This window comes from Macaca fascicularis, chromosome 16 (genome assembly GCF_037993035.2).
Source record: "Macaca fascicularis isolate 582-1 chromosome 16, T2T-MFA8v1.1".
Classification (NCBI taxonomy): Eukaryota; Metazoa; Chordata; class Mammalia; order Primates; family Cercopithecidae; genus Macaca; species Macaca fascicularis.
In genome coordinates, this window is record NC_088390.1 from 6,370,870 (window position 1) to 6,657,718 (window position 286,849).

General features: G+C 48.9%; 4 protein-coding genes and 1 long non-coding RNA gene across 40 annotated transcripts in view; 1 reads left to right on the plus strand and 4 right to left on the minus strand.

The window, feature by feature from the left end:
- Nucleotides 1-71,168: 71,168 nt before the first annotated feature.
- LOC107127713 (uncharacterized) lies at nt 71,169-86,246 on the minus strand. Its single transcript, XR_001485812.4, has 3 exons — nt 86,023-86,246; nt 85,824-85,878; nt 71,169-77,595 (listed from the first exon to the last, which is right to left on the minus strand). It is a non-coding gene; the product is annotated as an uncharacterized lncRNA (long non-coding RNA).
- Nucleotides 86,247-95,801: 9,555 nt separating this feature from the next.
- Nucleotides 95,802-109,922, minus strand: AIPL1 (AIP like 1 HSP90 co-chaperone). Of its 6 annotated transcripts, XM_074018381.1 has the most exons (8): nt 109,263-109,922; nt 108,682-109,147; nt 107,285-107,382; nt 106,178-106,357; nt 100,851-101,039; nt 99,091-99,267; nt 98,825-98,966; nt 95,802-98,045 (listed from the first exon to the last, which is right to left on the minus strand). In XM_074018381.1, the coding sequence occupies exons 2-8, from the start codon at nt 108,893-108,895 to the stop codon at nt 97,555-97,557; spliced, it is 1,491 nt and encodes a 496-aa protein (XP_073874482.1). In that variant the 5' UTR covers nt 108,896-109,147; nt 109,263-109,922; the 3' UTR covers nt 95,802-97,554. The 6 variants fall into 6 exon arrangements, with proteins under 6 accessions (XP_073874482.1, XP_065388704.1, XP_065388703.1 ...); XM_065532632.2 differs by lacking the exon at nt 108,682-109,147; XM_065532631.1 differs by lacking the exons at nt 108,682-109,147; nt 109,263-109,922 and adding an exon at nt 108,488-108,502.
- Nucleotides 109,923-116,509: 6,587 nt separating this feature from the next.
- Nucleotides 116,510-123,094, plus strand: PIMREG (PICALM interacting mitotic regulator). 3 transcript variants are annotated; one of them, XM_005582663.5, is made up of 5 exons: nt 116,510-116,543; nt 117,119-117,447; nt 119,531-119,826; nt 121,364-121,459; nt 122,412-123,094. In XM_005582663.5, the coding sequence occupies exons 2-5, from the start codon at nt 117,154-117,156 to the stop codon at nt 122,470-122,472; spliced, it is 747 nt and encodes a 248-aa protein (XP_005582720.3). In that variant the 5' UTR covers nt 116,510-116,543; nt 117,119-117,153; the 3' UTR covers nt 122,473-123,094. The 3 variants fall into 3 exon arrangements, 2 of the variants coding, with proteins under 2 accessions (XP_005582720.3, XP_073874507.1); XM_074018406.1 differs by lacking the exons at nt 121,364-121,459; nt 122,412-123,094 and having other exon boundaries at nt 116,510-116,684; nt 119,531-120,023; XR_012425184.1 differs by lacking the exons at nt 116,510-116,543; nt 117,119-117,447; nt 119,531-119,826 and adding an exon at nt 122,081-122,125 and having other exon boundaries at nt 121,323-121,459; nt 122,412-122,506.
- Nucleotides 123,095-123,308: 214 nt separating this feature from the next.
- PITPNM3 (PITPNM family member 3) lies at nt 123,309-230,902 on the minus strand. Of its 2 annotated transcripts, XM_045375499.3 has the most exons (20): nt 230,732-230,902; nt 211,593-211,688; nt 198,646-198,753; nt 177,145-177,192; nt 157,102-157,178; nt 156,091-156,326; nt 150,989-151,178; nt 150,421-150,543; nt 149,476-149,660; nt 146,716-146,891; nt 144,924-145,094; nt 143,438-143,632; nt 142,539-142,687; nt 140,497-140,613; nt 136,932-137,048; nt 136,446-136,594; nt 135,719-135,868; nt 133,373-133,556; nt 129,584-129,712; nt 123,309-127,543 (listed from the first exon to the last, which is right to left on the minus strand). In XM_045375499.3, exons 1-20 carry the CDS (start codon nt 230,751-230,753, stop codon nt 127,238-127,240), a joined length of 2,928 nt encoding a protein of 975 aa, XP_045231434.2. In that variant the 5' UTR covers nt 230,754-230,902; the 3' UTR covers nt 123,309-127,237. The 2 variants fall into 2 exon arrangements, with proteins under 2 accessions (XP_045231434.2, XP_045231436.2); XM_045375501.3 differs by lacking the exon at nt 198,646-198,753.
- Nucleotides 230,903-248,824: 17,922 nt separating this feature from the next.
- KIAA0753 (KIAA0753 ortholog) overlaps nt 248,825-286,849 on the minus strand; it is a 64,525-nt gene continuing 26,500 nt past the window's right edge. For 15 of the 28 annotated variants that reach the window (XM_074018391.1, XM_074018388.1, XM_045375504.2 and 12 more), the window contains 12 exons: nt 283,019-283,248; nt 281,098-281,264; nt 279,461-279,577; nt 278,299-278,388; nt 277,972-278,061; nt 271,374-271,452; nt 269,930-270,013; nt 266,538-266,723; nt 265,353-265,434; nt 261,357-261,477; nt 260,627-260,851; nt 248,825-250,381 (listed from right to left, as the gene is read on the minus strand). In XM_074018391.1, the coding sequence (XP_073874492.1) occupies nt 250,264-250,381; nt 260,627-260,851; nt 261,357-261,477; nt 265,353-265,434; nt 266,538-266,723; nt 269,930-270,013; nt 271,374-271,452; nt 277,972-278,061; nt 278,299-278,388; nt 279,461-279,577; nt 281,098-281,264; nt 283,019-283,248 (1,589 nt within the window). In that variant the 3' untranslated portion in view covers nt 248,825-250,263. Of the gene's footprint in view, nt 250,382-260,626; nt 260,852-261,356; nt 261,478-262,703; nt 262,869-265,352; nt 265,435-266,537; nt 266,724-269,929; nt 270,014-271,373; nt 271,453-277,971; nt 278,062-278,298; nt 278,389-279,460; nt 279,713-281,097; nt 281,265-283,018; nt 283,249-286,849 lie in introns of those variants that run through there. The other 13 variants (XM_074018403.1, XM_074018401.1, XM_074018402.1 and 10 more) reach the window with 5 other exon arrangements.

Genomic DNA, 286,849 nt, shown 5'->3' on the forward strand with positions numbered 1-286,849 from the left:
GTAGTTTCTAGCTTGGCAGTCATGTGCCCAGCTAGCACTTGGAAGATAGAACGAATAGTAGGAGACACTCAGCAGTATGGTGGAAATGGCCACTCAGGATAATGGGCACAGATACGGAAGGGCCCACAAGATCTTCAGGAAAAGTAAACAGCCAACTGGCTACAGAGCAGGCCTACACTCATGTGTCTGCTTCAGATATTCTATGCATATTTGTACTCATACGAGCACAACTGCAATCAGACACTGGCTCAGGTAAGCAAAATAATAATAGTGAAACTGAGCTTGCCTCCTGGCTGTCAAGGTGGTGCAGATTCAAGAGACAGATGGTGGTGGGGCCTAAGGTGATGCAGCCAAGATGGAGAGAGGTGTGTGAGTTCAATATCTATCTTACCTTTCCAACTCTGGAAGGTTGGAACTCAAATGACATGAGTTCAGTTTGAGGACCACAAAGAGGGTGAGATCTGAACTGGCTAGACCTGAGAGGGTCACAGACTTCGGGACACACTTCAAGTCAGACATATCACTGGTGTCCACTGCTCCATCAAGCTGGTGACCATTCACCGTTTTTGTTTTTGCCCAAACGGTCTACCTTCACCATTTTGATCCCCACCAAAGTCTGCTATCTCACACCCTTCAGCCACATGCATTGTGGTAGGACTAATGTCTGATACCCCAAACAAGGTGACTCTTGGCCAGACTCAACCCTGAGCCCTGCCACACCCAGAACTCTTTCAAATGTTCCCCAGGGTCTCTGCTCTAAACCCAGGGGGGAATGCGGCTGGTGAGTGCAGCACACATTGGAATCCTACCCCAGTCACCGGCCCCAGCTCATGGCAGGGGTCAGAAGCACCCCAGGGAAGGAAGAAATGTCAAAATGTCAAGTCCAAAGTGTTCAAATGGGAGACAGTCCACCAGTGCAACTAGAAGAGTTCAGTCGTACTAGAAGAGGGCGAGTCTCTCCCAATAGTCTGTACCTTCAACAGGAGACCATCAGAAGAGCCTCTGGAATTCACCATGCACTATTCACATACCACTCAACATACGTTAACAGCTCAAGTGGATTCACATCAGCTCAATCATAATTATTTGTCAAAACCACTGTTTCCCTCATTATTTCCTGCTGAGAGTGTGAGATTATACAAATTTATGTTGTAGCTATCACAGATTCTAACAGCATCACAAAGGAGGAGAAATTAACCTCCTACTTATTAGAAAATGTTTAGCTCAACCCTCTAGGAGAAGTCAATTTACTAGGTTAAATTTTCTGAAATTGCATAAAGACATTAGTCCAACAACGCACCATAACAGAGTGGCATTATCTGCTGTTTTACTACAGAGGACCTGCTGCCAACAACCTTAATGATTTATGGTTAAAATGTATTTGCCAAGAAGTTATCATGCTAGTTATGGCCTGAACCAGAGACTGGGACCCACATTCTGTTTCCTGGAAGACTTGGGTCTTGATGAACAGTAATAATAATAATACATGTGGGATCCTTTCAGTTCTAGGCAAAGGATGCTGTGCTCAGCCAGTTACATACAAGCATCATTCCTCACATGGACCATGGCCATTCTTTCCTAACTGCTCTCCCGCATCTATGCTGGCCCCTACCCCACCCCACTCATATTTCATGGTACACCCAGAGTGATTAGTCAAAACCAAGATCTGATACTATCCTTCTCTCCCACCACAGGGCCTTTGCACAAGCTCTTTCTTCTGTCTGGAATCCTCTTTCTATCCCTCTTCACTTTCCTTCTTATCCTTCAATATAAGCCCTTTTTCATTAGGAGCAAAAACCAAAGTCTTTACAAGGGCCTGCAGGTACATGTCCACTTGCTGTATCATCCTAACAGGGGTACTCTTGAGAGTGACGTGAGATGCTATTAATACTTATGCCAGAAGTATAGGTACAAATGCACCTATCCCGGGCAATCCGGGACCAGGCGCTCCTGGCCTGGCCCTCCCCACCTCTCTGGTCTCATCGCCTACCCTGTGCTCCCTTAATTGCTCCAGTATTCCTGGGCTCTTTGCTGCTCCTCAGTCATGCCAGGCCTAACACCCACCTTTGGGCCATGGTGCTGGCTATTCCTACTGACTTCTCCCTGAAGTCAGCCAAACAAACTCCTTCACCTCCTTCAAGTTGCTGCTTAGATGTCACCTTCTTAAGCTCACCCTGAGTGTCCTGATTTTGGTTTCAGTTGGGTTTCTTATTTTGTTTACTACCATAGGAGAGTTGGGCATGGAGGACTCCAGGGCTTCTTCCAACTTAGAGGATGCTCCATCCCCGTGGGGCCATCGGGCTCCTCTTGCTGCCTGGCTGAGCTGCTCAGGTTGTCATCTAGGAGGCAGATACCTGAAGTGTTAACTCTGTGACTGGGGGACAACTTTCATCATCTTCTTCTTTGCCCAAACCCATGGATGGCAGAGCTGGGTCATAGTGACATTGTGAATGTCACCAGCTCATATCCCAGACATCTGAAACACTAACATAGTCACCAATTAGACATACTGATTCACTGGTGTGTCCTCTGTGATGATGGTGTATCCCTGGAGGGTAGTTCCGGAGACTCCAGGCAAAATGACCCAGCACAGAATTCTGGACCTGTCCTTGCAGAGCCCCAGCTGTCTGCTCTCTGTTCCCACCATGTTAGGGAAACCTGGCTGACAAGCAATGCCCCCAGTCACAGAGTTAACACTTCAAGTATCTGCCTCCTAGATGACAACCTGAGCAGCTCAGCCAGGCAGCAAGAGGAGCCCGATGGCCCCATGGGGATGGAGCATCCTCTAAGTTGGAAGAAGTCCTCCATGCCCAACTGCCCTGTGGTAGTAAAGAAAATAAGAAACCCAACTCAAACCAAAAAAGCAAAGGTGGGGAAGGAATCTACTGTCTCATGTAACTGGGCATTGTAGTTTAGCTGGCCTTAGGCGTGGTGGGGCCCAAGAGGTCCAATAGTGTCACAGGACACTGTTTCATTGTGTTCTCACTAAATTCCCAGGGAGGGCCTCCCCATGTGGCAATAAAGTAGCCACTACCAGCTCTAGACCTCCATCTTCCTCACAGCTGGTCATACCAGTGGAAGGAGAGAACCTTTGTTTTCGAGAGTTGCAGCAAAAATCCCAGAGAAAGCCCTCATTTGCCCAACTTGGATCACATGTCCATGGCTGAACCAATCACTGAGGCCAAGGCATGAAATACTTTGATTGGATACCCTGGGTCACATGCTCAGGTGGAAGAGTCACCCAGAACATATGGTTACCCAAAGCCATGTTGAACAGTCAAAAAATTATATGTGTGTCCCTGACACTAATCTAATAGGAAGGGGCTGTGTTGCATAAAGGGAAGACATGAGCTCTGCAGAGCTCTGAAGTAGATATCTAAGACTTGACTTTGCAACTGTCTCTACGTGACTTCAGACAAGACGTTTTATTAATACTTTACAGAGCCTTAGATTTCTCAAATGTGATGAGGGGATGCAGTGCTCTGCTCTGCCAGACCCTAGAGCATACTATGAGGATGAAATGAGGAAGGACCATTCTCCCCTAGAGAGGGGCCGAGGTGTCCATCGTCGGGAGTACAAGGGAGCAGGTATGTTCCATGTTTCTGAACCACATCTCCAAGTTCCAGTAGGCTCTGTGCTGGAGCATGAGTTTCTTTTCCACTAAATAACTCAAAGGAAAGAACAAAGTTGCTTCCCACTTATTTGGTGTTTAGATGCTGCCTCCCTCCCACCACCTCCACCTGCCAGCCAAGAGGCACCATCTCTGAGCCCAGAGGACGCAAGATCCATCACTCCTATACAGAGTTCACACCATGCAGCCGTGACCTGAGCAACACATCCACAATTAGCTAATGTGGATCATTTTCAACAGAAAACGAAGCATGAAATATGCAAAAATAATGAGCCCTTCACTGAAATTCCAGTAGCTGCTACAGGGTAACCAATTTGAATAGCAGTTGCAATTCCTAGGGAGGAACCCCCCATTAAGAACAATGTTGAAATGGTTATGTATGGACTCTGAAATTCACTCGATAATTAATCCGGTCGATAAACATGGTGTTAGTCCTCCCACACTATGCAACTTAAATGAGGCTTTTATTGAAATATTGGGTCCAGTTTCAGACTTAGTGGCTAATCTGAAGCAAGTGGGGATGTTGGCAATGGCATGAAGACCAATGCAAGAGCCAGAGTGAGCGACAGAATACAGAGATTGTCTTGTAGGCCTAGAGAAGACCTCCGTATCACCAGGCTGCCAACATCACAAGAGCCCAGTGTCAAGCACTGGCTTGGATGCCCCATGCCAAGCGTGTGCCAAGCTTCCAAACAGTGCTCTTTGGAGGTCACTAATTATTGCTAATTATTGGTCTTCCCAAACCCATCTGTGTGCAATGGGTAGCAACACCACGTATGTTTTCACAGCTCTCTCGGTTTTTTATGTCCTGCCTTCCTGGAACCCCCTCTAGCTGACAGAAGAGAGACATTGAAAGCATCAGGCTTGGCTGTTGGACCAAGGTTCAAACACAGGCTTAGTCACTTACTTACCAGCTCTTTGCCCTGCAGTTTATGGAGGTCCTTTCCCAGTCTGTAAATAATGCAAGTGCCTACCTTTTAGGTATTTTTCTGAAGAATAAATAACATAAGGGGTGTTAAGTACACCGTGCCTACCTTTTAGGGGTTTTCTGGAGAATAAATAACATAATGGGTGTTCGGTACTCAGCCATGTGTCTAACTGGGACTCATTGCTATCCATTTCTTTCACCCAAGACTAGTTCTCAGAGGCATACAGTTAACAAGTTGCTCTGCACCGAAGTCAGTTCCTCATGCACTCTTTCCCCCCACCCCCCCCCTTTTTTTTAAAGAGTCTTGCTCTGTCACGCAGGCTGGAATGCAGCAGTGCTTTCTTGGCTCACTGCAACCTCCACCTCCTGGATCCAGGTGATTCTTCTGCCTCAGCCTCCCGAGTAGCTGGGAGTACAGGTGCCTGCCACCACCCCCAGCTCATTTTTGTATTTTTAATAGAGACAAGGTTTCATCACGTTAGCCCGGCTGGTCTCGAACTCCTGATGTTGTGATCTGCCCACCTCGGCCTCCCAAAGTGCTGGGATGACAGGCATGAGCCATCACGCCCGCCGCCTCATGCACTCTATAGCACTCAGGCTGGAGTTGGCTCCTGATGTCACGAGGACCTGGACTGCAGGAATTAGGAAGCCTTCTGAGATACCACACTCACTGCATGCAGGCTATACTTAAAGATCCATTTTATGAAATGTTAGCCATGAGCTGACAACTGTTGAAACTGGATGGTGGGTACAAAGGGGTTCATTGTACTGTTCTCTCTAGTTTTGTATATGTTTCATTGGTTTGAGTTTTTTTTAAGACCTATCTCAACTGAGTTTATTTGGGTTTTTTAATTCCACAGCTAGGAGCAATACTGGCAAATTCATACCCGGGCATTTCTCTTGCCACTCTGTTGAGGAGCCTTCTCTGGGTTAAGTCGCCAGGACATGCGTGGTGAAGCTTAGATCCCTGTCGTGACTGGCAATAAGATAGGGCAAGTGTACTTCAGGAGGCCCTGCCACCTCCATTATTTTAAGATCACTGGGGAACATAAGTAATCCGAGTAGAGTATCTTAACTAAGAAGCAAATTATTAGCTGTTAACAGATGAAATGCAATGAGATTCTAATTGATGCATTTCCTAATTGTTCCTTGCCTCAGGTCATATGAGGCATAACTGGTATAATTAAGAATAGAACTCAAGTTTTCTGCTTCTACACAATAGAACTCAAGTTTTCCGCTTCTACATCTGGTATTTTTTTCTGCTACATATACAGATACTTCTGTATCTCCAGTGCCTCTAACATGCACTGGAGCCACTATGCAGCCATTATGTCAACAAGCATAACAATAGCAACAACAAAAGCCGTAGCAGGTAATATTTATTGAGGATTTCCTCTGCCATGAACTTACTAAGCTTTTTAATGCATAATCTCATTTAATTCTATAAATACATTTTTAAAATAAAATAACGTTTGAAGAGGCTAATCTCATTATCCCTATTCTACAGATGAGGAAACTGAGGCTCAAAGTCGTGAAGTAACATTGAAGTAACTAAGTGTATACAGCCCAGGAATGGTAAGGTTTGGCATTCTGCCTTGATCTATCCTGTGTGCATCTGGAAGTGCCTGGTTGCTGCACAAGATTCTATAGTTTATTTAACAGTCTCTATTAGACATTTGGGCTCTTTCCAATTTCTTCACTCTCACAAATGATGTTGCAATAGACATCCTGGTACAGGATTCTGATTTCACGTCTGTCTTTTCTGTTCAAGTATAAAGGCTGCCCGAGATCAGGGATTTTTGCTCATTTTGCTTACTTCTTCTGATCTTCAGTACATAGAACAGAGACTGACATAAAGTCAAGTCAATAAATATTTGTTGAATGGATGTAAGGATGGATAGATGGGTTGATGGAAGGGAGGGAGGAAGGAAAGCAGGAAGGAGGAAGGAAGGAAGAAGGAAGAAAGAAGAAGGAAGGTAGGGAGGAAAGAAGGAAGGAAGGAAGGAAGGAAGGAAGGAAGGAAGGAAGGAGTGAATGGCTGGATGGGCAGTCATACGGATGGGAGTGGGATTAATTCTCCAATGTAGACACCCAGAAGTCTCTAGATCTTGCCCCCGAGGACCACACTGTTCAGGACAGTGGTCCCCAATTTTGGCTGCATCTTAGAATCTCCTGAAGATGTTTTTAAAAATTGATGGTGATCCCCTCTGCAAACATTCAGATTTAACAGGCCTGGGATGTGACCTGTGCATTGGAATGTTTAAAAGCCCCTCAGGTGATTTCAACATGCAGAACCACTGGATAGAGCAAAACCCTTCTCATTCACAGAGGCACTTGTTAAAAAGCCAACTATATCTTCCCATTCTAAGAAGACAACCAGGCTGTTTCATTTCTGGCTTTAGAGCTTTAGAAGAATTGAAAGCAGAAACCCTGAAATCAGCTCTTCTCCATCTTTTGTGACATCAGGGTGGTGTCCGTGAGGGGAGAGAGGCAAGTGAGCTTCCCCAACCTGGAATGGGGAGGGATTGGCAGTCCCACAGCAGTCAAGGGATCTTTAGACCCTAGGGTGGTCATGTCCCACTCCCCAGAGCTACAAAATCTGAGTCTCTGGGTATAGAACCCAGAAAGCTGTACTTTCAATAAGCACTGCAAGTGATTCTGATGCACCGTAAAATTGGAAGAGGACTAATCTATAAAAATAAGTGAAGAGAGATTAATTCTAATAACGTGAATCAGTCTAAACCTTCATTCCATAACTCAAATATTCAAGAAATATTACATTTCATTATTTTCTTTAAATCTAATTAAACCATACTTTATGACTCTACCCCATCACTGTAGTAGAGATGCCATTGTCATTCACAGTTACCGTGGACTGATTGTTACCATTTCATGTCATGTCTTCTATTTCTTCTGGTTGTTCTTCTTGTCTGCCCACCTTACTTCCTACCTATTATTGAGTGGACTAAGTATATTTATCACATTTTCCTCTCTAATATTTAATATTTTTCCTTCTAATAGTTTTGATTTTTACAGATAATGTCCTTAAATATTTCATATTCACATTTAAACTTACATTACCTGTCAGTATCTAGAAGTAATCGATATTTATATCTTCTCCCTGAACAGAACAAAATTCTGAGTATTCTGTGCTTCCTTTCACCCCTCTCCCTATACCTTCCCTGTCTGTTGTCTCACAGTACATCATCTAAGACTTTAATTCCAGCTCGTTGTTACCCTTCGCAATCAAATAATATTTCTCTTCAAATTTTATTGGTTTTTTGCATACCACTGCATCTTGTATCCCAATGTCTTCTTCAATTCTTCTTTCATGTCTAGTCATTTTTTCAGATGGATTATGAGAGGTAAGCTCTCTAGGTCTTTGTTCAACTGAAAATATCTTTACCCTCCAGGGCATTTGAGGTAAGGTATGTAATTCTAGCTTTAAATTACTTTCCCTTAGAGTTTGGAGTACATGGCTCATTGTATTCTTGTATTCAGTGTTGCTCATACTCGTTATTTTATATAGACTCTGTTTCTGTTTCTTTTTTTCTCTCTTGCCCTTTCTGAAAGGTTTTATGATCTTTCTCTTTATCCTTGGTGTTGCAAGAATTTTCCATGATCAGTCTGGGGTTTGGTGCATATTTTACTCAACATGTTGGACCCTTTGGCACCTTCCAATAACAATTATAATAATATTAATGTTAATAGCTTGCATTGAGTTTTTTCACATGGCCAGGCTCTTCTGAGTGTGCTTTACTCAAGTAATACTTTCCACACCCTCTGCTAGATGTTATCATCATGCCCATTTTACAGAAGAGGAAACTGAGCCACAAGAAAAGCATATCTTTCTTCAGTCAGGAAATTGTCTCTTTTAGAATTTCCTCCATTTCTCTCTCTGCTAATTCCCATTTGTCAGGCATTGGAAATTGGAAGTCAATCTCAATGTCTGATGCTTTGTCCTTGGGCAGTGTGTTTTGGGAGATTTCCTCAGCTTGGTGGTTGGGCTCATTGATCCCCACATAACTGTGACCTTTCTGAGACAGAGTCCATCCGCGGAGGCCTGCGACCACACCCATAACTGAGACAAGAAAGAGGCCAAAGTGTCTGCCTGCTGCCTGTTGCCCCCTGGCTCTCTCCTGGCCCCCCATCAGCCCTCTGCACACCCATAGATGCATAGCTCCCATTTTTTTACGGCTGTTAAATTCTATTCCATTTGTTTTCCATCCTCTAAAGATTTTTTAAAATAATGTCTGGTCCATCGAGGGCATGCTCTTAATTGCTGTTAATTCTATTCCATTTGTTTTCCATCCTCTAAAGATTTTTTTAAATAATGTCTGGTCCATCAAGGGCATGCTCCTTGCTTTAAATGCTACACTAAATTGTTTATACCTTTTTATCATTTCTAGGAATTTGGATCAAAAAGACAAACAAGTGCTTAGTTCACCATTTGGCCCAATCTACTTCTGATGGATGCAAAGAGCAGAGACTCTGGTCATCTTGAGAAATGGGAATTCACTGAGGAACATGTGTAACAATGAGGGAGACAGGTGTCTCTGGCTTGTGGCCAGGCCTTCCAGGGAAAACAGAGAGCATGGCCTGGCTGCATCTCAAAGGGCCTGGAAAGCTCTTTAAGAATGGGAAAGCAGGTTGGGCATGGTGGCTTACGCCTGTAATCCCAGCATTTTGGGAGGCCAAGGAGGACGGATCACCTGAGGTCAGGGGTTCGAGACCACCCTGGCCAACATGATGAAACCTCGTCTCTACTAAAAATATTTTAAAAATTAGCTAGGTGTGGTGGCGGGTACCTGTAATCTCAGCTGCTCGGGAGACTGAGGCAGGAGAATTGCCTAAACCCAGGAGGTGGAGGTTGCAGTGAGCCCAGATCACATCACTGCACTCCAGCCTGGGCGACAGAGTGGGACTCTGTCTCAAAAAAAAAAGAAAAAAAAAAAAGGAAACCTGTGCAGAATTAAGACCCTCTCATGGTGTTGTACCAACCTTTCAGCTCTGGAAGCTGAGGATGGCAGCTCTGATGCTCTATCGCTGACTCTGTCTCTCTACTCCTCCCCCTGCTGCCCTCTGATGAAGTCTTCTGTACCCTGCCTTTAAATTTCTGAGAGGAAATTCTGATTGGTCCAGTTAGTCGTTATTATTCTTGTGGCTTCGACACCCCCTCAGTCTGACAAACCCACGGACTGACCACCTTGAGATCCAATGCCCACACAGATCTGACCAGTTCAAGCTTTCACGGTGGGAGCCATGCAGTCCCCATATGGAACCCCTTGAAGTGGACTGTGGTTGAGGCTGGTACTCTGAGACTCATGCTTCCCAAAGCAATGTCTAGGGATCCTCCCAGATGTAAATATCTGGGGCCCGTGAGGTGTCTGCAGGCCCACGAATAAGCCCAACTCATCTTTATACAAACTACCCATCAGGAGAGAAGAAATGCTCCCATTTGTGATGGTTAATTTTATGTGTCAACTCGACTGGGCTACAGGGTGCCCAGATTAAACATTGTTTCTGGGTGTGTCTGGGAGGCTGTTTCTGGATGAGATTAGCATCAGAATCAGTAGACTCAGTAGAGCAGACTGTCCTCCCCAATGTGGGTGAGTATCATCCAGTCATTGAGGGCCTGAATAGAGCTCAAAGGGAGAGGAAGGAGGAATTCACCCCTTTTGCTATCTCCCTGCCTGCTTGAGCTGGGACATCAATCTTCTCCTGCCCTTTAACTGGGACTTACACCATTGGCTCCCCTGATTATTAGGCCTCTGGACGCAGACTGGAGCAACACCACAAGCTTTCCTGGGTCTCTAGCTTACAGACCAAAGACTGTGGAACTTCTCAGCTTCCATAATCATGTGAGCCAATTCCTCATACATGTATGTATATTTATTTATGTATATATAATATATAATAGATTTCTGTTCATTTTTTTTCTCTGGAGAACCCTGACCAATACACCATTAGATCCACGTTCTCCTGAGAAATCAGCACCTCTGCAAACCCCGGCAGTGAGTTCCATGATGAGGATTCAGCTGATGTAAAGGAAAGTTTTGGGTTAGAAATACCAGAGTTAACACCCCCAAGAAAGATGTTAAAATGCTTCTGAAAAAACTCACAAGCCGGGTAGCTCCCTGGTTCATAATACTACACCCTTCTCTAGGAATTACCCCAGTACATGCTATTAATGGTAGGGTCCCCTTGGCTTTAAGACCATCTGTCTCCACTCCCCAGTTGACCACCGATGATTGGTTGACACAGGGTTGAGCACCTGATCAAAGCTGGGCTAATCAAAACCTCTTTCTCCTCCTGGGAATGTGTAAGAATACCCTTAACTAAGATAGGGCCCACCCCAGAGCAGATACCACACGGCACAGCCTCTGTTGTTACAGACAATCTGCAAAGAAGTATCCTGATTGATTACAACTTCTGATGCAATCAATCTCTTTGATCCATGCCCTGACCACTGCCTAAGCCATGACTCTAGCTACACACAGACCTTGACTCCAGCCCCCACTGAGCCCTATTCCTGGACAGATGGTGAACTTTGGCCCCGGCCACAGAATTAAACTCTGACATGATCACAGATGATTCTATGCCCTCATCACAAAACCCCCAGCAACATACCAATCCCTGACTCCCTCCAGTCACCCTGGGAACATACTCTATTGCCACAAGTGACCATGATATGCAATGGTTTCCCTCCACACAACTGGGGGTACATCTTGTTTACCACAAGGCAGCCCGCCCAGGCCCTCCTCCCCAAGTACTGAGCATGGCTAATCTCTGAATATACTGCTTTGACTCTGGGCCCAGATGCTACTGGTGGAGTTGCATCCTGGAAACATTCTCTCACTGCCCAGAACGACGGCCACAATCTGTTATTTGACCTAAAGGAATCTGGCATGAGCAGGCATAGCTCAGACTCACACAACCTCTCTGCAAGAAAACCTAAGCAAACGCCACTGGTTGGAATCATCTAAAGACCTGACGATTATCGGTCAACCAGAAGGCCCTCAGAGTCAGCCTCAACAGCTCTCTCTTCTTCATACCAACCCATGCTTGTTTTCAAGATCTGTCCATTCTACATCCCCAGTGCTTCCCCTGTGATCTCCTCCTCCCCATCTTCACCCCATCCTTCCTTGGTACAAGCTGGCACCCACAGCCTCCTTACTAACTGGAATTCCTACTTCCAGTCTCAACACCTCCTGCCTGACCCCCACCCCAATCCATCACCAAGTGTACTTGCAAAAAGTCAAATACATGCTCATTCCCTTCTGCTCACAACTTATCTGTGGCTTCCTGCTGCCCTCCAGGTAGATTCCAGCTTCCTGGGCATGGCATTCCAGGCCCTTCATGATTGGGCCTAAATCATGCCTCTAGGGAAGAAGAGAGCTACTTTTGCTGCAGACCATTTGCCCCCAAGTGCTCGTGGGCCTCCACTCAAACCCTTCTGTGGGGCAGATGATGGCTTTCTAGTTAGAATCTGTCATTTCCTACAGTGGAGAGTGGTGGTGCAGGGGGGAGGGGTGGCTATAATTATACGTACATTGCAAATTAAAGCTGTTATTAATCAAAGTATCCCTAAAAATATCGGAGACGTAATACGACATCTCAGCTCTTTTCCCGCTGGCTCCAGTGCAGATCCAAAAGGAAGCTGACCTTTTCCACAGCCGAATTATAAATGTCAGGATTGCATGGTGCCATCCTTCAATTACTGTCACCTTGAAAGGGGAGAGCGCTGGAGGCCTCACACTTAAGTGTTTTCAATCACAGATATATTTCAAACACTATCTCCTTGAGAGAGGAGCACTGGGCTCTGGAAGCTGGTGCAGCCCCCATTGTGGCTTCTGTGTCACGTGCAGTGACCCAGAAAGTTAGCAACTTAAAAGACGATTTGGAGTTGATCAGAACTGCCCATTTAATTTCCTCCTGTTCCAACAAACTAAAGATTTAATTATTCTTCAATTGCTATTTGCAGAAACACCACAGGACAAAGATGCTTCCATGAGGTATCTCCTAAATACAGATATCTGTAGACTGCTTTTCCCCTTTACAAAATCACGTTTTTATTGTGCAGCTTTCCGTAAGAAAAAAACTTTCCTTCTGGTCATATTTCTATTCTTCATTCAAAGTCTCCATTCAACAAGAAGGCAGAGAGGGTTGAGTCCAATAAGCAGGAAAAACCAATTCAATTTCCAGGCGGATCTGATGCTATGATATTTATAGAACACACATATCACATTAGCATCTTCCCATGTTGTAATATAATTTCTTCATCTGTCTCCTGTAATCTATATTTACAGTAGGGATCTTTTCCCTTCTCCACTTAATCAACAAGCCATATTATTGAATTTTAGTTATTATAAAACATGGCCAATTATTATAATTCTCTGTTCTTTTTTTTTTTTTTTTTTTTTTTTTTGAGACGGAGTCTTACTCTGTCCCCCAGGCTGGAGTGCAGGTGCAGTGGCGCGATCTCAGCTCACTGCAAGCTCCGCCTCCCGGGTTCACGCCATTCTCCTGCCTCAGCCTCCGGAGTAGCTGGGACTACAGGCGCCCGCCACCACGCCCAGCTAATTTTTTTGTACTTTTAGTAGAGACGAGGTTTCACCGTGTCAGCCAGGATGGTCTCGATCTTCTGACCTCGTGATCCACCCGCCTCGGACTCCCAAAGTGCTGGGATTACAGGCATGATGTTCTTTTTAACAGAACATCCTGGGTCTGATTTGAGCTGGGAAGTCTGGCCCCATCACAAAGAGGAGAGTTGTAATTCGACAGGCCTCACCAGGGAGCTTTGCTTCACTGTGGCCATTCTCCGCAGCCAAACACATTCTGCTTCCAAGTTCGATGGTGCCAGAACTCCGGGTGGTCATCAGGGTGGTCAGAGCCAGTGGGCAGCCTGATCCATGTGCTTCACCAGCTGGTGGTTGACCTATATCCTGGCCCATTACACTCAGACACATGACGGAACTTGTCCCTGCCTTGGGATCCTAGTGACTCAGATTCTTCACCCCCAGCCCCAGAAAGTGGGGAACAAGCAGAGCAGGGAGGAGGATGTTTCAGAGGGGAGACGTCGTTGATCTTAAACCCGTTTTCCAAAAGCCTTTCCCCTGCTTCAAACATTGATGTGGTGATTGTTTAGAGTGCAGTGAAAAGACTTTAGAGGAAACAGCCCAACAACCAGACTGTGAATCATGCCCAGTCCCTCCTCACGTCCACACTACAAGCAAATCCTGTTGGTTATGCCTTGAAAATGTACTGCTACATGCTCAATGGATGGGTTCAGTCTCTTGGTGGGTGCCAGCCCAATAACCACATCCAAGAAGGATTTAACAAGGGGATTTTATCACTAGCAACAAGTAAGGGCAACACAGGGGATAATTCCTAAAACAGTGCCTCCTAAACGGAGGGCTGGGTCAGGTTTTATAGGCATAAGGTAATGAGGCATGATCTGATTGGATCTTGCAATGAGGTGATGCTGGGAGGCATGATCTGATTGGATCCTTCCGTGAGATGATGCTAGGGACTGACTTGATTGGATCCTGGGTCCTGCCGTGTCCACATCTTAATTCAGTCCCCCGATCCTCAAGTCTGAACCCTTAGGTTCCCTCTCTGGCTGCACACTCGGTTCACCTGGGCATGCTCAGGTTATGTGACCTTCAACCTGAGGATCACAGCAATTGAAAAATAATTCATAACTTTGTTTCATAGAAGTTGAACCAGACCGGCTGTGGTGGCTCACGCCTGTGATCTCAGCACTTTGAGAGACTGAGGCAGGCGGCTCGCCCCAGGTTGGGAGTAATTCGAGACCAGCCTGACCAACATGGAGAAACCCCGTCTCTACTATAAATACAAAATTAACCGGGCTCGGTGGCTCATGCCTGTAATCCCAGCACTTTGGAAGACCAAGGCGGACGAATCACCTGAGGTTGGGAGTTTGAGACCAGCCTGACCAACATGGAGAAACTCCGTCTCCACTAAAAATACAAAATTAGCTGGGTGTGGTGGTGGGCGCCTGTAATCCCAGCTACTCGGGAGGTTGAGGCAAGAGAATCGCTTGAACCCGGGAGGCAGAGGCTGTGGTGAGCTGAGATGGCACCATTGCACTCTAGCCGGGGCAACAAGAACGAAACTCCATCTCAAAAAAAAAAAAAAAACAGAAGTCCGATCCTTTCACTCTTACTGCTTCTGCTTCAAAGCCCTTCAGGGGCTCCCCATCTCTCTCAGAAGAGAAAGCTCCCATGAGACCTACAAGGTGCAATGGCCTCCGGCTTCATCCCTCTGCCTCTCTCCATTTCAGCCCAGCTGGCCTCTGCAGTTCCTTGACGTTGACCGAGCAGCAAGCCTGGTCCCAGGGCCTCCAGTGGTGTGATTTCCTCTGGCTGGACTGATCTCCCAGGACCCACGTGACCTGCTCCCTGGCCATTTCAGGCCTTCTCTGACAATCCATTTAAAATAACACCTGCCCCCACCCCAGCATCCCCATCCTGCTTGATTTTTCTTCAAAGTATTTATCGCCATCCAATATACTGAATATGGTCCTTCTCCTCCCACTAGAATGTATACTTCACTAGGGTAGGGATTACTTTCAACTTTCTTGGCTTAATGTTTATTTCATTTCTATTTTCATGTTTTCTAACATTTTATCATTAATTTTTTCAAACATAAGGAAACCTGAAACAATTGTACAATGAACACTCACATACCCACCTCCCAGGTGCTACATCAACATTTTGCAACCTTTGCTTTTTCCCCTATCTAACCATCTATGCAACCCTCTATCCATCCATTAACCCATCTTGGGTTTTTTGTTTGTTTTGTTTTGTTTTTGTTTTTGTTTTTGAGACAGAGTCTTGCTCTATCTCCCAGGCTGGAGTGCAATGGCACAATCTTGGCTCATTGCAACCTCTGCCTCCCAGGTTCAAGTGATTCTCCTGCCTCATCCTCCTCAGTAGCTGGGATTACAGGCACCTGCCACCACAACCGGCTAAATTTTATTTATTTATTTATTTATTTTTGAGACGGAGTCTCACTCTGTTGCCCAGACTGGAGTACAGTGGCAGGATCTCAGTTCACTGGATCTCAGTTCACTGGACAGGATCTCAGCCACCTCCCAGGTTCACGCCATTCTCCTGCCTCAGTCTCCCGAGTAGCTGGGACCACAGGCGCCTGCCACCACGCCCGGCTAATTTTTTGTATTTTTAGTACAGATGGAGTTTCACCATGTTAGCCAGGATGGTCTCGATCTCCCAACCTCGTGATCTGCCTGCCTGGGCCTCCCAAAGTGCTGGGATTACAGGCATGATTACTGGGCCTGGCCAACCCATCTTGTTTTTGCCGGCACTCCAAGTAAGTTGTAGACATCCTTATGTTTCACCACTGAACTTTTCAGCATGTGCGTCATCTACTAAAGTTTGGGATTGGTATAAAACTCCTTTTTATTTTTGGAGGCAAAATTTACATCAAGTGAAATGCACAAATCTTAAGTGTGCCACTCAAGAAGTTTTGACAAATGTCAAATGTTACTTGTGTAACCCAAGCCTTTACCAAGATACGGAAAATTACCTTCAGTCAGAAAATTCCCTCATGCCCCTTCTTTGTTTATCTCCACAGAACAGCGATTTTTATCTGCTTTGTTCACTGGCTGTGTTCCCCTGGCGCTCAGAAGGGTGTTTGGCACATAACAGATATTCAAAAGCTATTTGTAGGATAAATAAATGAATGACCCTATGTGGGGGTCAGATTCATAGGAATTGAGTTTTTGGTCTCTAAAATCAGCTCTCGGGCTAAAACTTGGTTTCATGGGAGCTTAAATAAAATTCCTGAGCACCTAGCTAGGTCTGAGTGTACAAATGAAATTGCAACTCTGGACCACACATACAGCTAGGGTGGGATAAATGGATTCCAAGGAAACCCTCCCATCTTTGATCATATGCCCAGCAGCAGTCCAGCCTCCTGAGGCCAGGCTCATTCTGTCGAGCCCATTACACACTGCTTGGATGCAGCCCAATCAACAGACATGGCAGAGTCAAGAAGGGGTCTCAGGAGGGGGTTTAGCCACTCCCTGCAAGGACCGGCAGCCCGCAACTCCGCCACAAATAAAAGCAAGAATGACATTCATATTTTTTGAGATGGACAATGGATATTTTCTCAATCTTAGGCAAAGTCCGAATAAAAGCACTTTTTTTTTGAGACAGGAGTTTTGCTCTTATCACCCAGGCTGGAGTCCAATGGCGCAATCTCAGCTCACTACAACCTCTGCCTCCCGGGTTCAAGCGATTCTCCTGCCTCAGCCTCCTGAGTAGCTGGGACTACAGGCACCCGCCATCACGCCCAGCTAATTTTTGTATTTTTAGTGGAGACAGGATTTCACCATGTTGACCAGCCTGGTCTTGAACTCCTAACCTCAGGTGATCCATCTGCCTCAGTCTCCCAAAGTGCTGGGATTACATACGTGAGCCACTGCGCCTGGCCAATAAAAGCGTATTTAGAAAAATGTTTTTATTCACCTCAGTGATATACTAAGTTTCTTTTAAGAGTATTTGCTCTGCCATAAAGCTTTAAGAGGAGTCCCAGCACCGCTTCCCTCCGGATTGCTACACCTAAATTCTCCTCATATAGAAAGTCAAGAGGCAACGAAGAAAGCAGTGGACAGAACATGGTTAAATAGCAAATATTCCCCCTACACACACACATACATACATACACACACACACACACACACACACACACACACACACACACACACACACACACACAGCTGCGCCAGAAGAGATTGTTTACTGTGCTAAGTACAGCATCCACATTTCTGTGGATTCAGTGAGAAAGCTGGAGCAGGAAACCTCCAATCACCGCTAAAATCCAAGTCATGGAAATACACACCCAGAATGGAAATGCACAGGCCAAGACAGCAGAGACAGCTACAGTGCCAGGAAAGCAAAGAGAGGTTGTTCCAGGGCAAGATGAGTGACAGGGACTATGTGGAGGGGAGGGCTTGGAAGGCAGTGGGACATGGCTGGCGACTGCCTGCCCAAAAGTAAAACACTGAGCCATGTAAATGCAGGCTCTCAGCTTGGTGCCTAAGCTGGAAGCCGTCACCCACATACAAAGAATTTCAGTTTGATTCAACTCAGCACACATTTACTGGACATTTGCTCTGTGCCAGGTGCTGGCAGCAGCCCATAAGATACACGCGGCTGTTTCCAGTCTCAGACAGCTCCTGGTGAAGGTGGAGAGACGGAGAACATAGGCAACAGTACGGTGTGGCCGGGCTCTGATGCCTGCAGTGCCCAAGCTGCCGCAGTGCCTGTTACCAACTGGTCTTCCTAGCACAGCCTGGGGCAGGACACCAGGAGGAGGATGCCTGAGATTGACCCAAAGAACCCCCTTTCTCAGGAATTAGTCCTCCTAATTCCTGATAGTTGCTGGATCCACAACTGACAGCAGACCTCATGGAATATTACCTGTAGTTAAATATGCGGATGAGTACGCTAACTATAAACTATTTCATGTTATGTATTGAAGGCTTAGGTCAATCTCAGTTAACTCTTTGGCCAAAGGCGACCTCCAGGTCAATGTCAGATAGGATAGACCCATTAGACAGCAGCAATCTAGGGCTGGAACTGCGAGCGAGCAGCATGTATGAGAATTTCTAGGGGGTAGGACGTGGAGTTGGAGGTGCAGATGGAGATTGTCATGGATGTTCTCTAAGCACCAGCCCCCTGCAAGAAAACCCTGCTTCTGGGGGACTTCTCCAGTAGCTGAGGGCCAGTGGAGTACAAAGTTCTGCATGCACTCCTCAAGTGGGCTAGAGAAAGCCACTCATGGGGGGCAGTCACTTTGTGCCCCTTCCCTCCATTCCCGCTGCCACCGTCTTGGTCCATGGCCTTGTCTTCTCTCTCTTAGACGGTTGCCATCATCTCCTAAGTCTTCTTTTTCAGTCCCGCTCCCACATTCCCTCCAGAGGGATGGAATCAACATGCTGATCAGATGGGATTTGGAGCCATCCCTGCGAAGAAACCTGGTGATATTGCCAATTCCTCTGCCTGGCTTTCCACGTCTTCTATGTCCAGCTTCATCTCCCACTGTGCCCTTCCGTACCCTGGCCTCTCTCTCCCGGGCCACTAGCCCTCATCTTCTCAGAATTTCTTTGCAGTCACCCCTCAGAGACCATCTCCTTGTAGAAGCCTGCCAAGATTCTACCACTACCCTAGCTGGAGGTACCCTCCCTCCCTCTCCTACAACACGTATCATGTTTGTATCTTGTGCTACAATGGTCTGTACTCCTGATTTATCTTCCTCATTGAATTCCTTGATATTGTTTCCCACCCAGCACCTCATATAGGTACTCAGCAACATGTTTTTTGATTCAATAAACTCTGTTTTTCAGCTTTGATGCTACTGGTGTAACTACTCTCTTAGGATTTACCTTCCCTGAGGGGCAGCCTGGTCTAAAAGTCATCCCATTGTGCACTGGGTGAAGGGCCCAGGAGATGAGTGAGAACATAATAGTGGGAGTGGGGCCGGGCAGGTGCCACTCTTGGCAGCCTGCTCTCCCAACACCAGGGTCGGTGCATCATCCGGGACCTGATCAGGCCTGAAAGAGCTTGCGTTCTCAACCAAGGCTGGTCTTTACCAAGATGATCCCCAATGACCTGCCCTCTCCAGCCATCCCCCCTCCCGTATGCTACACCCTACATGTCTTGCAAAGCTGATGTCCCCTGTGGCTCCTTGACTGTCCATGTCTCTCTGACCTCTCCTTTCTTAGACCATGGGTATGTGAGCAGCTAGGATCGAGGTGCATGGGATTTCGCAGTCCTGGTGACATGATTGTTCCATGTGTGGATCTGGTTTGCCCCTTTAGTCCCATAATGCCAGGATGTGCCTCTTTCACAGTAGCCTTTGTGCCCTCCTGAGTCCTTGAGGTATACATGCTCGTGTTGGGCGGGGGGGGGGCTCCAGGATTTCAAGGACCACATTTTGTTCCGTTGTTTTCTTTAATTACGGCAAGCTAAGAAGAAAAGAACGACAATGTGCATGCTCTGTAGATGGACATCCTTCCCATGACCATTACAGCAGAGGAGAGTCAGGCACAGCTCCTCCAATGGCCTGCCAGGCTCCCCAAGAACCACGCTCCACGGTCAACCCTATGCTCACAGGGAGGACCATGATTTAAGTTTGGTAAAACGAGATCCCATTAAATTTATGTTGTTAATTTGAATTTTATTGATTTCTTCGTTTGCCGTTCTGTAATTTGTCCATTTGTTTTGCTTTTATGGTCATGTGAGAGCCATCAGCAGAAAGATTTTACTCCAGCTTTCATGTTGGTACATATTTAAATAGCATTATAATAGAAATTACTTGCGTCAACAAAGAGGGAGAAGTTCTTTGAAAGCATTTTCATTTCAAAAGAAGATCCAAGCCTTGCTAGGGTTTGAGAAATAATTCTATTTAATGTTAGATTTCCCACAAGAGGATCATGAGTGCTCAACTCCTCCCAACCGCAGCTGACTCCTTCATGAGAAATCTGTCAGTGGTTTTCCCAGGAGGCTGCCCCTGTGTGCAATTCAAAGATATGTAGTGTGTTAAGGCCAGGGTGTTGCTGTCTGAATGTCTCCACCCGGAAGCATCCAGGACCCAGCTTCTACCCAGTTACAAATGAATGGGACAAAGTCATGTTCACTGGAAACTTGCCTGAGAAACCATCTGAGGACCTCATTGTGGGGCCATCGTTCTGAGAAAACATGAGCGGTGAAAGACCACAGGACAGATGTGGAGGACACCCCTAAATTATCTACCCCAGGGAGTGCTGGCATTTCTCTCTATGCCTGATGCCGGCAAATGTAGCCACGCCCAAGAGATTTTTTCTTTATTTGTCCCCCACAAGAAGATATGGAGACACTGTGTGGTTATTAAAGCTCTTAACAGAGCACCAAGTTCCTGGGCAAACACCACACAGCCACTTATCTTTCACTTTGCTGAATTTTCTGTTTTAATTGGTGTATGGGGTGGAGCATAAAGATGGTGGGAAAATCTCAGCGAATGCATCAGTGAGGCCGTTATAAACATGGCTGTAACCTGCAAGCCTGGGAAAGTCAAGGAATGTTTAATCAACCACACAGTGTACCCAAGAACTGACCTCCCATACCTCCCTCTGCAGCCTCATCTCTTACTTCTTTTTTCTTTTTTTGAGACGGAGTCTCACTCTGTCGCCCAGGCTGGAGCTCAGTGGCATGATCTCGGTTCACTGCAACCTCCATCTTCCAGGTTCAAGTGATTCTTCTACCTCAGCCTCCGGAGTAGCTTGGACTACAGGCATGCACCACTGCGCCTGGCTAATTTTTTGTATTTTTACTAGAGACGGTGTTTCACCATGTTGACAAGGCTGGTCTTGGACTCCCGACCCCAGCTGATCCACCTGCCTCAGCCTCCAAAAGTGCTGGGATTACAGGTGTGGGCCACCATGCCTGACCTCATCTCTTACTTCTTTCACCTCTCCTGCTACATCCCAGCTCCAGTCTGTTGCTCGCTGTGGGACCTTTGTACTGCTGACCTGGATGGTTAGAATTTTCTCTACCCTCTCTGTATTGGCTGAAACCTATTTGTTCTGTGCCCTCAACCGAGATGCTACTTCCTCCAGAATCTTCCCCTACCCAGACCAAGCCTAGAATTAGTGCCCTCTCCTGTGCCCTGTGGGACCTGTGTGTGCCCCCTTTGGTAGCCATCACACAATGGTGCCATGTGGCTATCTCCCCACTAGACTGCAAGCTCCTTAGAGGCAGGGCCTTGGAGCCCTTTAGATTCCACAGTGCAGCACAATGTCCAGTATATGCAGGTACTCAGGAAGGATTTTTGAATGGGTGGATGGATGACGTTTCAGAGGAAACGCTTATGACTAGACAAAGAGGATAGCAGTGACCCTGTGGTGTCAGACGTCCCCTTTCTCCCCTGCCTCGTTCATTCCCAGATCCACAACTGCTGGGCACCCTTACCCTGCTGCCCTGGGTTCTCATCTTCATTCCCTAAGCAAGAAACACTAAAGTAGATAGAGATCCAGGTTTCTAACCTGTCAGGCCTCCTAGCATACATCCATATCCCCCCAGTTGACCTAATCCAGTATCCACAGTAAATTGCTAAGCCCCCATCTCTGCAACACAGGACTCTCAATAGGTCTGAATGGCAGAGGATGAAGAAGAGTACTTAGGACCCAAGTTGCTAAATGCCACCAAATTTATAGGGGTGGCCTTCCTGGTTCTTTCTCTGATCACTGGCCATTTGTACCCCAACTATTTTTTTTCAGAGAGAGAGTCTCAATCTGTCACTCAGGCTGGAGTGCAGTGGCCTGATCATAGTTCACTCCAACCTCAAACTTCCGGCTTCTGGGATCTCACTATGTTCCCCAGGCTGGTCTCAAACTCCTGACCTCAATCTATCCCTCCACCTCAGCCTCCCATAGTGCTGGGATTATAGGCATGAGCCACCATGTCTGGCCGTGTGCCCCAATTTCTCATAAAAATGGGGCCCAAACATGGTTTTGCTCGACCCAGCTCTACCAGAAGCTAGCCTGGAGAACCTGCTGCCAGGGCAGACTTGTAGGCGACTGCCAGGATGACCGAGCTTTGCTGTCTCCAGATTCCTCACCTTCCCCATTTCATGCATCTTGAAATCACTCCCTGGTAAGATAAAAAAAATTCCCCCACCCTTCTGCTCTGTGGCCTTTCCAGGCTATCTGAACCCCAACGATCAATCCTCAAGGCTACCAGTAAGCAAAACCCACTCTGTCCATGGGGCAGGTGGAGGCCAGGCAGGGCCTCTAAGGTCTAGTCTCTTTTCCCTGTTTTTCTGTGTGAGCGCAACCTTGCATCTCTGTTTCTAATCTACAACAGTGTAGAAAACTTCCAATTCAAGCCATAAAAGTTAGTTTCTCTGCCTCTAACATTCTACTAGAAAATGAACCATAATTTGAAACACACAGTAAAAAGTAATCTTTCCTTTTTAACACCCAAGCTCCTTCATTTTCAAAGAAAGCCAACGGCTGTTGGATTGGATTTTGGTTTTTTTTTTTTTTTTTTACCAATTATACATTTTGCCTCGAAAGCTGCCCAGAGTACAAAAAAGAAGTGAGGGTGTTCACACGTTGAGGATGAATCATCTCCAAAGCTGGCATCAGAACCCCCCGTGTTCATCACCCCAGTCTTGAGACAAATGCTCTAGTCATTAATGAGAGCGCATAAGACAGGCTGGAGTTATGACTAGCGTTTATTCGCTGCAGTAAAGAATGTCCTCTATTAATGACAACAGCTGTCGGTTTAATAACCCCAGAAAAGATCATTAAATTCCTTCACATTTCCCAGAAACAGATGGAAGAATTGCAAAAAGGTTCAAGCATATGGGGAAACATATTGGATCCAGCAGCTCCAAAGAATAGCCAGAAAACTGATACTCTAATGGGCTGCCCCACACGATATTGCCTGTGGGTGCCCAAGGGGAGCAGGTGTGCTCCCTGCCTTGTGGGGAATGTGGAAACATGGTGAGGAGCAGTGTCAAGACAGGTGATCCCTGAGTGTTCTAGCCTGGACTGAAAGATAACTGTCTGAGTTAGTGGGTTGTTGTGAAGGCTAAAAAGGTGACTAACAGCAGCCATTGGCTGCAAACCCACTTTGCTGCCTTGGTGATTGCTAATGGCACCATCCCTTGGCAAAATAGACACACTCGCTTTTCTATGCCTGCTCTTTCTGGTCACGACACACTTACTCCAATGCATACAGACGTACCCAGGTCATCAACAGACAGCCCAATGCCCTTGCAGACAAACTCCTGAAACTTGTATCAGTGAATTTCTTCTGCTGAAGAAACCTCTCACAGTCAGAGCCCACCGGCTTGATCTTCAGTTCAGAGTCAGCAGTACCTGTCTACTTTTCATGCATCCAGGTGAAGGAAAGCATTTCAAGACCTCTGAGTCAGATGCTCAGATAATTCTGTCCACTTAGAAAGAGGGAGAAGTAACAATGGAGGAAATATAGAGTTATAAAAAAATTATCTTAAAAAAAGGGTTACAGGACCTGATGGTTTTACTGGTGACTTCTTTCAGACTTTCCAGGAAGCATTAATTCCCTTTCCAAATAAACTGTTCTCATGTATAGACAAATACGGAAAGCTAAGTTCTTCATTCTATCGAGGAAGCATGGTCATATAACACTTATATAGTATAAAAAGAAAATAAAACTAAAAACCAAGTTCACTTAAAAATGTAGACATAAATTCCTGCATAAATAGTGGCAAGACAAATTTAAAATCATATGAATACATAAATTGGTATTCTTTGAGGTTTGTCTGAAAGGTTTAATGTTATAAAATATTGAATACATATGTAATGTTTAGATGGAAATATTAAATATTGAAAAGATTTATATTGTACTTTTTTTCAAATTAATTAATTTGTGTTATGAGTTAAATTGTGTCCTTCCAAAAAGAGACATGGTGAAGTTATTACCACCAGTACCTCAGAATGTGACTTTATTTGGAAATAGGGACTGTTTGTTGTTGTTGTTGTTGTTGTTATTGTTTTGTTTGTTTGTTTTTTGAGACAGAGTCTCACTCTGTTGCCCAGGCTAGAGGGCACTGGCACAATCTTGGCTCACTCCAACTTCTACCTCCCAGGTTCAAGCCATACTCCTGCCTCAGCCTCCTGAATAACTGGGACTACAGGCACCCCCTGCCACATCTGGCTAATTTTGTATTTTCAGTAGAGATGGGGTTTCACCATGTTGGCCAAGCTGGTCTCAAACTCGTGACCCTCAGGTGATCTGCCTGCCTCAGCCTCCCAAAATGCTGAGATTACAGGCATGAGCCACTGCTCCCGGCCAATAATGGTTTTTATATTTTATATTTGTGTGTAAACAAAAGAAAAGAAACAAGAAGGAGGAGGGAATGGAGAAGAAGGAGGAGGCAGAGGAGAGAAAAAAGATAGAGATTATATGTTGCTCACAAAGCAACATACCTACTACTTGGCTGGTCACAAAACAATTTTGTTGACCCCTGGTTTAAAACAACCCTAATAAAAATTCTTGTAGAGAAACTTCAGTTGATCTGAAAGAAGACACAGGTGAAATTCTTAGCTAAGAAAACTTTGGGAAAAAAAAAAGTTCTCACTCATAAGGGAGAGTTGAACAATGAGAACACAGAGAGGGGAACCTCACACTCTGGGGCCTATCAGTGGGGTAGGGTCAAGGGGAGGGGGAGCATTAGGACAAGTATCTAAGGCAAGCAGGGCTTAAAACCTAGATGATGGGTTGATAGGTGCGGGCAAACCACCATGGCACTTGTATACCTGGTAACAAACCTGCATGTTTAGCACATGTCCCAGAACTTAAAGTAAAATTTTAAAAAAGAATACAAAATAAATAAATACATAAATACATAAAAAGCCTCATGTTACCTTGAGAAGAATTCTGATGCCCAGGCTGGTGAAGAAGGGCTGGACAATGGACCCTCTTCCTAGGAACTCCCAACTACACTATTTTAGGACACGTAATCTGCTGAAATGTATTTTATTTTCAAGGTGGAGGAAAAATTGTCTGTTTACTAAATCCTGTACAGGGTCTGATAGCCTACGCCCTTGTCTACGAGTACTGCAAAACGCATTTAGGCTGTACCAGAGTGGCTGCCTGCCTGGCGCTGGTCTGGTGCACCTGCGTGCGCTGGGGATGGGATAGTTTGGGCAAGTGCAGATCCAAGGACTGTGGTAAAAGGGAGAGCTTGTTTTTTTGAAGTGGGAAAGAATCCAAGGGTTTGTACAGACATCCCATCTTCCCAGAGGAGACAGACATTCTGGGTCTCATTGTAAAGTGTCTGCTGCATCAATAAAGCTCTTGACTTATTAGGAAAAAAATATCTACAATAACTAAAATAGAAGGACTCTACTAAGGAAAATACTGGCATACAAATCAATGAAATATGTTGCATCACCCTTAAATGGGCTTAATTCATAATAAGAGATAAATATATAGTATTGGAAGTATCAGAAACTTAAGGGAATAGATACCATTTTTAAAATATTAGGGAAAATTGACGTAGGAGAAAAATAAATTATTAGATCATTACATCACAGTATATATCAAAATAAATTATTGGCTAATTAAAACAATTAAATGTAAAAAAGAACCAAAAATCTGGAAGAGAATATGTGTAAATATTTAACTGCTTTCTGTGTAGAGAAAAACTTTCCAAGCACAAAGCAATGGATAAAATAGTAAAGAGAAAAAGCTATAGATTTGACAACAACATTTTCAAACTTCTGTACCTCAAAGAACCATAAACAAAATTGAAAGGTAAATGACAAGCTAAAAAACTGACATAATTATGCCAGAGAAAGGATTAATAACCTTCACATATTTAAAAGATCAGTAAGAAAAGCATTAACGCTAATAAAAATATGGGCAACAGACAGACTCCAACAACTCACAAGGGATATATCATTGGCTAAAACATATATAAGAAATAGTCATCTTCCGGGCCGGACTCAGTGGCTTACACCTGTAATCCTAGCACTTTGGGAGGCTGAGGCAGGTGGATCACGAGGTCAGGAGTTCAAGACCAGCCTGACCAACATGGTGAAACCCTGTCTCTACTAAAAAGACAAAAAATAGCCTGGCGTGGTGGCAGGCGCCTGTAATCCCAGCTACTGAGGAGGCTGAGGCAGAAGAATCATTTGAACCCAGGAGGCGGAGGTTGCAGTGAGCTGAGATCGTGCCACTGCACTCCAGCCTGGGCAACAGGGCAAGACTATCTCAAAAAAAAAAAAAAAAAAAAAGAAAGAAAGAAAGAAAGCAGAAAGAAATAGTCATCTTCTTTGGTAATTAAAAAAATGCATGTTTTAAAATGAGAGTCCATATTTAATCTATCAAACTGGCAAAACTTTAAAGGCCTTAAATACTCTGTGCTTGGTAGCGTCCAGTTAAGTAATAGTGGAAGTATATAAAAACAACCTTTCTGGACAGCAGTTCTGCAATACAGTCTGTTTGCAACAGCATAGGCTTCTGCCATGAGAATGAGGTCACACGTGATTTGCAGAAAGTTAAGGATGTCAGTAGAACTCATACCTTGGTACCTACGCAATTCTTCCCGGAAGGTTGTGTTTTAAACCACCAAGTACCAGCAGCTAAACTCAATGCCCACTCCCACGGCTGAGTGTGGGTAGTCCCAGGGGGATGCAGTTCACGCTGCCTGTTCACCCACATTCTTCCTTTGGCTAGATTTGGCCACTTGTTCTGCCACGGAAGTGCTTATTACCTGATAATTCGCCATCTTTATGCATTTTGTCCTTGTCTCCATAACTCAGCATCTCATCTCCAACTCTTCTGTACATCCCTTTCCATCAAACAACTTTAAAAGTCCAATATGTAATGTAATTGTTACTCTATTTATTAAAAATCTAATTAATTTTTAAATAGCATTTTTATGAGGCTTGTTATTTTTTGTTAGTGTTGTTACAACATAAAATAAATTTTGAGTGATCTGACTCAAACATATTTTCCCTTAAGTCATGTTATTTTTAGTGCACAGTTTTGCAGAACACAATATTTTTTAGCATTTTATATGACACGTATATACATATATATCACATTATTGTAGTACACCTCTATATGATTATCAAAAGCCTAAAAAAAACCCCAGCTATTTCACTTACAGTAATATAGAGGAAAAAAATCAGGTACACACAAAAATTTATACGTAAGTGTGTTCATTAAAGAGTAACTTATAAAACTGAGAAATCAGAAAACATACCAAGACATAATACTTGATGGAATACTTGATATTCCATCTATAAAATGGAATCTATGAGCCATTAAAAATAATCTTTTCAAAGAATGCTTAAAGCAATAAAATTCGACATAATACATCATTAAGGGGCAAAGAAGCCTGTAAAAACAAATACCACAGAATATCATCTAAATTCTACAATATAAATTACTGAATTATATATTTCCTGTTTTATATATGACAAATATATAAATATGTATAGCAAAATATAAATAATGGTTATAAGTAATAGTAGACGAGATTGTGGGTAAACATTAATTACCTCCTCGCACTTTCATACATTCTTCTAACTTTTCTATCACGAACATGTATTACTTTGTTAAATAAAGGAAAAATGAACACTATTTTTCAAATAAATAAACACATAAGGGATGCTTTAAGAAACAGGAAGGTAGCAAGAAAAGTCGGAGGGAAGGGGAGAGACAGGAGAGAGGACCTGGGGAGAATGAGGCCACCTTAAGTTTGAATCCCAGGTCTGTCTCCCAAGAGGCCCAAAGACTAACAGAAGGAAATCTTCTGGGCTATGGAAATCCTCAGTTAATGCAAACCCAGTACTTACTTTCCTGAGCCAGTAATGCCTGATTCTCCTGTACAGCTGCTCTCTCTCTTGCCCCAGGCTATGGATGGGCTCTCTGATCCCCTAGATCTACTCATTTACCAGGTTCCCGTACCCTTGGGTCAAACCCTTCAACCCCTTTAGACCTATCTCAGCTCAGCTGCAGCCCAAGAGCCAAGACTGACTTATCCACTCTGTTCCCCAGAAGCCAGGTGGTCCAGGCCAGGCCCTGTATCAGAGTCACTGGAGGAGAGCCCCCAACTCCATTCCTGCTGCCCACCCTGCCTTGCAGGAACAAGCACTTCTTTTTAATTCGTAGAAGGACCTGATGATCCGGGTCCTAGTGGGGTGTTTATACAACCCCTAACAGTGGTACAGGACTGCTGGTAAGAGCCAACAGACCTGAAGATGTCTTAAGGCCGGAGGGATGGCTCCGTCGTCATTCTCCACCTATGCCCACATGGGAGGATGATATTGGGATCAGATACACCCTGCTCCCTCACCCATGCCTTGACCCTGTAAAGCCCTTCCCACCTACCCAGAGCAGGGGTAACAGAGGTAAATCAATGGAGATAAAGTTGATGGTGGTTTTAGTAAGAAATTAACTTGAGTTGTAAAGAATAACATAATGGCTCGTTTCCAACAGCAGGGTAGATTTGATTGCCCTGAAGGACCTTCCCAAGTGAAACTACTAAATGGTTGAATAAAACACTTTTTTAAAATGTAAATGCATTACCGCGTTGGCACAAAAGTAAGAATGCTGCAAAGCCCTAAAACAAAGTGAAATAAGAAGTTGGGAAGGAAAATGAGTGCCAAAGTCTGCTTTCTCCCTGAAGGCTTCTGTTAATGTCTGGAGACGCTGAGGTTCTTCTCTGATGGCTATCCGAGGTGTAGGGGACAGAAAACCAAAGCCAATCACAGCCCAAGGCTGGCGATCTAATGTGAAATCCCTGCATAAGGTTGAGGCTCACAGAGGCCACACTCTAAAAGTGGGCCGGGAGCAGTGGCTCATGCCTGTAATCCCAGAAGTTTGGGAGGCCGGGGTGGGCGGATCACCTGAGGTCAGAAGTTCGAGACCAGCCTGGTCTCGAACTTCCCCCGTCTCCACAACCCCCGTCTCCACTAAAAATACAAAAGAATTAGCCAGGTGTGGTGTCATGCACTTGTAATCCCAGATATTCCAGAGGCTGAGGCAGGAGAATCGCTTGAACCCTGGTAGTAGAGGTTGGCAGTGAGCTGAGATCGTGCCACTGCACTCCAGCCTGGGTGATAGAGCAAGACTCCATTTCAATTAAAAAAAAAAAAAGGTAGTAAACCTGGAACGCCACAAAGAGGCAACAAGGAAACGTAACCAGTGCACTCTGGCATTGGTTAGAGGGGGAAAACATTGTAAACATAGGCCACTTCTTACATAACTTTGAGATCCAAAATTATACTAGTTGTGAGATCCAAAAAACCTCAGGCAGTGCCCCTGAGCACTTCAGAAGCAAATAAAAGTTGTCTCTGGAGAAACTCAACCTCAAAGAAGTCCCCAAGAATCCTCACAAATAAAGTCCCAAGGACAATAAGCAGCTTACAGCCCAAAATCACAAAAAATAAAAACATATGAGGAAATAAAAGTATCATGAGTAAAAAGCTTCAGAGAAAAAAAAGATTTGCAAGAACTTTAGACATTGACATTTTTCAGTATAGAATATAACATACACATAAATAGACACAGGAAAAAAATTGAAAATAAACTAAATAGAAATAAAATACAATAATAAAAATTAAAGGCCAGGTGCAGTGGCTCACGCCTGTAATCCCAGCACTTTGGGAGGCCGAGGCAGGTGGATCACCTGAGGTTGGGAGTTCGAGACCAGCCTGACCAACATGGAGAAATCCCACTTCTACTAAAAATACAAAAAAATTAGCCGGGCATGGTGGTGCATGCCTGTAATCACAGTTACTCAGGAGGCTGAGGCAGGAAAATCGCTTGAACCCAGAAGGTAGAGGTGGCCGTGAGCCAAGATCGTGCCATTGCACTCCAGCCTGGGCAGCAAAAGCAAAACTCCATCTCAAAAAAAAAAAAAAAAAATTAAATTCACTAAACATATTAACTAGCAGATTAAACACCTGTGAAGAGAGAAATGGTAAACTAAAAGATCTGAATAAATGCAGCCGATAGAACAAAAAAATGGAACTATGGAAGAGAAGTTAAACAAAGGAAATATGTCAAAAAGGTCTAACATAATTATCATCAGTTCCAAAAGAAAATAACAAAGAGAATGAGAAAGTGGCAATATAGGAAGAGATAATAGCTGAGAATTTTCCAGAACAGTTGAAAAACACCAATTCTCAGTTTAGGGAAAACCTATGAATTCCAAGTAGAATAATATATTTTTTTTTAAATCTCTATACTAGGTACAATACAGTGAAATTGCAAAATATCAAAGAAATAGGAGACCACAGTTAAGATTACAACCAACCTCTCAAACACTACAATGGAAAAGAGAAAACATGAAGATTATCTTCATGTCAAAAGTACGGTCGACATAAAATTCTATATCCAGAAACTTTTCTTTCAATAATGTGGATTTAAAAAGACATTTTGAGACAATAAAAACAGATCGTTTACTACTATAGGATGCCCATTAAAGGAAATTCTAAAACTCAAGCTTCACACAGAAGAGAAATGGTCCCAAATGAAAGGTCTAAAATGCAAGGTATAGAATGAGACAAATCTTGTAAAATAGTTGGCAAAGTCTAAGCAATGACTGTACAAAACAATAATCATAATGTCAAATACACTGGAATTTTTTAAATAGGCTAGAACTAGAATATTGGACAACATCTTGTAAGCTTGTAGGAAAGTAGTCTAAAAAAAAATATTCTAAGGCAGATCTTATCTGCCCTTTGCCTCAAGGCTATATCCCAGGGATGCACTTATAATGAATGTATCATTTCCTCCAAAAGACGGGAGGGTGCTTGAAGAGTTGCTTAGGAACTGGGGGATCAGCTTCCTCTATTCCTTTGACTCTCCCCCATCCAATCTTACTTCTCTGTTATGTTTTTTTCTGCCTTCCTATCTTACCTAGAGGCAGGAAATTCTACTTTTGCAATTCTGCAAGGCACATGGCTTATCCCATCAAGACTTAGTCTAAAGAAAGGGGAAGGGAGGGTTCTTCTGTCAACAAGGCTTGCTCCTCCCTCTCTGTTTTCCAGCTGGGCTGCTTAGACCATGTTTATTGTGGACCACATTTACGCCCTCCCAAGAGGTCATAAGGAGTAGCCAACATACTCTAATATCCCCCAAATATCTACCAATCCCCTGAGGTGCCATCCTCAGTAAGCACACAGTAACAACTTAACCAGCTGCATTGCTACTGATAACAAGGGCTTCCCAGCTGCAAACTGGGGGATTCCCCTGTGCCTCATTCCTCCTCAGCTCAGCAATGCCAATTCCAAGTATCAATTTCTGCCACTTTTAGGAGTCGTTTATAGGTAACACAAATGCATCTCAAAAGAACTTAGTCAAGAAAGGAAATTTACTGGCTCACAGCATTGGGACGTCCGGACCTAGAGTTGGCCAAGGTCAGAAACTCAGTGTTCTCAAGACCCGTTCACTGTTCACCCTGGTTACATCTCAGCTCCTTTTATAGATCACCCTCATTCTCTCCAACTGTAAATGGATATATCCAGCAAAGTTGGCCACAAGCAGCTTCGCTTAATATTGTGGTTTATCTGAAATTCAAAGTTAATCGGGTGTGCTGTGTTTTACCCGGCAACTCAATATGGGAGAAATCTGATTGGTCCTGCTTGAGTCACATGCCTATCCTTTGGACCAATCCCTGCGGGCACAATTGAGATTGCCCTGTAGCCAGGTTGTACAGGAAGCACTGAGATTGATAGTCCCACCAGAATGGCATGGGATGCAAGAAGAGAGGTTCCCAGTGAAGGTAAAAATCTTCGATGCACTTTGGGAGGCTGAGGCGGGTGGATCACAAGGTCAGGAGTTCCAGACCAGTCTGGCCAATATAGTGAAACCCCATCTCTACTAAAAATACAAAAAAATTAGCCAGGTGTGGTGGTGTGCACCTGTAATCTCAGGGAGGCTGAGGCAGGAGAATGGCTTGAACCCGGGAGGCGGAGGTTGCAGTGAGCTGAGATCACACCGTTGCTCTCCAGCCCGGGCGACAGTGCGAGACTCTGTCAAACAACAACAACAAAATCTTCGATGAATAAAAACAAGAAACAACTACAACTCTGGGATTTACTGAAGGTTGGTGGTAGTGGTAGCTGTGGTATTATTTATCCTGATTTTATTTGCCTCATTCTTTTTCTGCCACTAGATTCCCCCAGACAACTGATGTTCCTGGTTAGGCTAAGTCCATCCAGGCATGATGAATCTGATAACCTCAGCCACACGAGAGGTGAGAAACTTCATTGGTCAACTTGGCCAGCATGGAAAGGAGTGTTTGAGCCCTACTTCGTGGTTCTCAGCCTCAGCAGTGTATTAGAATCTCCTGAGGAATCCTTAAAAAGCATTGATGTGTGGATTTCTGATTTAATTGGTCTGGGTACATCCTGGGCACTAGGAATTTTTAAAGTTCCCCAGATGATTCTAATATGCAGCCAAGGATGAGAACCACTGTCTAAGAGAATGAAGCAATAAGGGGGGAATATCAGGCTTTGAGAGCATCTTCTTAGGGCACATAGTTGGAGTAAAAATCATTTAAGCTGTTGATAATATAAAGAAATACATAGAACGCTTTGGTAAGTATAAGAAAAGCATGTAGGCCAGGCATGGTGGCTCACGCCTGTAATCCCAGTGCTTTGGGAAGCCAGGTGGACATATTGCCTGAGCTCAGGAGTTCGAGACCAGCCTGGGAAACATGGTGAAACTCCATCTTTACTAAAATACAAAAAATTAGCCAGGTGTGGCAGCATGCGCCTGTAGTCCCAGCTACTCAGGAGGCTGGGGCAGGAGAATTGCTTGAACCCAGGAAGCAGAAGTTGCAGTGAGCCAAGATCAGGCCACTGCACTCCAGCCTGGGCGACAGAGCCAGACTCTATCTCAAAAAAAAAAAAAAAAAAAAAAAAAAAAAAATTGGGGGCCGGGCGCCGTGGCTAACGCCTGTAATCCCAGCACTCTGGGAGGCCGAGGCAGGCAGATCACGAGGTCAGGAGATCAAGACCATCCTGGCTAACACAGTGAAACTCCGTCTCTACTAGAAATACAAAAAATTAGCTGGGCGTGGTGGTGGGCGCCTGTAGTCCCAGCTACTTGGGAGGCTGAGGCAGGAGAATGGCGTGAACCTGGGAGGTGGAGGTTGAAGTGAGCCGAAATCGCACCACTGCGCTCCAGCCTGGGTGACAGAGCAAGACTCCATCTCAAAAACAAAAAAAAAAACAAAAAAAAAAAAAGAAAAGAAAGAAAAAGAAAAACGAAAGAAAGAAAAGCATCTAAAATTGTATATGTAATACGAACTTAAGAATCTAAACAATTTATAGAAAAAATAACAAACGAAACAAAACTGCTAACAACAGTGATTCTAGATGGTGAAATAATAGTCTTCTAATTTTCTATTTTATTAGATGTTTCTGAAGTTCTAACTTTTTTCCATGATAAATATGTATTACTTTTATAATTCGGAAAATTAAAAAAAAAAAAAACTGGGGGGAAAAAAATGACAAATCCCTTAGACCAAATTCAAGGCCTCTATGATGGGGCCCTGCCTACCCCTCCAGCCAGGTCTCAGTATTCTCTCTACCCCCACACACCCCAGGTTCCAGCCACTGTACATCTCCAGACCTCGCAATGTCTCATCCCAGTCACTCCAGACAGAATCTCCCTTTAACTATAGATGTAGTTTTTTATTTTCCAACGAGGTCATGCCTCCTCCCTGACGAAGCTTTTACATACGCCCAAATGGAAGCCTTTTTATTGGCCCTTCTACCAGCTCAGAGGTTCCCAAAAGTGATCCCCATTGAGAAGTAAGCCCCTTCATCCTAGGAGCAAAGACATCGTAAGGACCCTGGGTGAAAAGCTGTTTTCTGTCCTACACGTGTTGCTCTGCCCTCGCCCCTTCCGGAGCAGAGCTGGCTCCCAGATGCACATGCACGGTCTCTGGCCCTGCAGACCTCACCTCGCCAGAGGCAGAAGGAAGTTCGCGCATTTGCACCAGTTCATTTAGATCTTAGCGGAGCGTAAAATGAGCTCTCTGGGAAATTATAAAAATATGCAATCTGCAGGTCTATCTGTAATAAAGGGTTTGCCTCTCAAGGCAGCAGCCTCTTAGTACCGTTTTGTAGGCAGGGGCTTCAAGACTCCTTCCCTTTGGTTAGTGTAAGCTTGCTGAAGCAACTCTCAATCAGGGGTGGCTTTGAAACCAGCAGAAGGAGCACCGAGTAGAGGGACACACCAGAGGCTGGCAGGAACAACTCTTAACCCCCAGAAACAAGGTAGTTTCATTAAAACAGAAAAAGAAGGAATCTCTATACCTAGGCTGAGATGGGACCAGCTATAACTTCTGGGGGGTCATCAAGCCAGCATCAGGAGCCTGTTGTGTTGGGGCAGGGAGTGGATATTCCCTGTCCAGACACTCACTGGTAAGTTCTCTAACTTTTGTATCCTGGGGCCTCAGAGACAGACCCTGGGTTGGTCAGCACCTGCTCCCAGCAGTCTTCCTGCTCAGTTCAGACAGCTCAGACAATTTCTCCAGCAGGGCAGCCGTGATTTGCCCAAACTCTGCTAATCTGCCAGACTGTAAGCTCCATGCAGGCATGACCCATCTCTGGCACACTTATTTCAATGCCCAGAATGCCCAGCCTAGAGTCTAGCACCAAATGGGCGCTCAGGGAATACTTGTTGGATGGTTGGATAAGATGCTGCCAGCAGGCATAGCAGATCCCCTGTCTACCTCCATTGCTATGTTCTGCTGCCATCCACGTGAATCAGATCTGTGTCTCTCTCAGTCCATTTTCTCTGAGATTAGAAGAGATGCCAACAGCCAATAAGCTCAGAGGACTGAACTAGGTTCTCAGGCAGCTAGAAAGAATAGAAACCCTTTGAGAGCTCAGAAGGGTGATTCCTCTTCCTGAATAGAACTGTTCACAGATCAGAAAAAGTCAGGAGATGGGGGAGGCAGAGGGAGCACATTTCAGACAGAGGAAGCAGAAAGCAGGAGGAAGTGCCAAGGCCTGAGATGTGGGCAGGGCTGGAGCATCCCTGCTGAGATCCTGGACTTCTCCCTATGGAAGGGAGGGGCTTCTGGAACACTGGCAACAGGGGAGTTCCCTAGACAGATCTGCGTTTTACGAAGGTCATCATGGCAGCCACCATGGACAGAAGTCACTGGAGCCCGGGGGATGCTGCAGCGTCCGGCTGAGATATGATGATCTGAGGAGTAGGGCTGGAGAGAAGAGATCATATCATATATTCTCTCCGACATGGAAGGAGAAAGCCCCAACACTCAGGAGACAGTGTTCCCTACTAATGTACAGTCCAGGGTGGGAGACCAGCCTGTTTCACAGCTCTCAGTAGCATCCCTTCTGCCTGGCACTGAGACTGTCCCAAGAGGTGGCCCTACAGTTCCCCCACATCCTTCCAGGTTCCTTTCTTCCAGGCAGGCCAGCCTCTGCCCATGTGACACCTTACCCCACACACTTACATAGACACTCTGTCCAGGTCCTTTGCTTCTTAAGAGTTCCTCCTACTTAGAGCGGTGAGAGAAGCACTGAATTCAGACTCACAGCCTTCAGAGCCTCCCAGTCTGACCTGTTCATCCTGGCTCTGCCCTTCACTCACTGTGTGACACCAAGTAAGTGTCTTCACCTCTCTGAGCCTTGTTTTTCTCATCCACAAAGACAAGATAACAATACCCACCTTGCAGGGCTGTGAGGTGGAGTCATGGTTATATACAAGCAGCTCCTAGCATGGTGCTTGGCATAAAGTCGGTGCTTAATGGTCAGTACCTGTGATTGGGGCTGTCCACAAATTTTTCATTTCCCAAGGCCCAGCTGCAGCCCACCTCCTCCAGGAAGCATTTCCTGACAACCCAACCCAATATAGACTTCTCCCTCTCTTGGCTCTGAAGACCCTTGCAATCTGCCCTATCAACCTAACACCTGATTTCTCACTCTCTCAGGTTGGGCACTGATGTCTCTCCAGGAGCTTTTCTTTATCGCCCCCGCAATGCACAGAAAATTCTCCAATAGCAAGAAGCACCTCTTCCTCTTCTCCTGTCTCCCCCACAGTGCAGAGATAGGCACATCATAGTTGCTCCAGTAGGCAGGCAGGATATGGTCTGTTCACCGAGGGCTGCAAGTTTGGCCTTTATAACGAAGGCAATAGGGAGCTAGTGAAGGCTCTGGAGGAGGGACATGGCAGAAGGCGTCATTCTGGTGAGCACGGAGCAGCGGTGCACAGTATTTCCAGTCTGTTTCCTTCCTGCTTTCCCTGCAGAAGCCGCTGGCAGAGTGATGAATGCACAGTGGCTGAGCATTATTAATCACCTTAAAAGCAAACATTCATCTTGGTGCAGAATTTTTACTTTTCTCCTCTAATAACGGATTAGAGCACCCAGATATTAATGGGCCAGATAATTTACATTTTGCTTAAGCAGAAAAAACAAACCATCAGACCCTGGTGGCAACACCACTTCCCGACACATTGAGAGATAGGCCGAATAAATTGCTGTAACTAAAACACTCACGTACCCGCCGATACATGACAGTTTGCAAACATTTGGCAACAAGCTCAATACAATTTCTATACACAATTACTCATTCCCTTCTGGAGGATTTTCCTCTCCTCCTTGCCTTGCTCGGGGCTATTAAACCACAAATCCTTGGTTCCGAGTTCCCCTCTGCTCCTTTCCTTAAACTCTGACCTTAGCCCTAAATAAGTCAGTCCTTAAAGGAAACAACTCGTTGAGTACCCACTACCACCAAGAAACAAAGTGGGCTGTGGACATTCACTGCTCTTTTCACCCATCTTCCACCAGGGATCCCGAAAAGGGAGAAGCGTGCCTGAAAAGAGAAGCCAGAGGAGAAAAATCTTTTCATCTTGATCCTCTTTATGTGATTACCCGCGGAAAGTTGCCATAGTGGATTACCTGAGGTTCCGGCCAAAGCGTGAAATACTGCAGTAGGCCAAGCCATGAAGAAGAGACAGGACAGCAACTTATTCCTGCACTAACAATGATTTATTGTATGATCTTGACCAATTCCTCAACCTTCTCTGAGCTGTGGGTTCCCCATCTGTACAATGAATGGTTTGGTTCTGATAACTCAAAACTCTGACATTTTGTGATTTAACTCCTCGGCACCAACAGTCACACAAGGCGGCAGCATCGAGGATTAGAGCTGAGCAGTTAAAAAGAGCACGCATGGCCGGGCGCAGTGGCTCAAGCCTGTAATCCCAGCACTTTGGGAGGCCGAGACGGGTGGATCACGAGGTCAGGAGATCGAGACAATTCTGGCTAACAGGGTGAAACCCCGTCTCTACTAAAAAAAAATACAAAAAACTAGCCGGGCGAGGTGGCGGACGCCTGTAGTCCCAGCTACTCGGGAGGCTGAGGCAGGAGAATGGCGTGAACCCGGGAGGCGGAGCTTGCAGTGAGCTGAGATCCGGCCACTGCACTCCAGCCTGGGTGACAGAGCGAGACACCGTCTCAAAAAAAAAAAAGAGCATGCATAATACTTAATCCCTGGTTGAGCTAGCCACTGCACATGCTCAGTACTCAGGAGAACTACCTGCTGAGAATGCTCAGTCTGCAGGTGAGCTACCCACTGAGCATGCTCAGTCTGCAGGTGAGCTACCCACTGAGCATGCTCAGTCTGCAGGTGAGCTACCCACTGAGCATGCTCAGTCTGCAGGTGAGCTACCCACTGAGCATGCTCAGTCTCCACGTGAGCTACCCACTGAGCATGCTCAGTCCCACCCCCCCGCCCTGCCCCAAGTGTACTACCCAGTGGGCATGCTCCATGCCAAGGCAATCAAGTTCCCTAAGGCACCAGAGCACATCCCGTCTCACTGAGCACATTCAGTTCTAAAGAAAAGTGATGCTAGGCATGCTTAATTAATGGGCAGTAGACTGTCTGCTGGTGAAAGACAGCTCCCCTCTACTAGTGAAAGACAGCTCCCCTTGGGCTCCCCAGAAATAGGATAGGCACACAGTGGGGCCACAGCAACTAATTGAATTAAACAAGTCAAGTAATCTTAGCCATGCTGTCTCTGTTCACCTGTTGAGTTCTATAGACTCTGATTATGACAAATATGGCCTTAAGTGTTTACAACAAAACAGGTTACCACTCCAAAACAAAATATATCCTCATAATATGTTTTCAAACTCATCACACCTGTAAGAATACAGAAGATTTGATCAATACTATCTACCAATTTTACCTAATTGACATTTACAGCTCTCTCCATCTAACAGCAGAAATCACATTTTTTTCAGGTAGCAAGGAGTATCCACCAAGATAGGCCATATACTGGGCCAAAAAGCACATCTCAAAAATTTTTAAAAGATGGAAATCATGCAAGTTATTTTATTATAGTGGAATTAAATTAAAAAGTAGTAACAGCCAACTAGAAAATCACCAAATATCAGGAAATTAAATAAAACACTTTTAAATAACTAGTAGATCAATGAAGAAATCACAGGGAGATTGGAAAATATTTCAAACTGAATAATAATGAAAGCAACACATATCAAAATTTGTAGGATACACTTGAAGTGGAGATTAGAAGGGAAGTTGGATCTTTAAATGCCTAGATCTATAAAGAAAGAAAGGCACAAAATCAATGATCTAAGCATCCACCTCCAGACACAAAAAAAGGACAGCCAATGAAATTCAATGTAAACAGGAAATGGAAAACAATAAGAAGAGAGAAAAATCGATGATATAGAAATTAGATAGACAATTAATCTTTTCTTTGAAAAGATTAATAAAATTGACAGCCTCTCTGAAGAAGACTTGCCAAGAAAAAAGGAGATCATCTATGAACCAGAAAATGGGCCCTCACCAGACACTCAATCTGCTGGCACCTTGGTCTTGGACTCTGCTTTGTTTCTAGAACTATGAGAAATTAAATCTCTGATGTTTATAAGCCAAAAAAGAAAAAAAGGACAGAAAACACATATTACCAATAAGAAAAATTACATATGGCATATCACTACAGATCCTATATCTATTAAAAAACGATACGAAATATTATGAACAACTTTAGGTCAATAAATTGACAACTTAGACAAAACAGACAAACTCCTTGGAAAAGATAACTCACAAAAACGAAATACATGAAATTATAAATCGAAATCATCCTATATCTATTAAGTAATTTTAATTCATAGTCAACAACTTTCCCACAAAGAAAATCCTGAGTCCAAGTGACTTTACCAGTGAATTTCATCAAACATATAAGGAAGATATAGTACATTGGTATTAAAGAAACTCTGAAAGTCAAAGAGAAGGAAATATTTTCCAACTCATTTAATGAAGTCAGAATAATCCTGACATCAAAAACTGACAAAGATATTAGAAAAGATTGTTACAGACCATTATTTCTCATAATTAAAGAGATTTTTTAAACTCTTGTTAAACTACTAGCAAATTAAACAGTGGTATAGAGAAGTATAATATAACTTGACCAAGTTGTGTTTATCACAGTAATGCAAAGTTGATTTAACATTTGGAAAATAAAACAAATCAAGCTAAAAAATTTTTGAGAAAATCTGAAGTTCCAAAATTAACAGAATAAGGGAGAAAAAGATTGATGTAATTCACTACATTGATTGAATAAAGGAGAAAAATAATATAATTCAGACAAAACATTGGGCCAATTCAATATCCATTAGAATTTAAAAAAAAAAAAAAAACTATGTGTAGAATTTTCTTAATCTGACGAAGGCATCTGTTAATATCTAGAGTTAAAAACATCCCACATAACAGCGAAACATCGAATGCTTTTCTTATGAGATCAATAACAATGTCAATAGAGAATATCTGGAACATTGTACTAAGCTGTAGATAGTGTACTAGGACCAGAAAACTAAATAAAAGTCATTAATATTGGAAATTAAAAAGTAAAGCTGTATTCACAGACAATGTGGTTATATACATGGAATACTCTATGGAATCTTCAAAAATATATTAGAGTAATTGTATTTATGAATCTTACAGAATACAATGTCATTATATTTAAAAAATCAATTATTGCTCTACATACTAGCAACCAAAAAATAGAAATTAAAAACTTTTTTTTGAGACAGGGTCTTGCTCTGTCACCCAGGCTAAAGGGCAGTGGCACAAACAGGGATCGCTGCAGCCTTGACTTCCCGGGCTCAAGTGATCCTCCCACCTCAGTCTCCCGAGTAGTCGGGACCACAGGTGCATACTGCCATGCTGGGCTAATTTTATTTATTTTTATTACTTGTAGAGATGGGGTCTTGCCATATTGCCCAGGCTGGCGTCGAGTTCCTGGGCTCAAGCAATCCTCCTGCCTTGGCCTCCCAAAGTACTAGGATTACAGGCATGAACAATAAAAATTGTTTAAATTGCCATTGGCAATAGAATTAATAAACTCAAATACCTAGGCATGATTCTAATTAATAAGGTGCAAAAGCACTGTACTGAAAACTACAAAACGATTGCTGAGAGAAACTTAAAAGACTTCTAAAAATGGAAACATATATCATGTTTGTGGATTAAACAGCTTCATATTGTTAAGATGTCATTTGCCCCCAAAGTGATCTATCAGTCACAATCCCAAATTCCAAGAGGAGTTTTTGAAGAAATTGACAAGTTGTTTCTAAAATATATATGGAAATGCAAAGTACCTGGAGTAGCCAAAACAGAATTGAAAAAGAGCAAAGTTGGAAGACTGAAACTAATTTCAAATCTTTCTATAAAGTAACAGCAAATGAAGTCAGTATGGTCTTAGTGTAAAAATAGGTGAACAGAGAAGAATATAAGGTCCAAAAATAGACCCACACACAGTCAATTAATTTTTAGCCAAGTCAATTCAATAAAGGAGAGGAAAGCCTTGTTACAATGTGTCAGAATAACTGTGAAGTTCTATTTAAAAACAAAGAATCTCAACTTCTACCTCACTCCACATGCAAAAATCTACTAGAAGGACATCGTAAAGCTAAACGTAGTACTAGATCCAGAAAGTTTCCAGAGAAAACATAAAATAATATCTTTGAGACTAGGGATAGACAAAAATTTCTTAGAACACAGAAGCCAGTCATCATAAAAGAAAAAATTAACAAATGGAGTTAATGAAAATTTAAATGTCTGCTCATCAGACTATGCCATTAATAAAATTAACAAGGAGGCTGGCCACACACTGAGAAAAATATCACAATGTGTGTATCTCTAACAAAGGACTCATATTCAAAATATACGAGGAATTCCTACCAATCAACAAAAACAGAAGTAGCACAACTTTAAAAATGGGCAAAAGATTTGAAAAGACATTTCACAAAAGAAGATGTGTAAATGGTCACTAAGACGTGAAAAATGCTCAGTATCAGTTTTCTTCAGGAAATGCAACTTAAAATCACAATGAGATACCTTTCATACCCACTACAATGTATTCTTTCTTGGCAAGTGGGGTATTTATTAAAGTCCTACACTTGTGTAAGAGGGGAAAGAAGCAGGATGGGCAGAAAGAAGCTGGACTGCAGTGCAGTCCCAATCTAGTCTGTGTATATGTGGCTGTTCAGAGATGTCCCATTTGGGGTCCAAATGGCCAGGTTTCTTATTCCTCCAGTGGATGCATGAGAATTACAGTGAGTCCACTTCTGCTTCCACTGCTTGATTTCTGGACCCATGCATCCTTTTAATTGTCGTACAAGACGGCATTCCATCCTCGCAGAGGACCACCTCCGAGCTGACACCTCAACCGCACCTTTGGTACGCCACACCAAAACTCTATCAGGCTGGAAGCTGGAATGTACTTTTTGAATGATGGAGAATGAACACAAGGAACCTTTCTGGAGAGACGGAAATATTCCAAAAGCAGATTGTAGTGATGGTTGCGCAACTGTATAAATTTACGAAAAATCATCGAACTATGCCTTCACAATGGCGGGCATTTATATGTAAATTATTCCTTAATATATTCATACATTGCTACTGAAGGTATAAACCATATATCACAATTGAAAGATACAAGCATGTAGTAAAATTGTAAAGAAAAGCTAGAGAATGATAAACATAAAATTCAGGAGAGTAGTTACCTACGAGGGGGACAGAGGGGAATGAGAAGTGATAACGGCGAAGAAGAAATGTTGAAGGTATTGGTAATCTTTTTCCCTATATTAGGTGGTGGTATAAAAGCGTTCATTGTATCAATATGTCTTATAACTTCTATCTAGTTTATAAATATTATTTTGTTTCTACTCAACACATAAATAAAACAACTTATAGTTAATAAAAACAACTTAAAATGCATTGGTGGGGTGCAGTGGCTCAAGCCTATAATCCCAGCACTTTGGGAGGCTGAGGCAGGTGGATGGCTTGAGGTCAGGGATTCGGGACCAGCCTGGCCAACATGGTGAAACCCTGTCTCTACTAAAATTCAAAAGTTAGTGGGGTGTGGTAGTGGGCACCTGTAATCCCAGCCACTCGGCAGGCTGAGGCAGGAGAACTGCTTGAACCCGGGAGGTGGATGTTGAAGTGAGCCAAGATCATGCCACTGCACTCCAGCTTGGGCAACACAGCAAGACTCCATCTCAAAAAAATAAAAATTGATAAAATAAAATAAATTATAAAAGAGATAAAGGGCCTGGCGCAGTGGCTAACACTTGTAATTCCAGCACTTTCAGAGGCTGAGGGCAGTGGATCACGAGGTCAGGAATTCAAGACCAGCCTGACAACATGGTGAGATCCTGTCTCTACTAAAAATACAAAAATTAGCCGGGCGTGGTGGTGCACACCCGTAATCCCAGCTACTCGGGAGGCTGAGGCAGGAGAATTGCTTGAAACCAGGAGGCAGAGGTTGCAGTGAGCTGAGATCGCACCACTGCACTCTAGCCTGGGCAACAGAGCGAGACTCAGTCTCAAATTAAAAAAAAAAAAAAAAGAGAGAGAGAGAGATAAGGGATGGACCTGATAAAAATATGCATTATAACAACAAACTGACCAGTGGAGAGTTGGTGAGGTAAGACTCAACCTCATCTAGGAAACGTGGTAAGAACACAGAGGCAGAACTGGAACACAGTCCCCAGAACTGAAATCCAACAGGAGGCCTCTTAGATATATAGGCAGAATTGATGATAATGGGGGAATGGACAGTGAGAAGGAGGAGAATACTGGCCCAGCTCAGTGACTCATGCCTGTAATCCCAGCACTTGGGGAGGCTGAGGTGGGCAGATCACTTAAGGTCAGGAATTTGAGATCAGCCTGGCCAAATGATGAAACCTCGTCTCTACTAAAAAATACAAAAATTAGCTGGGCGTGGTGGCGCATGCCTGTAGTCCCAGCTATTTTGGAGGCTGAGGTGGGAGAATCTCTTGAACCTGGGAGGCGGAGGTTGCTGTTAGCCGAGATTGTGCCACCACACTCCAGCCTGGGTGACAGAGCAAGACCCTGTCTCAAAAAGAAAAGAAGAAGAGGGAGAAGGAGAAGGAGAAGGAGGAGAGGAAGAAGAAGAAGAAGGAGGAGGAGGAGGAGGAGAAGGAGAAGGAGGAGGAGGAAAGAAGAGGAGGAGGAGGAGGAGAAGAAGGGGAAGAAGAGGAAGAGGGAGGAGGAGGGGGAGGAGGAGGAGAAGAAGAAGGAGAGGGAGAAGGAGAAAAGAGGAGGAGGAGGAAGAGGAAGAAGAAGGAGGAGGAGGAGGTGGAGGAGGAGGAGAGGAAGGGGGAGGGGAGGTGGAGGTGGAAGGAGAGGGAGAGGGAGGAGGAGGAGGAGGAAGAGGAGAAGAAGAAGAAGAAGGAGGAGGAGGAGGAGGAGAAAAGGAGAAGAACAGGGAGAAGGAGAAAAGAGGAGGAAGAGGAAGAAGAAGAGGAGAAGAAGAAGAAGGAGGAGGAGGAGGAGAAGGGAGAGGGGAGGTAGAGGTGGAGGTGGAGTTGGAGGGAGAGGGAGAGGGAGAGGGAGGAGGAGGAGGAGAAGAAGAGGAAGAAGAATAAGAAGGAGGAGGAGGAGGAGGAGGAAGAGAAGGAGAGAAGAAAGAAGAAGAATAATACTAGGTTGACTAGAGGCTTTGCCCTCTTCACTTTGGGTGGACAAGAGAGCAAGGGAGTCATAGCACTGATCCTCCCCGCCCCAGCCCAGTGCCATCTAGATACTGATACGTTAACACTTCAATGAAGATATGCACACATCTGCCTTAGAGTTCACTGTCTGGGTTGTTCAGAGAAGGAAAGTGAGAAAGCTTAGGAGAAGGAGCAGGGAAGAGTGTTAAATGGTGATAGCCCTTCAATCAGTGACAGCGCCTTCACTGGGGACTCCTGGGCACGGTATCTGCACACCTGGAGAAATAGTAGTTCCAGGGCAGGCTAACACAAATAGACCCACAATATGTTAATGGCTCAAACACAATAGACGTTCATTTCTGCCTCAAATACCTAGCCCAGAGAAGGTGGTCTTCCTTCGTGCAGTGTTTGCAGTCCCAGACTCCTTTTATCTTCTGGCTTCTCTATTCTCTAGGGCCTTGTTGTCATCTGCTTCCAATCAAAAAAAAAAAAAAGGAGGGAGGAAGGACATATCTGCTTTTTTTAAAGTTTTAGCCCAGCAACCTTAGGGCGGACAAAGATGTCTTAGAACAGGACACAACGAAAACAAACCATCAAAGAAAAAAATTGATAAGTCAATTAATTGGACTGCATCAAAATGAAATATTTCTCCTTTTCAAAAAACATCATGAAGAAAATGAAAAGCCAAACCACAAAGAAAACATTTCTGTAATTCACATATCAAACAAAGGACTTGCATCCACAGTATATAAAGAATCCCTAGAATTCAGTAAGCTCTCCCCTAAAAAATTTAGTGGCAAAAGATTGTAAGACACTCACAAAAGGAGATGTGCATGAAAGGATGTTTGACATCAGCAGTCATCAAGAAAATGCAAATTAAAACTACAAAGAGGCCGAGTGTGGTGGCTCACACCTGTAATCCCAGCACTTTGGGAGGCTGAGGCGGGCAGATCACCTGAGGTCAGGAGTTCAAGACCAGCCTGGCCAACATGGCAAAACCCCGTCTCTACTGAAAATACAAAAATTAGCTGGACGTGGTGGCGGGTGCCTGTAATCCCAGCATAAAAAGGAAAAAAAACACGGGATATACACAACAACGTGAATGAATTTTAAAACATTATGTGAAGGAAAAGTAGCCAGCCTAGACCACTTCATGTTGTATGATTTTATGTATATGAAATCCATGCATGTGCAAATCTAATCTATGATAACATGCAGGGGACCAGGCAGTCACCTGTGGGTGGGAGGGATTTATCACACAGGAGCAAGTGAAAGCCCTTTGGGGTCATGGAAATGTTCAATACGTTGATTGTGCTAGCGGTGGTATACATCAAGCCGGTATTGGGGATACACAAGTTGCATGTTTTAAAAGGGTGCTTTTCATTGTATGTAAATTCTGTGTTAATAACATTGATTTTTAAGGGAAGGGAGAAGTCTTAGCCTAGAAAGTGCACACAACGTAACTTTTGCTCACATTACGGTGGTTAGAACAAACCATCATAAGGTCACTCCAGCTTCAAGGGAGGCTGAGGAGTGTAGTGCAGCTGTGTGGCCAGGAAGAAGAGGAAACACGGGTTTGGCAAATAGCAGCAGCATCTGTCACACCCTGTCTGCTGCCCAGACGGCTACTGGAGAGCCCTTCCAAGGCAGACACAGCGGGGCTGTCTCAAGGTTTACAGCAAGGCAGACGAGGCTGGGACACAGGACTGAGCACAGAGGAGGAGGCTTTTGGGAAGCATTCCCAAAAGCCCTTTCCAGAGGAGTAAAGCAAGAGGAAAGGGTGTCCACAAAAGCTTGGAACAGGAAAGCAGATGTTTGGAGACTGGGTTGGGAAGTGCTGCGTGGGGAGCACAGAGAGGTTGGAAAGAGTGGTGGGTGATGGAGATTCTGGTCTCTAAGATCAAGGGAGAAGCAGTGGGGGCTGTCTCTTGTGAACCCTCAGAACCCTGGGAGGGTTGGAGGGAAGCTCCAGCTCTGACAGCCCCCACACTGTTCACAGCACTTCGTTGCTTAGCTTCCCATGCAGGCCCAGCACTCGGGGGTGAGGGGGGGTCCTTGTCTGAGGTGCGCACCCCAAGACCGGGGAAGCCCCCTCCACCCGGAGAAGGTGGGAGAAGTTTTGAGCTGTGACTCAGGCTGCACTCCAGGAAAGAGGCGGATGGAGGAGCCAACATCACAGGCAGGAAGCCGTGTGTGGCTGAGCCCACTCACAAACCCCACTCCCCTCTGAGTCACTGCACAGAAAAGGCACCTGTTGCTCAGCAACGGAGGGGAGGTCCCGGCAGGCCCCAGCTGCTGGCTTCAGACTCTGGCCTGGTTAATCCTTCCCTTCCCAAGTACGGGGAATCTGACCCCAGAAACTCTACGTCCAAGGTCTAGACTTGGGTTGATTCCAAGTCTTTGCTATTGTGAATAGTGCCGCAATAAACATACGCGTGCATGTGTCTTTATAGCAGCATGATTTATAATCCTTTGGGTATATACCCAGTAATGGGATAGATGGATCAAATGGTATTTCATCAGTGACAGACGGGATTAAGAAACTGTGGCACATATACACCATGGAATACTATGCAGCCATAAAAAGGGATGAGTTCATGTCCTTTGTAGGGACATGGATACAGCTGGAAACCATCATTCTCAGCAAACTATCGCAAGAACAGAAAACCAAACACCGCATGTTCTCACCCATAGGTGGGAATTGAACAATGAGAACACTTGGACACAGGGTGGGGAGCATCACACACTGGGGCCTATTGTGGGGAGCGGGGAGGCGGGAGGGATAGCATTAGGAGATATACCTAATGTAAATGATGAGTTAATGGGTGCAGCACACCAATGTGGCACATGTATACATATGTAACAAACCTGCACGTTGTGCACATGTACCCTAGAACTTAAAGTATAATAAAAAAAAATAATAAAAAAATAAAGGTCTAGACTTACCTGGATTTGGCTTCACCTGCCATTCAGCCTATTCCCAAAAGGAACACCTCCCAATGGAGGATACAGTGTCTACTGCATCCCACTCCCAACTGCCCCACTGAGGGAAGAAAGCCCCCGAAGGACCAAGGCCTTGCCCAAAGCCACACAGTTAACAAGTGGAAGAAGAGAGACAGGAAGCCCTCCAGGCTTCTTCCAAAGGTATTAAAGATCTTTTGCCGGGCGTGGTGGCTCACGCCTGTAATCCCAGCACTTTGGGAGGCCAAGGTGGGTGGATCACCTGAAGTCAGGAGTTCGAGACCAGCCTGACTAACATGGTGAAACCCTGTCCCTACTGAAAATACAAAAATTAGCCAGGTGTGGTGGCGGGCACCTGTAATCCCAGCTACTCGGGAGGCTGAGGCAGGAGAATTGCTTGAACCTGGGAGGTGGAGGTTGCAGTGAGCCAAGATCGTGCCACTGCACTCCAGCCTGGACAACAGAGCAAGACTCCCTCTCCAAAAAATAAAAAAATAAAAAAAATTAAAAAAAAAAGATATTTTTACTTATCAGGTGTGATAGGGGAAGTGCCACCAAGGGCCCATGAAATATGTAGGACCTGAAAAAGAACTGTTTCCAAAATACGAAAAGCAAACTGCAAAATCACGTTTAGTAAAATGTTTAATTAAAGATTACAAAAGAGTCCAATGAGGCCAGGCATGGTGCCTCACACCTGTAATCCCAGCACTTTGGGAGGCTGAGGCAGGTGGATCATCTGAGGTCAGGAGATCGAGACCAGCCTGGCCAACATGGTGAAACCCCATCTCTACTAAAAATGTAAAAATTAGCCAGGTGTGGTGGCACACGCCTGTAATCTTAGCTACTTGGGAGGCTGAGGCAGGAGAATCGCTTGAATCCAGGAGGTCGAGGTTGCAGTGAGTCAAGATTGCACCACTGCACTCCAGCCTGGGCAACAGAGCAAGATGCCATCTCAAAAACAAACTAGCAAACAAAAAACAGTATGACAAGTTGGCTTCATAAATGGTGACATGCAGAATATGTAGAACACATCCTTACATTTGAAAACCATATCTACATTTGCTTTTGTCACCTCGCAGAATTCCTGAGGATACCTGAGAAACGCTGAGCAATGCTAACTTAGATTAGTTACTGCGACCAAATCATTTCAAAAGCAAAATTATTAAACATCTTCATTTTTTTTTTTTTTTTTTTTTTGAGGTGGAGTCTCGCTGTGTCACCCAGGCCGGAGTGCAGTGGTGCAATCTCGGCTCACTGCAAGCTCCGCCTCCCAGGTTCAAGCGATTCTCCTGCCTCAGCCTCCCGAGTAGCTGGGACTACAGGCGCCCGCCACCACGCCTGGCTAATTTTTTGTATTTTTAGTAGAGACGGGGTTTCACCATGTTGGCCAGGATGGTCTCGATCTCCTGGCCTCAGGTGATCAGCCCGCCTCGGCCTCCCAAAGTGCTGGGATTACAGGCGTAAACCACCGTGCCCAGCCACATCTTCAGTTTATTTACAGAAAGAAAAACAAAAATCCACATTTCATGTGAGGTATGTGCTACCTATGATGGGGTAAGCTTCCAGAGGAAGGCGGTGAAAGCCTGATGGAGCCTGGAAGTGGCACTGCCTGTGCCTCCTTCTGGAGTCAGGGCTTTACAGCTGGAGCCCCAGCCCCTACCTGAGGCTGTAGGTGGGGGACAAAGAGGGCCCAGTTTAGGGGATGCCATGCCCTTCATGACCTCCAGACAGTGGGGCAGGCTGAGAAAATGCCTGCCTCAGAGGGAAGGAAACGGCCCTGGAGGATTTCTTTCCCTCCTGAATAGGAAAGCTTCTCCGCTGCAGACAGATTCCGCAGCTAACTGAGCCGCAGCCCAGCAACCACACCCTCCCAGGCATGCTGAGCGTGCGCGTGGCGGCTCCCCACGCCCTGCTGAAATGATTGATCCTATTAGTGATAAGGTACCAGGGAGAAGCTTTATTTCATGTTCCAAGCAGGTTATGCTGATGGAAACAAGATAAAGCTTTCGTGCTGTGTTCTTAGCTGTATCAGGAGTCCTAGGGATCGCTTTCCACCAGCAAATGGTAGTACATTATTTGCTCTCTGGGGCAATAAGAGATGAACAGTCCTGTAGTCTGTCCCTGGGGGATCTACCCTAAGCCCAAGGACCACCTCAATCCCAGGCAGAGCATCTGCTGTAGGGACTCCTTGCCCCCGCCCTTCTCCCTCTCCCACTACAGCTGACCCAGGGTCCCTACCGCTCACACTGTGTGGATACCCAGGATACCAACAAAGCTGGAGTAGTCAGAGTATTTTTTCAATGAACCTTAAAGAACCTTACAACAGTGTAACTCCATTTACTCATTTCCTGTCATTTGTGCTATTTCGGTCATATATTTCCTATTTTCATACATTATAGACCTTATAATACAATGCTATTCTTTTTCCTTGAAGCAGTCATTATCTGCCAAAAGAATCAAAAGAAGAAAAAAAACAAAAAACAAACAAAAAAACATTGTTTTTGATGTTTACCTACATTTTGCCATTGCTAATATTCTTTATTCTCTCTCTTATATCTGGGTTTCCACCTGGTGCCATTTCCCTTTATCTTGAAGAACTGCTTCTAGCATTTTACGTTGCATGTCTGTGAGCTTTTGTTTATCTGAAAGTGTCTTGATACTGCCTTTATTTTTGATATGAAAAGAGTGTTTTTCACAGAACATGGAATTTTGAGTTGGCTGCTTTTTTCTTTCAGTGTGTTAAAGATGCCATTCCATTGTCTTACGCTCTCCATTGTTTCTGATGGGAAGTCAGTTATCCTTTGTATCATTGTTCTCCGCATGTAAAGTATTTTTCTCTCCGGTTCACGTTTTTCTCTTTCTTTGCTTTTCAGTAGTTTGATGATGATGTGCCTAAGTACAGTTTCATTTGCATGTATTCAGCCATGGGGTTGGCTAAATTTCTTGAATCTGTAAGTTTGTGTCTTCATGAAATTTGGGGAAAATCAGGACATTGATTTTTCCATGTAGTTTCTCTGTCCAACTCTCTTTCTCTGTCCTCTTCTGGGACCCTAACTAATCATATGATAAGGCACTTGATACTGTCTCACAAATTGCTGAGACCATGTTCAATTTTGTTTCAATTAACTTTTTTCTCTACGGATTGGATGATTTGATGTGTTTTCCATCTCACTCACACCCCCCCTTTTTTTTTTTTTTTTTGCTATCTTTAATGTGATATTAAGCCCATTCGTAAATTTTTCATTGTAGATTTTTTTTACTTTTCAATTCTGGAATTTTCATTGGGTTCTTACTTTTATCTTCTTTTCTCCATCTGCTCATCATTATGATCAAGTCCACATGTATTTTATTAGCTTGTTTATAAAGATTTTGTCAACTAATTCCGACATGTGGGTCATTTTGAGATCTGTTCCTATCAACTGTTTTTTCTTTTGCCTATGGATCACGTTTTCCTGTTACTTCATGTCTAGCCATTTTTAATTGTATACTGATTATTGTGGATAAAACACTGTAGATAGACTTTGGATTCTGTATATTTTTCCATGATGAGTGCTGATTTTTGTTGTAATATGAAGTTAAATTACTAGCTAATCACCTTGAACTCTTAGAGGCTTGGTTTTGTGTTAATAGAGCAGGTCTGTTTCAGGTTTGCCCTTCGTCCTAGAGCAAATCCCTAGTCCTAGGACATAGTCTTCACTCCTCCAGTGTAGCCCTCCTGAGATCCTAATGGAAGGTCCAAGGGCCCATCAAGCCTCTCTCAGATGGAAGAGCCAAGATGGCTTTGCTTACATGTCTGGCAGTGGTCTGCCTGTCAGCCAGGACTCCTCAGTTAACCTCCTGTAGACTAGACCAGCTTCCTTGCATGGTGGGCTCAAAATAGTATTCAAGAGGGTGAAGACAGAAGCTTCAAGGCATCTTAAGGCCTAACCTTGAAAATCATACAATATCCCTTGTGCTGGTTAATTTTATATGTCAACTTGACTGGGCTACAGGATGCCCAGACATTTGACCAAACATTATTCTGGGTGTGTTTGTGAGGATATTTTTGGATGATGTCAACATTTGGATTGACAGACTGAATAAAGCACATTGCTCTCTCCAATGTGGATGGGCTCACAGAATCAGCTGAAGGACTCAATAGAACAAGAAGTGTGACCCTCCCACAAGTAAGAGGGAATACCTCCTGCCTGACTGCCTTCGAGTTGCGACATTGCCTTTTTCCTGCCTTCAGACTTGAACAGAAACATGACAGACTCATCCTGCCCCTCAGGCCTTTGGATTCCTGCATTGCCAACTGTGGGTCTTGGGACTTGTCAGCCTCTGTAATTGCATAAACCAACTATACACACACACACACACACACACACACACACACACACACACACACACAGAGAATATATATAATTAATTATATTACCCAATTATGCTACATAATTATTAATTATATATATCACATACTCACATATACAGATACTTCTTAACTTACAATGAGGCTACATCCTGATAAACTCATTGTAAGTAAAAAATATCATAGCCCTAAAAACCCATTGTAATGTCAAAAAACTGAAAGTCACGCCATTATTAAGTCCAGATGCTCCTTGACTCACAATGGGGTTATGTCCCATCATAAAGTCAAACCATCATAAATAGAGTACCATCCCTCTGTGTGTGTGTGTGTGTGTGTGTGTGTGTGTGTGTGTGTCCGTCATAAATAGGGGACCATCTGCGTGTGTGTGTGTGTCCATCATAAACAGGGGACGATCCGTGTGTATGTGGGTGTGTGTATGTGTGTGTAATCTCTTGTTGGTTCTGTTTCTCTGGAGAATCTTGACTAATACATCCCTTCTGCCATAATGTTATTCACAAGTCACAAAATAGATTTTACCTCTGAATGAAAAGAGTTAAAAAGTCACATTGCAAAGGGATGTGCATACAGGGCTAAGAGGATTTCGTGGCCATTAAACAGTCTACCATAGCACCCTGCTACAGTTTGGATATGTGTCCCCACCCAAATCTCATGTTGAGTTGTAATCCCCAGTATTGGAGATGGAGCTTGGTGGAAGGGAATTGCATCATAGGGGTGGAGCAAAGATAGTCTTGCTCTCTCGCTCGCTCGCTCCTGCTCTGGTCATGTGATAAGCCTGCTCTCTCTTCACACTCTGGTGTGATTATAAGTTTCCTGAGGCCTCCCCAGAAGCTGAGGAGATACCAGCATCATGCTTCCTGTATAGCCTGCAGAGCCATGAACAAGTTAAACCTCTTTATAAATTACCCACTCTCGGGTATTTCTTTCTTTCTTTCTTTTTTTTTTTTTTTTTTTTTTTTTTGAGATGGAGTCTTACTCTGTCACCCAGGCTGGGGTGCAGTGGTGCAATCTCAGCTCACTGCAAGCTCCGCCTCCCCAGATTCAAGCGATTCTCCTGCCTCAGCCTCCCGAGTAGCTGGGATCGCAAGCACTTGCCACCGCGCCTGGCTAATTTTTGCATTTTTAGTAGAGATGGGGTTTCACCATCTTGGCCAGGCTGGTCTTGAACTCCTGACCTCGTGATCCACCCACCTCAGCCTCCCAAACTGCTGGGATTATAGGCGTGAGCCACCGCGCCTGGCCTCTCAGGTATTTCTTTATAACAATGCAAGAATGGACGAATACACACCCTTTACTATCCTTAAAATGAAAACACAGGGCCAGGCGCCGTGGCTCAAGCCTGTAATCCCAGCACTTTGGGAGGCCGAGACGGGCGGATCACGAGGTCAGGAGATTGAAACCATCCTGGCTAACACGGTGAAACCCCGTCTCTATTAAGAAATACAAAAATCTAGCCGGGCGAGGTGGCGGGCGCCTGTAGTCCCAGCTACTCGGGAGGCTGAGGCCGGAGAATGGCGTGAACCCGGGAGGCGGAGCTTGCAGTGAGCTGAGATCCGGCCACTGCACTCCAGCCTGGGCGACAGAGCGAGACTCCGTCTCAAAAAAAAAAAAAAAAAAAGAAAACACAGAAAATAGAGCTAACCTAAATGTAAATGCTTAAAAACATAAAATCATTCACTAACCATAATATAAAGGAGGTATGGAAGATAAATAAATCGTAATAAAACAATATATATTTCAATATGTAAATGCTTGGGCATAATTGCACTGGAAGACATCATGAAGTAATCAGCCTCTTATATTTATACGCAGAGTGACACACACAGCATGACACAGGAGTGTTACCCTGGTGACTCATATTATGAACATCATTATCATCAGTAATGATCTCCAAAATGGGGAAGAACTGTAATGTTCAGAACAGAACAAAATATAAAACTCCCTTGATTTATACCACAGCTGTATTCCTCCACTATTCAGTATGGGTTAAAACTGAGCAAAAAGTTCTTATGCTCTAGATTCAGATAAGCATGAATAAGAATACACCGACAAGAATATCTGGCTGGACATTTGCAGCCCAGCAGGACAAGGGATAATTTGTTGAGAACATTTCAGGAAACTAGGCAACCCACCATCTTTGGTTTAACCAAAGCCACACTCTAAACTTTTGAGTTGTTCCCTAGGGGGCCATACTGCCAGTTGAGAATCATCAGATGGGGGACTGTTATAACAGAGATATAGACCTATATAGATATATAGTGCATCATCGCTTCCCCCCAGTGCATCATCAGAGATAAAGCACCACCCAAGAGAACCAAAAGTGAGGTTCCAGAGAGAAAAGGAAGTACAACAGAGGAGGCGCTCAGGAGGGGACTGATGAAAGAAGCAGATAGAGTTCCTAGCAGACACACGACATGAATGGCCCAGTGTTTCTGACTCACATCAGAATAATGCAAGAGTCAGTCTTATGGCCCCTCAGGGAGAGGGCAGGCCAGGCAGCCCACCCTACCAAGGGCTTGCAGACCCAATCCTTGAGGGCATGAGGATAGGAAGCTGGCAGTTGTCTGCCCAACTCCAAGATTTGAAGCTAAGTTGGGGGAACTTGCTTCTGTTGGACTTTAAAGACAAACAAATTTAGTGCCTTTGTGGAGAGATTCTGGGCCAGGGAACACCACAAGATTTAGCATTTTAAAGCTGCACCCGCCACCCCAAGTTTTACATGAGGAAGGAGGGAAGGTCACAGCTTGATGTGATGGCTGTGGATTGGGTCTCCAGAGGCAAAAGGATTCAGCCGAGGGCCTGCCCGTGTGTGCATATGGCATGTGCACTTAGAGTGTGATCTATGGGTTGTCCAGTCATTTCTGTTAATTAAACACTTCAATATAATTTTGAGGTAAGAATGCTTGGTCTGTATTTCAGACCGTCCCTGGAGGACTGGGGAAGTGGGAGAATATGCCATCTGGCAAAGCACCATGAAACTGAATCACCTGGGGGAATTCACAGAAAATCGCACTAACAGTGGAGGGATAGATAGATGGACAAATCAACGCACAGGCTCTCTCTTCACTTTATCAAAGATCAAGGGTAGGAGCAGGTTTCCTTCCCCCGCTCCAATGGCCAACCCACCCATCCAGCCTCCGGCCACATCGGGATCCCCCAGAAGCCACCGTGCGCCGCTCCCTGCGGCCGCAAAGCTCAGACAATGGCAGCCCTCACTCTTGTGCCTCCTACTCACCCGGGAGCCAGGCTCCTGTGACTTTCCCTCCAAATCCAACCCTCTTATTCCTCAGATTATGTGTATGCGGGGCCACGGAAGTGCACGTTAACTCAAGGCCAGGCATCTTTGGAAGGAAACCAATACATAATTATGTGTTCTGTCTGCCACATGGCCCAGAGCCAGGCTGATTGCGAATTAGAGAAAGTGAAAACAGAGTGGTCAAGTCCAGCCCAGCATCTAGATATGCCCTGGCAGAGTGGAAGAAGTGGGGGCCAAGGACCAACCACCAGGCCTCTGTGTGGATCTCACAGCCTTTTCCACTTGAAGCGTCCGTGTCCTGGGACCAGTTCAAGCAGTCAGAGTCAGGGGCACTGGCTCCTTTGCTTTTCTGATTCCTTGCTGCATCCACAAGGGGCTGGACTCTGCAGCAGCCTCCTCATCTGCCTCCCTGTCTCCCTTCTCTCTCCCTCTAACCTACCCAGCTTGAGCACCAGCAACCCAAATGATCTTCCTAAGGTGCAGATACGACCACGTCATTTGTCTGCATAAAGGAACTCTCGGGAAGCAGCCCGGGGTTGACAGCATCTAATATGAAGTTAGGAAGACCCAGGTTTGAGTATAGCCTGGGCCACCAAAAGATGCTCATCAAGTCACTGTATCCCTCGGTAACATGGAGGAAATAAGAATATCGACTTGACAGAGTTGCTTGTGAGGATTCTAGAAAATGATATGGGCCAAACCTGGCACATAGTAGGCACCATGTAAGTAATAGCCATCATCATTATCATCATCATCGTCATTATCATCATCTTTTTTTTATGACTTTCTCGCTGGAGATAATGTCTTCGTCCTCTCCAGGCCTCCTTCCACACATTTTCATTACAGCCCTGAGGATTTGGGAGCCTCCGCCCTCTTTCCTCCACTTGTAGGAGGATCCAGGCTTCACAGGCAGAGGACCTGGGGGCAAGTCATGTCCCAGTGGATGATGCCATGTTCTTCTGGGGCTTCCCTGTGATGATGGCACAAGCCTGTGAGATGGAGGAGCCTGTCTTGGCTGCAACTGGCCCACAACTTAGGCCGTGCGAAGACCCGAGCTCAGTCTGGGGTTTGCCTTTGGACCTGGGTCTTGGGCCAGGGCCAGAGCTCGGTCTGGAAATGGGGTCAGAACTCAATCCACCCCTGGGATCAGCCCTCAGCCTGTAGCCAGAATCTGGGCTCACACCGGGGCCACAATGGAGACTCAGCTCAAGGGCAGGGAGCAGAGTTTCTTGATGTGAAGATCAAAGATTTCTACAAACGTAACCCATGGCTGAAGCATTGTGGGCATCCAGCTCTCAGCATGCTGTGACTGAAATGCGTCATTCCCCTTCACGATGTGAGGGCACCTTCCTGCCCACATGCAACATGAATGTGGACGTTTTTAAGAACAAAAAGACCGATGTTAGCAAGTTGTCTTCTGCAAACAGCCTGTCTGCCAAAACCACTCTGCCACTTGATGCCGAAAGACACCTGCTACAGCCGTATCTTTGTGTCTTGTGATGCCAGACAGGCAGGAGGAAAAGCAAAAATAAATATTCCTTGAATATTTCCAAAGATCCAGGTTTGGGCCCTCTGTCTCTAACACCCCTACCATGGCCAGAAGGAGCGACCCTGGGACAGAGGGCCACAGTGGGTATTTCTCGTGGCTGTGGCGCAGACACTGGGAGGCAGGCACCAGGAGCAGAGGGAGTGAGTCAAGCATGGGTCAGAGAGCAGAGGAGAGCCGCCCAAGGATCCAGGGGTCGGAATGGGCCTGGAGAGGAGGTGGCAGGAAGGGAGTCAGCAGCGGCGGCCACGGCTTCTGCTTCAGTGGCAACCAGTACCCCAGGCACTTTGCCAGGGACAAGAACCAGGACAGAAGGTGCAGTGGACAGAGCCCGGAGGGGAGCTGGTCCCTTCTTCCTCTGGGCAAGGGCTGTGCAAGGACTACATCAGCCCTCCCCACCCCATGGCTCCAGATACCCCTTCCTCCTTCCACAGTCCACATCCTCTCCTTTGTGGGGAAAGCAGCCTTGCCTGTAGACAGCCTTCTCCACTTCTCTCTCCAAGCCTTGATTTCTCCTGCACTCTGTAGACTCGAGTCTCTTTTTCACCCCCCAATTCTTTTACTGAGATGGTTCCAGAAGACAAATTCCTCCACAGCATTAAAAAATAATTTATAGAAATAATGTTCCTTTAATAAAGGCCACATCGAATTATACAATTTTTATAGTGCATGACCGAACAAGAAAAGTCGGAACTTTCTTGTATAAAAATGAATCTCTCCCACTCCCATGCTCAGAATGAGACCACCTCCTCCGGCTAACATAATATATTGACTTCCAAAGTTTAACTTGCAGTGTCATTGGGCCGAGCTGGCCACTCATTCTGCTCCAAAGGGCTCCCCCAAAGACGGCCTCTTCCAGCGTGGCTCTTAAATATGAGGGTAGGAAAAACAAACTTGCTTCTGCTGCGCGCTCTCTCTCTCTCTCTCTCTCTCTCTACATATATATATATATATATATATATATATATATATATATATATATATCAGTTAGTGGCTAAATTGCATTGTAATTGATTGCAAAATTACTTTTTTAATGAGATTTAGACACCAGGAAATAGCTTTTTTTCTCCAACATACCTAAAGTGAACTTGGCCACTTTGACAACAAACTGTCTCCGTGGCTTTTTCCTAATCATGTATAATTTGGATATTAGCAGAGAAGAGGGATATGGGCTGCCTTGGAAAGAGATGGCTCAAGCCAGCAGTTCCTCCCCCACTCCCAGCAGGGCTGGTGACCTGGCAGCCCCTTCTTCCCAGAACTCTTCAGAACACTTTCATCCCCCTTCCTGTTCTACCCAAGGCTGCACTGTCAGGGCATCACCTTTTTTTTTTTTTTTTTTTTTTTTGAGACAGAGTCTTACTCTGTTGCCCAGGCAGGAGTGCAATGGCACGGTCTCAGCTCGCTACAACCTCTGCCTCCCGAGTTCAAGCAATTCTCCTGCCTCAGCCTCCTGAGTAGCTGGGATTACAGGCACCCACCATCACGCCCGGCTAATTTTTGTATTTTTAGTCGAGATGGGGTTTCACCAAGTTGGCCAGGTTGGTCTCGAACTCCTGACCTTGTAATCCACCCACCTAGGCCTCCCAAAGTGCTGGGATTATAGGTGTGAGCCACCGCCCAGCCCAGAGCACCACCTTTTGCAGTCCAGGATACTCCTCCATCTCAGTCCACCTTACTATGTGCCTCTCTCCTGGAGGGAAATAAGAGATCCCCTTAGAACATGTGCCAGAGGGACCCACTCAGCTGGCAGGACCCAGTGAAAACCTCAAGCGCTTCAGAATCTAGTGAGGGAAGTCTGCATATTCTGTTGCTGAAGACACGGCTGCTCTTTGTGCCCTCCTAGATCCCCTTTAAAGCCAGTGCTGTGAATATTGGATGCTAATGGCTGACAGCACCCCATTCTCCAGAGCAGCCTGTTTTTGTAAATAAAGTTTTATTGGAACACAGCCACGTCCATTCATTTAATTGTCTGTGACTGAGTTTGCAGTACAATGGCAGAGTTGAGTCATTGCAACAGAAACTGTATGTCCCACAAAACATAACATACACACTACCTGGCCCTTAACAGAAAAAGTTTGTTCTAGAGAATGAGCTTCTGCCAATGCACCTCCTCTTAAAAGTCTTGCTGCCCACAGCCCAGGGCACGACTAACGCAGGGATCTGAAAAGCCCACCTGCTTGTCTCAAGGTGAAGGCAGCTGTGCACTGCGGTTCACACTCCAGAGTGCCCCACAGGGTCAGGCTGAGGCTAGAGCCAGCTGAGAGCTGCTGTCTGCCTGGCTCCTGCCCCTGCCCTCTCTCATCATCCTGTTCTCCTTCTTCTCGGAGCACTTCCACGATAAATCACGCTCCAGAAGCCCTGTCTCGGGTTGTTTCTAAGGATCCTGACGTGTAAAAAATAAGTCATGAGAACTTTTCTAATCCCACAACCTCTTGCCTGGAAACCCAGGTTTTCAAACAGATGGAACAGAGTGGTGGGGGAGCCCTGCTTACTCAGCATTGCCTTCCTCTCCAGCAGCCCCTGGAGTGCCTCCTCAGAATTCCAAGAGCCTCGAAAATTGTTGCCTGGGGTGTGTGCTCTCCCACCCCGGCTGGGAACTTTCCCTGACTCCCTAATCCTGGAGATCACTCTCTTACTCAGAACCTGAAGCATGGCCTGGCCCCCAGGCACGCGTCCCCACCTGCTGGCTCTCATGGTGGCTTGTGCCTGGCCTTCCTTTTTTTTTTTTTTTATTAAGACGGAGTCTCACTCTGTCGCCCAGGCTGCAGTGCAGCCGCGCAATCTGGCTCACTGCAACCTCTGCCTCCCAGGTTCAAGCAATTCTTCTGCCCCAGCCTCCCGAGTAGCTGGGATTACAGGTGCCCACCACCATGCCCGGCTAATTTTTGTATTTTTAGTAGAGACGGGGTTTCACCATATTAGCCAGGATGGTCTTGATCTCCTGACCTTGTGATCCACCTGCCTCGGCCTCCCAAAGTGCTGGAATTACAGGCATGAGCCACCGCGCCCAGCCCTTACCTGGCCTTCTCTCTCTGCCACAATGTGAACTATTCTGTGACCCCTTCATCAACATGCCGTATGCTTGGCACTGGGATTGCAAAGATGAGTAAGACAGGGTTCCTACCCCCACAAGTTCACAGAGTGAGAGGGAAGAGGAAGAAATAGGCACGCTGATGGATGAGGAGGCCAGGCAGTCGGAAAGTCAGAAGAGCCTTTGCAGAAAAAGGAACATTTGCACTGCGCTTTGAAGGATGAGTAGGAGTTCGTGGGGAGTGAAGCCAAGGAGCTCAGCACTCTCTGCTCGCATTGGGTGTTCTTCAATGCTTGTGAGGCGAATCCACAATGAGGCGACCATGGTGGGACAAGGCCACAGCCAGAGGGAGCCTGGCCCAAGTCTGGGACTGAGTCTTCATTCCTTGCTCACCTCTCTAGGTGACTTTGGGTAAGTTCAGAGGGGCCAGGACCCAACCAAAGGGTCAGATACACCTTCCCAGGAAGTGATGCTTCATCTGAGATTTAAAGGACAAGGACACACAAAGCAAACAAAGAAGCAGGGAATGGATGTTCTAAGAGGAAAGAACAGTCAGTGCCAAGCCCTGCAGGGAGGGGGTGGAGAGCGAGAGTTGTGAAAATCACAAGCAACCGAGGAAATTCACATGAGGGCAGAGCAGAGTGAGAAGGGGGATGTGGGAAAGGAGGGCAGAGACCCTGGGTCCCTGAGCCAGAGAAGGAAGCTCCGTCTCTGTTGGGAAGGTCTTTAAAGCGGACGTAACACGAGCAGGTGTGCATCTAGACATGACATTGCTCTGGTTTAGAAAGAGAAGAGATTTAGGGAAGCCATTGATGGCCTCCAGTGAGAACAGACAGAAGGGTCTGCAGCAAGTCCAGACAAGAAGCAACGACAGCAACGACAAGGTGGACAGAAATGGGCAGATCCAAGAGCAGGTTGGGAGGTAAAATGAATGGGACAGGAGCTAAAATGGACAGGATGTGGTCGGATACGGCAGATGAAAAGGAAGGGGTCAGAGCCTATCTGCCTTGGGTCTCTGGAGGATCACTAGCATCGCGGACTGAGGCAGAGTCCGTGGTGCCTCCCAGGGCCTCGGTTTCCCCTTCTGTACACCGAGAGGCTGGCGCGATGCTCTCCCAGGGCCCCTCCGGCACAAATGTCCTGATGAGCAATTCATCACGGTGCTGAGCGCTTCAGAGGCAGAGGTCACAAAATCCTCACAGCAATCCCAGAAGTTAGATCTGTTATTATGACCATTTTGGAGGACTCGGGCTCAGAAAAATGAAGAAATTTGCCCAAGATCCCCCAGCTAGTAAGCGGGAGGCTGAAACCTGGGTCATGTGATTCCAGAGTGCATGTCCTCACCCACCTCGCCACAGCATCCTGCGTTCCGTTCCAGACCTCAGGAGATGCTGCCGTTCACCTTTCCTGTCCCTGGGTTGCTACGTAACCCCTGTCTCTCCACCTGCCCTGGGTATCCTTTCAAGGACCCTCCCCACAACACTTGAGGGAAGTAAAGTTTGTATCTGCCACTTGAAGTCCCTGACATTTCTGTTCCAATGACCTCAGGGAATCAACTCTGCAGGGATTCTAACGTAGACTCATCAAGAAATCTAGAAACCATTACCAACACCAATTCAACAGTACAGAGCACCTCCCTATTTCCATACTGGCTTGTGTATTAATTAGGAGACACCAGCGACTGCTGAAAAAGGACACACACTTTACGGTTTTAGTGCAATAAAAGATTATCTCTCATTCAGCATGGGTGTTCCTGGCTGGTGGACAAATTCTCTCCACATAAAGATTCAGAGCTCCAGGTTCCTTCCATACAGTGTCTCCACCACCCTCTAGGGAAGGGCTTGGTAAAGTTTTTTCTTTTTTTTTTTTGAGATGGAGTTTCATTCTTGTTGCCCAGGCTGGAATGCAATGGCGCAATCTCAGCTCCCTGCAACCTCCTCCTCCCGGGTTCAAGCGATTCTCCTGCCTCGGCCTCCCAAGTAGCTGGGGTTACAGGCGTGTGCCACCACACCCAGCTAAATATTTTGTATTTTTAGGAGAGATGGGGTTTCACCATATCAGCCAGGCTGGTCTTGAACTCCTGACCTCAGGTGATCTGCCTGCCTCAGCATCCCAAAGTGCTGGGATTACAGGCGTGAGCCACCGAGCCTGGCCAAGGCAAACTTTTTTGTAAAGGTCCAGATAGTAAATATTTTAGGCTTTGTGGGCCGGATCACATCTGTCACAACTATTCGACTCTGCTCTTACAGGGCCAAAGCAGCCAGATTATATCAGGAGAACCCGCTCCCGATGTTTAACGTGGGTTCTTTTCTATTTCCTAAGTGTCTCGGCTGGGTTGAGAAATAAAGTGAAAGAGCACAAGAGAGAGAAATTTAAAGCTGGGTGTCCGGGGGAGACATCACATGTTGGCAGGATCCTTGATGTTACCCGAGCCGTAAAACCAGCAAGTTTTTATTTGCCATTTTCAAAAGGGGAGGGAGTACACGAATAGGGTGTGGGTCACGGAGATCACATACTTCACAAGATAATAAAATACCACAAAGCAAATGGAGGCAGGGCGAAATCACAGGACCACCGGATGAGGAGAAATTAAAATTGCTAATGAAGTTTCCAGCACGCATTGTCATTGATAACATCTTATCAGAGACAGGGTTTGAGAGCAGACAACCTGTCTGACCACAATCTATTAGGTGGGAATTTTCCTCATCCTAATAAGCCTGGGAGGCTACAGGAGGCCGGGGCTTATTTCATCCCTTCAGCTTCGACCATAAAAGACGGACGCCTTAAAAGGAACCGTCTATAGGCCTACCTTCAGGGCGCATTCTCTTTCTCATGGATGTTCCTTGCTGAAAAAAAGAATTCAGTGATATTTCTCCTATTTGCTTATGAAAGAGGAGAAATATAGCTCTGTTCCGTCCGGCTCACCGTTGGCCAGTTCAGTTACCTCTCTAGTTTCCTGAACATCGCTGTTATCCTGTTCTTTTTTTAAGACGCCCAGATTACATATTGTTCAAACACACATGCTCTACAAACAATTTGTGCAGTTGACACAATCACAGGGTCCTGAGGCGACATTCATCCTCCTCAGTTTACGAAGAAGATGACGGGATTAAGAGATTAAAGTGAAGACAGGTATAGGAAAACACAAGAGTATTGATTGGGGAAGTGATAAGTGTCCATGAAATCTTCACAGTTTATGTTCAGAGATTACAGTAAAGACAGGCGTAAGAAATTATAAAAGTATTAATTTGGGGAACTAATAAATGTCCATGAAATCGTCGTAATTTATGTTCTTCTGCCCCGGCTTCAGCTGGTCCCTCCTTTCGGTGTCCCTGACTTCCCACAACAAGATTATACATTAAATGAATGGGCATGGCAATGTTTCAATAAAACTTTATAAAAAAACAAGCAACAAATAGACACAGCTCCATGATCCAAGAAAACTTTTTACAAAAGCAAGCAGCAAACCCAGTTTGGCCCATGGGCTGTCTTTTGCTTCTTCCAACTGGCAAAGGAGAGCAGGGGGGTAGAAGACACCCACTGAAACTCCTTCACCCAGAGGGTCACACAGCACTTCCACATCTGTCTGCATGTTGCTATCTAGACGAGAAGTGCGGTCTCTGGCTGGGCACTTTCCAGCAGCAGAGCTACGTTGTGGGCGGACAACGTGGATCTTTGGTGATCAGATGGCCAGCTACCTCTGGGAACTTAGGTCCAGCTAACACCTACCAAGTGTCTCCCGTGTGTGGCAGCTTGTGTGCTCTGTCTGGGCACACAGGGGTTCAAAAGATGCTCCAGCCCCAGAGGGATCAGAGTCTAATTTAAATTGAAAAAGAAAAAGATTTTTTTTTTTTTTTTTTTTTTTTTTTTGAGACGGAGTCTCGCTCTGTCGCCCGTGCTGGAGTGCAGTGGCCGGATCTCAGCTCACTGCAAGCTCCGCCTCCCGGGTTTACGCCATTCTCCTGCCTCAGCCTCCCAAGTAGCTGGGACTACAGGCGCCCGCCATCTCGCCCGGCTAGTTTTTTGTATTTTTTAGTAGAGACGGGGTTTCACTGTGTTCACCAGGATGGTCTCGATCTCCTGACCTCGTGATCCACCCATCTCGGCCTCCCAAAGTGCTGGGATTACAGGCTTGAGCCACCGCGCCCGGCCAAAAGATCTTATTCCTAAGATTTCAGCTCTTTGTCTGAGGCTTTTACCTTTCAAACAGGTGCCCAAAAATGCCAGCCTGATTACAGGTGGCTCACATCTGTAATCAGGTGTGGGAGGATCGCTTGAGGCCAGGAGTTGTGAAGGCCAGTCTGGGCAATACAGCAAGATCTCACCCCTACCCCTGTCACCACAAAAAAAAAAAAAAAAAATTAAAAATTAGCAGAGCATGATGGCATGTAACTGTAGTCCCGGCTACTCGGGAGGCTGAGGTGGGAGGATCTCCTGAGTCCAACAGTTTGAGGCTGCAGTAAGCTATGATTAGGCCACTTGTACTCCAGCCTCAGTGACAGAGCAAGACCCCATCTCTAAAAAAAGAAGAGGTAGAGAACTGGTAGCGACTTCTTCACAGGGCAGGGGCCATTCTGTTTTCTATACTTCTATATTTATATATTCAGTATATATATTGAATCCTAGAGCTCAGTATAGGGCCAGGTATACAGAGGGGTGTCAGTATTTGCTGAATGAACGAATGAAATCGTGACTCATCTGCAAAGCTGGAACCTTGAGGGTGAGTGCAGGACACTTTTCGTACTCGATGGGTTTAGAATCTAAACCAGGGAATCTGTCTTAGATCTGTGCAAGGTCAAAATATCAAAGGAGGATCATTTGTATCCAAACAGAAGAGTAAAAACTTAGACTCATCATGTAGACATTTGGTCTGTAAGAGGAATTCTGGTCCAGAAGACCTCACTGTAAGGATCTGTGACAGTAATAGCCACAGCATAGTACCACACAATTTTGTGGGTTTTTTTGCGACGGAATCTCGCTCTGTCATCCAGGCTAGAGTGCAGTGATGTGATCTCAGCTCACTGCAACCTCCACCTCCCAGGTTCAAGTAATTCTCCTGCCTCAGCCTCCTGAATAACTGGGATTACAGGTGTCTGCCACCATGTCCAGCTAACTTTTTTTTTTTTTTGTATGTTTAGTAAAGACGGGGTTTCACCATATTAGTCAAGCTGGTCTCGAACTCTGACCTCAGGTAATCCACCAGCCTCTGCCTCCCAAAGTGCTGGGATTACAGGCTTGAGCCACCATGCCCAGCCATAATACTATACAATATTTTGCAGCTTCTAAGATGTACCTATACGCATGTGCTGATGTGAAACCTCATGCACGACCTTAGGTGGACAAGATAAGCTCCACTCTCCCCCTTTTACAGAAGAGAATACTGAAGCCCTGAGAGATAAAGTGGATCCCTCAAGGAAACTCAACTAGAAGGTCCTTGAACCAGGCCTGGAGGCCACGACTGATCTTGAATTACAGAGGTCCTATCCCTTCTCCTCGCCTGTACCTGCAGCTCTAGCTTGAGAACAAAGTAGCCAGTAAGTATGGGTTTCTAGAATTTAGCTCATGTTTAAAACTTTTTTTTTTTTTTTTTTTTTTTTGAGACGGAATCTCACTCTGTCTCCCAGACTGCTGTGCAGTGGCACCATCTCAGCTCACTGCAAGCTCCGCCTCCCGGGTTCATGCCATTCTCCTGCCTCAGCCTCCCGAGTAGCTGGGACTACAGGCGCCCGCCACCTCGCCCGGCTAATTTTTTGGTATTTTTAGTAGAGACGGGGTTTCACCGTGTTAGCCAAGATGGTCTGGATCTCCTGACCTCGTGATCTGCCCGCCTTGGCCTCCCAAAGTGCTGGGATTATAGGTGTGAGTTGTTTTTTGTTTTGTTTTGTTTTTGAGACAGAGTTTCGCTCTGTTGCCCAGGCTGGAGTGCAGTGGCCTGATCTCGGTTCACTGCAAGCTCCACCTCCCGGGTTCACGCCATTCTCCTGCCTCCGCCTCCCGAGTAACTGGGACTACAGGAGCCCGCCACCACGCCCAGCTAATTGTTTTGTATTTTTAGTAGAGACTGGGTTTCACTGTGTTAGCCAGATGGTCTTGATCATGTTTAAAACTTTTATATCAACTTGCATCTTCTCTGAAAAGAATTGGTCCAAGGCATGTGTGTATTTCAAATAAAAGGAGTTCTAATTTTGTAAACTTTATGAAATGAAACACCCTGAAGCATGTCTCACAAATGAGATTGAATTTACACAAAATCAAGAGATGGGGCTGGGAGACACTCTCTTATACTCTGACCTCTGGCAAGCCACTTCCTCACTCGGGAGTTTATTCTCAGCTCTTGCAAGGGGGTGGGAGCCTGGATCTCTGGAGTCTTTCTCAACTCAAAGAAAAATGCTATAATCAATTATCTCTGGGCATTCGGCCAACATTGTTACATTCTCTCAATAACCCATTCTGTAGGCTTCAAGGGAAGGCAAAGGTATTTGTGGTTCACTGGAAGGAGGCCCAGGTGATCTCCCTCCAGGCCATGCAGGTGACCTCTGGACCTGAGTGTCCAGCCAGATAGAGCTGGGGGCATCAGGAAGGTAGGTAGGTTGCTGCTGAGTTTTCAGTTAAGTTGGTTGCCGTGAGCCAGAACATTGCGTAGACTCCTCAGACCCACATCACAAGCTGCTATTCCCAAACTATCACTTTGCAAGGACTCTGACCCTGGGCAACATCCCTTTCTCTTCATCTTCAGAAAGTGATAATTATTGTGATTATGAGCTATTAATGTAATAATAACCAGCAGGCAATGGAGTGGCCCAGGGTACTGCCTGGGCCTCTGCTGTCACACAGGGAGGGAAGCTGGGCAGCCAGTTCCCCACGAGCACAGAGAGCTGCACCTCCGGCTCACCCAGAATCTGCCCCAGCAGGCGGTGCTTCGAGTACGTCCTCTGCAGAGCCACGTGACTAAGAGGGGAGGAAAGAAATCCGGCCAGAAGTTGGGCTGGTGGGAATTTCCAAACGAGAGCCCGCGTGCTGGGAAGGACGCGTTGGACGGAACTTCTCAGGGGTTTGTTCTGAAGAGTAATGAGTGGCACGCCAAAGTCAAGATTTTTATTTCTTACTTTTCAAAAGCTGCATTGATGGGAACAAGCTCACAATACAAACAGTGGTGATTGCAATCACTTGCTGTTCCCATGGCAACAGACAAGATTAAAAGGGCAAACAACGAAGCTGGAACTCTCTTCAGATTAAACGCTCCCAATTTTAATTGCCAGGCAGCACGCTGACACATGGAGTCCCCCGGCTCGCGGTTTAACAGGATCCAAACCTCTCCTCAGTTTCTAACTGGAGGCCATCCGGGACGACCACCTGGGCCCTCACTCCTCCCACCCAAAGCATGAAGCACAAGAAAGCATCAGGTTGCTCCTTGAATACCTCCAGCGATGGGGAACTCATTCCAACCGGCTGGACATGAAGGTTCAGTAATGGGTCAGTGTTAGCAATCAGGGGAGAAAACCATGAAGGCGTGGGTTCAGGCTGCTAAAATAAGAACCAAAAGGCAAAGGTTGATAATAGCATTAATTTTAATCAAATCTATGGTTTACGGAGGCATGGTTCTCAGTGTTCTACCCTTGACCACAGGGAGACAGCACCGGTAACTTACTTTCAGCAGATAATTCCTATGTGTCACACACGCAGCGCTAGTCAGTCTTTATGTGTGACCTCCCCTAACCCTCTCAACAGCCTGCAGCAAGCATTATTATAATTCCGATTTCGCAGATGAGGGGGCTGCAGCTTGGGGAGATTAAGGCCAAGGTCACGCAACCTGCGGTGGCAGAACCAAGACAGAAACTCAGACCCATTCGACCTCAGAGCCCACGCTTTTGCTACCATTTTGCCCCTGGAGGAAGGAATCCGCTGGATTTGGAGACAGCTGCCTGGCAGGGGCAGGCAGTGGTGAGAAGGTGATGTCTCAGGGACCTCCAGTGGCATTGCCAAGCTGTTCTCTCTGAGCCTCCCCAAAAGGAAACTCCGGTCTTAGGGCTGCAGGCTCAGCTCGCCTCTCTGCCTGTGGCATCTGCAGGATGACATTGTTACCGTTGCCTTCTTGAGGTTTTTCTTGTTTCCAAGGCTCCAGCTTTGCCAGCTCGAGCTTCCTTCTCCCCTGAGCCATGAGTTCCCTCCTCTCACAGCTGCCCGGCATTTGATCAGCCTGGCTCAAGCAATCTCTGCAGGTTCGGGGAGAAGCAGACCTTTGGAAAAGCAAAGGACTGGAGATTCAAACTGGATGAGATCTGGATTGTCCAGAGGGAGATCCGCGTAACGAGAATGGACAGGGGTGGCGGTCAGCAATCACAGAGCAAGGTCAACAGTGGCAAACGCTACAAGAGCAGAGCGGGGGCATCGCTGGTGATGTTGAGAGATGAGAAACATGGCTCTCCTCTTGGAGATCCTGGAAGGCTTCTTGTAGGAGGGGCCTTCTCAGTCACTCGCTCCCTCACCAAGGCAATATTGACTAAGTCCCCACAGACACTCTGCTAGGGGCTGCGGATCTGAGGATGAACAAAACATGGTCCCTGCAGGCTGGAATTTATCATCTGGTGGAGAAGACAGTCATCTATTAAACCTAGCAAAAAGCGCCCTAAAGGACAAAAAGAGGGCTCTAGGGTTAAGTAAAGCAAAGCAAACGATCGTGTCTTGGGGGTTCAGGGGAACTTCCTAAGAAGAGTAGCACTGGGGCTGGGATGGGGATGCTTATGTGCTAGATGGATGAAACTGATCAGGAGGGTGGCACTGGAAACGGACAGCACAAGCCAATGGGATAATGCGGGAGCCCCTGGTGAGAGCACTGTTTACACCGAAGAGGAAAGAGTCAAAAGAAATCAAGAAGGGATAGTGCAGTCCCCTGGGGTTTGTAACAGTAAGGTGCCCCTGCTATCCCTACATCAAAAGGAGAGAGCCTCTGAAGGGAACTGCAGGGAGAGAGGGCTGCTGAGACCAAGACATACAACCTGCCCAAGGTGGCCAGCAGGGGAGAACCTGGGGAGGCAAACACTGACCACGCTCTTTTCCCCACCGTTTGATCGCCTGCCAAGGCCTGCCTCTGGCCAAACCCAACTGGAAGCCAGAAAGCATAGGATCGTCTAGATTAGGCTCACAGAGTCAACCTCGCAAGGGGCGGAGAGAAGTGGACAAGAATGGAGAGGCCCATGGATGCATCCAGCCCGAGAGAGGAGTGTGCACAGCCAGAGTGACCAGGTGCAACAATCTCTGCTCCTCCCCAAAACCCCGTTAACATGACTGGGCAGACAAGGAGGAAGGAGAAAGGAGCAGCTGAGAGAATATGGCGAATGTGAGACAGGCGGGACAGTGACAACTGGCCCAGGAAATGAGAGAGTTCATTTCTACAGAAGCCTCAGTTGCTTTAGAGGGAAGATCAATGACAAGCAAATGTTAATCCCGCCGTGCCCCAGGAAGCTTCAGGAATTAGGGACATCTGGTAATGTTGAGGGTGGTGGCTCAGACCAAGGCTGAAAAAAGGAATTGGTGTCTCCCAGGTCTTGTCCTTCATCCCCAGCAGTCAGGGGCCTCACTTGCCCTCCCTGCAAGGTAGAAGCAATTGATTAGGGAATTGGACCAGGAGAGCTCCTGACTCAGGGATACGGGCACATCAGAGGGCCAGTGTGAGAAAGGATGCATCCTAAAGGCTACGTTCTCCAGCTCCATCGGCTTGCTTGTTTGCCAGTCAAACACATATCTCCAAACAGGACACTGGATTATTTGTTTCTGGTGAAATAAAAGACCCATGAGAAAACCCCTACCAGATGCTGAAGTTGAGAGTCCCCCAAATGGCTGGGCCTCTGATCCTTTATTCTACAGTAAAGCCCCTCACCCATCAACAAGCCTAGTCCACCTGCAGAGAGTCCAACCAACCTTTTAGTGTCTCGCTCTTAAATACGCATGGGTTGGTGAGAATCTCTAGACATTTGGGGAAATTTTTCAATATAAGAGACCAAAACAGACATAGATAGAAAAAATACCTCTGCTGAAATAGAGCCAATACAGGAAGCAAAAGGAAAACTTCAAAGACCTTATAATGAATATCCTCAGGGAGATTAAAAAAGAGATATTGTTCCCATGAAACAAGAACAAGATCTCATAAGACAGAGGCAATCAGAAAATAAGAGCTCTTAGAAATTAAAAATACAGAGGCCAGGTGCGGTGGCTCACACATATAACCCCAGCAATTTGAGAGGCCGAGGGAGGCAAATCACCTGAGGTCAGGAGTTCAAGACCAGCCTGGCCAACATGGTGAAATCCTGTCTCTACTAAAAATACAAACATTAGCCGGGCATGGTGGTGCATGCCTGTAATCCCAGCTCCTCAGGAGGCTGAGGCAGGAGAATTGCTTGAACCCAGGAGGCAGAGGTTGCAGTAAGCTGAGATCATGCAACTGCATTCCAGCCTGGGCAACAGAAGGAAACTCTGTCTCAAAAAAATAAAAAGAAATTAAGTATACGGTATCAGTAATATGAAAATCAGTAGAAAGGTTTGAAAATGAAGTTGAACAAATATCCCAAAAACAGGACAGGAAAAAAGATGGTCAATAGGAAATAAAGAATATAAAATTGAGAATATCAATCTATGAGAGCCAATATTTAGCTGATAGGAGTCTCAGAGGGAACAGAAAAAAAAACATAAGAAAAATGATCAAAGAAATTCTAAATGAAATTTTATCCAAATCAAATGACAAGTATTTCCAGATTGAGTGGGTTTACTGAGGGCCCACAGCAAGGAAACTAAAAGGCCCACCAAAGCATGTTACCATGTGTATTAGCTCATTCTCAAGAGACATACCTGGGACTGTGTAATTTATAAAGAAAAAGAGGTTTAATGGACCCACAGTTCTGCGGGGTTGGGGAGGTCTCAGGAAACTTACAGTTACAGTGGAAGGGGAAGCAAACATGTCCTTCTTCGTATGACGACAGCAAGGATAAGTGCTGAGCAAAAGGGGGGAAAGCCCCTTGTAAAATCATCAGATCTCATGAGAACTCACTCACTATCATGAGAACAGCATGAGGGTCACCGCCCCCATGATTAAATTACCTCCCACCTAGTCCCTCTCATGACGTGTGGGAATTATCAGAACTACGACACAAGATGAGATTTGGGTGGGGACACAGTCAAACCATATCACCATGAAATTTCAGAATATCAAGAATAAAGATTGCAAAAGCTCCTAAGAGGAGGAAAACAGTCACATACAAAGGGTCAAGAATACTAATGACTTTTGTATATGTTATGTATTGAATTGTGCTCTCCTCAAATTCATATGTTGAAGTTTTAACCCCAAAACCTCAGAAGGAGGCCTTATTTGGAAACAGTCTTTGCAGATGTAACTGGTTAAGATGAGGTCACATTGGAGCAGGCTGGGCCCCTAATCCAATACAATTGGTGTCCTTATATAGAAGAGAAATCTAGACACAGGCATGCACACAGGGGGATGCTATGTGAAGACGAAGGCAGAGATTGGGGTGATTCAGCAGAAGCCAGGGAAAATCAAAGAGAGCAGCAAACCTCTAGCAGCTAGGAGAAAGGCGTGGAACAGATTCTACCTTACAGTCCTTAAAAGGGACTGACCCTGCTGACACCTTGATCTTGGAATCATAGCCTCTAGAACTGTGAGACAATACATTTCTAGGTTTTTTTTGTTTTGTTTATTTGTTTGTTTTAGTGGAGGGAAAACACTTGGATTTTTTTGAGACAGGGTCTCCTTCTGTCTCAGGCTGGAGTGCAGTGGAGCAATCACCTCAACCTCCTGGGCTCAAGCAATTCTCCCAACTCAGCCTCCCAAGTAGCTGAGACTACAGGCACACACCACCGTGCCCGGCTAATTTTTGTATTTTTTGTAGAGACAGGGTCTCCCTATGTTTCCCAGACTGGTCTCAAACTCCTGGGTTCAAGCAATCTTCCCACCTCAACCTCCCAAAGTGCTAGGATTACAGGCATGAGCCACCACACCCAGCCAAATTTATGTTGCATAAACCAACCAGCTTGTGATACTTCATTACAGCAGCCCTAGGGAATGAATATATTATGTGAACAAATGAAGTGACCATAAAGAGCCACTTCAAAATTCTGAAAGTCATCTCTAATCTAGAATTCTATAACCAGCCAAATATCAGTCAAGTGTGAAAGCAAAATAAAGACATTTTCAGACATGTAAGATCTCAAAAAATAAGAATACCTACCATGCACCTTTTCTCAGAAAACTACTGGAGGATGTACTACACCAAACAAAGGAGTAGATCATGAAAGAGGAAGACTTAAGTTCCACGAAATAAGGAATATAACACACAGGAGGCAAAAAGATGTCCCAGAATTGCAACTAGGCAGGAAGCCTGAAGACCAAGTAGTCCAGACTAGAACAGTAGAATGTAAAAGGACCAGAATCAGAAGGAAAAACATTAAAAACAGAGACATTAACTAATTATTGACCATATAGAAAATAATATTGAGAAGAATTTTACAGTATCAAAGGAATATCTAGAAAACGTCACTGACTGATGCCTAGAAAACTCAGCAAATGCATTGTTGGACAATGATTTATTGAGCACCTTCTAGATGCCTGGCATCATTCTAAGCACTGGGAACACAGCAGTAAATAAAGCAGATAAAAATCCCTGCCCTCATGCAGCATATGTTCTAGTGAAGGAAATCAGACAATAATGGAAATAAGTGAAATCTATAGCATATTAGATGATCACTGTGCTACAGAGAAAAGTAAAATGGGAATGGGGATGCCAGCATGAGGTTTGAGGTTCAGTTTTAGATAGTCAGGGAAGGTACCACGGCAAAAGTCCTGAAAGAGGGGAAGGAGAAAACCATGCAGATACCTGGGGAAGCAAATGCATAGCAACTGCAAAGTTTCTGCAAAGGGAGCATACCTGGCAGGTCAGGAAACACCAAGGAGGCTTGTGTGGCTGCAGTGGATTGAACCAGAGAAGGAGATTTGCATTGCAATAGAATAGAAGCGTGACATGATCTAACTTACCTTTTAAAACAGTCACTCCAGCTTTTGTGCTGAAATAGACTGTCAGGGAACAATGGTGGAAGTAGAGAGAGACCAATTATGAGGCAGATTGTAAACATCTGGATGGGAGTCAATGGTGGCATGGGCTAAGGCACTAGCAGTCAGAGAAGGTAAGAGACAGATTGTGGCTGTGTTTTGCAGGTAGAGGTAATGAGAATTTGCCAAGATTGGATGTGGAGTGTAAGAGCAAGCAGAGCATCAGAGGAACTTCAAAGCTCCTCGTCTGAACAGTTGCAGGCTGGAGTGACTGGTAGCTAAGCTAGAGAAAGATGCAGGTGAATATTGTGGGGTGGTGGAGAGCATAGAGGTTGTGCTTTAGGCATATTAACAAAGCTTATCAGACACCTGTGATGGTTGATATTAGGTGTCAATTTGACCGGATTGAAGGATGCCTAGATGGCTGGTAAAGTATTGTTTCTGGGTGTGTCTTTGAGGGTGTTACCAGAGAAGACTGACATTTGAGTCAGTGAACTGGGAGAGGAAGACCCACCCTCAGTGTGGGTGGGCACCATCCAATCAGCTGCCAATGCAGCTAGCACAAAGCAGGTGGAATAAGATGGGATAGCCTTGCTTGCTGAGTCTCCTGGCTTTCATCTTTCTCCTGTGCTTGATGCTTTCTCCTGCTCCTCCTGCCCTTGGACATCAGACCCCAGTTTCTTCAGCCTTTGGACTCTGGGACTTGCACCAGTGGCTTGCCAGGAGCTCTTGGTCCTTTGGCCACAGACTGAAGGCTGCACTGTCAGCTTCCCTGGTTTTGAGGCTTTTGGACTTGGACTGAGTCACTACCACCTTCTCTCTTCCCCAACTTGCAGACGGCCTACTGTGGGACTTTGCCTTGTAACCATGTGAGCCAATTCTTCTTAATAAACTCCCTTGCATATATAGATAGATCCTACTGGTTCTGTCCCTCTGGAGAACCCTGACTAACACAACACCCAAATGAAGAATTTGAGGTCACTGCGTACAGAGGTCTGGAGCACAAGGTAGAGGTGTGGGCAGAGAAGGGAATATGGAAGTGATCAGTACGTTCTTGGTATTCAAAGCCACAGAGACAGGATGAGATTGAACAAAATAGGAAGAAAATGAAAACCCAAACAACTACGAGAAAAGAAGCCTCATCATAGCGTATCGCTGGCTTGACAGTGAACAACAGTTATAGAGTCATAATAATAGAAACACAAGACTGTGACTTAACCAAAATTGTGATGTCACTGTGCTGGGAAGATGGAAAAATGAAGTTGGAAAATAAAGGAAGAGCTGGGAGGTAAGATCTAAGAGTGCCAATGCCTGGTCTTTATACTAGAAAAGAAACAGATCGTGTTGGAAATCTGTCACTCAAGACTGGATAGTAAAAGATACACCTGGTTCAGAGCAGGCTGAAAAGTGCCCTAAAAGAAAGCACTGCAATTCCCCTTCCGTGTGCGCTGAGCACCCTCAACAGCTCTGTCCAGACCTGCAGGTGGCCAGATCCCTGGGAGGAAAGCCGGGAGAGCTCTAGCTGGGTAAATGGCACATTTCTGGCAATGTGATTGTGTGTGTGCTGTAATTACTCAGCGATTGCAACTTCTAGCATTACTATTTAAGTAAACCTGTGTCAGGATACCGTGTTTGTTCAGCGGCCTAATACCACTACTGGACACACAGTTGAATAATTAAGTTGGAATTCATGTTTGGATATATATTAAAGGGTGTTATTAGTCCATTCTTGCATTGCTATAAAGAAATATCTGAGACTGGGTAATTTATAAAGAAAAGAGGTTTAATTGGCTCATGTTTCTGCAGACTGTACAGGAAGCATGGCTGGGGAGGCCTCAGGAAACTTACAGGCATGGTGGAAGGCAAAAGGGAAGCAGGCAAGTCTCAAATGGCTGGAGCAGGAGGAGGAGAGAGAGTGGGGAAGGTGCTACACACATCTAAACAATCAGATCTCGTGAGAACTCTATTAGGAGAACACCATCAAAGGGACAGTGCTAAACTATTCATGGAGGATCCAGCCCCATGATCCAATCACCTCCCATGAGGCCCCACCTGCAACACTGGGAATTACAATTGAACATGAGATTTGGGTGGGGACACAGATCCAAGTCATATCAAAGGGATACTTTGGTTTTAAACACACCCTTTCTTCCATTACATGCTGATTGCCAGAAGTTCATTCCCGAAAGAAGTACAACTTTTTTCCTGTGATTCTGTACTTTTTCAAGGCTACAAACAGTTCTACAAGAGAAAAATAAACTCCAGAACTGTCTGAAACAAAATGTTATTATGAACTGGCCACTCACTAAGATGAAGTGATGATGTGAGGTTTCAGATTTTATTAACTTAAACCATTTGGTAGATGGATTTTTTTTTAATGAAACACAGACCTGTGACCCATTGAGCTTTGCAGGGATAATGAACAGGAGATAACTGACTTTCTTCTTCCACTCTGTTTTCCAGCTTCACGTATTTCTTTAAATAGATGCTCATGTTTTATTTAGCAATTCTGCTTTTCCTTTATTCAAAACCAGGATGGGTGTTCCTTCCCCAAGTGAATTTTAACGCAGCTGCTGCAGGCTGCAGAATAAAACCCCACTGGAGAAAGATGCTCCATTAAAGTAAGATTGAAGCCAACATTGAAAATTGAGAGCTAATCTTTGTGTACCTTTCGAATGGATGCATTTTTTAAATTGGCAATTTGAAAAAGAATAAAATTGTTCAGAATATACAGTGCAATGGGAGAAAGCAGGTTGGGCAATATTATTTTAATTCTAATTAGATGCATTCCCCTGTTTGAGATTTACTTACAGAGCAATCTTAGTTTTAATGGAAAGAAATGCTTATTGATGAATTTGATGACTGCTATGGATTCTTACTTGGCTTTGGCGGCTACAGGATGAAGCCTTACAAAATGGGAAGTTAGGGATCCAGGCATAGAGTCCTTCTTCCTTGCTACCAACTGGAACTCTTGTGCCCAGAATGCAGTGGAATTTACTAAGAAATGCTAAATAGCTGTTTCTCTCTCTCTCTTTCTCTGTCTCTTTCTCCCTCTTTTTAGAGAGAGGATCTTTCTTTCTTTCTAGAGACAGGATCTCACTCTGTCACCTAGGCTGGAGTGCAGTGGCTATCATGGCTCACTGCAGTCTAAAATTCCCGGGTTCAAGCAATCCTCTGGCTTCAGCCTCTTGAGTAGCTAAGACAATAAGCGTGTGCTACGATGCCTGGCTCTTTTTTTTTTTTTTTTTTTAATGTATTTGTAGAGATAGGATCTCACTATGTTGCCCAGGCTGGTCTTGAACTCCTGGCCTGAAGTAATGTTACTTTAATTTAGATGTCCTGGGTAGTCCAAAGATAACTGGGAACTAATTTTTCACCATGTTGAGGGACTGCTTGGAATTGCACCTGGAAGGCAACGATGTCATCAGCAGACAGCCCATGGCTTACCTATCACAAGGGTACCTGGATATTCTCATTCTGGAAGTATGGGGTCCTCTATGTGGGATTTAAATGGCTTTGCTGATCTGATTCTTGGCAATGTGAGTAGGAATACATGGACTGATATGGAAAGTATCAGTCTTGAGTAGTTTGAAAGTCAAGAATCTCATATGTTAAGGAGTAAAACATTTTGTAGGAGACCATTGAAAAATGGAAGGACAAGGATGAAGATACAGATATAAGCAGGATGAGAGAGAAAGGCAGAGATGTCATGTTAACTGAAGCATCTGTTTACATGGCCTATGAAGGAAGTGAACCCAGATAAGAGATTCACTGGGGGATGAAGCTCAGGCCAAATCCTCGGCCTTGGTTTTCCCCTGGGTGTTGCTGCCCTCTAAAAGCTGCAACTGAAACGGAAACGAATCTGTCAGAGATGTTTCTCTCCATCTGAGGGCTGTTCTTTTCCCCTGAGACCATCACCTTCATATACACCACCATACTGAATTCGTTTTCAATGGCTATTCTAACAAATGTCCACAAACTTACTGGCTTAAAACAACACAAATGTATTATCTTATAGTTCTGGAGCTCAGAATCCCAAAAGGGTCTCACTGGGCTAAAATCAAGATGTTGGCAGGGCTGTATTCCTTTCTGGAAGCTCTAGGACTGAATCTTTGTCCTTGTTTTTTCCAGCCTGACCACATTTCTTGGGGGAGTCCTTTCCCTGATGCCATCTCTCTGGTTCTCCCTTAACCTCTTCCCCTTTTAAGGACCCTCAGGATTATGTTGGATCCACCCAACATATATTCCTACCTTAAGGTCAGCTGATTAGAAAACTTAATTCCAACTGCTACCTTAATTCTCCTTTGCCATGTAACCTGCCCTACTTGCAGGTTCTGGGGATTAGGACATGGGCATCTTTGGGAGGCCGTGATTCTTGCCTAACATGGAGAATTCCAGTTCCTCAATAATGGGGTCTGGACCACGCCTCCCTCAAAGAAGTAGCTGAACCAGATATGGAGATGGGAAAGAGGATTTCTGGTGGCAAGTTCTACTGATGCTACTGACTGACACACATGACTCTATCCATCTAGCGTCTCATCTGAAAGCCTAACAAAGGGATTCACCATGAAAAAAGAAAAACAAGATGGTATAAGGTGAACACAAAAAGAGAGTAAATGCACAAGAGAAGAATTTTTTTTATTTATTTATTATACTTTAAGTTCTGGGATACATGTGCAGAACGTGCAGGTTTGTTACATAGGTATACACGTGCCATGGTGGTTTGCTGCACCCATCAACCCATCATCTACATTAGGTATTTCTGCTAATGCTATCCCTCCCCCAGTCACCTGACCCCCCAAGAGGCCCCAGTGTTCCCCTTCCTGTGTCCATGTGTTCTCATTGTTCAATTCCCACCTATGAGTGAGAACATGCGGTGTTTGGTTTTCTGTTCTTGGGTTAGTTTGCTGAGAATGATGGTTTCCAACTTCATCCACATCCCTGCAAAGGACATTAACTCATCCTTTTTTGTGGCTGCATAGTATTCCATGGTGTATATATGCTACATTTTCTTTATCCAGTCTGTCGTTGATGGGCATTTGGGTTGGTTCTAAGTCTTTGCTATTGTAAACAGTGCCACAATAAACACCCCCAAAGCCTTCTTCGTTCCTTTCAACACCGCGTCTCCCCATAATCAGGTGCAGAACATCAGACACGAATCAACATTCTTACTTTGCCTCTCTGAGCCTCGGTTTCCACATCAGTATGATGGGGGAATAACACCTGGTATTAGCAGGGTTACTGGTGATACCCTAGTAAGAAGGCAAACCCGATTGGTTGAAGAGTTCAGCACTTTTTGCACTATGTGCTACATTTATCATAGGCATTGACTTCACTGTCCTGATAAGAGCCTTGATTTCCTCATCTGGAAACTGGGGATAATAATAATTCTCTATCTCATAGGGTGGGGAGGGCAGCTGGTACTTGCTTCTGGTAGGTCCCTTCTTTCAAACAAGTCACCCTCTGATGATCTGTCATTGCCTAGTTGTCAATTTTCCGTCTCTCACACACACGCACTTCCCGGCCTCCTTCCTTCTGCCCACAAGCAGGTATGGACTTCCCCTTCCATGGTGGAGCATCCACGAGCCAGTTCTCCACTCCCCTTCATTGGTGAGCTCCCCTAACCCACGGCCTCCACTGCTCACCACTCCTCCCTCACTTACCAATGTTTGCATTGTCTTTGGTCTGAAGCTAAGCTCCAGATCCCTCCCATGCCAACATGGCCTTGTAGCTCTCATTCTTCCTCACTTTTCCACATTTGACTTGGCATGAGGCCACCTTCTCCTCCAGGTAAGACCACGCTAGGTCTTCAGCCTGACCAAGATCCCCACTGGATTCTGAACTCCAGTGAGATCAAGACATAATCTGTCTCTCCCCGACCTCCATAAACCCAGGGCCTAGGATCCTGGAACGCAGCAGGCTTTTAGCACCGCCCAACATGAATGAAGGGACAAATGAATTCATCCAAGAGTTCATCACTCCTGGCCAGGCACGGCGGCTCACGCCCGTAATCCCAGCACTTTGGGAGGCTTAGATGGGAGGATCACCTTAGATCAGGAGTTCAAGAACAGCCTGGCCAACGCGGTGAAACCCCGTCTCTACTAAAAATACAAAAATTAGCTGGGCGTGGTGGTGGGTGCCGTAAACCCAGCTACTCAGGAGGCTGAGGCAGGAGAATTATTTGAACCTAGGAGGCGGAGGTTGCAGTAAGCCAAGATCGTACCACAGCACTCCAGCCTGGGTAACAGAGCAAGACTCTATCTCTAAACAAATAAATAAATAAAATCATCACGCCCTGTAGCTGGGCTGATAAAACCTAAAATTCCACTCTGGTTCCCTTGAGGGAGATGTTGAGAAACCACCACATGCTGGTGAGGAGAACCAGCCAATCACGGAGCAGGCAGCTCTGTGAGATCCCATCAGGGACCTCTGGGCCCTATCTGTCCTATGTCCATCCCGTGAATGACCCACACATGTGGGGAGTGATCACTCATAAAGAAGGGGCCAAGGGTAATTGGACCTGCGTCTGCTCTGCCACAGACCTGCTGTGTGACCTTGGGAAAGGCCCATCTCCCACAGGGTCTGAGACTCTTCTCCCTCAGGACCCTAGGCGGGCAGCCTGCCCATTTGGTTCTATGGGTGTTTTTCTTACTAAAAGGATGGGGGCCTGAACTCACCAGGGGAATCCTCAGTCAGATCACAGCCCCTGGGAAGTGGTGGGAAAGCAGGTGTTTGGAGGAAAGGATCAAGGCGGGCACCCTAAGACCCCACACCCAAGGAACACCGGAGTTCAGGCTTTATCCAACGTGCTCCCTCCTAATAGTTGGGAGGGAAAAGGCCTCTGGTGTCAGGTCAGAGAGGGAGACAGGCCATTTCTACTGTTCCAAAGAATAGAGAAGTGGGCTCCAGTCTGACAGACTGCAGTACGATGGGGAGGCTCTGGTTGCTGACTTCGTCCCTCCACCAACAAGAGCTGCAGCTGGTTTTACCCTGAATTACCCAGGAACAAGCACATCTTTCTACAAAGAGGACTCAAAGTGCTAAATGCAAATTGCGATCCCAGCTTTGGCATACTGGACTCCAGTGGAGCCCCTTGCACTCTGTGTGTACCCACTGTACATAGGAGTGTACTGCCAGCCCAAATAATCCCGCCCTGCCATTGGAATCTATGCCCTTATAGGAGGAACGTCTCCCAGTCTATCCTACCACATCCCAAATAAAAGAGCAGGACTCCGTGCCCTCGTGACCTCGAGTGCCAGTATTCATCACAGCACACTAACTACTGTAACCAACCACATGAAAGATCTCAAAAGACTGTATTGACTGGAAATAGTACAGGCTTTTCTCTGATTCGTGTAACAGTTTTAAGAGTAGACCCTCGGTAATCTCGGCACTTTGGGAGGCCAAGGCTGGCAGATCACCCGAGGTCAGGAGTTTGAGACCAGCCTGGCCAACATGGTGAAAATACATCTCTACCAAAAATACAAAAAATAAATAAATAAATAACAGCCAGGCATGGTGGCTCACGCCTGTAATCCCAGCACATTGGGAGGCTGAGGTGGGCAGATCACCTGAGGTCAGGAGTTCCAGACCAGCCTGGCCAACATGGTGAAACGTCATCTCTACTAAAAATACAATAACAAAAATAAAAATAGCCGGGCTTGGTGGCATTCATCTGTAATCCTAGCTACTCGGGAGGTTGAGGCAGGAGAATCAAAGGAACCCGGGAGGTGGAGATTGCAGTGAGCCAAGATCATGCCATTGCACTCCAGCCTGGGCAACAGAGCAAGATCCTATCTCAAAAAAAAAAAAAAAATAGTAGACCCTCGGGTGTCCAGGCTTTCTCCATGCTAGGGTTCCACCGTCTCACATAAAGGGCCTCACTGATACTTTGGCATCATCAGTCACCAGGTAGGAAGGAACTGAGCGAAGGGCTGCTGGGGCCAAGCCTTAAGCGGCATGCGTCGCTTCCACACCCACTCTCCCTGCTGGTGCTCAGGCTCAGGGGCCCACCTAACTTCAAGGGAGCTGGGAAACACAGGCCAGCCCTGTCCAGGGATCAAAGAAAATGGCTTTGCTGACCACTTATCTAGTCCATCGCAAGTTTCCTTCCAGCATAGTTCCAGGTTCTCGAGCTGCTTTGAACGCTCCCTGGCAATAACCAAGCTTATTTACTCATCCTCCATAATGGGGGCTCCTCACTAAGGAAGTAAAGCAATTAAGTGGCACACCCCAAGAGGTCCCCACCTCTAAATCCCTAGCTAATCCTCCATTCCCATTCCGGCAGCTTTCCTGGGAAGCTGCTTCCACACACTGTCAAAAATTGGTTCCCATTGAGGGCAGCTGTTCTTAAATTAACCAAAACAAGGCTTAGAGGAGAAGAAACATTTGGAGAGACAGCTGATGGCTTCATTGAATCAGAGGAAGCCTCTTTGCTGCTGCCATCCCGCTGCCAAGCCTCTGCTCCCGATGGGCCAAAGGACATCTTTCATGTTCTTCCCTCAGATCTGAACTTGGGGCCGTTTGCAAGTCCCGGAGATGGGGGCTTCTGATGCTGGCCCCAAGAACGGACTGGGCAGCCCTGAGGGTCCGGCCAAAGATGCAACATCCAAGAACAAGAAAAGGCATTTCTAAGAGACAAATGCAAAACTGTCAGCAGGATGAGTACAAAGTTTTGAGATCAGTATCACTTTCCTTGCTTAGAATTCCCCAAAGGGGTCCTGAAAAGGAGCTGAGAAAGAACTGAAGACTCAGTGTTGGCTGTTTGCAATATTTATCACAAAAAAAAGGACGTCTGTGAAAGGTCATGGTGTTCACACTGACACAGAGTATGCAGCAGGCTCCCTGAGGCTACGCATCCCTCACTCCCACACTGGCAGAAGCTGCCAGGGCTACGAGAAGGCTGTGAAAATTCACTCTCATCTATAGCCAGGAAGTGGAGGTTCTGCCAGAATACAGAGGGCACCTGAACACAGGACACCCAGAAGGTAATGGAAGGCCAGGAATGCCGGGGTGCAGCCAAGGGGTGTGCAGAAGTGACCCCAGGGTGGAAGCATGTATAATGATTCTAAGAACAGGGGCCGGGCACGGTGGCTCACGCCTGTAATCCCAGAACTTTGGGAGGCCAAGGCGCGGGGATCACAAGGTCAGGAGATCGAGACCATCCTGGCAAACATGGTGAAACCCCCGTCTCTACTAAAATACAAAAAAAATTACCTAGGCATGGTGGCATGCTCCTGTAGTCCCAGCTACTCAGGAGGCTGAGGCAGGGGAATCACTTGAACCCAGGAGGCAGAGGTTGCAGTGAGCCGAGATCGCACCACTGCACTCCAGCCGGGCGACAGAGCAAGACTCCGTCTCAAAAAAAAAAAAAAAAAGAAAAAAAAAAAAAATATATATATATATATAGAAGCCGCTGGAGTGTATTGTCATGGTCAGCCCTTCAAGGGACCTTATGTGCATTGACTCATTGAAGCCTCTGACAACCCCTTGAAGTAGCAACAGTTATGATCTCTATTATCCAAATGAGGAAACAATTGCTCAGAGAGGTTAAGTAACTTGCACAAAAGCACACAGCTGGTGAGTAGTCAAACTGGGTTAGGAATCCAAGCCCACCCGATTCCAAAGCCCTTTCTGTTAGCATTCATTCTATTTCGACCTCTGATGTGGCCTTAGAGATAACAAGACAGATACCTCCGAGACCATCTCTGAGGGAAACCCTGAGTAGCCATTATCACCAATGAGTAACAGCCACAGTCGGCTTTAATTTGACAACCAAACCAATGATAGCAATGGCCTCAATGTCCCATGCAAGAGGACCACTGAGGGGCTAGGCACGATGGCTCATACCTGTAATCCCAGCACTTTGGGAGGCCAAGGCAGGTGGATCACCTGAGGTCAGGAGTTCGAGACCAGCATGGCCAGCACGGTGAAACCTGGTCTCTACTAAAAGTACAAAAATAAGTTGGATGTAGTGGTGGGTGCCTGTAATCCCAGCTACTTGGGAGGCTGAGGCAGGAGAATCGCTTGAACCCAGGAGGCAGAGGTGGCAGTGAGCTGACACTGCGCCACTGCACTCCAGCCTGGGTAACAAGAGCAAAACTCCATCTCAAAAAAAGAAAAAGAGGAGGCAGAAGAGTCAGAGAAGGACATGTGACAACAGAAACCGAGGCTGGAGGGATGTGGCCACGAGCCAAGACATGCAGGAGCCTCTAGAAGCTGGGAAAGGCAAGGAACAAATTCCCCACTAGAGCCTCCAGAAGGAATGCAGTCCTGCCAAAAGGACTAAAGTCAACCAATCACTGATTCCAGTCCCAAGTGACCCATTTCAAATTTCTGAACTCTGGAACTAGAAGATAATAAATGTGGATATGTAGACTTGTTATAGCAGCAATAAGAAATCAGCACGGGCTGGGTGCAATGGCTCATGCCTGTAATCCTAGCACTTTGGGAGGCCGAGGCAGGCAAATCACCTGAGGTCAGGAGATCAAGACCAGCCTGAGTAACATGGCAAAACCCCATCTCTACTAAAGACACAAAATGAGCCGGGTGTGGTGGCACCTGTGTGTAATCCCAGCTACTTGGGAAGTTGAGACAGGAGAATCCCTTGAACTGAGGAGACAGAGGTTGCAGTGAGCCGAGATCATGTCACTGCACTCCAGACTGGGCAACAAGAGCGAAACTCCATTGAAACAAAGAAAAAAGAAAAGAAAAGAAAAAAGAAAAGGAAGGAAAAGAAAGGAAGGAAAGGAAAGAAAGGAAGGAAAGGAAGGGAAGGAAAGGAAAGGAGGGAAGAAACGAACTAGGCAGTGAGTGGCTGCAGAGGGCTGCCTAACAGAAGATCAGTGTATTAAATAGTCAGGACAGAAGACCCCCACTGACCCAAGGAAGAAAGCTGAGGGAACAAAAGCCCTGACCCCACTCTCCTCCAGCCCCAAATCTCCTACGGGGGCTTCCATGGGAAGAACCCACTAGAAGCCAGAGGGAGCCATCGGTGTATCACCCACAGGATCATCTTCCAGAGCAGGATGCAGGAAGGAGGGTGGAGAGTGGATTGAAGAGACCATCGGGAGACAACCAGCACAGCACGGCAGCTTGACCAAACTCTTTGCTTGCTAACGTATTAATTATCCAAGAGGAAGACGCTACATGGGAGTCTTGAGCTGGGTCCCAAGAAGGAGGAGCACGACACCTGCACTCCAGCTGGAAATTAAGACTCACCCTACCCTTAGGACAGAATCCAAGAAGACAGACACAGATCTGGGGCACAGCAGATGGAAATCCCCCCAGAGCTTCCTGGGAAAGGGGTCCTTCAAGAGCCTAATAGCCATGCTGGAGGCCAGCCAGCAGGGTGACCAACCCAGAGACCACCACCCCTCATCCTATCTTAACCACCCAATCCCAGCCCTGGCCATCCCTCCTCAATGCCATGCCCTTCATGGATGAGATTCTGCTGGGTACAGAGAAAAGCCCAGGGTTCCAGGCATCAGCTGGACTGGCCATTGCTCCTAGTTTGGGCTCTGGCCAGCTGATACTGTCCAGTGTCAGATCTGGACATCCTCAGGCCCTGCCCTCAGAAACTAACATTTACAGATCAACTTAGTTCAAACACAGCCTCAACACTAGCCAATACGGTGACTGCAAATTAGAAAAAGGTACTCCCTTCCTCAAAACACTTTCTTGCCATCTATTTGGAACCTGTAGTAACTACACATAGCTAAGATAGATAACAATGAAATTGTGGGAATAGGGGGTGGAGGAGAGAGTGCTGGAATTGTTCAGTGCACAACCTGCACAACTGTAAGTGGCCACCATTCCCAAACTCCCTCCACCATGTTAGGGGACTTCCACTGCACCAGCATCTTACATGGGCCTCTTCTCTTCCAATGCTGCTCTCTTGACGAAACTATTACAGTAGTCTCCAAATTGGTTTCCCCCTTTCAATGCAACCTTACACCTACCACAGAGTCATCTTTCTAGAATATTCATCTGATCATGGCCCCTTGCCAGTAGAAGCCCTTCAGGTCCCCTGGATCTGGTCCTGTTCAATCTTGGCAGCTTTTTCTCCTATGACTCTTGTCCTATACAGGTACATACTGGCCTCCACCTGGGCTCTCTCTGAGCCCTACCCTGGCCACAGACTCGCCCCATATTCAGTGCCTGCTCTGACCTTCAACCCACGTCCTAGGCAGGACAAATTCCAGGTCGGGTGCCAATAGCCCCCTCCCAAGTGAGGGCTGTGGCAACCTTGGACGATATGAGATGCCACTCTGGTCCAACTTCAACTCCCAGCCTCCCCATCCCAGCTGTGCCCTTACACTTTTTACCTCTTCTCCTGTCTGGGCCACTCCCATTCGTCAGGGACAATGAGCCCCACCTGCACAGGCTGAGGATCCTTCTCGAGTCCCACCCCCCACCACCCCCGGCTCCCGGCCCCCGGCCCTGGCCCTGCTCAGGCTCCCACAGGTGGAAGAAGCAGTTTCCCAATATAAGGAGGGCCAGTCCTCAGGTGTGCTGTCTCCGGTCTGGGCAGGAGTGGCAGCAGGGACCAGGCTGCAGTGTTCTGAGGACCATCAGTAATTCCTCTTGCTCAGAGACAAGGGCAACCTTGGTGCCTCTGTTCCAATCACCCAGAGAGAGGCTCACTGTGGCTGCATAATTAATACTCTCATTGGGGGTCACTCGACTCCAGCAGTCCTTCAGGGAGTGTTGGGAGGTGGAGACATGACATAGGGGAAAGACAGGGAATGATGGGGTACAGCCTGTCACCCAGGCTGTACATCCCTGGGGTTGCAGACGCTGGCCCTGGGAGGGCCATTCCCCAGTGTGGGAGGGGCTGACAGAACAGGGCCAAGCCGTGGTGTTCAGGGCCCGGGAAAATGTTATCTAAGATGGAAATACACATCTATATCAGAAATTCGAGTCACCCCAAATTCAGCATGTCCCACCACGCTGGCTGCCTAGTCTTGCACAATCCCGTGACAGAAATACCACCCCAGCCAACAGGAGCCACCTGCTCTCTCCGCTTCCCTTCTGGAACCAGTGTCCAGCCACAGGGCTCTGGGACGGCCCCATGGGTACGCACCCTGGCTCTCCCCATCTGGTTGACAGTTGAGGGTGGGAAGGGGTTGGAGGGAGAGAGGATAAGACAGTGCCCCTAAAAACAGGGACCAAACCAGGACTATTTTGGGTTGAATTGTGTCCTCCCCACAAAAGATATGTTGAAGTCCTAAGCCCTAGAACCTCAGAATGTGATCTGATTTCGAAACAGGGTCTTTGCAGAGATAATCCAGTTAAAATGAGGTCATTTGGGTGTAGGTGCTAACGCAATATAAGTGTCCTTATAAAAAGAAGGAGTTTGGGCACAAAGACAGTCACAGAAGGAAGACAATGTGAGCAGATACAGGGCGAAGACAGCCATCTACAAGCCACTGCACGCCTGAAGCTACCGGAAGACGAAGAGGCCAGAGCAGACGCTTACCTGGGATCTTCAGAGCCCTGGCGACACCTTGATTTCAGACTTCCCATCTTCAATTCTGTAAGACAAGAAGCTTCTTAGTTTGTGGCTCTGTAACTGCAGCCCTAGGGCACTAAGACAAGGGCCCACCCAGGTCTCAGTCTGGTCTTGGGGCTCCCTCGCCAGAGGGTCCTAGGACCCATGTCCAGGCTCGGGCACTTACAAAATGCCAAGGAAAGGCCGGGCGAGTGGCGCATGCCTGTCATCCTAGCACTTTCAGAAGTCGAGGCGCGTGGATCAACTGAGGTCAGGAGTTCCAGACCAGCCTGAACGACATGGTGAAACCCCGTCTCTACTAAAAATACAAAAATCAGCTGGGTGTCTGGACGCGGGGAGAGGACAAAGACGACTAAGATGGCGCATTTCCGGGTTCTTCATCACCAACTTACCCGCGCGCGGGAAAATGCAGCCCACACCCGGGAAAAATACAGACCAACTGCGCAGGCGCAACATGGCGTCCGATCGAGGAAACCGAAACTTACCTGGTCGCACCTACCGAACACCCCCGACACGCCCGTGTCCCGCCTATTGCCCTCCCACTCCCAAGCCTTAGACAGAAAAGCCGCTCCCGGCAGCCGTGCGGCACGAACTTCCTCAGCCCCTCCTCATGTGCGGACCTAGGAACCTCGCCGGAGAACGCGGGAGCGACTTCCTCGGCCTCCGCCGGAGACGGGTGAACCTCGCCGCCTTCCTCCTTCACATTGGCTAGCTAATAATGCTTTTTTTACCTTGCCTACTTGCCTCAACTCTGGCGCCTGCTCCAGTGGTCGCATAAAACAAATCACTGGGCATGGTGTCAGGTCCCTGTAATCCCAGCAACTCAGGAGGCTAAGGCAGGAGAATCGCTTGAACCCGGGAGGCAGAGGATGCAGTGAGCCAAGATTGCACCACTGCACTCCAGCCTGGGCGACAAGAGTGAAACTTTGTCTCAGAAAAAAATAAAAGAATAGAAAATGCCAAGGAAGACTTTCCAAAGTGCAGGAGGCCCCTGAGGCTCAGGCCCAGGGAAGGACGCCCCGGCCTTGGTCTAAGGATGGGTAAAGGGTCAGGCAATATTTCAACAGAGAAAGTGACATTGGCATCAATGGGGCCTCGTGACCACCCCCAGGGATGGTTCTCAGCCACTATCCCCCAGAACTTCCCATCCTTCGGGTGGCAAGCCTGACAGTTAGCAAAAAGACCCACCCTTCCGCAGCCTCACCTGGGACCACGGTAAGCCACAGTCCCAGTCTGCATGGGTCTAGGGGAGCTGCCCAGCCACAGGATGCTCAGTGCAAAAGCCAGGAGCATCCTAAGCAAACTGGGGCTGGTTTGTCCCCCTGCATGCAGCCTCGCTCTGCTCCCCGGGGCCTGCCTGCAGGAGATTCACAAGGAAAACAGTGCCAGCTCCTCACCCGGCAGTGCCTCCACCCCTTGCAAGTGACACAGAATCAGGGCTCCGTCCCCTTCACCCGGCAGCTCCCTAAGAGCCCTCCCTATATGCCCAGGTCACTCAAAGGGGTTAGGAGCTGCCACACCCCCTCACCTTACCCTGGAGGAGGTGTGGGCCCCACAGCCCCCAGGCTCTGCTTACTGTCCAGGTTCAGGTCACCCTCCTCATCCTCACCTCAACAGCCTGCTCTGCGGTGTCCACTTTCCCTGCCTGTCCCCCTCGCCCACTCCCCACAATGGCAGGTCAGCCTCTGTGAATACAGGTCTGATCAGGCCACTCTCCAGCTAACAGCCTGTCCTGGTTTCCCATTGCTCTCAGGATCCTCATGATGCCACCTCAGCCTTTGCAGCCACGAGCCTTCTTGAAACAAGCATCCTGCCCTTTGCTTCCGTCACTTCCAGTCCATCCATTTCCCGGAGAGGCCATCCCAGTGCTCAGGCCGGCGGGGAGGGGGGCCCATTTCACGCTCCCCCAGTGCCCTGGGCCTTCCCACAGAGCCCTCATCGCACCTGCAATGGTGGGAACGATGGTGGCTGTGGCTTTCTTCAACGCACCAAGACGATGATTAATGACCCTCAGAGGAAGACCATCAGGATCACACCTCTGGTTGAACCCATGGGCTCATGGGCCCTTGCAGTGAGAGAACACACATTATGGCAACCGTGGGCGTCCCAGTAAGAGAGTGCCAGAAAGAACCTATCATCGGTTTGGGCTGATGTTATATGCCCTGAGAGAGAAGGTAAGGGAGCAGGGCTTTGCTCTGGGTGGAATGCTGTCAAGAAGGAGGGATAACTGATTGGAGAGCTTAATCAATCTCATCCAGCTGGAGGAAGACCAGCCCACAGCTGAAGCTGCCACCAGCAAAGTAGTCTATTAGTGTCCCCATCTGCGCTATAAGATGTTGAATTAGACGATTTCTGAAGGCCCTTGCCCTTGTAAGAATCGAGGCATGTTTTTCAGAGAGAAACGGACTCTTTGAGCCAATATTTCTGAGCCCCCGGAATGGGTCGGGCATACTTCTAGCTGCTGAGGATACAGCAGTGAACACAGCAGGCAAAATCCTCTGCCCTCCAGAGACTGTCACACTCTGTAAGAGCTGCCAGCCCCAAGACTGCTGAGAAAAGACAAATGCGCCCCTACATCTTCAAATGATATTTTTACTGGTGGCAAGAGGAAAGGCGAGATTCTTTGTTCATCAGATTCTCGCACTAATGAGAATACCTGAAGTAATGGAGCAATTGTAATTAGGCCAGGAACTCTGCAGACTCGAAACTACCGTAAATAAGAATGCAGGTTTACTTAACCTTTCCTTTAAAACCTCAAGCGGGAGAGGAATGGAGAGAGGCTGAGCAGGAAGCAGCCCCCTATCCCAAGCACTTGGAGGTGGTCAAAGTGATGCCTCACTCATGGACCCTTCCATCAAGGTGAAATTCAAGACGGACGCTCCAGGTACAAAACTTGGCAAGCCCAGGGAGGAAGATTAAAAACCCGCATGCAGGCCGGGCGCAGTGTCTCACGCCTGTAATCCCAGCACTCTGGGAGGCCGAGGCGGGCGGATCACGAGGTCAGGAGATGAGACCATCCTGGCGAACACAGTGAAACCCTGTCTCTACTAAAAATACAAAAAATTAGCCAGGCGTAGTGGCAGGCACCTGTAGTCCCAGCTACTCGGGAGGCTGAGGCAGGAGAATGGCGTGAACCCGGGAGGCGGATCTTGCACTGAGCCGAGATCGTGCCACTGCACTCCAGCACTCCAGCACTCCAGCCTGGGCAACAGAGCAAGACTCCGTCTCAAAAAAAAAAAAAAAAAAAAAGAAACCCGCATGCAGATGTCGGCTGTCAGGGCCATCACACCCGGACTGCCCCAGTGTCCTCACAGGCAGCTGACATGGTGAGAATCTGTTATTGGGGGGAAATCGGGACATAGGTAAGGCTCAGGCAGACCCTCCATCCTAAGTTCCCTCCACCCTAGACTACTGTTCAGATCCTATAGAAACAAAGGCCTTGCAGGAAACTGAAAGAAGTTTACTCACCGTGCAGCTCAAGCAGCGCAAGAGTGGCCTGTGATGTGGAGGTAGGTGGCGTCCAGAGAGACGGTCAGAGCAGCACTACAACAGACTATGGACTCCATCACAAAGATGACTTGTCAGCTGGTCCCCAGCTGCTCTTCCACACAAACGCCATGCCCTGTGGTGGCTGTGGAACCTCCCCTCTCCACTGTTAAAACACACCATTGGCCGGGCACGGTGGCTCACGCCTGTAATCCCAGCACTTTGGGAAGCCACGGCGGGTGGATCACCTGAGGTCAAGAGATTGAGACCATCCTGGCTAACATGGTGAAACCCCGTCTCTACTGAAAATACAAAAATTAGCTGGGCCTGGTGACGGGCCTGTAGTCCCAGCTACTCAGGAGGCTGAGGCAGGGGAATCACTTGAACCCAGGAGGCAGAGGTTGCAGTGAGCCGAGATCGCGCCACTATACTCCAGCTTGGGCGACAGAACGAGGCTCCACCTCAAAAAAAAAAAAAATTATTTGGTTAATCCAAATTTTACTCAGGTCTTCATTAGTAGATTTACCACGGTGAAAAATAAAGCCCTGGCCGGGCGCGGTGGCTCACACCTGTAATCCCAGCGCTTTGGGAGGCTGAGGCAGGTGGATCATCTGAGGTCAGGTGTTCGAGACCAGCCTGGCCAACATGGAGAAACCCTGTCTCTACTAAAAATACAAAATTAGCCACGCGTGATGGCTCATGCCTGCAATCCTAGTTACATGGGAGGCTGAGGCAGGAGAATCTCTTGAACCTAGGAGGCGGAGGTTGCAGTGAGCCAAGATCATGCCATTGCACTCCAGCCTGGGCAATAAGAGTGAAACTCCATCTGAAAAAATAATAATAAAATAAAATAAAAATATTTTTAAAACATAAAGCCCTGAGGAAAGGGTTTGAGTTCCCCCCAAACCCCCGTAAGAAAAACTAGAACGAACTAGAACACCATGCTCTGATCTAGTTAGTTCAAGTCATCTTCAATCCCGTCACTTATTGGGCATCAGATCTACAGGCAGAAGGACCCCAAGCTTGCATCCAACTCATGTGCGTCAACTCTGGGCTCAGCCACTTGCAGCTGTGACCTGGGCAGCTCATATTCCTCCCTGAGCTGAGACTCCTTTGCCAAGTGGAACCAATGATGACTGCTTGAGGTGGGGAGGTGGCACTCACAAAGAGGTGCTGCTGTTACTCCCCAGGGCTTGCACCAAGCCTCCTGCAGAGCCACACTGTTGAAAGTTGAGCTATTTGCTAAATTAAATATGACTGATGACCCAGCAATCCCATTACTAGGTATATACCCAAAGGATTATCAGTCATTCTACCATAAAGACACATGCACACTTAAGTTTATTGCAGCACTATTTACAATAGCAAAGACTTGGAGCCAGCCCAATGCCCATCTAGACTAGATAAAGAAAATGTGGCACATATACACCATGGAATACTATGCAGCCATAAAAAAATGAGTTCATGTCCTTCGCAGGGACATGGATGAAGCTGGAAAACATCATTCTCAGTAAAGTAGCACAGGAACAGAAAACCAAAAACTGAATGTTCTCGCTTATAAGTGGGAGTTGAAAAATGAGAATACACAGGCCGGGCATGGTGGCTCAGACCTGTAATCCCAGCACTTTGGGAGGCTGACGCGGGTGGATCACAAGGTCAAAAGATCGAGACCATCCTGGCCAACATTGTGAAACCCCGTCTCTACTGAAAATATAAAAATTAGCCTGGCGTGGAGGCGAGTGCCTGTAATCTCAGCTACTCAGGAGGCTGAGGCAGGAGAATCGCTTGAACCCGGGAGGCGGAGGTTGCAGGGAGCCGAGATTGCGCCACTGCACTCCAGCCTGGCGGCAGAGCGAGACTCCGTCTCAATAAAAAAGAAAAAGAAAAATGAGAATACATGGACACAGGGAGGGGAACATCACACACTGGGGCCTGTCGGGATGGCGGGGAAAGGGGAGGGAGAACATTAGGACAAATAGCTAATGCATGCAGGGCTTAAAACCTAGATGACGGGTGAATAGGAGCAGCAAACCACCGTGGCACACGTATACCTACGTAACAAACCTGCACGTTCTGCAAATGTATCCCAGAACTTAAAGTAAAATTCTTTCATAAAAGAAAAACAAAATCTGACCGAGGTTGCCTGGCCATTTCCCACAGACAGGGAGGCGCCTTGGCCCCGGGACAAGCAACGCCTGGCCTCTGCTGCATTCCTTCGCCATGTTTGCAACCTCCGGATGCAGGCCAGGCCCTTAGACGTCACTTCCGGTTAGACCTTCTTCCAGCAGGTGGCTTTGCCGTGGAGGGCATCAACTGAGGCGGTGGGAGGCAGCAGTGCCCCAGGGGCTGGAAAATGCCAGCTCTAATACCCATTTGTGGCATCTGGGCTTAAGTTCAAATTCTGCCCACACCCCTGAGGAGCTGGAGACAGCGTGTGTGTTCTCAGTCTCCTCAGCTCTCCTCTACTCCCTGCATCCTGGTGGAGATGTGATACCTGCTCAGGCAGGGTCTTGGCAGCCAATGGGTGGCTTATGCAAACGGAGTAGCCACAGAGGCAGAATGAAGATACGGGAGGGATTGAGGAACCAGCAAGGAATGGGGGGAGCCAGCGAGGACGAGCGGGAGTGGGAAACCATTGCCGTGCTGAGGCTGCAGGACCTAGGGCAGGCACTGCTTGGAGACCAGTGAGAGCCGTGGCCCGGGACACCTGCTGTGACCACAGGTAAAGAGCACAACCCTGGCCAGACTGCAGCCCAGCAAGGAGGGAATCAGAAAAGCAAATGGCCCAGCACCCTCCTCTCGCAAGCAGGTCTCCTGCTGCTGCCTCCTGCTGGCCAAACCCAACGGGAGGGCAGAGGGCATGGGAGCCAGGACATCTGTAGGCTGAGCCTCCAGGGCACAGACCAGCAAGGCAGAGGACAGATCGGAGACCCACAGAGACTAAGCAGCAGTGGAGGGCTATATAATGCACCCTCTGAAAGACGCCCACATTTGAATCACCAGAGCCTGTGGATAGGTTACTTTTTTTTTTTTTTTTGAGATAGAGTCTTGCTTCTTCACCCAGGCTGGAGTGCAGTGGCACGATCTCCACTCACTGCAACCTCCGCTTCCCGGGTTCAAGCAATTCCCCTACCTCAGCCTCCCCAGTAGCTGGAATTACAGGCACGTGCCACCACCCCCGGCTAATTTTTCTATTTTTAGTAGAGATGGGGTTTCACCATGTTGGTCAGGCTGGTCTCGATTTCCTGACCTCAGGTGATCTGCCCGCCTTGGCCTCCCAAAGTGCTGGGATTACAGACGTGAGCCACCACGCCCAGCAGGTTACTTTCTAAAGCAAAGGAATGTTGCAGCTGTGATTACATTAAGCTCCTTGAGGTGGGGAGGTGAGCCTGGATTACCCAGCAGGTGTGGGCAATGTAAGCACAAGGGTCCTTATCAGAGGGAGACGGGAGGGTGAGGGACCGGCAGAAGCCTCGTGATGATGGAAGCAGAGGGATGCAGAGTGGAAGATGCTCCATTGCTGCCTTTGAAGGGACCACAAGGCGAGGAATACAAGCAGCCTCTAAAAGCTAAACAGGCAGGAAAGAAAATGGATTCTCCCATCCGGCCTCCAGAAAGAACACGGCCCTGCCCACCCGTTTTAGAATCCCTGACCTCTGGAACTATAAGAGAATACGTGTGTGTTGTTTTAAGCCGTTAAGTCTGTGGCATTTGCTGCAGCCACCATGGGAAACTATTACCCCTGCACAATGCCCAGGGAGGGAGGTGTCCCTCGGGCCACTCAGCCCCTTACTGCCGACCCAAATGACTCTCTGGTCTCAGGGTGTCTGTCAACTCCAGAGGTCAGTATGGTGGCTCCCAACTGGGAGCAAATGCCTTGGTTTGATTAACTAGTAACGATTCCTGAAGACAAGCCAGGTCAAAGGGGGCTGCAAAACCCACACAAGCTTGTCTCATGCTGACCCTTCCAACTGCCCCCAGACAAAGGCTATTGGCATGCCCCTGGTTGCTGCCTAAGTTTCACATTTTCTCCTTTTTTTAAAAAAATGCATCATACCCACATATGAAGCACCCAGTGAAGGAGGCAGCACAGTGCAGGGACAAAAAAGAAAAGAAAAGAAAAGCAAGCCCCATCCCAGACTCCTGGAAACCTGATGCTAATCCGGGAGCTACTGGCCCTCTCTAAGCCTCGGTTTCCCCATCTGTACAAGGGGTTGGAACTGAGTTGCCTCCAAGGACCTAGTTTGCTGGCAGCCTCATTCCATAGTTCTAAATGCCACCTTCCCTGTCACCAGCTTGCCTGACCTGGTGATCTGCAGGGGTCAGGGATGGTCGGGGCTGATGGAGAACTGCCACATTTGGAACCCAAAGCGGCCATCTCCTGCCCTGGGGACCCGTCTGCTTGTTCTCTGCTGCCCCCTGCTGGCAACTTGAAAACAAAGCCTTCCCGCTGGATCTCAGGTAAAGAAGCCGCTACCCCTTTCATTCCTTCCATGCCATGGTTTTAATTGACCCTGTTTTTAATTCTTCTGGTAGTTTTCTCTGTTTCTAAGCAATGTTTAAATCAGTTTCTCCACCTGTCGATTTTACCCCAAGTCAATGACAAATGAGGATTTGATGCTCTGATCCTTTCTCATCCCTGGTACATACCCCTCCTTGTCTCCCCATTTGTGATAGTTAGATTTGGGGGTCATCTCTTGGTTATTTTTGTAACTTTATGCAGGACACTTAGAACTCTCTGGAATCCCACTGACTTTAGTGGTCCTTGACACCCAGGCAGGGAGCAGGTGGCCTGGTCACTTCTGGTTCCATTGACCAGGATTGTGGTGTCACTTTTTAAAATTTAAAATTAATTTTTGAAATCAAAGTCAGATATGCCCATGGTAAAAAAAAAAAAAAAAAAAAAAAAAAAATCCAAAGGGCACAGAAGAGCTTATGAATAAAAGTGGATTTCTCCCCTACCCCTGGAAAGAGAGGCCCTGAAACCTATTGCAATTGCCCGCCCAGACCTGGCCAGCCACACCCTTCCTTTAGGCTGGTTTTCACGGAGCAGAAGGAAACCCATGCAGCAGCCAGAGCCCTGGGTGGGAGGCTGTCTGCGCCTCTCCCCGTGTCTGCTGCCCACCTCCTCTGCACTAGGAAGATGGGGTATGGGATGTGGCAGTTTCTGAACAGTGGTTCTACTGGCCCAGCCTCTGCCTTTGGAGGACCGTAACAATAGGACAAGGGTCCCTGGGCACCCTCTCTCCGGGGTATCTCCCACCACATGCTATGGGTTTCCTAATCCCGATCCCCTTTTTCCTGTTTTCAGACATCCAGAGGCATCAGAAGGGGAGCTGTCCACACAGGATGAGCCAGACAGGACCAAGCCAGAAGGTAGGCTGCATCCGGGCCTCCGCCCTGCCAGGGAGCCCACAGGCCACATTCTCACCACCAATGGGGGCGGGGGGGCCTCGCTGCTCGTTGTCCCCAAGAGAAAGGGTAGCTGGTCGGACAGCTACATTCAGACAATGGACAGGGCAAGGGAGACTGGGAAGTCTGCGAGCCACAGTCCCTGACCCCCAAACAATGCCTCTTGCCAGGCCCTTCATCTGTTTCTGAGCCACACTCAACTCTGACTGCCCAGACAACATCCAGGCCTTTCCCCACAGGCAGTGCCGCCAGGAGGTAGCAGTGGAGGTCCCTTGGCTCTCTGGCCCCAGCCTCCCTCCCTGTTCCACCTTCTGCAGCTCCAGGGACTCGCTATGGCCTCAGGACACTCCTGCCTTGCTCCCTCTGCAGGCCATAACATCCCCTTCCTCTGACCTCTTCTGAAACCTCCTCGCTCACGTGGTTCCTTCTTACCATGTGGCCCACTGGACCACTGAGCCTAATCATCCAAAAATTGAAACCCCTTTTCTTCAAGAGCGGGAAGGCTTACACATCAAACCTTCTAGTACTGCAAGAGAAAAGGAAGAAGAGGCCAGGCGCGGTGGCTCACGCCTGTAATCCCAATACTTTGGGAGGCCGATGTGGGCAGATCATCAGAGGTCAGGAGTTCGAGAACAGCTGGCCAACATGGTGAAACCCTGTCTCTACTAAAAATACAAAAAATCAGCCAGGCACAGTGGCGCACACCTGTAATCCCAGCTACTCAGGAGGCTGAGGCACAAGAATCGCTTGAATCTGGGAGGTGAAGTTTGCAGTGAGCCGAGATCATGCCACTGCACTCCAGCCTGGGCAACAGAGTGAGACTCCATCTCAAAAAAAAAAGAAAAAAAAAGAAAAAGAAAAAAGGAAGAGGAGAAGCAGAGAAGAAAAACATAAAACACTGCCATGTTAAAATATACATTATCACTCCAGATGCCAGAAATACCCTCATTCTGGTGTCCCAGGGGTCAGGAAATTGGAACCACAGAGAAAGCAATGCAGTGGAAGGATTGCGCAGGGCCCGGCGGGGAAGCACGCCTACACGGCCACAATCATGCAAATGCTGTTTATTGATTTTCAGATTGTAGAGTCCACCTACGGACAAAGCACAGAAGACTTAGTTTTGCTTACAGAACAGAAGGTAGATGTTAACAACAGGGATGATGGAAAAGTAAGGTACATCAGAACTTTAGGGATACAGTTAGCGCTGGGGGAACCACTGCTGGGTGGAGACAAGCTTTGGGGCAGAAGAGAAGCCCAGGAAGGCCTTGGCAGTTGACTGCGTGACCCTGGGCCGGATACTCCGTTGCCCCCCTGCCCTACCCCGCATACCTGGGTGGTGCTAGAGGATGTCGCTGGTGTGATAGCACCTCCTCGTACTCGTCCTTCTTTAGGGAAGACTAAGAGGAGGGAGAGAGTTGGAAGGGGAAGGTCCCAACGCTGCCATGCTCATCAGACACAGAAGGAAGTCGCCAGACTGAGGTAGGCGGTGGGGCTTGGACACCGTGCTAACTTGAAGATGAGCTAAAACAGGGACGAGTGGAAGCAGCTTTTCCTAAGACACGCCCCCCAGGGTGCCACGTCAGTTTACCATTGCCATGGCAACACCCTGGCATACCGCCCTTTTCCGTGGCAAAGACCCCAGGACCCAGAAGTTACTACCCCTTCCCTAGAAAGTTTTGTATACGCCGCTCCTTAATCTACATGTAATTAAAAGTGGGTGTAAATCTGACTGCAGAACTGCCCTGAGCTGCTGCTGCTCCCTGCCTATGGGGTAGCCCTGCTCTGCAGGGCAGTCACAGAGTTGCAACACTGCAGCTTCAATACAGCTGTTTTGGTTTTGTTCCTTGGTTTGTTTTGTTTGTTGTTGTTGTTTCGTTGTTGGTTTTTTTGTTTGTTTTTTCTAGATGAAGTTTTACTCTCGTTGCCCAGGCTGGAGTGCGGTGGCGCAATCTTAGTTCACTGCAACCTCCGCCTCCCAGGTTCAAGCGATTCTGCTGCCTCGGCCTCCCGAGTAGCTGGGATTATAGACGCCTGCCACCACATGCAGCTAGTTTTTTTGTATTTTTAGTAGAGACGGAATTTCACCATGTTGGCCAGGCTGGTCTGGAACTCCTGACCTCAGGTGATCCACCAACCTCGGCCTCCCAAAGTGCTGGGATTATAGGTGTGAGCCTTTGCGCCCGGCCACAGCTGTTTTCTTCTACCCCACCACTGGTGCTTGCCTTTGAAATCTTTCCTGGGGGAAGCCAAGAGCCCTCTCAGGCTAAGCTCCAGTTTCGGGGCTTGCCCACCCTACATCAAGACCCACTAAAATCAGTGGGATTCTAGAGAGTTCTAAGTGTCCTGCATAAAGTTACCAAAATAACCAAGAGATGACCCCCAAATCTAACTATCACAAATGGGGAGACAGGGAGGGGTACCAGGGATGAGAAAGGATCAGAGCATCAAATCCTCATTTGTCATTGACATGGAGTAAAATCGACGGGTGGAGAAACTGATTTAAACAGATTACTTGGAAATAGAGAAAACCACCAGAAGAATTAAAAACAGGGTCAATTAAAACCATGGCATGGAAGGAATGGAAGGGGTAGGGGAGAAAACCACTTTATTCATGAGCTCTTCTGTGCGTTTTGGATTTTTTTTTTTTTTTTTTTTTTACCATGGGCGTGTCTGACTTTGATTTCAAAAATTAATTTTAAATTTTAAAAAGTGACACCACGATCCTGGTCAGCAGAACCAGAAGTGACCAGGCCACTTGCTCCCTGCCTAGGTGTCAGGCTGACTGTGGGTCTCAGGGGGGTCAGTGCTGCAGTGAGTGCCCTGGGGACAGGGGGAGCTCTGCGGGTGGCTCTGCAGGTGGCCCTGTGGACAGCTCCGCAGGTGGTGCTGTGGGGGGCTCTGCAGGTGGCCCTGTGGACAGCTCCGCAGGTGGTGCTGTGGGGGGCTCCGCAGGTGGCCCTGTGGACAGCTCTGCAGGTGGTGCTGTGGGGGGCTCCGCCGGTGGGTCCGCAGGTGGCCCTGTGGACAGCTCTGCAGGTGGTGCTGTGGGGGGCTGTGCCGGTGGCTCTGCGGGAGGCTGCGTGGCTCCCTGGCTCAGCATGTTCCGGCAGCGCAGCCTCTCCTCCTCCTGCTTCTCCGCCATGCGGTTCTCCAGCAGCCTCAGCTCCCTGCGCACCGCCTTCTGCATGGATGGCTCCAGCTCCAGCACTTTCTGGAGGTCCGCCTTGGCCTCGGCCTCGTTCCACACCTCCGCGTGAGCCCGGGCACGCACATAGTAGGCCTTCACGATGCCTGTGGAGAGCAGGGAGCATCCAGCCGCAGCTCCCTGCCCAGCCTCAGAGGCAGCCCCCGCCCAGCTGGGACTCACCAGCCTCCAAGACCCTTAGCCCCGCCACGATCCTTAACCTCTCTGTACCCCCGATCCCTCAGTTTCCTCAACTGTAAGATGGAGATGATGATCATAATGGCAGTACCTCCTTCTCTCCTTTTCAAGGCCCTGTGACTAATTTTATATTCATAACTTTTATTTTTCTTACAGATGCTCCCTAAATGAGATAACCTTCAGTCCCTTTCCCTGCACCTCCCCCACATGGTGATTATGAGGATTACGAGGATTAAATGAGATAATAAACGCAGAGGACTTGAGCCTGACGCACGAGCCAGGGCCTGGGTGGTGTTACCGTGAGCACTATTCAAGCGGTAAGTCAATACTAGTAGTACTGGAGGTGCCATATCCTCGCAACACCTGTACTAGTACCGGCATAATATTTTTCTCTATATTGATTGCCCCTCTTTTTTAAAAGCCTGTTTACTGTTCCACTGAAAACACAAGCTTGGTGAGCTTCCTGGGTAAGTGTTCAAACACACATTAAAATAAAGGGCCCCCCACGCCAAGCACTGCCCATCCATCACCCACGATTCAATTACACACTCGGGGAAACCCCGCTGGGTGGAGACAAGGTTCGGTGCCCCGATGGGGTGGAAAGAAAAGTCCAGGAAGGCTATGGCAGGTGTCTCCGTGGCCCTGAGCCGGGCGCCCCCTCGCTGCCCGCCCCTGCAGCCCCACACACCTGGGTGGTGCCGGAGAATGTCACTGGTGTGCTCCAGCACCTCGTAATACTCCTCCTTCTTCAGCAGGCACTGGCAGTAGTTGAGGGTCAGGGTGTTGATCATCTTCTCCAGCTTCAGCCACTGCACCTCCCACGGCTTCTCCTGCCCAGGGAGAAGGTCAGCCATGACCTCAGGCGGCTGCCCAACCCCCGCCCCACCCTCGCCGGCGCTGGGCAGGTCCCCCAGAGTCAGCCCCACTTCCCACCCATGGCCAGCGGCCTCTGACCTTGGTCTGCAGGTTCCTTAGGCAGATGATGGCCTCCTGGTACTTGGAAGAGGCCTCCTCGTAGCGGCCCAGCTTGAAGAGCCGATTTCCCTCTCCGTGGAGGACGGGCACCACCTTCATCTTCTCATGATTGCTCAGGTTCCAGGTCTCCCTCTGGTAATCACTCGGGGCGTCAACCTGGCCCCAGAGCTGCAGGTCAGTGAGGCAGGGACCCCAGGGGCCTGCACCCCATCAGGGACCCGAAAGACTGGACCTTGACACAGCTCCCTGAAGTCATGCTTGCTGGTCAAGTGCATACAGACAAGGGAAAGAAGCGAAAATGCCAAAAACCCTGCCCTAAATCCATGCCTTTGTGCAAACTAGGAAAAGGTGCCCGTTCATCAAGACACTTCACTTCTAATATTCAGAAAATTGTCGTGAATACTCATTTTGTTAGAACAATACACTATTGCCATCTGCTGGAAACTTGTCATTATAGAAATACCGATGTATGATGTCTATAATGAGCATAATGAGCACCTTGGAGGAGATGCCGGTGCACCTCGTGCAGTGCACAGACCACGCAACTGTGACAGCAAGCCTGTAAAGGCTCTTGGTTGACACAGTTCTTATTTTATTTTTATTCACTCACATAGCTCTCAGGCTGAGCCTCAGTCTTGGCCATAAGCTGAATCCTGACCTGACCTTGACCCTGGCCCTAACCCTCTCTCACCAACCCGCAAACACGCGCTGTCAATCACTCTGGGGCTGTGGGTGGGAGGATATGGGGAGTTCCATGCAGCCTCTCCCGCTACTAGAGAACCAAGTCTGAACCCACAAACCACAGGAACCGAAGAGGTTATAATCTCCAACTCTCGAAAATGAAAGTGGAAGTAGATAACAAATAGAAGTAAAATGCCTCCAAAATGAAAACAAATCACATTTTTAAAAAGTGGTTCAGCCGGGCGTGGTGGCTCAAGCCTGTAATCCCAGCACTTTGGGAGGCCGAGACGGGCGGATCACAAGGTCAGGAGTTCGAGACCATCCTGGCTAACACAGTGAAACCCCATCTCTACTAAAAAATACAAAAAGCTAGCCGGGCGAGGTGGCTGGCACCTGTAGTCCCAGCTACTCGGAGGCTGAGGCAGGAGAATGGCGTGAACCCGGGAGGCGGAGCTTGCAGTGAGCTGAGATCCGGCCACTGCACTCCAGCCTGGACGACAGAGCGAGACTCCATCTCAAAAACAAAACAAAACAAAAAAAGTGGTTCCAAGCAGACTTTTTTTTTTTTTTTTTTTTGAGATGGAGTCTTGCTCTGTCACCCAGGTTGAAATGCACTGACATGATCTTGGCTCACTGCAACCTCTGCTTCCCAGGTTCAAGCCATTCTCATGCCTCAAATTCCCGAGTAGCTGGGATTACAGGCGTGCACCACCACACCTGGTTAATTTTTGTGTTTTCAGTAGAGACGGGGTTTTACCATGTTGGCCAGGCTTGTCTCGAACTCCTGACCTCAGGTGATCCAACCCCCTCGACCTCCCAAAGTGCTGGGATTACAGGCGTGAGCCACCACACCCAGCACCAATTGGACCTTTCTTGTGGAAAAATCAGAGGACTGTCGTTTCACATTCGTATTGTCCCCTGGCTTATGAACCCTTTCTTGTTCTCTAAAGAGAAACAGGGCACTGTCCAGTGGCCAGTGGGGTGGGGGTGCCTGTGATGCCCGCTGTCCCTCTCCGGTGCTGGCACAGCCCTCCAGCCCTGCCTACCCCGAGCCCCACCTGCAGCAGCTCGATCACAAAGATCAGAGGCTGAGGCTCCTTCTGCAGCTCGTCCAGGTCCTCGTAGCCCAGCGTGTGGTAGGCGAACATGTTGGCCAGCCCGCATGTGTGCACGTGCCACTCCGTGGGGTCCTTGCCCTGGGCCATCTGCCGCAGGCTCCGGGACAGGATGGGGTAGACCCCCGTGTGCTGTGGGGAGAAACAGATGGATGGCATCTGGGCTACCTGCTCAGAGCTAGGTGGGCCACAAAAGGCCTCCACTCAGAGCCCCTCCTGGCAGGAATCCTGCTCCCTCACTATGCCACTAATACTAACTGTGGTTAACTGTGTGCCAGGCAAAGCACTTCACACTGTTATGAGCCTCTTCAATCCTTACGACAATTCAAGAGAAGCATCATTATCCCCATTTTACAGATGGGGAAACTACAGCCCAGAGAGGCAAAGCAACTTGCTTAAGGTCACACAGCTAGGAAATGACGCAGCCAGGATTCAAACCTGGCTCCAGAGGCCATATGCTCTTAGCCTCCGGCTGCCTCTTCTGGCCCTTGTGGTCCGCTGTAACACATCTCTGCCCCAAGGAAGCCCTGAGCTCCACAAAGCCTATGACTTGCAGGAAGGGCAGTGTGGGGCAGTGGAAGGAGCAGGACTCCAGGGTCCAAGAGAGTCACTTTGGTCTCCTGGCAGTGCTGCAGGCTAGCAGTGACCCCAGGTCTCCGCACTTCTCTGAACCCCAGTTCCCTGGGTTGCTCCTGTCCAGTATTAGGGCTGCTGTAGGGATTAAATGAGATGGTGCAGATATACGTCTGGCTCATCACAGCTTCAGCCAGCACGGGAGCTGAGTTTGCCACCCTTGGGATGAAGGAGGGCTGGGAAAATCAGCCGTACAGCCTCAGTGAGGCCCGCTGTATGTATGCTGGGCCTCAGTTTCCCCGACTAGGCTCCCTGAGAACCCATCTCCTTGGACTGGCTTCTGAGACGATCCAGCACTGGCTCCACATGCAACATACGACTTGAAGGGGCTGAAACTGTGCAGCGGTTCAGCTCTGCTTCCAGGTCACCAGCACAGAGGCAGAGGCCACCCCGCCCGCCCCACCGGCCAGGATTAGCCCGAAATGCCTTCTGCCTCTTTGTGGAAGAGATGAGCAGATGGCTGTTGAGCCTGTTGGGATTAGAGCTGGACCAAGGGAGGGAGAAGCCCCAGAAACAGCTTGCTGCCAGGGGGGCCACCTCTGGCTCTGACTCAGCAGCCCCCAGCTCGGCACGCCATGGCCCCCAGCAAGCTGAGCTTTTGTGGCCCCAAAGCACACTGCCCTCACTTACTTATGTCGTGGCACTGGCTGCTCTGCATTACAATTGTTTAGATGTCTGCTCCTCCTCCAGATTTCAAGTTCCCTAAGGACTTGGGGCTTTTCATTCCTAACATACAGCACAGGCCAAATCAGGTGCCCAGTGAATGTTTTCTAACTAGATAGATAGATAGATAGATAGATAGATAGATAGATAGATGGATGAATGATAGGAGATAGAAGATGATGGATGCATGCAGTGATGGAAGCCTGAATTATGCATGAAGATTGGTTGAAGGGAAAAATGGATGAATTGATGCCTGGGCAGGTGGGTGGATGGATAAGAGGTGGATGTGCAGGTGAAGAACTAACTCTAAAAGGGGTGTGTGTGTGTGTGTGTGCATGTGCACACAATCACGACAGCCATGGGCTGGGGTGAGGAGATGTGGGGAGCATGGAAAACTTGGGAAAACCCATAGTTACTATGGGAGCAGTGGCTCATGCCTGTAATCCCAGCACTTTGGGAGGTCAAGGTGGGTGGATCACCTGAGGTCAGGAGTTCAAGACCAGCCTGGCCAACGTGGCGAAATCACATCTCTACTAAAAATACAAAAATGGGCCCGGTGTGGTGGCGAGCACCTGTAATTCCAGCTATTCAGGAGGCTGAGGCAGGAGAATCACTTGAACCCAGGAGGCAGAGGTTGCAGTGAGCCAAGCCCACACCATTGCACTCGAGCCTGGGCAACAACAGTGAAATTCCATCTCAAAAAAAGAAAAAAAAAATGAAAAAAAAAAAAAACAGTTACCAGCCTGTGATATAGGCAATGCACTCATGTGACTATCAACATGGAAAAAGGAACACAGACTCCACAGGAAACAAAGAGCCATGCCCACATTACAGGAACGACAACAGCTTGTGGTTTTGCAAAAAACAAATCAATCAACTGATCAAGAATTTATTGACAGCCTTCTATGCACTCAGCTGTCATGTGTTAGCAAACGTGTATCCTATGGAGAGGGGACTCTTAGTGGCAGCCAAGACTTGCCTCACGTATGGCATGAATCAAAGTACAGGACCCCCTCACTCTAAGCAAAGTCAATAGATATATTTTTAAACTAACTGAAATCACAAAGAAGCCAATTTTCTGAAGCCTTGACTTGATAAAAAAAAAAAAATTAAGATAAAAATATCAAAATGAAGAAAAACACAGGGACTGCTACAAAGGAAAGATGTTCAACAAATATTTGCTACATGAATGAATAAATGAATAACATGTTGAGTGGGACCACCTACTGGCAGAGGATGGTGCTGCAGCCCAGCTATATTAGACACTGCGAGAAACGTGTGCAGGATGAAGAGGGAACCAGGCATCTCACCCAGATCTTTTCCCTTAACTTGTTTGAGCCACTGCAAGTTATTTTCCCTTTTGGAGTCTTAAGTTTCCTCATTAGGAAAAATTCCTCATTTTTCCTAGAAAAAATCTCATATTTTTTCTAGGCTGGGCATGGTGGCTCATGCCTGTAATCCCAGCACTTTGGGAGGCCGAGGCAAGCAGATCACTTGAGGTCAAGAGTTCAAGACCAGTCTGGTCCAACATGATGAAACCCCATCTCTACTAAAAATACAAAAAAAAAAAAAAATATATATATATATATATACACACACACACACACACACACACACACACACACACACATACACATATGGGTGTGGTGGTGGGCACCTGTAATCCCCAGCTACTCAGGAGGCTGAGGCAGGAGAATAATTTGAACCTGGGAGGCAGGGGTTCCAGTGAGCCAAGATCGTGCCACTACACTCCAGCCTGGGTGACAGAGTGAAACTCCATCTCAGGAAAAAAAAAAATTCTAGCTCAAAATAATAGCTTTCATTTTTAATTGCTCTGTATTATGATTCACCCTCATATGTTATATCATGTAATCTCCAAAACAACTCCTTAACTTAGAGTTTTGTTTATTTATAAATGGAGGAATAGAGTAGCAGACAGAAGACGGGACTTCCCCAGGTCATGCAACTAATGAACGACAGAACAGAGTTCAAACCGTCCCCAAAATGCTCATTTAAAAGGTCAGTGGCCTCTGACGAAATAATGAGTCTGGGTATCTGCCACCAATGGTGAAAGTCTAGGGGGAGCTTTGGAATGGATGGATCAGGCTGTCAACACCTAAACCCACCAATCACTCTTAACGTCATCGTAAGAAAGACAACCAAGTGTGATGTTCTTCTCCCAAAGGGAAGTATATGGTACCATCCATGGCAGACTTCCGAAAACAAGAAAGAGAGAGAGGGAGAGAGAGAGAAGAATCTGAATCTTATCAGGTCCTCTTGACCTCACTTTCAATTTATCAAAAATGTGGGGAATAGAGGAGCATGTTAGACAATTCCATGGCAAAACAACCAGGAAAATCAGAATGTGGGACTTCTACAGGATAAATGACCCAGTTCCTTCAACATTTCCGTGTCAAGGAAGAAAAGAAGAAAAGGAGGTGGAGTTGTAGATGAAAAGGGACTTGAAGGACGCATCAACAAAGCGCTATGCAGGGACTTTGGTTGGTTGTTGATTTAAACAAACCAAACTCATTCATTTATAAAGAATAAAAGAGTCAACCAAAGAAAATTTAACAGTGACTGGATATTAGATGGCTTTAAGGAATTACTGGAGTTTTTAAAAGATTTCATAATGATATCATGGTTGTTTTTTTAATATCCTCTTTTTTTTTTTCTTTTTTAGATGGAGTCTTGCTCTGTCACCAGACTGGAGTTCAGTGGCATGATCTCAGCTCACTACAACCTCCGCCTCCCGGGTTCAAGTGATTCTCCTGCCTCAGCCTCCTGAGTAGCTGGGATTACAGGTGTGCACCACCACACCCGGCTAATTTTTGTATTTTTAGTAGAGACGGGGTTTCACCATGTTGGTCAGGCTGGTCTCGAACTCCTGACTTCGTGATCTGCCCGCCTTGGTCTCCCAAAGTGCCAGGATATCCTCATATTTTAGAGATACAAATTTTAGTATTTACAGATGAAATGATATGGTGTCTGGCATTTGGTTTAACCAGGCAGGACAAGGAAGGGAAGTGGATGGGTTGGGAGATGAAGCAAGACCAGCCACGGGTTGATGGTGGCCGGCACTGGGTGATGGATGCTTGTGAGTTCATTATTCTTCCTGTTGACTTTTGTGTATGTTTGAAAGTTCCCACAAGAAACGTTGCCTAAGAGTCAGTGAGTTTTGCCACAAGGCAAGGAAGCTAACTTATAAGGGTAATTTACGGAGTGCTATAAATAGGAGGGGAAACTTGTAATGTGAGGAGGAGGGCAAAAAAAAAAATGTGCAATGTGAGGAGGAGGGATTAGACCAAGGCTGGTCTAATCATGCTGTATAAAATCTCCAGGTCTAATCATGCTGTATAAAATCTCCAGGTCTAATCATGCTGTATAAAAAGCAAGGAGTTGGCCCGGCATGATGGCTCATGCCTATAATTCCAGCACTTTGGGAGGCCGAGACAGTCCGAGGATTGCGTAAGCCCAGGAGTTTAGGACCAGCCTGGCCAACATGGCGAAACTCTGTCTCTACAAAAAATACAAAAATGAGGTGTGGTGGCGCACCTTAGTCCCAACTACTTGGAAGGCTGAAGTGGGAGGATCACCTGAGCCCGGGAAGTTGAGGCTGCAGTGAGCCATAATTACGCTACTGCACTCCAGCGTGGGTGACAAAGCGAGACCGTATCTCTCTCTCTCTCTCTCTCACACACACACACACACGCAAATGTGAGGACTGTGAAGTGGGCCGGCTCACTCCTGCTGAGGATAGCCCTGCTCCCCACCAGCCAGCCAAGGCATGGGTCACCCCTTCCAGCCCTGTCCCCTCCATCTTCACATGCACAGTGGTGGGGAATAAGGTAGCAGGATTGCCTTTGCAGAGCTTCGCTTGAGTCCCAGCTTTCCTGAAACACAGCAGCCCTGCAAAGCGGGTGGGTGAGCCAGAAGAGACTAGTCCCAGGGGACAGGCGCGCAGGCCGACTTACGATGGTGTCGCACCAGAACTCGGCCACCTCGTGCACCCTCATGGAGGTGAGCAGGATCTCCCAGACCTCGAGCTTGAACATGTTCCCGATGATGATGTGCATGGGCTGGTCCACCTGACGGCTGTCGTCGATGACCGTGCGTTCCTCATCACATTTCATGGTGCGGAAATGAAAGATCACCTGGTCACCGAGACGGTGCACTCCGCTCTAGACACACCGCTCAAGGCCTGGCAGAAGCCACCCCCTTGCCACCGACACTCAGGGCTGTCCCCAGGGTCAGCTCACTCAGTTCACCCCATCAGATGCCTCAGATCCCCTGAGCACCTCCACCCTGCCTGCACCCGCCAGGGAGTAGGGACCCACCCCCTCCCTACGGACCCCATTCCACTCCCCACAGTCCTGTGTGTCCGGAAGTCCTTCCTCAAATCAGCCCCGAGTTTTTTTGTTTTTGTTTGTTTTTTTTTTGTTTTTTGTTTTTTTGAGACAGAGTCTCACTCTGTTGCCCAGGCCGGAGTGCAGTGGTATAATCTCGGCTCACTGCAAGCTCCACCTCCTGGGTTCAAGTGATTCTCCTGCCTCAGTCTCCTGAGTAGCTGAGCTGGGATTACAAGCGCCCAGCACATCCAGCTAATTTTTGTATTTTAGTAGAGACGGAGTTTCACATGTTGGTCAGGCTGGTCTCAAACTCCTGACCTCGTGATCTGCCCATCTTGGCCTCCCAAAGTGCTGGGATTACAGGCGTGAGCCACCTCACCCGGCCAAAGGTCAGAGTTCTGTAGCCACAGACGCACCCTTCAGTCCAGGGAAGCCCAACAGACATTTGGGGACAAATACCAAGACCTCTGGGACCCCCTTTCTTCTCAACATTTAGGGCTCCAGAAAATTCCCCAAAGCCCTGCCCCTCAGCCCATGCTAAAGTCGAATCTGCAAAGTACCAAAAATGCCCCGTGACTGGGTAGACGCTGGGAGCTCCCCGGAGGCCCAGGGCTGGGGATGCCTGGCTGTTTTTTGGCAAAGCTGAAAGCTGTTGACAGTGCCTTGGGGCACACCTGGAATGTGGAAGGCGGCTGTAGGGGACCCTGTCCGCTCCGGAGGGGCCCCACTCACTCGGGATCCGGTGATGAAGTTTGGGAGCTCGCCCGTGCCTCCGTGCAGAATGGTTTTCTTGACCCCTTCCACGTTCAGGAGCAGAGCGGCATCCATGGCTGCAGGAGGAAAGGCGGTGTCCGGCACAGGCGGGGATAATCTCACCTCCGGGGAAGACACTTAGGCGGCTGAGACTCTGGGATTTGCCCAGCCAGGAGGAGTGTGGGGGAAGGGCAGACGGTGGGGGCGGTGCCCCAGGCGCCCCAGTTTCTCATCAGAGCCACTCGGGCCAGGCCTGTGGTCCGCAGGCAGCCTCGCCTCCTATCCCATCCACCGCTCCGTCCAGTGATTCTGGGCCCCTGCCCGACACATGCCAGGGCTGTGCTAGGCTTGGATTTTCTTCCACCCCAAGAAGGAAAAAGGTCCGCTGAGCTTTCTTAAAGAAGACAGGGGGCCGGGCGCGGTGGCTCACGCCTGTAATCCCAGCACTTTGGGAGGCCGAGCGGGCGGATCACGAGGTCAAGAGATCGAGACCATCCTGGCCAACATCGTGAAACCTCGTCTCTACCAAAAATGCAAAAATTAGCCAGGCGTGGTGGCAGGCGCCTATAGTTCCAGCTACTTGGGAGGCTGAAGCAGGAGAATCACTTGAACCCGGGAGGCGGAGGTTGCAGTGAGCCAAGATTGCACCACTGCACTCCAGCCTGGCGATGTGGAGAGAGGCCTGGAGGCCACTGAAGGGGAAAAGGTGGGGAGACCTGGGCTGGGCCCAGACTCTAAGCCCCCGAGGACTCCAGGCCAGCCGGGGTGGCAGCTGCCCTTTGCCATCCAGCCACCTTCCTACTTTCCCTGTTCCCCATCCCTTCCCCAGGATCTGCCTTCAGGAGGCCCTGCAATGGTGGCCCAAGGGAAGAGGGGACAGATTTCTGGCTTGGAAGGGAAGGAAGATGGACAACGAAGGCGTGGTGGGTTTGGGCAAAGTTGAGGCGCCCTCCCCAGCCCCGCTCCTGCCTCTCCTGCCAGGTCTGGCTGGGGGCAGGGTGGGTATCCCGTCCCCTTTGGAGCGCCTTAGCCCTGTGCTCTGGGAAGCAGGCAGAGTTTATTCAGGACCTCAGGGACGCCCTTCCGGGCTGGGAAACACAGATGCGAAGACCTGGTGTTTGGCACCACCGCGTGGCCAGTTCAAGCTCCTACACCTCTGCACCCTGAGGGCACTGGACTCGCCGCCACAAAACCGTTCTCTTCCTGACACCAGGCTCATTGGTTGCAGAGGGAAGGGGTGCAGGACTCTGCTACAGGGAGAGATGAAAACACTGGACTAAGGAGGCTGAGGTAGGTGGATCACCTGAGGTCAGGAGTTCGAGACCAGCCTGGACAACATGCTGAAACCCCGTCTCTACTAAAAATACAAAAATTACCTGGGTGTGGTGGTGCGTGCCTGTAATCCCAGCTACTCAGGAGGCTGAGGCAGAAGAATCGCTTGAATCCAGGAGGCGGAGGTTGCAGTGAGCCGAGATCACACCACTGCACTCCAGCCTGGGTGACAGAGCGAGACTCCATCTCAAAAAAAAAAAAAAACAAAAAAAAAAAACAAAAAAAAAAAACTAGACTAGGCTGGGCGCAGTGGCTCATGTCTGTAATCCCAGGACTTTGGGAGCTAAGGCAGGTTGATCACCTGAGGTCAGGAGTTAGAGACCAGCGTGGCCAACATAATAAATCCCCATCTCTACTCAAATTACAAAACTTAGCTGGGCATGGTGGCAGGCGCCTGTAATCCCAGCTACTCAGGAGGCTGAGGCAGGAGAATCACTTGAACCCAGGAGATGAAGGTTGCTGTGCACTGAGATCATGCGGCTGCACTCCATCCTGGGCCATAGAGTGAGACTGTGTATCAAAACAAAAAAAAAAAAAAAGAAAAAAAAAGAAAAGAAAAAGAAGAACACTGGGGTAAGCCAGACACAGCTGAGTTCAAAGGGCTGACCCTTTCCTATATACTGACCTTATGGCCTTGGAGGTCTCTCGTTGTCTCTCACTGCATTTTCCCAATTGAAATGGGAAGACTGACGTCTCCTTCCTCCCTCTCAGGGGAAGTTGGGAGGGCTGCAGCAGTGAATGGCACCCTGAAATCTAGCACCGCGGAAAGTCTTCCATCCCTGGAAGGTAGAAGGCCGCAGAAAACCTTGCCCTCCTGCCTTCCATCCTTTCTCCAGCCACACGGCAGCCTAGAGAGGTCCGCACGCATAGGTAAAGTGGATACTTAGCAAAACTAATACAGGAGTTCTTAAGAAATAATTTTTAGGCAGATAGTAAGGGTAAAGGTTCTCGGTGGAAATTTTCCTGCAATAAAAAACAACCCCCGGCCGGGCGCGGTGGCTCACGCCTGTAATCCCAGCACTTTGGGAGGCCGAGGCGGGCGGATCACAAGGTCAGGAGATCGAGACCATCCTGGCTAACACTGTGAAACCCCGTCTCTACTAAAAATGCAAAAAATTAGCCGGGCGAGGCGGCGGGCGCCTGTAGTCCCAGCTACTCGGGAGGCTGAGGCAGGAGAATGGCGTGAACCCGGGAGGCGGAGCTGGCAGTGAGCCGAGATCGCGCCGCTGCACTCCAGCCTGGGCGACTAAGCGAGACTCTGTCTCAAAAAAAAAAAAAAAAAAAAAAAAACCCGAAACCATCTCTTTTCTAACAGAAAAGGCCGCTTAAAGGGCCAGGCTGGCAAGCCTCAATATGCAAATGCCGGCCATTAGAAACTGGGTTCACTCATATGGCGATTCCCGCTGTCTTTTCCCTGTCATCAGGTGTACCGAGTGTCATGGTCACCTCCAGATAACAGCATGTGTTCAGAACATCATGGCGACCCGCATTTGCATATTAGAGGGCTAAGGTGGGAGGGCCAGGGTTTTTGCGGGCTATGTAAATTATACCTGGTCAAACCAATCCCCTGGGCCCTATGGAAATCAGACACCGCCTCCTCAGCCTCTTCGTGTAAGCAGCCACTTCCCACCACTCCACCCTGAGCAGGGGGTTTTCTCTTTGTTCAAATCTCCCCCTTCCCTCTCTCTCTGTATGGGGGAGCTATTCTCTTCTTCCTTCCTTCTTTCTTGCCTATTAAACTTTTTGCTCCTTAAAACCACTCCACGTGTGTCCGAGTCGTTAATCCTATCGGCGCAAGACCAAGAACCCTGGAGTTCCTCCAGTCATCAGAGCTGTATCAAAACTACAAAGGAAAATAAAAGTGTTTATCATAAAAGTCTAAGGAGAGAGGGAGAGCACACGCATCCCTCACAGGTGGCAAGTGTCTGCTTCTGGGATGCTGGCAATGCTCACCCTTGACCTAGGTGATGCTTACATGGGTGTTGGCTTTATAAGTACAGTAAGTCCTCACTTAATGTCCTTTTAGGTTCTTGGAAACTGCAGTCTGAAATGAAAGGACATACATCAGGTCCTCAAATAACATCCTTTCAATCAATGTCATCATTTTCTTATAATGTTGATGAGAAAAAAAGGTGGTTTCCTTATATGTCATTTCACTGAAAGTCAGTTTTTTTTTTTTTTTTTTTTTTCTTGAGATAGAATTTTGCTCTTGTTGCCCAGGCTGGAGTGCAATGGAGTGATCTTGACTCACTGCAACCTCCGCCTCCTGGGCTCAAGTGATTCTCCTGCCTCGGCCTCCCGAGTAGCTGGGATTACAGGTGCCTGCCACCTTGCCAAGCTATTTTTTTTTTTTTTTTTTTTTTTTTTTTTTTTTAGTGGATACAGGGTTTCATCACGTTGGCCAGGCTGGTCTCGAACTCCTGACCTCAGGTGATCCACCTGCCTTCTTGGCCTCCCAAAGTGCTGGGATTACAGGTGTGAGCCACCACACCCAGGCTAAAGTCAGTTTTCAAACACCTATTGACAGCATTAAGTAAGGACTCACTGTATTCATGACGCTAGATTTTATGTCTTAGGCAGTTTTCTATCAGTGATATAATTCACAATGAAAAAGATCCAATTGTGTCTCTTCTCACACTTCTTAAAACTCTCCCACTGTTTCCATTGCTTCCCTTTGTAGAGGGTCAAAGGGCACACACACATTGCAGAGACGTTTAAACAGTAAAACTGATAGATGTAGCCTGTGGTTGATTGGGGGAGGTGGGGGCAAGAAGAAAAGGGGATGTTGAAGCTGATGCCAGGGGTGTTGGTTTCCCTGCTGAGAAGAATGATGATCGTTCCTGGTCTGTGCCTGGGCTTGGGCCACAGGCTACAGACTGATGCCCCAGAAACCCTTTGCCTGCTGTCTTAGTTCATTCTCTGTGATTGTAACTGAACACCACAGAATGCATAATTTATTATTTTTTTTTTTTAAAAAGACATTTGTTTAGCTCATAGTTGTGGAGGCCGGAAATCCAAGAGCATGGTGTTGGCATCTTGTGAGGGCCTTCTTGCTACATCATAACATGGTGGAAGGCATCACATGGTAAGAAGACAAGAGCATGCATATCAGCTCAGGTCTCCGTCCCTCTTCTTGTAAAGCCTCCAATCCTATCACAGGGTCCTACCCTGATGATGTTATCTAATCCTAATTACCCTCCAAAGGCCCCACCCATAAATATCATCAACATATGAATTTGAGGATTCAGTTTCCAACAAATGAAATTTGGGGGACACATTAAAACTATAGCCGCTCCCAAACCAGTCTCGTCATGGGCTTCATTAAAATGCCGCTCTAATAACCTACTGCCCTCTTAACGTTCAGCAAAGAGTTGCCACCACCTTCAGGACAAATTTTAAGCTCCTTCTCGGACCTACAGACCCTGTCTCTTGCCACCCCATCCCCTACCCTCAGCCCCTGATCTCAGCCCTACCCTTTTTGTCCAGACTTTCCCCAGTCCTAACACTTGGCAATGCTCCAGACTCCCAACCATTGGCCCACTAGCTCCTCACTTCAAACACCACACATTCAGGGAAGAGTACCCTGACCTCCAGCTCCAGTCAATCTCCCCATCCCCCTTGTACCCCCGTCACTTCTCCCAGCACTGCACATTCATGCTACTTTGCCCAATTGTAATTGTTTACAATAATGTGTTTAATGTCTATGTCTTCCATCAGATTGACAGTTTCAGGAGGTCAAGGAAACTAGTGGAATGTTTGCTCTTGGACAAAGAGCCCCTGGATAGCAGGGCTGGAGCTTCTCCTTTATCCCCCTCCCCAACAGAGGCAAGGGTGATGCTGGATTCCCTCCCCCTCCAAAAGCCTCCACTAGGAACAAGTGACTGGTTTCTCCTCCTTACCAAGAACAGAAGCCCCTGTACTGACCTCTGGACTAGGAGCCTGTTTCCCCTGAGCACAGCCTCCTTCCCTCCCTCCAGCCACCACTCCATGCAAGGCAGAAGGGAAACATTCAGAAGAAAATGTTTCTTCCTCCTTTACTTGTTGCCATGGAGACTGTTCTTCATTAACCTGACCTGCCAGTTACCATTCTGAGTGAGGGAAGAGGATGGAAAGCTCCAAGCAGGGAGGGCCTCTTTATGCATGCATGCATTCATTGTGTCACCCCTGATACTTAACAAAGCTGTGTAATCTGAGGGTAAGAATTCAGGCTTTGAAGTCAGTCACTGGATTTAAGCTCCAGTTCCGACATTCCACACGATCTTGGACCAGATATTTCACCTGTCTGCATCTCACTTTTGTCATCTGTAATGGAAATAAAAATAGTACCTACTTCATAGAACTGCTTGAGGATTAAGAAAGAATAAAGAAAGTAAATGCACTTAGCAGAGCGTCTGACACATGGTGAAGGCTCAAAAAATATAAACTATTATTATGGATGCCTGTGACATGGCAGGCACTGGGGAGGCAAATTGTGATAAGACACTCTGGTTTGAGAGACTTTGCTTGTTTCTAAGTATTTCCCCTTCATGGACTCTTTCCCATACTTTCAACTTAGTTTTCATAGAAACAACAACTCTTTCTTTTCCCCCTTGGATTTCATTGGTAAAAGACATCAATTAAATTCCTTAATTACAGTAACAAATGCAACTGTTATAAACAGGTTTGAAAACAAGCATTTCTGACTGTTGATAAACAACTTCACTAGGTTGATAAACAGCATCACCTAGATCAAGGGTGAGCATTGCCAGCATCCCAGAAGCAGACACTTGCCACCTGCAAGTGATAGTGTGCTCTCCCTCTCTCCTTAGACTTTTATGATAAACACTTTTATTTTCCTTTGTAGTTTTGATATGGCTCTGATGACTGGAGGAACTCCAGGGTTCGAGACCAGCCTGGCCAACATGATGAAACCCTGTATCCACTAAAAAATGAAGGACAGGCAAACTAGAGCAATATTTTGCAAACCACAACCTATACCCCATTAGTGACTCTTGTAAAATGGATATAGTGGGTTCAAACTTCAAACTTGAACCTTGAAGTTTGAATCCTTGGCCCTGATGTAGACTAACTGAGTGAAATTTGGGCCCAACCAAATTCTCTATTCTCAGTTTCCTCATCAAGTGTAGGTACAATGAAGGTGTCAGTCCATTTTCTGCTGCTATATCTGAATACCACAGACTGCATAATTTATAAAGAAAAGACATTATTTAGCTCATGGTCTGGAGGATGGGAAGTGCTATGCCAGAGCATAGCACTGGCATCTGGTTGGCATCTGGTAAGGGCCTTCTTGCTGTGTGGTAACATGGCAGAAGGCATTGCATGATGAGAGGGCAAAATCGTGCCTGTCAGCTCAGGTCTCTCTTCCCCTTCTTTTTTAGCCACCAGTACCATTATGGGGCCTACCCTGTTTGATTTTATCTAATGCTAATTACCTCCCAAAGGCCTCACCTCATCAAAATACTGGATGCTGGGAATGGTAGGTGGAAGGAACGAATAGGAGAGATTTGTTAAAAGACACAAAGTTACAGCTAAATAGGAGTAATTAGCTTAGTACTCTGTAGCACTGTGGGATGACTAGAGTGAACAATAATATACAGTTTCAAATAACTAGAAGGAAGATATTGACTGTTCCCAACACAGAGAAATGATAATATTTGAGATGATGAATATGCCAATTACCCAGAGCTGATCACTTTACATTATATATATCAAAACATCACTGTGTGCCCCATAAATGTTAAATTATTACTTGTCAATTTCTAAAAACTTTTTTTAAAAAATTACAAAGTAGCTCATACTTACAAAATAATATATGTACAGGTATGTGTATACACACACAAATATAAACTGATACATATAAAATTACATACATGTATGGTTTAAAGAATAATAAAGGCTAGGCAAGGTGGCTCACGCTTGTAATCCCAGAACTCTGGGAGGTCAAGGCAGGAGGACTGCTTGAGCCCAGGAGGTTGAGACTGCAGTGAGCCATGATTGTACCACTGCATCTCAGCCTGGACAACAGAGCAAGATCCTGTCTAAAAGGAAAAAAATAATAAAGAGGAAAGTAAACATTCATGTGGTCACCACCCAGCCTACAAAATGGAACATTACCTTTGAAGTCCTTTGAGCCCTTTCCTCATTACATCCTCTTCTCCTGCCACCCTTCCAAAAAATGACTACCTATTTTATTTTGGTGTTTACAATTCCTTTGCTTTCCATCATAGCTTTGTCCACAAATGTGTGTGCATATTCCTAAACCATATTGTTTAGTTTTTTTTGTGTTTGAACTTATATGGTTGTCATACTTTATGTTTGTCTGCATATTGCTTTTTTAAAAATCTAGCATTATATTTCTGACATTCACTTAAGTTACACCATCTGGTTACAATTCGCTTATTTTTCAGTACTGTATAATATTCTATAATTTGAATAAATAACAATTTATATGTCTAAAAAAAAAATGCCACCGATAGCCAGGCGTGGTGGCTCTTGCCTGTAATCCCAGCACTTTGGAAGGCTGAGGCTGGTGGATTGCCTAAGGTCAGGAGTTCGAGACCAGTTTGGCCAACATAGTGAAACCCCATCTCTACTAAAAATACAAAAAATTAGCTGGGCGTGGTGGCGGGCGCCTGTAATCCCAGCTACTCGGGAGTCTGAGGTAGGAGAATCGCTTGAACCCGGGAGGCGGAGGTTGCAGTGAGCCGAGATCGCCAGGCTGCACTCCAACCTGGGCAACAAGAGCGAAATTCTGTCTCAAAAACAAACAAATGCCACCAATATACGAATTTGGGCATTACATTTCCAACATGTGAAATTTGAGGGACACATTCAAACCATAGCAGAGGGTCAAATCAGTTAATAAACTGCAACACCAGTACCTGTGCATACTAAGGGCCATATACACGTTAATCATTATCATCATCCTTTCGTTGGAAATCACTGAGGCCAAAGGAGTGGGTGAGACCGCCCAGAAACGAAGAGGGCTGAAGACAGTCTTTCAAGAAGTCAGCATCTCAGGTTCTTGTGCCGGAGAGGTAACAAAGAAACCAGCCGGGGGACTGGGCAGCACAGCTCTGAGGTCACCGAAAGGAGAAGGATGAACTTCTATAATGGCTGATTGTGTTTGGATGCTAAGGAGAGGAGAGGCAGGCATTCCGCTGAGAGAGGGAGGGATGCGTGGGGCAAGGCGGGGACGGGGAGCTGGTGTAGGCGGGAGGAGGGCAGACGGGTACTCTGGTCTATCCCCGCTTCCAGGACGCATCTTCTGGGAGGGGGGCGCGGAGCATGGATGGCGAGTATGGGGAACTCAGAGAGGGACAGTGTCTTGTCACAGGAAGGGAGGGTCAGGAGGGAAATTTGAAAGGAAACGTCTCTGGGAACCCAGGGCTCCGCACTGCCAGGCCCTGGCTCCTTCGGACAAAACCACTGAGCAAGAAAGAAAAGCCAGACCCCTTGGCAGGATGGACAGGGTCCCTGCCCACTGCGGGGTCTGAGGCCTGAGCCAGGAGGCCTAGATCCCAGGACCTCCGCCTCCACCCCAGGGATCAGAGCAGCCTCAACCCTGTGCGCGCTCCAGGGAGGGGACCCGGCGTGCGATGCGCGGGGGCTGGGCGGGCAAGGGCGGTGGCCCGGGCGGGACGCATAATACAAAGCCCGGAGCCACGAGGCTGGCGGCCTGGAGGGGGCCGGAGAGATGAATGGGGACGGCCGGGCCAATCCGAGCGCAGCATTTACAGCCGCGACAGAGAAAGCCAATCGGATCCCTGGGGCGGGGACGGGGGCGGGGACAGAACCAATCAGCTGTGAGGACGGGGCCTGGGGCGGAGCCGCGCAGAGTTTCAAACCGGCTGTGGTGGGCGAGGAGCAGCTGTGCTGGGCGTGTGATCCGCGTTGGTGCTGTCGGGTGAGTGCGGGCGGGGCACAACAAATTTCGTTCTTGTTCCCCAGGCTGGGTGCAATGGCGCGATCTCGGCTCAAAACAATTTTTTTTGTTCAGAGGGGAGGGCATCGGGTTCGGACACGCACGGCCTGTGGAGGCGTCTGGGTACTACAAGCGTCGGATCAAAATCGGGGCGTCTGGTGGGAAGGCCGGGATCTGCGTGGGGGCGCGTTTGGTCTGGGCGAGCTGGTGAAGGAGATGGTGATCGTGTCCTGGGCCCAGCGCTGAAGCTCGGCTACGGCGTGTCTTGACCCCGCCTCCCCTCCTCGCCTGAGCCAGAGAGAGGAAGGAGGTTGGGATGAAAAGACAGCTGTTTTGGAAACTTGAAGTGCGGGACAGCAGAAATGCTGCTGACCCGAGACCTCTCTTCCAGGAAGCATCCTCCTTCCCGCACCCACACTTGCCAACTCGCCCGCTCCCCGCTCGCCCTCGCCACCCCGCTGCATCCCATCTCTTCCCCTGTGTCCAGGGTCTCTGTGGGGCCTGGAAATGGGGATGGGGAATGCCTTGCTGACCTGCTTTTTTGCCCTCCTCCCCAGGGTCTAGTGGACAGAGAAGACTCTTGGCCAGACAAATGGCTTCTCGGTGGCAGAGCATGGGGACCTCTGTGCGCCGGAGATCTCTCCGGCACCAGGAGCAGCTGGAGGACAGCAAGGAGCTGCAGCCTGTGGCCAGCCATCAGGAGACCTCTGCAGGGGCCCTGGGGTCTCTGTGCAGGCAGTTCCAAAGGAGGCTGCCCCTGAGAGCCGTCAACCTCAACCTCTGCACAGGCCCCTCCTGGAAACGCCTGGAAACCCCAGAGCCAGGTCAGCAGGGCCTCCAGGCTGCAGCTCGCTCAGCTAAGAGCGCTTTGGGTGCCATGTCCCAGGTAATACTGACAATACTAATCATCTTTTTAATGGAGTGTTTCCTTGGTGCCAGACAGTTCCTGCCCTCAAAGAGCCTCAAGAATATAGACTCCAAGAAGACAGGGATTTTGGTTAGTTCACTGCTGTTTCCCCCGCACCCCAAATAGTTCCTGGCACATATAGGCGCTCAACAAATAGTTGAATGAGTTAGTGAAAACATGTCTTGGAGGAAACAGATGCTCACAATACCAGGTGATAAGAGCTGTACGTGATAGGAAATTGCAAGCAAGTGGCCAATAGCGAGGGCTCGCCAAACACAAACTTAGCCGGTGAAGGCTTCCCAGAGGAGATGATTCCAGAGTTCACCCAGGGAAGCAAAGGTCAAGGGGTATTTAGGGTAGGAGAAATAGTGCAAGTCCAGAGCCCCTCAGGTCCAAGCCTAGAGCTGAGGGAAAGCAAGGTGTACTGCCAACTCAGCCGTGTACCCCTGAGGAGAGCCAGAATTGTAGTCTGGGTATGAGCAGAGGACAGAGAGCAAGGTAGAGCCGGGAGAAAGGACATGAAGGAGCTTAGACTCTCCCAGGAATGATCAGGAGTCTGGAGGATTCTAAACAGTGGAAAGTCTGGTCTCATTAGCATATTAGAATTTGTCCTTTATCTACGTGATGGAGAACGGAATAGAAGCAGAGGTGCTCCTGAAGGAGACTAAGGATCTGGACTTGCAGAGGATAAACTTCAGGAGCTGCTGAGAAGGTCAGTTAGAGGGGATTTGCTGTCAAATGAGAGGTGCTGGCAGGAAGATGTCCTTATATTGGATGTAAGCGTCTATGGGCCCTTCAACCGATGCATCTTTAAACCCAGAGCTGGAGGTGTAGACGTGTCACTTAGAAAGGACAGAAGCCATTAGGATGAACAGACCTCCAGAGAGAGGACTGGGGGCTGCAGAGGTTTCTCCTCGGTGTCTCATTGGGAATTCTGAAGACGAGAGAATTCTCCAGAAAGAGGGTGGCTCTTTCTGGACCCTCTGCAGAGAGTTCTCTGAGCCAAATGTTAGTCTTTATTTGGAAGAACTTTTTGATTGTTTTCGCCACCCTCAGGGATCAGAGAAATGAAATGAATTTGTCCAAGGTCACGTAACTCATCAGATTTAACCTGGGCTGGGCTCCAACCCCTGGGCTCTGGCTTGCCAAGGCAAAGACAGTCGAGCTGATGAAGAAGAGCCTTCACAGCCGTCACCCAGCTGGTGTGAAAGGCCCAGGAGTTGGGGCTTGGTCCTATGTGCAACAAGAAGCCATAGAAGGGTTTCGAGCAGTTGAGTGTCACAGTCAGAACTGCCCTTTAGAAGGATCACTATGGACCACTGTAGAGGGTGGATAGAGTGAGTGAGACCCGAGGCAGGAAGACAGGCGCTCTCCTGGTGTGCAGGGGGTGCTGGGCGGGGGAGCCTGCTCTACTCTGGGCCCTCTCCTTCAGTCTTGGGGTCAATCTGTGTCTGGAAAGAGAGTTTGGACTTAGACAAACAGGCTCCAGGCACCAGGGGGATCCTCCTGCTGCTGACTGCTGCTGTCATATCCAGGAGCTCTGAGCTGGGTCCCTGCCATGGACTCATTCTACGAGGAGTCAGTCACATCCTTCACCCTGGATACTAAAACAGCCTGTATTTACAGGACACTTGGTGGGTCTAGGGATCGCTGGTAGGGTCTGGAGACCAGGGTAGTTTACCCTTGGGTTTTTTGTTGTTGCTTGTTTGTTTGCGAGACAGGGTCTCACTCAGTCGTCCAGGCTGGAGTTCAGTGGCACGATCTCGGCTCACTGCAACCTCCACCTCCCGGGTTCAAGTGATTCTCATGCCTCAGTCACCCAAGTAGCTGGAACTACAGGCACCTGCCACTGTGCCCGGCTAATTTTTTTTTTTTTTTTTTTTTTTTGTATTTTTAGTAGAGATGGGGTTTCACAATGTTGGCCAGGCTGGTCTCGAACTCCTTACGTCAGGTGATCCACCTGCCTCGGCCTCCCAAAGTACTGGGATTATAGGCGTGAGCCACGGTGCCCGGCCTCACTTTTGGTTGTGTCTGTGCTAACCTTTCCATTTGCCTGTTCCAGAGAATCCAGGAGTCCTGCCAAAGTGGCACCAAGTGGCTGGTGGAGACGCACGTGAAGGCCAGGAGGCGGAAGAGAGGAGCACAGACGGGCAGTGGATCCCCAGCTCACAGCCTGAGCCAGAAGAGCACTCGGCTGTCTGGAGCCGCCCCTGCCCACTCAGCCACAGAGCCCCAGGAGAAGGAGCGTCACCACCTCTCTGCCCGGATGGGCTCACGTGCCCACCCATCACGGCGGTCAAGGCGGGAGGCTGCCTTCCGGAGCCCCTACTCCTCAACAGAGCCCCTCTGCTCTCCCAGGCAAGTGGGATAGTGCCTCACCCCGGCACTGGTGACCTTTTAGCCTGGGCACAGTCCCTGCTCTCTGACCTCCCAGACACCAGCTGGGCCCCAGGGGCTTCTTGGCACCTCCTGTGGCTACCTGGAGCCAGGGGTACCCTGAGCAGCGTCATATCATGTTATAATTATTCTTACTGTTAAATGTGTGTCCTGCTTTAGCAGATATCCAGTGCGTGTATTTGTTCATTAGAAAATGAGAAAACTGGCCGGGCACGGTGGCTCACACCTGTAATCCCAGCACTTCGGGAGGCTGAGACGGGTGGATCCCCTGAGGTCAGGAGTTGGAGACCAGCCTGGCCAACATGGTGAAACCTCATCTCTACTAAAAATACAAAATTGGCTGGGCGTGGTGGTACACGCCTCTAATCCCAGCTCCTTGGGAGGTTGAGGCAGGAGAATCGCTTGAACTCAGGGGGTGGAGGTTGCAGTGAGCCGAGATCGCGCCACTGCACTCCATCCTGGGTGACACAGCGAGACTCTGTCTCAAAAAAAAAAAAAAAAAAGAGAAAACAAAACAACAACTAGATTCCTAAGGATTGTATTTCAACTTTCTGGCTGAGTTCTAGGGGGAAATGGAGTGTGTTAGTTAAGGCTGTATAGTAGCTTTGGGCTGTTGAATTTTTCCCCAAATTTCTTTGAGGGCTAGCATCTTTCTTTAGTCTCATAGGAACCTTGAGCTGTAATTAAGGTAGGCTCTGTTTGTCCCGTTTGACAGGTAATGAAACGGAGGTCCGGAGGCTTTTGGTGATTAGCATGAGGGCCATCCCGTAGGAAACAGAGGAGTAAAAGCTGGGGTCCAGATCATCTGGATGTTCTGCCCCACTGATCAAGCTGGCCTGCCCTGCAGAATCTTCTAGTTCTCAGACAGGCCCAGCAAGTGGCCTGGCTCAGGGGAGAGAGTGAAGCTCATCCCAGTCCACAGTCCCTCGCAGCTTCCTATTCCCATCTCGGGGCTCTCAGGGAAGGCTGCCTAGCGGCTGCCCGTCTGTTGTGGCAGGTGGTCACCAGGATGCATGTAAGTGACCAGGTGGCTCTTTGCAAACCTGGAAGCTAAAATAAGGCTTGTGTACACTTCAAAAATACTCTCCACATCTGTGTTCTGACCTGGTTCCGCCCCCAGAGCTAGCAGAGGACCTGAGAAAATCCTTCAGGACCTTAGTTTCTCTGTAAAGGAAGAGCTGAGCTTAGCTCTGACACAATCCCACTCACCCAAGCCTCCTAGTGAGCCCACAAGCAAGTTTTGAAGCCTCCTGGAGGGCTGAGGCTCAGTTTCCAAGTGGGGACACTGCAAAATCACTTGCCCATGACCTTGGCCTTGTGGATCTTGATCTTCTCTCTGTTTGTTGCTCTGAGGTCACTTCCTGGAGTGAGGGTCTGGAGTGAAGCCCAGCCCACCAGGGTCATCTGGGCCCACAGACCAGACCCCGGTACTGGGTTGCAAGGGGCTCCTGCCAGGAGTTTCCAGCTAGTCACTGGTGTGGCTTTTTCTTTCGTTCAGCGAGTCTGACAGTGACCCAGAGCCTGTGGGGGCGGGAATTCAGCATCTCCAGAAGCTGTCCCAAGAGCTAGAGGAAGCCATCATGGCGGAAGAGAGGTGAGTTGGCATTCCATACTTCAAAGTGAAGTGGCCGGCAGGGCCCCTCCGGCCATCTTTGTAGGCAGGCGCTGGTTCTGTGCTGACCTGCTGTGTGACCCTGGCCAGTCTTTGCCCCTCTCTGGGCCTCAGTCTCCCTCATCTCAAACATGAGAAGAGACAAAAACCTGGACTGGGTCGATGGTAAAGAATGCAGCCTGAATGTGTGTGGTCTTCTGGGCCTTGGGCCCCCACGTTTGTCCATCATTTGGAACCTCACACGTGGCTGGTTCCTGAAAAGCCTGCCCTTCCTCCAGAACTGTCCGTGGCTCCTCTGTGCCCTGCCTGCCTGTGGAATAGGGAAAAGCAACCTGACTGCTATGGAGCTCCTGGTCTCTCTGCTCATGGCCCCATCCTAGGCGCAGGGCCTCGGTTGTGGATCTCCCCTAACTTGGGGCTATTTCTCCATTCCACTTGTATAATGGCCATGATGGGCTCTAAGGCTGAGCCCTGCCAGCTCTATGTGTTGGGGGGCCATATTCCTACCATGTTTCCGGGTCTGATCTTGTCTAGCTCAGGCTGAGAGGGGCCCACTCAGAGCCCACCACACCCAGTGGCATCAATCCCTCCCCTTCTCTCTAGTGGTGACATCATCTCTCTCATTCATGACTGAGGAAGTGCCTGCAGGTAATGCCCACCTCCCAAGCGTCTTTCTCACTGTCCTCCTCCTCCACCTCATGCATGAGCAAGTTAAAGAAAAACCCACAGAGCTGATGGGCACAGCAGAGTAGGTAGGACCCGCTTGCTGCTTGGAGCCAGAGCTGCTAACCTCACAGACCCCATCATTAACAGCATGCCGGGGGCCCCGAGTAGCTACAGCCACCTTCCAGCAGCCCCCACCCCACAGTGAGCAGGGAAAGGTATCCCTACTTCTCCGACCTTGAGCACAGTGACAAAGGCAGCTGTCTTGCAGGAAACAAGCCCTGTCTGACCGCCAAGTCTTCGTACTCAAGGATGTCTATGCTTCCCCGTGAGCTTCCCGGAGGAAACCCCCAGGAGTTGTCAGTACCCCCAGGCCACTGCTAACAAGCACCTAACAAGGGGCCCAGAGCCCCCTGCTCCGGCCACATCTGGACCCATCAGTGACTGCCTGCCATAGCCTGAGAGTGTCTTGGGGAGACCTTGCAGAGGGGGAGAATTGTTCCTTCTGCTTTCCCAGGGGACTCTTGAGCTTAGAAACTCATCGTACACTCGACCTTGAGCCTTCTATTTGCCTCGTCTATAACGTGAAGTGCTAGCCTCAGATGTTTGAGAGCTCTTAGCTGTGTACCCAGGTGTCTGGTTTTTGGGGAGTCATCCACAGAGTCACTCACCCACCGTGTTTCTGGTGCCAAGGCTCTTGGGGGCCCCACTGTCATCCCTGCTTTCCCTACCAGGGACTCAGAGGAAGGCATAGGAGATATTTCCAGGTTTCCGACCCTGGGCTCACGGGTTCTATTTATACGCTCAAGGCGGAGTACTGTGGGTGTGCCGGGAGGGGTAGCCCTGTTCAAAAGCAATTTCTGCCCTTTGTAAATTATTTAAGAAACCTGCTTTGTCGTTGTATAAGAAACCAGCGTGTGACTTTCCTAGATAACACTGCTTTCTCATAATAAAGACTGTTTGCATTTGACATCTGTTCCGTTTCACCGGCCACCTCCAACCTTCCCCGCCCTCCCACACCACTCCGGGCCATAGATCTGTCATTTGTGGTCTCATTTGTGGCCCTCATCCACCTCTGCTCTGAGCCAGTCTGCCCCCAAAACCCATCCCAGGAAGAACATGTATAAAGGGAAAGGCTTCTCAGCTTAGTTCGGACGCAAACACACCGTAAAGGCAAATAAGGTTTTTATTTAAGTGACAACATTTGAGAGCTAAAAACCAGCTCACATCAAAATCAAGACCAGTTGTAAAAATCTTTTAACTCCATAACGCTGTTTTTGTCTTGTTAGAAATCTGATATCTTACATTAGCGTTTCTAACGGATTTTGTACAAGGCAGCCATAAGGAATATAATAAACCTTTTTCACCACAGAGCCGTCTGTCACAGATAATACTGAAAGTTACACACTTAGGAACAGTCAGACCACAGACAGGGTCAGACTGGCTGCCACCGCCAAGTAAACAAATAGAAAAGGACAGCGGGGTCCGAGGGTGGGGGTCCCTGTGCAGGAGTCACCCTCCTCTGCCCTGCCCCTCCTTGGGTCACCTGCTTCTCCTTTGCCCTAAAGAGGGTGGAGTCAAATTCAGATTTTCCTCCCAACTGCCTGTTAGTTTCTCAACAAGGAGAGCAGAGCCCAGGTCAGGCCTCAGTGCTTGGACTTCACCCTAACTATGATTTTTAAGAAGGTTCCCCCAAGCCCGGAAGGAAAGGAAGGAGGGAATGTTACAATAGGTTTCCAGGGCACTTGGCACCCAAACCCCCCCCAGATGGGATTCGGTGGGAAAGGTGGTTGATTAAGGCGGGGTCAGGGCACCCTCCCGGGGCTGCACCTGGGCTAGGGGGGAGTGTGAGGATGCAGGGGACCCATGTGCCTCATGAAAGACTCCAGGACACAGGAATGGGTCCCAAAGGGGTAAAAATCCAGTTTAAAAACCGTGAACTCCAGCCTCATGTCTTCCAGAGAGCCCACCGCCGGAAAACTCTGGAATACCGGGATTCAAACACATTTGTTTGCTGTAACCCAGCACCCAGACAAGAGGACCATTCATCCCAGTGTGTGAAAGGAGTCTGTTTTTTTAAAAAAGAAATAGTTTACGGAGCTCAAGGGAGCCGTTGAACTCTTTTGGAAAAAACCCACGACGCTGGAAGAGCAGGTCCTGGGCTAAGGACACACCCTGAACCCTAACAGGGCAAATGATACAGGAGGGTGGCAGGCAGGCCCTCGGTCACGACAGCCGCCGGATCGGGAAGAACAAACATGCCACGCAAGAAACAGGGAGCTTTGGTCAGGCGGGAAGATCTGTCTCCAGCTGCTGGAGGGCAGGCATACCAGAAGCTAGAAGAACTCTCTAGAAAACAGCTGGACTGGGGGGGTCACAGAACTACTCAAGGAGAGGCAGCGGCACCCGCTCCCGAGAACAACACAACTTGGTTCTTTCTCCAACTTAACTGGACGGACAAAACTGAAGAAACCACTAGTATAGAAAGTGCATATGCATCACACAGTTGCTGTGAAAGCAGTACTGAAACATACGTTGTCTCGCCACTAAACAGAACCGCATCTACACACATTCACACACACCAACGACAGCTCCAGTTGTTGTGTTCACAACCTCTCACTGTACACCATCGGCATCTCATGTGTGCATCGTCAGTCAAAGCCCCGATCTTCCTACCTGCTTGCTGCCTGGACCCAGAGCTGCTTCCAAAACAAAGGGCCAAAACAGGTGGCCATCCTGCTGGGTCCTGTGTCCCAGCTCTGACCCCAGAGCCACAGAATCCTGGTCACACTGACTTCAAATTCCCCAGGGATCCTGGCTCATGTACTCTCTCTCTCTGTCTTCCTCTCTCTCTCTCTGTCTTCCTTTCTCTTTCTCTGTCTTCCTCTGTCTTCCTTTCTCTTTCTCTCTGTCTTCCTCTCTCTCTCTGCCTTCCTTTCTCTCTCTCACTCTTTCTCTCTCCCTCTCTCGCCTAGCCTGGAGTTCTCAGGGAAGAGGGAATCTAACTGGGAGCAAAGTACCTCATACTAATTATTTTATCATTTCAGTTTAATCGGTGCCTTCTGCAAAAAGGAAATGGTAGAGTTTTCAAGAATCAGACTAAATCTGCCCAAGTTTAAATCAGGATATTTTTGGGAAGGATTAGGGTTGAGGTGGTTATGCCATATGAGCTGGTGCCTTTGGAAAGCCAGGAACTGTGAAATGTTAACAGGGGGATGGGCACCTGTGAACCGCCAGGAGACAGGATCATAGAGGAGGCTGAGGCTGAGGCTGAGGCGGAGCCTGATCCGCACTCCTCCCCACAGACTCGCCAGCAGCCCTGGGCTTGAGTGCAGGATGCGGCACTGGAAGTAGAGCAGAAGAGCTGGCAGACTGAAGACACATTTCTAGGGGAGAGAGCAGGGATGGACGCTAGGAGCCCAGACCCCTCCAGCCCCAGGAGGGCACCCAATTTGCCAGGCAATTCACAATGGTGGTGCCAGCCGCCCCCATCAGCAGCATCATAGGCTGCATGGGAGCCGCGAGAGGTAGACATTGAGCAGAAGCGACACTGAGCTGACACAGGTGCCTGCTGTGTATACACACGTCTGGGCCCTGGGGCAGCCTGGCTGAAATTGCTGGGACCGGCCTCAGTGGCAGCCCATGGGGGCTCAGCAGCCACCTGGGCAGCCCCACACAGCAGGTGTGGGCCTGGGCCAGGGAGTCGGGGTTTTCCAGGATGCAGGAAACCAGTGCCCAGGCCAAGGTTCAGCAGCAGGAGGGCCTGAGCAGGCTTTAGGGGCCCCAGAAGGGCCAAGTCCTGCCAACCTCAGGGGACTACCCAGGAGGAGGTTATGGGCACAAACTGAGCAGCAGGGGACAGGGAAGAGAATACAACAGTTGGAGCCAAATTTCCAGGAACCCCTAGAACCCTGGAACTCAGCTCTATGCCTCCAGGAGCCAAAAAAGGTAGAAGGGTCCTGGCAGAGCTGGGGTTATGGGGAGCCAGATCACTAACCTTTTGGCAGGAGATGGAGGTGGGTTGTCCCTGGGACACCCGGTTTGAGCATCAGTGCAAGGCAAACCAGCTGCGCCTCTCTGTGGAGTAGGGGTCCCTTCCCAGCCCACCCAGAGAGGCTCCTTTAAGAGTCCCTCCTTTCCAGCCCACCCAGACGCCCTCTCGCAGGCTGTGTGAAAGGTATGGGTCACAGGACACGCAGAGGGACCTAGGCCTGAAAAGCCTCAATGGGCCAAACTGCAGGACATCTTGCGAGTCAAAGACTCACACCAATCTCAGCTAGGGGGACTTCTCCAATAACAGAAGGAAGACGGGGCCCAGAGAGGGCAAGCAACCAGCTCAGGGGCTCCCAGCCAGCCCAGCTGAGCCAGAGCCCAAGGCTGCAGCCTCCCAAGAGAGGGCATGAGGCAGGGCTCCGGGAAGAGGAACCCCTGGCCTCCAGGGCCACAGGGAAATGGTGAGGACACTGAGGACAAGGGGGGGTTGGGGACAATGGACAGCTGCAGGACAGACCGTCAGCACCAGACCCCACCCCCCGAGGGCTGTGGACAGGGACCGGGGATGTGCTCTCACTCCCAGAAAGTGGCCATCTTGCTGTAAGAGCGCCAACCCCAAAATGGTGATCCAGGACCACAGGGAGGGCGGGCACAAATGCCACTCACGCCTCCACAAGACAGTCGAGAGGCTGGGCCTGCCAGCGGCGTTTGGTCCCGAGGCTGGGGCTGCCCCCTTGAGGACCTGCCTAGCTCGCTGTGAAGCCTGGGGACGCAGGAGGGTGGTCGAGTTTGCCCAAACGCTCCAGCTCCGCGCAAGCCTGCCCCCAGGATGACACAAACATGAACCCTGACTTGGGCTTGCAGTCGCAGGCACGTGGGAGGCAGCAGCGGCTGCACCGAGACCCCCGGATCTCACCTTGTGGCAGCTCAGGGAGCCCCCCCGGGGTCGGGCAGGATCCCTCCCCGCTCTGGTCGGACACTGCTGGACAGACACGGGAGGGGAAAAGCAGGAAAACGCCTGTGTCGGGGAGAGGGCAGCCCCCTCCCGTCCCTGCAGGCAGCCTGATTGGGCCCCCCACCCCTGCTCTGAGCACAGCCCACCCCTCAGGGCACCGACTCGAACTTGGGGGGCCCACGTGCCCAGCTGAGCGCGGGCAGCGGCCGCTCGTGGTCCTTGTCGGACTCGGGCTGGCTCTGGGCCCGCTCGGGCTTGGGGTTGACGGCGGGCGGGTCGGGCTGCTGCACCGACATGGTTCTGCGCAGGTGGTTGCGCTTCCGCAGGAACTCCGGCTGTGCGTGCAGCCCGAAGCTGCCCTTGCGCAGGATCATGCGCGAGTTGTTCTTCTTTGGGCGTGAGCGGTGGCTGGCCTCCAGCGCGGCCAGGTGTGCAGCGTAGCCCTCGCTCAGGAACTGCGGAGGGCAGGGCAGGGCAGGGGAAGAGGGGAGGGGAGGGGGAAGAGAAGAAGGGAGGGGGAAGAGGGGAGGGGAGGCGGAAGAGGGAAGGGGAGGGGGTAGAGGGGAATGGGGAAGAGGGGAAGGGAAAGGAGGGGGAAAGGGGAGGAGAGGGGGAAGAGGGGAGGGGGAGGGGAGGGGGAAGAGGGGAGGGGAGGGGAAAGAGGGGAGGGGGAGGGGAGGGAAAAGAGGGGAGGGGAGGGAAGGAGAAGGAGGGGAGGGAGAAGAAGGGAGGGGGAAGAAGGGAGGGGAGGGGAGGGGACAGGCGTCAGGTAGAGGGGACCCCGATGCTGATCCTGTCCCCATCATTTCCCAGGAACACTCTATGGAGACACCTCCAGCTTCTCTGAGGAAGCCCAGGGAAGCCAGGAGCTCTTTAGTGTTCCAGAGTCCCCATCCCGCTTTGAACAACCATGCATCTCTACCTGTACCCGTGGGTCACACCAGAGTTCTCTGGATTTTCATTCCTATTTTATTTTAATTAATTTATTAGTTTATTTATTTGAGACAGGGTCTTACTGTGTCGCCCAGGCTGGAGTTGCAGTAGCCCAGTCTCAGCTCACTGCAGTCTCAACCTCGCCAGCTCAAGCAATCCTCCAGCCTCAGCCTCCCAAGTGACTGGGACCACGAGTACATGCCACCACACCCAGCTCATTTTTTAAATTTTTTGTAGAAACAGCATCTTGCCATGTTGCCAGGGCTGGCCTTGAACCCTGGGCTCAAGCAATCCTGCGTATCAAAGCACCGGGATTACAGGCATGAGCCAGGGCACTTGGCCTATGGCTCACTAGAATTCTGCAAAGTCCCTCCCATCATGCCACCTGCCTCTCCATGCCTCTTGTCACTTTTCTGAGCCCCGCGGCTGCCCTCCTTGCCGGTCCTTTCGGCTGTGCCCAGAACCTTGCTACTCGATATGTGGTCCATGGACTCTGGCAGCATCACCACCACCTGGCCCCTTGTTAGGCAGAGCCTTGGGCCCTCCCCCCGCCCCAGGCCTATGGAATCAGAATATGCATGGCAACAAGATCTCCAGGTGATGCCTGGGCACTTTAGAGTTTGAGAAGCGGGTCCTGAGTTCCCAACTTGGAAACGCCACCATCTCCGGACCCTCTACCCGGGGGTCACTCTTAGGCACTGCGTACTTGACATGCCCCAGAGGGAGATCACCTCCTTCCCTTCCGCCTGTTGTGCGATTCCAGTAGTGGCACCTCCTACGTGGTCACCCAAGCCACAAACCAAGGCACTGTCCTCTGCCTTCCCTTTCTCTCATCCTGCACATCCATCTGGGCATTACCAAACCCAATCCATCTCCTACCAAAAAATGCCTCTCAGACCCTCCACTTTCTCTTCAGCTCCCTCTCGGCTTTTCTTTCCTTCCTCTGAACCACCTTCCACCGACGGCCTGAGGGAGCTTCCTGAATCACACACCTGCTCATCCACTCTCGCAGAGTCCCCACACGGGCCATCGTGGCTGCACTGACCGTTCCAGCCCCCTCTCTCCCCTCCCAGCGCATGTCCCACGCAGCCAAGCTGAGTCACTGGCAGTCCCAGAATATACATGTTCTTTGTCACCTCCTGACCTTGGCTTTTGCTGCTGCCTCTGCCACAAATGCTCTTCTCAGTCTCAGGCCCTTCCTGGACCATTCCTTCAAATTCCAGAAACCCAACCTTGCCCTGGAGTCTGGGTCCCTCTCCAGGGCCCCGCAATTCCCTGAGCCCCCCATCATACATCATGGCACTTGCTACACTCTACTGTCACCAACTGCACGTGTGCCATCTCCCCACTACACTGAAGTTCATTGCATCCGACTCCACTTGGGATTCTCTCCCCGCACCCAACACAGGCCCTGGCCCGAGGCAGGCACCCCGAAGTGTTTGCTGAATAAATGAATGAGCCAATGTGGGAATGAAGAAATAAATGAATGAAGTGCCCACTCCCTCCATCCCTTTCCCTGACCTCCCTCACAACTCCCCGCCTCCAGCCCCGCCTCCACCCACCTGGCACTGGGTTTGGTACTTCTTGGTGGACCTGCCCACGATGAAGATCTGGGAGGCGGGCAGGCCCAGCACGCTGTAGACAGAGATGTCCTTTGTGGAGCCGTAGGCCGCACTGATTTTGATGAAGCACTGAAACACAGGGCAGGCACGGAGGGAGAGTGAGGCCAGCCTACCTCCTGGAAAGCCTTCCCAGGCCAACCCCAGGGAGCCCCCGCTTGGGGACCCTCTATGGGCAGTCTGGTAGACTCCAAGCCATGGGGCCACCCTGTGTCAGGAATGAACCCCCAGAGTGGCTGCCCCTCCCTGCACCCCAGGCCCATCCCAGGACTCTGCCCGGTAAACAGTCGTGACCACACCATTTACCGGTCCCGCCTGCAGCAGTACGCTCAGGTTAAGTAATGATGAAGCCAAATGTTCCTTTGTGGATAAGGAAATTGAGTTCCAGGTTTCTGGCTCACAGGGCCAAGACTGGAGGCCAGTTCTGCCTGGCTTCTGATCCTGTATCATCCACACCGCTCCACGCTGCAGCTCGCCGTGCGCCCACTGCCTCCCGCTGGCTGGTGTAATGACTGTCCCACCCCCCGCCCCCCAGAATCCCCAATTCAATTCAGAGAACTGCACAAGGTCTGCCTTGCTCCAGGGCACTTCCAGACCATCACCGTTCCCTCCTCTCCCTGGGATACACCGGATCAAACTGCCTCCTCCTGTGAGGTGCTGGCCACCCAGCTGCTTCCTGTCCCTGTCATCCTCTTTTTCTCCCACTCACGCTCCTCTGAAGCCACTGGAGACTTTGGTCCTGGGTCACAGCTTTCCTTCCTCCCAATCCCCACCATCGCTGGAATGAGCCACAGTCAGAGTGACGTGAGGGATCTACCACCTCCCACCCCGCCTCGCAGCTTTGCACCTTCTTTCACGTCAGTGGCCGTCACTTCCGGAACCGAACTCAGAACCTGCCCCTCTAACTGTGAACTTCCACAAGTCCGCTGCGCCCAGGGTTTCTGCCCCCTCCCTGCCACGTCTCCGCCAGCCGCCACCTGGCTGCTCTCAGCCTCACCGACACTTGTGCTTTCTGCACCAGCCCTGCTGCCTCACCCCTTCCTCATCCTGCCTGAGTGACCCGCAGCATCCCTGTGTCCTCTGCCTCCACCCCAGATTTTCTCACCTCTTCATCCTCCTCCCACACCCGCCCAGCCCCAAATCTCAGCCCTGGAAATTTTCCACTATCCACCTTGTGTATTTGTATACGCTGCTCACTGAGAGCTGCTAAAGAAACACAGAGCCACGCAGCTCTCACCCTCCATCTTCTTCCTGTCCTTCCCTGAGCCCTACTCCGTCCTGCAGGTGGCTGCCTTCGATGCTGGACCAAGGAGAGGGCTTCCTCAGTCCGCTGCCCCTCCCCTCAGTGGTTGGTGTATTCCCAGCTGACTCAGAGGGTGGAGCAGTGCCTCTTCGTCTGGCCCTTCCACCTTCTCATTCACCTGAGATCACTCCTATAACTGGGATCCTCTAGCTCTGGGGACCCTGGCTGGCTGCCTCATGACCCTCCCAGCTGACACCCACCTTCTCTGCTCCTCTCCCTACTACTTTTGCCCCCTTATCCTTCCGAATTGTCTTTTCCTCACAAGGTCATCTGGTGGCCAACCTTTGTCTAGTGGACAGTTCTCAGCATCCCACACCCTTGGCAAGAGGGGCACTAGCTCCTTGAACCCCTCTCCTACCGATAACTGTAGCCTCTGTCTCCTGGCCCTCCTCCCCCTCACTTTCCTTCTGGTTCCTCAGCCGCTCCTTGTGCTGCTCTCAGGGGCCCAGCACAGCCTCTTCTCACGCCTCGCCTCCCTTCTCGTGGCTCCGCTGATCCGTCCTGTGCGTCTGCTTCCCAGTCTCCACCTGCAGCCCAGACCTACCCTAAGCCATATCAGGTCCCATGGCCGTATCAGCCTTGACATGTCCACAGCTGAGCTCATCTCCCTCCAGCCTGGTCCTCCTCTCGTGTCCCCTCTCATTCACTCACTCATTCATTGATTAATTCTACCAACATTTATTGAGTCCCTACCACGCAGCATCATCACCCCCAATCCAGAAGCTATATTGGTGAGCAGAACAGATAGGCTCTGCCTCCATGGAGACCTTGGTCAGGTGTGTAGCACCTGGATCCCTCCTGGTCACCCAGCACGGACATCTTAGGACTCCTCGCTCTCTGCGTCCAGCCATCCCTGAGTCCTGACTATTCCACCTCCTAATCCTGTCCATGCTTTTCTCTCCATCCCGTGCTCATCATCGCCTGGATTATGGTCTTCCTGTGTTTTGCTTGGGCAACAGCCCCCTAACTGGCCTCCCTGCCTCTGGTTTCTCCTGCCAGTCTGTTCTCCACACAGCCACCAATGGGATCTTTGTACACGCCAAGTTAGACAGGACCACTTCCCTGCTTTAAACTGTTCCGTGGCTCTCCATGACCCTCAGCAGAGAATTTGTGATCTTGGCCTGGTTTCCAACGTTTTCAAGATCTGCCAAGTTTGGGCCCCTGATGACCTCTGAGGGCTCAGCTCCCACTTGCCCTGGGTCTAACCCTGCCTGCACTTACCCCAAGCCTGGATGCCCGCAGCTCTGAGAACGTCCCAAGCTCTCTCCTGCCTCCATGCCTTTGCACATGCCATTTCGCTGTCTACCTGACAAACTCATGCTTCAAGACTCAGCTCAAAAGTTACCAACCTCCTAGCAGCCTTCCCTGCCCTCCCTGGACAAACTGAAGTCCTTTCTCCTCTGTTTGCTAAAAGGGCCTTTTTCAACCACACACCAGTAGTTATCAATTGACATGTCCTTCCTCCTCTAGATCAGGGATTTGCAGACTTTTTCTTTGAAAGACCAGATAGTAACGATCTCAGGCTTCGCACTGTGTCACCACTACTCAATTCTGCTGTTGTACTGCAAAAGCAGTCATAGACAATACGTACACAGATGAGCTTGGCTGTGTTCCAATCAAACGTTTTTTATTTAGAGACATTGAAATTCATGTAATTTTCATGTCATGAAATATCATTCCTTTGATTATTCTCTCCATCCATTTGAAAGTATAAAAACCATCCTTAGCTGACCAGTCACAACAAAACAGGCTGTGGGCTGGATTTGGTCATTATATATCAACGCCTGCTCTGCTCTAGGTCAGGGATTCTTGATTTATTTTTCTGTGCATCAGAATCCCCTGGAGGGCTTGTGAAAAGGTTCCTGAGCCCCCCCCCCCCAGAGTTTCTGATTGAGTAGGTCTAAGAGGGTAGGGGGCGAGGCGGGGCAGAGAATTTGCACTTCTCCTGAGTTCCCTGGTGCTGCTAGTGGGAACCACAGCTTTGGTCACGGAAAGCACATCTGGGTCACAGAAAGCACATCCGGGTCATGGAAAGCATATCTGGGTCACGGAAAGCACATCCTCTGCCCCCCTGGTTCTGTTTGTCTCTGTGCAGCCCCAACAAGCACAGAGTAAGGAACACAATCGCCATTTAAATGTCTACTGGATGAATGGCCAGATGTAGAGACAAGAGTCAGGAGATAAAGGACAAAAGTCTGACTCAGATCTAGGGCAAGTCGCTGCAGCCTCACCTTTCTCCTCTGTCAATGACGAGACTAATAACCTACCTCACAGGGCTGCTAGAGGACCCACCAGATCCACGGGAATGGGATTTGTAGACTGCACATCATGAGGCCCCACCCCGGGGGAGGGAGGCAGGGAGTGGTGAAGAGGAGGGTTGGGCTCTCAAGTTGTGGAGGCCCCGCCCCTGCCCGGAGCTGGCCACTCACCTCCTGCATGAGGTTGCGCAGGAAGATGGCCTTCTGCCGCAGCGGGTCGTGCACCAGCCCGTCCGAGAAGAAGATCATGCCCTGTGGGAAGTTGTGCTGGGACAGCCACGACACCACCCGCTGCTTCTGCATGTCCGGCCGCCCCGTGATGTAAAGGATCATGTAGCCCAGGTCCTGCCAGTGCCTGGCGAGACGGCATTAGAAGGGTCCAGCCCTGCCCAGTGCAGGCCACCCGATGCCCAGAAGCCTGCCCTGACCATAGCTGCCCTCCTGAGACGTCAGAGGGACGAATCTGAGGCGTGCTAGGGAGAACAAGGGGGATCCCGAATCCCCTCTCCCGGTTGAGCCCTGGACATCTCCCCGGATGGCCTCCAGGTGCTGCAGGCCCACATCCAAACTCATCTCCTCACCCCGACCCCTCTGCTCACAGCCGCTTCAGAGCCAGAGACAGGCGCCTTTCATTCCCCCCTGTTCCCTGTGCCTCCCTCCCTCCTCCTCCAGGAAGAAAGCCTTTCCGTTTCACCAGGCCAGACTCTTTACACCCCCATCCCCCAGCCCTCTCACTTAAGCCCTGCTTCTCATCCTTAGCCTGGGCCCCATCTCTCTCCTGGGCCATTACAAAAGCCTCCTGGCCGGCCTCTTTCCCTGCACCCCCGCTCCTACCCATATCTAACCTGAGCCCTGTAACCCTGGGCAGATTACTCAACCCTGCCCAACCTCCCAGGGTTTCAGTTGCCCCCTCTGTAAAACGGGCATAATAATATGAACTACCCCATAAGGTTGTCCTAAAGATGAAAGGAATTAATCCCAAACATGCGTAGCAAGGTGGTGTGCTTGGTGTGGCTGGCTTTATTATTATCCTCCACAGTGTTTCCATGGTGATTTCTGTACATCACAAATCGAACCCCAGCACTCCTTTGCCGAACAGCATCTCCAGCTCCCCAGCACCCTGAGGTAGAGCCTCAAGGCCTCTCTCTGCCTCTGTGGCCATGCCCCTGCTCTGCCCTTGCATATGGGATCCCCCCCGCCCACCCAGAGCTGCTTTGCGGCCGCCGGACAAGCCCTGGGCTTTTCTGCTACATAGCTCTCCCCTAGACAGCCCTTATGGCTCCATCTCCTGATATTCACATCTTCCATCTTTCAAGACCCCCCTTCCTCCAGGAAGCCTTCCCTGCTTCCCAGGCAGAATCAGCCTGTTTCCTCTGTGCTCTCACAGCACTGTGAGATAACTCTCTTGGTTGACTTCACGCAGAATCCTGGCTGCAAGATGTCAGATAAGCCCAGACCTGGTTGGGCACCTATATGGCACCTGCCACCAGAACAGGCTAACAGAGATGGGGAGTTCTAAACCTGGGTGATGGTCTGAGGGATCTGGGGATGCTTTACGCTAATGCAGGGGTACAGGGGTCACCTCAGGGATTCTGGTTAGTTCTGACGTGGGGCCCAGTGATATGTTTACGAAAAGGGGAGTTCCTGACGACTGTCGAGGTTTGGTCAGCACCATGGTGGCCCCTGGAGCCCGTGGAAGGCAGTGGGAGGACCATGGACCCCCAGAGAGGAAGGACCACAGCCTCCCCTTTCCTGCAGTGGGAGGGGGACCGTGATGCTGGAGGGATTTGTTGTAAGGGCAACAAACGACCTAGCCCTACAAGGGGAAGGTTGGCCCCCTGAAACGGGCTTGAGTCTGACTAGGCCTGTTCCTACGGAGCTGCTGGGCATCTCGAGGGCAGCAGTCTCCCGGGAGCCCAGGAGCCAGGCCCATCTTCTCTCCCCAAAGCCATCACTGTTACTGGGGTGAGGCAGGGCAGTCTCCAGCCCCCAAGAACTTCCAGTGCCTCGCATCTGTCCTACTCTTGAGGTTCTGATCACTTGGAGTCCTGGGTTACACTTTCTCATGCCTGTGACTTATTTTCCCCATCAGACTCTGAGTTTCCTCCAACTTAAGAGCTCACTCTGCATCAGTGCCCAGCACACAGCCTGGCCACAGTGGGCCTCAGAAAGGGACGGATGCGTGCATGAGTGGAGGGAGGGAGGCAGGGAGAGAAGGAAGGAGGGAGAGAGAGAGGGAGGGAGGGAAGAAGGAAAAAAGGAAGGAATTGGGAGGGGGAAGAAGGAAGTGAGGGAGGGAGAGAGGAAGAAACAGACAAGCTGAGGTCTAGAAAGCAGGAGAAATTTTCCCAAGGACACTCAATAAATTACTATTGGAGGTAAAGCCAGGGCTTCCCAGCTCGCAGCCCCAGAGACCAGTAGAATTCCTGGAGCAAATCAGAAAAACAACATATTTCCCCAGGGCTGCTGGCTCCTGCCCCCTAGGGAGACATATCCCTCGTGGAAGGTGGCACTCACCGGACAACGTCCACCGCACCCGGCCGGACCTTGGGGTCGCTTCCCATGATAGACACGCTGGCCGCAAAGGACCCGTCAATGCTGAACACGACACACTCCATGCCCCGGGGCAACACCGTGAGGTAGCTCATGGCACAGGTCTGGTCGCCCCTGAAAGAAGCCTGCCTGTGGTCAGCCGTGAGGTCAGGGTCAGACGTTAGCCGGAAGCCAGAGGTCAGCCTGTAGCTGCAGTCAGAGCTCAGTCTGGGTCAAGGTCAGAGAGCACCTGGGTGGCATCTCCTGATGCCACAGCTGGTGACCTCTCCCATCCACTTCTGTCCACGCAGACAGAGATGGGGGCCCAAAAAGAACCCCAAGGGGCCGGGCGCGGTGGCTCACGCCGGTAATCCCAGCACTTTGGGAGGCCGAGGCGGGCGGATCACAAGGTCAGGAGATCGAGACTACGGTGAAACCCCGTCTCTACTAAAAATACAAAAAACTAGCCGGGCGCGGTGGCCGGCGCTTGTAGTCCCAGCTACTCAGGAGGCTGAGGCAGGAGAATGCGGGAACCCGGGAGGCGGAGCTTGCAGTGAGCTGAGATCGCGCCACTGCACTCCAGCCCGGGTGACAGAGCGAGACTCCGTCTCAAAAAAAAAAGAACCCCAAGGACCCTAAATTCTAGACAGGCCTGGATGGAAGGGCCATGGAAATGAGAGAAACCCCCCTGAGAATGGCCCCTGGGTCTTACCTGACGACCATCTTCACAGGATAGACGCCGACCCCCAGGCGCCGGGGCCGTGGCACGTTGTATGTGATTCGACCGCTACTGTTGGTGATCTCTGTGTCCAGGTGTACCCAGCGGCCTGAGGACGGCTCTGCCATTACCAGGATGTCCACCTGTGGCAGTGAAGGGGGTCAGGGGATTCCCTGAAGGCTGAGGGGCTACAGGCTTGGCAGAGGGGCTGGGCAGGGGAAATCTGGGCTGAGGTCCCTGTCTGACATTCCCTGGCTCCTGCCACCCTGGCTCCTCATTCATCCTTGGATACTCTGAGCCCATCCTTTCCTCCTTGCTCACCCTTCCCGGCCCGCCCAAGCAGGTGAGTGACTCCTGGCCCTGTGCTTCCACCCCAGGTAGCTCGGCCCTCCTGATACCCTCACCCCACATGCCATGTGGCTCCACGAGGCACCTGGTACAGGTGGACTGGCTGAGGAGGGGAGGCCCAGCCCTGGGTACCTTCTCTCCAGTCAGAGCCACCATGTCGAGGGGACCGTACATGAACCGCCCCACCAGGACCTGGGGGCCATCTTCAGCAGCAATCACATCGTTGGCCCGGTGATTAGCCGTGACATTCTGGAAGGACAGAAAGAAGCTGGCTCAGTCCTTGCAAGGGAGGCTCAACCTTGCTTTATCATTACAGTGTGCCTCAGACTGGCTGCAGGCATATCAGCCTGCTGAATCATGTCTCCCTACTAACTTCTGCTAGAGTTTCAGAGATGTGTTTCCAGGGAACGTGGGAGAAAAACAGACCGTGAGTCCCCCAAACGCCGTCTGACATGAGTCCTCCAAAGGCGCCCAGGGCTTCCTGCCATTGTACGTTCTCTGCTTTTGTTTTTTTGTTTGTTTGTTTTGTTTTGTTTTGTGTGTTTTGTGTTTTTGAGATGGAGTTTTGCTCTTGTTGCCCAGGCTGGAGTGCCATGGCGCGATCTCGGCTCACGGCAACCTCCGCCTCCCGGATTCAAGCAATTCTCCTGCCTCAGCCTCCCGAGTAGCTGAGATTACAGGCGTGTGCCTCCACGCCTGACTAATTTCATATTTTTAATAGAGACAGGGTTTCTCCATGTTGATCAGGCTGGTCTCGAACTCCTGACCTCAGGTGATCTGCCTGCCTCGGCCTCCCACAGTTGTGAGACTATAGGTGTGAGCCACCGCGCCCGGCCTGTTCTCTGCTTTTGACTCTGCTTGGCCCTGAGGGGACAACTGGCCTCACAGCCTGTCCTTCTCTTCTAGATCCCTGAGCTGGAAACTGCCTTTCTTTGGTTCTTTCTTCTACATCACGGCGCACATCCAACGGATATTTACTCTCTGTCTTTTGTTTTTTTCTTTTTTAAGATAAAATTTCAAATGCACAAGCGTAGAGAGAGAGAAAAGAGTGTAACAAAGCCTCGTATTCCCGGCACCTGCTCCACCACTTAGCAATGAACTCATGGCCATCCTGGTTTCATTCTTCCCTTGCCCAATTCCCCAGCCTTGGCCCCAGCCTCGCCGGGATTATCCTGGAGCAATCCTGGATGCTACATCATTTTAACTGTGACTGTCTCAACCTCCCTAATCTTCTTCACTTCTGGTTTCAGTTCATTCTGCAGCCTGTGTTGGCCCCGACCAGCCCCCACTCCCAGCCTGGCCTCCAAGACCCTAGTCTCTCAATCTAGTGACCATTCCTTTACTGTGTTGGCCACATTGTCGTCTCTCCCACAACGACATCGCCTGGATGCTGCTAACAGCTTCCTAATGGAGCTCCTTACTCAAAGGCAGTCCCTGCAACAGATCCTCTGTCTTTATAAAGCACAGATCCATTAACACCCTCCCAGGCTCCCCAGTGCCCTCTGGGTAGAGTCCAGATCCTGAGCTTAGCTTTCCAAGCCTTGCCTGAATGACCTCTTCAGTCTGTCTCCTGCTGCTCCCCATCCACACCTTCTGGTCCTTTCTGCCAGGCTCTGCAGCAGCCTCCAGACCTTTGCTCACACCGCCGCCCCGCCCCCCACACTGGCTCTAGGTGCCATCCCTGGCCCTCTTCCCCCACATTCCAGCCCATTCGCTATGACAAGACTCAGCGTCATCATCGCCAAGAAACACTCCTCGGACTCCTCAAAGACATGTTCTCAACCTCCTTTCGATTCCCACGCATTTTAATTCAATCCAACAAATATCTGCAGACACCTCATCTGCACGGGGTCCCTGAGATAAACTGGAGACACTCAGCCAGGTAGGGGACGCAGGCCCCCTTACGGGTGCACTGTCAGGGGAGAGGGAGCAGCTGGTTCATGAATATAAGCACCTGAAAAGATCCAGCATCACTAGTCATTAGGGAAATGTAATCAAAACCACAATGAAATACCCCGTCACACCCACCAGAATGACTAGAATCAAACAGGCAGATAATAACAGGGGTTGCTGAAGATGCAGAGAAATCAGAATCCTCATATATTGCCAGTGGGAATGTGAAATGGTACAGTGACTGTGGAAAACAGTCTGGCAGTTCCCTATACGATTAAACATAGTTACCATTTGATCCAGAAATTGCACTTCTAGGCATATACGCGAGAGAAATGAAAACATAGGAGAAATGAAAGACACAAAAACTTATACACGGACGTTCCTAGCAGCATTATTCATAGCAGCCAAAAGGTGAAAACACCAGCGTGGCCAACATGGCGAAACCCCATCTATACTAAAAATACAAAACATAACAAATAAAAATTAGCCGGACATGGTGGTGAACACCTGTAATCCCAGCTACTCAGGAGGCTGAGGCAGAAGAATCACTTGAACCCGGGAGGGGAGGTTACAGTAAGTTGAGATTGCACCATTGCACTCCAGCCTGGGCAACAGAGCAAGACTCTGTCTCAAAAAAAAAACAAAAACAAAAGCAAACAAACAAACAAACAAAAAACAAATAGGTGAAAACAACCCAAATGTCCATCAGGCAGTGAATGGATAAGCAAAACACAGCATCTCCATACAACGGGATATTATTCAGCCTCAGAAAGGAATTTCTGACACAGCGACCGCGTGGATGAACCTCGAAGACAGTGTGCTACGTGAAACAGTCAGACACAAATGGTCACATATGACATCATTTCACTGAAATGAAATGTCCAGAATAGGCAACTCTGCAGGCACAGAAAGTCAGTTACTGAGTGCCTGGGGCAAGTGAGGGAGTGTCAGCTAAAGGGTACAGAGCTGCTTTTTGGAGGTTATGAAAAAGCTCTAAAACTGACCATGGTAATTGTTGCACACATCTGTGACTATACTAAAATCCACTGAATTGTAGTATCTAAATGGGTAAATTATAGGATATGTGGATTTTATCTCAATAAATATGTTTACCGAAAAAGAGTTGGTTCATGAAGGATTGATCTCCTTCTACCTTTTAGGACTGTTCTTGGGGTCCATGTCTGGCCTTTTCGCCAGACTGGAGGTACCTACCATAGCAATGGTTGTGTCTGTACAACTCTATGCTCCACTCTCTACCAGAATGACTGAGACAGAGTAGGCGCTGATGATCGTTTGCTGAGTGAATAAATAAACGTATATACCTCAAACTCCTATTCATCCTTCAATACCCCACAGAGGAGCCTCTTCAGAGAATCCCTGAATGATTTGCCCTGACAATCCTTCTTTCCATAATTGTCTTAATCTGTGCCTTCCTCTATCAAATATCACACCAGGCCATACTCAATGGTAACTGAGACTGAGATCCAGGACTCTTTCTGATTCAAGTCCACATCTACTGTAGCCTGGCATATAGCAATTGCCCCATAACTGGTATCTCCTCACCAACCCTAGTATCTTGGACCCCTGCCCTCAGGGCTCCTGTGGAACCAGGCCTTGGGGAAGCAACTCACGCCCCTTGCAGCTGCAGCGCCTGGGCCTCATCTGAGTGTGAGCCCTGGCCTGTCTGGGTGCTGAGCTCCCAAGCCGAAGTGCTTACCTGCCATGCGGACGCCCCAACCCCCAGGCCAGCCCCACCTCCCAGAGGACGCAGTCCCAGCCGCATGCGAACTGAGCACGCACGCACCCTCAGCTTGACCTGAGTCCGCTTACGAAGCCACTTCTCCCGAGGGTTGGCGGGGCTCAGCGCTGCGGGGTCCAGGCGGGCGCTCTCCTTGATGTTCACGCTCTCGTAGCGCATCACCTGGCCAAGAGCCGAGCAAGGCCCCGGTCAGGTCTTCTGGCTCCTCTGCTTCCCTCCCAGGGTGTCAGCGCCCACCACCTTGTGGCCAGCTGAGCCCTGCCCCTGCCACCCCCCAACCTCACAGCCTGGAACCATCAGGAGGCTGCAGACCCCAGCACCTGTGTCCCTGCATTCGTGTCCTGACAGCTGGGGCCAGAGCAGTCTCCCAGTTGGCTCTCTTCCTGAGAGAAATCTCTGCCCCCCTGTGCCCAAACCTGGCAGCCACCTCTATCTGTCCCCACTCTCTGCCCTCCCTCTGTTATAACAGGTGGCCCTTCCTTAAGGCCGGCTTGAGTCCTGATCCCAGCCCCTCCTCCCTTCTTGAGGACATTGCTCCAGCCATGCTCCCCTGTCAATCCCGCAGCGTTGATTAGACTCCCTCTGCTAGATCACTCTCCTTAGCGTTCAAATACGCACAATATTGCCCATCTTAAAAAAATGCTCTCTTGGACTCCTCATGCCTCTCCAGTGACCGCCACGTCCCTGCTGTCCTTCACAGCAGCACTCACAGAGGACTTAGCCCATACACTGTCAGCTCCTTCCTCACCTGATCCCTCCTGCACCCACTCCAGTCAGGCTTCTTCTCAATCATTATACGGAAGCCATTCTTGCCAAGGCCCCAGTGACTCCCACCCCACCTATCTCCGGGGTCCTCTCCCCGCACTCTCTGGGTGCTCCAACCTCACGGATGTCCTCTTCTCTCCTTCAGTGGCTTCTCCTCCTCTTCCCGGGGGAGCTCCAGGACTCATCTCTGAACTGCCCTCTCTGTAGGAGCTCCCTTGGTCTGGCACCCATCACCAGTTTTAAATGCCATCCAAGCTCTGATGACACCCACATTTTTCTCTGGAATCCTGATGTCTTCTCTAAGTTCCAGACTCCTCTACTCCCTTCCATCCCAGCACCTCAGAGGCATCTCACACTTCACATATGCAGACCAGTGGTGGATGTGCCACGTGGGGGCACAGGTTTGCGCTGGAGCACCCTGGCCTGGGTGCCACCGGCGGGGGACCCACTTCCAGCCTAGCACACTCTCTCCCACCCCCAAGAACCTACAAACAAAACTCACTTTCCTCCGCCCCCTGCCCAGCCCTGCTCTTCCCCAAGTACAGGAAATGGCACCACCTTAGTCATTCAAGTGAGAAACAGGACGTTCTGGGTCCCCTCTTTCTCCTACAATGCGGTCATCTGCAAGTGCTCGCACCGTAACGCAAATCTTGCCATTCTGTGGAAATCTTGCCTTCACTCCCTGTCCTAGTCCAAGCCTCCTGTCTAAGCTGGACCCCCGCACTGGCCTCACAACAGGCTTCATGGTTCCTCTCCTGCCCTGAAAACAGCAACCTCAGCCTCAGGGTTTCCTTCAAAAAACACAAGCCTGTTGCTGCTTTTCCCTTGCTCACAGCCCTGTAACGGCTTCCCATTGAACTCAATATAAAACCATACCCCCAACCTTGGCCATCGCAGCTGTTCATGAACGTCATGACCCCTACCAGCTCCCCAGACTCCCTCCCGACCAGGCTGTCCTCTGGGCACCGGCCTTTCTGCTATACCTTCTGTTCTGCAGATGAGACCACTGAGACCCAGTGGGGAGTGGGAACTGACTACTCCAGTCTCCAAGTTGAAACACTGGGACATTCTCCTATGTAGTTTATATTTAATTTTCGAGAATGTACCATACCATCAGTCACCCAGGAGCCAATGTCTTTATGAAGCCCATTCTCTGGTCATGTCACTCCCCACTCACGTAGGTGCTCCAATGCCTTCCCCATGCTCTTAGGATCAAGGCCAAAAGCTGAACAGGGTCTGCAGGAATAGCTTCCTCTCCAGCTGGAGAAGGGCGGTACCCCCTCGCGGTGGCTGTGGGCAGGCCCACGACTGCGCAGTGGTACCTGTCTCAGGATGAAGGCCACCACGTCCGTGGACTCCCAGTAGCTGGCGTGGAAGAGGTGGGGCAGGGCCACGGTGGGGAAGGCCGTGAGGACATCAGGGCAGTACAGGGCGTAGTCGATCCTCTTGCTTCCCCACCACTTGGCTGTGACTGTGGGTCGGAGAGGAAGGTGAGGGTGTGTGGCCAGCCCAGGGCCTCCCTCGAGGGGCAGTGGGGTCTCCCATTGCCCAGACCAGTGGTGGATGTGTCGCGTGGGGCACAGGTTTGGGCTGGCGCACCCTGGCCTGAAGGAGGCCTGGGGAATGCACTGCTCTTCCTCTTTCCTTCTCAAAACCCACCCGCCCTCCGCTAAGATGTACCCACCAAGCCTGTGCCCAGGAAGGAGGGCCAGACCCACAGAGACGTCCACAGTCTCACCCAGGGCTGCCGCTCAGTGGCAGTTGCCAGTGGGCTCTGCCTGAAGTCGGGGTGGAGACTATGTCTGGAGGTTCAGGACTTCCTTAATGGTCAGAGGTCAGAGCCCTGCCCAGGTTCAGAGGTCAGGGCTCTGTTTGAGGTCAAAGCTCAGACCCCGTCAGGAATCAGGGGTCACTGCTCTCTTCAAGGTCAGAGCTCTGATTTGAGGCAGGGTCAGCGTTCAGGGCTCTGTCCAGGGTCAGAGGTCAAGGTTCCTCCAAGGTCAGAGCTCAGTCTGGGGCCAGAGTGAGGATGTGGACCGATGCTGGATCTCCACCAGCAGACGCCCGGCTCTCTAAAAGCAGAAGCTGCCCCCAGGACTTCCTTCACCCTCTCCCCACCCAAGGACCTGCCCTCAGCAGCTCTAGCAGTGACCCAGCAACCACCTAGAGGAAGGCTCCCCTCCCCCGAGTCCAGGCAGGGCCCCAAAAGGACCTCACTCACTGCGGGAGGCCCCCATGGGTGCCATGCTGTCCGAGGACTCCGAGCTTTCGCTGTGGGAACTTCCCTCGCTCATCCTCCGTCCTGGGCGCCGGAACCTCAAGGCCTGGCGGGGCGAGGCAGGGGCATCCGGAAGTGGCGGGCTGTCCCGGGAGCCGCCCTCCAGGAAGAGGGGGCTGTGCGTGTGTAGGGCATCAGCTGGAGGGGGAGTTTCAAGGTCAGGCTGAGTCACGTGTATCCAGCAGAGCTGCCCACTCAGTGCCAGCCCTGTGCTAGGTGGGAGGCTGGGCACTTGGAAGAGCCAGCCCTGGCCCTGCTCACTTGCCAGCCCAGCAGGCACCTGCCCTTCTCACTGTGCCCACCCCACCAGCCCCCTGAGCCTGAAGGGACCCCGTTGCCACAGCACATCGCCGCATTTACCTCCCTGCAGCTGTGAGTTACGCAGAGTCCCAGCCATCACCTCTGCCCCCAATAAAGCTGCAGAGGGAGCATCTGGGACATTGCCCCAAAAGCACCAGCTGAGGTCCCAGAAGTGACTCACAGCCATGTCCTCTCTTACCCAACTCCTCCCCTGCGCCACAACGGATGGAGGCTGCCTCTGGAAGGGAATGGGGACTCCTGCCGGAGAGCTAGGATAGCCTCAGGGGAGGGAGGGGAGCCCCCTGACCAAAGAGGGACCCGTGGGGGAGGGGGTTTCCAGCCTAGCCGACCTAGTGAAGCTCCAGGAAGGCAGGGATTTGGAAACAAAGGCTCCATTGAATTAGGGGTGAGGAAGGCATGGTTTTTAATCCTGAATCAGCCCCAAGCACAGCTCCCCCATCCCTGACATAAACCTCTGAGCAGGCTTAGGCTAAACGTCCTCAAGTAGGGCGTGGAGCCAAGGCTCTGATTTCTAAGCTGCTGACTGTCCATTACAGGCCTCCCATCGATGACACGCTCGATCCATGCCCGGGTCACCCCACTTGACCCTGGAGGCCACTGGCTCTTCACCAAACCACCTGCCCTCACTCCTTCTGTTCTCCCCACCTAGAAGATCTCAGTCCTCATCCTCTAGCTCTTCCCCACCTGTCCAAATGCACCTCCCCTGTCTGGACCCTAATCAAAGGCCACCTCTTCCATCAAGCCCACCAGGACGGCACACTTTCTGCCCTACCCCTCCAGAGTCCAGGCTGGGCACTCACAAATAGCTTGGAGCACGGATCCCTGGACCTGCCATCAGGTCTGAAAGCTCAAGTGTTACACCAGCCCTGGCCACAGGAGTGCATCCGGGAGCCTGTTGGGGGACAGAGCCTGGGTCTCTGAGCCCCAATATGCCTCAGATGGAGCAGGTGCTTAGCACAGGTGGGCGACTCTGAAGACAGGGGAGTCAGCTAACCTTCTGTTCTCACAGCCCCTGCTCAGGTGAGCTCGCTGAGAGCTTGGAGGGGGCTGAACGGGCTGGGGCCCCACCTCCAGCTCAGCACACTCTCTCCCACCCCCAAGAACCTACCGAGGAGGAGGGACTGCCCATCGCCCAGTGGGAACCTCTGGTAGCGAGGCACGCTGACAGGCGGCACCAGGTGGAACTTAGGCTCCAGCAGTGGCTCAAGCCGTGAGGCAGAGGGGTCTGCGCAATGGAAGAAGCTGTAGACCTGGCTGCAGGCAGGACGCACCTGGAAGCCTGGGGTGAGTGGGAAGACAGAAGGAAGCCCCTTTCTAATACCTGCTCCCTGGGCCCTAGGAGGCTCCCTGGAGTGTAGCCTGGAGTAGCCTCCTCCCCTCTCAAGAGCCTCCCCGGGCTCCCTGCTCCCCACGGGAACAAAGCCGTTACGTTCAGTTTGTCTCCCCACCCAGGAGTGCAGTGATAGGCACTCAGCACTGCAGCCGTGGTGCACAGCTGCCCTTCCTCAATCAGGCTTGCAGCTTTCCTTTCTCTGTGCCTTTGCTCAAACCATCCCTTCTCCTTGCGGGCCTTCCCTCCACCATTTCCATGGGGCAACTCTTTTAGATTCTTCCGGTTTTCACTCAGTTACCACCTGACCTAGGAAGCCAACCCAGGTTCCTTCAGGCAGGTCAGCTGCCCCTTCCGCAGGCCTCACAGCTGTAAACACTCCATTCCCAGGCCTGCTGCTGCGGAGTTCCAGGTTTGCCAGAGTTGGTGGAACACGTCTCTCGCTGACCAGCAGGTGTCTCCACTGAGGCCTCCACCTCATCGGCGGGCCTCCCTGTCCTTCTAGAACAGGGACTGGACCCTTTAGCATCCCAGAAGCCCTAGGGTTCACTAGTGACATTGAGGGCAACCATGGAGTTCTGCCTCCGCGCCTCCATTTCTACCAGAACCCTTCCCACTTTATCTGTTCCATATCGTAGTTCAGCAGTAAACTCTGGCCAAAAGCATGGATCTGTGGATACCCAAGGTGCCCTGCAGCCTCAGACGGTCTGTGCTTCAGTCCTTAAGAGTCACGGCTACCCTCCCCACCCCCATGCCCGCTGGTGCCAATCACCTGGTGTGTACATTTTTAGAGGAGCAGGAAAAGGCATTCAAGGTTGCAGGTATTAGCTTAGCCGGGCGCGGTGGCTCACGCCTGTAATCCCAGCAATTTGGGAGGCCGAGGCGGGCGGATCTCTTGAGGTCAGGAGTTCGAGACCAGCCTGGCCAACATGGTGAAACTCCATCTCTACCAAAAATACAAAAATTAGCCAGGCGTCATGGTGGGCGCCTGTAATCCCAGCTACTAAGGAGGCTGAGGCAGGAAAATTGCTTTAACCCAGGAGGCAGAGGTTGCAGTGAGCTGAGATCGCGCCACTGCACTCCAGCCTGGGCGATAGAGTGAGACTCCATCTCAAAAAAAAAAAAAAAAAAAAAAAAAGTTGCAGGTATTGTGTAGAGCAAAGGCACTTGCAGTGGTCCTGGGGCTATGCGGGGGTGGGTGGTGAGACCAACCTGGCAGTCGTGTCTGTCTCAGTACAGGAGAAGGAGAGGGTGGGAGGCAAGAGGGTGAATATTCTGTCTTCTCTTCCCCATAGGGTATGACCACTGGACAATGGGGCCACAAAGAGCCAGGGGCACTTGATATGGAGAGTGAAATCCATCTGAAGCTGCCTCACCTTCGTCCTGTGGTCCTGTGGCGGGAGGGAATCGGCTCCTCTCTCCCTCCACCCTCTCTCCTCTCTTTCCACCTATCCCAACTCTGTGACCCTCCTGTCCCCATCCCCGACTCCACTCCCCTCATTCCGAGGCCCTGACACGGTGGCCCTAGTGACACACGGGCACCTCAGGCCCCCGCCCACACCATCCCTACCGTCCAGCCCAGGCAGCACCGTCCTCCGCATGGCCAGGACCAGGCCCAGTGGCGAGCCAAAGAGGAAGAAGTCGGACACATCGAAGTCAAAGCGGCCCAGGCTGACCTCGGGGAGCTGTGGCCCTGCCGCCGCCGCCGGGGTCTCAGACTCATCCTTTAGCACGCTGGAGTGGATGCTGTGGAGGGAGGAGGATGCAGGGCAGGGCAGGTCAGGGAAGGACCGAAAATGCGGGAGTGTTCACTCAGCAGCACAGCCTGAATTCTGAGCACAGAGTGCCCAACCCTCCATCTCTGGGACGGGGCTGAGAGTCCACCTACTGCACACCACCTACAGTCAGCACTGGCCACCAAGGCCTGGCTGATATTTGACTAGAAAAGGAATCAACAAACTTTTTCTGCAAAGGGCCAGAGTCAGTATTTCAGACTTCGTGAACTGTGTGGTCTCCATTGCATCAAGTTAACTCTGCCGTTGCAGCACGAACGCGCCCATGGACAGTGATTAAATATGCATGGCTTGGATCCAATAAAATGTTACTTACAGAAACAGGATGAGCACCTGGGGCGCCCGAGCATCCTACACACCGGCAGGCCTGCCTCATCACGCTGGCTTTGTGATGGCCACGCTGAGGATTCCTGCACTGTGTATCAGACAAGCCCAGCCTGCCCAGCACCCAGCTGGCTAACGTCAGTTCTGTTCTGCTGGCATCAGGGCTTTCATCCTAACTCCCGTTCCAGGCAACCCGCAGACACAGATGCAAACAGCTTGGTCTCCCCACCCCCAGCCCCAGCCCACAGATGAAGTAGAGCTTAAGGAGAAAAATGTGAGACACACAGAATTCCAACCATTTCCAACCCAGGTGCCCACTGCCGCGGGAAGAATCCGAGTTACGTTCAGCCACAGACCCAGAGTAGGGCGCTGAGAATCAGAAGGAAACCTGGGCACCTTCCTTACCTTCCAGCCAGCATTAGCTACAGCTTGAAGTGAATCGATTAACTGAATGCAAAGCAACTAAACTACTTGAGTTAGAGGAGAACAAACTTTAGAAAGAGCCATTGAAATCGTGGGGACAAGGGCCCTACCCTCGGGAGTGAGCGAGTCGCCAAAGTTGAATCCTCAGTCCCCACACTCCCTCCTGCCTCTCGCAGTGTGAGCATCTCACAGTGAGACGATGACTCTGATGTTTAACAATACATATTTCATGTACAGCGTGGTCCCTAAACACACGCCAACTACTTAATTGCCAGAGAAACCACTATCTGTCCCTGCACCAGAGGGGAAAGCTGGCTGTGTCAGACCAGCTCCTGGAAGCCTCCAACTTCTCGTCACTCTCCCAATTTGGGGCTCTCCTAAAGGATTTTTCAAGGATGAACCAGGAATGTTGAGATTTTTTTTCACCTTGCAAGCCTCACTAGAAGGTAGCTGCTTTTCTGAAGGATCATCTGTCAGCAAGGCTTTAAACATTCAGAGATTTCAATGGGCAGAGCCTTTGACCTAGTAACTCTTCCTCCAGGAGTCCATCCAAATATAATCACCCTAATATACACGCTAATGTTTATGCACAAAAATGTTCACTGTAGGGCTATTTATACTGCTAAGGAATTGGAAATAGCCAAAATGCCTAATTATAGGGATTAAGTAAACTGATCTCCATTCACTCGATATTATATTGCCATTAAGAATATTTATCAAGTATTTTTAATTATATCAGGAAAAGATCACAATGTAAAGGGTTTTTTTTTTTTTTTTTTTTTTAAGTAAAACGATCTTAAAAGCATGTAGAAGGAAATAGTCTCAATGTTAACAGTGAGACGATTGGCTTCCTCTGGGTGGTGAGATGATATATTTTCCAAATGTTGTAATGACCTCAAGGTACCACTTGGGTAAGGAGGAAGGAGAAAGAAAGAGGCTTTCCTTCCAATTGGGGTCCAAGTTCAATTAATTTGTAAGCTGAATTAATGTGCAGATAATGTGTTTAGCCCATATTGATGAGCATGTCTCTTCTAGAAAGGTAAAGGGTAGGCAGTTCTGTAGAGGAAACTGCCTGGCCCACAAACAAAAGTGTGTTGGATTAGAAAGCACTGAACGTGGGATAGGGAGACCAGAATGACATTCCCAGCTCTTCCCTTACTGGCCGCGTGACCCCTACTTGGCCCTCTCTTTCCCTGTGAGAAATAACAACGCACACCTAGGGTGACTCACAAAAAATAGTCACAGCCGTTATTCCACCAGGTTCTTAAAACCATGCAGTGAAGCAGGCTGGGCAGCATTTATCTTTTTGCAGAAGAAAAGCCGAGGCTCAGAAAAAGACGACTGTTCCCAGTCTCTCTGCAAGTCCGAGCAAGGCAGGGACAGGGACCAGGTTCCAGAGTCTCAGTACAGGGCTGATGGCAAGTAGCCTCGGTCCCTCAGTGCAGGGCCGACGATGAGTGGCCTCGGTCCCTCAGTGCAGGGCGGATGGCCAGTGGCCTCGGTCCCTCATTGCAGGGCTGACGGCGAGTGGCCTTGGTCCCTCAGTGCAGGGCGGATGGCCAGTGGCCTTGGTCCCTCAGTGCAGGGCGGATGGCCAGTGGCCTCGGTCCCTCAGTGCAGGGCGGATGGCCAGTGGCCTCGGTCCCAGCATTTCAATGCTTATCTATGGGCCCCCACGGAAGGGCCTGGGACATATGACTGGTCACAGCCCTCCCAGTTGACTCTGAGCCAAGGTCTTCTTGCTTCTGGGTGCTTTGACAGAATGCAAGCAGGGGACAGGGAGGGGCTACCTTGAGAGGAAGGCATGATGCTGGGTGATGGCCTCGCAGTCATAGGTGGAGGAGTCGCTCTGTTTCCGTGGCAACGGCCTCTTGGGCTCCTCATCCTCCAACCCACTGGAGATGTCAATGTTGCTTTTGCTGAGACGCTTGCTGCTGGCCAGGCTGCAATCTTCCTCCACCGCAACTGGGGTGTCCTTTGGGACCGAACAGGGGGCAGGAGAAAAAAGGACTGTTGTCACGGGAGACTCTGGGGCCCTGTCTCCTCCCCTCAAGCACAAACCAACCCCTTCATCCTAAGATGTGAGGGGCTACCCTTCTTCCAAAAGACACAGGAAGCCACGTCATAATCACGGTAGGATTTTAGGCATAGGCTCTCTCCCGCATCCACAGGATTGACATTCCCGCTGGGACGCTGGACGGCTGTCGAAGGAGCCAAATCCAGCTCTCCGGGCCTCAGTTTCCACACCTGTCATAATAATCCTCGGCTACTCTTATGGGATTAGGAATACACTTCTTCTTTTTCTTTTTTTTTTTTTTTCTTTTTTGAAACAGAGTCTCCCTCTGTCACCCAGGCTGGAGTACAGTGGTACGATCTTGGCTCACTGCAAACTCCGCCTCCTGGGTTTAAGTGATTCTCGTGCCTCAGCCTCCCGAGTAGCTGGGATTACAGGCGCGCACCACCATGCCCGGCTAATTTTTGTATTTAGTAGAGATGGGATTTCACCATGTTGGCCAGGCTAGTCTCAAACTCCTGACCTCAAGTGATCTGCCCAACTCGGCCTCCCAAAGTGCTGGGATTACAGGCATGAGCCACTGCGCCCAGCCGGATTATGATACACTTCTTTGTAACCTGGATGTCATGATGCCAACGTGAAGAACCAGCACTGTCTCCCTGAGGGGCGGGCCCTACCTCTGTGGGCACAGCCCTCCCGCAGTCTTGCCCCCTAGCCGTACCTGGGTGCTGCTGATGCTCCCCTTCCGGCTGCTGCTGGCAGGGCTGTCCCCTGAGGGCCCTGCACTGTAGCAGATGGCATCGAAGGCCAGGAGGCCCCCTACACAGTCCCCGATGAGACATACCTAGAAGAGATGCAGCTGGGACTGTAGGCCTGCCCATTGCTGACCCCTCACCCCACACCCAGCCAGAGCAGTGCTGCCTCCTCACAGGAGAATGAGAACTCGTTCTTGGGAGGCATTGAGAGAGCCCAATTGGGAAACAGTGTGCAAACTGGGGGGTCAGGGTTGACGTCGGCCCAGGTCAGCCCAAGGACGGGGAGAAGGCTATTCTCAGGGGTCAGACTTGGGCTGGAGAGCAGCATGGGCTCAGAATCAGAACTCAGACTGTTGGCCTCCGTTTTTCCATCTGTAAAATGAGGGCAAACTCAGAGATCTCAAAAGCCGACTTTGAGCTCCGAGGCTGATTCGAGAACAGCCTGGCCTTGTTCTTTTCAGTAGATTCCAGCCTCTGTCCCAGGCAGGGGCCGGAACGGGGGAGGGGAGAGGAGGGGAGGGCGGGCTGTCCTACCTGCCCACTGAAGCCGATCCCATCGGAGGACTTCAGGAACTCTCTGTAGACCTGGTTGGCTCGCTCGATGACGGTGGCGACAGCGTCCTGGTACTGCGGGGAGGAGATGGCCAACAGGGGAAGGGCGGCCAGAGGGACGTGGTCCTGGCTGCTGCTGAGGCAGCCCTCATCGTGGCTGTAGGGGTTCAGGCTGCAGACAGGGGGCCCAAGGTGAGCCCAGCCAGGATCGGGCAGGTTGGCAGGTTTGGGGCTGAGAATCAGGCAGAAGAGAGCGCGTACTGGCCCGGAATTGGGCTCCCGGGACCCTTCAGGAAGACCCAGGCGGGAGCCTGGTGACACAGAACACAGGCAGTGTGGGGAGGAGAGGGGAAGAGGATTCAAGCCTACGCTGACTCCCTGTGTGTCCTTCCTGTGTTGGCCATGGGTGTGGGTCCTGGGGTCCCTGTGACTGTGGTCTCTATTGCCCTCTTCTGCATGGCCCCAAAGGATACCCCAATCATAGAGGAAGAAGTCAGCTGAGGAGTCAGCTAGTGTGGAACATATCATCATGGCAGACTTCCTGGAGGAGGTGGGGCTTGAACTAGGCCTCATGGAAGGCTTTGAAGAAGCTGGGAAAGGAGGAGACAGGGCATGCCAGGCTTGGGGTTCACATGTTGGCCACAGCTTGGAGCTGGGCACACGGCTACAGACATGATGTGTTCACTGTGTCACTGGGAGAAGATCAGAGCTTTCATTAGCTTTGCAGAAAGTTCTGTGACCCCAGAGGGGGCTGAGAGCCTGCCCAACAGTGTCCAGTCAGCAGATTGTCCAGACTTTGCATTGGTGCCCTCAACTCCCTACCTTCCCACTAGGAAATGCCTCCCTCTCTGGGCAGCTCAGACTCACTTGAGACCAGTGCCTCCGAGTCACCTGCCCCTGCCTCTGCCCCAACCTCTGCTTCTGTTCCCTGGGGCTTCCGACCCAGGTGCATTGTCGGACCTGGCTGGTTAGGAAGGACCATAGCGGGAGGCTGGGAACTCTCCACCCCTGTCCAGAGCCTGCCCTTCCCCCTTAGCCCAAGCTCAGGCTGATGGAGCCCAATGCAGATCCCACTGGCACTCGACAGAATCTGGGGCAGGTGACAGGGCTCGAGCACTCTCAGCAGGTGGCAGAGTCCTCGTGGTGTACAAGGTTGGCCCTGTCAGCCATTCCTCATCTCCAAAGAACACAAATTAGAGGAAACAGGCCTCGATTGCAGCGGAGAGATTTTAATTAGCTGAGAAAGAGCTCCCTCCCAGCCGTGATTACGGGGTGATGAATGGCCCTGGCAAGGAGCTGCCTGGGGGAGAACTAAGCTCCCTCCTGCCGGCCCGCGAATGGCTGGGCCATCCGTCTTCCTGGAGATAGAGGTGACCCAGCTCTGGAGGTCAGATGTCCTGGGTACAGGTAGAGGGGTTCCTGAGATGGATGATGAACTTGCACAGTGAAGTCCTGGACTGGCAGAGTGACAAGGGAACATGCTATGCCACCAGCTAGGCAGTGAGCAGGTGTCAGAGATGCAGATTCCGGGGCACCTCCCTCCTGAATCAGCCACCGCCCGGGGGAGGCCTGGACATCTCGCAGTTTAACAAGAATCACACCAGGGATTTGGGCAATTAGCCAGGTTGCGGAATTACGGACCTAATCTCCTTCCTTCCTTCCAACTCTGATGGAGATCTGCCCGCAATTCCTGGTGGTGTCCAAGGAATGCAGATAAATCAGAGTCTCTGACTTTCCCCCTATCCAGAGGGGGAAAAGGAAGGCCCAGGGAAGGGAAGGGGCTTGCCCATGCTCTCTCCCAACCAGCTGGAAGCTCCAGGGCAGGGGACTCTGGCCCTCCCCGCACGGAGCCCTCCTCAGAGCCACATCTGACTGAGAACAGTGGCTCCCATTCTCCTGGGGAATCGGGGGTGCGGTGTGCCCCACACACCTGGCACCCTGCTAGGGGCCTCTTCCCACCTTCCCCAGCTCCGGAGCCCCAGGGTATGAGGGCCCTGCCTGAGGGCTGGGCTCTGCAGCGGCCCCAAGTCTCTGGCAGGGTCCTGTGAGGGGGAGAGGCACAATGGAGGTGCAGAGGCCTCCCTCCTGCCCCCGACTGAAAGTTCCCAGCTGCCAGCCCCAGCGATCTGCCAAATACCTACAGGATTTGGGCCCTGCAGGCATTTGGGTCATTTTTTACACATATGACTGCTGAGAATCTAGGTATCCACTCGGCCCAGGCACTTACTTTTAGCTAGTTCAACAGGACAGGTAGGCGGGGAGCACTGCAGTCCTCAGGGCCTAGAGCAGTGGGTGGAGCTCCCAGAGGCCCCACACCCTGGAGGTCCCCTCAGTTTGTCCCCCACAGGTACCAGGGCCCACAGTGGGCAAGGATATGCCAGCGTCAGCAGTGAGCAAGCTACCCGGTGCTCAGCCAGCCCTTCTGTGCACACATCCGTCCCTCCTTTCTCCCCACCAGCTGGGTTCCCTACTGCGAGCTGGAAGTCTCCCTCCCCAGCCCACTCTCCACCTGCAGAGAGAGCCCCTCTTCCAGCCAGGAGGAAGATGATGTGAGTGACAGCTAGCATCCCCGAGGCTGGCATCCCCATGGTTAGCATCTCCGAGGCTGGCATCCGCATGGCTAGTATCCCTGAGGCTAGCATCGCATCTCCAAGGCTGGCATCCCCATGGCTAGATCCCCACAGCTAGTATCTCCAAGGCTGGCATCCCCATCGCTGGATCTCTAAGGCTGGCATCCCTATGGCTAGTATCCCCAAGCTTGGCATCCCCATAGCTAGTATCCCCGAGGCTAGTATCCCTATGGCTAGATCCCCACAGCTGGCATCACCAAGGCTGGCATCCCCAAGGTTAGCATCCCCAAGGCTGGCATCCCCAAGGTTAGCATCCCCAAGGCTGGCATCCCCATAGCTAGTATCCCCAAGGCTAGTATCCCCATGGCTGGATCCCCACAGCAGGCATCCCTAAGGCTGGCATCCCCATGGCTAGTATTCCCAAGACTAGTATCCCCAAGGCTGGCATCCCCATGGCTGGATCTCTAAGGCTGGCATCCCTATGGCTAGTATCCCCAAGCTTGGTATCCCCATAGCTAGTATCCCCGAGGCTAGTATCCCCATGGCTGGATCCCCACAGCTGGCATCCCTAAGGCTGGCATCCCCAAGGCTAGCATCCCCAAGGCTGGCATCCTCAAGGCTAGTATCCCCGAGGCTAGTATCCCCATGGCTGGATCCCCACAGCTGGCATCCCTAAGGTTGGCATCCCCAAGGCTGGCATCCCCGAGACTGGCATCCCTATGCACTTTCTACGTTTTGGACACTGTGTTGAGTGCTTCACACACATTAGCACACAGACTCTTCACAGCCACCCTGAGAGGTTATTTACTAAGGCTACCTTCATTGTATAGATTAGGAAACTGAGATAAGGAGAGGTTCAACACGTTCCCCTGATCACACAGCCAGGATTCAGATCCATGCGGCCTGAGAGCCCACACACTTAGCCATGGTATGCAAACCCAAAAGTCACTGCTCCAGGAAGTCCTCTCTGGCCTTTCTCGGAGAGCCCACAGTGCCCTGTTCCTCCTCCATCACAGCACTGTGATATCATGAGGTAGACAGATAGATCAGATAGATAGATAGATAGATAGATAGATAGATAGATAGATAGATAGATAGACAGACAGAGATAATGGATGGATGGATAGATGGATGGATAGAGTGATGAGGATGGACGGATAGATGGACGGATGGATGGATGGATGGATGAATACCTAGATAAATAGAAAGAGAGAGAGAGAGAGAGAGAGAGAGAGAGAATAGATAGATAGGTTTGTCCAAAGTTCCTGGCTCCCGTAGCCGTTGTTATAATGTTGGGGCATTTAGGCCTTGGAAAACAGAATCAATCTCTCTCTCTCTCTCTCTCTGACATTCTCCTGCCCTCCTTTAATTCTCTCCCCAGGCAGGAACTTTCCCCCACCTTTCTGTCTTGGAGCTGGCTGTGAAGAAATTCTCTGACCTCCCTTGTTGGATTGAGGTCAGGAGACCCTCGTTTCAGGGGGGTCCTGCCCCATACCGAGGAGGAAGGAATGCTGTGGAGAGGCCAAGAAGCATCTGAGCAGACAGGCCCTGCGGGGTTTCCCCACTCGGCCTGAATGTCAGACCCTTTTTGTCCAACCACATATCTACGTTGTCAGTCATGCCTGGCCAGTGACACCTCCATTCAAGAGACAAAAGGACAGGAGAGCTTCCAGAGAGCTGAACGTGTGGAGGTTTCTAGAGGCCGGCACACCTAGGGAAGCTCCACGTCCCTTCTCCCATACCTCACCTTATGCCTCTCTTCATCTGTATCCTTTATAATAAACCAGTAAATGTGATTCAGCATTTTCCTGAGTTCTGTGAGCCCATCTAGCAATTAATTGAACCCGGTGACAGGGTTGCGAGAACCCCAGCTGGAAGCTGTGCTGTCAGCAGTGCAGGTAAAACAAACTGGGGCACGGTATCGGTGTCGGAAGTTTGGGGCAGTCTTGTGGGACCAAGCTCTCACCCCGTGGATCTGATGCTATCTGCAGGTAGACAGTGGCGGAATTGAATTGGAGGGCACCCAGCTGGTGCCCACAGCAGAACTGACTGCTTGGTATACACGGAAACAGCCCCTCACATGTGGCCCCGGAAGTATCCTGTGTGGACTGTTACGGTGTGAGAGCAAAGGAGAAACACCATTCGTGTTTTTCAGATTCCTACTTGGCTGCGACTGTGTGGCCGAGTTTGACTCCTGTCTCCATGGGCTGGGCAACCCTGGGGGAAACTGCTCAACCTCTCGACACTCAGTGTCTTTATCTGGGCCAAACAGAGCAGGCTTGTTGAACACAGGAAGTGCCTCAAGATTTCACAGGACCCCGGCACACCCAGGCCCAGGCGGAGGACTCTTCCCAACACCTTCCACCAGGGATGCTTGTGTTTCATCAGGATCTGACATCCTGGAGAGTCCCTGCAGGTACCCACCGGCCCATGGGGTCCATGTTGTGGGGGAAGCCCCTCCACGTAGTCCCCCCACTAACCCCAACCAGTCCAAACAAGCAGAAATGGACTCACTGAGAGACGAGCGAGAAAGCCTCAGAGCAGATGGCAGGACAGGGGACGAACTTGATGAGGATGTGGCCCAGGGCAGCAGGGAAGTGGGCTCGTGTGACCTTCTCCAGCACGGAGCTGAAGGTGTGGATGTCGGCTGCCTTGCAGGACGGGTCCCCGGCACCCGTGTCCAGGATGTTTCCCCCGTGCAGGACCAGCAGGAGGACATGCGTCTTGCAGGAGCGCTGCGGGCAGCCTTCCTGAGAGCCAAGGCGGTTGGGATACAGAAAGAGAAAGGCGGCTGGGGTAGGGGGAGGCACACAGGGACACACACACACAGGGACACACACAGGGACACACACGCACATGCTCACACACACGGGGAGACTGAGGCCAGAGAAGCAGGCACTATGTCCAGCCTGTCTTTTTTTTTTTTTTTTTTTTTTTTTGAGACGGAGTCTCGCTCTGTCGCCCAGGCTGGAGTGCAGTGGCGCAATCTCGGCTCACTGCAAGCTCTGCCTCCCAGGTTCACGCCATTCTCCTGCCTCAGCCTCCCGAGTAGCTGGGACTACAGGCACCCGCCCCTGCGCCCGGCTAATTTTTTCTATTTTTAGTAGAGACGGGGTTTCACCATGGTCTCGATCTCCTGACCTTGTGATCCGCCCACCTCGGCCTCCCAAAGTGCTGGGATTACAGGCGTGAGCTACCACGCCCGGCCGTCCAGCCTGTCTTAACTGCAATCTGAGGAGTAGTCTCAGCTCGAATACCCCCCGCTGTGTGACAGAACCTCAGGGGCACTCAGAGTGAGGGAAGGACACGGGCTGCCAGGAGGGATGGCAGGGCAGGAAGAGTCCCAAGAGACGCTTCCTGTTCATACGGGAACCCAAAGCCCAGGGAAGGACACGGACCCACCCAGGGTCACACAGCAAGTCAGATGAAGAGCTGGAAGAAAATGAGGCCGCTTATTATCCAAGGGCCGTTCCTAAAATCCCGGCCTCCGAGGCGGGCCCAGACGCCCTCCGAAACCCAGCCCACCTCGCTGTCTTCGTGGATCTCGATGCTTCCCTGGGCCGGGAACCTCTGTCTTCTCAAGGAAACCCGGTACAGTTCTCCTGCAGAGGGAAAGGAGAGCTCAGCATCCTCAGGTGATCAGACACTCCCTGGGCCCAGCTGGCTCTAAAGGTGAGGCCTTGGCTTACATCATAGGTGAGCTCAAGTTAGTTAGAGTCTGGAGCTAGGAAGAGTCACCCCATCCAGGCCCTGCCTCTGAGACCCACACAACATGAAGCCCTTTCTCCTCACAAGGAAAGGGAGGGTGGCAGAGTGAGGCCGTCGCGGATGGTGCTCCTGAAAGGAGGGGCTTCCTCGAAAGGAGCCAGCCTGCGTTTCTCCACCACAGACAGCAGCAAGGCTGAGTGCCGCCCGGCGACTTCCACTGCCAGTTACTGACGGCGATCTGAGCCAAACCTCCCGCTGAGAACAACTCGAATTGCTGGTGTGATGGCAAATTGTATGCACCCTCTCTTGACGGGGCTGAGAGGTGCCCAGAGAGCTGGTAAAACACACTCTCTGGGTCTATCTGTGAGGTGTTTGGGGAAGAGGTTGGCATTTGAAGCAGTGAACGAAGGTGATCTGCCCTGCCAAGGCGGGTGGGCACCGTGCAGTCCGTGAGGGTCTGAGTAGAACAAAGAGGTGCAGGGAGGGAGGATTCACTCTTCTCAAGCTCCAGATTTCCATCTCCTGCCTCACACATCAGCACATCCGCTTCTCTGGCCTTGGGACTTGAACTGGGATTCATGCCATTGTCTCGCCTGGTTCTCCGGCCTTTGGGCTTAGGCTGGAACTACACCACAGGCTTTCCTGAGCCTCCCAACTTCCAGACAGCGGATCAGGGAACCTCTCAGCCTCCATCATCACAAGAGACAGTCCCTCATAATAAGTCTCTTCTTTCTTTTTCTTTCTTTCTTTTTTTTTTGACGGAGGTTCACTCTTGTTGCCCAGGCTGGAGTGCAATGGTGCAATCTCAGGTCACCGCAACCTCCGCCTCCCAGGTTCAAGCGATTCTCCTGCCTCAGCCTCCCGAGTAGCTGGGATTACAGGTATGCGCCACCACACCTGGCTAATTTTGTATTTTTAGAAGAGACGGGGTTTCTCCATGTTGGTCAGGCTGGTCTCAAACTCCTGACCTCAAGTGATCTGCCCGCCTCGGCCTCCCAAAAGGCTGGGATTACAGGCACGAGCCACCATGCCTAGCCAATAAGTCTCTTTTTATACATCTGTGTATATATCCTTTCAGTCGGTTTCTCTAGAGAACCCTAATACAGCTGGATAAATACTTTCGCCGGGCGCGGTGGCTCAAGCCTGTAATCCCAGCACTTTGGGAGGCCGAGACGGGCGGATCACGAGGTCAGGAGATCGAGACCATCATGGCTAACACGGTGAAACCCCGTCTCTACTAAAAAATACAAAAAAAAAAACTAGCCGGGTGAGGTGGCGGGCGCCTGTAGTCCCGGCTACTCGGGAGGCTGAGGCAGGAGAATGGCGGGAACCCGGGAGGCGGAGCTTGCAGTGAGCTGAGATCCGGCCACAGCACTCCAGCCTGGGTGACAGAGCGAGACTCCGTCTCAAAAAAAAAAAAAAACTTTCAAAATATGTGTGTGTGTGTGTGTTTGTGTGTGTGTATATATATATATATATATATTTGAAGTTATCAGAGAGATAATAGAGCCTTGAATTACGGGACCACTTTCTAGGGAAGGCAGACTCCCAGAGAGGTAAGGTCAGCATTTGAAACCCTCTTGGTATCCCCCATGAGCTTTAGGGTGAAGCTGGCCTTTGCCAGAAATCTCTCCTTGCTCCTCTCAGCAGCCTGGGCTCAACACCTCCTCCTTCAAGAAGTCCTTCTTCGCTCCCAGCCCTCCCTGAGCTCTCATTTCCCTCACACAGAATTCAGTAAACCACAGCCATGGACCAAATCTGCCCCACTGCCTGTTTTTTGTAAATAAAGTTTTATTGGAACACACTCAGGCTCCTTCATTTACAGATTGTCTATGGCAGGCGGCTTTTGTGCCATAGGAGCGGAGCAGTCACAGCAGACACCTTACAGCTTACAAAGCTGGAAATATTTATTATCTGGCCCTTTCCAGAAACGCTTGTCAACCCCTGATCTAACACCTACGCCCCTGAATGTCATGACATTGGACTCCTGGGTGGAGACACTTCAAAGCATCCAACGGCCACCCCCGAGCCCCCACCCAAATGATACCTGCCGCTCTGAGGACTCCTTCCTGCCTCCAGGCTGCCTTCAGCTCCTCTCCTTCCTCTCCCGTGAGATGGATGCTACCTCCCGTGTGTGGCTAAAACCTACAGCCAAGCTGAACCACCTGTTTGTCTTCAGGGAGGAGGAACTGGCTCATCTCTCTCTTAAAGTCGCAGGTTCTAGATAAAGATGGTCCTTGCCTTCTTCACACCCCCCGCGCCCCCACCACAGCCTGCTGCTCCCCTCTAGGAGTCACGTCTGGGGAGGGTACTTCCGGGGGCTTTGTGGGCAACGCTAGGCACCCTGTCAACATCCCCTCACCACGACCAGCCCCAGGGGAGGGTACCTCTACAAGGAACTGCACATGAGAAGCTTTTCTCAGCAGGGAAGAGCATTTCTGAAATATCCAGTCCTCCCAGACACAATCCCAGTCAAAGGGTAACTGCTTTATGAGCTCCGAGCTGCCCACACAGACAGGAAATTGTTTCCTAAATGCAGGAGGAGGGAAAACCCATCCTGGGGCCCGGCTGTGCCCAGCACTTCCTAGTTCTTCCCACTGGCTCAGCTCTCCTGCCTAATTTCTAACTTACTAAAGACGTTGCCCTGGGCTTGGCTAGAGGAGACCCAGGCTCTCCCCTCAGGACAGGATGATAACACAAGACAACAGTAATGGCTCAGCTTTATTAAGCACTTATTATGTCCTGGGCGCTATGTGCTTTACATGATTCATCCTGTCTGGTCCCCGCAATTTCTCTCTGAGTCTGAATGGTCTTGTAATTAGCCCCATTTTACAGATGAGCAAACCGAGACTCAACCTACGTCACCTGCCCCAAGTACCTTAAAGGTTCAAGCCCAGGTCTGCCGCTGCCAGGCCCGTTTCCACCCCATGAACTAGCACCAGGAGGGAGATGGTCTGAGTGTGGCTTCCCTGAGACAAAGCGCTCATGCTTCATGGTGTGTGCAGCTGTGTGTGCGACTCTGGGGCAGGCTGTGAGTCAAGAAGAACAAGGAGTGACGGCAGGGCTGAGGTTGGCTCTAGGGCTGGGAGGAGCGTGGTTAAAGCCAGGGACCCTGGATCACATCTGAGTTCACCTGAGTTCACATCTTGGCTTTTATCAGCTGTGTGACCTGTGCCTCAGTTTCTTCATCTGGAATATGGGGATAATAAAAGCAGCTACCCCATGGGGTGGTGGTGAGGACAGATGAGTTCGTATGCATAAAGGGCTTAGAGCAGGGTGCGGAACACAGGAAGTGTCACATGGGTTAGCTGCTATTGTTATTATTATCACTATCCAGGGGACATCCAGGGCACAAAGCCAGGGCCACAGCTGACAAGATGGGCTGCTGGGGACATTGCCGCCTCCACACTTGCCTTCCCTTGTGCCAAGTCCCTCCCTGAGCCCTGGCAGGCTCCTCGGCCTTGCTGGGCTGGGTGCCTGTTTGCAGTGTGATTACAGGATTAAATGCTGTGATTGCCACAAATTACTATGGCAAGGCTATAAATACATTGCAGGGAAGACATGAGGGTCCTGCTGTCTCCCGGGCACGATGCCCTCCGTTAGGTGGGGGCTGGACCCTGCACCCTCACCCATTACAAAAGCCAAGGAGCGCCTACATCTTTGATCTGTCTGGAGCCAGCCCCCCTCGGGACCCATGTGATGCTCTGGGCATCAAATCGATGGATGACTGCTGCATCCTGGCCACCAACGATGTTGAGGCCATGCCTGGTTCCGTGGGGATGGGAGCCACAGGCCAGAGACTGGGCAGGATTATCCTCAGTATCCCTCACTCCTCCCTAGCAGGAGGGAAGAGTCTCGCCTCCTACGCTGTTTGGGGACAGAGCCTTGCTTCCTTTCCATGCACAAAAGCCAGGAATGCTTTGCTCTGGGAGATGGAGGAAGGGAGATCTAGCCTGCCAGATTTAGATTCGGGCCCCTTGAGAGGTGACTAACAGGACCAGAGCTTCCCCACAGAAAGGCACATCCCCCGTCTTCGTCTTAGCAGAGGCCCCTGTAGACAAGCAGGGGCAGCCGTAGGCCACCTTCCCTGTACCTTCCCCACAGGTCTCTGCTCTTCCAAAAGCCAGATATTCCCACCGTGATGATTGAGGCCATTGGCTCTGACTCACCCCTAAGACATAACCCTTTCACTCGTCCTTGCCTTTGCTCATGTGAGCCCTCTGCCTGCCTGTAAGCCCTTCCTGCCTTTGCAGACTGGCAAACTTCTACTCATCCTGCAAAACCCTGCTCAATTGCTGTCACCTCCAGAAAGCCATCTTTGATCTATCTAGGCAAAGATGGTTATCCCACAGTAGGTGGCGCTGGTGCTGGCTCACTTGTCTATTTCCCCATCAGACTGTAGGCCCCTTGAGAATAGAGTTCATCAGCTTTCAGGGCCTAGGATGGCATTTTTATGAAAACCTTTTGGAAGATCCCAGGATGCACACAGCCTGTGAGACATCTGTGCGCCATTAAACCCTCAGGAGAAATCAGGTTCAGGGAAGCATCATCCACTGAGAAGCACATTTCGTGAAAGTACTCATGGGAACTGGTATGTAGGAACCTCTAGGGATTCTAGAAGAGTCTGGTCTGGGCTCTATAATTCTACCCCTAGAGGCTTCCTCAGGGACTCTGGTGATAAAAGCAGCTGGCAGGGGGTCCTCAGGGGTGGAGAGCCACATACAGGGGACCCCAGGACCTCATCATTGGGCTGCCTGTTTCTTCCCACTTCCTGTTAATTTCTGTTTGCACGTCCCTATTCAGGCTGGATCCCTGCAGGGCCCAGGTTTGGGGTGGGTGAGCCCACAGCTGTTTTTGTGACAGTGTTTTTTGACAGGCTTTGAGACAGGCCAGCTACCACAGTGCCAGCTCCTAGTACCCTGCTAGCACCACATCAGGAGAGGTGGTCCACCCAGCTCACCATGGCTGCTCTTGATGCCTGAAGAATGGAGCCTATTTTTGCTTAATCACAGCCTTGGTGAGGTACCAATTGTGATCATCCCCTCTAATTGCCAATGAGCCACACTGCTCTTGAGACGAAAGCCAAGGTCATCACCCACACACTCAGCACCCCAAGCAAAGCATCACCGCAGCTCGGCTGGAGAGCGTGGCTGTCTCCCTCTCTCTTGCTACCAGCCTCTGGGGTCCACAGGGGTGGATGCTGAGGGGTCCCCTGGCTAAAGCCAAACAGTCTCCTCCTCCATCCTCGGCAGTCACTCCTACCCCTCCGTTAGCCACCCCTGGAGTCAACCGAGCAGAGCTGGGCCCACCTTGAGATCACGTGGCACATGCTGAGAAGTAGCTACAAAGGTATCTAATCTTCTATGAGCTAGTGGAAGCTCATGCATGGGTAGAAACACAATTTTTTTTTTTTTTTTTTTTTTTTTTGCATAAACCAGCCCAGGTCACCAGGCCAGGGCTCTTCACCGTCCTGAAGGAGGGGAGTAAAAGAGGGATGGTCTCTTTGTTCTTACTAATGCCTTCACGCCTCAGCCCTGCCTCCTCAGGGGCACTCTTGGCAGGGAGGAAAAAGTGAGGAGAGGCTACTATGAGGGGCAGGAACTGCTCAGACTGTTAGGCCCTTTCAGTCGAGCTCCTCCCCCATTTAAAAGGACACGTTAGCCGGGCGCAGTGGCTCACGCCTGTAATCCCGACACTTTGGGAGGCCGAGGTGCCGAGGTGCGTGGATCACGAGGTCAGGAGATCAAGACTAACCTGGCTAACACAGTAAAACCCCGTCACTGGTAAAAATACAAAAAGTTAGCCGGACATGGTGGCGGGTGCCTATAGTCCCAGCTATTCGGGAGACTGAGGCAGGAGAATGGCATGAACCTGGGAGGCGAAGGTTGGGGTGAGCCGCGATCGTGCCACTGCACTCCAGCCTGGGCGACAGAGCAAGACTCTGTCTCAAAAAAAATAATAATAATAATAAATAATAAATAAAAAGACACATTACTCGCCGGGCACTGTGGCTCACATCTGTAGTCCCAGTACTTTTTGGGGGACCAAGGTGGGCAGATCACAAGGTCAGGAGTTCGAGACCAGCCTGGCCAACATGGTGAAACCCCATCTCCACTAAAAACACAAAAATTAGCTGGGCGTGGTAGTGCACACCTGTAATCCCAGCTACTCAGGAGGCTGAGGCAGGAGAATCGCTTGAACCTGGGAGGCGGAGGTTGCAGTGAGCCGAGATCACGCCACTGCACTCCAGCCTGGCGACAGAGCAAGACTCCATCTCAAAATAAATAAATAAATAAATAAATAAATAAATAAATAAATAAAGACATGTTACGCTCTGAGGATCCCCTGTCAAGTCTACCCTGGCCCTGCTTGGAAGTCAAAGGCTTTGCTATTTTGCTGCCATGTGGGATTCATCCATATAGCTAGGTGACATCTGGGAAGAACTATAGCCTCATTCAGTAGCATCTCGGGGGCTCAGCCCACAGCCCCAACTCCCCAGGTGAGCCCACGTGACACACACAGGCAGAGAGAAGGACACACACAGACTTACAGGGAAGATAGGACACAAATAGAGTCCTTGGATGGGAAACTAACCCCCTACTCAGAGGGTGACCTCAGACACGCTCTGCAAACCACTGCAAAACGAGGGGTTTGCCTACATTCCCTGGTAAGAGTCAGGCAGTCTGAGATTCTATGAGTCCAAGCCTCCAGATGCGGCAGAATTCGGCACTAGGACCTTGAAGGGGACCCACAGTCACAAGGATGGAGCCGCTTTGAGAGGCTATGGAGAAAGGAAGAATAACCAAAAAGCTGCAGGCAGCACATTTCGCTTTGCTTTTCAAAGTGGTTGATTCCAACTAGGGAGCTCGGTGTTCATTCCTGGGCAAGTCCTGGGGCAAATTAATAAACAAATGCTTTGAGGACCCTTCGAAAAGGGAGCAGTGGGGCCGGGCGTGGTGGCTCACCCCTGTAATCCCAGCACCGAGGGAGGCTGAGGTGGGCGGATCACTTGAGGTCAGGAGTTCGAGACCAGCCTGGCCAACATGGTGAAACCCTGTCTCTACTAAAAATACAAAAAGTAGCCAGGCGTGGTGGTGGGCACCTGTAATCCTAGCTATCTGGGAGGTTGAGGCAGGAGAATCGCTTAAACCTGGGAGGCGGGGGTTGCAGTGAGCCCAGATCGTGCACTCCAGCCTGGGAGACAGAGTGAGACTCTGTCTCAAAAAAAAAAAAAAAAAAAAAAAAAAAGGCGGGGGGCGGGGAAGGGAGGGGAAGTGTGGGGAGGGGAGGGGAGCAGTGGCTCCCACAGCTCTAATAAGTTCGCCAGGAACCAGCTCGCTGACCCTGCATCATAACATGTGGCATAGATAGGGTCACTGGACCAGCAGCTCAAGGGAATGCCAAAGGCTTAGGGGCATCTGGGAAGGGGAACACACTGGCAGAATAACAAACTGTCTAAGGAACCCATAGCTCTCACCACAGGAGCTCAAGGAATGTGTGCTCATGAATGGGAACCTGCGGCCACACAGAAGGTGTGGGGACCAACAGCCAGTAACTGTGTGGATGGAGCAGCACGAAGCTGAGGAAATGATGGGCCCTCTTCTGAAGGTTTTTAAACTTTTTTAAAAACAGGGGAAAATTTTAGCCAATGAAAGTTTCCTTAGGAGCCCAATTTGCAAAGATAAAAGTGGATTGGCTCTGGCTGAAGCAGGTTGGGGGACCCAGAGCCCACCTTCCTCACTCCAGCACATCCCTGTCCCTAGGCAGTTCCTGAGGGCTCCAAGAGAGTGAAACTTAAAAGCCACTGAGTTTGTTCAGCAGCCAGACTGCAGGCCACCCTCCTCTGCAGCTTCCCAGCCCCTAGCTTTGCAGAAAGGGAAAAACGACAATCTAAATAATGGTGGGGGAGGTGCGGGAAGGAGCTTGGGGCCTCGTATTAGAAGAAAACACACCAAAATGTTTACAGTGGTTTTCTCTAGATGCTGGGACAATGGATTTTATATATATATATATTTTTTTTACTTTCTACTTTCATTTATTTTCCAATTTTTCTCTAAGGAGTCCATATTTCTTTTAGTTTAAAACTATTTGCGAATGTTTATTGGATAGATAATACAAGTATGGTCATGTTTATGCGAGGAATTTTTTTTTTTTTTTTTTTTGAGACGGAGTCTCACTCTGTCGCCAGGCTGGAATGCAGTGGTGCAGTCTCAGCTCACTGCAACCTCTGCCTCCCGGGTTCCAGCAATTCTCCTGCCTCAGCCTCCTGAGTAGCTGGGACTACAGGCATGTGCCACCACGTCCAGCTAATTTTTGTATTTTTAGTAAAGACGGGGTTTCACAGTGTTGGCCAGGATGGTCTCGAGCTCTTGACCTCATGATCTGCCCGCCTTGGCCTCCCAAAGTGCTGGGATTACAGACATGAGCCACTGTGCCCGGCCTATGCGAGGAACATTTTAAAACCAGCCACAACCTCCTATTTTAGTCAATATAAACACTACAAAGAAAAAGGTGTGACATGTTCTCCCCTCTGAGAGCTGAAAGGCTAATGAGGGAGTATAAAAGGACAAGAAATACTTGTGGAAGGATAGAATAAATGTGGAACATGATGAGTGAATTAAGATCGTGTGTTTGGGTTAAAAACGAACTTGAGGCTAGGCATGGTGGCTCACACCTGTAATCACAGCACTTTGGAGGCCAAGGTGGGTGGATCAGTTGAGGTCAGGAGTTCGAGACCAGCCTGGCCAACATGGTGAAACCCCGTCTCTACTAAAAATACAAAAATTAGGCATGGTGGCAGGTGCCTGTAATCTCAGCTACTTGGGAAGCTGAGGCAGGAGGATCACTTGAACCCAGCAGGTGGAGGTTGCAGTAAGCAGAGATCCCACTATTGCACTCCAGCCTGGGCAACAAGAGCAAAACTTCATCTTGAAAAAATAAAATAATAAAATGAAATAAAAATAAAGCCTTCCAAGGACTTAAAAAAAAAAAAGACCTCGATACCACTTGCCTATTCCTACCCTATTGGTTATTGCCCAAACTTGTGTCAGGGTTGAAAACACCAAGACCAATCAGACACAGCACCTGCCTTCAAATAGCTCTCAAGCCCCTGGGATCACATGACCAAGAATAGGTCATGTGACCAAGGTCAGGTCATATGACAAAGACCTAGGTCATGTGCTTCAGATCAGTCACATGACCAAAGGCTACAAACAGCCTGAGTCAGGGTCATGGGGCTGCCACTGTTACTTCTCAACCTCTAAGGCTGCACAAACCAGAGATCTCAGTTCAAAATGAGAGGGGGACATCCCTGCCCTGCCCCTGCAGCTCAGGCCCTGCCGAGGGTATGTCTGATGCCCAATAACAGGGCAGGAAAGCTATAGAAAGGGGCTCAGGAGGTTGAGAGACCCAGCCTGGAGAAGAGCAGGCTCAAAGGGATACAGCGGCTGCCTGCAAATCTATGCTGAGCATGTGTGGGTCAAGGGAACAGAGGGCAGAGCCAGGATGAATAAGGGTTGGGGTGGTTTCTGGAGAGTCATTCCAAGTTTTAGCACAACCTAGGAAATGTTTCCAACAGTTCAAGAGTGACCTGTGCTGACCTGCAGACAGGCTGTTCTCCTTCACTGAGGTTAGACAAGCAAGTTATATAAGTGGCCACGTAGCAGGGTGCTGGGGAGGGAAGTTTCATCCAGTGTGGTGGGGAGCTGGCGGCTGAGGTCCCTCCGTGACTCCTTAACCCTTTCAGAGTCAGAATCTAATCACGTCCGCCTGGATTCATCTGACTAACCAGGCTAAGGTGATGTGTTCAAACCTTCAATGGCCCAGTGAGCCTTTCACAGAGACATACCCCAGTCCAGGGCCTGGCCCTTGCGAGGGCCTATGCCCCAAACCCTGCCCCTTGAGAACATGTTGTTAGATACCCCACGTGAACACGGGGTTAGTTCAGAGGATCAGTTCTCATGGGGAATCCCCGTTCAGATCAGAGGTGCCATCTTGAATCGGGCCCAGTGAAATTTCCAGGTATACAACCATGAGAAAACTCTGCTACCATGACACAGGGATGCTAGAGGGACATGACATCCTAAACCCTGGTATTCCCCTGCAGACTCCTCTGCAACAAACACAGCCCTCCTAAGATTGGTCCTGAGTTTCTAGTCCTCACCCGGTATCTCAGGCAATCTTCACATTCATCCTGTGAGGCCAGGAGTACTCTCCCCGTCTTAAAGATGAGACAACCAAGGATTGGAAAGGTGAAGTGATTTCTCTCAGGATATAAGTGGAGGGCTGGGGACTAGAACCCAGGTCACCAGGTCAGGGCTCTTCATCATCCTGAAGGAGGGGAGTAAGAAAGGGATGGTCTCTTTGCTCTTACTAATGCCTTCACGCCACAGCCCTGCCTCCTCAGGGAGACTCTTGGCAGGGAAGAAAGAGTGGGGAGAGGTTACCATGGGGAGCAGGGACTTCTTAGGTTGTTAGGCCTGAGGCCCTAATGATCCCCTGTCAAGTCCACCCTGGCCTTGCCAGGAACAGCACAAACACAAAGGAATGCAGTGGCACGCTCCAGCCCACGCGCACCTGCAGTAACCCCCGCCGAGTGTGTGCGGCGTCCAGCACAGGGCCTGGGAATCGCTCTTACACATAGGAAAAAGGTGCTCAACCTCAGAACCCTAAACTAGAGGAAGGCTCATTGAAATTACCCTGAGACAACTTTTTTTTTCCCCCTCACCTGTCGGATTGGCAGTTGTGACACCCTGTGCATTCATTGCTGGTGAGAGTAAAACAGCCTCTGTGAAGGGCCCTCTGGCAACGTCATTCAAAATGCAAAATGCCTTTGACCCAGCAATTCCAAGCCCACGTGCAAAAGGACATATGCACAATGCTCACCATTGCCACAGTGCTTTCACAATAGCAAAAGACAGGAAGCACCTATACGTCCACCAGCAGGGGACAGATTGAATACATTGTACCACAGTGAAATCACACACGCCCATTGCAAAAAACAACTCAGCTCTAAGTGTACCGAGCTAAGGAGACAATCTTGATCTAGTACCAACATCTGAGAAAAGCAAGGTGCATGATGAAAGGAACTGTGTGCTCCCTTCTGCGTGAGGATACAGATACAAAAATATATATAAATGCATATTTATGGATAGACTCACGTATGCAGAGATTATCTCTGAAATGGAATCTAAGAAATTGGTTATCATCTTTTCTTCTAGGGAGAATTGTGTGCGCTGGAAGACCGGAGAGGGAGGCATTTTATACCATGTACATGTGCTACCTACTCAAAAGATAGATTAAAAATAAGAATTTGTTTAAAGTGCATGTAGCAGGGTGGGTTTTTTTTAGATACCAATTTATATTTTCTCCCAGCTCTGGCTCCTTTGCCTCCGGGAAGGTTTGTGGCAGAGCTTCCTGGCTTTTGTTTCCAAAAGCTCTTTTGTTCCCAAGAGGAAAGGATTTGAGGAGACAGAGAATGCTTCAGGGTGAAAAGAGATCCTCACGCCCTGGCCCTGAGTGGAGGAGAGAGTCCTCTGTACCGGTCCCTTGGCAACTCCAGGAAGAAGGAGATCAACATAAGAAGACCTGGCCATCCCATGCTCTAGGGAGCCTGAACCCTAGGCTAGGAGCTGCAAGCCCAGGACAAAAGGGATCACTAGGCTGGGTTCCGGGGTCCTCGTCCTCACTGTTGTGGATGGAGGACTCCTTGCACATGTGTGCATGCTGCAGGCACCCTTCCCCAACCAGAGTGCTGGGAAGACCCCTGGAGTTTTGGGGCAATGGCAGGAGAAGGAAGAAAGAGAAGCCCCTGGACACACAGAGGAGGAGGAGTCCTTCACCGGCACAGCTGCGTGGGAATGCACAGTCAAAATCAAGGTGGCTTACAGAAAAACAAAAGAAAGGGCGATTCTTCCACGTGGAAGTAAGTAGACTGTGCAGTGTGGTCTCCCTTTGCCCCTCTGGAGCCACAGTGCCCCATCTCTGCCTGACTCAGCCTGAGGCCAAGGCCCTCTTGCTACTGGTTGGGTGTAGCCGATGGAAAGCACCAGTAGGAGAACTGGGACAAGGGAGCCCCCTCCATGCCGGGTCATCGGGTCATCGTAAGGTGATCTCCGCTGGAGGCTGCTGCTCGTGCAGGAGCCTCTCTGGGCTCTTCTCTTTCAGGGGTGGGAACAGCCCCAGGGTACTGCTGACGCCTTCTTGGTTTCCTTGAAGCCTCACTCACCTGTGAATAAAGTCTCTCTGCTAAGCCCTCCTCCACCTGTGGTTTGTGAGCCTTCTGTTTCCTGCTAGAACCCTGACTGCATCACGGGCTGGATCCTAAGTGCTCTGTGCAAATCCCATCACCTCCTCCCACACCACCCCTCTCCAGGCTTCCCATAGCCGGACCAAGCCCCTGCCTTCTGCTCCGCTCTCCCACACTCACCCCTCCCTCTCTGAACTCAGCCAGTTTTTGCACATCCCCTTTCCCTCTCACCGCAGGTCCCTGCAAATGTTCCCCAGGCCTGGGCTCTTCTCTACACTGCCCCGTGCCCAGATACTTCCCACAGGAAATTTAGTGTTCCTTCCTTCCGGAGGACTTCCACTCTTCCTGTCCTCTCCGCAAAAGCACCGCGGTCCTCTCTTTCCTGGGGTTAATCCTCATGCTTTTCATTTTATGACTATTTGATTATTATCTTCCCCTCTTCCATCTCCCAGATGATGAGATCCTTAAGGGCTGGGACTGGGTTTGATTTTGCTCTATTTTATCCCCAAAGACTATCACGATGCTGGCATACAAAAGTGCTCATTAAATATTTTTTAAACAAATGGGTGAATGAACTAATCATTTGTTCCCATTTTGCACCCCTATAAGTGTCGGAAGCTGCACGTGCCCCAGCAAAACCCAGATGCTACGTAGATAGACTTGCATATAGGCACAGAGATGCACACTCATCCTCATGAAAGTGAATGCACCAATGCACTGGCATAGAGGCTAATGCACATCCTCATGAAAGTGAACGCACCAATGCATTGGCATAGAGGCTAATGCACATCCTCATGAAAGTGAATACACCAATGCATTGGCAGAGGCTAATGCACACATACAAGTGCAAGGGCACACACACACACACAATGAGAAGGAACCATGCCAAGCAGAGACATACACACACATGCACGAAAAGTGCTCCCAAGGCGGACGTCTGCCACCCTGAGCTCATTAAAGCTGGCTAAATATAGCCTGTCTGCAGCTGTGCTCAGCAAGCTGCCCACACAGGCCAGGAAAAGACACCAGTTACCAGGCAGAGGAGTGGAGAGGCCAGTCGTGGGCAAGGGGCTTCACGCATCCTTGTCTGTGGTGCGGGGTCTTCCTGGGGAGGCCAGGGGCAGAGGGTATCTGGGAAGGGAAGCCCTTTGGTGGCTGGTCAGGGCATTCAGAGCTGTTCCTCTGGTCAATGACCCTAGGCAGCGGGGTGTGACGTCAAACCACATGCCCACGATGGGGAGAGGTGAGCTGAGCCATCTACATCTCTCTGTGTCTGAGCTGAGGACCCAAGCTCAGTCCAGGACCAGGGGCTGGAGTTAGGACCCAGCTGGGGATACACTGGGACTCACGTGGTGGCCAGGAGAGAGGCTCAGCAGAGGATGAAGATAAAGGGTCAGACTGGGGCTAGGGTTGGGACTCGGTGACCATTGCCAGGTCCTTTTCTGGGGACGAGAAGAAGATTGGGACTCGGTGACCATTACCACGTCCTTTTCTGGGGACGAGAGGAAGGTTGGGACTCAGTAACCATTGCCAGGTCCTTTTCTGGGGATGAGAGGAAGGTTGGGACTCGGTGACCATTGCCAGGTCCTTTTCTGGGGATGAGAGAAAGGTTGGGACTCGGTGACCATTGCCAGGTCTTTTTCTGCAGATGAGAGGAAAGTTGGGACTCGGTGACCATTGTCAGGTCTTTTTCTGGTGACGAGAGGAAGTTCACAGCCCCACAGAGCATCTGCTCTAATGTGTGGACGTGGCTGTGGGAAGACCCTCCCTGCACGTGGGACAGCTGCCTGCTGTCCCCACCCCTGCAGCTAACGCCAGGCACTGGCCCTGGAAAAGCCATGAGGTGACATCATGGCTTTGGGTCCCATGTGTCGGGTGGCTGTTGTCATCCACACAGGCCGGGTCCAACTTCGAGGGCCACAATGGACAGGTCTTTTTGCTGTAGAATCTGCCCCTCAACCCATCCTGCGTGGGGGTGGGACAGAGGGAGCCTCCTCTCCACTCGCACTTTTCCTGCCCTGTGCACTGCAGAGCCCTGCACCTCGTGGAGCTGCTGAGACTGGAAGGGAGAGGCATGGAGAGGGTGAGGCAGCGGCAGGTCTCCTGGGAGAATGTCATGCCTCCTCCCACCAGACGTTCCTGGATGGGGGTGCGGACAGAGGAAGGGGAGTTACTGCCCCTTTGAGACAACAGCCCTGCCCTCTGCCTCTTCTATGGTGGTGGCATATGGCAGCAGGAGGGGTGGGCTGGGCTTGCTGGATTCAGCATGAGCGACCCCGGCTGCCATGAATGGGGCCACAAGGGCAGAGGCCAACAGTGAGGGGTACAGAGGGACCCTGATCCTTCCCACCATTTGCTGCAGAGGAACTGCCTCTGTCTCCTCTACAGAGATGGATGGGCTGCTCAGGCTTCCCAATTAGCCCACAAGAAAACTGTGCTTAGAGAGTCCGTGCCCCTCCCAGAGTCGGGGTGGAAGGGAAGGGGGACAGCTGACAGGAAGAGGAGAAAATGGGCAGGTAAGGTCGCATGGGGGCAAGATTCACGCTTCATAGGAGAGGAGCCATGGGAGGGGAAGCAGGGGCTGTGAGGACCAGGCTTTCCTCCTCCAAAGTCTCTCTGACACTCTGAAGGGAGGACCAGAGTGGGTGAGATGGGAAGCAGGGAGGCAGGGAGGCAGGGAGGTAGGGAGGTAAGGAGGCAGGGAGGCCAGTGCACCGGAGGATGCAATGGTCCAGGAGAGAGAAGACAGGGCCTCAACTAGAGAACGGACGGGGACAGAGCGGAGTGGGTGGGTCTCATAGCATTGCTGGAGGTTGAGTGACACTAGGAGCGGCTGATTTGACAGTGGATGGTGACAGAGAGAGAGAAGTCTAGAAGGCTTCTGGCTTGGACTCCTGGAGGATGGTGCCATGCACACTGGATGGAAGCACAGAAGGAGTGAGGTTCGATGGAAACACGTAAGATCTCTGAGTCCCTACAGCCAGCACCATGGCAGGTGTGGTGGAAGCACTCTGGAAATGGTCACTGTGCTAACGAATGGAGCAGCAGGAACAATGCAGAAACACAAACAGGCACAGACAGAGGAAGCCAGGGGACAGAGAAGCGGCAACAGAAGACGCTGAGAACGTCAGACCCAGGAGGGACTCCATGTACAGACAGACAGGCCCCAGGCAGGAGCTGAGACTGCACAGCAACTCAGCAGGAGGTCGCTCAGGTCTCCTCCCCCAAGTCCAAGGCCCTCTCTCTTCTCTGGCCCCCACCGAGCCCCCACACACAAAGGCTCCCTTGGCTTCCTCTAGTTTGGTTTCAAATAGCAGGCTCGCGCCAGTGACAGCAGGCTGCCAGGCCGCCTGGCCAACTGCACAGTGAAGGCTGGGGCTGCCTGGCAGCCGCAAAGGAGAAAGTGTCCAGGACACCCCTCCCTGCACAGCCACTGCAGACAAGCCCTTGCAACCTTATACCTGCGCCTGTCCTGAGAGGCCCATGGTGGCCTCCCTCCCCACACTCCCAACCCAAGAGGCCCCATGCTGTCTGGCCGGCTCATGTCCTCCTCTCTGGGGACTCCAACGCTTGGGGAAACACTGCTGTGACAATGGCAACTGAGGCAGCCGCAGGACCAGCAGAGCGCCAGCAAGACTGAGCCCCACTTGATAAGATTCATCATCACATGGGCACCAGGTGTGCCAGCTTCCAAGGCACATCCGTCCAGTAACAAGTGAGAACCATCAGTACTTTCTATCCACCGTGCGTGGATCCTAGTATCTCACAGATACCATCTCTGGTGCCCTCAGCAACTCTAAGAAGTAGACGGTATGGCCATCTTTTCTTTTCTTTATTTATTTTTATTTTATTTTATTTTATTTTTGAGACGCAGTCTCACTCTGTTGCCAGGCTGGAGTGCAGTGGCACAATCTCGGCTCACTGCAACTTCCACCTCCCGGGTTCAAGCGATTCTCCTGCCTCAACCTCCCAAGTAGCTGGGATTATAGGCACACGCCACCATGCGCGGCTAATTTTTTGTATTTTAGTAGAGATGGGGCTTCACCATGTTGCCCAGGCTGGTCTCGAACTCCTGAGCTCAGGCAATCCTCCCGCCTTGGTCTCCCAAAGTGTTGGGATTACAGGCATGAGCCACTGCGCCCAGCATGACAGTATGTTCATCTCTCCACAACTGAGTAAGCTGAGGCTCAGAGACATCAAGTAACTTGTCCAAAATGTCACAGCTACTAAACGAGAGAAGCTGAGTGTCAAACCCAGGCCTTACCACCCTGCAACCCCAGACACCATCACACCAGTCCCAGGATGTTCTGACTCCTGGTGCCAGGGCAACTTTTACCACCTCGCAACTTGTGTTTAGTGAGTTTTCAAAAACCCAGTGGAACTATTAAAGAAGATAATTTGCATGCAAGTACGTTTTATGTGGAAAAGCACCATTATAAATGCAAGCCATTGCGATTCTTCTTTTTTTAATTCAGGTCACAGATTTTTCTTCTGCCAATTTTGCCTTAAAAATAAACAAACACATTACCATTGATCATCACCATCATTTCATAAAAGAAAAAGCATTTTAATGCCAAAACTAGGCAGGATGTAATTGTAGAATTCTGTGAAAAGGAGTCCTCTCAATGGAATATGCTCAACGCGATGGAAAAACACAGTACAGTATTATTGTTTTCCTCACGGCTGAAAACCTTAGGCTCATTTGGGCATCCCCAACCTAGATGACCTCCAAGGTATCATTTGAGCTCCTGAATGCATCTGCACATATGCTGTCATTCTTTGCTAAATAAGAACACTTTTTTTTTTTTTTTGAGATGGAGTGTTGCTCTGTCACCCAGGCTGGAATTCAATGGCACGATCTTGGCTCACGGCAACCTCCGCCTCCCGGGTTCAAGCGATTCTCCCGCCTCAGCCTCCCCAGTAGCTGGGATTTCAGGCATGCACCATCACACCTGGCTAACTTTTGTATTTTTAGTAGAGACGGGGTTTCGCTATATTGGCCAGGCAGGTCTCGATCTCCCGACCTCAGGTGATCCACACACCTCAGCCTCCCAAAGTGCTGGGATTACAGGTGTGAGCCACCGCGCCCGGCCCGAGAAGAACATTCTGAAGGAGCAGAATTTGATGACAGCCTTCAGCAATAGAATTCTAACTATTTAAACATACATTTTTCTTCAGTCAGGTCCAGAGGTCACTAAACATCTCGTCAATTCAATTGTGTCTGTGGAAAACAGAGCCGTGGTTTGGCATCCCGGAGACAAGCCCCGCGTCGGGCGGCTGCTTGTGCTTCGGGGCTGCCGCTGTCTCCTCTGGCCAGGTGCTCAGAAGGCGAGATGATGGGTTCCTTTCCTCTCCTGCATTCCTGGGGAATGTGGTGACACCCCTGTGCTCAGCATGCTTGCTATTTTACAATGTTTTGGCATCTCAGGGGCCTTGCTGGCCAGGAAGAGACTGCCCCTCCCAGGGCTGGCTAATTCCTAGAGGTAATAACCACTCCCTTTGAGGGCGCCTTTCATAGGCAAACGGACCAGTCCCAAACCCATATCCCCAACCACCTTCTCTGTCTAACTCTCACCCGCCAAACCAATACTTCCCTGGCCCTAAATCAACCCAGGGCCAGCTACCAGACAATGGGACACCAGCCCTACAGCCCAGAGCCCAGAGCCCTCGACATGCAAATCAGCCAGCCCTAGGTAGTTCTCCTGCTCTGCCCTGCCTTTCCAGCAGAAAACCCAACAAGGGCTCTGGGCCTTGCAACTTTGGGAGGCCCAGTCCACTCTGCCCACCACCTCCCCGGGCTCAGGCCTGCAGCCACTCTGCAAGCTCTTCCACACCTCAGCTGCTGTTCTGAGGTGGAGGCGCCTATGACATCAGCCTTTCTATGGCCTGGAACCCAGCCTTGAGTGGGCTTCCTGGCCCTTCTGTCTCCTGACCAAACCCAGTGCTTCCCCCATGGCTTAGCGCGGCGTGGCATGGCCCCATCTCTCAAAACCTGTGCTGAACATCTTTTTCACCTCTATACATTAAAGACCCGCAGATATATTTTAACACAGTTCCCTTGTGCTGAGCTCAGTTCCTTACACCCCTACAAGGGCTAGGGAAAGAGAACTGCCGTCGTCTCTGCCCTGTCCTTCCCATGGCCTGATGCCCTTATGGCCTGGGCTTTGGGGTGCCCCTGACAAAGATATTCACACCTACCAGCCCCTGAAGGGCTTTGTCTATGAAATTGCCATTGATTATTCGAAGCAGAAAAATATTCTCCAGGTAAGGTACAATGGCTCATGTCTGTAATCCCAGCAGTTTGGGAGGCTGAGGCAGGCAGATCACCTGAGGTCAGGAGTTCAAGACCAGCCTGGCCAACATGGCGAAACCCCGTCTCTACTAAAAATACAAAAATTAGCTAGCCATGGTGGAGGGCGCCTATAATCCCAGCTACTCAAGAGGCTGAGGCGGGACAATCGCTTGAACCTGGGAGGCAGAGGTTGTGGTGAGCCGAGATCATGCCACTGCACTCCAGCCTAGGCAACAGAGCAAGACTCTGTCTCAAAAACAATAAGAGAAAGTTTCTCTGGCAGGGGATGTCTGTGTACCCACTCAAGGCTGGGTTCCAGGCCATAGGAAGGCTGGTGTCATAGGCGCCTCCACCTCAGGACAGCAACTGAAGGATGGAAGAGTTTGCAGAGCGGCCGCAGGCCTGAGCCCGAGGAAGTGGTGGGCAGAGTGGACTGAGCCCCCGCAAAACTGCAACTATAGATCAAAGGAGCAGGAGAGAGAAGTCAGGAAAGTTCTGAGTACAACGCCACCCCAAACACACATGGACTCCTCTCCTGACCCAGCCGCATGTGGAAGTCAATAATGCCAACAGCAAAGACATTTGGCCCAGACATTGGCCACTGAGTCCTCCCAGAATGTCCAAGGAAGACGTCCTGAGGTCACTATGTCAGCAAATGGCCACGTCTCGACCAAGTCTTTCCTGGGTCCAATGCTGCGCTCGTCTCTCTGGGAAAGCACAGGGGGAAGGAAACCTGGAGACGCCTGTATAACACAGAGGACAGGGACTCAGCCACAGGGCCACGGGCTCTGCAGAGAGGTGGCCTCTTCACAGAGCAATACTGAGGATCATCACCCCGGGCACATCCAGGAATGAGGTGTCTCTGAACCTCACTCAGTCATGTCAGTCACCATGACACCGTCTGTGGTTCCTGGAAGTTGTGTCACCCAAAGGTGATGGACACAGGGGCCATGTTCCCCATTCCTATCCTCCTCTCTGTCCTCATGCCATGATCTCATCTGCTCTGCTGAGCTCATGCTCCCAACCCACCAGCCTCCCACCCCTCCCTCTGGCCCTGTGGATTCCCCAGAGAGGGAGACGTGAGCTGGCCTGAGCTGCCCAGCGACAGGAACTCAGGAACCCGAGGGGCTCAGTTCATGGGTTAGAGAGTGGCCCAAACTCAGGCTGAGTGACCTCAGGCCCTCCAGTCCTGCCTGCAGGCAAGATGGCAGGGATCTTGCCACCCTACCCGGCTCTGAATGGATGAGAGGGGACCCAGGCTCAACGAGCTTGGACCCATCCAAGGGGAAGTAATGACCCCACGGGGTCAGGCTTGACTCACGCTGCTTCTCCTGGAGGATGCTGGATGTGCACGGCGCGGTCCCTTCTCCTGCAGAAAAAGAAAAGAAACGTGAGCAGATCCTTGTCACTGTTGCCAGGCACTGTGGTTCCCAGGGAGGCTGCTTGGAGCTGCCTCTGGCCCTCACTTGAGAGCTTGGGATGGGCAGAGTTACCTCCCACCACTTTATGCCCTGCTCTGCCATGCCCTGACCTAGCCCTTGGCCCTTCATGCCACACCTGATGCCATTTCTGGGGAGAGCACAGCCTGGCTCCTCTGCCTCCTCAGGCCTTTCCACCTCTGTCTTGTCCTCCAGCCCCTCCTCTCCTCCCTCCTCTACAAAGCAGCGGCTTCCCAGGAGCCGCCTGCCTCTCTAAACTCACTCTCTCCTCCGAGGGTCCACACTGAACTCCAAGCCCACAAACCACTGCCAGGGCTCTGCCTCTGGCCCAGGCCTCTCTCCTTAGCTCTAGATCTGCGTATCCCACTGCCCCCCAGATGTCTTCTGTGGCCACTCCCAAACACTGCACACCGCCCATGACCAAAGCTTCCCTAGAAGCCTGCGGCCCCTCCCAAAATGTGTCTGCGGCTTCCTCTAGGGCCCCAGTTCTCTGAGGAAGGGTTCCAAGGCACAAAGTGAAGTCACCTCCTGGTCTCCCCAAGGGACTCGAGAACCCTTCCCCATGCAAAGCTACCTCATTTCCTCCCCTGCAGAACTGAAGGGCAACTCCAGTCTAAGAACCTACTCCATCTCCACAGCCCACACTCCAGGGCCTGGTGGGTGGCTCCTCTCCTGACCCTGTGCCTGCCTCTCACATGAAACTTCTCCAGGTGTGTCCATCGGAATCCATCACCCTGTTTCTGCAGCCCTCTGCCTGCCAGGGCCGCCTTCATGGCCCATGTCCCCTGAATCCTGGGATCATGGCCCCCGGGCCCTCTCGAAAGCAGGCAGCGGTAAACAGTGGGAAGAGCGTCCAGCTGGAATCTGGAGGCTGACTCCGTTTTAGGCTCCCTCTGGCCCACTGTGTCTCATAGGGTCCAGCACTCTCCCTCTCTGGGTTCATTCCTACAAGATAGCAGGGATCCAGTACTCGCTAAGAATCTCCAAGTCCTGAATGCCCTTGAGTGACACTGAATTATGACTGGATACCTGGATTCAAATGCCAGCTTCTTCACTTACGAACCATGCACCCTTGGGCAAGTTACGCAACCTGTATATGCCTCAGTCTTCCAATCTATAAAATGGGGATAGTACTGGTACTTGCCTCGGAGGGTTACTGTGGATATTAAATGATTAATATACGTAAAGCCTGCTGGGCACGGTGGTTCATGCCTGTAATCCCAGCACTTTGGGAGACGGAGGTGGGCAGATCACCTAGAGGTCAGGGGTTTGAGACCAGCCCGGCAACATGGTGGAACCCTGTCTCTACTAAAATACAAAAATTAGCCGGGCGTGGTGGCGCATGTCTATAATCCCGAAGCTACTCGGGAGGCTGAGGCAGGAGAATCGCTTGAACTCAGGAGGTGGAGGTTGCAGTGAGCCGAAATCACACCCCTGCACTCCAGCCTGGGTGACAGAATGAGATTCTGTTTCCAAAAAAGAAGACAAATAAAAATATATATATATATATGTGTGTGTAAAGCCTTCAGAACACAGTCAGGCATATAACAGGTGTTCAGTAAGTGAGGATGATTCTGATTCTTGGTTTTTCACTTGTTTACCTCTAACAATTGATTCAAGACCTTGTCCCTTTTGTCTTCATCATGATCCCAGGTGGAGCCAGACAGAGAGAATCAATGGTTAATGCTAGATGCCAGCTCACAGCACTCCCCAGACCCAGGGGCCGTGACAAAACCTAGGCCCAAGAAGGGCCCAGATAGAGAACAGAGACCTGGATGCCATCATAGAGCAGTCCCCACACAGCACAACAGGATGGGCACAGACTGTTTCCCAGGTGCAAGAGCAGCACAGATGTGGACGGGAACAAGGAATGACCCAGTGGCCGATACACAGGTCAGGGAGCGAAGGCCCGCACCATGTCTGAGCGCCAGTTAAGGCCCATCACACTTTGCTGCCCCTAAAGAAAGTCAGCTTTGAGCACCCAGCAGAACTGGGGCCTAGCAGAGAAATGGAGACATGCATTCGAAAAAGCACCTTCTATGGGCCGAGCCCCATACTAAGGGCTGTGGGGGATGCAGAGATGAGGAAGTCAGGGTGAGGAAGGAGCAAGAACACCACCGTGCAGGGCAGCGCATCGCCGACGGCAGTGACAGGCAAGACCGGCAGAGACAGGGGGACAGGGAAAGATTCATTCTGACTGAGGACCCCAAGGAAGCCCGTGCCAGAGCAGAGATTTCAGTTTTGACAGTAGAGGAAAGGGCTTGGCGTTCCAAACCAGCCAGCAAGATCACGTTTATGGAATGCCAAGTTCAAGGCAAAGCGGGGGTGTGAGAGAGCGCGGCCCTGGGAAGGAAGACCATTCACAGATAAGAAAACCAAGGCCTGAAGAGGTGAAGGGGCTTGCAGACTCTTCCAAATCCAAACCTCCTGCTTTTTCTATCACACTCCACCTAAAAGCAGCTGCAGAATGAGGAAGGCCCCATGCAAAAAGGAAATGTGAGGTCCCTTTTTCAAACAGAAAAAAAAAATGTTGCTAAAGGTACTAAAATATAACATTTTTCCTTTTCCCTGAGGATGCTCTAAAACCTATTATGGTGTTTTCTTTCTTTCTCTCTTTCTTTCTCTCTCTCTCTCTTTTTTTTTTTTTTTTTTTAACGCAGTCTCGCTCTGTCACCAGGCTGGAGTGCAGTGGCGCCATCTCGGCTCACTGCAACCTCCGCCTCCTGGTTCAAGCGATTCTCCTGCCTCAGCCTCCTGAGTAGCTGGGACAACAGGCACTCACCACCACGCCCAGCTAATTTTTGTATTTTTAGTAGAGATGGGGTTTCACCACGTTGGCCAAGATGGTCTCAGTCTCTTGACCTGGTGATCCGCCCACTCCAGCCTCCCAAAGGGCTGGGATTACAGGCGTGAGCCACCGTGCCCAGTCAGTGTTTTCTATTTGCTACTATTATTTTCTCATGCCCAGGGATACTCGAGGGATGAGTGCAGGCCCTCCCAGGCCCCAGGGCCCTTGCTCCTTAGCTTGGCATACACACACAGGCCCCACCAGCACCCAGGATCCCCCTCCTGCCAGCCACTGGGCCAACAAACCATGCTGTGAGTGACAGTTGGAAAGTTGAGCCAAGTATGTGCCCCTCCCACAGGCCTGCTGGCCCCACCCAGGGTAGACAAGAGTCTTGCAACCTCCACGCTGAAATGCACTAGGTGAGTGAGAGGTTTATTCCCCTCTGAATCACCCTTGGAATGCTCTATGGCACTGCCAGCCCAGGGTGGGGATAGCTGCCTCGCCCCAAGACATGGTGGAGTATGAGCACCTAACCTCAGCCCTGCCTACACCCAGGCTCTGGCATGCAGGGAGGCCAGCGGCTGTTTATGGGCAGGGGTAGGGAAAAGAAAGCTGGGTGGGGGTGGGGCTGAGAAGCCAGAGGTCAGAAGAGTCGGAGGCCAAGATCCCAGGAGGCTTCAAGGCAGCAGGAGGCAGAACCATGTGAGAATTGCCCACCAAGTACCCCCGCACGTATGCACTGTCCCATTAGACTTCACTTACAAAACACAAACTTGGCCGGGCACGGTGGTTCACGACTGTAATCCTAGCACTTTGGGAGGCCAAGGTGGGTGGATCACCTGAGGTCAGGAGTTCGATACCAGCCTGGCCAACATGGTGAAACCCTGTCTCTACTAAAAATACAAAAATTAGCTGAGTGTGGTGGCGCACGCCTGTAATCTCAGCTACTCGGGAGGCTGAGGCAGGAGAATCACTTGAACCCAGGAGGCAGAGGTAGCAGTGAGCCGAGATAGTGCGACTGCACTCCAGCCTGGGCAACAGAGCAAGACTCCGTTTCAAACAAACAAACAAACAAACTTGAAGATAACACTATTCAGACTTCAGAACAGCAAATCCAATACGTGCAACCCTCTGGAGCGCCGGCCCTGAGCCCTGACTGTAACACAGACGCTTCTGGCATTTCTCGGGCATCTACTATGTGTCAGGCCCTGGAGGAGGGGAGGACTCCAGCGCAGGGAGGGGCCAGGCCTGAGTCATTACCTCCACATTCTCACGCCAGGCCCGGAGCTGGTACTCACGGAAACAATTTACGAGTTCTCCAGACCATCCAATACTTTCATTACCAGGGTGGAAATATGACTTTAGCCTGGGCAGGATGTCCAGAGGTGGGGAGGTGGGCAGGCTGGGGAGGTGGGCAAGGATGAGAGTTGGGGTTGCTGGGGATACTGAGGATGCAGCTGGGGTTGCTGGGAATGCAGAGTTCAGAGGCCGGAAGAAGCTCAAGGACCCAGGTGAGAAGAGGCCATCAGGTGAGTGTCCTCGAAACGCCAGTGCACAGGCTGCACGTGGGTAAGAAGAGGGAAAATGTCAGAAAGGAGGTCGGGGCCAAGCTCTGGGTCTCCTCAAAGCCCGCCGTGAAGGCTGTGCCTGGACACGCAGGTGCTTTCTGGCTTGCCTAGTACTTTCCCGCACACAAAATCGTTGGATTCCACGCCTGTGCAGTAAGGCTGCTGAGCCTCAGCAAGATAAAATCACTTCCCGAACGTTGGGATCTGGTCCCTCGGACACCCCAATACTGGCAAGGGCTATTCCCACAATTTCACCGTGCCCTCTATTGGTGGGGGGCTTCCTAGAGCAGGGGCTTCCCAGGGCGGCTCAGGCAGCCTGGGTAGTGCTTCCTAGAGGAGGAAGGCATGGGACAGGGGAAGGCTGCCACAGTCAGGGGCTGAGGGGTGGGGAGGTGGGGAGCAGAGAAGGGGACATTTACAAGGGGCGCAGAGAGGATGCGTCCAGAGGCGTGGGGACTGGCTGGTGTTTGCTTTGGGCTTCATCTTTCCGGCAGCGCAGCCTGAGCCAGGCATCTCGGGGATCCCAGGGCTGGTGAAGACACCGACGGGGTCCGGAACAAGCCCTGCTGTTTGACGAGGTAAGTGTGGGGCCCGGACAGCAGGAAGCCGGCCTTGCCTACCCAGTCCAAGCCGGCTCCATCTTCCCTGGAAACCGCCAGCGAGGGAGGAGCCGGCTTGAACCTGGCTTCCTGATTTAGCAGGCTCCCAGGACGAGGGTGATTAACCAACTGTGCAGCTGGCTCAGCTGCCGCCTAAATGAGACCCCACTTAGCCTGGAGCTTTGCAGGGCTCATGGGCCCGACAGCTTTGCCTCTGCTGGAGCTTGTTTGCAGCGGAGGAGCTGCCAGAAACTCCCGCAGACAGGATGGGCTACGTGGAGAGGGCTACGGGCCGGGAAGGCCGGGGTTTTGTTGCGCACCCCAAGCTCTGGGCCCCAGGAATCTTGCCTGTCCTGAACTCACACAGCCCTAGAAGGCTGAGCCACATCATCTCTTCTGAGAAGAGACTCCCAAGTCCCGCGAATGGTTTCCTGAGTAATTTTATATCTCTTCTTCCAATCCCCTTCCAACAAATCGTGAGTTCCCCGAGAGCAAGAGAAGCAAAATGTGTGGCCAAGAACAGAAGCCCTTTCGGCAAACTTCTGAAACAGGAGAGCCTTCCTGCATCAAACTGGAGAGTTGGTGGCTGCAGGGGGAGTGGTTCAGAGAGATGGGGCCTTGGAGAATAAAGAACTGGGAATTCTCCTCCTGATAAACCAGAAAGTGTCAGGGACAGCCCCTGTGGAGCAGGGACAGGAGCCGCTAAAGCCGCAATTTGCCCTGGGCTCTCCCCTTACTCAGCACTGGGAGCCCTGGCCAGGCTCCGGGCCAGACTGGCGACTTTGCTCATGAAGGCTGGCTGAGGAGGGAAGACCTGCACGCTCCTCCCTGCTCAGACCACTCCCAGCATGGAGCCTCCCGTGAGCTGCAGGTTGAGACTCAACGCTCATTACCCCTCACCTGGCCCAGCATAAGCCCTTACACTCATTCCCTGGCCCCTCCTGTTCTCCTCCACATTGGCTTCTGGAATAATCTTTCTAAACAGTGGCTCTTCGCTCCCCCTGCTTAAACCATTCAGTCGATCCACAGGGACACTCCCAAGAAGGCCCCCAACTCCTCAGCCTGGCATTGAAGGTCTTCATCTCCAGCTTTTCCACCCCTGCCTCTTCTCCAAGACCTCCCACCCCTTTTTACCATCCCCTAGCTCCACACCTCACCCCCAGCCCAATGCTTCACACCCCAACCTCAGTCAGGACAAACTCCCCTAAATCTCCCTGCTTCCCATACCTTTTATTCTACATCTTTTCCATGTCTTTTATTTCATCAATATATTATGTTGCATCGATTGATTTTCACATAATAACTTTGCATACCTGGGCTAAATTCCACTTAGTCCTTGACAGATCTTGTATTTCACTGTTCTTTTATGCTTGGGGTTTTTATATCTCTTCCAGGACAATTTATACTAACAATCTATGAGCTGTCATTTAAGGAATGACAACCTCATAGCTTGTCCAACCTTAGTCAGGACAAATTCTCCAACTCTCCCTGCTTCCCTCACCTCCCTCTGCACCTTTGTCCCTGCAGCTCCCTCTGCCCTCATTGGTCTGTCCCAACCCCAGCAAAGCCTCCTTAGTTCCTCATGCAGCAGCTCTAGCGCTACCTCCTCTTTGAGCCCTCTGTGCCTTGTTCCCCATCTTGTTAGAGCAATTAGCTCACTGGACTGTCACTGACCCACCCCCGTCTGGGAGCCAGTCAATTCTGAGTCTACTTCTGAGTCATCTGTGTGTCCCCTGCGGTGACCAGCACAGGGTCTGACACAGAGTAAGTGTCCATTCCTGTGCACTGCATGCATCGGTGAGGGAAGGAATGTATGAGTGCACAAAGAGCCCCTCACCGCTTGGGGCTCAGACAGGGAGGAAAGGGACACTACCAGAAACGCACAGCTGTCAGCAGAATGGTCCGTGCAACAGATAAGAGATCAACTCAGCTGTGCTAGGCATGAGGACAGTGGTCTGGGAGAGGCTGGAGTATCAAGGAGGCTTCCCAGAGTCAGTGCCTGGGATTGTGGGAGCTAGAGATGAAGTCAGGGGAAGAGCTGGGGCAAAGGCAGGAAGCTGACGAGCTCCACGTGAGTTCAGGGATCTCTCTGCAAGCAGCCCCCTGGCCATTTGACTAGGATACAGTAGGGGATAGAAGAGGAAGGGAGGGATGGCCAGGAAGCCATGAATATCAGAATCAGAGATAACCTTGGAATTATTGGGTTCAGCAACAATTTGACAGCCCCTTTATGTCTCTCATGGTAGCTCTTCCAGGGCTGTTAGATTCCTGTAGTGATAGGAAACTCACTAACTCTGGAAATTTATGATTGTTAGAAGGAAGGCTGGAACCACATTGTGGATGGCCTTCTGTGCCAGGCTGGGGGATCTATACTTCATACTGCAGGCAACAAAGACCTACTTGCCAATTTCGTGGCAGAATGATAGGACTGGATTTCTATTTTAGAAGCATCGTGGTAGGATTGGATAAAGATGGTAAACTGACTACATGATCTAGTCTTTTTCTCCTCCTCCAGATCCCTAGAAAATGACATCAAGCATTTTTATGTGAATTAATCTTTAGTAGCACTGTAAAATAAGAAGTGTCCTTAGCAGACCAGAAACTGTGTGGCATCCGCAAAAGTTAAAAGGCAGAGAGATCTAAGGAAGGAGGCAGGACTGGTTACATAATTTTCAGGGTCCAGTATAAAATGAAAATATGGGTCCCTTTGTTCAACCTAATTAAAAATTTCAAGATGGCAACAGTAGAGTAGAAAATCAAGTGTGGGCCGGGCGCGGTGGCTCAAGCCTGTAATCCCAGCACTTTGGGAGGCCGAGACGGGCGGATCACGAGGTCAGGAGATCGAGACCATCCTGGCTAACACCGTGAAACCCCGTCTCTACTAAAAAATACAAAAATCTAGCCGGGCGAGGTGGCGGGCGCCTGTAGTCCCAGCTGCTCGGGAGGCTGAGGCAGGAGAATGGCGTAAACCCGGGAGGCGGAGCTTGCAGTGAGCTGAGATCCGGCCACTGCAGTCCAGCCTGGGCAACAGAGCAAGACTCCGTCTCAAAAAAAAAAAAAAAAAAAAAAAAAGTAAATCAAGTGTGTGGAGCCCTGTGTGACTGCAAAGGACAAATGCCCATAACGCTAGCCCAGGAGAAAGAAAACCCATAAGCTCAAGCCTGCAAAGAAAGGGCTGTGGCTTGGCGGGGTGCGGTGGCTCACACCTGTAATCCCAGCACTTAGGCCGAGGTGGGTGGATCATGAGGTCAGGAGTTTGAGAACAGCCTGGCCAACATAGTGAAACACTGTCTCTAATAAAAATATTTAAAAAATTAGCCGTGGGAGGCAGGAGAATTACTTGAACCCAGGAGGCGGAGGTTGCAAGGAATTATCACACCACTGCACTCCAGCCTGGGCAACAGAGCAAGACTCCATCTCAAAAAAGAAAGATCTGTGGCCAGTGATGGAGGCAGCACAGAAGGAACAGCAGGCTCATGGGTGAAATATACAGAAGCAAAGAAACCTCTTGTGATCGATCATCTGGGCTTCCATAGTAGAGGAGCCAGGTGTCTTGGTCCTCCCCCAACCCCTGCTTATGCCAAGCAAAGCATCTGTCCCCAAGTGTGAGAAAGGATGACTGTTTGAAGGACAGGACACCATGGAAAGCTGAAAATACCCAAGAGGAATAAAGCAGAAGCAACTGGTTCAACTCACACCAGCGACATTTTCTACCTTCCCCAATAATTCGACGACAGCAGGTTTCATTAAACACATATATTCCTATCACTCAGAGATGGGCTGACAGGGAACTGCAAACACAAACTGGCTTATGCACAAATACTACTAAATATTAGATAAAAACCAACAACGTGGAAGGAAGATATCCAACTCAGTGACTGAAGGGAAGAGGGAATTGGACCTGTGGAGTCCTTAAACCCACTTAGTGTCACAGTCATTAGTGGCTCTCAAATTTTAGTATGCATCAAAATCACAGGACTAGTTAAAATGTGGATTCTGAGCCCTGCTCCTAGAATTTGACTGATTCAGTAGGTCTAGGGGTCTAGAAATGTGACCCCCAAAGTCACATTTCCAACCAGTTGCCAAGAGATGTTAATGCTGTTGGTCCAGGGGCCACTCTTTGAGAAGCATGTATCTAGATACAAGGTCATAAACCAGAGTCAGGGGGTGAATGGTAGGAAAAAATAGCTCTCTGGAAAGCTAGAGGCAGAGAAATTGATCAGGGATACCCAGGCAGTGACTGCTTCCTTCCTGTCAACAAGAACGTGGCCTTGCTGACACTAAGTTTGTCTTAAGAACAAGAAGAACCTAGATTGTAAATCATTCCTTAAATAACAGCTCATAGATTGTTAGTATACATTATCCTGGAAGAGATATATAAACCCCAAGCGTAAAAGAATAGTGAGATAACAAGATTTCTCAAGGACTGAGCGGAATTTATCACAGGAATGCAAAGTTATTCAGGATGTGAAAATCAGTCAATGTAACATACCATGTTGACAGACTAAAAGACAAAAACCATATAAGCATCTCAATACATGTCTCCAAAAAAAAAAAAAAAAAAATTCCAGCAAAATCCAACACCTTTTTATGGTAAAAAATACATTTCAACAAACTAGAAATAGGAGGGAACTTCATCAACTAGATGAAGGACAACAACAAAAGATTCATAGTTAACATCATATTTAATGGTAAAAGACTGAAAACCTTCCCCCTAAGATCAGGAATAAAACAAGATGTCTGCTGTCATTACTTCTGTTCAATATTACGTTGGAGACTCTAGTTAGGGAAATTAGATAAGAAAAGGAAATAAAAGCTATCCAGATTGGAAAGGGAAAAGTTCAACTACCTATTCAAAGATGATGTAATCCTATGCATAGAAAATACTAAAGAATCCCCTCCAAAATAAAACTAATAAATGAGTTCAGCAAGGTTGCAAGATAGAGGATCAGTATACAAAACTCAATTATATTTCCATACACTTGCAATAAACGGTCTGAAAATGAAATTAAGAAAACAATTCCAGTTACATTAGCATCGAAAAGACTAAAATACTTAGGAATAAATTTAACAAAACAAGTGCAAGACTTGTACACTGAAAACTTTAAAACATCATTGAAAGAAATTAAAGAAGACTTACATAAATGTAAAGATTTCTCACGTTCATGGATTGGAACTGATATTGTTAAGATGACAATACTCCTCAAATTGATCTACAGAGTCAACACAATCCCTATCAAAATCCCCACTGGCATTTTTGCAGAAATTGACCTAAAATTCATATGGAAGTGCAAGAAACACAGAATAGCTAAATAATCTTGCAAAAGAAGAACAAAGCTAGTGGACCCCCACTTCCTGATTTCAAACTTACTGCAGGTGTACAGTAATCAAGACTGTGTGGCATACTAACATATACACATGAGTGGAATAGCACTCGGAGTCCAGAAATAAACCCATATGTCTATGATCAATTAACTTTTGACAAATCTGCCTAAACAATTCAATGGATGAGAGATAGTCTTTTCAATAAATGGTGCTGGGGGCCGGGCGCGGTGGCTCAAGCCTGTAATCCCAGCACTTTGGGAGGCCGAGGCGGGCGGATCACAAGGTCAGGAGATCGAGACCACAGTGAAACCCCGTCTCTACTAAAAATACAAAAAATTGGCCGGGCGCGGTGGCGGGCGCCTGTAGTCCCAGCTACTCAGGAGGCTGAGGCAGGAGAATGGCGGGAACCCGGGAGGCGGAGCTTGCAGTGAGCCGAGATCACGCCACTGCACTCCAGCCTGGGCAACAGCGTGAGACTCCGTCTCAAAAAAAAAAAAAAAAAAAAAAAAATGGTGCTGGGAAAACTAGTTAATCATGCTCAAAAGAACTCCTACCTCACACCATACACAAAAATTAATCCAAAGTGGATCAAAGACCTAAATATAAGAGTTAAAACTATAAAACTTTACAAAGAAAACATGGGGGTAAATTTTCATGACCTTGGACTGGGCAATGGTTTCTTAGATATGGCACCAAAAGCACAGACAATAAAAGAAAAAATAGATAAACTGAACTTCATCAAAATTTTAAGATTTTATACTCCAAAAGACATTATCAAAAAAAAGTATAAAGATAACCCACAAAATGGGAGAAAGCATATCTGAAAAGGGTCTGGTGTCCAGAATTCATTAAAGAACCCTTACAACTCAACAATAAAAAGACAAATAACCCAAATTTTAAATTGGCAAAAGATTTCAGTAGACATTTCCCCAAAGGAGATAAACAAACGATGAATAAGCACATGAAAAGATACTCAACATCATTAGTCATTAGAGAAATGAAGATCAAAACCACAATGAGACATCACTTCACACCTACTAGGATGGCCATATCCAAAAAGGCAGCCAGTATCAAGGGTTGGCAAGGATGCAGAGAAATTGGAACCTTTTTACATTACTGGTGGAAATGTAAAGTGGGGCAGCTACTTTGGAAACGAATTTGGCAGTTCTTCAAAAACTTAAACAGAATTACCATATGATATGGCAATTCCACTCCTATGTATATCAGCAAGATAATCGAAAACATATCCACACAAAAACTTGCATATGAATACTTACAGCATCATTATTCGTAATAGCCAAAAAGTAGAAACAACTCACATGTCCATCAACTGGGATAAATGAGACATGGCATATCCATACAATGGAGTAATACTCAGCCATAAAATGAAATGAAGCACTGACTCATGATGCTACAACATGGATGAATCTCAAAAACATTACGCTAAGGGAAAGTAGTCACACACAAAACGCTACATATTGTTTGATTCCATTTATATGAAATACCAAGGGCTGGGGGAAGGGGAATGGTGAGTGACCACTAATGGGTATGGGGCTTCTTTTTTCAGAAATGAAAATGTTCTTGGGCCAGGCACGGTGTCTCATGCCTGTAATCCCAGCACTTTGTGAGACCAAGGTGGGCAGATCACTTGAGGTCAGGAGTTCAAGACCAGCCTGGCCAACATAATGAAACCCCGTCTCTACTAAAAAAATACAAAAATTAGCCAGACCTGATGGCGGGCACCTGTAATCCCAGCTACTTGGGAGGCTGAGGACGGAGAATCGCTTGAATCCGGCTGGCAGAGGTTGCAGTGAGCCGAGGTCATGCCACTGCACTCCAGCCTGAGCAACAGAGCGAGACTCCATCTCATAAAAACAAAAAGAAAGAAAAGAAAAGAAAAAATATTATTGAGCTAGATAATGGTGATGGTTGCATCCCTTCATGAATATACTAAAACCACTGAATTGTACATTTTACAAAAAGGTGGGTTTTATGGTATGGGATTTATATCTCAATTTTTAAAAAAGATTTTGGCAAGACCTGCTTCACTTGAATAGTGTTAATGGCAGCTGTGTGCCTCCTTAGATCATTCGAATCAAGATATCTCCTGCTCTGTGTTATAATCTCACCTATGATCTTTGGCTGACTAATCCAGTCTTAAGTGTGCAGTTATTCCCACCCATCTCTAACCTACCAGAAAACTCCGAAATGTTCTAAAACATGCAGATGGAGACTTTTAAAAATGTAGCATCAGCCCATGCTTCCATGACTTAAGATCAGATTGCTAATCAAAAGAATCAATCAGAGCACATGAAAATGAAAAGATGATTTTTAAAAATAAACAAACAAACCCCAGGCCTGGCACAGTGACATACGCCTGTAATCCTAGCACTTTGAGAGGCTGAGGCGGGAGGATCGCTTGAGCAAGACCAACCAGGACAACACAGCGAGAGCCTATCTCTACAAAAAATTAGGCAGGTGTGGTAGTGCAAGCCTGTGGTCCCAACTACTCGGAAGGCTGAGGCAGGAGAATGAGACCCAATCTCTAAAAACGAAACGCAATACAGAAGAGCTGACCTGCAGAATGGAGACTGATGAAGAGAAAATGGGTGAGTTGTTGGTTAGAGCCAAGACCTATTCTCAGAATGCACCAAGGACCAAGAAATATGAATAAGAAGAACAAGGTGACATGTGGTTAGAAAAGTCTCTGGAAGGATAAAACAGAGAAATACTTAAAGAAACAATGAAAAGAAGGCTTCACAGCAGGGAAAGGGTACAACCAGGTGCGACATGACCAACAAACACCCCCACAACAAACACCTACTCAGAAACATGGCTTGAAATTTCAGAATACAAGGAAGAAAGACTTAAAAACCTAAAGGCTGGGCATGGTGGCGAATACCGGTAATCCCAGCACTTTGGGAGGCTGAGGTGGGCTGATCACTTGAGGCCAGGAGTTCGAGACCAGCCTGGGCAACATGGTGAAACCCTGTCTCTATTAAAAAAGCAAGCAAGAAAAAAAATTTTAAAAACTTAAATCTTCAGGAAGAGTAAAAACCGTATTACTCACAAAGGAATGAGAATCAAATTTATCTCAGACTTCTCAGCAACATCACTACATTCAAGAAGGCCATGGAGGAATAGCTGCAGAGATAGTTGGGAACGTGATTATGGAGGCAGATAAGCTTGCATTCAAATGAGCAAGCCAAATAAAGACACGTTTAGCAATGCAAGGACCTAGAAAACTGCTATCCACAGTTCCTACCTGAAAGAATTACTAGCAGAGACATGCTGGTGAAAAAAGAAAGTAAATCCAAGAGGAAGTCAGGGAATTGAGGAAGTAGCAGTGAGAGCTATATGCTATAAAGGGCGAATTTTACTGACTATAAATCATAGCTCAAAATACTTAACCCATAAAGAAGGAGAAGGAGGAGGTGGTGGGGGAGGAGTTGTCACTGCCAAAGCCGCCATGATGAGAAAACAAAACCCTCCCCAAAAGTAAAATAGCAAAACTTATCATTAAGTTGAAATAAGAATTGACAACATGAAACCAAACGGACAGGGGCCATGGGAGCTGGGGATTTAGGAAGAGAAGGAAGAAGAAAGGTACCAACGTCCTTCCCTGTTCAGGGGATAGGATAGATAGAGCTACTGACTTAATCCAAACTCTGGTAGAAAATGCCAGTTTTTATTTTTAATTTTTTTTTTTTTTTTGAGACAGGGGCTCATTCTATCACCCAGGCTGTGTTGCAGTAGAGCAAGCATGGCTCACTGCAGCCTCAACCTTCTGGGTTCAAACGACCCTCTCACCTCAGCCTCCAGAAGAGCTGGGAACACAGGCGCATGCCACCACCCCCAGCTAATTGCTTAATTTTTTGCAGAGGCGGGGGTCACTTTCTTACCCAGGCTGGTCCCAAACTCCTGGGCTCAAGCGATCCTCCCACCTCGGCCTCCCAAAGTATTGGGATTACCGGCATGAGCCACTGCGCCTGGCCAAAAATACCAGTTTTCAAATGTGTGTTAAAACTGTACGTTTCTAGAACTGCAGAAAAAGGAGATATATAAGAAATTTGATTGTGTCAATAAAAAACAGGAAAAAGGGAAGGAGAAAACTGTATTGATAATAGCTTAAATTTTACAGAGAATTTGTAACCCAACATATACGGTGTAGATAATGTATCTATTTTTTAACTCATAAGGAACGTTCACACACACACACAAGACCATGGTTTAGACAAGAAAGAATTTCAAAAAGATATCACTTTGGGGTCACATGGTCTGATCATAGTGGAATAAAATGGCTAATTAACAAGAAAAAAAATCTATTTGTCAGGATTCTTGTACACGGCTCTCAACAGTTCTTTGTGTAAAGAGGAGAAACATGGAGGTTTTGAACTCTGTAGACATGACGGACAGTGAGAGGGCGACTTATCCTAACCCTGTGGAATGTGGCCAATATGGCTGGATGCAGCTTTTCTGGGGACTGAAGGTTATATAATTTTGGGGTCCTTTTAAGGAAAAGATTATCCCCCCCCAAAAGCTTACTTTTGTAAATTTTACCAAAAAAAAGGTAATGGGTAAAAAAGCAAAAAAAAAAAAAAAAAAAAAGTAACCTTGCTAGGACCCTCTCTTGGAAGGCAACTGTGCGTGTGTCATTTTAAAAACAGGATTAAAACGCTCCTATCTCTAGAATTAGAAAAGCACAAATCACATAAATCTGGAGGAAAAAATTAATGAAATAAAAGCAATGTTAATTTACAAAACTAGAGAAAACGGTAGACAATAGAACTGATTAATAAAAGTAAGAGCTATTTCTTTGAAAAGACCTTTGAAATAGGTAAGCCTTTGGCAAAACTTACTAAGAATAGAGGGAGAGAGAGACAGAGAGAGAGAGAGAAGGATGGAGGGAAGGGGAAAAATACAAAGTACAAAGGAACAATGAGGGGAATGAGAAAGAAGTCATAACTTTCAGAAGTTAATTGCTTTCAACTTGATGAGGGGTATTTCTGGAATCCTCGGGCGAGGGTCATGCTTACTGGTGAAACACTGGGATGTTTCCATCACAGCACTTCAGTCAGGAAGTACTGAGTCCAATCAGAAAGCCTGCGACCACTTCTGTCACTCTACGTTGACCTGGAGATCCCATGCAATGCAGTTTAAAAGGAAAAATAAGAAGGGAGAGTAAATACTGGCAAAAATATAACTGTTAAGATTTGTAAACAAGGCTGGGTGCAGTGGCTCACACCTGTCGTCCTAGCATTTTGGGAGGCCGAGGCGGGCAGATCACTTGAGGTCAGGAGTTCGAGACCAGCCTGGCCAACATGGTGAAACCCCATCTCTACCAAAAACACAAAAAGTAGCCGGGCATGGTGGCGGACGCCTGTAATCCCAGCTATTCGGGAGGCTGAGGTAGGAGAATCACTTGAACCCAGGAGACAGAGGTTGCAGTGAGCCAAGATCACACCACTGCACTCCAACCTGGGTGACAGAGCAAGACTCTGTCTCCAAAAAAAAGAAACAAAGAAAGAAAAGATTTCTAAATGATGTGATGCTCTAACTAGGAAAAACCCAAGAGAATCAACTGACAAACTATTAAAACCAACAAGAAATGTCAGCGAAGTAGCAATATTTCAAAGACATAGCAGACTAGTAATTTACATCCAGAATATATATGAAGATCTCCTAAAATCCAGTAAAAAGGATAAACAATCCAATAGCATATGGGCAAAAATGGTGTTTAAGAAATTCAGAGAAAAGAAAATAGGATCGGTCAACACATTTATGAAAAGATGTTCAATCTCACTGGAAACCGGGTAAAGACAAAGCAAGACAAGAAAACATTTTCACTCAGCCGTTAGATAAAATGTGGAAGTTTGATAATATCAAATCTGGTAACACATTGTGGGGAAATGGCTAACTTAATCCATGGTTGGTGTGCAAATATACATTTGCACCCTTTTTTGGAAAACCGTTTGACAGTACCTATTGCAATTTTGAATGCTTATACTTTAAACCCATAAAGCATTCTTACAATAATGAAAGACTCCAATGTCTATCACTGCAGAATGGTTAAATAAATTATGGTACAACTATGGTAGAGAATACTATAGTATAGGTAAAGATAATGAAGTGAATCTATATTTACTCATATGAAAAGCTCTCCAAGATCTTCTGTTAAATGTGAGGGAAGAGGTAAGTTGCAGCACTAATGTCTAATACCATCGACCTCTAGAGAGATATCCTCCACATTGTTCAACTCTGCAAGGAGGTCTGTAATTGAAGGAATAACTAAAGGAGAGACTTTGGTTTTATTTGTTGCGTTTGATTTTTTCCAGTAAGGATACATTTAAGAAATCAGATGGATATTTATTATGTTTGTAGAAGCATTATTCATGGTAGCCAAAACGTGTAAGCAACCTAAACGTCCATCATCAGAAGAATGGATAAACAAAAGGTGGTATATCCATACAAGGGAAAGTTACTCAGCCCCAAAATGGAATAAAGTACTGATTCCTGTTGCAACATGAATGAACCTTGACAGCATTATGCTAAGTGAAATAGGCCAGACACAAAAGGACAAATACTGAATGATCCCACATATGTAGGGTACCTAGAGAAGTCAAATTCATGGAGACGGAAAGTAGAATGGTGTTTACCAAGGGCTGGGGAAAGGAGAATGGGGAGTTGGTCTTTGACCCGCACAGAGTTTCAGTTGTGGAGGATGACCAAGTTCTGGCGATGGTTGGTGGTGATGGTTGCAGGGCAATGTGAATGGACTTAATGCCACTGACCTGTACACTTAAGAATTGCTAAAATGGGCCGGGCGTGGTGACTCACGCCTGTAATCCCAGCACTTTGGGAGGCCGAGGCAGGTGGATCACTTGAGGTCAGGAGTTCAAGACCAGCCTGGCCAACATGGCAAAACCCTGTCTCTACTAAAAATACAAAAATTAGCTGGGCGTGGTGGTGCATGCCTGTAATCCCAGCTACTCAGGAGGCTGAGGCAGGAGAATCACTTGAACTCGGGAGGCGGAGGTTGCAGTGAGTCGAGATTGTGCCATTGCACTCTAGCCTGGGCAACAAGGCAAGACTCCATCTCAAAAAAAAAAAATTGTTAAAATGGTAAATTTTATGTTATGCATATTTTACTACAATAAGAAATGTTACACAAAAATAAGACAAATAATTGCAAAAATAATAACAGTATAATAATAATAATATTTGAACAATTGTAAAATAATAGTAATAACAACATGCTTCTGGGTGTTCAGCTCATGCTAAAGGATCCCTTTCCATAAAAAAAAAATATATATATATACACACACATATACACATATATGTATATACATATATACTGGGCCATATATTGCCAAAAAGATAAATATAGAACCAAGCTTAAAATAAAAAATGTATGATACACAGTGCCAGAAACAAAAAAAGGAATCCAGAGACGAAAGCAGAAGCTGAGATAGAGGAGATCCGTGAATCCCATGAGTCAGACGAATAAAGAAAGAGGCTCCGGGATCAGAGCCTAAAAACCGCACTGTGAACTCCACCAACCCGACTTCAGCCTGTGGATGGCAAGGAGCTGATGTGGCACCCACTTTACAGCAGGGACCCTTGAAGGGCCATTCCATCCTTACAGGAACTTAAAAAAAGAACCTTCCTAGCGGAAGCGGCAAAGAAACCATTCACAGACAGTGAGAGAGAAAATTCACACATGAGTAATTAAAACCCTAAGCCTGTGCCACTTCTGGGTGTAGGGTCTAAATTTACACCACCCATGTAGAATGGAAACTCTAAACTATAAATTTAGCCTATAAAATATTCAAGATTAGTGAAACACTCAGGCCCAGCAGGAAAGAAAATAAGGCCGGTCTTTATGAGGACATTTTCCCAACCTAGGGCACACAAGACTCCCCCTAAAAAGAAGAGAGAGGTACGTGTGACCAAGATGAGTTCACAATCACAAACGAGAAACAAAACCCATGAGGTACATTAGTGTACACGCACGCGCGCGCGCACACACACACACACACAGAGCAGAATTAGCACCCTTGAGAACTGGAGGGATGAGAGCAGTCTGAAAGTGCTGATGAAATATATGACTTAAATGGTGAGGGAGAGAAAAGGTGAAATACAAAACAGAATTCAGGCTTAAAAGGAAGAAGGTCGGCTCCCTTTGGAATGTGTGGAGCATAAGGAGTCTTTAGGACATCCGGGTAGAGGTTAGCAGGAGGTTACCGAAAATGTGAGGGTGGGGCCCAGAAGAAAGGTCCTGGCTAGAGATACAGCAGGGAGTTGCCATGGAGGTGGCTGGAGCACCATGGAGGCAGTGTGACTGACCAGAGTGTCCAGCATGAGGGCGGGGGATGCCTGGAATGAGCCCTGTGTCTAAGGGCAGGAAACTTGAAGAAGACAGGAGGATCCGCTCTGTCTATGCCACCAATTTCGATTGCATTCCTTTCCAGGAAGCGTTCACGGATCTTCCTTTCCCCAAGACACTTCCCAGAGCCTCTCAGAGCCTGGACCCAGCCTGTCTTACTGTATAGTAACCCCTGGCTCTGATCTGTCGCTTCCACTCTGCTGTAAGCTTCTAAGGAGTGACAAGGCCATCCTGCTTGTCTCTGTTCCCCCTACACTGGGCACAGGGTCGAGCCTCTGTGATGGCTCCATAAATGACTATTGAAATGAATGTGTGTGTTCTGTCATGTTGTGGGAATTCACGTTATGAATCCACATGAGAACGGGACTCGGAAGGAGCTGGAAATCCAGCTGGCTTCCTCTTCCGCTTACCATCTTTCCTCTCTTCTTCCCGCTCCCCATTCTGTACTGGGAAGAAACACCACCAACCCTCGGACTCAGGCAAGCACTGCCCTTCATTCAATCGTGCCTGAGCACCAGGAAGCATTTGTGAGGGCTGCCACTTGTGCAAGACTGGCCATGCTTCTCCCCCTTCCATCATTATAAGAATGACCTGCTATCGAAAGCACTTTGCAAATATCATCTCATTTAATCATCGCAGCTTTTTTACTAGTCCTCCACTCTGCAGATGAAGAAACAGAAGCCCAGAGAGGTGATGTGACTTTTCCTGACCACAAAGTCATGGAGTGGCATGGCTGAAGTTCAAACCCAGGCTTCTCTAACTCCAGCACTGCAGCTTCTGCCTCTCTCCTGGACTTCCCGCTATGCCTCCTCATCCCCTGCCCTCCCATGCGCTCCCAACTCACTCTGCCTCTTGCTCACCCGAAAGCCCTTAGTTCACACTGGGTCTGAGTCATATACTGTTTAGCAGACAAGTGGGGGTGGGGGATGGGAAGGGGATGGCCAAATGCGTGGTACCAATCCAGATTTGTCTTTTCAAGGCTACAAGCACTGTTGTGGGGCAGGACCTAGAATCCATGACCCCTTCTAGGCCCCCTCTGGGTTCTCAGGATGAAGGAAAGAGCAGCAAAGGACCCACTGGCAGATACATGGCTATGAAGACTGGTACGTTGTCTCTGGATTGCCCTTGGGGGCCAGACTCAGAGCCCCCCACCCCTTCTCATGGATGGGACAGTGGTACAGGGCGCCTTTCCTTTCAGACTCATGGTTCCTTGAGCCTGACTTTGTTAGGGCCCAGAACTGTGCCAAGCCTTAGTCCAGTCAGGGAGGTGAAGCCCTGGACTGGGAATCAGAAGGCCAGGAATCTGTGCCTAATGTTGCCACCAGTTTGGGGGACCTCGGACAAGACGTGGCTCCTCTGAGCCTGGGTTCTTTGTTGGTTAGATGGGATGACCACACCAAGCCTGCCCATTTCTCAGGATGGGTGCTTTGGCATGAGGAGAGCTCTGAACCAAGGGGGCAGGGATGGGGATGAGAAAAGGAACAGGGACAGGACAAGATGGTCACCACCAAGACAGCTGCCACCTAGGCAGCCGTTCTTGTGAGCTGGGCCAGGACCATCTCACTGAACACCTCCTAAGAGCATGGCCTTGCCCACTTGGCAACTCTGGGCCAGAGCACAACTGCGAATGACAGGAGCAAGAGAGGAAGGAGAAGAGACGATGAGGAAGAAATAAAGTAGGAGGAGTGGTATGTGGGGTGGGGAACGAGGGATGGAAGAAACCAACCTGAGGGTAACAGGTACAGAGGTTAGCACCCTGCATCCCAGATGTGGTTCTAGCCCTGGCTCTGCTTCTCACTCCATTGTAACATTAATCAAATACAGCCCTCAGCTGAAGATCTCTGAGGTTCAGTTTTCCATATATTAGCTCAGATTTTATGACTTCTTCAGCCACGCTGTCCATTTGCATTTTAAAGCCTTGCCCCATTGCTTCACTGTCAGGAGCCCTTCCTGGATCCCCTCTCCTGCCTCCTGAAAGTCATGCCTCTCCCTTCTGAGCTAACAGCCCTCAGCTTAAGCCTGATGCATATATCTTGATTTATACAGTGTCACACATCACAAGACAGAGGTCTCAGATGAATCACCTTTGGTTGCTCCTGCCAAGCACTTACACACAGTAGGTGCTCAATGAGCTTGTGAGTGATGAACAATAGCCAAGCAGATGGATAGATGGATGCCAAAAAGAATCAGCCTGCTTTGTAGGCTGATCAAACTCCTGGTCAAAACTCTTCTCCAAAGAAAGCCTCCTGGATTAATCCCCAGCCATATACTCCTTCTTCAACAGCTCAGCCAAAGGAAATCCTGATTCTCACTGCTGTCCTTCTCTTTCCCCTTAGACGTCAGCTCCTGTCCTGCTCAAAGGCTTCTCCAACTGTCACCCTCCTTATTCAGCAGATTCCAATACCAAAGACCTGGCAGTCCAAGGAGCTTGGACCCAGGCACCTGCCATTTACCACCCGTGCCACTGGGGTGGTCATTCTATGGACAAAGGAAGATCTTTTGAAGTACCCTGGGGCTGTTCTGCCACAGAAAACCCTACGGAAGTCCCCATGAGAGTTCCTGTAGGTGGCAGAATCTCAGAGATGCTATGAAGGAGGAACCAAGGCAGATGGACTCTTCACAGAAGACCCAAGTCCCAGCCCCAGTTGCCAGCCCTACAGCCCACCCTGCAACACACCTATGTGCACATCCTGGTCATGAGAGAAGCAGAATCTCACCTTGATGCTCGTCCAGTTTCCCCATGGTCTCGATCTGCTCCACAAGGTCATTGGAGTTCCACTGGCTCATCCCAATGAGGATGGCATTCTTCCCTTCAGCCATCTCCTCTGTGGGAAGAAGCAGTGGTGAGCATGAGCAGGTGCAGCTAGGGATAGGTAGCCTGATCAGGAGCTTATGTCTGAGAGACATTTTCTCTTATGCTCTTTCTTCCTTGAGTTGAGGTGTACCTCGACTAGGTACTGTAGCTAGACAGTTACAAGACTTTCAGAGATTTGTCATTGCAAGAAGATACTGTTGTACTCTACTGGACCTCCACGTGCTACAGCAAAAGAAAGTAACAAAAAGCCTGAAACCCCATAAAAAGTACCATTCCTAGCACTGAGGGCAGTATCTCTTGAAAGTCAGTGTGTTTGGGAAGAAAGAGCAAAACCTTGTCATTTGCAAGCAGTTTTTCCTTAAATTACTGACTTCTCTGACCCTCGATTTTCCCGTCAGTAAAATGGATCTGGCCACAGAGGTGTTGTGAGGATTAAATGAGATAATGGATGTAAAGGTCTTGGTGCAGAGCAGGTGCTCACAGATGACAGCCATGATGGTGATGTCATCACATGAGAAGTAGCTCACCACCAGGAGTTGAGTGGATGAGTAACTGGAGGAGAAGAAACCTTCTGGTTCTAAGGAAGCTTTGAGCTGTATGGAACCTTTAGCCCCCATCTGAACTTTATGACCCTCTTAAAGCCTCCGTTCTCTCGCACTCCTCCCCTCAACCCTGTCTCTATCCTTGTTCTTTCCTTGTCTGAGCATAGTGATTCGTCTGGGAGAAACCAGTGGGGCAAGATTCCATAACCACACTGAAAAGAAGGCCCGGGGTCCCACACATTGCATACACACATCTAGTACCATCCCTCGTCCTACAAAGGGACATTTCTTCAAAGACAATCCCTTAGGCACGTGTGCTGTCCTCCCCACACTTTGCCCAAAAACAGATGTGCCTTTCTGGTGAAGAGCTTTGTGCCCTCCCTCACAGAACAGACATCAAAGGGTATTGAGGACAATCTCCAACCTTATGATAATTAAGAACAAAGGGTTGAGATCCATTTCACTGCCAAAGAACTTTACCAACAGAAGGAATCAATATGGTGGATCTGAAGCTTTGGGAGCTGTCCAGAGTTCTGATTCACTCTAGAGCTCAGTTGACCAGACCCCCAGTTCTTGTTAGGACATCTCCTCCTGTCTTATTTTATGTATCTATTTGATTGACTTAACAACAATTATCTAACCGTTACCACACACTGAGATTAGTATAAGTGCTTTACAAATATTAACTCAATTCTCATAACAATACAAAAAAGGTACAATTATTGTTATCCCCATTTTATAGACAAGGAAACTGAGGAACACAGTAGCTGAGGAATTCTTGCCCAAGGTCACTGGCTAGAGTCAGGATTCAAAACCAGGTATACGGTTTCAAGAGTCCTGAAATCCTGCCATCCTGATAGCCTGCCCTGGACATCCTGTATTGGCTGCCCACACTCCAGCCAGGCACCACACACATTCGGACAATTTCCTGAGCCTGGCGTGTTCCATCTGGGAACTGGTTTATTCCGTACTGGGCAGAGCCCTGACCAGGTTCCAGTGCAGATCCTGCTGCATGTGAGCTTTGTGCTTTTCCACACCCTCCACCACTGTGTCTGTTTTCCTATCTTTTAAACAGCAATAACGACTCTGGCTCGATAGCTCTGTCTAGCAAGCTGCTGTGAGGACAAATACTACAACAAATTTGAAGATACAACACAATTTGAGGTGCTGTAAACAAATATAAGGTCATATTATTCTTCGGGAAGCAGAATTATGAAGAGGTTAAGAGCTCAATTCTGGCGTTAGACAGATTGCTGTCAATCCTGGGCCTACCATCTGCTAGCAATACAACTACAGTTTCCTCATCTAAAAAATGACATCATCGTAGTCCCTGTGTCATCGGATTGTGGTGAGGATTAAGTGAGATGATGCAGGTAAGGTGTTTATAAGAGTGCCCCCCCCCACCGTAAAAGCACAGGCTGAGATGCTATTGCACGATGGTGTCATCACCACCATCACCACCAGCAGCAGCAGGAGCGTGGGTGTCATGCCCCTACGCTCACTCTTGGTTCCACTCCTGCTGTTGTCGGCCCCTGTGACATGCTAGCCCAGCTCCAGAGTCAGGTAATCAGGATCAGCCTGATGACCACCTTGAGTTCTTTGTCTCCTGGTTCAGTTACTCACGCATGGAGCTATCCGTTTGTTCATTCTAGCATTCAATCTATGGTGAATAGATTTCTGAGCACCTACTGTGTGCAGGGTGAGACACGACCTCCCCCCTGCTGGAATCCAGTTTTGTGAAAAACATGATAGAAATACCTCTGACATGAGCTGGGAGCGGCAGGTATGCAGCAGGCGCTCAGCATATCCTAGCTCCCATTTCTTCTACGGTGCCATAAGTCCTGTCCCAGTGGTGCATGCAAGGCTAGTGGAACCCTGTGGGGTCTCCCAGGGCTCTGGAGGTCTGAGCATGCCTACTCCTGCACGGCCTGGGCCTCTTTCCCCTTTTTTCCTAATCACCAGTATAACCCTGCTCCATCTTTGGCTCTTGGGCTTTTGTCTGTTTCCGATCAAATATGTCTTTCTCTCCCACAGTCTCAGCATGCTTCTCTCACGCTTTACATCTGGCCCTGACTCACTGAGATCTGAGCTCTCTGGACCCCTTTCTATGGGTCTGTGTCTCTCTTGGTCCTTGTAGTTCTCTTGGCCTCTCCCAAGCTCTCCCGTGCTGCCTGCCACATCTGTATCTCTCTCTGGGTGGAACGCGAATGCATAGCCTTGCTCTCTTCTCACCCCAGCACCTTTCTCTCTTTCCTTTCTCTGGGTCTCACTTTACTGGACTGGGTATGTTTCTTTCTTGATCTCTCTCATTCTCTATGGATTTCTCTTTTGTCTCCCTTGGTCCCTGTCCTCAGGATCTCTCCAGCCCCTTGCTCCCTAAGGGTATTCTCCCTCCCCTCCCTGTTCTCTCTTGCTATGTGTGTGTGCACATGTGCATGTGTATGTGTGAGTGTGTGCATATGTGCATGTGTGTGCATGTGTGTACATGCATGTGTGAGCGCATGCATGTGTGTGTACATGTGTGAGTGCATATGTACACTGTGTGCATGTGTGTACATGCATGTGTGACTGTGTACATGCATGTGTGAATGTGTGCATATATGCATGTGTGTGCATGTGTGTGTGGCCCTCTCTCCCTCCTGCTCCCTCTCACTCTCTGCTTTCTCGTACCTTCTCTGGCATTCTCACACTCCCTGCCCCTCCGCCCATCCCTGTCTCTCTGCTGCTCTGTGTACCCTCCCAACTCCCCAACATGCTTTCTCTCCCACACTCAACCTTTACGTCTTCACTCCGGCAACAATGGGCTTGTCTCCTGAGAAGCAATAAGAACACACACGCACACACACACACACACACGGAAGCAGCAGCAGCAATATCTCCTTTTGGAGCCATTCAGGCAAAGAGGGGAGCTGCAGGGCTCAGCTTGAAGTCTTTGCTCTGCTTCCCACATTGTAGGACAAGCCTCCAACAGGACCTGTGGAGCCACACCGTGCTCATTTGTATAAACGCCCTGGTTGATTTTGCTTTTCACCTTCTGGTGACTGTCTCTTGCATGCTAATCCTTGTCCTGGTGATCTCTGCTGCGGACATGGTTTTAACATGTACTTCACCCTGCTGAGACCTGACCCAGCTCTGACTAAGCTCCAGGCTGAGCCTCATCCACTGTTACCATAGCCCTGGCCTTGACCACAGACTGACTCCCACCCTGGCCAAAACCTGGTTATACTCCTGTAAGCACAACCTCCAATGCTATAAGGAAAGCCTTTCTTCTTACCCCGGAGCTTCTGTTTCTACTGTTGACAGGACTCCAGAGTAAAAAATCTCCTTGTCTTCGCCAGGTGCAGTGACTCACACCTGTAATCCCAGGACTTGTGAGGCCGAGGCAGGCGAATCACGAGGTCAGGAGTTCGAGACCAGCCTGACCAACATGATAAAACCCCATCTCTACTAAAAATACAAAAAATTAGCTGGGCATAGTGGTGGGCGCCTATAATCCCAGCAACTTGGGAAGCTGAGGTGGAAGAATCACTTGAACCCGGGTGGCAGAGGTTGCCGTGAGCTGAGATCGCGCCACTGCATTCCAGCCTGGTGACAGAGTGAGACTCCATCTCAAAAAAAAAAAAAAAAAAAATCTCCTTTTCTCATGCCAGGAAGGCTTCACCTCCAGCTCATGGAGCCGAGGGCTTGGTCACATTCTGCAGATGGCCCATCCAGTACCGCCCATCATCAGACCCACAACATGGACTTTTCCAAGGACCTAGACATGCATTGCTTGGAGCTCTGGGCCACAAGATTGCTCACATTCACCTTGCACTGCCCATCACGTGCCGCCATAGCCCCCCATAGCCAATACCATAACTCCCTCTTCCTTGTGAGGGGCAGTCCCTGCACAGCTCATCCCCAGACGCGTTGGGCCTGGTTCCATGGCATTTTGTTTTCCACTTCCCCTCCCCCAATGGGGGGAAAGGTAGGGGGAGAGTGGGGGCCCACGGCACACCTGTGGTTTGCTTCTGTGATGGCTCCTTGGCCCAGGAATAATCATGCAGCTTCCCACAGTGACATCCTTCCACTCCCTCCAGGAGACAACACTTCTACCCCTGCCATTCTATAGATGAGGAACCTGAGGCTCAGAGACCCAAGACTTGCCTGAGATCAGACGGCAGCCAGTCAGTGACACAAGCATCACGGAAGTCTAGTCCTCTACGCCCAGAGGACACATAGCATTTTCTTCCACTCCCCCCTCTCTCACCCTTGGGGTTGGAAACCCCCAGGAGGCTAAGTGATCACAGGGAAAGTTCAGATCAAAGGCTTGGCATGTGCCCCCCATTCTCTGTGAGACCTGACCCTGACTTGGAGACTTTGTCTGTAAAATGGGATGATTTAGCCCTGCACTACCTTCCTCTGCCAGTTGCTATGGGAAACCAGGAGTTGGAGGCACAAGCAGATTCCGCAACACAGAGCCCAGCTTCTCAGGCCCCAGCCTCCCACTTTGGGGAGTTGGGGAGGGGAGGACCAGCCAGGCTGGGCACCTCAGTGCCCAGCAAGAAACCAAGGACACAACGGACAGGGGGGTAAATGCAGAAAGGAGGACTCCTCCAGCTTCTAGCTCAGAGAGTTCCCTTAGCCCTGCCGAGGGAGACAGTCTTGCACTTTGCTCTTGATCCAGCTACCCAGTGCCAGATGTGCCCTGACAGTAAACCCTAGCTCCACCACCACCACCACCACCACCACCACCACCACCATACCCACCCCATTCCTGGCCCTGATGGCACTTTTGTCTCTGCAACTGTCAGGGCCTGGCCTGCTTATGCATAGTCATGGAGGGAGGGCTATTTAGATGCTGGCGGGGGTGGGGAAACCAAAAGAAAAGAAGTATTTCCCATTCAAGTGAGGGAACGGACCTGGACACCATAGCCAACAGAGCCTTGCAAGGCCATGGGGAGCCTCACTGACAGATCCTTCGAGGTGAAGCCCAGCATCCTCATTTCACAGGTGCAGAGCTGTGCCACTGGCCCACGGCCATGCAGAACCTCAGAGGAAGGGCTGGGCTAAGAATCCACATCCTGCCAATTAAAGGGACTTCCAGTAACACTATCTCCTGGCAGTTAATTTCATGAAGACACCTCCGTTTGTACCTAGATGTTTGCTGGCTCTAATTGGAGCGTTCTTTCCATCTAAGCAGAAGGATGCAGCTGATGTTTTCTAAATGAAGACATACATTTTGCTATAAAAACAGAACATAAAGTGAGCTGGGCTTGGTATATCTAGCCAAACCCCAAATAAACTCACCCAATGCCACAGTGACTGCTCTAGCCCCAACCTTGCGTCCCTTCAGGGATGGAGACCTCAAAAGACAGTTTCATTTTCTCTCTAGAACTTAGCGTTTCATAGCCAGGAACCCTGGGAAACCTGAGCTGCTCTAACAGGTCAACCCATCCTCCTTGGTCCATGAAGCTTTTCTTACCCACGGCTTCTGGCCGGACTACCTGTCACCCAGCAATCTTCATCCCTCACAATAAGGAGCTCAGTCAAAGTCCAGGCATGGTTCCATTTTGAGGATCCATCCTGCACTACAGATTTTGAGTTCTGCATCTCTGGCTTTCTCTGGGAATGGGACAGAGGTACCCAGGGCCAACCCTGAGCCTGGCCAGGAAAGCATGTCCACAGGACACCCACTGCCTTCCACACTACGGGTTACTGGGTCTAGTCCGCCCTCTCTCTCCTTGCTGGGGCTGTGAACCCACAGTGAACACTGAGCCAGTGCCGCCCTGGCTCACTCCGGCCACACCAGCCTTCCTGCTGTTGCTCAAAGACACCAAGTTTGAGCGCAGTGGCTCATGCCTGTCATCCCAGCACGCTGGGAGGCTGAGGCGGGCAGATCACCTGAGGTCAGGAGTTCAAGACCAGCCTGGCCAGCACGGTGAAACCCCATCTCTACTAAAAATATTAAAAAAAAAAAAAATTAGCCGAGCCTGGTGGTACATGCCTGTAATCCCAGCTACTTGGGAGGCTGAGGCGGGAGAATTGCTTGAACCTGAGAGGTGGAGATTGCAGTGAGCCGAGACTGAGCCACTGCAGTCCAACCTGGGCGACAAGAATGAAACTCCGTCTCAAAAAAAAAAGATGCCATGCTCATTCCTCCCATCACTTTGCGCTGGCTGTTCCCACTGTCCAGAATACTCCTCCCCCGAGACTCACAGGTGGTGCATTTCTCATTATTCAGCTCTCATCTCAGGGCCACACCCCAGGGAGCCTCCAGCAGCCACCCACTCTATCACGTCCTTTTATGTTATATGGTGGGGACAGTCTCCATTTTTTTAAACAGCATTACTGAGGCATAATTGACATTCCATCAACTACACACCTTTAAAGCACAAGGCTGGGTAAGTTTTGACCTATGTACATACCTGTCAAACCGTCACCCCAACCAAGCTAGTGAACAAGGACCCATCCCCTCTAGAAGTTCTCTCCTGCCCCTGTTTATCCCTCCTCCCCCAACTCCCCATCCCCAGGCGACCACTGATCTGCTCCTGGCACCACAGATTGGTTTTCATGTCCTAGACTGGTGTATAAATGGAACCATACAGGATGTACTCTGCTTCAGTCTGACTTCTTTCACTTGGCATGATCATTCTGAGATTTATCCATATTGTTGCATATATCCATGGTCCATTCCTTCTCAACTGTACCACAGTTTGTTCGCTCACTGATGCCCATTTGGGCATTTTCAGTGTGGGGCTATAATCCATCAAGCTGCTGGGAACATTCATGAGCAAGTCCTCAGGTGGAAAAATGCTTTCTTTTTCTTGGGGAAATGCCAAGGAGCAGAAGGGTTGGGTCACATGGTAGTGAAGTATGATTCGCTTCTTAAGCAGCTGCAATAGATTTTCCCAAATGATTGTATCATCGTACATTCCCGCCAGCCAGGTTTGAAAGTCCCAGTGCCTCCGCATCTTGGTAAGTTATTATTATTATTATTTTGAGATGGAGTTTTGCTCTTGTTGCCCAGGCTGGAGTACAATGGCACGATCTCAGCTCATCACAACCTCTGCCTCCCAGGTTCAAGTGATTCTCCTGCCTCAGCCTCCCGAGTAGCTGGGATTACAGGCATGCTCCACCATGCCCAGTTCATTTTGTATTTTCAGCAGAGACAGGGTTTCTCCATGTTGATCGGGCTGGTCTCGAACTCCTGACCTCAGGTGATCCTCCCGCCTCAGCCTCCCAAAGTTCTGGGATTACAGGCATGAGCCGGCCCCTTGTAAGTTATTTTAATCAGTCATTCTAATAAGTAGGTAGTGGTATCTCATTGCAGTTTTGATTTTGATTTACAATAATGACATAATTCCCTAATGATGAATGACATGGAGCATCTTTTCACGTGCTTACTTGCCATGTATATATGTGATATGGTGCAGCATTTATTCCTTTGTGTTATTTTATTTATGGTAATTCTTTTTTTTTTCCAGATGGAGTCTTGCCCTGTCACCCAGGCTGGAGTGCAATGTCATGATCTCGGCTCACTGCAACCTCTGCCTCCTGGGTTCAAGCGATTCTCCTGCCTCAGTCTCCCGAGTAACTGGGATTATAGGTGTGTGCCACCACACCCAGCTACTTTTTTGTATCTTTAGTAGAGGGGGTCTTTCACCATGTTGGCCAGGCTGGTCTCGAACTCCTGAACTCGTGATCCACCTGCCTTGGCCTCCCAAAGTGCTGGGATTACAGGCGTGAGCCATTGTGCCCAGCCTATGGTAATTCTTAATAGAATGTATTTGCTTGTGTATTGTCTTTCTATTTGTCACCTACCACCGCCACTGGGCTATAAGCTCCACTGGCTGGGGCAGGACTAGGTCGCTCCTGTATCCCCCACACCCAAAAGAGCACCTGGCACTTGATGGACAGAAGCGCCATGAATACTGTTGAAAGAGTGAATGAATGAGGCTGAATTCTAGCTCCCGCTCTGCCTCCTTGTGTGGCCCTGAACAAGGTTCCCCAGTCTGCATTTCCCAGCTTGTAAAGTGAGTCAGAGGTGTTGGATTCAGAAACCTTGAGGAGCCTCCCAGCTCTGGCTTGTAATGGGTCGGGCCGCTCTGGGTTTTCCCTTACTCTACATCTTCCAACCTCGGCACTGCTGGGCCATGGTCCCCCAGATATCCTGTCTTGGCAGCAGAGGGAGTGACACTTCTTTTGAATCTGGGAGCCTGGACGCCATAGCCCACCCTGCAGCACCTAATTACTCCTGAGCCCCAGACCTGCCACCTTAGCCAGAAGAGCTGGCACCCTGCCGAGGAGTTGTTATGGACCCAGAGAGCGCAATACTCCTGCCTGACTGTTCCCTAATCCCTCCCACGCCTTCCATACACAACCAGAGACCCCCAGAACCCAGAACTCCCCTCTGCTCCCGGACCATGAGCTCCAAGGACCTCTCCCAGTGAACCCCAGTGCTGGGCCAATGGGTTGGGCTGATGGCCACAAGGGAAGTAGGATGGTCCCAATATCCGTAACACGTCAAAGGGAAAGGGCTGACCTGGACACTAAACCCCTGGTTCCAGCCCCTGCACTCCCACCTTGATGTGTGATCTGAGGGGGGGTCCCTTCTGTGCTGTGGCCTCAGTTTCCCCATTAGTGCACTGAGGAGGGAGATACAATGTTCCCAGGCCCGGTCAGTGCTGGTACCTGGCAATGCAGTTTCTTCCAGTGTAGATGCCATTGGGTTTCTCATTCCGCTGGTCATTTTTGTATCAGGTGAGGTGGGCTGGGGTGGGGGATCATGACGGGGGTTACGGGCAGAGGAGGGAGTACAAATGCAGGAGCTCTCAGGGACAGAAGGCTGCCCAGGCAGCAATGAGACTCTGACACCCACTGCCCGGCTGGTCTCTGCAGGGAGACACGGAGAAGGTCACCTGTGAAGACCTCCACGCATGCAGGAACCACTGGACTAGACATCCATGGCAGCCAAGGAGTCATCTGAGGGACTCATGGAGGGAACCCAGCGAGCTTGGAAGGCTTTGGTGCAGGATGACTGAGTCGGGCTGGGTTTAATGGTGCTGGCCTCACCACAACTAGAGAGTTGGAAATGTTGAGGCCACAGGGTGCCAGGCCCTGCTCACGTGGAAGACAGAGACCACACCCAGGGTCAGGGTCAGGGTGCAGCCTGGGCTGGAGAGCAGAGGGCAGGGAAGCAGCCCCTCAAGGGATGCTCAGAAGCCCATGACCTGGCCCCAGACACAGAGCACTGGCTGAGCTGGGCTGTGCTGGACCAGACCCCTGGGAGAGAGAGAAAGGATGGCTTCACCTCTCACTGCCTTGTGCCAAGGAAACACACAAAGGCGTTGGTCCAGGGAAGAATGGAAAGGAGGTCAGGAGTCGGCAAATCAGAACTAAAGAGGATCCCAGCAGCCTGTGGGGCGGATCCTGTGGCTTAGGAATGCAGATACTCTGGAAGAGGGCAGATGGGAGGGAGGCTGCAGAGATACACGAGGTCCTGTAGGGTGTGTGGAGAGGCAGAAGATGGGAAAGACAGGGGAGAGTCTAATATCCTGAAAGAAAGGGAGAAGAAAAGAAGGAAGTGGCCGGGCGCAGTGGCTCACACCTGTAATCCCAGCACTTTGGGAGGCCAAGGCAGGCAGATCACTTGAGGTCAGGAATTCGAGACCAGCCTGGCCAACATGGTGAAACCCAATCTCTACTAAAAAAAAAAAAATTAGCCAGGCATGGTGGCACATGCCTGTAATCCCAGCACTTTGGGAGGCTGAGGCGGGCAGATCACTTGAGGTCAGGAGTTTGAGACCAGCCTGGCCAACATAGTGAAACCCCGTCTCTACTGAAAATACAAAAAAAAAAAAAAATTAGCTGGACGTGGTGGCACACGCCTGTAATCCAGCTACTTGGGAGGCTGAGGCAGGCTGGAACCCGGGAGGCGGAGGTTGTAGTGAGCCAAGATCGCTCCATTGCACTCCCGCCTGGGCTACAAAGAAAGACTCCATCTCAAAAAAAAAAAAAAAAAAAAAAGGGGGATGATGAGAAAGAAAACACAGGGCCACCAACACGGGAGGAGTGAGAAGTGGGGCCAATGTCACAGCAGAATGAGCCGTGAGATGGGAGGGAGAGGACGGAGACAACTGAGGGGTCAGGGAGACAGCCGTCAGCGTGAGAAGCACTGCAGCTGCTCTCACGGAAGGACGGCAGGTGAGCAGGGCCCGAAGGGATGGAGCTGACCCTTGCGCCACCCACAGATGCCTCTGTCGTCAGCTGGGAACGCAGAGCCCTGATGAACTGCAGAAATGTTTTAAATGAAAGTCTTCCAAGCATCAAAATATTGAAGCCGTTGTTGTCTCACTGTGGGTTAGTTGCTATGGAGAAATTCAGCCCTGGCAGCCACTCTAATCAGACGCCCATGGGAAACAGGCCCCAAATGGGCTGGTTTAGGGCTGGCATCAGGGAAGGGGTTCCCCGCCCAGAGCCAAGAATCGGGGGGGCTCAAGTCAGAACAGCTCCCCACCTCCCAGTCACGCTTCCTAAAAATCACCCAAACTGAGTCTTCTCCATTGTTGGAGGCACAGAGCTGATAGGGAAACTGAGGCCCAGAGAAGATGAAAGACCTGCCAAGGTCACAGAACTAGTTGACGGCACGGCTAAGACCACATCCCAAGTGCCTGCTCTGGGTATAGATGAATTCCCAGTATGTAGTCTGTTTCTCTTCCAAGACCCCGTTTGCCTTCTCTGCTCAATTCCAGACCGACTCCACCTTCCCGTGCCCGTGCACCTGCCTGGGTGCTCACGCCTCTGAGCCTTCGCTCAGGCTGATCTCTGCCTGAAATGCCCACCCCATCGGATGCCCCTTTTTTTCAATCCCAGTGTCAACAATGCCCCTTGCTATGTCGTGGATTGGCCATGATGAGATGCAGAGGTCATTTCCCCACCTTCCTTGTCTCTCACCTGAACACTGGCAACAGTCTTTCAAAAACTCTGACCCTCCCTGCATATATGAGGCTCATTTTTTTTTTGTCTGAGACAGAGTCTTGCTCTGTCCCCTAGACTGGAGTACAGCGGCACCATCTCAGCTCACTGCAACCCCTGCCTCCTGGGTTCAAGCGATTCTCCTGCCTCAGCCTCCCCAGTAGCTGGGATTACAGGCACCCACCACCACACCTGGCTAATGTTTTGTATTTTTAGTACAGATGGGGTTTCACCATGTTGGCCAGGCTGGTTTTGAACTCCTGACTTCAAGTGATCCACCCACCTCGGCCTCTCAAAGTGTTAGGATTACAGGCGTGAGCCCCCGCCCCCCGGCCGAGGCTGATCTTAAGTTGCACCGGCTCACAGGTGCATGCAGCATCTCCTCTCAGACCCCTCCCCACTGCCTGCCACCTCTTAGACACTCGGCCTTCCTCCAGTTCCTGGAATGTTCCTGTCTCTCCTACTTCAGGGCCATCACACCTGCTGTGCCCTTTGTCCGGAAGGTTCTTTCTTCCTCTCTTCACCTTGTCAATGTCTTCCTCCTTAGCTCTGCAGAGAGAGTGTTAACAACCTTCTCACCATGTTAAATTAGGTGCCCCTCTGACGTCTCTTTTCTCTTTTTTTTTTTTTGAAACAGAGTCTCACTCTGTCACCCAGGCTGGAGTTCAGTAGCACGGTGTCGGCTCACTGCAACCTCCGTCTCCTGGGTTCAAGCAATTGTCCTGCCTCAGTCTCCCAAGTAGCTGGGACTATAGGTGCCCACCACTACACCCAGCTAATTTTTAAAATATGTTTAGTAGAGTTGGGGTTTCACAGGGCCACCTGTTAAGGGAACACACATGTTGGCCAGGCTGGTCTTGAACTCCTGACCTCAGGTGATCCACCTGCCTTGGCCTCCCAAAGCACTGTGATTACAGGCGTGAGCCACCACGCCTGGCCTGACTGTTCTCTCTTACAACAGCTGGCACTTCTACTTAGCGGTGGCACTTCTACTTAGTGGCGATGCTCCCCGTTCGTCATTGTATTTTCCTGTCCTGTTCTTGGATGTCTGCCTCTCCTGCGAGGCTATAAGTTTGATGAGAGCAGCAACATGGCAACTGATTGCCACAGGATCCCTGGCACCTAGCAGAGTTCCCGGCACATGGTAGAGGTTCAGCAAATATTTCAAACAGCAAACAGGCGAAGGCTGAGCCCCTGCTCTCGGCACACGCACAGGATGGGTAAGTATGGAGTGTGGAGCTGCAGATACCACGTCTGAGTGGGGAGGGATGCGAACCCCCAAACGGGATCCTCTTCTTGAGGCTTCTAGGAAGGTCACCCAGCCAGTGATGTGAGATTGGGGTTCACTCACCTCTGGCATCAAAGAATTCATCATCTGAGCTCTCCACGGAGTCGCTGAGGACATTTCGAAGGTGCCAGGGGGCACCGCCGCCCGGGGGAGGGCCACCTGTTAAAGGAAACACATCTGTTAACCAAGCCTGAGATGGTGCCCCAGTACGAGGGAGGTGACCCAGGACCCCCCACCCCAACCAGACTAAAGGCCAGTTAGCATCCTGCACATCTGTGCCCTCTCCCTCCGAGGCCTCAGACCTCATAGAGACCTCCCTCTCCTGTGCTGTCATTGAAGCTCAAAAGCTTCTCTGAGTAAGCACAGCAGAGCAGGAATGAGTGTGCCCATTTTGCAAGTCCTAACACCGAGGCTGGTGGTAGTTAAGAGCCTTTGCCAAGGTGACTTTGCCAAGCAGTGTCTCAGTCAGCACAGGGGAAGCTCTGCTGTATTAACAAATGAGCTCAGACGTTTAAACAGCAGTGGTTCATTTCTCACTCACACGCAGGCTGGAAGGGAGCTCTGCTCATCATGGTCACTCAAAAGTGCCACCACTTTGTAATGTCACCAGCCCAAAAGGAGACATCAGTTTCTATCCAAGCAGGGGAGAAGGGCTCAGAAAATCTCACCAGTCTTAAATGCTTCTGCCCAGAAATCACACACTTCTGCTCACATTTCACTGGCCCTGGCTACCAGGCACACGCATCCTGTCCCTCAGAGACCTGCGTTCTTGTATCAGCAATGCACCTGCCTCAGTTTTTCCATCTGTACAATGAAAATCCTGGCAGAGACTGTCCTTTGAAACTCTTCTACTCTGACTGATATTGGAGGAGTCCACCCAGCCAGCAGTAGCTGTCAATAAACAAGCAGGGGGTAGACATCCTCCCCAGCCACTGCCAGGTGAGCCTGATGGTGCAGTCCTTAGAGATACCTGCTACAGTCCCAGTTCACCACACCCCCTACCCTGCAGGATGCTGGCACTGCTCCTTGCCCTGAGTCCAGACTCCAGAGCATAAACTGTTCCTGAAGGGAGAGGGCCAGCCCAGGCCGTCCAGGGACACAGCCCTCCTGCCTGTCATTCCTGCCTGGCCCACCACAAACTTCCAAACACACACCCAGTTTGTGCTTCATGGCTTGGAGCCCAGTGAGAAGCACATTCTGAGACATCAAAAGGACAGAGGTTATAGTGAGCACCAACTCAGTGGTCACCTCTAGGTACAAGGCTGATTCCCTAAGCTTCTGATCCTCTGCCTCCACCAGTGTGAGCCGATGTCCCACCCTCGGGCCCTGGATTTACTGCAAGAGGGTCTGAGAGTCCAGATGTACCACAACTGTGTGTTCCTAACATGGATACGGGACTATTTTCCAAATGCATGTGGAGGACATTCTAGCTATTGCAATAAGACAAGAAAAAAGATATGAAAGGGATATAGATTGGAAAGGAAGAAATAAAATTGTCTTTATTCGCAGATGACATGATTGTTGTCTATGCAGAAAACAAAAAGCCTACAAAATCTATGTTAATAAAAACCATCAGAACCAACAACTGAGTATAGCAGGATTGTAGGATACAAGATCAACATGCAAAAGTCAATTGCATTCCTAGATACAAGAAATGAACTGAAATTTGAAAATGACAATGCCATTTAAAATAGCACACACAAAATACTTAGGTATAAAGCAAATGTATGTAAAAATTTCCGTGATTCAAAAACTACAATCACTTAAAATTATTCCTGAATTATATTAACAGTATATTTTCTCAATCAACAGATACTAAAGGTATAAAATCTATCATATCTACTATATTTGCATACTATGTGAACATGCTATATTAATATACAAACCTCCCTTGCTATCCAAATCTTTTCCGTTCCTAAGAAGAAAGAATTTGGATAGTCAGGAAAGTCCTATTATCCTCATCTGTTCAGCTCCTGAGTTTTAGATAGTAAGAAGCAAGAGTTTAAGTAGCAACGGAGTCAATTGAGGATTTATCTGGATCCATTTCGTTCCTGAGTTTGAACAGCAAGAGCCCAGTGAGAGGCTCCTCTATGCCGTGGCCTTAAACATGCACGATTTGGATCCATCTGAGAACAGACAGAGGCATTCTCTCTGATGACATGTGCAGGGGTCCAGGGGGAGGTCTGGGGCCGAGGGAAAAGCTACAGGGAGACCAGTTAGCTCCATTTGAGGGAGCAAGTTCTCCCAGCTACAGGTGAGCAGAAAAGGAAGGGGCTGGTGGGCATCAAAGGGGGCCTCTCATTCCACAGACACTGTGTTGGGTACGGGAACACTGTGGGGAATGAAAGGACAGGATTGGACGCTCACAAAGTTTACATTCTGCAGGCGGGGAAGGAAAAGCCAGCCTGGGTCAAATAAACAACCCAGATAATTTCAACCTAAAACCTCTCCCTTCCTACACTATGTCTTCCTTCCTCAAGTGTCTCTTATGTGGTAATTACAGCCTAAAGAATAGACAGGCTTGAGCGTGTGGATCTCTACATCCACGCAGAGAAAATGGTGGGGAAACTCAGCCTCGGACATCAAAAGAACTTTGTCACCTATTGTAGTTATAAATGCTGAACTAACGCAATGTCTCCCATTTATTATTGTGACTCTCTTTTGTGGTTAAAATATACATTTAGATTTCTTTTCAAATGCATATTTTATCTTGTTTACTATTATTCTACTTGCTTTCAAAATGCATACCCGCCTTGGTGTTTTGTTTTATTTTGTTTTTGAAACAGAGTTTTGCGATTGTCGGCCAGGCTGGAATGCAATGGTGCGATCTCGGCTCACTGCACCCTCCACCTCCCGGGTTCAAGAGATTCTCCTGCCTCAGCCTCCCGAGTAGCTGGGATTACAGGTGCCTGCCACCATGCCCGGCTAATTTTTGCATTTTTAGTAGAGACAGGGTTTACCATGTTGGCCAGGCTGGTCTTGAACTCCTGACCTCAGGTGATCCACCCGCCTCGGCTTCCCAAAGTGCTGGGATTACAGGTATGAGCCACTGTGCCTGGCCCCACCTTGGTTTTTAAATGTATACTGTATACAAGGTCTTCCCCCCACCAGCAGGGGCTGCCCAACAAACTTCTGGAAAGGTGCTAGGGTGCGGGGAACCTCAGTTATACACACTTGTATAAAAAGAACCTGTAAAAACAGATATGTTAAGATGGAACATGGGAACTGTTCGCTGCAGCTCTTCCTCCAGCATGCAGATTTTTTGGAAAACAACAAAGGTCATATTTCCAACAAGAAGAGCAATGGGCAGTGTCTCAGGAGGGGTTAGAGGGAAAGACCTTTGTGGAAAGGTGTCAGGCGAGCAGAGGCCTGAATAATGAGAAAACCCAGACATGCTAAGCATGTGTGTGTGTGTGTGTGTGTGTGTGTGTGTCTGTGTGTATGCATATCTGCTCATGCACACACAAGTGTGGGATGGACCGTGCAGAATCCATGGATAAGAGCCTTCTTGGATGAAAGAACTGCAAGGGTAAAGAAATTCCTACATGAGCTTAGTGTGTCCAAGGGGCAGAAAGAAACCCATGTGGCTGGGGCCAGTGATTAAAGGGGGATGGGAATAGGGGAAATGGAGCCTGACCAGGTAGGGTAGGACCTGTCATGGACGGAAGCTTGGAACTGGTGAATTTTAAGGCTCCTCCCACTGCCCAATCTCTATCACCTGCAAACTTCAAGAGGAAGGGAATACAGATGCCAAAGACTGTCACAAAGCCTCCTGGGGGAGAGGACCACAAGTCAGATGTGCTAGAGGCCACGTAGGTTCCTGAGAGTCAGAGCAGATGGGCATGATGACCCCGGAACAGGGAAAGGCTCAGAAGCAGTGTCCTTGAGGCGGGTCCTTGCCCTACGCTTCTCTGCATTTTCTGGGTCCAGCACAAAGCTCCCACACAGAAGAGGGCCAGGAAGTGTTTGACAAACAAGTAAATGAATAAAAATGATTTGCTTGGTGAGTACAGCGTGCCAGGCAGTCTGCTAGCTGCTTTTCAGACATTAGCTAAAGTCATCCTAACCAAGCCTAGCAAAGTAGATATAATGAATCCCCACCTTACGGCTAAGGAAACGGAGCCTCAGGGATGTTTCAGGAAGGCATTTCCTCTGCAGTAAAGCTCAGGGTGGGGGACCTCAGTCTCCTCCTCTCTCCATTGCCTGCTCTCTTGGAAATAGCAACCCTTCTACCTGCTGCTGGCCAGCTGGGCAAGAGGCCAGAGGCCTGCCCCTGGCTCCTCATGGGGGCCCCAGTCCTGGGGGGCTCAGCTGTCCCAGTTCTAGAACCATCTGCACATCAGCTCTACAAATCAATATCTGGGTATCCTTGTGTCTGTGGGAAAATCTAAATGGATGTCGACATTCCTACGTAGAGGTGTCTAGTGTTACACGAGCATCTGTCCCTGTGTCTGCGTGGCTGTTGTGTGTGTGTCTGCCGGCATTCCTTGGACAGTGTGAGCCTACCTACCTGCCACCCCGCTTCCTAATACTGTTCCTAAGAATCATGCATGCATGCCCACTCCCAGAATTCTCTCTCTCTCTCCTTCACACACAAAGTACATCAGCTCCAGCCACGGGTGAAAATTTAGTAGAGGTTAGAACACGGGCTTTGGAACGACACAAATCTGGTGCAGTGTTACCACTTGCTAATCTAGGACCTGAAGCAAGTTAACTTCACTGAGCCTCGCTTTTCTCATCTGGAAAACGAGCATCATAATCCTCACCCCACTGTTAGGAGATTTTTTTTTTTTTTTTTTTTGAGACGGAGTCTCGCTCTGTCGCCCAGGCTGGAGTGCAGTGGCCGGATCTCAGCTCACTGCAAGCTCCGCCTCCCGGGTTCCCGCCATTCTCCTGCCTCAGCCTCCCGAGTAGCTGGGACTACAGGCGCCCACAACCGCGCCCGGCTAATTTTTTGTATTTTTAGTAGAGACGGGGTTTCACCGTGGTCTTGATCTCCTGACCTTGTGATCCGCCCGCCTCGGCCTCCCAAAGTGCTGGGATTACAGGCGTGAGCCACCGCGCCCGGCGTTAGGAGATTTAAATGACATCAGCCCCTACAGCGTCCAGTCCACTGCCTGGCACTTGGAAATGGTGGCCTTATCAGCTACGGGACCAACGATTGAGGCAAGGTAAACCCACCTGAGGGGCTTCCAGGCAGCCGCCAGGAGCCCTCCCCAAGGCCTCAGAGCTCTATCTGTGTCCTCCAAGGCCCAGCCCACCTCCTCCTGAAGACCCTCCTTCCATCCACCTTCACGACCACATTGATTTATTTTTACTTTTTTTTTTTTTTTGAGACGGAGTCTCGCTCTGTCGCCCAGGCTGGAGTGCAGGGGCGCGATCTCAGCTCACTGCAAGCTCCGCCTCCCGGGTTCACGCCATTCTCCTGCCTCAGCCTCCCGAGTAGCTGGGACTACAGGCGCCCGCCACCTCGCCCAGCTAATTTTTTGTATTTTTTAGTAGAGACGGGGTTTCACCGTGTTAGCCAGGATGGTCTCGATCTCCTGACCTCGTGATCCGCCCGTCTCGGCCTCCCAAAGTGCTGGGATTACAGGCTTGAGCCACCGCACCCGGCCACTTTTTGTTTTTTAATTGAGACAGGGTCTTGCCACGTTGCCCAGGCTGGTCTTGGACTCCCGAGCTCAAGCGATCTGCTCACCTCGGTCTCCCAAAGTGCTGGGGTTACAGGTGTGAGCCACTGAACCCAGCCCCACATTTATTTAAAATGTGAAGTCAGGATTAAAGAGAAGGGGAATATCCCAACTCTTCCTCTAGCAATTTAGAGAGAAACAAATGACCCTTCACCCCAGCAATGCCAGCACAGCTCCCAGCTGGGCCGCTCAGTGGGAGGGGCTGCTAGAAGCCATCCCCACTCCCTCTCCTGGCCCCGATACCCCCCAACTCAGGTCCAGAGTGGTCTCTGGGAGCTTGTCATGGGTCTGGATCTCCCTAGCATGGGTGCAGCCAAAGACCCCGCTCAGGTCGACAGCTCCTCCTGACCATCTTTCCCACACAGGGACGTAGGAATAGGCAGACAGAGAGACATACAGGCAGACACATGGACAGGCATCTCCTCTATATCAGGGACCCCAAGGCAGCCCCAGCCCAGGGGCAGAGTCCTCAGGTGAAAGAAGATGCCACCCCCGTACTCGGGAACTCTGTCTGAGGGGAAGACGGTTCACAGTGAGGAACGCCCTGACCGTAAGATGCAGAACAAAGGTATTGGCCGATGCTTCCTGGGCCAGACCTTGGGCCAGATGGTGCCCAGGAGGAAGGAGTAGGGGACAGAGCTGAACTGGAACAGTCCCTGCCCTCAGAAGTGCCAGCCCTGGGGGCACAGACCTATACTGCTCCCTGCACAGAGCACGGGAGGAACAGAGGAGCAGGCGGCCTGGCCCATGCGAAATTCCACACCCGCAGTGTCTGTCCCGTGGCAAGTGGGAACTGCACCTCCCAGAAGCAGGGACCGGCTAGGGTGCCCAGAGGGTTTCTGGGGGAGGGGAAGACAAGACGAGCCTCCAGGGAAGGGGTTGGCAGGGTTGGCCAGGCTGGGGCAGGTGGGAGGAAGGGAGAGACATAGGCCAAAACAACTGAGCCCTTTCCAGGTAAAGCTGGATCTAGAACTTTCTCCTCAAGGGTAAGGAGCATCAGGGAAAAGGAGGGCACATGGGTGTCTGCTGGCAGTTGTGACTCCAGGGACATTCAGATAACATGTGCAATTTCCAGACCTCCAGGGAGGAACAGGTGCCCCTGAGCGAGGCCCTGGTGGGTGCACAGCACTGGGCCGGCACCTGTACCTATTGGCCTGTGGCCACAGCTTCCAGGCCCAGCCCTGCCTATGGCTATATCAGAAGCTGCAGCCTGCCAATGCTGGATGGACTTAAGCAATCTGTGCCTCAGAAGAGGAGAGGGAGGCCAGGCATGGTGCCACACACTTGTAATCCCAGCACTTTGGGAGGCCAAGGCAAGAGAGGATTGCTTGAGCCCAGGAGTTTGAGACCAGTCAGGTCAACAAAGTGAGACCCCATTTGTACAAAAAAATCAAAATAAAAAAATAAGCCTGGCAGGGTGGCATGTGCCTATAGTCCCAGGTACTCAGGAGGCTGACGTGGGAGGATCACTTGAGCCCAGGAGGTGGAGGCTGCATTGAGCCATCATCATGCCACTGCCCTCCAGCCTGGGGCGCAGAGTGAGCCTCTGTTTCAAAAAAATAAAAATAAAATAAAAAACAGAAAAGGAGAGGAGCCAAGAGTGAGAGCAGTGCCTGATGGCAGGGCTGAGGCTCATTTGAATGGTCTCTCTCTCTCTCACACACACACACACACACACACACAGACACACACACACACGGACACACACACACACACAGATACACACACAGACACACACGCACACAGACACATACACACATGCACACAGACACACACGCGCGCGCACACACAGACACACACACGGACACACACACACACAGATACACACACAGACACACACGCACACAGGCACATACACACACGCACACAGGCACACACACAGACACACACAGACACACACACAGACACACGCACACACACACACAGACACACACACACAGACACACACAGACACACAGACACACACAGACACACACACACACACACACAGACACACACGCACTTAGAATCACACTTCAGTGCTCTCAGCTCTGCCCTGGGGTCCCTGAGGCTCCCTCGGACAGGCAGGTGACTGTCAAGCCCCACCTCCCGTCTACCTCCTCCTCCCTCGAGGGAACCACCGTCCCACTGCCACCTGACTGCTTCCAGCCCCAGTTCTGCCACTTACCGATTAGTGATCTTACTAAATGACAGGAAACCTTCTGTGCCTCAGTTTCCTGCTCTGTAAAACGGGGAGGATAATCATGCTTACATAGTGTCGCAGTGAGGATTACATGAACAAACACTTTAAAAGGTTCAGCAGAGTGCCTGAGACTCCATCAGTGCTAGAAAAGGGTGTGTTAAATAAAATAATAAATCGTGATTCTCCAAGAGCTTTTCTTTGGTTCTTTCATCCGCGGTAGCTTCCAAGGACAGGCCCCTCTCCTTCTTCTCAGGCCCCTGGAATGGGAGCCTCTCCACTCCCCAAAGGCTGGAAATGCTTGCCCCTGCCCACACTCATGGGGCCAGTTCCTCTCTCCTCCCTCCCATCGCAGCTCCCTGGGGCTTGCCTTGTCTGCCCCCTAAACTTGAACTACTGCTGGCCAGGACTTGCTCTCCCTCCCAGCCTCTCCTTCCAGCATCCTGGGCTTCAGCAGCACATTGCCACCAGGAGGGCCTTCACGCCATGCTCCTCTTCATCCCCAGGCCTTTCCTCCTGCAGGTCCTGAAGCCTGAAATGTCTTCTATCTCCCCATCCCACCCCCAATTCCTATTGATGCTTGAAGCATCAGCTGGAAGTCCTTCTTGGCTCCTGAGGCCAGCCCGGGCGCCTGTCTCCTTGTGTGTCCTTCATGTCCAGCATCTGTGTCCCTCAGAGTCCCTATTTACAGACTGGGTCCAGGCCTGCCTGCTCCACTGGGCTGTGGGATTCCCCTGGGCAGACACCTGGTAGGAATCCTCTCTAGGCTCCTATCCTCCGCCAGGTCAGGGCTGGGCACGGGGAAGGCTCTGGTCAAGCTCAGTGTGGCCCGGCACAGGGGAGATCTTAGCAAGGCCCCCTCTCAGGGGAGCATCCCTGAGGGAATGTCCTCAGGCTTCCTCTCTGGATCAGGGTGAATTTGGAGACCAGACCAGTCCAGGGCCAGCCAGCCCATCCTCAGCCTTGAAGTAAGGCTGTCCAGGGAGAGATGAGAGGCCAGGAGAAGCTGCTTCCAGAAAAAGGCATTATTGAAGGAAACCAGTGCTGGTTGGGGGTTGGTTGCTATAGAAACATGTCCTAACTATCTCCCAAACTGCTATATGTGCCACTGATGAGCTCATGTGCTCGTCTGTTTCAGGGGACACGCCAGGAGCCCTGGAAGGGCCTATCCGCCCGAGTACGCAGCATCTGGAGCCAACATCCTGGAGGAGCCAGGAAGAAATCCAGCTTCCAGGGCAACCTGGCGGGTCCAGCCATCCACCAGGAACGCGCTTAAAGACTGAGGCTGACTTCAGGTTGTAGAATTGTCCTGAGGGCAGCTCAGGTCTGAGACTAGCCGTGGCCCAAACCTCAACCTCAACCACAGCCTCGACTTTCGGTTCGGCCATAGACTGAGTTATGACCATGGCCACAGGCCGTGCCACAACTCCTGTCTCAAACCACACCACGAACCTGACCACAGACCCAGCTTGACTCAGTCACAGACCAACAACACTACTAGCCACAGACCAAGCCCTGACCCTGGCCACAGAACGGCCCCCAGCACAATCACGGACTTGTATCAAATAACGTGAAAGATATGTTCACTCTAAAGTCCGTACAGGGCGGCCACGGCGGCTCACGCCTGTAATCCCAGCACTTTGGGAGGCAGAGGCAGGTAGATCACCTGAAGTCAGGAGTTGGAGACCAACCTGGCCAACAGGGCGAAACCCCGTCTCTACTAAAAAATACCAAAATTAGCCAGGCATGGTGGCGCATGCCTGTGATCCTAGCTACTCGGGAGGCTGAGTCAGGGAGAATTGCTTGAACCAGGGAGGTGGAGGTTGCAGTGAGCTGAGATCGCGCCATTGCACTCCAGCCTGGGTGACAGAGCAAGACTCCGTCTAAAAAAAAAAAAAAAAAAAAAAAAGAATAATTCTGTACGGCATTGCAAACGGTTGCCTGGGATTTCCACAGCCTCCGCTGCCTGTTGTCATCATGATAGCCCAGGGAGGTCAGTAAGAAAGGACTCAGGATTCTTGTGGACAGATGAGAAAACTGAAGCTCAGAGAAGAAAACTGATGTGCCTCCTGTCACGCCGCCTATTTCTAGGGGTAAGGGGGGTCTCCAAGCAGGGCACAGTTGGCCAAACCAGTTGCTCTGGGGAAAATGTGCTTTTTGAAGACCTGCTGGTGTGTCATAAATATGCCACTTAAATACCCATTAATTACCTTATTTAGGAGATAATTAGTGATTAATAGCTTTGGCTATCTATTGTACTTTCATTTGCTCTGCCAATTAGGCTCCCAACAGTTCTGAATTATTTGGAACAATTCTCCCAAGGCCCAGCTGTCCCCCCTATGTCCCGCCAGACTCTTGTTCCATAAGGAAGAGGCTCTCTCCTCCCTCTAAAACGAGTTCCCCATAGCACCTGCCACTGTGCCACGACAGGCTCTGCCACCTGCAGGCTCCCCAGGAAGGCAGCCCGAAAGACAGGACAGCGGGAAGCATTCCTTCTGCTCAACCCAGGACCCCCTTGCAGAGAGCTGAGAACAGGGACTCAAGGTCCAGGCACCTACCCAGGCAACGGGAGGCCAGGTTGGAATCAGACTCCTCAAAGGATGCTGGGGTCTCTTTGTTTTTTTTTTTTTTCTTTTTAACTGAGTTTCACTCTTGTTGCCCAGGAGTGCAATGGTGTGATCTTGGCTCACCGCAACCTCCGCCTCCCGGGTTCAAGCGATTCTCCTGCCTCAGCCTCCTGAGTAGCTGGGATTACAGGTGCCCGCCACCACGCTCGGCTAATTTTGTATTTTTAGTAGAGACAGGGTTTCTCCATGTTGGTCAGATTGGTCTCAAACTCCTGACCTCAGGAGATGTGCCCGCCTCGGCCTCCCAAAGTGCTGGGATTACAGGCGTGAGCCACCGCGCCCGTTTGGGGTCTCTTTCAAAGACCACCACCTCAATGAAACGGCCAGCTTTTTGAGAAGCACATCAGAGGTTGCCATTAGCCTGGAGCAAACAGTAGGAAGGTAGCAGCTCCCCACCCATGCCAGCAAGAGCCAACGTGACCCCCTGCAGGTGATTCGACTCATACCACCTGCCACTCCTGAACTGCAACTGAGCAAAGATGGAGCCCAAGGTTGCCTCTGCCCCCAGGCCCCTCCATTTGGTGCCAAAGCACAGTGCCAGGAATTGCCAGCCAGAGCCCCAGAGGCGGAGCTCTCATCGCTGCTCCAGATTATACTATGCAAGAAGGAAACACAGAGGCTGCGAGGGATAAACACACACACACACACTCGAACTGGGCAGTAATGGGAAAGCTGAAAATAGCTCTTTTTACCACAAGGGATGATTCCAGAGTTGCTCGGCTGGGACTAGCCTCATGGGGGGCAGGAAGTAGGAGCAAGGGGAAGAGAAGGAACCCACAGGGGTGACATCGGGGCCAAAAGGAGTTCTGTGGAGGGTGGTCATCTGGACCGACCCAGAACAATCAGAAAAGGTCAGTGGTGCATGAGTGAGGTGCGGCCACAGACACTCAGAATCTCTGAAACACAGACTCTAGAACAAGTAAAAGCCTTCCAGTTGCCAGCCCCGAGAGCTCACAGTCCCACATCCTGCACACCTAGGTCTCTCCCCGAGGAGGGCAGGAGTGCAGGACGTGACGTGCTCTGCAAACACCCAGAGCCAAGCAAACACGGTGTCAGCAGCAGACAGCTCAGAAGAGGCCTCTGGGATCCACCAGAACTCAACGCCCCTCCCAGACAGAGCCCAGCGCGTTTCTATTTTTGCTTTCAACCCTTGTTTGGCATCCCTGCTACCAGCTAACAGACGGCTACTTCCCCTCCTTCCAGAAGAATGGGTCATCTGGGAAGAGGAACACCTGCTCGCTCGCCTCCCATGTCCCAGGTCTTCTAACAAACAGGCTGACCCTCCCAGAGAGAGACGAGGCTCCCAACGCCCCCAGGAACCTTCCCCTGGTAGGTGGTTCACTCCAAGCTGTCTTGCTCACCAGCCCTGGAGAAGAGTTTCACCAAGACACCTAGAGAGAGCAGCTTCACAAAACCTGAGACGCCTGCTTTCGAGAGGCAGATGCAAACCCCCGCAGCCCTGGCCACACAGACTACACCCCATGGAGCCCCAAATTCACTCACACTGTGCCAACTCCAGCCACAGACTGAACCCCAACATGCCACACCCTGCACCCCATCTCTAGCCTCAAATCGAGCCCTGACAGTGACCACAGAGGCTTCCAGCCTGGCCCAGTCTGAGCTGTGGCCCCATGAATGTGTGAGCCTCACAAATCCAGCCCTGGGAGAGCCTGGAGGAAGCAGGTTGGCTGGGTGGGGCCCCAGTGCTGGGACCCAGCTCCCACTCCAGAGTCGTGGACACACGAGAGGCTCCTGCCCCCTGTCTACCCTCGCCACACACGTACCCGGTGGGGGCTGGTGGCCACACAGCTGTGCAGGCCTCCACAGGCACACGTGGGACCCTGGAGGTGGCATTTACCTCCGGAGTGACTCACTAAGCCTCTATTCCGTTTGCAAAAGGGGGTGCAATTTAGCATTTTCTTTCTCTTTAGAAAACAGGAATTTTAAAAGAGAGAGAGTAGAGAGAGATTTGAGGGAGTGGGCGGGGAGCTCAGATCTCATTTGATTTCCAAACTCATTTGTTATGCATTCTCTCCTCCCCCCTCCCACACCAAGTCCTTCCCCTGGGGACCCTGGCCACCCCCTTCCAGGCTCCTGGCTGCAGACCTGGTGATGGCCTGCCAGGAGGCACGTGCTCTCCACGTCCACGTCCTCAGCTCCCCATTGATTCACTGACCCTCAAGTCTGGGAGGATCAATGCAAGGTCAGAGTTGAGAAGGGGCAAGGCCTCTTCAGGACACAGTAAAACCCACAGCCAGGGAGGCCACCAAAAAGGAGAGAGCAGGGATGGAGCTGGAAAGAGCCTGAAGCTCATCCTGACCCCCAAACTCTTCCCTTTCACTTTTACAGATAAGGAAACTGAGGCCCAAAGAGGGCAGTTCAAGGTCAACCAGTGCCAGAGCCAGGGCTCTGCTTTGTTAGACAAGTTAGCTCCCACGAATACTGACTCCAGCAGTAGAAGAGACACAAGCTCTAATTCCAGCTTTGCCTCTAACTTTATGTGTGATTCCAGAACTAGACAGTTAACCCTTCTGGGCCTCAGTTTCTCATTCATAAAATGAGAATAACATTGGCTCTACCGGCCGGGCGCGGTGGCTCAAGCCTGTAATCCCAGCACTTTGGGAGGCCGAGGCGGGTGGATCACGAGGTCAGGAGATCGAGACTATCCTGGCTAACATGGTGAAACCCCGTCTCTACTAAAAATACAAAAAACTAGCCGGGCATGGTGGCGGGCGCCTGTAGTCTCAGCTACTTGGGAGGCTGAGGCGGGAGAATGGCGTGAACCTGGGAGGCGAAGCTTGCAGTGAGCTGAGATCCGGCCACTGCACTCCAGCCTGGGCGACAGAGCGAGACTCCGTCTCAAAAGAAAAAAGAAAAAAAAACATTGGCTCTACCTCAGAGATGCTGTTGAGCCATTGGACAGAAAAGCATGCTGAGAGCTGCTGTAAGATCTGAGCCACATCGGTCCCAGCATGCAAACTCCCGATCCTAGGATCTCAGAATTCCTGGAAGGCAGCTGGGTCCTACCAGGAAGTCCCCAATCCCTAAAGCCTCCGTGGTCTCTGACAGTTCACTCTCTCTGTCCTTGAAGGGGAAAGGATGTCAGACCTCAGAGAAGGACCCTTGAACGAAAGGGTCTGGTCTCTGTCTCCCAACCTGCTTAACAGGTAGAACTGAGAGATCACCAGGCCACCTCCAGCCGTGAAGTCTCATATGAAGATGTACGTGAGAAAAACATCACAGCTTCTGGCCAGTCTGACCCAGACATGGTCCAGGCAAGTGGCTGGGGCAGGGACACTGTCCAGCCATGTCCTCGTATTCTGTGTCCTGCCACACTGGACTTCCAAACACAGGTCAAGTCATAGAGGCCTCATATGGGAGATAAGGGGTTCCAGGCCCAGGGTCACAGGCTTGAGGTGGAACCTCTCTGTTTGAGCTGCACCATCCTTGGCTCAAACAAGGACACCACAGCCAGAACTGAGAGGCAACAAACATCTCAGGGTAGGACCTGCCGGGTCTGCTGGTGTGACAGGTGACTTCACAGAGGCCGGCATATTTGCTCAGGAACATGAGGCACATCGAAGCTCTAGTACACACCAGACTGCAAAAGAAAGCTTTTGAAAAGCCTGGAGTCTGGACACTGGCGTATGGTTTGACCATAGCCTTCCCACTGGGGACCAGAGAAAGTGAGTGTACCATCTCCTTGCAGAATGCAATGCCCGTCCCAAGATACACAGTAAAGCAATCAGTGCCCTAGGCCTGGGAGTTTCTCAGTCATGCCTCAAATCCCCTGGCACCTCCCCAAAGATTTAAGAATTCCAGCGTTGTCCAGTTGTGATGGCTCATGCCTGTAATCCCAGCATTTTGGGAAGTCAAAGCAGGAAGGATTACTTGAGGCCCAGAGTTTGAGACCAGCCTGGGCAACATGATGAGACCCCCGTTTCTATGAAAAAAAAAAAAAAAGGATTAAAAAATGTTTAAAAAAAAAAATCTGCACTAGTCCCTTTTCCAAGCTTCCAGATGTTTCCTCCCCTGAGTGGAAACCAAGCTTCCTGATGTTTCCTCCCAGCCACTAGTCCCTGCCCCTGGGAGCCACAGAGTAAAGGGCCCAGGAGAAGGTTGGTCTGGCTTTGGGAGGATGTGACAGCACACACCCCACTCCAGGAGGACCCCAAAGGAGGCTGACTCAGCAGAGCAAAGTCCACACTCTGGAAACCCAGGCTCTGCCATCACCTTCTTCTGTGACGTTGGCTAAATACCTACCCCTCACGGGCCCTCAGCGACCCATTGTTAAGGAGGACTTGGAACATGAGTATGGAAATGTTCGCTCCCATCCGAACACTGTAGGATCATTACTTTACTGACTCAAATTACTAGGTTTGCCACATGGAAGCCTGCCAGCAATACCCCTCAGAGCAGAGGCTAACACCTGAGAGGAGAATAAACTGGTTCCTCCGGCCCGGGAGGCCCAGCCCCGTGGCCTCGGCTTTGTCTCTGCAGACATTCCTGCCCCAGCCTGAGAGGTGCCAAGACCCTCTAGGCTGCTCACTCTGCTCCTGCCTAGCCTGAGGACCTGCCCCCACCCAAAACTCGCATTCTCCCAGTGGGAGAGAGGGGCAGCCTGTTGAGGTGCAGAGGGAGGGACACAAGGAGGTAGACAGGAAGGGAGGGGCAGTGTGGCTGGCAGGCATCAGAACCAACCCTTCCCAACAAAGGCTGCTCCACCCGGCTGGCCTCTCTCCAGCTTCCCAGGAGCCCTCACGTCCCAGCCGGAGGGATCTGTCGAAACACCCAAGTCATACCCCGGCACTCCTGTCTTCATGCTTTTTGGAGTTCCTTTTGACCTTCTGCACTCTTCCACTCCAGCCAGACAGATTTCTTTACTCTTGGGCCCTTCCTGCCCACCCTCCACGCCTACCCATAGCAGTCCTTCCATATTTACACATGCGCCTCCTCCCTTCCATCCTCCTAGCCTTTGTTCAAGCCATTACCCCCACCTGCACGCTGGCCCCTGGCCACCTTCCTTTTCTTTTCTTTTTGAGACGGAGTCTCGCTCTGTCGCCCAGGCTGGAGTGCAGTGGCACAATCTCGGCTCACTGCAAGCTCTGACTCCTGGGTTCACACCATTCTCTCACCTCAGCCTCTCGAGTGGCTGGGACTAGAGGCGCCCACCACCATGCCCGGCTAATTTTGTTTTTGTGTTTTTAGTAGACACGGGGTTTCACCGTGTTAGCCAGGATGGTCTCAATCTCTTGACCTCGTGATCCCCCCGCCTCGACCTCCCAAAGTTCTGGGATTACAGGCGTGAGCCACCACGCCCAGCCCCCTGGCCACCTTTCTATCCAAACTCTGCTAGCCTTTAGGGCCCATCTCCCAGAGAAACCCAGCCTTCATTGTCTCAAGCCACCCACTGGCCTCTCTGCTCCATGGGGAACTGTGTACTGTAAATTATCCCTTCCTACACAGAGCTTCTGAATCCTCCCCACCCCTGCCCCCACCTCCCTGTCGCTGGCTAGACTGGGGCCACCATAAATGATACCTGTCTGTGTAACTGAAACCTCCCCTAGAGATTGAGAACTGGAACCCATCTGGATTCATCTTCTCAAGATTTATCTCATCCTCTCTGGGCCCTGATAACAATTTCTCTTGTACCTGGATTTTCCTGGCAGTGTGAAAGTCCTTTCACTGCCTCCCTTTAGCTCTTGTCTGACACAAGCCGTGTCACAAATCTGGCACAGCCATGACCTGCTGCTCAGGCTGTGCACTGCACAACTCCAGGGGTATTATTCACTAGACCACATGTGATGACCTAAAGTCAGGTACCATGGCAGCCCTGGGGCCCAAAGCTCTGTCTTTTCTCTCTGTGGGTGATCTACTGGCCAGATTCTAGAGGGAACACCTCGAAGGTCATGGTGCAGACCCCTCACTCACAGGTCAGGTGCCACAGCCTCCACTCCTGGCCTTTAGCTGCCCTTTGTTCCCATGTCATCCCCCAGAGTGAAGGCCTGATCATTCCTGCCCATCAGTCTGCCCATCCGAGGCAGGTGGTACTGAACAGCCACCCCTCTCTCTGTTACATGGTCTCCTTGGGCCTCAGTTTCCCCAGCTGTGAAGAAAGAGATGGGTTCCTGACCTCCAAGGGATCCCTCTGTTCTGAAGCTCACCAATCTATTCTTCACAGATGTTGCCAATTGCCAATGGGGAATATGTGATTCTCATGCCCACATTACTATGTGTTGTTTTCGATTCGATAGGCTTAGGAGCCTCAAGAAGAGAAGGGAGGCCGGGCACAGTGGCTCACACTTGTAATCCCATCACTTTGGGAGGCTAAGGTGGGCAGATCATTTGAGGTCAGGAGATCAAAATCAGCCTGGCCAACATGGTGAAACCCCATCTCTACTAAAAACACAAAAATTAGCCAGGCGTGGTGGTAGGTATCTGTAATACCAGTTACTCGGGAGGCTGAGGCAGGAGAATCGCTTCAGCCTGGGAGGCGGAGGTTGCAGTGAGCCGAGATCAAGCCACTGCCCTCCAGCCTGGGAGACAGACCGAGACTCTGTCTCAAAAAAAAAAAAAAAAAAAAAAAAAAAAAAGAAGAAGAAGAAGAAAGAAAAAGAGAAGGGGCATTTACAAAATGCAGAGGAGCCTGGGACAGCTGAGAAGGGAGAGGTAACCAGACTCCTTGGGGTGACTGCTGAGTGTGGGGGGCAGGAGCCCAGGCACTGGATCCACAGACGTGGTGAATCTGTGTTGCCTCGAGGGAAAGGGCCAAGCGTGAAATTGCAGCAGCAAAAAAAAAATGTTAGAACAGCACGAGGCATCGATGCTCAGAGCAGGGCCGTTTTTCCACCTGTCACTGGAACAAATTCCCACAGACTGTCAGCCCAGGGACCAAAGGACCCATAGGCTCAGGCAGAGGGACCGAGACTGGTACCCCCATTTGGTAAGGGGGTCACCTATCAGGACAGTGACAGAGAGAGTCCTTCAAGTCCAATAGACCTGGCTGTGAGTCCAGGCTCTGCTCAGACCCTCTGAGCCACCTTGAGACTGCTATTTCTCTGAGTATCTGTTTCTAGATGTTTTAAAAGGGGGAGAGTCGCAATTCCTTGCTCCCAGGATCACAGTGCAGTGACGAGCTTAGCATCCTGCCTAGTACATAGAACAAGCAGTACATAGAACTGTTCACTGCTGTTGTGAAGACAGTGTCCTGGCAGGTGACCTGTGCTCACGGCGTCCAGGTGCATGCATGCACGCACACACACACACACACACACGCACACACAGAGTAGGGCAGCGGACGGAACACACGCCCTGCTACGGGCCATTTTAAGGAGTCGGGGTGGGTGAGGACCCAGGCATGGTGGAGGGAAGAGGGAGGCAAGAAGCCTTTTTCAGCCTCCCTGGCGTCATCTCACAGTGCCTCCCTCAGGAGGGGAAAAGGGAGGGGAGTGAGAAGGCTGTTTAGCTGTGTTCCATACTGGCTGTGTCTCACACAACCGGCCCCACCCCGACAGGGGTGACTCCCTGGGGACAGAATGGGAGTGCATTCTCAGGCACCTAAATCTTACAGACTCAGTGCCTGCACAGAGAGACGGGTCCCCAGCCCAGGGTCCCAGGCAGCTTTCGTGCGTGGGGGTGGATTGACACACAGCCTGGTGGTATTCACACCCAGTGTGCATACGGGTGAATTCACACCCATTCCTTCACCGTCGAACCCGGTCCTGGGGGACAGCATGGCACCTGCCAACGTCACGGGTTGGTTGTGAGTTCACGGTAGATTCTCACACACCAGCCTCACAAGAGGCACTGCCGAGACCAGGCTTGCTGCCGCCTACTGTATGGCCGGCCCTGTGGGCACAGCTATCCTCCACCCGCCTCCCAAGGCACCATCGGGCCCAGAGTGTGCCCGATGAGTCACGGGCCTGGGTCTCCCCAGCATGGGCGCAGCAGGGGGGCTGAGTCCGCCTGAGCCCCGGTGCCCAGTTCAGGGTCTGGCACAGAGCAGATGCTAGTGAATGAACGTCGGGCTGGATGAATGAACGAATGACTAATGCCAGCTCCCTCAAACCACGGGCTACACCTTCTGAGCCTGGGGGAGGGCAGAGCCCACGGGACCCCAGAAGAGGCCTCCACAGCCGAGGCTTTGGGTCCCAGGGTCGATGGGGGAGGGGGCGGGGCGGCCAGCTGCCGGGGCGGCGCGGGGCTCCCCTTCTTCCCGAGAAGGAATCTGGGTCTCTGGACTGAGCTGGTGACGGGGGCTGGGGCGGGGGGTTGTGGCGTCCTGGATGGAGAGAGCTGCAGGACCAGGGGGCGCGTCCCGGTTTGCGTTGGGGGTGTGGGACGAAGCGGCGGCCACGGGACATCCCCTTCGGTGGGGGAGCCCGGGTCTGCCCGGGGCCTCCGGAGGGTGCAGAGGGCTCCCAACGGCGGGACTGGCCCGGGGCGCCGCAGACCTGGCCCTTTCCGGCGGGGCCCTGGAGAGGGGGACGCAGTGTCCCGCGAGGTGACCGGGGGCGCAGGAAGGACTGGGGGCGCGCACAGCCCCCTCTCCACGCGCAGGAGGTCCAGCCCCGCCACCGCCCCCTCCGCCCTCCCAGGACCTCCGCCCACCTGCGTGAGGGGCTCACCTGGGCCGGCGGCCCCTCCTCGAGACGCGCGAGTCCCTCCCCCGGGCCCCGGCCCTGCCCTCCCCGCGCCCGCCCTCACCTGCACGGCCCGCCTTAGCCATGTCCCGGGCGGCGGGCTCCGGCGGCGCTACCCGCGCTCCTCGCGCCTCCCGGGCCCGGCCCCGGCCGCCTCCGGCCCCGAACGGACTCCGAGCGCCGCGCCCGCGCCCCCGCCCCGCTCGCCTCGGCTGCCGCCACCGCAGCCGCCGCCGCCTCGCCGCTCCCTCCCGCTCCCTTAAAGGCGCCGAGCGGCGGCCGCGCCCCCCCAACCCCCCGCGCCGCCGGGGAGGGACTGACGAAGGAAGGCGCCCAACGCCGCCCCCGCGGGCCCGCACCCCCGCCCCGGGCCGCGGCCTTCGCGCTCCAGCCCGCTCCGCTCCGGCCCGCGAGGCAACCGCAGCGCGCGAGGGGCGGCAGCCCAGGGGCGCAGAGACGCGGAGACAGCCCGAGACACTGCGGGCCGGACAGAGACGGGGCCCTGGACTGGGAGAGGGGCGCAGAGACTGTGAGACAGCGCTGGAGAGAGACGCTCCTAGGGCCGGAACGCCGAGGGAGAGGGAGAGAGAGAGAAATTCAGAGGAGACCAGAGACCCAGAGCCCGGCTCCGGGAGAGAGGGACAGAGGGAACGGGGAGAGGAAGGAGGACAGGGACCCAGGGAGGCTCCCACGAAGCCAAGAGGAAAGTCGCTGTGGGATCAGAGACAAGAGAGGGACCCCCTCCATCAGCCCCCACTCCAGGGGCTCTGAATCATTTATAGCGTCTGACCTAACCTCAAAAGAGAAGGGATTCCCGTGATTTTAACCCTCAAGGGGTAAGTAAAACACTTGCACATCCACCTGGGTTCCAGGCTGGGGCAGGCTTTGTGGACCCCAGTGGCCTGGTGGTGAGCAGTACCCGCCTTCCACTTCCCAAACCGGGATGCAGGGATGCTAGTGGACAGGCCTCGTGGGCCACGAAGATTTGGGTTATGAGCTCTGCTTAGGGGCAGCAGGGATCCGCAGTCCAGCCCCAACAGAGGGCAGGAGATGGCCAATCGTATTTGGCGGTGCCTGAGAGGTAGCAACCTTCCACTGAGATGGTGCCCTGCCTCCCCCCGGAAACTGGTAAGGCTGAAGCCCAGTTACCGTCTATATAGCCAGGCACCCAACCCACCCTGTCCCACTCCACTTAACAGGGAAAAGGTCAACTGGAGAATTTCATCCATGGTCCAGGCTCCAGGGTCGCGCAAACTCCTCTATGGAAACAGGGCACACATGGGGTTAGATGGGGGCTTTCAGTCCAGAGCCTCCTCTCCTCCTCTGGGGTTTTGACTCCATTCACAGGATTCCCGCTAAGCAGTCCTTCAGCTCCTGGTTTGTTACCTCCAAGGACAGGAAGCTCAGTATCTTAAGTGAGAGTTCTTCCTTTTTTAAATTTTTAATTTTTTTTTTTTTTTTTGGGCCAGTGCTGGCATTAAGAATGTTCTTACTCGCTTGAGCTGAAATCTGTATCCCACATGTCCCATCCATGAGTTCTGCTCTGCCTTCTGACACCTCACCCGACAAAACCAGGGCTTCCCAGGGCCCTCTACCCAAACTCCCTAGTACGGCTTCACCCAGGGAGAACCACCATCCAGGTTTGCCAGGGTTCATCTCCCAGGAAACCCAAGAGTTCCAAGAGCTCTGGATCCTAGAGCCAGATGACAGCACCAACTCCAATAGATGTGGAATTTCCGAAGCTCTGGGCTCCTGGATCCAACGCTGTTCACCGGCACCTGCCATTGGTCACCAGCTGGGAGAGCAGGAATGGACTCTGCAGCCTTTCCCCACTACGGGGATGGGAGTGGGGATGAGAATAGCAAGGACTATTGATTGGACAGGTGGTATTTACCCTCATGTACTCTCTCAGCTACACTGCATTATGCTCAGTGTACACATAAGGAGGTGGGGGCTGAGAAAGTTCAGTGCTTGCGGTCATGGGGGATTCAATTTCAGGCCCCTGTGCTTTGTCTGATGGGCCTCACTAGCCTCGCCCTTCCCTGAAGCAGGAGGCACTTCAGAGGCCTGATGGCCTGGACAATGTCCAGGCTTGGCCACCTGGTCTGGAGGCGTGAGTGGTCACGCAGGAGACAGAACACTGGCTGCAGAAGAAGCAATGTGCCTGCCACAGAAGGGACACGCCCGGGCCTGGGCTCCTCCCTAGCCCTGGCTCACAGCAGCAGCAGTGACCAGAGGGCATCAGGGGCCCTCCTGCTTCTGCGCACAGCTTCACGTCGTGTTTGTGTGTGTGCCTGGGTATGTGTGCATGGGATGTATGCGTGTGTGCTTGTGTGTGCTCAGGGAAGCATGCATGGGTGTGTGTAGGCACACTCGTACACACAGACATGGGCAAACACCTGCTGACAGATGCTTCCTGGGTGGGCACCCAGACCCCTTCCCCTCCCACCACTTAGTCCTCACAAACCCTAAACTAGTCACCCAGGAGGGCCTGGGTGGAGCGGTTAAGGGGAGGTGCCAAGTTGATGGGAGTTTCAGAAATCATCTCTCCAGACCACTCCACACCCCACTTCTCAGATGGGAAGACAGTGAGCCAGATCTGTCCCCCGAAAACCACAACTCAGAGGCCCAGATCCATGGTTCCCCTCTTTAAACCTTCACCCCAGCCTCTGTCTGCCCCCAAGGCAGCTCCTGAAGGCACTGACTGTTACCAGCTGCCAAGGAAGTTCCAGCCCAGCCTTCTGACAGAGCAAACACATCAGGACTCAATGAGGCCATTAGATTAACTGGTGGGAGTTAACTTCCTGCGTCAGAAGAATTGTCCTTAATTGAAGAAAGGGATAACTAGCAATTTAGCCACGCTGACCTCTGCGGCCCGGAAGAAAGAGGCAGGAGCCAGCCAGGGCCTCCAGGGCCTCCCAGCTCCCAGTGACCAGTTACTGTGCCAGGAGTTCAGACGGAATCCCTTCTCTGAGACCTGGCACCCAGGCCCTTTCCTCTGATCACAGCTTGTTCTGCTCCTGCCTTCACAGTGGCCAGCTGCTCCCGGGCCCAGGCAAGCATTCTAACCCAGAGAACCGGTAAAAGTGAGCGGGGGCCCATCCTGTCAATGGCCGTGGAGGACGTGTGCAGAGATGTGAACAGGTTGGAAAGCTCCAGGCAGGTAGGAAGTGGGAGCTGGCTGCAAGACAACTCCTCGACATGACAGACCCCAGGCCTGGCTATCCAGCCTGGACAGCTGGTGTCAGCACTTGGAAAGCTAAGTGACAGTTCTTGGGAGTCAGCGTGGCCCCCCGAAAGCTAGTCATGCCAGGCAAAGCTCGTTTCCTATTTGGACAACAGTTATAACGACTAGTGGAGTTGGGCATTGCCGTGCCTTCTGGGTCTGGGTTGGGGCACAGCTGCTGCCCAGCTCTCTGATGGTAACTTTGTAAACAACAAAGGGAGTCAGGAGCAAGATGATAGCCTGGTCCAGCGGCTTACCCCGGTCCACTCCCTGATGGACCCCAGTGGACGGGGCCTCCACCTCCCTCCAGGACTTGAGCTATGTCAAGCATCTCAGCAAAAGTGCTCACAACAGAGAATAAGCTGCATAAGAAGAATGCTGCTCATGTAGACTGGACAGAAGCACGGCCATTCACCATGGCCTTGACGAGCTGGGACCACGGGCCAAAGCCAAGAGGATGAGATAAACATGGACAAGTAAGAGAGGCCATCCTCCCAGGCCAAACACAAACACCCAGCTAGGAGTGTTCACTCCCACTTCAGAATTTCCACAGCCCCTTCTATCCTTGAGTCCCACTCCCCGGTCAATATCACATCACTATGTCTCACCTGGACCACTGGAAGCACCTCTTCCTGAGGTGCTCCCAGCCTGACTCTGCACCCTTCTTCACCCCCTCCTTTCTGGTTCCTATGCTTTGTAAAGTCTCATGGTTGCTGTCCGCTGCCACAGGAACCACCTCTAATCACAAAAGTAGTCCCAGACACAGTTGCTCTTCCTTGGAGCCTTCCAGAATCGCTCTGAGAGTAGCTGGTTTCTTCTCACCAACTCTTTCTTGCCCCAGGATGCCCCCAGTTCCACCCAGCACCCAGAACACTGAGTGGAACATGCCCTTCCATCCAGAACTACTACTCTTCTCCTCCTTCTCATCCTCCCCCTCTCCTCCTCCTCTTCCTCTTCCTCCTCCTCTTCATTCTCCTTCTCTTCCTCCTCTTCCTCCTTCTCCTCTTCCTCCTCCTCCTCTTCCTCTTTCTTCTCCTTCTCATTCTCCTCCTTCTCCTCCTCTTCTTCCTCCTCGTCCTCTTCCTCCCCCTCATCCTCTTCTTCCGCCTCCCCTCCTCCTTTTCCTCCTCCTCCCCTCCTTTTCCTCTCCTCTTCCTTCTCCTCCTCCTCCTCATCCCCTCCTCTTCCTTCTCCTCTTTGCTCTACCTCCTCCCCTCCTCTTCCTCCTTCTCCTCCTCCTCCTCCCCTCTTCCTCCTCTTCCTCTTCCCCTCCCCCCTCCCTTCCTCTTCCTTGTTCTCCTCTTCCTTCTCCCCTCTTCCTCTTCCTCCTCCTCCCCCCTTCCTCTTCCTCCTCCTCCCCTCCTATTCCTCTTCGTACTCCTCCTTGCCCCTCCTTTTCCTCTTCCTCCTCTCCTCTTCCTCCTCCTCTTTCTCCCCCTCCTCCTCCTCCCCTCCTCTTCCACCTCCTCCCCTCCTGTTCCTCTTCCTCCTCCTCCTTTTCCTTCTCCCTGCTGGTGGCTGTGGCTTATCTAGTGTGTGCTTCTTTTTTTTTTTTTTTTTTACTTTTCTTTGAGATGGAGTCCCACTCTGTCACCCAGGCTGAAGTGCAGGGGCACAATGGTGGCTCACTACAACCTCCGCCTCTGGGGTTCAAGCGATTCTCCTGCCCCAGCCTCTCGGGTGGCTGGGAATACACGCCCAGCTAATATTTGTATTTTTAGTAGAGACAGGGTTTCACCATGTTGAGGCAGGTTGGTCTTGAACTCCTGACCTCAAGTGATCTGCCCACCTCAAGGAACACCTGGCCCAGGGCGGAAAACCGCTTAAAGGCATTCTTAAGCCACAAACAACAGCATGAGCAATCTGTACCTTAAGGACATGCTGCTGCTGCAGATAACTAGCCCAACCCATCCCTTTATTTTGGCCCATCCCTTTGTTTCCTGTAAGGAATACCTCTAGGTAATCTATAATCTATAATCTATAGAAACAATGCTTATCTCTGGCTTGCTGTCAGTAAATAAGTGGGTAAATCTCTGTTTGAGGCTCTCAGCTCTGAAGGCTGTGAGACCCCTGATTTCCCACTCCACACTCTATATTTCTGTGTATGTGCCTTTAATTCCTCTAGCACTGCTGGGTTAGGGTCTCCCCAGCTGAGCTGCCCTTGGCATGTATGTGTCTGCTGTGTTTTCAAAACATGTCTGGAGACATCCGCAGAACCTGTTGAATTGGACTTCATCAGATTATTTATTTATTTATTTATTTAATTTTTAATTTGAGACAGAGTCTTGCTCTGTCACCCAGAGAAAGTCACCGTCTTTTTTTTTTTTTTTTTGAGATGGAGTCTTGCACTGTCACCCAGGCTGGAGTACAATGGCCCTATCTCAGCTCACTGCAACCTCCGCCTCTCAGGTTCAAGCAATTCTCCTGCCTCAGCCTCCCAAATAGCTGAGATTACAGGCGCCCGCCACCACGCCCAGCTAATTTTTGTATTTTTAGTAGAGACGGGGTTTCACCGTGTTGTCCAGGCTGGTCTCGAACTCCTGACCTCAGGTGACCCGCCCGCCTCGGCCTCCCAAAGTGCTGGGATTGCAGGCGTGAGCCACCGCGTCCGGCCCAGATTTTTACATGAGATGCTGAAACAAGTTGAGGCCCAAGCCTAGATTTCGTTTTCTCAGTTGCTGTGTAGCTTTCTTCTGCCTTATTGAATGGGGTGGGCTGGTGGATGGGATTCTGGAGAGGGATCTAGAGAGGCTGAGGGGTGGTAGGGTAGAGGCAGGGAGAGATCTACCAGCTGCTGTAAGGAGAGGAATTATGGAGAAAGAGCTTAACCAGGCTGCCCAATAGGTTCTGCTGTGGACCCTCCTATCTGCCTCCAAAAATGTCAGCAACCATTTATCTCGCTCATGAAGTTTTTGCAGTTGGATCTGCGTTTTGCGCTTGTTTGCTGTCAAGACTTGAGATTGGCCCCAAGCAAGCCCAGTTGTCTTCAAGTTACACTTAGACCAAATTAAAATTAGAAACTGGGTGAAAATCTAAACCTCTCTGCAGGATGGGCTCTTTGCGTCTGCATTCCTGCAAATTCCCATCAGCGCCAGGGGCCCAGGAACAAGCAAATCCAGAGGCGCTGACCTCAGCCGTGCCCCTCCCCTGCCCCAGCCTCACACACAATATTGTTTGTTTCTGACAGATTCCAAAACTCAGAAAATCAAATACAGTGGTAGATGATAAGGCAGACAGATCAAGGGGGGAAAGCTGCCCGATTACTAACACAACAGTGTTGGACAAGGGCAGAAAATCACAATCGGATCATGTAAAACAATGATATAATAGATGGTGGCTGGGCACTGTGGCTCACGCCCATAATCCCAGAGGAGGTGGAGGCGGGTGGATCACGAGGTCAGGAGTTTGAGACCAGCCTGGCCAATATGGTGAAACCCCATCTCTACTAAAAATACAAAAATTATCTGGGCATGGTGGCGGACACCTGTAGTCCCAGCTACTTGGGAGGCTGAGGCAGGAGAATCGCTTGAACCTGGGAGGCGGAGGTTGCAGTGAGCCGAGATCACAGTACTGCACTCCAGCCTGGGTGACAGAGCAAGACTCTGTCTCAAAAAACAAAAACAAAACAACAACAAAAAAGGGTCCTTCTGTCCTTCCCTCCTTCTCCCCGATTCCGGACTTTGTGAAAACCTTCAGACCTCTGCTGGCTTAAAGCTTGTAGGGGAGAAACCCCTTCACTTATTAGGCCATTCCAGTTCTTTAACTCTACCAGCTGGGAAGCTCTTCCTGCTGGCTCTATTTCTCTCCTGCTGTACAACAGCATGCTAAGAAAAATGCCAACCAGAAGAATAACAGGAATATCTATTCGCTGAGTGACTATTATGTGCCTGGAAGTGTTTTAAGTGCTTTTCATGTGTTTCCTTTTTGAATCCTTACAGCAACATTAGGAGCGGGGGATTCTTAGAACCATTCCCATTTTACAGATAAGGAAACAGGCTTAGGGAGGCCTTACAGCTAATAAGTGGAAGAGCAAGTATTTAGGTCACACAGCTAATAAATGGTACAGCAGGTATTCAAACCCAGTCCCTCTAATGTCCACACTCCTGCCTTAGCCACGAGAGAAGAAGACAACAGGAAAAAATAAGACAAAAACCAGACACAGAAAACCAAGAGGCTGAGGCTCTGCCACTAAGAGCTGGTGCAACCTCAGGCAATTCACCAAAGCAAGCCCCTCCTTGTCTATACGGCGAACCTGCTAGACTCACCGGTCTCCCAGAGCCTTTGCAGCTTGGCTACGATCCTATGGTTTTCCTACTCCCTGTACGAGGTGCCCTGGCAAGTAGAGGAGGCAAGGGAGGAGCTGAGTTGGCAGGATTCTCCAGGGCCCAGAGGCAGCTGCCTTGGCCTGGGCAGGGCCTCCTGAGGCTATCAATGCTTCCCTCCTCTGTGGCTGCCAACTTAGTATCCCGGGCAGATCTCTCAGGGCTGCGGGGGCTATCTATTCATATTGCAATTTGAATGCTTCTGGTCAGAATGACTAAAAGGCTGAATTTTACAAGGGTTTTGAAACTGAATTGACTCCACTTATTAAAGATATACTAGATTACACGCTGAGTGAAAGGACACTCTGGGGACTCCAGGCATCGCAGCCTTTCATGAAGATGGAAACCTCCCTTTCTGGGCTGCTCCTGGTAAACCACAGTGGGAGACGTTGCACCAAGCAGGTGCCGATTAAATTACCGGCTGAAGGACACAGTCCATCAAGGAAACGTCTTGGCCCAGAAGGGCCGCTGGTGAATGAAGAGGCAGTTCCAGAAATCCACTCTGGTTGTTTTATGTAAATCGATTTCTAAAGGCAGGAAGGCAAAGGCGGAAAGGAAAGTATTCCTGGGAAGCCCTGACCTTCAGTCATGCAAGAGAGGGAGAGAGGTGTGAGGGGTAGAGACAATGATGGACCGGGAGGGGCACACAACTGCTCTCTGTTTTCAGGTTTAGAGCACCTGGGGAGGGAGTCTCAAATGGGTGGGGGCTTCCTTTGCGCAGACGAGGAAGCAGAATAGCTGGAAGGATTTCCTGGACTTGGAACCTGGCACGGAGGAAGGCCCTCCCGAACCTGCTCACGGGATCCAACCCCAGCACCTCACTGTACTGACGGGGAAGCTCAGTGCTGGGTAATGGGGGTGGGGAGGTCAAAAACCGGGCATTTGGTGGTACAACTGGGACTGAAAGAGGGTCCAGGCTCTTAATGCAAGGCTCCCTCCTCCCACCCTCCCATGGAGAGGTAGGCAGCTGTCCCTGGCTTGTGTCGGTAAGTCTTTTCTCTCTCTCTCTGTCCCCCTGAGAATCATTCCCTTCCTTAAAGCCATCACTGTCAAGAGAAGGAACAGCATGTAGCGGGTACACAGACCGCAGTTGCTTGCAGATGTCATAGAAGGTCCGGGCAATGTGTATACAACACCGGTTGCTTCCCTTTGTAAGTAACAGACACAGACTCAGTCTCTCCGAAACAGAAAGGGAGTTTATTGGCAGGCTATCAGGGTCTCAGAGAATCAGAGGAGCCTGCAGGGATAGGCTAGAAAAGCAGGTGGGGCCGGGTGCGGTGGCTCAGGCCTATAATCCCAGAACTTTGTGAGCCCGAGGTGAGCGGATCACTTAAGGTCAGGAGTTCGAGACCAGCCTGGCCAACATGGTGAAACCCCATCTTTACAAAACAAAAAACCAAAGATTAGCTGGGTGTGGTGGTGCATGCCTATAGCCCCAGCTACCCGGGAGGCTGAGGCCAGAGAATCGCTTGAACCTGGGCGGCAGAGGTTGCAGTGGGCAGAGATCACGCCACTGCACTCCAGCCTGGACAACAGAGCAAGACTCTGTCTCAAAAACAACAACAACAAAAAAGAAAAGCAGATGGGAACTGAGGCTGCTGGAGAAGGCCAAGAATTTTCTAGAAAGCACAGCAGTCACCTTTTAGCAGAAGGACTTTAGTCTGATGGCCATTCTCTTCACTGTAGACACCAGCCCCTGAATGAATGGGTTCTAAAGAAACATCAGTTTTGAATCATTCATTCCAACCAAGCATGATTAGGCAAACCTGGGACATGCATGCCCCAGCTTCCAGGTGTGGGAGACAAGGATTGGAGGGTCCTGTCTTGGGAGGCAGGGCTCTGTATCCACATAACCATATTCCAAGGGCATGGAGAGTGCAATAGACTTCTGAGGGTTGGACAATTCTCGTGAGGGATTGCAAATTCCAAATGACTTCAACAGTAGGGGCTGTGTCATTATGCCTACCCAGGAATTCCCCCAGAACTCACCCCGAGACCCCGGCCAAAGTTAAGGGTTCCAGAAACTTCCAGAAGGGTGCAGCTGCCTTTATGTAGGGGTGTGTGAGTGAGGGACTTTTTGGCCAGCTGTGATGAGCACTCCTCCCGGCATGAGGATGTGAGAACATCCTCTGCAGGAAACTGCACAGAAGGGGTTGGGGGGGTCTCCCATATCGATCCCTCCCCCTCTCCCGGGGAGGAAGAGGCTGCTGGTCCTCCCGTAGTGCTTTTTTGTTGGGGCTGCCGCAGGCTGTGTGCTTTTCAATGTTTCGACATTGCAGTATTTCATACTCAGGAAGTAAGAACAGCCATGATTTTCAGAGTTCTATTTCTTGACATTCTATTTCAAGCCGTAGAAAGTAATACTTAACAAAAGCCTTCTGAGCCTAAGATGCAGTGAGGCTCCACTTGGGGAAGTGGATTCCTGCTCCCCTCCACACATACTGGGGAAGAGTTATTGGACATTCCTGGGGTGGGGGGATGACATTTTCTGTTTTGGTTCGTTTGGGGTTTTTTTCATGCATCAAAAGGGAACACAGGCTAAAAAAGCAAGAGGAAACAGTGATGCAGCCGAATGAGCACCAGACTGGGAATCAGAGGACCTTAGGTCTAATCCCAGTTTTGCTCCTGATTTCCTGTGAGACCTGTTTCCACTTTGGGTTTTTGCTCTCATTCACAGAAAAAGGGGTAGTAAATCCTTCTCTGCCTGCCTCCGAGATTGGAAAGTGCATTGTGGCGAGGACACTGCTATCTACGTGAACTGTTTCAGATAGTTGTTTTTGTTTTTTGTTTTTTGTTTTTGAGATGGAGTCTCGCTCTGTTGCCCCGGCTGGAGTACAATGGTGCGATCTCGGCTCACTGCAACCTCCGCCTCCCGGGTTCAAGTCATTCTCCTACCTCAGCCTCCTGAGTAGCTGGGACTACAGGCTTTTGCCACCACGCCAGGCTAATTTTTGTATTTTCAGCAGAGACGAGGTTTCACCATGTTGGCCAGGCTGGTCTCGAGCTCCCGACCTCAGGTGATCCACCCGCCTCGGGCCCCCGAAGTGCTGGGATTACAGGCGTGAGCCACCGCGCCCGGCCCCTGTGTGTGTCTTTATTGAGGAAAGGGTCCACAGCATGGTCCAGGTTTTTAAAGGGGTCCTGACCCTTCAAAATAGCAAGAACTCCAGTTTTAGTCAATTCCTTTGTTCGGATGGGAAACAGGCCCCCTAAGTCAGTGTGAGGAGCCTGGGGCTTGTTCATGCCTAAAGCTGTGAACAATTATCTGAGTTAATTAAAAGCTTTGGCAGCCAAGCCAGCAGCTCCCCCCACTCATGCCCAGGTGGCCTCTGTCACACACGCTGCAGGTCACAAGTGATGCATGCCAGCCCGAGGCCCCAGCCCGGAATGGGGAGTCCACTACTTGCTCCTCCAGAGGTTAGACCACGATCAACATGGACAGAAAGAGCCCAGGCCCCCAGGCCCTGCCCGGATTGTCCTCACAAAGACCCAGCTGCCCAGTCAGCCCTGCATCTGTTTCAAATCCCATGCCTGGGATTTCTTTTTGACATTAAAGTAAATGTTGGCCAGAGAGCCACCCACAAGGGTGACGAAGGCTGCCGGCTTCTCACTGGAGGGTCGGGAGGAGATTTCTGTAGGTCTTTGAGAACTGCCAAGCCGCCTTCATCACACTGAGCAGATATAAAATCCATTACCAAGAGCTAAGAAAGGTGGGGAGGCGGGCAGAGGACGTGCCCGGCTTGCTGGGAGGGCACACACTCAGGCCAAGAACAGCAGGCTCTCGGGCACAGCCGCTCGCCCTCCGGTATTTGCCCCTCCTGCATGCACCTCTCTCGGAGTCCCATTGTTCTTGATTCAATCGTTTGGGCACCAGTGCTGCTTCTCCTTGACTATAAAAGCCCATGCCTGCAGACCTCTCTGCACATTTATTGTACGGCTGGAATTTATGACGGATTGGATTTCAGAGGAGGGATTGATTAAATACAGATGGAGCACTTGGCAAGGGCCTGGGGCTCCCGGTAGACTCCCCCATTTAGAAACAGAATAAAGATTCGAAAGCGTGAGCAAGGGCAATCCGAGGTAAGTCTTGCTTTCAAAGGGAGGGAGGGAGGACAGGATGGGGGACATTGTCTATTCCTACTCAAGAGCATCTCCTTGAAGCTGAACAAAATTCTTTGCCTGGTGGAGTAATGAGCTGTTGAGGCCACTCCTCACTGCCTCCAATGCATTCAGCCTTCTCAGGTACAGGGTGCTCTCCTGCTCATCTGTGCAGGGCTGAGATGGCTGTGTGGACCTATCAGCTCTGGTAAATCCCGCCAGCACCTCTGCTGTCTCATCACACTGTGTTCACACGCGTGTCCTCCACTTTCAAGACTTCATGCTTTGAAAGAGCATCAACTATCTTTCAAGGCCTAATTCAAATGTCACCTCCTCCATGAAGACCATCAAAACCACAACCCTCACTAACAGTGACTCGCCCCTTTCAATGTACAACCACAGTACGCTAGCTTCCCTCTCCTCCCGCTTTGTTTTTATTCTGCTTTGAAAAGGTCTGTGTCTAAACTCTCTTTGCATTTCTTTTCTTTCTCTTTTTTTTGTTTTTTTGAGACAGAGTGTCACTCTGTCACCCAGGCTGGAGTGCAGTGACACGATCTCAACTCACTGCAACCTCCACCTCCCAGATTCAAGTGATTTTCCTGCCTCAGCCTCCTGAGTAGCTGGGACTACAGGTGTGTACCACCATGCCAGGCTAATTTTTGTATTTTTAGTAGAGACGGGTTTTCACCATGTTGGCCAGGCTGGTCTCAAACTCCTGACCTCAAGTAATCCGTCCGCCTCGGCCTCCCAAAGTGCTGGGATGACAGGCATGAGCCACCGCGCCCGGCCTCTCTGCATTTCTGTAGTGTGTAGTTTACCTTAAATGAATGGTAATGCAAATTGAAAACTGTCTATGACCAGGCATGCTGCTTTTTACATGTGCAGTGGCAGTTTGTGCCTGTCCAGCGTCAACTCCCTCCGCTTCACGTACAGGGCCCCCATCTTCCTCGGTGGAGCTGCCTGCCCCATGTTCACTAGCTAAAATGATGCTGATCTGTCCTCTTTTCTGGGGGTGGACATATGACTCCCATGTGACCAATCAGAACATAGGGATTCGTTGGGAAATGGGCTTGTTACTCAAGTTGGGCCAATCAGAGGCAGAGACCAGTAACCCAGGGGCATTGGCTGGCCCTCTTGGGGATCACGGGTTCTTCTTTTCTACTGTGATTGCTAAATAGAAAGAACATCAGGCTGAGACTGCTGGGCCCATTTTGCCACCACATGGGGAGAGGCTGCCTGAGAATGCTGCCTTTGGGAGGCAGGGGAGGAAACGAGACAGGAGCACTGGGGATGCTGGCTTTGCGGAGGCTGGCCTGGGTGCAGCAGGAAGTCATCTGGGGAACAGCACTGCATGGGCACAGCCGGCCCAGAGACAGCCCAGGCTAGGGCTGGTACTGGCACATCCAATTCACAGTCACCTGGGCCCGGTGGGCAAGGCCACAAGTGAGACCACAGCACAGCATGCAGCCGCTAGTTGACTTGTGCCTTCAGAGCAGAGCCCCAGCTCCTGGCAGGAGACTCTGAGACGGGAGGGCCTGGCCAGCAGCAGGCTGGATGCCAGGGCCCAGGGAGCAGCACTGCAGTATGCTGGGAAGAGTATCAAATCTGTAACGAGACCCGGTGACAACCACTTTCCAGAAGGGAAACTCTGCACTTTGTTTGGTTTCCGTTTCGTCTGTAAAATGGGATGATACTCTGTATCTCAATACCAGCGTGAGATTCAGATGAGGTGACGTAAATAAAGCACCTAGGACATAGCACCCAAGCAGTGGGGTGATCGCTACTCTGTGGGCAGGGTTTCTAGCCCCGGCAGGAGTGTAGGGGCTCAGGAAAGCAGACCCTGATGGAGTGGCTGGAAACTGAGCCTACAGCTCAGTTCTGACCTGGTCACTGTGCTGGGCCGTGCTAGAAAGTGAAGCAAGGGTGTGGTAGACGCCTGTAATCCCTGATACACAGGAGGCTGAGGTCGGAGAATCGCTTGAATCCGGGAGGCAGAGGTTGCAGTGAGCTGAGATCACACCACTGCACTCCAGCCTGGGGGACAGAGCGAGACTCCATCTCAAAAAAAAAAAAAAAAAAAAAAAGAAAGGGAGGACAGATATGTCAGTCCTCTTTATACGCCCAGAACCAAGTACCGTCGTGCCTGGCAAAGAGCAGGACCACAGAAAATATTTGCTGATTTTTTAAAAATTGGAGACTGCCCTTATGTTTGACATCTGCTAAGATTTCCTAGGCCATCTAAGAATCATCTACTTGGCAGAAAGATCAAACTGTGTGGCAGAATGGAAAGGCTACTAGACTTGAAGTCAAAGGATCCAGGTTGAGTTCTGGCCCTGTCCCCGTGTCTGCATGACATGGAGCAAGCCCCTTAATTTCTGCAAACCTCAGTTTCTTCATCTGTAAAATGGGGCTAATACTTCAACTACCCCATAAGGACGTGGTCCAGTTTAGGAAGTTCTGGTGGCACCGGAAGCCCAAGAGCAAGGGCGTCCATCTGAGGCAGCCCAGGCAGACCAACTGGAGGGGGAAGCCAGGTGTGTGTGTGACTCAGGGCAGCCAAAGGCCAGGCCAGGAAAAGTGTTGCCGAGTGTCCGGTGTGACAGGCGAGACGAGGAGAGGCACAAGATTGTGAGCAGGAGAGAGTGCGCAATGGGTGGAAGAAGGCCAGGGACACGCTTCGGAACCAAGCCTGTGCGAAGAAGCTGAAAGTTTCCCTCTTAGGAGGTTCTCAGTGGGGAGTCTAATAGGTAACATTTATTGAGCACTTACTGTCTGCCCAGCGCGATTCTAAGTGGTTTCATGGGTATGTCCCTTAATCCTCACCAAAACCTTGGGTGGGTGCTATGTTTTCATTCCCATTTCACCTATTAGGAAACCAAGGCACGAAAATCACACAGGAGTTTAACTTGTGGCTCAGTTCTTAATGAGCCGAATTACTGTTGGTATACAAAACAGGAGTGGTTACAGTGACGTAAGGAAAGAATATACGTAAACGCATTTTATAAATTCTGAAGTGCCAGCGAATAGGTGAGCTGTTGTTCAAAGCATTCAAGGAACTTCTCTTGACCTTTAGTAAGTCTCCAGAAGCAGTGCGTTGGCTAATTATGGTTAAGAAAAGCCACATCTCTTACTGAGCCTGGCCCTGGAGAGGCCACTCTCCCCCCGGAGGTCTTCAGGGCCATATAGGATGGTGGCTGCACAAGTTTGGTGGCCAGTTTGATCTCCGTGGCTCCCTGGACTCCCTGCTTCCCATGTGCACTTGAGAAACGAGTGTCAAATTCAGCTCAGGCTTAGGGAACTCTGGGGCTGTGGGGCAGATGGCAGAGCCCACATGTCTGGGATCTGAATGCTCCTGCCCCTCGTGATCACAGCATTTCAGAGCTGAAAGTCTCCCTAGAATTCTCCCCAGTCCACAAGAGTTGCCAGGCATGGATAGAGCTCTCTTGGAGCGCTGGGGGCCTCCCTGTGGCAGGTGGCGGGAATGTGCTGTGGGCTTCTGGGACACAGGCCCAGTGACCTTCTGCAGGGCTCCGCAGCTCAGGAGTGAGAGGCCTCAGGCTGACCTGGCCAAGACCCACAGTGAAGACAGAGGAACGATGTGTGGGTGGGAGATTCTGGGGGAGCCAAGCAGAGCAGAAGGGAAATGCGTGACTAAATTCAGGGAGGGAGGCAGAGAGGAAGGGTGGGGATGGAGGAGGCCACAGAGCAATACAAGATGAGAGATCCCAAGTGGGGAGGCTAAAATGGGACAGGGTGGAGGGCTGCAGTGAAAGCAAAGGGCCAGCGGTGACCAGAAGAGGTTTTAGAGATGAGGACATGGAGGTGGACGGGGTCTCACCTGAGATAGTGTAAAGATGCTCCAGAAATGACTGGGTAAGACCTTTGAAGGTTCTCCAGAAAGGATTTTGAGGTGTTGGAATGAGTGGAGGGAGGGATAAAACTATGAGGCCCAGAGTGTCATGGGGAATAAATGACAACACCAGGGAGAGAGAGGACAGAGTATGCGAGTGGCTCGGACTCCCCAAGGGGAGTAGCCAGCCGTGACGAGGTTGGGGGCTGGGAGGCAGCCTCGGTGGTGGGAACGGATGGACCTAACTCCAGGCCACAGGCAGAAGTCCAGTTGGATGGATGGAAAGTGAGCCAGGGAAGACGGTAAAAGACTGGAGGTCTGGTTTAAGGAAAGGATTTCCAGGTATATGAGGACGAGAACAGCTAAGGGGACTCCAGGGATAGCAGCAGATAAAGGATAAAAGGGTCATCTGGGAAGGCAGGTGCAGGCTTGGGGAGAAGACTGGGGAGGGCAGAGCAAGGCCCTGGGCAGGCTGGCAAGAGGGGAACCCAGCACTGGAGCTGAACTGGGAGGGGAGCCCTGACTCTGGAAGCCAGCTGTGCACTCCAGGTCGGGGAAGGACCCTACTGGGTCTGTTGCCTGAGTTCACTTGGGCCTGACAACCAGCCTAGGGTCCCTAATCTGGGGTTTCCTGGGGCCCCTACTGAGGACTGATAGGAAGTACACAGGATGTCAGGCGGAAGCCCCTCCAATCCAGGCCCAGGTTATTGGGCTCAGTCAACACGCCAGTGTGGAAACAGACCTGAGATCTCGGCTCCTGAATGAACGGACTGAGTGGGGCAAGGCCACTGCCCTTCTGCGGCTCTCCAAGAGCCCAGAGAACCGGGAGCCCTTTCACAGGCCGGCCCCTTCCAGAGGGCACTTCTGTGGTGATAACAAGCCCATGATGATGCGGACACCCCTGATTTACAGGCTCTGCAGGGAATTCTCACTACTGTCTCACATTGCCAAAATAAAGAGAGCTCCTCTCGCAAACACAGAAGCGTGATGGAAACCTACACAGCCACAGAGAGCGCGGGGGACTTTCTGACTTGGACCTTTCCCCTTGCTGTTGGCCCTGGGGCTTCCCTCAGGCCCTTCCTCCTGTCTTTCAGACCCACTAGCCACAGTACAGTTCATGCCTCCATCTCCCCCAACACACACACACACTCAGACCACCTTCAGGAAAGCAGGAACCGTGAGCCCAGGGAGGAAGTGGAGAGAGGAGAGCCCTTCTCTCCTCACCATCTCTCCTCCAAACCCCAGCACCAGCGGGCAGAGGGAGAAGGGATCACAGTGCTGAAATAGTAACAGAACATGAGAGGAAAGGGGCTCCCATGCACATCCTCCTGTCTTCTTCTCTAGTCCCTGGGCTGCCCCAGCCTAGTCCCCAGGAGCACTCTGGCCAAGGCTCACTCAAAGTCAGGAGCAGCCTGAGGTTGAGGCCCATCCCCTGCTCTAGGAGGAGGAAGCAAGTTCTTGCCATCTGAGCTGGAATTGCAATGGCAGCAGTACCTCTAAGATGGAATTATAGTTCTCAATGGCATTCTATCTCAGGATCACAAAAGGACAACATAAATTTCTGTGGACTATGTGACAGACCCCCCTGTATAAAATCAATCAGTCTGCCCTTCACCTTTCATTAATTCATAAGAATTTACTGAGCACCAACTACAAGCTAGGCAGGGTCCCTGCCCTCAAGGAGCTAAACAGTCTAGAGGTAAGCACAGAAACAGACAGAAATCTTGTGTGGTCAAGCTGCGGCGGTGGAGTGCTTGGAGTGCATTTTCATGTCTCTGTACATTGGGGATGGCCTATGCAACACAAAAACACTGAACTCGTGTGTTTCTGCTTCTGAAAATAGTACACGAATAGTTTGGGAGAAAGCTGAAGGGAATTACAGAATGATGTACGGTCAGCCCTTGTTCATGAAGAACAAAAATTCTAGATGTCTGGGCTGGCTCCAAGGCGATAAATGGGAACTTTTATATTCTAAGGATTTAGCTTCCATTTTCAAATAAAAATGTTTATTTCCTGCAGTATATTTTTGTGTCTTTGGAGAATGCTCTGGCTGCGGATGTTTGCGATGGGCTAGGGATATAAAGTCGACACCTGGACACTGGGGCTGGTTGAAGCCCCACCCATGAGTCAGAGAAGGGCAGATCCGCCTGGTGGGAGGAGCAGGAGAGAGAGTGGGAAGATCCTGAACCAAGGCAAAGCCTGGGCTCGGTCTTTCAGGACATGGGCTGCAGCAGAAGTGTGAGGAAAGGGACTGCTCCAGAGGACTGTGTCCAGCACACGTTGAGTGGGGATAGGGAAAGGCAGGAAGATAAGGAAAGGTGCTCAGGTGAACTCAAAGTTTGTTTGGTCAAATTATCTCCTCCTGTGCCTCGCTTTATTCATCTATACGATGGGAACAATGATGCTGTCCACCTCACAGAGATGAGGTGAGGATGAAGTAAGTCACTACATGGCGGGCCTGGAGAGCAACGCTTTAGCAGGTGCCCAATAAATGTTAGCTTTCATTGTCATTTGTTTTTTTTTCTCGGTGGGAAGGGGTGGCAAATAATCCACTATACTCATATCACATATAAAAGTATTCTCAATGGTTTCTGTAAATCACATTTCACTTTGCCTGTGGGAAAAAAGGGAGATGTAAATTATTTCAAATAGACAGGCACATACTTTAAAATATTGGGTTTATTTTTAAAAATCAGCACAGTACAAACTGCCACACAAATTACTTTATACTAGCAATGACAGGTGCTCCTATTAATTCAAGTGTACACATTTAACTCCCCAGTTGAAAGACCTTGTAATTTACCTTGAAGCTCTTTACATTCTGAAGTTATATAAAATTAAGCAGGAAAACATTAACATTAAATGAAAATCAATTTTGCACAAATAAGTGTGATCAAGCAGCTTAAATCACCTGAAATTCTCGTACTTCAGAGAAAAATCCCAGATGACAGCACTGGAGGGGTTATAAAGAGTTCCCTTATTCCCTGGGGGCGTCTCCGGCATTCTTTCTGCACGTTTCCTTCACTGAGCCTCAGGCTAGGAATTGAGAGGAAGTCTTCCCAGGCAGTGGCCTGATTCTTATGCACATTGTGTTTCTTTTTCTGAATGCAGAGTTTCTGAAAACACAGGCTTTTCTCTTGGAAAACATGATCTGTAAGATGTTGGAGGACCAGGCCACGACGGTTCTTAAGTTTCTTCCTTTCTCTGGGGAGACGCAGAGGTCTCTGCGCCACCCGTCTGTTCTCTACTCCCACTCAGAGTTCCTTTGTGGTATGAAATAGAGACACTTCTGACCTCATTGGAGACACGGCGAGCTCTGTACCTTCAGCCAGGCACAGAGAAGGCCTGGGCCTCTCCTGATTCCTCAAACTTCCTCTGAATCCAGAGAAAGTTTTTTATACCAGATTGTGTCAAACACAGCAATAAACTATGCTGAGGAACTAAAAATGTGAAAATCACCTAGGAATGGAACATTGAAGAAATGTGTGTTTATTATTGTGCACTGACAACCGGGGGTGGGCGTGGGGGTGGGGGGCTCCTGTTTGTAATAAGCTGCAGCAGAGCAGAGGTTTGGCAGCATAGCCAAACTGTGCTCTCCCTGAGTCTGTAGCCTAGTAGGGCCAAAGGTCCTGACAGGAAATCGCCAAAGATGCAAAACAGGGGCCCGGCGATGGGACCAGCTAGTAGCTGCACTTGTGTTGGCATCAATGCCACCAAGGGTTCAAAAGCAACCTGAATCCGTGTGTGAAATATACGTATCGATTATCTTTCAAAACATTTTCATCACCAAACTGAGCCAGAGGAATGAACATCATATTTCAATAGGAAAAGTACACATTCTGAAAATATTGCCATAATCAAGTCGTGTTTCCTGGGCACCGGTAAGTATAATACATTGCATCATACATTTCTAGAACCATTGCCATAACAAAAGAAAATGCAAAGTGAGGATGACCTCCCTGGCACTGCCTTCCTTTCCGTGGGCAGCACCTTCTGGGCCTGGATGCACAGCTGAGGATGAAAATTTCCTGTGGGCCAAAACAAAGGGTAGTGCCATCCCTTCTCCAGTGTGAGACAAAGGGCCTCGCCTCGGAGAGCCTTTATGTAGCAGCCTCTAAGAATTCTGAGGTGAACACAGCTTCTGCATAATCTTCACACATATCCTGAAGTTCAGCAGCCACGGCACCCAGAGCTTCATCTACCAGCTCTTCTGAAAAGCTGGAAGACAAACAACACAACCAAAGGTATGCACAAGGCCAGGCGCAGTGGCTCACGCCTGTTATCCCAGCACTTTGGGAGGCCGAGGCGGGTGGATCACCTGAGGTCAGGAGTTTGAGACCAGCCTGGCCAACATGGTGAAACCCTGTCTCTACTAAAAATACATACAATTAGCCAGGCATGGTGGCGTGCACACCTGTAAACCCAGTTACTCAGGAGGCTGAGGCAGAAGAATCACTTGAACCTGGCAAGTGGAGGTTACAGTGAGCAGAGATCACGCCACTGCACTCCAGCCTGGACAACAGAGCAAGATTCCGTCTCAAAATATATAAAATAAAATAAAATACAGTAAAGGTATATACAGCCATGTATGGGAGTCATTCTTTTACTCAGCTGTGGAAATTAACAAGTCAATTCTGAAATCTAAATGGAAATTCAGAAGGCCAAGAACAGCCAAGATTTTTTTTTTTGAGACAGAGTCTCGCTCTGTCGCCCAGGCTGGAGTGCGGTGGCCGGATCTCGGCTCACTGCGACCTCCGCCTCCCAGGTTCACGCCATTCTTCCGCCTCAGCCTCCCAGGTAGCTGGGACTACAGGCGCCCACCACCACGCCCAGCTAATTTTTTGTATTTTTTTAGTAGAGACGGGGTTTCACCATGTTAGCCAGGATGGTCTCGATCTCCTGGCCTCGTGATCTGCCCACCTCAGCCTCCCAAAGTGCTGGGATTACAGGCGTGAGCCACCATGCCCGGCCAAGATACTTTTGAAGAAGAAAAACAAGGTAAGAGGCCCTGCTCTCCTAGACAGAAGGATGCGATGGTGCTTAGATCCCAAAATCCTGCTAGAGGGATGGGCCTAAAACATACACAGGATGGACTTCATCCTCAATGTGTTTGAAACCAGAGGCAGGCCGGGCGCGGTGGCTCACGCCTGTAATCCCAGCACTTTGGGAGGCCGAGGCGGGCGGATCACAAGGTCAGGAGATCGAGACCACGGTGAAACCCCGTCTCTACTAAAAATACAAAAAAAATGAGCCGGGCGCAGTGGCGGGCGCCTGTAGTCCCAGCTACTCGGGAGGCTGGGGCAGGAGAATGGCGTGAACCCAGGAGGCGGAGCTTGCAGTGAGCCAGGATCGCGCCACTGCACTCCAGCTTGGGCGACAGAGCAAGACTCCGTCTCAAAAAAAAAAAAAAAAAAAAAAAAAAAAGAAACCAGAGGCGACCAGAAATGAACCAGCTGCAACCTAGCCCCACCTCTAACAGCTGCCTGACTGGCCGACGGAGGAAAGGGGTGTGCCTTCTTGTAGGAGACAGGGCAGGATACTAGGGGACTCTGCACGGGTGCTCCCTGTACACACACACACACACACACACACACACACACACACACCCCTTTATTTTCTGAACGGTGCAGGTTTCGTATCTCCCAAGTAGCCCTACAAACAAGGACATTCTCTTAAATAACTATGGTACAATTATACCAATTATAAAATTAACATTGATACGAAACTATTATCTATTCTACAGGCCTATCTATCTACAGGCCTTATTCAAATTTTGCCAACCATTCAAATAATGTCCTTCGAAAGAAAATTTTTTCTAGTCCAAGATTCCAGTCCGGGATTCCATGTCGCATTTTGTTGTCATAGCTCTTCAGTCTACGGTAATCTGAAATAGTTCTTCAGTCTTTCTTTGCCTCTCATGACCTTAACATTTTTTAAAGAGTAAAGGCCTTTTTTTGGGGGTGGGGGTGGGGTGGGGGCGGGGAGAATGTCCCTCAATTTGGTTTTTTTCCTTAAGATCAGATTCAGGCCATACGTTTTTGAAAGGGATGCCCCGGAAGGACAGTGTGTCCTTTGAGTGCACCATGGTATCTATTTGATATTCATTAATGATGACAGTGAATTTTGCATTACTGAGTTATGGTGATGTCTGCCAGGTTTCTCCCTTGTAAAGTTACTGTTTTTCCCTTTGTAATTAATGGTATAGTGGAGGGAGATACTTTGAGACTACATAAACTCCTGTTTCTCATCAAACTCGCCTAAATCAATTACTACAGGGTTGCTAAACACGGATTTTCTACTTCCATCATTCCTTCTCCATTTAATAGCTGGCATTCTACTGTAATGAAAGCTTTCCCTTCTCCTTTACTTATGTATTCATTCCTATCAGTTTGGCCTTATCGTTTGGTCTTATTTTATTGTATAGTTTGTAATCCATTACTATTATTACTTATTTTGATGCTTGAAAATGTCCTGGATTTGGCCACTAGGCGCTCTTGTGAACTCCTGTGAACTCTTGACATGTCCCCATCCTTTGAGCACTTCCTTTCTAGCACAGTATGTCTGAGGCTTATCTTACATTTTTCCAGCCCCAGTCTTGTAATCAGCCATTCTTCCAAGAAGCCCGGGTACCTCTTCATGGAGAATGGTATTTAGAAACCAAGATGTGGGTACCAGGTGTGCTCATTGCTACTGGCACCTCTGCTTCTGGGCCTTCTCAGCAGACAAACTAAGAAACATCCTGTATCTATTTCTACATCTGTAAAAAACCATATATTCATCCCAACCTTCCCCTAGAAACCTTGCTCCCATTATTCACAATGTACTTACTTATTGGACCAATCCTAAAATATAAAGTAGTTTTAGAACTGTTAACCCATGCCACTGTGTAAAAGAAACCTACAAACTAGAATCCAGTTATGTGTTTATAGTTCTTTTTGTCTTTAGCCAGAGGTATAGAGTCAATATACTGTGTTCAAAAGTTATTTAGGCTTCACTCCATTAGTGTGATTATATTATTTATTTGAAATACAGTTAGGTTCATGTTTCTGTTTGTATTCGACTTAAGGCCCCCTTCCCATCCCTGTTGATTAAAGGGGATGTATAAGAAACATTAACATGGTTTCAAAAGTCAGAGTTACACAAAAATGGTAAATGCAGATAAGTTTCACTCCCCATCTCCTATCCCTTCTACCCCATTCCCACCCGGTTGTTTTTGGTTTTTTTGGCTAATCTGACAATCCTTTGTCTTTTAATTGGCATGTAAGGTCCTTTTGCCTTTAATGTTATTCTGATATATTTGAATTTATGCTTCTAAAATAATAGGTATTTTCTACATTTGGCTCTTTGTTCTCTCTTCTTTCTTGGTTTCCTTTAGATTTTGTAATTTTTAAACTACATTTGTTCTTCTCTACTGACTTGGACATTACACACACTTTTATGATTCTTTAAGTGGCCACCCTGGATTACAAGTATCTATGACTTGACGTCTAACATTAATTGACATTCTTACCCTTTTTCCCATACAATGCAAGAACCTCAGAATATGAAATTTATCCCCTTCCTTACATTCTTACATGCTATTGTTACTGTATATTTTAAATGTGTGAGTACACATACACGCGCATCCATAAAACATCAGTATTGTTTCATACAGCCAATATTCACTTTAACCCACCTATTTACCTATTTTTAAAATTCATGCCTTCCTATATTTCTGATCTTCCATCTGTGACTGTTTTCTTTCTGCCCCCAAAATACTCTTAATATTTCCTACAGTCAAGGTCTACTGGTAATTCAGCTTTGTTAGGAAACTCTTTTCTCACCTTGCCTCTTGATGTATCTTTCACTGGGCTTAGAACTCCAGACTGGTGGTTCTTTTCATTTGGAATTTTAAAAGATATGCCAGGTCTTCCAGTTTCCACTGTTTTTGCTTGTCTTGATTTTTCTTCCTCCAGCTGATTTTAAGATTTTCTCTGTCTGAGATCTTTCAGTAATTATTATGTATGGATTTCTTTTTATTTTTCTTGTTTGGGGTTTTTGGAGCTTCTTAAATCTATGACTTGATGTCTTTTGCTACTCTGGGGAATTGACGGCCATTATCTCTTGGGATGTTGTTTCTGACTCATTTTCTCTCTCTCCTGTCCTGAGATTCCAACAACATGTTAGACCTTCTTACCTCCTCTATGTCCCTTTCCCTCTCTTCTTCACTTTTCATCTTTTTTTGTGTGTCTCCGGGAATCACTCTGGATATTTTCTTCTGTCCTATGCTCCAAGTCTCTAATTTTTTCTTCTGTTGTGTCTAATTTGCTATTGAGCCCAACCAATGAATTCCTCATTTCAGAAACTTTATCTTTCATTCTAGAATGTCCATTTGGATTTTGTTTAGTTCCCAGTTCTATGCTGAAGTTCTAATTTGTGTCTTTTATTTCTGTGAATGCACTAGGCACAGTTATTTTAATGTCTGTGAATGCACTAGGCACAGTTATTTTAATGTCTGTGTCTGATAGCTCTAATATTTGTATCTGCTGTAGGTCTGTTCTTGTTATTGTCTTGTCTTTCTGTTGTCTGGTTATTTTTCACCATATACGCGTATTTGACAATCGTAGAAATAACTTGATTCCTAAGATGATGTTATTTTCCTCCAGAGAAAATTCATGTTTTCTAATGTGTGGTACCTGTGGGGCAGTAACAATCTAGAATCACCTCAATCCAGTCTGAGATAATTTGATGCTGAGTGGAGTCCCTGAGAAGGCCTATTTATATCCAGGTCACCTGTACTTCCAGAGTGCAATCTTTTGGGGGCCCAATTAAAAGTGAGGAAAGTTCACTAGGACAATTACCCCACTTTGGCAACCCGTGAATTCCAACCTCTGTCCTCTGATTCCAGCCTCTGTCCTCTGTTCTGAAAAGGCTGTCAGAAGTGCTGCTCATCTCCCTCCAAACTGGCTACCCAGTGCTCAACAAAGGGCTAACCTCCCCAGGGCTCTGTCTTCTCCAGGACCCTGGCCCAGTTATTCTTCATTACCTAGTTAACTTCTTGATGCCTTCAAGAATATAGGTTTTATTTTTAATACAGCTTTTCTATTAAAAGTTATCCTCAGTGGGAGAGGTGGTCCAGATTACCAAGTGCGTCATCACTAGGAGCAGAAGTGATTACCTCGTTTTTATATTTGCTTCACTTTCTATATTCCTATCACTAATTTATACCTAAACTGCGAGAGAAATACAAGGGTACTTCCACTACATTCCAACACATTATAGGTAAAGTATCTGTTTTTCTTCTTCCTTTTTTAATCTTCCCCGTTCTGCTTTTCCCCTTGTGGAACCATCCCTGCTGGAGTATTCTGTCCCACTACTCTAATCTGGATTAGTTCTTTTCTATGCTCACTGAAAAATCTTATCCGGGAAAGGCTTTTGCCATTCTTCTGGAAGTTCCACTGTGAAGTCTAAGTTTACTAAAACCCAAGTCTTCCTCTTTCTTAATGTACATCTTGCATTGGTAATTTAGATCTTCCAGTAGCATGGGAACTAAATTTTTAAACACTTTGCCCACCTGAAAATGTGTTTTTGGTTTTTTTAGAGATGTGGTCTCCCTCTGTCACTCAGGCTGGAGTGCAGTGGTGCCATCTCAGCTCACTGCAGCCTTGACCTCCTGGGCTCAAGCAATCTTCCCACCTCAGCCTCCTGAGTAACTGGGACTACAGGCATGTAGCATCATGCTCAGCTAATTTTCTATTTTTTGTAGAGATGAAATTTCACTATGTTGCTTGGGCTGGTATCAAATTCCTGGGCTCAAGCAATCCTCCCGCCTAGCCTCTCAAAGTTCTGGGATTAGATGTGAGCCACCATACCCAGCCCTAAAAATGTTTCTGTTCTATCTGCCCTTATCTTTAATTGATAATTTATCTGAGCACATAATTCTAAGTTAAATTTTGGAAGTAGGCTCTAAAATCTTCTAGCTTCTGGTGTTGCTACTAAAAACAATATGCCATTCTCATTTCTGATTATTTGAATGTGTACAGTTTTTACCCTCTGGAATCTTTTGCCATCTTTCTTTTCCTTATATTGAGATGCTCAAATTTCCTTTTCATAATGATGTGCCATGGTGTGTTCTGTTCTGTTGTATTCATTTATTCCTTCACTCACTCACAAGAGGACAACTGATGAACCCTTTCAATCTAAAGACAGCCTTCTGGGAAATTTTCTTATAGCATTTCTGTGATAATTTCCCATTGCTCCTTTTTCGCTTTTCTCACATTCTGGAACTCCAGTGATTTAGATGTTGAATCTCCTAGAACAGGCTTCTAATTTTAAAAATATTTCTTCTCTACTACCTAGTTTCTTGTCTTTTTATTCTACCACTTGAAACATTTGACTTTTTTCTTTGGATCCTTCTAGTGAGTTTACTTGAGCCATCATGTTTTTAATTTCTAAGAACTTTCTTTTCATTCCCTGAAAGTTCCTTTTTTATAGTATCCTGTTCTTGTTTCATGATATAACAGTTTCACTTACCTCTCTGAGAATATTAATTCTAGCCTGTTTTTAATGTTTTATTCTTCTCACTGTATTGTCTGCTTTGCTTCCTCAGAGTGCTTATCTGTTATAATAGCCTACGTATCTTTTATCAAATGTCTGGTCATCTCAGCTGTCTGCTCATTTTCAAGAACAAGAATGTCAAGCAAGCCTCCTATTTCCTGGCTCACCTGTTGATACAGTTTGTATAATTTGTTCCCGCTCAAATCTTATGATGAACTGTAATCCCCAGTGCTGGAGGTGGGGCAAGGTGGGAAGTGTTTGGATCATGGGAGAAGACCCCTCATGGTTTGGTGCTTCTTCATGATAGTGGGTTCTCATGAGACCTGGTCATTTAAAAGTGTATGGCATTCTCCCCCACCCCTTGCTTGCTCCTTCTTTTGCTATGTGATGTGCCTGTTCCCCACTTCGTCTTCTGCCATGACTGTACGTTTCCTGAGGTGTCCCGAGAAGCCAATCATATGCCAACACCATGCTTCCTGTAAAGCCTGCAGAACTGTGAGCTAATGAAACCTCTTTTCATTATAAATTACCCAGTCTCAGGTATTTACAGCAATGCAAGAATGGCCCAATACACCTACATACATGCATTCACAAGCATCTGATGCTTCTAATTCCTGAGTCTCAACCAATGTTCTTTACAGAAAAACTTGGTTCTTGCCTTCCTCCTCATTAGGCACTTAGCTTTCTCTAGCCTGCTAAGTCAGTCACCATTTGTCTAACTACTTTATGGCTTCCAAATTCTTATTGGTATTTCTTGTTTGCTGTCATTGATGGTTTCATGTCTTTTATTCATTCTTGTAATGACATATAGTGGGATAGAGATATAGGAAGTAAAGAGAAATACATACATTCATTTGTCCTTTTCAACCAGAATTCACTTGATTGTTTTTCAAGCCAGGAATTCTTAAGAATTTGCTTTTAATAAAAGCACTGTCACCTTAAGCCTTTCCTTCCGCATCACTCTTTTATTTGCATTCAGTTTATATCACCTGCTCATGCTAATCGCTGGAAGTGCATTTCTTCAGGTATAATGAGGAATAAAGACATTAAAAGAAAGGAAAAAACTCAACTTTCTCCTTACCCAAGAGCCTTTAGATGAAGTCAACTGTCTTTGGATGCTTTTTAAAGATCTGATCAACATAACTCTCATCTTTGGAATATTCAAACCATAAACTAAAAAAGAAGAGATAGAGGCTCATGCCTGTAATCCCAGCACTTTGAGAGGCTGAGGTGGGTGGATCACCTGAGGTCAGGAATTCGAGACCAGCATGGGCAACATGGTGAAACCTTGTCTTTACTAAAAACACAAAAATTAGCCAGATGTGGTAGCCAGCACCTGTAATCCTAGCTACTCGGGAGGCTGAGGCAGGAGAATTGCTTGAACCCAGGAGGTGGAGGTTGCAGTGAGCCAAGATTGTACCACTGCACTCCAGCCTGGGTGATAGAGTGAGACTCCATCTAAAATAAAATAAAATAAAATAATAAAAAAAGAAGAGATAAAAACCAAACAGAGCTAGACTGTTCACATGCACTGTCACTTGGGGTCAAAGAACAGCAGAGGAAAATACTGTAAAAATCCAGGCATATTTTAATAGCTCTGTCCTCTACATTTTAACCTGTTATTCCTTACAGGCTGAGAGATTTTCCCTACATTTACCTAACAACTGTGAACAAAATGTATCATTTGATCAGGTGGTAAGAACACACCAGGAACAGTCTATCTTCCTTGGCTTGCTTTTGGATTTCCCAATATCCCGGTTAGCCTAAGCAAGTCGGACAGGTTACAAGAAAATGAGTACATATGCTACAGGAGCATGTGTTAACAAAAGGAAGCAAGTCGAGTTTACTTCTTCTCTTCTCCCAGATAATCCTTAAGAATACATGTGAAGACAAATGTGTGTCTCTACCAGAACAAAGCATCTTATATACTTTGAAGGGTACTATGATATATACCAAAGAGAAGTCTCAGGACTTCAGGGTCAACCTGAGGGCTTAAACACGAGTGATTATCCCTGATCCCACCCAAAATCCCACTTAAATACAAGAAAATAGATACACAGATACATACATCTACAAAAAGAGACACAAGTGGATGTGAAATGTCCAAGACTTTCAGAAGATAAAAGCACATAGAAGAATCATAACTGATTTAGCAGCATGGAGGGAGCTGAAACCTAAGAGTCTGTAAGCGGGGGGTGGGAGGGATGCCAGGCAAAAACAAGCCGGTTTGCCCTATAAAATATCATGAAGGCTCAGGAAGTGAGAGTGCTGAGAATCATGAAGGCAGAGTGCAGTATGGGGTAGAAAATGAGGAGACTGGCTGAAAATTTGCAGAACAAGCAGTTGGACTGACACACTCCACCCCTATTCTGGCAGCTAAGTGACAATCCCTTCTCCACCTCCACAAAAGAAGGAAGGTATATTCTTTGGAAAAAATAAACCAGTAATTTTAAATTCAGCCAAGTCATCAATCAAGTACAAAGGCAGACACTTTCACACTTGTAAGTTTCAAGAAATTTCCTCCAATACACAAAGCAGGATATGCTCCATCAAAATAAGAGAGTAAACCAAGAAAGCAGAAGACAAGGGCATCAGAAAACAGGGCATCTATTACAGGGAGATGTAACCGAACATGAAGGGTGATGAGGAAGGGAAGCCCCAGGATGAAAGCCATCCAGTAGATCTGGAGAGCAGCCACCCGGACTCGGGTAGGAGGAAAAGGGGTCTCAGGAGAAAAAGTAAGGGTGGGGCTGAGTCACAGAGATTAACTGATACTTTTGATCCAGACAAAAATTATATTATTGAGAGGCTGGCTACTGTGTAGGTAGAGTTAACAAACATATAAAATAACTAGCAAATAAAAAGAAATGTAATCATAGTATACTACTATTCTACTATATAAATGTAATCATAGTATACTACTTAGCTCAGTGATGAAAAATATCTTGCATGTTTGTAACAAGGTGATAACTTGTGAAGAATTTAAATGTGGGCCCTATTTAAAGAGAATAGATTTACACATATCTTTTAATTATTTGTACATAAAAAAAGGGCTACCCATTCTTCAAAATTTAGTAGCTACAGGATCTTGTTTTGTGACTCCACAAAACTATGTTACCCACATAATGAAAGGAGAAGGGTTAAAGAAAATATTGCAAAATCAGAGGCCTGCTACTGATAAAAGCAAATTTGTCCCCACCAAGAAGATTCCACAGTCATGGCTGTTTCCTGCCCAGGAATATTTTGTGTTCTCTGATGGGACAACATCAGCATTAACAGCAACAGGAAATCAGCTCTGACTGACTCCTGAGTATTATACTTCTATTGCTGGGGGCTGAATGTCCGTGTTTCCTCCACATTCGTATGTTGAAGCCCTAACCCCCAATGTGGTAGTATCTGTGGTGGGGCCTTTGGGAGATAATTAGGTTTAGATGAAGTCATGAGGGTGGAGGTCCCTCAATGGGATCAGTGCCCTTCTGAGAAGAAGAGACCAGAGTTCCCTTTCTCTGTCACGTGAGGACACGGCAAGAAGACGGCCATCTGCAAGCCAGGAAGAGGGCCCTCAACAGACACTCGATCTGCCAGCACCTTGATCTTAAGACACCCCAGCCTCCAGGACTGTGAGAAATACGTTCTTGTTTAAGTCACGCAGTCGATGGTATTCTGTGATGACAGCCCGGGCTGACTGGGACCCTCTGCCTAGGAAAAGGAGGCTGCAGAGCACCCCTGTGGATGGCACCACCCATGCTGTTTTACGGTTCCCTGTGTCTGAAAATAGAAAGCCTGTCTCCCAGCCCAAGAACAACCACTGCAACTCCAGGGCCCCAAAGCATGGAATAAGACCTTGACTAATCCTTTCTCCAGCCTTTTCTAAGTCAACAATTTCGCACTTGGTTCCTAAACAGAAGACCGTAACATTTCACTGACCTTTCAGCTATCAGCCACGGGTTGAAGGAGCCTACAGCCTCATGAGATACGATCCGAAGGTACTGCTCAAAACGACTGCAGTAGTCGCCGATGCTGTGCCGCATACCGGGTGGGACAAAGAGGGGAGCTCGGCCTTCTTTCTGTTGAGAATCTTCTGCAAGGGAGAGAAGGGGGGCCTCTCTTTTCTCTGATCCCTCCTCTGTTCCCACACTTTCATCCAGAGAACTGAGAACAAATAAAAGTGATGAAAGCATTCAAGATCATCTGTAAGCAAGGCTAAACTGTTAATTTACCCTCATGGTTTGATAGCCAAAGGCTCATCTTGATTTCTCTTTCTCACAATGAACAAAACTCAACATCCTAACACCATATATTGCTCCCCCTTTTCAATGAACCAACCCTCAACACAGTGGGAATACCCATCCCTTTGACAACAGCATTCTTAAAGCAAATCGTGCAGTGAATATTGCTACAACCTACATGTACTGATGTGATGCTTTCCACATTAAAAAACAGCTAAATGTTACTGAACATGGAAAAGCTCCTCAAGATGCAACACATTCAATGCCCATCTTGTAAACATGCTATTTACTCAGCCACCCTGGACTTTGGCAAGATCTTGCTCAAAGGAAGAATTTCTCTCTGTCTTATGGGAACTGCAGGAATTCAAAATCTAGTAACATCAAAGGTGACCAACTAGAATGAAATCAAAAGTGTCTCTGCCACTTACTTGCCATTACAGGGCCTTTCTAACATGATGTTCACGGCTGGATCCTTGCGCTCCACTGTCTTCGTGATTCTGATTAGATGAGGAGACGGGGGCTTTTCACTTACTGCTGAGATTTTTTGGTCTAGAAAAGGAGGGTCATAAAATCACTGCATATAAAGAACAGCTGGTGTCCACTTTAGAGCCGTCCTAGTGGCCAAGAACCTGAGAGCAAGTTACATGGACATCTCTTAGGCACGATGGGGTTGGCTAGCAGGGCCATGGGAAAACGCCCATTTTAAATGCAGAGGTGAATTTCTATGTTACAAAGAAACCAATGCGGAATCAGTGTTAAGAAATAATGAACTTGCTCTGAGGAAGGTTTCTTAAGGAGGTCTATGAAAAGCCCCAGGCTACATGGCTTCCATTAGGACCCAGCCACCCACTACTCAAGGCGTCTTACACAATTGGGTTTTTTAACCTTTAAATGCTTTGATTACTGAAGAAGAGAAAAAAAAAACCACTCACACCTGAACACTTAATTAGTGGATTTAATTTGTCTCTGGGCAATGCTGAAAAAATCTGCATGATGATAGTCAAAACATTAATTTATTAACTATAACTTGCAGGCTTGACAGCTCTTCTGAGTTTCAGATTATTTATAATTTTAAACGTATTTCAAGTGTAGGAAGAAAATTTGTCCTTCTCTGAAGTAGGGAGCATCTATATGTCAAGCGACTTGGGTCACATTTACATGCTTATGATTTCTTGCTGTCAGACAGAAGTATGACATAAGTCAGCTTTTGTAAAACTATTACTGAGAGTGCAATCCAATTTTCAATTGTTCTCAGAGGGGATAAGAGACATAGATACTGCACAACGCAAAGATCACTTTAAATTGGGTTTTGTGATGAAGTTAAACAAACAGAACAACCAGAAACGAGACTTACAACAATTCCATGATTCCAGAATGTGTCCAAAACCTCATTTCAGTTCTTAGTGTCCTAGAGAGCTCCTTTTAAATGCACACCTAGACTCTGGGCAGAGTCACAGATAGTGACTAATAATTTAAATCATCCTTGAAAACAGAGAACACTAAGTTCTCTGTAAGACTGTCTTCTACATGATGCAACCTAACTTTATGGCCAGTGGCCAAACCATCAGGGAAACGAATTGCCCTCCAACACTTTCCTTTCCTCTGCTTCCACACAGAAAGACGCTAAAATGCCCAGGGCTGACTCAACAATGATGAAAAGGACCCTTGCTGGGCCAGTCCCGTTCTAGGCACGGTGAGGAACACACAATGACAACCTCTCTGCTTTCAAAGAATCTGTGGCTCAGTTGAGAGAGACCAGACCCCTTCACAAATACCTTGAACACATGGTAGGACACGCCAGAAAGTGCTATGGGCGTTCACGGGCCAGGAAGGGAGCTAAGTTCCAGTGCAGAGATGCCAGGGAAAGCACAGGCCGAGCAGGATCACTGAGCCCGGCCTTGAAGAATGGCTTGACTATTATATGAGGATGAAAATGGAGGCTGGAGGAGGATTGAGGGGGAAGAGAGAACAACAGGAGTAAAGCACAGAGCACTTGAAAATAGAGAGCACACAAAAGGCAACACCTTCGTGTTTTGTTTAGATGGCTCATCTTTTGGTCAGAATTTGAGAGGGAGAGTACTTTTTCTAACACAATACCTCAAAGTCCTATTTTACATGATGACATGTGACACAGGCTGCTGTGGTAAACCTTCCATCCCCCATTTCCTTTTGTCTTCATGAGGGAGTACTCAGGGCACTTACATTCCTTAGAGGTAATGTTTAACCGCACTTTACTCTCCTCCTTTTGTTGAGTAAGGCAGTAACTGATAAGCACAAGTCAAACAGAATTTGAGTAACATTTCCCAGCCAAAGTGGTGACAGTAACCTAGCCATTGCAGCCCAAATACAAATGTATACATTTTGAAAAGTGGAGGAGAAAAGCAAAAGTCTTTTCAGTAAATGGAACTAGAACACATGGACATCCATTAGGAAAAACCAAAATGAACCCCAACCTCTACCTCAAATCATAGGCAAACTTTTATGCAAGATCAATCATAGACCTACACATAAAACTAAAACCATAAAGCCTCTAGAAGAAAACAAGAGACTCTGTTCTCTACTTAGGAGTAGATAAAGGTTTCTTAGGTCATAGAAAGCAAAAATCACTCAAGAAAGAATTGATAAGTTAGACTTCATCAAAATTAAAAATGTCTGTTCATAATGAAACATTTTGGAAATAAGCAGCTGAGCCCATTTTTCTTCCATGGGAAAAAAATTGTTTTGTAAAACCACTATCTAAGTAGACTGGTGGCTGCCAGGGTGGGAGAAAGAAGAACAGGGAGTGATGAAAATGTTCTAGAATTAGTTGCACAACTATGCAAATATACTAAAAACGAAAGAATTGTACAGTTTAAAAAGGTGAGATTTAAGTATGTAAATTATCTCCTTAAAATTATTTTAGAGAAACAACAAAACAAACAAAAACATGTATCTGGAAAAGAACTTGTACCCAGAATACATAAAGAAGTTCTATGACTCAAAAAGACAAGCAACCCCCCAAAAAAACTGACAAAAGATTCTGGACGCTTCACAAGGGAAGATATACAAATGCCTAATAATCACCTGAAAAGGGGCCAGGTGAGAGGGCTCACGCCTGTAATCCCAGCACTTTGAGAGGCTGGGCACGGTGGCTTACACTTGGAATCCCAGCACTTTGGGAGGCCGAGGTAGGTGGGTCACCTGAAGGCAACATGGCAAAACCCTGTCTCTACTGACGACAAAAAAATTAGCTGGGCGTGGTGGCGCACACCTGTAGTCCCAGCTACTTGGGAGGCTGATGCAACAAGAATCGCTTGAACTCAGGAGGTGGAGGTTGTGGTGAGCCGAGATTGTACCACTGCACTCCAGCCTGGGGAACAGAGTGAAACTGTGTCTCAAAAAAAAAAAAAAAAAATCACTTGAAAAGGTTCTAAATATCATTATTCACCTTCACCAGGATGGTGACCACGAAAAAGACTGATGACACCAAATGTTGGCAAGGATGTAGGAAACTGGAACAAGGCTGCTTTGGTAAAGATTTGCCAATTTTTTATAAAGTTAAACACAAACTAATTTTATGATCTGGCAAGTTTGTTATTAGGTATTTATCCAAGAGAAAAACTTAAGATATACACACAAATTATACACATGGATACATTCATAGCAGATTTATTCCTAATAGCCCAAAATTTAGGAGCTGAAAGAAACAAGGAATAGATCCTTCCCTGGAGGCTCCAGAATGAACTTGCCAACACCCTCATTTCAATGCCCCCAGAACTATAGGAGAATCAATTTGTGCTTTAAGCCACCAAATATGTAGCTTAAACTTGTTACAAACTTAAATTTGTTAATAACAGCAACAGGAAATAAGCAACACAGATTTAATATATTTATGACATAAATATATTTATAAAACACTATGGTGACTGAAAGAAGTCTAGGCAAAAGGGTACACGTCATATGACTGCATTTATATGAAACTCTAGACAATCAAAGCTAACTCAGAAAGCACAGTGGTTGCCTACGTGGCAGGGCATGAGGGAACTTTCTGAGGTGATATGTTCCATATCTTGATAGGGGTTTGCATAACAGATATGTTATCCAGTTGTCAAAAACCAGCAAATAGCACAGTTAGGATCTGTGCATTTTATCATCTGTAAATTTTATCTTGAAAAAAGAGCCATAAGTAAATATTAAACTCTAGTTGATAATAAGCACACTTTAGGGGTAAAGTGTGCTACTATCTGCAACTTTGAAATGCAAAGATAAGATGAACTGATGGATGGATAGAGGGATAAACAGATACGTGACAAAGCAAAGAGAGTGAAATGCTAATTGTAGAATCTAGAAGGTGAGTATATGAGTGTTTACATGTTTTTCAATTTTCTGTATGTTTGAAATTTTTCAGAATAAAATGTTAGGGGAAACATGGGGGAAACACTCACCATTGTTTTCTTCCTGCATCCAGAGACGAGGATCAGCATATGTGATTTTATTATATCTTTGACGAACGGACTCCTGGTATTTCTTTAAAAAAAAGAAAAAAGTTTAATTTATGAGAAAAAATGAGTTTCATTACAAACCAGAACTGGTAAAGATGTAAAAGTTCAGCAGAAACAACTGATATGGACGTATTGCCAGACATGGGCATCTGTCAGGCTAGGAAGTAATTAGCTCATGAGACAAAGTCTACAATAAAATGAAGCGATTAGCATAAAGGCAGTCTAGCCAGCACTGGCCACTAGAAGCTGCTGCAGTGAGGAGATGTTCTGTAAGTGCCCTGTCCAGTACAGTAGCCACTAACTACTGACTCCTTACAGTGTGTTTAATTTTCATTAATTTGCATTTTAATAAGTGCCTGTGGCTAGTGGCTACTGTTTTGAGCACCCCAGGCCTAGACAACTATTGCCAAGGGGAGATTTCAAGACTGGGGTAAACTGCATTCTTGAAACTTTCAAATCCCCCCCAGAAAAATTGTTTTTCCTCTAATGTTTCTATTTAGCAGCAAAGCAGAAATTAGATTTAATCATGGTGCAATGAAAAAGAAAATGCTGAATTGAGAGTCAGGAGACCTGGATTCTCGTTCTGGCTCTGCCAGGATTTTTTTGTGACCTTGGCCATGTCACTTACTTCCTTATTGTACCTCATTTTCCTGCACTGAATAATCCAGGGGTTAGAGTGGGTGAAGCAGTATCACAGAAATTGAAGAAGATAAAATTATCTGTGATCTGACAGGATCACACTACAGCTGGGAAGAGGAGGCAACTGAATAGTACGTACAAGCTGACAGATGCAAAAGTCTATGATTCCATTTGTGGGCCCGGGCCCTGGTCTCAGAGTTTCTGGAATTACACATCAGTGGTATCAGGGGGATAATAACAATGGTCGCTTACTGGGTTACATGGCAAGCAATGTGCTGAATCCTCTATGCCTCTTTTTATCCTTAAAACTCCCTACTTATCAGAGGGGTTGACAATACCAAGGTCATACAGTTAGTTGGCAATAGAGCAGGGATTTAAAACCGGGACTGTGTGACTCTGACAGATGAAGCTGCAGAGGCATGAGGAGAAACTGCACTCGGCAGAAGCCAGTCCCTAGCGGCGGACCAGACCCGGGGCCCCAGACCTTACTTCCATCTCTTCCATTCTGCGCATCATGATCTCCAGATCTGGGCTATCCTTGCTGTCCTCAACGGTGGCTAAGGTTTCAGACCCCAAGATCTTAGCATGAGTCACAGCCCAGAGCTCATGGGCAGAATCTTCCAAAAAATCATCAAGCCGACGAATGTTGTTGGATTCAAAATCAACAGCGGCAACCTACAAGATGGGGTGGGGTGGGGTGGGGAGGAGAGGCGTGGGGTGGATTAGGGGTGGGAAGACAATATAATGCAAACAGAAAAACATGAAAATTATCGTTAATCGTAATAAACCAACAGCACACAGATCCAAATGGCAGAGTTTCTACGGTAAAACAAGATTCTCCTAAGTCAGTAAGTATCAAAAGCAATCAGAACGATTTTTATCACAGTCATTTAAATGATAGCATTAACCAAGTAATACCATGATTGTCCATGTAAATTATCATTATCATCTGTTTTTCCAGTTGGTAGAACAAATATCTTCTTTTTGCTACATTCAGGAGAATGTCCAATATTTTACACGTCACACATTCCAGAGGATGTAACGATTCTCTTTTGGTGCAGTGCTTCTGTGAAAACTTCTGTTCATATGACATCACAAAGTTCAGGATTCTTTGTCTTTGAAACTCCATACCTATCGTCTGGGAAAGCTATACCAGCCTTTCTTGACCTGCTATGTTGTACATTCAAAAAGCACTTCCCAGTTTCCAAAGCAATTTTACATGCTCTGTATTTCTCTTGATTTGAATACATGTTTATAATCTGCCCTGAAAGAGGCTTTTGTAAAGAATGTTTGCTGGGGGAATTAATTACATCAGGCAATGGGATGAAATATTTCTAGAATTAAATTCTGGTTCTGCCCACTCATAAGCCTGCAACTTTGGGCAAGTTTACTCGACCTCTGTGGGCCTCAATCCTCTCATGTGTAATATGGAAATAATCTTGTATTTCAGAGCTGTAGGGATTTCATAAGAGCTTGCATGTTGAGACACTTAGCATAGTGCTGGGCATGAAATAAGACACTCAATGAATGGTTACAGCTACAGCAATTTAAGAAACCTTTAATGATTCACAGAAGAAAATGTTAATGGCCAATAAAGATATGAAAAAATGTCCAACCTTCATCAAAGTTAAAGAAATAAGAATCAAACTCAATAACCAATATAATAAAATTACAAAAAAATCAGAGACAACCGATAATGCTTGCATGTGTATATTTTCCATCTATAAAGAATGGACCACCAAAAATACTATGTCCCATCAAAAAAGATAAGAAGGTCTCAATGCAATGATACAAAAAGAGCACAAAAATATATTATAAATAAAGAAGCAGAATATAGAACAGCAATTGGCACCTGCTTCTGGGGAGGTGTAACTTTTCATATACTTCTTCTGAATTATTTAAAATTTTGGCCATATGCATGTATAACTTTTAATTCTAACATAACTCATACATTTTGGAAAAATATATATTTAATGTGCAAGTTTAGTTAATGACAATAGTAGCAGCAATAGACAGATATGTTACAATGGTACCTTTACAAGAGCTTTTTCCGGATACGAGAGAAAATCTTGCCTATAAGTAAATCTACAGAGAGTTGTATTTTACTCGCAAATGTTTCCTCCATTTTAAAGATGAGTACACAGAGAATTTGTGTTCAAGGTCTCCCAGCTCTTTTGTAAGTTAACATAGTAAAAACAGTTTTCTCCTTCACCATGCCAACTTTGATGAGTTTGTTTGCTTTTGTTTGTTTTCATTCAATTTGTAAACCCTGACTCTTGATGGTGCTGCCTGGAATACTCTGCAGTGAAGCTGCTATTTAACAGCCCAGCATTCTAAATACTAGAGAGTTACTTTTCTGTTTCAATAAATTGTGTTAAACATCATGTAATGCCTACAAAATAATTCCAATATACAAGGCTGATCACTCCTAGTATACTCGAACATGTCTATTTCACTGCCAGAATTCATAGTCACTTCATTTTCCTTTCATATTAAAGTGCAGTATGGAGTGGCCTCTCTGGGTTAAATGTTAGCCTCACTATTCCTCTAGAAAAAAAATATATATCATTTAGTGGCCAAGCTGCATAAAACACCAAGCCATAACACAGTTGAATTTGTAATGGCCAAATGTTGACTTTCAGCTTTCAGTCTTAGAAGCCTCACCTCACATCAGATTATGTCATAAAACCTTGGAACGATAAAGTCATAATCACAGAGATTATGAAAATATGTTACAGCTGAAATATTGCTTAATAATCAGAATAGGGGCCGGGCGCGGTGGCTCAAGCCTGTAATCCCAGCACTTTGGGAGGCCGAGATGGGCGGATCACGAGGTCAGGAGATCGAGACCATCCTGGCTAACACCGTGAAACCCCGTCTCTACTAAAAATACAAAAAACTAGCCGGGCGAGGTGGCGGGCGCCTATAGTCCCAGCTACTCCGGAGGCTGAGGCAGGAGAATGGTGTAAACCCGGGAGGAGGAGCTTGCAGTGAGCTGAGATCCGGCCACTGCACTCCAGCCCGGGCTACAGAGCAAGACTCCGTCTCAAAAAAAAAAAAAAAAAAAAAAAAAAAAAAAAATCAGAATAGGGACACATTCTTGAAATCTACCTTCTTCCTGTCCCTAAGGTCACTGGGCCAATGGAGCTTCATTCCAATTTCCTTCTGCTCTGAAACCTAAGAAGGAAGTTGGAATGAAGCTTCCTTTCCTTGCTCTGGGCAATTAAAGCAATAAATATCTTTCTAAACTCCACAAAGATTAAATGGATGTAACCTGCACCTTCTGCTCTGCAGCTCTAAGTCTAGGCAAGGCAGAAACATTTCTACAAATATTAAAAACAGGTCCTCCAGAGGAAGAGTACAGAGTGGACAACAAGAAAATGTGTTTTTATTTTTCTCAAATGTTTTCATTTTTTTCCTGGGCCACCTTTTTCTCTCTACTAGGCCAGATACTGGTCACATATTAGGCACTCAAAACATGCTTGCCTAACAATAAATATTAGGCCCCAAGTATAAAGAAAATTAGGACAGTAATGAGTGAAACTAGGCTGAATGAAAGGAAATGAGGGCAGCCATTCTTCTGCCGCAGGCCATCAACATTCAGGGCCACACAGGGCACCGACACTCTGTGATCCAGAGGGACAGAGCCACTAACACAAACCTGTGGCTCTAAGATTTCTGTGCCCTGTTTGCAAGGCTGACCTAAGTCTAAATACTAAAAATACACTGGAAGAATTAACATGCCAAATGTGAAAAATAATATTCATACTTCTCGAGCAGGATAATCGAGTGTTTGCAAAGTAATCTGTATTTCATTTCCATTACAACTAAAGACATTATCAAGCAATAATACCAGAATGCCAGCACCACACAACGCATACCTCCTGTGCAGGCTGGGCTGTTGCTGTATTTACTGACGAGCCATCCTTCAAATGAGTATGTGCTTCTGTAGCAGAATTGACTCTCTATTAAAACAGACAAATACATTCATGGAGTATAAAAACTTACAGCTCCTATTAGTACAAATGAATTCTATTACCAGAATAACTTGTGTGGAACGATTCATCAGCTTTAGCTATATTAGACTTTTTGCAGCAATTCCAAGCACTTTGTCTTCATGGAAACAAATGCCACGTGTTGATCTTGGCTTTCCAGCCTTTTTCTTCCCTCAACTCTGTAAACACTGTCAGAATAGCTGCATGCTTTATGCAAGTCATTCAACTTCCCTGTTCCACAGCTTCCTCAGTGATCAAATGAGGAAGTTGAACTACTTGATTTCTTTTTTTTTTTCAGCTAGTCTACAGCTCAAGACTACTTGATTTCTTTTTTTTTTTTTTTGAGACGGAGTCTCGCTCTGTCGCCCAGGCTGGAGTGTAGTGGCCAGATCTCAGCTCACTGCAAGCTCCGCCTCCTGGGTTTACGCCATTCTCCCGCCTCAGCCTCCCGAGTAGCTGGGACTACAGGCGCCCGCCACCTCGCCCGGCTAAGTTTTTGTATTTTTTAGTAGAGACGGGGTTTCACCGTGTCAGCCAGGATGGTCTCGATCTCCTGACCTTGTGATCCGCCCGTCTCGGCCTCCCAAAGTGCTGGGATTACAGGCTTGAGCCACCGCGCCCGGCCGACTACTTGATTTCTAAGAGTCTTCCTAGTTCCATGCTACTGAGATTTCCATGGACTCTAATACAAACTCAACATTTCTCTAAGAATAGAGAAGTTCAGTGGCCTGTTTAGGGATCCCGAATGTCATTCATCCCATTTAAATTTACAATTTTCTTCTGTGGCCTCATCTAGTCATACACACAAGTTTGTTTCTATTTACAGGGTGGATCTACAGGGTCTGGCTATAGAATTGAGCTTACTGCTTATGGGAGGATGGCACAACCTCTTGGTGATACCATCTATAATTTCATCCTCAAGAAAGTACTGGATTGTGCACAGAAGCTGTCCTAACATCTTTCTCCTTTGGAAAAATAGAGCCCATCATTCCAAACCACTGAGGTGAAAAAACACAGTATTCGAGTGAAAGCTGCTATTGGAACACTGACTTCACCAACAGATCTATTTCATTCGGAACAGGGATTACAATCCCAACTTGTTTCCCAAACTAAAATCTCAACTTTCTCAAAAGGAGGACTTTTCCCCTGTCCCTTTATCTCTATCCCTTCTCCACAATGGAGGGCACATCAGTAGTGTGTGGTGGTCTGGGGGTATCTTCCAGCTGCCACAGAGACACTTAGCCCTATAAAGGATCAATGAAACCTCTGTAGCAACTCATTTTAAATCTAGAACTTCCAAAAAGCAACCAAATGAAATGAACTAGATTACCTGGGCCTTGATCAAGAGAGGCTTCAAACGATCCAGAACTGCCTCCTCTACCTTGTCTGCTAACTGGGTGGCAGAAACACTATTTAGAAATAAAATTGAAAATTAAAATCAAAGGCAATAAAATATCCTATTTTGCATATTTATTTACCACTCCAGGTGAAGGGAGATAAAATGACCATGAGCTTCTCTAACCCTTCATGGCCACACTAATCTCCTGGGGATTTTGTGAAAATGCAGATTCCAATTCAGCTGGTCTGAGTAAGGCCTGAGAGTCTGCATTTCCAACAAGCTCTTAGGTGATGTGACAGTGCTGGTCCTAGGCCTTACTTTAGGCACAAAGATTTAGGTAACATCTGAAGTGTGTTAGGCACTGAGTATACTTTAAAAAAATAATGGTTGCCATTAACAGCTAAAGAGGATAGTAAACTGAACAAAAGAAACTAATTTTGTTCCCTCTCCAAATTCCACTAAAACAACCATAGAGTTAGCTTTACACCCACAAGGATAAGGAAGAAAAAAATGGTGCTGGAAAACAAAGGACAAAAGCGATAACTAACTTAGCTGAACTGAGGAAGTTGACTTCTCCCATTCAAGTACTAACCAGGCCCGACCCTGTTTAGCTTCCGAGATCAGACGAGACCGGGTGCAGTCAGGGTGGTATGGCCATAGACAGGAAGTTGACTTCTAAGGCCAGTAGTGGGAAAAACTAGAACCCACACAATTTGTACTGCTGACTTCACCAGGCACACAACTGGTAGTACCAGGTACGTCTAGGCCTGGGCTAAGCTGGGAGGGGGTGGTTTAAAAACTGACGAGAAGAGCCAAATGACGTTTGAGAAATTAGACTCCTAGATCCCTTTCCCTACTTCACACACTATACAGCCGCCTCTTTCCAACTCTAGGAGAAGTCTGATGGCTCATTCTCTGTGTGAGGGTCTCTTGACTAGGGGCACCCAATCACAGTTGAGGCTGTAGGTACCATACCGAAAAGAGGCAGGGGTCACGTATGCAGGCTGAATGCTGTGTTATTAGACTCACAGCCCCCTTCCTCAGCTCGGCTCCTAGGATAGCAACATCCTGATTCTTACTCTCTGGGCCAAAGATCAGAAAACTTCTCCGGGCAGTCTGACCCAGGCCAAAGGAAAGACCTGAAGACCAATCTAAGTGTCCTTAACAAATAGTCCAGGTGTTACTTTCATCAGACGGTGCTTGAATAGCCAGATATCCATTAAAGAAAATGAATTTTGATCAGTATTTCATCTCATAAACAAAAATTAATTCTAAATGAATCACAGATATAAGAATAAATCGTAAAACTATACAGCACTTAAAGGAAAATATAAGAGAAAATCCTTGAGACCCTAACATAGGCAATGGTTTCTTAGCTAGTTCACCAAGAATGACTAACCAGAAAAGAAAAATTGATAAACTGGTCTTAATCAGAATTTAACACTTTTAGTCATCAAAAGACACCATTACGAAGATCTGTGGGTGGGCCACAGTATTACGAGAAAATATCTGCTGCACACATATCTGGCAAGGGGCTCATATCCAGAAAATACAAAGAACTCAAATCAACACTTAAAAAAAACTCTAATGGGCAAAAGACTTGAACCAACACTTCACAATAAGCGCTAGAAAAGGTGCCCAACATCATTCGTCAAGGAAACACAAATTAAAATCACAAGGAGATCCCACCACATTCTTACCAGAATCACTAAAAGAATGACAAGCTCAATTGTTAGCAAGGGTGTGAAACCAGTAGAAACGAATTCGCATGCACTGCTGATGAGAGTAAAAAATGCTACTACTCTGGAAAATGTATATGGCTCGTTTAATAAAATTAAACAACTGCCTATCCTATTACCCAGAAATTATACTCCTAGGCATTTACCCAAGAGAAATGAAAGCATATATCTACAAAAAGCCTTGTGCAGGAATGTCTGTACCAGCTTGATTCATACTAACTATAAATGGGAAAGCCCAAATGTCAATTCACAAGAGAATGAACAAACAGAATGTGGTGTATTCCCACAATGGAATACTACTCTGCACTAATATGGATGAACTATGCTGATGCACACACAACGTGGATGAATTGCAAACATTTTCTTGAGCAAAAGAAGCCAGACACAATGGGGTAGATCTTGATAATTCTACTCATATAAAGTCTGAACAGGCAAAGCTACTTACAGTAAAAGAAATCAAAGCAGCTGCCTCTGTGAGCGATGGGGGTGTGGAGGAGAGAACGACCAAGAAGGACATGTGGGAACTTTCTAGGTTGAAGTACAAATTATCTATCTTGATTAGTGTTTTGGTTACCCAGGGACATACATTTGTCAAAATTCATTGAACTGTACCTTTAAGTTCTTTGCATTTTACTATATGTAAATTATACCACAATAGAAACAATTATTTAAAAAACCACAATACAAATGGCAACCCACATACTCTGTTTTTGACCAGTAATCACTCCCCCTACATTTAAACATGAGAAGATAGCCAAGATTACTAGGTATCTGAGGAGGGAAAGAAAAAGATTATGTAGGTCAAAAGGCAGGGGAAACGTGTAAATATATTCAGAAAGAGAACAGCACTGTATCCATAAAGAAGGATATGAGACGACTGAGTAAGAGATATTTGGAGAATATAACAGAGCTCTCAACATTTTTTAAATTTTAAAATTTAAACACTGTGGCAGAAATCACAAGCTCAATAGGTTAAACGTTCAAGTTGGAGGAAATCTCCTACTGAGGGAGGGTAGGGGTGGAGGTAGAACAGGAGAAAGAAAGAAAGAAAACAGGAAGAAACAGATAAGAAAATCAGAGGACCAAACAAGGAAGTCCAATATCAAAGAACAGGAGTTTCAGAAAGAATAGAGAAAACAGAGACAAGAAAAAAAAAAGTACAAAATAAAGCACGAAAACTTCTCAGAATTAAAGGAAATAAACTGCCAGACTGAAAGGTCTACTGATGAATGAAAACACATCCATAATAAGTCCTATCATGCAGAGTCTGTGAGTCTCCAGAGAAGGATCAAAAGCAATTCTGATTTCTCATTGGAAATAAGATGATGAGCAGAAATGCTCAGATTTTTGCTTCTGAAGAGATTGAAAAAATGTACTTTCCCCTCTTCTTCCTGTTAATTACAACTAAGAATCCTGGACATTAAATATACGCAAACCTAAGAGGACTTGGAGAGAAGTAGAGAAGGCACATCACCTCGGGACACTGGGACCAAAAGAATGACAGAGCAGTGAGTTCTCTGGGATTTCTCTTTGCCTCATATATCCCAGAGTAGGTACCGGAGAAGCCGGCAACCCAAACACCAATAGGCACAGACAAAAAAGAAGTCTCCAATGCAAATAAAGTCTGCTCTCTCTATCAAAAGAACCAAGAAAGCGGCAGTCTAGAAAGATGGAAAACTTAGAAAATAACTGCTCGACTGCAGCCAAACACTGCAGAAAAACCCACGGCCACATGCCAGCAAAGACTGAGTGGAGAGCAAACAAGTACATGAAAAGATGTTCAGAGGTCACTATACACCCATCAGAACGCCTACAGGAAAGCAGAATGACACACCAAGTGTGGGCAGAAATGCGGAACAACTGGATCCCTCCAACACTGCTGGTGGGAACAGACAGAGCTGCTCTGGAAAACAGGATGGCAGTTTGGAAGAAAACAAAACAAACCACCACTAGCACACAACCCAGCAACTGCCCTCTGGGCATTTATCCAGGAAAAAAGGAAAACTTACGTTCACACAAATATGTGTACACTACTGTTTACAGAAACTGTATGCGTAATAGCCCCACACTGGAAAGAACTCAGGTGTTCTTTTTTTTTTTTTGAGACAGGGTCTTGCTCTGTTGCCCAGGCTGGAGTGCAGCAGCATGACCGTGACTCACTGCAGCCTCGACTTCCCAGGATCAAGTGATTCTCCCACTTCAGCCTCCCAAATAGCTGGGACCACAGGCTCAGATGTTCTTTTTTTTTTTTTTTTTTTTTTTTTTTTGAGACGGAGTCTCACGCTGTTGCCCAGGCTGGAGTGCAGTGGCGCGATCTCGGCTCACTGCAAGCTCCCCCTCCCGGGTTCCCGCCATTCTCCTGCCTCAGCCTCCTGAGTACCTGGGACTACAGGCGCCCGCCACCGTGCCCGGCTCATTTTTTGTATTTTTAGTAGAGACGGGGTTTCACTGTGGTCTCGATCTCCTGACCTTGTGATCCGCCCGCCTCGGCCTCCCAAAGTGCTGGGATTACAGGCTTGAGCCACCGCGCCCGGCCTTATAATAACACTCTTGAAATAACAAAATTATAGACAGGGAGAGCAGATGAGTGGTTGCCAGGAGATATTTAGCCAAGCAGTGAATGGGGGTAGGAGAGAAGTAGGTGTGGCAACACGAGGGCTCCTGGGGGTGGGAAGGTTCTGTATCTGGACTATACCAATGTTAATATCCTGGTTGTAGTACTGAGATGTATTTTCCCAAGAGGCTACCATTTGGCGAAACTGGGTCTTCGTGTGACTCTATGATTACCTCACAGTAAGGAGTTTAATTAAAAATTTCCAATAAAAATAATCTTCTATACCCAGTAAGGCTACCAGCAAATATGAGAGTAGTAAGGTTTATCAGCAAACAAAGACATTTTCAGACTTGAAAGCTCTGAAAGGATTTATTCCCATTATCCCTTCTCAAGAAGCTAAATTAAGCAGAGTGTGGTGCCCTATGCCTAATCCCAGCACTCTGGGAGGCCAAGGCGGGAGGGTCACTTGAGCCCAGGAGTTCAAGACCAGCCTGGGCAACATAGTGAGACCTTGTCTCTAATTAAAAAAAAAAAAAAGAAGCAGTTACAATAGCACGTGCTCCATCAAAACAAGCAAGTAAACTGAAGAAGATTACAACACAATATGGGAGATGGGAGGTCTAAGCCTAGATTCCTGGCTTGTCTTGCCCTTTTGCTGATGAAGTTTCTGCTGCTCTCTGCAGACCTGCTGTCTGCTAAGGACACTCATCCCATCCCCACAGTAGCTGACCAGAGCGAGCCGAGAAGCCGTGTACTACAGCGCAGCCCCTCTCCTGACAAGGCTTCCTCCCGAAGTCCAATGGACCTGGCTCACCGACAGGCCCTCCAGATGGAGGACGCCCTGTGTGTGCAGGACTCACTCCTGACCCTGCTCAGTGACCTCCTGAGTGGGGCACCTACAAATTCTCATGAAAGCACAAATCAGATTAGGATCCAGACTCTGTTCAACCTGTCTTCCCCTAGGAGTCTTCATCTGATACTACCAGCAACACTGCCCCTTTGCATGTTCAGTTAGATTTGTGCCTGTTTCTCAGTTTTTAAAATTAAACAAGATATTGTTAGGGATACACACATAGATGACAGATTTATGAAGAAGACTAATGAAAAAATCAACACAAGAATCAGGACAGTGGCTGCCTCTAGGGGGAAAGGGGATACAACTGAGGAGGGATATGCTGGAAACTTCTGTAGCAGTGGCAATGGTTGATTTCTTGGCTTACGATGGTGGTGCGTGGATGTTCATTCTGTAATATTTTGGATTGCATATGTGCATTTAGTATGTTCTTCTATGTGTGTGATATGTTTAATTTTTGAAGTAAAAACACACAGGGGAATAAACGGGACACAGAGGATGAAGCTTTTGCTATATGGCCCAAACGACAAGTGCGTAAGAGTCACAGAGAACCAAATTTCAGCACAGCCTAAGGTCACACCTTTTTAGCGATAAATGACCATGAAATGGATTCCCTCAGACAGTAGTGACTATCCCATCACAGAGGGTGTGTGTAAATACACTGGACAGTTCCTCAGTGGAGATAGTAGAGAGGAGCCAAAAGCACCAGCTCCGGGGAAAAGATCCTTCAAATCCCAAGATTCTGGGATTGTATGACTTGAAATCTTTATGACAGACAAAAAGTCTTGGCCTTCTAACGATATACCCACAGCCCTTCTAACCTGAGACTGAACACTACATCATGAATGGTGACAGAATGCACACAGGTTTCACAGAGTATTCTGTTAATGTGAGCATAGGGTGAACTATCAGAGTTGGAAAAATGAGGCAATTGCAGCAGCAGCTGGACTAAATCTTTTAACAAGCTTCTTTACTCCGATAGTGCCTACAGTCTTGAAAACACTTATGGAGTGAACAGAAAAAGGGAACCGCATTTGAAAACCATAGTCTGCATTCAAGCTAACACGTGAAACTAAAGTAGCTATATGTTGATTCACATGAGCAGAATATGTACGTGCATCATACTCATCTTCTGCCCTTGGAAGGGCTGACATCTGGCTAGAGAAAAGTACCTTTGAGGGCAGTCCAAACAAATACACATAAGACTCTGATCTTTCAGACAGAACTTCTCCACAATTACATATTTTTTTTCAGTTCTCCTCCAAACTCCACACAAAACAGGCATTTCCTAGCAAAAAATATGGTATAATATACAGGTAGACAAGCAAGTATTCATTCATTCATGTAATGAAGTTAAGCCTTAACAGTCCAGGTTGGTTGCTAGATCTAGATCAATTAGAACAGGCAAACATCCACTATTCTTCCTAAGAAGGAAACACATACCTCAATTTTTGGAGTCTATCCATTTCTTCGGCTTTGAGCTCATTCAGTTCCTTTGTTCTTCTAGAAGTTTCAGCATCAAGCCAGTCAAGCCTAGAGAACAGTATCAAGAGTCACCCCAACTCACCTCAAGGCAGAGTAAGGACTCCCCTGAGCTCCAGTCTTGGCTCCCCACTTGGCTTCTTAAGTGACTTCACAGTCTTTTAAGGAGGCAGAAAGCCAACACACATAAGGAGTGTAGCTAGGCCTAAATAATCTCTATTTATCATAATGTATAGAGATGTAGAACAGGCCTGCTTACCTTTTCCTGCCTCAGGAGCAAATATTTACCTCTGTTTTTGCATGTTGTCAATTTCCTTGGCTTTTAATTCTTCTAGTTCCTTCAATCTTTTGGAAGTTTCAGCATCAAGCCAAGCGAGCCTAGCAGACAGTCAAGAGTCAAACCAATTCTGCCTCGACACCACAGGGTGCCATCATCACAGAAACAGACCAGAAGTCAGGATCCCTGCAGAGCACCAATCCTGGCTCTATTAAGGTACTCAGTAGGTAACATAACCTCTCCGTACCCCTAAAGCTCTCTAGAACGTGTTCCATGTCAAAAGACATTGATGCACAAAGCAATGAGAACCTGTCTCAAAGGTTCTCAAGAAAACTAGCTATCACTTGTACTTAGGGTTTCTTATTAGACTCAAACAAAACCCTTGCTATACCTTCAAGTTTAGACCAACAGTGAGCCCCCAGGAGCCATACAGGCAGAGTGAAGTCAAATAAAAACAAAAAGGAAAAGTTAACTGTGAACAACTCGGTTGTATGTAAAAGTGCTTTGATTCCTTTGGTTTTGGATATATGAATATTGTCAAATTATTTAATGGACTGCTTTCATTTTTACTTTCCCATAATTGTAAGAACAATTTCAGCCAAATGAATACAGAGAAACCTGTTTTCACTGCTCTCTTCCTATAGAATGTTCTCATCTCATTTCCCATATTGAAATCCTGCCTGTTCTTCTGGTCCTAGTTTAATTTCCATCTGCATCCATGAAGCCTAGACCTCTGCAGCAAGAAGTAACGCTCTCCCCTTTCTAAACTCTCTCAGTTCCTAGGTTACATACCATGTTCTATCTTAAATTATAGTTAACTACGTAACTTCTCTATTGACTATAAATAAGCAAGGGCTGGGATTATGGCCTTTTTGCCCTTTTTAAAGTCTCCATAGAGCTCATAACAGTGTCATATACAAAACTAGCAACTGATATATAATTGACACATATATAATTTATGAATGAATAAGAAAAAATAGCAGAGCTCACTATAAGCTACATAGTTTGACTGAAAACTTTAATAAACTACATTTTATGTATTCTATTTTTAAAAATAATCTACATTTTAAATAACCAACTTTAAACACAGGAAAGAGAAGAAAGGGGTCACTTCCACGTCTATGTAAAAGGAGCTCTTTAATTCTCAAAGATCTGAAAAACACCAGCACAAACCTGGCTGCTTCGTGCTCAACAGCACCTGTCAGGTGACTTTCCTCTTGAGGACCTTCTGGCTGGAGAGGCTCTTTGGTGGCATCTCTGGGGCTAGATTTCACCTTTAGCCATGCGGCACTGAAAAAAATAGAAAAGCATACCTTTGTCATCATTTGCTCTGTATCCAATGACTCATCCAAGCAGGTGCCAGCTCAGAGACGACAACAGCATTAAATTAATGGTGATCTGTAGCACGGGGCCCTACGGTAGAAGCTGAATGTGAAGAAAAGTAAGATCCTCCTGCACTCAGGTGCAGTGTCAAAGGGGAGAAATTCTTCTTTGCTTCAAAGAAGCCATCACCATTTTAAATGAGAAACAGTGATCAATTACAGAATATTGGGTGAGTGTCAACAAAACTCTGTTATAATATATAGATTTGGATCACTAATTACATTTCATATTATAAGGCAACTCTGTATCTTTATAAGGCCCAACAGCACTGTGAGCCTGGAAGCGTCACCCACCCTGCTCTACCCACCACACATGCACTCTAAAAGACAGTCCACTGTACATTTGGTTTATAATACAAACTTCAACCATTGAGCTTACCAACTGAATGTACATCTCCATATTAATACTTGTATACAAAAATACAGAAAACAGAATAGAGTAATAAAAACAAAAAAAGCACATTATGAAATCAGAAGACCTGATTTTAGGTCTGGCTGTTACATGAATAAGACATTAAATTCTCTAAACATTGTTTCCTTAACTTGAAAATGAGAGTGGATGGATGAGCACAGCCATTCCTTCACATTCACCTGGAATCTTAGGGAGCTTCTCTTCCACCGGGCTGCTCACCCTGACTTCTGATGGCTCCAAAGACAGAACCCTGCAATCACCCATCTTCTCCCTTGTTCTCCCCTGACATCACTGCTTTTTACTTCTTCCTTTTTTCCGTCCCACCTCCTGGTCCTTTCCATTGTGTTTTCAAGAACTACTGTCTCACGGTAAACAAGCTCCCCTTTATCTTCAACCGATTCCCCCAAAGATTATTTCCACCTAACCGGACCCTGCTCCTCTCCTCTCTAACCCTGTGGAATGGCAGCTTCTCATTCTAATGTGCTCTGAATGGGGATGACAAGACAGTAACGTCAACATTACCCTAATTGCTCCCTGCAGCTTAGACAGTGTTGGTGAGATCTATATGGCTTTATAGTTCATAATTATCTTGACTTAGGAGTTAGAATTATTTTAATATATTTATTTACTCAGCAAAGATTTACTGAATGCCTACTATGTGCCTGGCACTGGACATTCAAATATAAAAAAGACACAGTCCCTGGCCTAAAGTTACTAGAATCTATTGGCAGAAGAGACAAGTGAAGGGAAGCCCACCATCTTCCATACAATCACACATGTCCCAGTGTTGGGGTGGCCCATGGAAGGGTGTTCCAACCACAGTCAGGCAGAAGAAGGAACCAACAAGCTTCCAGACAAAGACTTCTCATGTATGACTCACCCAAAAAAGCATTTCTGTTTAATGGAAAAAATTAAGGCTACTACTTCATTTGCTCCTTATAAGCTATAGGTTGCCTTTAATATGTGGAGGAAAAAGAGAATCACATACACAAATGGTCCCTTGAGTTTTCACATACCATTTAGGAGACGCTGGTGGCGATGTGGGGTTTGGGGGTATCCATGGTGCCTTGCGGTCTTTCACAGGCTGCCGGTTCATTTTTAATCTGGATGAAACTGTTGTCTGCTGCACTCTGCTTTTACTGTGAATTTGGCTTTGTCTACTTCTTTCAGCTTTGCGGAGTCCCTGTGAAAGATAAGTAAGAATTATAAAGCCAAACAAGTATCAAAGAAACTATGGTTTCAACCTCTGACTCACTGAAGCTCCAAGTTCTCCATGTTATTCATGTATCAATTCAGAAAAACCTGAGTAGAAAGCACTGTGGCAGAAATTTGGGGGAGAGTGTAAATTTCATTGAAACAATCATGGTAGGGGGCGGGGTGGAGGGTGTGGAATTGAAATCCCTGGCTCTGCCTGACACCTTTAAACATATAAACAATATATAAAATACATTTTTATTTATTTACAATTAGTTTCCTAAACAAAAAAAATTCGTATCATATTGTTAAATTATTTTTCTTTTTTCTTCTCTTTTTTTGTTTTTAAGAGACAGGGTCTCACTCTGATGCCCCAGCTGGGGTGCAGAGGTATGATCATAGCTCACTGCAGCCTCAAACTCCTGGGCTCAAGTGATTTTCCTGCCTTAGCCTCCTGAGTAGCTGGGATCACAGGTGTGAGATACCATGTGAAATAACAGGTTTGGCTAATTTTTTATTTTTTGGAGAGCCAGGGTCTCACTGTGATGCCCAGGCTGGTCTAGAATTTCTGGGCTCAAGTAATGTGTAAAACATTCTTCGTTAAAATACTTAACCTCTCTGGGCCTTAGGTCTAAATAGAATGAATACAGCTACTTAAAAAATGTTATCGAGAATGAGGCTCTGTCTCTGGAGAAGAGCTCCCATTTGAATTCTTACAGGTTCAACCTTGACATCTCGATGATTCATGGCCGCCCCCTGCCATAGAAGTTTGGGAAGAAACAGACTTGATCCTAATCCATTATCTGTCAATATCTTGTGATAAGTGCTAACTCTCCTTTTCGGAGGCCACCTGAAAATAAACAGATTTGCTACAGAAGCCTTTGGGCAAAGCCACCAAATGTCACTAATACAATAAGGGTATTCGACCAGGAGGTGGTCTTTTGGCCAGTTTTCCACTGATAGGGCCATAAGTAAGTTTTAAACAGAAGTTTAAAATATAACGTAGTTTTAAACCAAGTTGTACCCTGCTGGCTCCCAAAGCCATATTAGAAAGCATTCACCCTAGGATGCCCTTTTAATATGCAGTAATTATTCTTGATCGATATTTATCTTCAGTAGGAACTAATTTTTTTTTTTTTTTCTTTAAGACAGGGTCTTACTCTGCTGCCCAGGCTGGAGTACAGTGGCTCGATCATAGCTCACTGCGGCTTCAAACTCCTGGGATCAAGTGATCTTCCTGCCTCAGGCTCCCAAATAGCTGGGACTACAGGCATGAATTACCACACCTGGCTAATTTTGTTTTTAGTAGAGATGGGGTCTCACTATGTTGCCCAGGCTAGTCTTAAACTCCTGGCCTCAAGCAATCCTCTCGCTTCCCAAAGTACTGGGATTATAGGCCTGAGCCACCACACCCGGCAGGAACCAAATCTTAATCCCCTCAAATCTCACACTTCCAAATCAGAAGTGGAAAAAAATTGAATTTTAAAATCTCCTGCCCAATTAGGATATTGGTATCATATTAGTTAGGATCTTACCAAAGCAGGAATACAAAGAATTCTCTATTCTAGTAACAATATTAAAAATTGTTATGTTTTGTAAAATATATGAACGACTTAAATAGCCAGACTCAAGGACTGTTAGCATCCAGCTGCCTGAGAACTGGCTCCACCGCATACCAGTTTCTGTGGCCTTGACAACGTCAGATTAATACGAATGGGCCAAAAGAAAGGAACGATTTCATACTTGCTGCCGTGCTGGCGCCAGTGTATCTTTCTTCCTAAATGGCACATTCTCAGTCACAGGCTGCTTCTTCACTGCTTTTGTTTTTGCCACGGCTAACACCTCGTCTTTGAAGCTCGCACTTTGGTCTAGAATAAATGGTCCTTCTTCCGGAAGGACATCCGCATCTAATACATCAAGCTCACTCTGCAACCTCTGGGCCTCCGGAAGCTCCGCAGCAGGCTGGTACTTACCTACGTGGAGATTTTTGAAGAACGAACTGAGGAAAATGCTATTCAAATCAAATCTCTGAGAATGATTAGCTATACACAGATAGGCTCCAAATATCTATCCTAGCCTTGCTGAGAAGCAGACGTTTTGTTGTCAACACTGTTCTTCCTCCTATGAATATTACGGCGGGTTTATAAGCAGAAACCTAGGTATCACGGCTGACTGCCTGAATCTTCGCTCTCATCTTTACTCATTTACCTGGTCCCTTTGATCCTCATTCTAAAATAGCTCTTACATTTATCTCTGCCCTTCCTTCCCTTTTGCTATTACCCAAGGTCAGGCTTGCAGTATCTTGTGACTAGAATAACAGTGTCTCCTAACTGATCTCTTGTTTATCTTCACACTGTCTTCTGGCTACCAAAATTGTTCTTCTCAAATGTAATATTTAAAAGTCACTTCTGGCCAGGTACGGTGGCTCACGCCTGTAATCTCAACACTTTGGAAGGCCGAGGTGGGTGGATCACCTGAGGTCAGGGGTTCGAGACCAGCCTGGTCAACGCGGTGAAACCCCATCTCTCCTAAAACTACAAAAATTAGCCGGGCGTGGTGGCAGCCACCTGTAATCCCAGGTACTCGGGAGGCTGAGGCAAGAGAATCATTTGAACCTGGGAGGCGGAGGTTGCAGTGAGCCAAGAAGGCACCAATGCACTCCAGCCTAGGGGACAAGAGCGAGGCTTCATCTCAAAAATAATAAATAAATAAATAAATAAATAAATAAATGTCACTTCTATACTCAAAACCTTCCATGGGTCCCTAATTTGATAGAGAATAAAGTCTGAACTCCATATAAGACATTTAACCTGCAATGGGAAAGGAAATAAAGCTATCTTTATTTGAAAATGAGACAATACAGAAAATCAAAGAGATTGTACAGAAAGACTATTACAGCTGAGAAGAGGGGTCAGCAAGGTTTCCGGATATAAGAAGATGAAAACAGAAAATCAGTATTATCTCCACATATCAAAATAACTAATAGAAAATATAAGAGAAAAAAATCTCATTAACATGACAACAAAAACTATAAGGCATGTTGGAAGAAATCTAATGACAGAGGTATAAGGCTTTTACAGAAAAATTTAAAAGGTAAAGGACATGAAAGACAGTCTAAATAAATTGTTTTCATGAATGAATAGACCATAACGATGTCAGTTCTCCCCCCAAATAATCCATAATTTCAAACGCATATTCAATTAAAGCCCTAGCAGATTTTTTTTCAAGGATCTAAATAAGTTGATCCAAAATTCATACAGAGTAAAATCCCAATAGCCCAAATAACTTTGAAGAACAACCAGCGAAGTGGGGAGTTGGTGGAGGCAGCAGTCTTACTTGACCAAAGATAAAGTCTTAGTGAGAAAACATTCAAGGCAGTGTGGGAGTGATGCAAACACAGGCAGAAATCAATGAGACTTCATGGATGTGACAAAGGCAGCATGATAACTCAGTGAGTATGAACTACACTGTTCAAAAAACAGTGCTAAGACCACTAGCATCCGTAGAGAAAAACATAAAACAGAATCCTTGCCTCGCATTGGACACTTAAAGTCTAAATGGAATGAAGACCTAAATGTGGAAAGAAAACTTTAAAGCTTTAATTAGAAAATACACAAGACAATCAGTATGACACCAGGGCAGAAGTGACTTTCTTAAGCTCAAATGTAATACTGACATATTTGAACTTAATTGAACCAAACTACAACTTCCATTTGACAAAAAGACATCCTTAAAGTCAACAGACAAGCCAAAGTCTGGAAGTAGATCTCTGTATAATTAACATAGGACCAATATCCAGACTATATAAAGAACTTCTACAAACCTATAAGACAAATAAACAATCCAATAGAGAAACAGACAAAGGATAGAAACTGGCAATTTAGACAGAAAATCTGAATTGTCAATAAAAATAGGAAAAGATGATTGACTTCACTAGAATCAAAAATATTCAAACAATGAGGTATTTTAAATCCATAAAAAGATGTGGAAAAACAAGTACTCTTACAGACTACTAGCATGGCAGTAAATTCCCCAACTACTTTGGAAAGCAACTTGATTGCTATGGTAAAGTTGAAGATTCCTGTACACTGCAACCCAGCAAGCTCACTCCTAGGTATATACTCAGCCTAAAGGAACTCTAACATGTGGACAGAGGAAGCCAGGAACACAGATATTCACTTCACTTCATCACTGTTTATAAAAGCAAAATACTGGGAACAACCAAAATATCCATCAATAAGAGCTGAGAAATAAACTATGGTATATTCATTTAAGGGAAACCTATACAGCAGTAAAATTAATAAATTAGAATTCGTGTGTCAATGTATCAATATGAAAAAACCTTACAAACATAAGTGGAGGGGGTAAGCAAACTGCAAAATGATGCATACGGTAAGATATTTACATAAAACAATACTATATATGACAGATATACAAGCAGTACAAATGTAAAAACAGAATGGGTCTATAATATAATAACAATAGTAACTTCTAGTAAGGGAGAAAGAGAATGGAATGAGGAGAAAAATACAAAAGGGGCCCCAACTGTACTGTCATCCGGTTTCACTTTCCTCAATTTCAGTTACCCCTCATCAGCCCTGGGTCCAAAAATATTCAATGGGAAATTCCAGAAATAAACAATTCATACGTTTTATTTTTATTTTTTTATTTTTATTTTTTTTTTGAGACGGAGTCTTGCTCTCTTGTCCAGGCTGGAGTGCAGTGGCACGATCTCGGCTCACTGCAATCTCTGCCTCCTAGGTTCAAGCAATTCTCCTGTCTCAGCCTCCCGAGTAGCTTAGATTACAGGGTGCATCATCATGTCCAGCTAATTTTTATATTTTTAGTACAGACAGGTCTAAAAATATAAGACCTGTCTTATATTTTTATAAGACCAGCCAGGCTGGTCTCAAACTCCTGACCTCAAGTGATCCACCAGCCTCAGCGTCCCACAGTGCTGGGATTACAGGTGTGTGCCACCACGCCTAATTTTTGTATTTTTAGTAGAGATGGGGTTTCACCATACTGGTCAGGCTGGTCTCGAACTCCTGACCTCAGGTGATCCACCCACCTCAGCCTCCCAAAACGCAGGGATTACAGGCGTCAGCCACCGCGCCCCGCCCATAAGTTTTAAACTGTGTATCCATGCTGTAGACGCTCTCTGCCTGTTAGTCACCTAGCAGCTGTCTTGGCGATCAGAACGACTGTCTCGTATTGCAGTGCTTGTGTTCCAGTAACCCTTACTTGCCTTCACAATGGCCTCAAAGAGCAACTACAGCGATGCTGGCAATTCAGATATGCTGAAGAAGCTGGAAAACGTCCCCTTTCAGTGAAAAGGTAAAGTTCTCCACTTAATAAGGAAAGAGAAAAAAAATCATATGCTGCTATTACTGAATCTAGTAAGAATGAATCTTCTTTTCGTGAAATTGTGAAGAAGGAAAAAGAAATTCAAAGCTAGTTTTGTTGTCACACCTCAAACTGACAAGTTATGGCCATAGTGAGTGATACTTAGGATGGAAAAAGAATTAAATTAGTGGCTGGAAGACATGAACAGAAATGTGTTCCAAATGACAG

Excerpts from the sequence above, each read along its gene's own strand:
- AIPL1 (XM_074018381.1), bottom strand. The coding sequence starts at position 108,895 with ATGAGCCACTGCGCCCAGCCTAGTCTAGTTTTTTTTTTTTGTTTTTTT. Across the intron at positions 99,268-100,850 it reads TTGTGATCGAGCTGCTGCAG|GTTGACGCCCCGAGTGATTA; the intron begins GTGGGGCTCGGG and ends CTCTGGGGCCAG. Across the intron at positions 98,046-98,824 it reads CATTCTCCGGCACCACCCAG|GCATCGTGAAGGCCTACTAT; the intron begins GTGTGTGGGGCT and ends TGCTCTCCACAG.
- PIMREG (XM_005582663.5), top strand. The coding sequence starts at position 117,154 with ATGGCTTCTCGGTGGCAGAGCATGGGGACCTCTGTGCGCCGGAGATCT. Across the intron at positions 117,448-119,530 it reads CTTTGGGTGCCATGTCCCAG|AGAATCCAGGAGTCCTGCCA; the intron begins GTAATACTGACA and ends TGCCTGTTCCAG. Across the intron at positions 119,827-121,363 it reads GAGCCCCTCTGCTCTCCCAG|CGAGTCTGACAGTGACCCAG; the intron begins GCAAGTGGGATA and ends TCTTTCGTTCAG.
- PITPNM3 (XM_045375499.3), bottom strand. The coding sequence starts at position 230,753 with ATGGCTAAGGCGGGCCGTGCAG. Across the intron at positions 146,892-149,475 it reads CATCATGCCTTCCTCTCAAG|CATCCACTCCAGCGTGCTAA; the intron begins GTAGCCCCTCCC and ends CTCCCTCCACAG. Across the intron at positions 127,544-129,583 it reads AGTACCAAACCCAGTGCCAG|TTCCTGAGCGAGGGCTACGC; the intron begins GTGGGTGGAGGC and ends TGCCCTCCGCAG.